The sequence below is a fragment of the Engystomops pustulosus genome, chromosome 5, assembly GCF_040894005.1.
Source record: "Engystomops pustulosus chromosome 5, aEngPut4.maternal, whole genome shotgun sequence".
NCBI classification, from domain to species: domain Eukaryota; kingdom Metazoa; phylum Chordata; class Amphibia; order Anura; family Leptodactylidae; genus Engystomops; species Engystomops pustulosus.
In genome coordinates, this window is record NC_092415.1 from 30,309,297 (window position 1) to 30,597,654 (window position 288,358).

The following is a 288,358-nucleotide window of genomic DNA, read 5'->3' on the forward strand; positions in this document are numbered from 1 at the left end:
TCCCTTGGTATAACCAGACTGACAACAACATCCAATATAGACTCACTCCAGCCATAGCTTCAATGCAGTGATATATCATTAGGCGGCTCCACATGACAGTTCTATGTTTGTCTTTGGAGATTTTCTGCCATCAGATTTATTAAAGCGGCTTTTTGCCCTTGATAAATCTGCCGGCAGTTTTCTTATGCTATGGCGTTTGTTTGAGACAGTCGAATAAAAATTTGGCAAAATACTATCAAAAGTCAAAGCACATAGACCAGGGCAGGGACTGGAGTCAATTTGTGCCAAAAGTTTTGCCTAAACGGTCGCCTAAAAACTGACGCCTAAAAGTCGCAATACACAAATTTTGTGATTTTGAATGAATTTGGCGCAAGCAAGGTCAAAGTGATTTTGCCATGTCCTGCTCATTTGTTGTAATGGAAAGCCGCAAAACGTCATTTGACAAAAAACATATGAACTTACATATAATTCTTACATATAAATAACAATTTTCATAATATTGGGATATTTATAAAGTTCTTAAAGGGGTATTCTGGGAATATGAACGTCTGATTAAACCATGATAATATAAATTAATGAATATAACAAAACTTAGTGTCATTAGTCACAAAATGGAGCTTAAATAGTTTGAATAGTGGAAACTATGTGGGGATTAATTTTCGCACTTGCGACACAGTTTTGGTGTTTTTTTTACGCCAAACCACTGTCTAAATTGCCTTGCACCACAGTTATCAAGGCTTTTAGACCTTTTGGTACTTTCCCGACTTGTCCGATTAAGGGGGCGTGACCTAATGAGAAAGGGGCGTGGCTTTCGGAAAATCGTCTGTGCACCCAAAATTCTGCCACACAGTTTAGACCAAAAAGAGTAGGTGTAAAGTAAGACAGACAGTCTTATCCTGCACCAGAATTCATTATTACAGTGATTCAGTGGATTCGGGGATTAGTATACAGCCTTCGCAGTGCAAAGGTAGGGTTCCTCCACAATTCAAAATTTCGCACCAATTATACCTGGCCTAAAACACATTTATTAACTTCATCATATTAAAAAAATAATAATACATTAGCACAATCTTACTCCAGTAAATAGAAAGCGTAGAAAGTAGAATAACATCTCAGGACAGAAGTTAAAGGACATCTACCACCAGGATGAAGGATTGTAAACCAAGCACACTGACATACTGGTATGTGCCACATCTGCCAGAATCTCCACTTCTTTTAGCTTCTCATGCCCTGGTTTTTAAGATAAAAAAGGTTTTAAAAGTTATGCAAAAGTGCCTGGGGCTCCAGCAACCATTAACACCTTTGTAGTACTGAGCCCCGCAGGCTTTTTTGCATAATTTTTAAAACCTTTTTTTGTAAATATAATTATGGGAAATTAGTTTGTTTTATTTTTCCTTTTTTGTTCATTTAGTGTTGGCAACACAATATTGGTGCTTTTCTGACAATCTTTTTTTTGGGTGCACAATTTGGGTGCCGTTTGTGAATCTGTCACTTTTCCTGCAACACTAGTTTTCCGACACCTTTTTTTACGGAATTTTTTGTTGCACACTTAGGCTGCATTCACACGGACATATGCTCGCTGGGCCGTAGCTGGGCGGGCGTACGTTTGGCGCCATGGAGAGGAGGAGGGGTGACCCCTTGCCTCTCCATAATAATGCACATCGTACAGGCCTTAACACGGGGAAAGATAGGACATGTCCTATCTTTTTCCCGTGTACGGAGCGGTACAGTGTCGCACTGTATCACTCCGTGGGGCCATTGCCGTCCATGGGGATGTATGTACGGCCGCAAGCTTGAAGCCCTACATGCGCCCCCATACGGTAGTGTGAATGCAGCCATAGAGCTGCAAAAAGCTGTTCTGCGTTGTTCTATTTCACCTTCATGAATGTGGAGACAGTTCTAACCCTTTTCTGACCTGCGCCACTTCATTGGTGCCACATTCTAACATCCCTGTATAGTACAATTATAGCACAATTATAGCACAATTTGTGCGCCAAAAACACGGATGCTGCACCAAAATGAATAAATGCCCCAGAGTGTACATATGTAACGGCACATTAGTGCACTTTGCCTTTCGAGTGTGCCGGGTTTGCAAGATTAAATTAAAAGATTTAAATTAAAGATTATTAAATACTGGCTCACAGTCTTCAATTATCTGGCGCACCCTGCACTGTGCAGGAAGTGTGTGCCATCTTTTTTAGGTGCACATCTAGCATACAGTGAATGAAACAATTCTGTAAAGTCACTGGGGCAGATTTATCAAGCTGTCAAAAAGTCAGAATATTCTTAGTTGCCCATGGCAACCAAGCTCCCTATTAAAATATTCATGAACACTAGTAAAATGAAAGCTGAGCAGTAATTGGTTGCCATGTGCAACTAAGAATATTCTGACTTTTAGACAGCTTGATAAATCTGCCCCTCAAATATGTTGCAAATTCCAACTAAGGCTACATTCACACTGCCGTTGCCCACCGTACCGCAGCACGGCAGGCACATGGCAGTGGCGGGGGAGAGGAGGAGGGGGAAAGCGCTGCTCACCCCCGCCCCCCTTTATAGGAATATATGGCGCAGAGATGTTTGGGGGATGTATATCGGCTGTATATACTTCCCCCATACGTTCGTGTGAATATAGCCTAAGCAGTAACAAGCCCCTTTTTCTGTCTTGTCGGACACAATGCACCCGAGACACAAAGCTGGTGCAGAAACTTCTTAAATACATGTGCAAGTGCTTTGCACATTCTTTTCCATGCAAAATAAAAGATGTGGCCCAGTATGTATACAGGATTATGTGGGGGATAATTATTATAAATTGAACCACAAAAAAAAAAACTAAAAATTGTGGCACCAACATATAATAACATATACGGTAATAAATATGGAGAAGCAGATGCAACAAGTTAAAAAATGCGGCAGCAAAATAACTGGCGCAAAGCCAATAACAGAGGCCCCACTATATTTTCAAGTACAGAAAATAGGATTGAGGTAACTAAAAAATAAATCTAGATTACACAAAATAGATTCAAAGATAGAAAATGAGATCTGAGATAAACAAAATATAAACATATATTTGATTTTTAAAAAGTGATTATATGTGAACTATATATGTAAACAAATGATGGAAAGATAAATAGATGATAGATATATAAATATGTGAGAAATATATTAGGCTACCGTATTTTTTGGACTATAAGGTGCACAAAAAATCCTTTAGTCCAGTGCGCCTTAAATATGAACCTTACTTACAGACAACAGCTGCCTTGAACTGTGCACCGGTCTGCCACCTGCTGGTCATTCATCCTTATAATCAGGTGCGCCGTATAAACCGGTGCGCCTTGTATATGAACCTAGACGTTTTAGCAGGCATTTATTGATGGTGCGCCTTATAATCCGAAAAATATAATATATAGTACGAAAAATATGGTAAGTTCACACTACTGTTCAAACCTCTGTTCCTTACCTCCATTAAATAAAGTAAAAAGCAGATGTTTAACATATCAATTCAAAATCACATTGACGTCAATGTAAATTTTATGTCATCTGTTATGTTCCGTTTTAGGCAGGTATCCGTTATTCATGTGCGTTTTGGACGTCAAAAATTATGGTGGCTACAGTACTTTTCTTCCTTAAAAAAAACCTGCATGGATAATGGATAAATGCCTAATTGAATATAATGGATGACATAAAATTTAGCCTAAGGCTAAGTTCACACTACCATCAGGATTTTCATTTATTTACCCACAAAAAGATAACGGATGGTAAATAAACGGTAATACAACTGGACATAACCTATGAGTGTCCATTACAGTAACAGACAATTACTTTCACTTTCAATACAATGATCTATAGCTTTTATATCTATCTATCTATCTATCTATCTATCTATCTACCTATCTATCTCTATCTTATCCCTCATAGATGTCATCTATAGATGTCTTCTCTCAACCTACCTATCTTATTTTTCTATCTCTTTACCTATCTATCTACCTATTGAACTCTATCTCTATCTATATATATACTATTTCTGTCTATCTATATCTGTGTATTTCGTCATCTAAAAAAAAACAGTAATAACTGACACTTGCTATCCAACCCCATTGACTTCAATGTAAAACATAACATTGAACATTAAAGGTGCATTGATGTCAATAGGATTTAAAACGGATCCATTCAAACTCCGTTTTTTGCTTCTTAAGCGGAAGTTAGAAACGGAAATTTGAACGGTAGTGTGAACGCTTGTATCAGCTACACTGCAAATATATGGCTACGTTCACACTACCGTCCCTTCCCTTTGTTAAAAAAGTGAAGAATGGAGGTTAACAGAGATTTAACGTAGCAGTTAAAAATCCTGTTGATATCAATGTAAATTTTATGTCATCCATAAGGGTCAGTTTGTCATGGATTCATGCGGGGGTTTTTTTCAAACGGAGGACATAAAATTTACATTGATGTCAATGGGATTTTTAAGTGTTAAACCTACATTCTTTACTTTTTTTTAATGGAGGGCAGTACAGGAGGGTAGTGTGAAATTAGTCTATAACAGATAGAAAGAAAGATAATACATTGGTAGAAAGATAGTTTGATAATAAGATGATAGATCCTTGTCTCCACTGTAACATGTGTTTTAAGATTTTCAATAAAAAAAAAATCATGTCAATTATTAAAAATATCCAATAAGCTACACCAGTACTGTGAACATCAAATGCCATTAATTAATGATTTGTATGTATGTAAGAAATCGGTGCATCAATATACATAAGAATCCCTTTTAGAATCTCATAAAGACACATCAGTCTCCAAAAACACGGGAAACCCCAAGTAATTTACACTTATACAGAGAGTTACCATGAGGGATGATACCTGTGAATTTGTCTTCTTGTATTCTCCACAATTTAACTTTCGGTATCCCAAGCTGATCCAGCTATAATGTCTTATTTTGTACCATAATGTCCCTAATTATAAATCTATTGTAAATCTCTAACCATAGAATAACATGTGCTGGAGCCATGTCTGTAGATGTCATATTATAACTACAATATCAACCCTAAGTGAGTGCTCTGTCTTATATATGTCCTTACACGGAGCTTACAGAGGATTTGTGTTATTACAGCTAGCAGCAAGAATTATATCAGCCTGCAAGAAGATAATAAAATAATATATATCTATATATGGACTGTGGTCAATTGTACTTGATTTTTTTTTTCACAGTTTAAATTATTATTAAAAAAAAAATTGAATAATAATAAATATAAACTAATTAAACTGTATCATTTTGTGTCATGGTGTGCAAATTCTGCAAAGAGCTGACTGCAACAAAGTTCATAGCAGTGTTGTTAATATATATATAAATATATATATTAACAACAGCAATGCACACATATATGTATTGCACGTGATTACTACATATTGTATTACTACAATGAAAGAATACTTATAAATGCAATATTTACATATAATAAATATTATCCTAATCACGTCGAAAAAAAAAGTACTGTTCAATGGATATATTATTACACTAGACAATGCATTAACATATTTAAGTGGAAATGATCCCTATGTTACTGGAACACTGACGGAAACACATTTGGGAAAATAGATGTAGAAATATAGTACGGGGATATTCACACGCGGCGGATTTGTTGCTAATTTTCCTGCTATTGAAATGTATTTAATTCTTGTGCAGAACCCATTACTTAAAGAATAATTCTTATCATATCGGTGTATGAAAATTGCAGAAATGTCGCCAAGAAATCGGCCCCGAATTTAGAGGATAATATCAATGCATAAATGTATTTATTGATATAATAGAGAGAGAGTAATGATCGTTATTCCGGATGTATTATATTATAAAAATAAAATGGCTAATTTTGCATTACTTCAAAGCTACTTTTCGTACTCGAAATAAGGAACATTAAAAAAGTATGCATTGCTATATCTGTTCTGCAATAAAAAAGTATTTGACTCCTAATATTTCCTGTCCCATAATTAATTTATTACTTCAAATCATTGACCCTGTTTATTATTGGGGTGGCTGGAGAAATGCCCCTCTCCATGTTTTTCATAAAAGAAGTGACTAATAGAAGAGGATCCACAGGGAGTGAATAAAACTTGTTCTGCTAAGTAGTGGAAATGAAATCTCCATGTTGGAGGCGTCTAGTATTTCAGTATAATGTCTCTGTTAATGTAATCAGATCTTGTATGGGGGAGGGAAGACTTGATACATTGTATCAGTCTGGATTATAACGCGCATCATTTCATAACAGTAAACAAAAAGAAACGTTTATTTCAAAATAAACCGTTTCCAAACACAACTGCCCCAACGTCCGTTGGTAACTGCAAATCTCATTATTATGCAAAATACCCAGTAGCACAAGATGTGATTGTACGATGTGAACGGTGATCAGCATTCAACCTGATAATCACTGATTTCATATTATTTTTTTAATGCTTTAATGTTTTTTTTTTCTTTTAATTTATTATATGCTGTCCCTGATGACTTGTTTTACACAGTTGAACCACAAAATCCCGAGTCAGTGATGACTCAATAGTCAGCTCTAGATAGTCCTGAGACTATTCCACTATGACAACGCTAATGGGGAACATTCACACACACATAACAAACAGTAAAACTCTCATTAACAAAATAAATCCATGAGAAACTATTGAAAAACATTAGATTTTTATTTTTTGAAATACACTTTTATGGTATTTTCTTCAGAGCAAAAAAAAAAAAAAAAAATTCTGTCCAACTGTGCATCAGAACTTGACAATATTAATAATAAAAAAAAAAAAAAAAAAAAAAATTCCTTATTTACACAGCTCTAAAATGAGCTTTATATCTGTACAAAAGGTGGAGGCTGGCTGGGTAGATGTAGAGTTGTAAAGTCCAGTCCATAAAGCCAAGTCCTTGGGTGCAAGCAAAGTATCCTCCCCTATTCCGGGGAACTGTTGTGTAAGGCTGGGGGTGTGGGTAGGTAGCTGGCTTGGGGGGTGTTCCACTCTAGTAGTCCTGCCTTGGGCTGTGGGTTAGGCTGTGTCTCCGAAGGTCGCAGTTTCTCCTGAATACTTTCCCGCACTGCTCACAATTGTAGGGCTTGATGTCTGTATGGGTAAGAAGGTGAGTTTTCAGGTTACTTCTTTGATTAAAGGTTCTTCCACATGTGGGGCATTTGTGGGGTGATTCCTGTTCAGATTTGAAGCAAGGAAAGGATTAATCCTTTACACCATCTCTCCTTGTCTATTTGTTGATGTTAATATCACTTCTATAGTGTATAAGTCAACTAGGCCCCTGGACCCGCTTTAGAATTATATTACAGGACATGAAAGAACATTCACATCCAGTAGGTTAGTGATTTAGTAAACACAAAAGTCAGTAAAAAATCAGAGTCGGGGGCCTGACGTGAAGATACTAGGCTAAAATATAAAAACTATAACAGGGCCCAAATTCTGACTTTTTGTGTGTCTATGGGGAGGGGTGAACCTAAACTTCCTGCTGCCTGCGGCCCCATTCAGTAGTAATATATCAGGTTATTTTTTAGTAGGTATTTTAAGTAGCATTTAATGCACTGCAGCAAATAATTGCGCCCCTGATGCTGCCCTCCATCTTGCTGCAATTGGTGCTGCATGAGGCAAGAGACTCAACTCGCCTCATGGCTGGTGCACCTCTGCCTAAGGGACATTAGGCACCTGTTAGCACCAATGCTTTGAGTTAACACCTATCTATACACTACCTATAGCTATGGTCATAAAAATAATATATTAGGTCCTTATCCTGGAGCAAGGGGAAGGGGATGTCACATTAAATCATTATATATTTTAAAACCATTAATATTCTATTTTTCCTTTTTTGCAAATAAACTGTAAACAAATCTATGATACTAGGGAAATATGGAAAGTAAACCAGACCTAAAAGTAATCCTATAGCATGTCTGGGGTAGGAAAGTGTGTGTGATGGATGTGAAAAATATATTAAAATGTATTCTTTTCATTTATAACTATTACTTTTATGGGTCAATAACTATAACTATTACTTTTAATGCTGTATATGTTTAAGTTAAAATTAGATAATATAGTAAGAAGTCCAATGTACTTATATTCAATGTGATTGTAGGGGTAACTGAACAGAACAAAGTATTTTCCATGGGTTACAGGGATAACAGAACATAAAAGTTTAAATGTAAAATAGGAAATACATTGAAATGATACATAATATAGATGACAGTTACATACAGTAGTGAAATGAGCAAGAACCTAAGATGTCATCTACTTGTAGGCAGTAAAGGTCTCTGACATCCAATCGGTTACCATGGGCTGTAACCTGTTTATTATGTACATGTAAGTAATGAAATCCTTGTACCTGCATGTGTAAGGTTTTGTGCACCGCCAGGGTCCTCGATTGACAGAATCCCTTTCCACACTCCTGACACTTGAAGGGTTTTTCTTTGGAATGGATATATCTAGTGGAGAAAAAAAAACAAAAAAAATCAATAGTGAAATCTAGGCTTTATCACTATGAACACACACACAGCAGCCACAACAGGGGCCTACTCTACTCTACATCTACTCTACCTTCCCCAGATAGTACTGTGTGCACTGCTGATCTGGGTTCACCTAGTAGGTCACTTGAAAACAGATCAGTGACCCAGATCAAAGACAGATTGCTCTGTGCTAAGAGATTATAATGCAGGAGTGTGACAGGCAAACAGTATACATTGTCCTGCTATTATCTGCAGCAGAACAACGACCTTCACACAAGGCCTTATCTCAATAGCTCCTGTAAATACATTCTCAGTGTGAGGTTACTGCAACAATTTCACTTCACCTGGGTCATAAACCTGCATAAATCAGCCCGGTACATTGAATATTTACTTAGCCCTGGCTAAAATGCAAGATTTACCACTCCAATAAGTAGTACAATGACGCCCACATCACAAGTCATATTTCACAATGGAGGAAGAACTTCCTGGCACAGGAGGAACAAAAACCAATACATAGTGTAGGAAGAACGACGTGAGATTCAGATAGAATATAGATTTTTTGCCATAATTGATTTGTAGTTTGTAGATCATTTATAGAGGGATGACATCATTACCCTAATCTGTCTAAACTAAGAGTCTATAAAATGTTGGACCATTATAATATACAACTCTAGGAGAAGTCTTCAGGTTAAGGTTACATTCAGCAGTAAAAAGTGTGAACTGAGCTAAGACCTTGCATCATATGGGAGTATCTTGTGTTTAAGAATCATTTATTAAAAAATATTGTTAAACACATAATCGCAGGGGCGTAACTTGAGCGGGTGCAGTCACAACTGGACCCAAGAGACCTAGGGGGCCCATATGCTGTACCTTTCTTATATGAGTAGACTAGTACATTATAATCGCGGCCTGGCACACATTTTACACTGGTGCCCAACAGCTTCAAGTTACTCTACTGTATATTTGATTGAGTCAAAGTACATTTTTCACAATACCTGTGGTCTCTCAAATGGTCCTGTCTTCTGAAGGCCTTGTGGCAGATGTCACAGGTGTAAGGTCGTTCATCTGTGTGGGTTCTTTCGTGGATAAGTAAGTTATAGGACTTGGTAAAGTGCCTTCCACAAAACTTGCAAATAAATTCTTTTTTAGTTTTAGATGGTAACCTCCCTCTGGAAGGTTTTCGGTCTGGAGACAATTTGCTGATCTCTGAAATAGGACTACCCAACCCTGGGCTTAGTTTGGAAAGGTCACCTATCTTAGGGGGGTCCTCTTGAGTTGCAGCAATGGCCAAATTGGCAAAGTCAAACCTAGGCCTGTCTTTGTGCAAGGCTGGGATCACATGGGCAATGGTACCCTGTTTGGGGTGGAAGAGATGAGTAGCAAAGGGTAAAGCAGGGAAGGAAAATCTTGCATCCATTAAGCCTTGAGCAGCTGCCATCTCAGTGATGGTGGACCTTGTGATTCCATGTAGGTTAGGATAACCCAAAGTCCAGTGATTCATATGCATGGTCTGTACAGCACTTAGTCCATAAAGTCCCTGTAGATGATCCACAGCTGCTGGAAAGGTATTTACTGCTTGTAAGAAGGAGTAGTTGGTAAGTTGTAGGGAAGGGTGCAGGGGAATTGGAGCTGGCAGGGCCTTGCTACCCATCTTCCAAACTCTTCCAAATCACAGAGCCCAGCACCTGGTATGGTGGAATGGACCGGCTCCAGAGTAAGGACGTTCACTCCACACTGGGTTTCTATGAAAGTGAAGAAAAAAAGAGGGAAAAAGTATATTTATTCACAATGTGTATTTCATTTCCTCGCATATTTTTAAACCAAAGTGATTCAAGACGTGGGAAGAATTCATTTGGCCGCACTAATATAGAGAGAGCGCTGGTCTCCAGAACAATGTTTTCCAAAGGACTTCACCTCTCCTAATTAGAACCAAAAGGATGAAACAGCCTCTGCTTCTTGGACTCAGACCGAAATGAAGAGTCCTTGGAGGCCTTGCCAGACAACTAAGAGATTATTTGTAGGGGGAAGTCTATAAACCAGCAACTACACTGTATAGACAGCAGGCATAGGCAAGATGCAGCACCACCAGCTGGCCCTCCTAGTACTATCACATCCACAGCTGGGACCTCCCATCCAATAACCTTTACTGTACAGTCACATCACAATAGTAATAAAGGGCAATAAATAACATCTCATTTGGAAAAAATAAAATAGTTATAAAAATACAACAAACTTCTACTGCGACACTAAGGTTTTTACAACCTAAACTCTACATCCACCATAGTATACATATTAAAAGTTACTTCATATATTTATATGGGTGTTTTTGCAATATTTTGCTTTAAAATAATGTGTTAATGGGTTGATATTAAGTCCAAACTGAGATGCAGTAGGAGTGTACATGAAAGAAGCGCAGATAAAGCCCACCTATTTATCTTCATCCAACAACAACTCATTCATCAAGGCACTTGGGGGAGAGAAAGGACACACTTTCCTCCAGCACTGCAGGTTCTAAATAAATCCACTTTGCAGCAGATCCCTTCCAGATGGTCCCTGAATAGAAAGCCACACAGGAGGGAGACTACCACTACTGCATCTGCCCAGCTGTCAATTACCAGAGACACTGACCCTGCACCCCACATGAACCCCAGGCACCCAGTCACCAATCTACACCTAACATCACCATCAGCATTCTGTATGATGGCCATGTCCTCTTCATGTAGACACAACACTGCAATGCACAGGTAGTGCACTACTGCAGCCCCCATCATGGCCAGGGATTGCACTACTGTAGCCCCCGTCATGGCCAGGGATTGCACTACTACATCCTCACTTATGCCCATCCATGTACTGTTCTACTACAGCACCCATCACGTCCAGGTACTCCCATCATGGCCAGGGATTGTACTATTGTAGCCCCCATCATGGCCAGGGATTGCACTACTACATCCTCACTTATGCCCATCCATGTACTGTTCTACTACAGCACCCATCACGTCCAGGTACTGCACTACTGCAGCTCCCATCATGGCCAGGGATTGCACTACTACAGCCCTCATCATGCCCAAGTACTGCACTACGGCAACCCCCATCATGCCCATATACTGCTCTACTAAAGCCCCCATTATGCCCTGGTAATGCACTACCACAACCCCAAAAATGCCAAGGTGCTGCTCTAGGCATGCTATTGATCTGTCTCTATCAGGAGGGACTACCACTTAGCAGAATATGCAAGATAAGTAAATACATAGATATTAGATAGACAGATGGTAGACATGCACATTTATCTTACATAGATAGATACATATGAGATAGGTAGGTAGATAAATTGATATTTGAGATATTATTAGACATCTATATTAGACACATTTAGACAAATATATTAGACAAATGGGATTGATAGATAGATAGATAGATAGATAGATAGATAGATAGATAGATAGATAGATAGATAGATAGATAGATAGATAAAAGGCAGCAACAAAATTAAGCAGTCAGGATATTATTCTAATCCTCTCACCAAAAAAGATTTTAATAGTAGATTTCACAAAAAGGCAGTGGAATAAAAGAATCACTGCACATTTTTACTACATGGGAGTGCAGCCTTCGATAGATAGATAGTGTAACACAAAATGAATCCTAATTTCAAAATATTAATTGTACCCAAGTCAGTCTGCACATACACATATGCAGCACTTATAAAACATGATCGTATGGCACAGTATAAGTAGTTATAGGAGTCTATGTACACTGTAAACATCTCTACCATCTATATAATTTTCCACTGTATGAGTATATTACATATCATTATTATATAGCTTCTATATACCTCATCAGTTTTCACGATAATTATTTTTGAACACTTTTCATAAAGGATTTAATTCGATTTCATCCTTCTTAGGATTTTATTCTTTTTATGGAAGCCGATTGTTTATTACATTTTTGAACACACACACATATATATATATATATATATATATATATATAGATATATATATATATATATATACACACAGATACTAGGTAAATAGTACAGGTCACATATCATGGTCCTTCGGAGTTGGTTGCGATCTAATCACAATTGTATACTATAACTTTTTGAAACTTTCTGGTCAGCCAATAAAGGTATCAATCCTTAAGCATTTTTATATTTTTTTTACAAATAAAGTTTTAAACGTAACAGAATATTTTTTAGATATCTCACAGACTACAGATATCTGCAGAACGTGTGATTTTTTTTTTTACAGTAAATTCTGTTTATTGAGCTCAAAGCAATATAAATGGAATAAGTGCAAAATTTCAGAAGTCATTATATACAGATATCATGTAAGATTTCTTATATCTACTGAGATTAACCCTAGATTAAAACTAGTGTCCTACATGAAAACTGAATTATCACGAATACATGAAACATGATCTAGACACTTCTGTCATTCAGTCTTCAGTTACGTTAATATCATTTTAGGATTGATCTCTCATGAATATTTCCTTAAGTAATGAGCGACGACCAAACATAGAAGGTGATTTTTATCTATTCATAATATTCTGATATAAGAAACATAAGAATATAGATTTCCTCATAGAAAAAATAAAGTATCCATTGTAATAATCCATGATGTATTCAATCAGAATAGGATATTTAATAGAATTTTCCCAATTCACAATGATAAGTTTTATCTGGTACACTGTAACGAATAAATGGAAAGAAAAGGACTACTTGCGGGAATCACTGGACACAGATTCAGATATTATTTTAGAAGTGGCATATATACATGAGGATGATATATGTACATAGAGGGCAGTACATAAGGTAGTCTAATAACTAGGGGCTGGTATATATATATACATATATATATAAGATCAATACAGAACACGGTATATAAACAAATATTAACACATAATGTGAATGATACATTGTAATTGTCCCAGCTTGTTTCTAGTCAAAGAGGCCTCGCTCGAGAATTCGGGATCTCTACTAAGAATATGGCATACGAAATAAAGAATACTTGGCAAGTCGTGAATTAATTGCATATTTCATGATTTCCAAATGTGTTTAGAATCTAACTGAAATAATATTGCAGAATTGATTATTTTTGAAACATCTCATCTCATATGCATCTCTTCATAAATACTGACTGATTATCTATGGACCCAGTAAAAAGGTAATTATCTATCTATTATTCTATCTATGTTCTTATATATTGATCTAGTAACTATTTAATATCTATATCTATCTGTTTTATGCATATCCATCCACGTCAAATCTATCTATCTATCCATCTCATATTTATATATATATTTTATCTCACTGCTTTAACTATCTAATATCTAGCTACTTATCTATCTCTAATAGCTATCTATCTATCTATCTATCTATCTATTCATCCTTCTCTCTCTTTCACTCTCTCATATCTATATATATTTTATCTCACTGCCTTATCTATCTCATATCTCTCTCATATTTACATAACTTTTATATCATATATATGTATGTATCTAGCTCTCTCTCATATATATATATATATATATATATATATATATATCACTTCCTTTTCTATTTCATATCTATTGCTAATATGTATGTATGTATCTATCTATCTATCTCATATCAATATATAATTTATCTCAGATCGATTTATTTGTCTTTCTATCTATCTATCACATCTAGTAATGTAAATAACATGTATCCCAGTACACTTGCAGGTCCCCTGACACTGTGTATAGAATCAGTCCTCCATGACTGGTTACATTGTTATTCCTCCCTGTATGTGTCACTTTCTGTAGTTGCACATAAGTCACCATTTGCTGCCCCCTTGCCTTGGCTCTCCATTGCTTCCTTCAGGTGATTAGTAATATGCAGGTACCTGACAAATGCATCCCAGCCCTCCACTACACATCACACGTCTCCTCTAAGTAATTTAATTTCTTCTTGTCATTACCATTGTAATGCTTAACCCCTTCTGTAGATCAGAATATGTGACAGGACTATCTGGGAAGTTTTCCTGGGCTTAGCATTGCCTGTAATCTTCATACAGTCATGTCATGTATTCCTGCCTCCCACACACTGCAATAAGTTACAGAGTTTCATGACTTACCGAGCAAAGCTCTCTGCTCCCAGGGGCCTCAATCTCCGCAATAGATCCTGCTTAGTCTTAGCTCAGTCTTTGCATTAGATCCACACAATTGGTCCACCATGTAAAGTCAGTAGAAGCTCCCCATGCCTGCTCCAGTAGCAGGACTCCGCATGATGCTGTTTTTGGGAGTGCAGGGAGGTCCCCAGTACTCTCTGTTCCCCCTCTCACTTCTCTCCTGCTTTCACTCTTGGTGCAGGTCTGAGATCAGCCTCTCAGATCCATCACATTTCACTCCTGAGTCTCTTGGACTTGTAACCCCGCCCTCCAGCTGCAAACATCTCCCTTCTAGCCCCGCCCACTCAGGGAACGGATCACAGTTCTAACGTTCCATGAATGGGCGGGGATAGAATGTTACAAGTTGTAAAACAGTCGACCACGCCCTTTTAGAACTCTGCAGCTTCTCTATGGCTTGCTGTGTTTACTTCTGTTTGGATAGCAACTAACCCTTAAAGGGACCGCAATTTTTTTTTTTGTTGCTGAACACTATCTAAAGTAGCCTTTCCATTTGGAAACACACCTCCCGCTGGTAAAACCTCTGATTAAAACTCTGATTAGATTCTATGGCAGGGGTGTATTCTGAGAAGAAGGGGTATTGCAGAGCTGGATATGTGTCACTTTTAGCTGGTTGCACTTACATCTTTAAGGTGTGTAATTTTTCACTATTGAGAGATATACTGACTATATCACCTTTAAGACCCATTATTATTACATTAAATGATGGAAGAGGTGGGAGTAGAAAAATACAAGGAGGCAGAGAGCATCATGTTCAATCCTAAAGATCAGACTGACCCTAGAGAATGGGAGCAGCCTCAAGCTCCTTCCAAATGTGAAGCTGATACATTAATAAATGGCAATCGTATGGAAAACACAAGCACAGAAATTGTATCAGTATCTGGAGAAGGAGAAGGGTGTAAGTATTGTCCTTGTAGAGCAAATCCCAACTTGTCCAGAGATAAAAGCTAAATATATAATTTATATAGAAATTATCCATATAAAATCATGAGATGATAGTGATAAATAGTAAACAACATTGTGTAACAATCATTCCTAGTATGTACGATCACAATGTAACTTTCTCCTATGTAAAATGTAACTTCGTGTTATTTTATTGTTTAATAATTTTTATTAGTTTATGTAATGTATTCAATTATGCAACATAATAATAGTAATACTAATAATAAGAATAATAGCAACAAGAATAATAATCACTGCTAATTAATTGAAAGTCATAAAGGCACAACGTCCTCGGCAAAACCTTCTGCGCCTTAAGAATACTAATTTTTTTTTATTTTACATGAAATTTTAGAAAACAATAACAGGGTTATTATTACTATTCTTATTTAATTTGGATTTATTTAACATGATTTTTAATGTATCCGTAGTATTTTAGGTGTGAAGATCACCTGTCATACTTAATGAAAGGTTTGGTTTGAAAATGGGGATCTTCTCATTTTGAAGAGTTTTCGTTGGAAAACAGGGCGGTGGGTTTATAATAGTTTTGGAAAATAATGAAAATGAGAAATAACTGAAAGAGAAGAGAAGGGAAGCAACGGGGGATGGAAGAAACCTGCAGAAAGTGATCGTGAAACTGATTTTATAGATAGATGTAGATATAATATGGATGTAACATGGATGTAATAGACAACGGGTCAACACAAAATTATAGAATAGTTTTGTAAATTTCCAAATGTACACACACACACATATATATAGTATATACATATATATTACGGTATCTTGTTATTTATTGGTAAAGGTTCTTACTAAAGTATAGGTAATAAGAGCAATATATATTATATATATATATATGCACAAATATAAATATACACAAGTATAAGTAGTAGTGTTGTTTACACACTATTAATATTTACTCCTTTTTAACAATATATATACTTACTACTGCTAAATGTTGCAAATACATACTACTTTTGAGTAATACTCTTACTAGTAACGTGTAGAATATTATTACAGATGATACATGCTAATGAATATTGACATTACTACCAATAACCAATACATACATAAATACCACTACTGCTAATAAACCAGACATATATAAATATTACTAATGTGGTAATAAATAATACTTCTACTTATTAGTAATTTGTTACTAGTAAGTTCTAGAATACTACTAGCAATACATACACACTACTAAATATTAATGCTTCTTCTGCTAATAAACTGTACATTCATGCTCAAACTCAGTATTAATTATTTAAATAAACAATAAATACATACTACCACAACGTTTTTATTCAATATAACTACTAATAGGAGAAAAATGTACACATACTACTACTATACAATATATACATAAATAAATACTACAACTTCTAAGTGTAGGTACTTAATGTTATAAATGTCACTGCTGCTTCTATTCCTAATATAATTGCTTATACAGTACTTATCTCCTTATATAGACCATAGTGTTTGCTGGTCATGCTTCAGCTCTGCTTTATCATCATGTATATGGCATGTACATTATAACTCTACAGAGCAGTGGGTAGTGATCAGGTCAGTAGCCATGTGGAGATGAATGTGACACAATCCATTCCTATTGGATACATTGTATTCCTTGTTTGCATGTGAAGAGTTAAATAGTAAGCAGGACAAGTAACTATAATGTCACTTTAATAGGACACAGGGGGGAACTTTATTCCCCCCAGGAGAGTGATCACTCAGCTGGACCCAGTGCACTGGATAGAAATCCCACATTGGGGATGTCAGGTTTGGGGTCATCCTGGTTATGTTGGAAAGAACAGTTTCAACATAGATAACTCATTGCATATATATTATAAATCATCATCTATAATAAGAGCAGATCATAGGGGATGGGATATACACAATACACACAGTTTAGACTGGAGTCCTTAAAAGAAAGGGCAGTAGTTCCCCTCCTCTAAATCCTCCTCTCTTATGTGGGGGGATGATACATGAAAGCTGGGATTTGTACTATAATCTCAGATTTTTATAGACACATCAAAGGCTTAGGACATGTGTACAGGAGAGTGTCCTGATGTTGTATTTAACTGCCTGGATTACCAGGGTGATGCACCTTGATCTCTTTACACTACAGATCCTGTTCTCTATAGGGGTTGCCTTAGATTATTCTCTGTGCATTGCTTATGCTCTGATTATAGATATAACACTATAAATCCCATTCAGAGAAAATAGTGTTCAAGTGATGATCTCTAGTAGGTTCAACAGGACACTTCTGTTGTATATGGACTCCTAGACCACACAGCAGGTAGAGTAACACACATGTTCCCCATCCATAGGGGCAGCTCAGCCATCATATATCTCATTCATACTAGATCTCTCCTTAATAGTTTGTATGTTTTAAAGGAACTTTCAGGTTTATTTGTTCTTATTAAACTGTTGATCCCACACACCAAGAACCCAGCATGTGTCCATTGCCTCTAAATATAGAGCACAGGACCTTGATGTATAGATGGGTTTACCTTCATGAGATGTAGCTAGAATATAAGAGTCAGATCTCAATGTAAAGGCTTATTCACACATCAGTTGTTTTAATAAGCAATTTGCAAGGATAGGGCGACCTTTTGTAGTCTTCGTTGAAAAATATTTTGGAGCATGTCCCATTTATTGCACATTTGCAACTGGGTATGAAAAAAAAATTATAATTGATCAACGGATGCCATACAGATGTGAAAAAGAAAGGCCATAGAATTCTAAGGATTCTAAATTCCTTAAAATCCATGGATAGCACAATGAAAAGAAAAACGGAGGAGTGAATAAACCTTAGGCTAAGTTCACACTACTGTTCAAACCTCCGTTAAAAATGTAAAGAATGGAGGTTTAATGCACTGATTAAAAATCCATTTACATCAATTCCAATTTTATGTCATCTGTTATGTTTAGTTAGACAGGTATCAGTTTTTTTCAGGCATGTGTTTACCAGACATACGGTTTTATCAAACGGAAAAAAGTACTCCAGCCACCGTCATTTCTTCCGTCAAAAAAGACCCAAAAAACGCATGGATAAAGGATGCCTGCCAAACTGTACGTAACAGATGACATATAATTTACATTTAACAGATACAATAAATCTCCATTCTGTACTTTGTTTTAACTTAGGTAAGGAACAGAGGTTTAAATGGTAGTGTGAAGTGAGCCCAAGCCTAAAAGCGGTTTTAGGATTGTTTTGCAGCAGGTACAGAGTTTAGGGAGTTAATAAGGGAGCATCCAGTAAAAGGGGGGCTGATAATATCATGTGCACTGGTGGTTGTATAGATATATCAGGGTTGTGTGTACAATGGCAGTGTAAACAGTGTGCTAGCTGCTGGTAAGTACACAGACACCGACTGTAACACTTCTAGGATGTGTTAAACACTTCCCTTTGTTCAGAAATCACAGATCCCAGCAGGGAGTTATTGACAGAGTGCTCTATTATGGAGAGAGAAAGTGTGTCTGTGTATAGGACAATGGTAACCAACCTGCAGCTATCAGCCCCAAGATGCTGGTGGTTGTAGTACCACAACAGATGGTGGATCTACAGAGAACAAATCAGGGCAGATGTCATGTTTTCTTCCATTATCTCTATATACCAAAACATGTTGTATAGTTGCTTTATCAATAGTTATGTAAATAGTTATGTACAGTAATCTGTAAAAATTAGGGTTAGGGGTTAAACTGAACAAAACTGCCTTGTTTGCGATTGATTTAGCCCAAGTCATTGGATCAGACTGTGATAGAGCTCAAGCCAGGGTCACCAATAGATAAGCAGATTGTAGAATAGATTATATTACATCTCATGGAGCAAAGGTATTGCATCTGCAAGCTGAAGTGGTTGTAAAACTACACTGCCAAAGTAGGTTTATGCTGGGGTTTCTAGTTCTACAAACCAAAAGTGACATATCTCATCATAATTAAAATAGATTGTAAGCTCTTGCGAGCAGGACCCTCATTCCTATTGTGTTATCTGACCACGTTTTTGTCTTATTTTTGTCTGTATAAGGACCCCTTAATATGTACAACGCTGCAGAATATGTTGGTGCTATGTAAATTTGATTTATTATTGTTTAGTCCACACTACTTTTTCTTACCTCAGTGAAAAGAAAAGTAAAGAGCGGAGGTTTAACCCAAAAATCTCATTGACATCAATGTACATTTGATGTCTTCTGTTCCGTTATGCACACGTTTTTTGGCTACAACACTTTTCCTCCGCATCGATAACGGATACCTCCCTAACTGATTATAACGGATGACATAAAATTTACATTGATGTTAATTGGATTTTTAAGTGATATGTTAAATCTCTGTTCTTTACCTTTATTTAACAGATGTAAGAAACAGAGGTTTGAAGGTAGAGGTAGTGTGAATTTAGGCTTAGATTAATATTCTGGAATCTTGTCTGCACCTTATGCTGGGGAATATGTTGACGCTTTTATAAATAATAATAATAATAATAATAATAATAATAATAATAATGATAATAATAAAAAAAAAAGTCTTTATTGTTTTGTTTAATATTCTGTAATTTTCTGCACGTTGTAAAGTGCTGGGGAATATGTTGGTGCTATTTAAATAAAGGTTATTATTGTGACATCCATGACTTTTAAGTGCAGGGAAATTCCCTTTGTTCATTCCTAGTTATATCTGCAGAAAAGGGCACAGCTATTTAGAGGGGGCATAGATGCTGAGAGTGTCTGCCATCTCTGCAGGAGGCTGACATAGAGATGACTCTGGAAGTACCTTGGACACAGACATGGAACAAGTAGGGGGAAGGGGGCAGCTCTAAAGCCTGAACATGAAGAACTGGAAGAGCTGCAGCGCCACCTGGCGGACACAGCCCGTACCTGTGCTGCACACTAATGAGAGGGTCCCTGCTGTGGGACTCAGTCAGTGGTTTTGCTGATTGCACATTATGAAACCTGAACAATGTAACTAGATCCGGATTCTATTAATAGGAAAGAACATAAGACTCTCCGCAGACATGAGGATCTCTGCTTGGAGCAGACAACACGGTAGAAAATAATTAACGAGTCAATGTAATATTTAATTTGATTACATGTGAACAGTAAATTAAGAGGAAAGGGGACAGCGCCAGGACATTTACAGATCTGGCTTACACCAAGATACAGATCACTGCAAGTCAGTGGTTTTATGTGCTGGTGAATAGTTAAAGGGAACCTACCACCACAAATCTACCTATAAAGGTAGATTGGGTGGTAGGTGGATCAATGGGACGTGAGGAGAGCCCTTTTAAGGGCTAATCCTCACGTCCCTGCACTTTTTTAATAACTTTAATTTGGTATTTATTCAAATTTACTTATGTGGCTACCGGGGCGTGGAGTAGCCGCATATGAGATTACAGGAGGCGGCTACTCCACGCCCCGGTAGCCATTTTACCCCTCCTACTCACCCATCTTCGGCGCGCAGCTCCGTGTAGCTGCGCGCCCTCGTCCGGCGATCCTGCCGTCTGCGCATGCGCAGAAGAGCAGGCCCGCGCCTGTTTCGGAGTTGTGACCGCGCAGGCGCGGGCCTGCTCTTCTGCGCATGTGCAGACGGCAGGATCGCCGGACGAGGGCGCGCAGCTACGCGGAGCTGCGCGCCGAAGATGGGTGAGTAGGAGGGGTAAAATGGCTACCGGGGCGTGGAGTAGCCGCCTCCTGTAATCTCATATGCGGCTACTCCACGCCCCGGTAGCCACATAAGTAAATTTGAATAAATACCAAATTAAAGTTATTAAAAAAGTGCAGGGACGTGAGGATTAGCCCTTAAAAGGGCTATCCTCACGTCCCATTGATCCACCTACCACCCAATCTACCTTTATAGGTAGATTTGTGGTGGTAGGTGCCCTTTAACAAGCAGCAGCCCTTTACTTGTTGTGAAAGCACAACTCCCTGTATGCTGGAAGCTGTATATAAGTAATATCTGGGGTCCTGCTGGCCCCCTATATACTCAGTACAGGGGGGGATCATGTGGCCAACAAGTAACCGTGGGGCCCCAACAGTAAAACTTGGGCTTAATTCCACTGTGGCCTCCTTCATTCATGGGATAATACACAAAGTGATGTCACAGCACAGGTATAACACACACAGTGATGTCACAGTACAGAGATAATACACACAGTGATGTCACAGTACAGAGATAATACACACAGTGATGTCACAGTACAGAGATAATACACACAGTGATGTCACAGTACAGGGATAATACACACAGTGATGTCACAGTACAGGGATAATACACACAGTGATGTCACAGCACAGGGATAATACACACAGTGATGTCACAGTACAGGGATAATACACACAGTGATGTCACAGCACAGGTATAATACACACAGGGATGTCACAGCACAGGTATAATACACACAGGGATGTCACAGCACAGGTATAATACACACAGGGATGTCACAGCACAGGTATAATACACACAGGGATGTCACAGCACAGGTATAATGCATACAGTGATGTCACAGTACAGGTATAATACATACAGTGATGTCACAGCACAGGTATAATACACACAGGGATGTCACAGTGCAGGTATAATACACACAGGGATGTCACAGCACAGGTATAATACACACAGGGATGTCACAGTACAGGTATAATACACACAGGGATGTCACAGCACAGGGATAATACACACAGTGATGTCACAGTACAGGGATAATACACACAGTGATGTCACAGTGCAGGGATAATACACACAGTGATGTCACAGCACAGGGATAATACACACAGTGATGTCACAGTACAGGGATAATACATACAGTGATGTCACAGTACAGGGATAATACACAGTGATGTCACAGTACAGAGATAATACACACAGTGATATCACAGTACAGGGATAATACACACAGTGATGTCACAGTACAGGGATAATACACACAGTGATGTCACACCATAGGTATAATGCACAAAACGATGTCACAGTGCAGGTTTAATTCACACAGCGATGTCACAGTACAGGTATAATACATACAGTGATGTCACAGCACAGGTATAATACACACAGTGATGTCACAGTACAGGTATAATACACACAGTGATGTCACAGCACAGGTATAATACACACAGGGATGTCACAGCACAGGTATAATATGCCCCACTGGGGCAAATACATAATAAATATGTGTGCAAGTGCCAAACATGTTCCTTATAGTGCAAACTTAGACAAAAAACTGGTGCGGATTCGATGATATATCTGGGCCAATTATGTCAAAGTGCAGGAAAACTAAACAATGATGTCGCAGTACAGAGAATATACACAGTGATGTCACAGCACAGGGGTAATGCACACAGTGATGGGAGAGTACAGCGATAATACACAATGATGTCACAGTACAGGGGAACTAAACACAGCGGGGGTTATTTATTAATAGGTAAATCAGAACATGCCCCCAGTACATAGGTAAGCCAGTACATGCCCTCAGTACATAGGTAGTCCAGCACATGCCCCCAATATATAGGTTGCCCAGCACATGCTCCCAAAGGGTGGGAGGTGTGGGTGGTGCAATCACCTTCCTTCACCTACCCCTCATCCTGGCCCTGAGTACAAGGAGATGTCATAGCATAGGAATAATACACATAATGATGTCACAGTACAGGGATAATATAAAAACAGATGTTACAGGGGTAATGCACACAGCAATGTCACAGTACATGGATAATACACACATTGATGTCACAGGACAGGAATAAAACACAATGATGTGACAATACAGAGATTATACACAAAGCCACAGTACAGGCATAGTATACACAGTACCGGGAGAATGAACACAGTGGCCACATTTATTAAAGCCCTTGCACCAATTTTTTGTCTGCACGTCGTTCTTTTCAATGCAAACAGCTTGGGCAAAGTGTTGTGGCTGCACTACATCTGCCGCAACACAAAATTCTGCATTGAAAGGGAAGTTCTGGTCAGACTGTGCGCCACATTCACCATGCCCTATCTTAAAGGGCATCTACCACAAGGATGAAGGATTGTAAACCAAGCACACTGACACACTGGTTTGTGCCCCCCAGGATCTGATCTTCTTTATGGTTCTATACCCTTGTTTTTAAAAAACAAACACTTTAATCTATGGAGCCTGGAGCCCATCGGGCTCATTTGCATAATTTTAAAAGCCCTTAGTATGTCGGTGTTCTTGGTTTACAATTCTTCATCCTGGTGGATGTATTGTGATGTCACATTACATTTTTGGTTAGTTACAAATATAATACAGTACAATGTATCCGCATTTTGCTTGCTATCTTCTCCCGATTTTTTCAGCACAATGAAAAAAGGAATTTTTTGTAACTTTTTTTTTCTATTTTTCGCTCATGTAATTGCTTTTTCTAATTACTTATTATTGTAAAAATAAAGCTGATTGCAACAGTCTATGGGGAATACTCACAACTCTTTCCCAAAAATTTTTCTGACCTTGTCTTAACCCTATAATTACCAAAGGTGTTTCCCTTCAAATGACTGGGTCGGAATTCACATTTTCTCACGAACGGGATATTTAACTCCTGTCTGCGCTACCTTTCCAGTATTATTTGGACTTTATGGGGCAAAGTTTGTAAACCCTAGACATTACATCCTGCTACTTTATTAGTATTATTTATTATTATGAGTATTTCTAACACAAACACAGACATTGGGACTTATTTACTAAGGGTCCGCAGATCGCACTTTCGTAGGATTTTCGAAGTTTTCGGGATTTGCGCTTCTGTGACATGTATTTAACTGGGGATTGTGACACACGCGATCGGATTTTGGCGCAGCTGCGCAGGCTTTCATGTGACAGAAATCAGGGGGCGGGCCGTCGCACGATCAGACTGATTCGGACTGAGCGCGGGATTTAAGATTCTAATTGTGTCGCAAGACAATGCACTTACATGCACCAGGAAGAAGAAGGTGAACTCCGTTGGACCTGAGCGGGGAAGCGACAAGTACATTTTTGTAAATAATTGTAGTAGACTTTATGGGGGTCATTTATCATACACCGGTGCTCGTGCACTTCTATATGATAGCCCTGCCGCCCCTCTCCCCTCTCTGGCGCAACTGGATACATCAAGAGGCTTAGGCAGCGTTCCTGTCCCCGCGCAGGCCCACTCCCCCGCTCGTGCCCGCCTTCACACCTTCCACCTGGCGTGCAGCTGGTGTAAAGGGGAAAATAATTGCAAATGCAAGCGATGCTACACTTGTGTTCTGGGGCAGAATCCCTAATAAATAAACCCCCATAAGTAATGGGGGCTTTGGACAATAAAAGATGTCAATATTTCTTTACCTGTACCACACCCTTCATGAGCGGTCAAGGTAAAAAAAAAAAAAAAATTGCCAGGGTATGAGGGTGTGAATGGAAAGTTTTTTTTTTCATAACTAAACACAAAAGATATCATCCAAATTTTTAAGCTAATTTGAAGTACAATGGGGGGATTTACTAATTGTGCCGCAAGGACGACTGTCAGCATCGGAGATCAGTCTCCGCAAAGCACAGCCCGATGTATTAAAGTGGTGCACGGCTGTTAGTGATTACTGGGTAGACGGAACTAATCAGTCGTGCGCCAGAAAAATGCCGACAGTAATGAAGTGTGCGACCAAATGTTACATGCACTGCGCCTTAATTTTGCTCTCAGACCAATTTTTTCCTGGTCTATTGTGCGCCTAAATTTTCAGCTAAAAATGCTGGCAAGATACACATAGATATGGAGGATAATGTGGAAACGTTAGGCCACGCCCACTTGCAAAAAATAACGCCTTTTTTTGGGCGCAGATACGATAATACATGTCCCCCAATGTGTCATGAGAAAACAATCTCAAAATCCCCTGGATATCTCACAGCGTTCCAAAGCTTTAACCACTTAGTGACACAGGGTAGATTTGAAAAATGGTGCCGCATCCTAGAGGCCAAAATAGGCTGAGTCCTGAAGGGGTTAAGACATAACCAAACTACAGTGTGGTATCTCAGAGATTGTTCTGACCAAAAGCAAAAAAAGGATCTGTCGTCGGGACCACAAAGGGAAAGTCGTAAAAACAAAACCCATCAAAAAAAGACGCAACTTCATTTTTTTGCCACCACATTTGGAATTTTCTTCCAAATTCCAAATACGTGGCATAGAAGTAGGAAGTACAATTTGTCTGGCAGATATCAAGATGGCTTATGGAAGTTGATGGAGTGAAAATTGGAATGGTAAAATTCACAAAAAAAACTGTTCTTGCTTATCCGTTTGTTCCTTCACAGGTCCTCCAGTAATTGCTGTCGCAGTTTTGGCCAATCTGTTTTCCCATTACACATTATTTAGGGTGATGCGACACATGGTGTTTTGAACCGTTTTTGGTCCGTTTTTAAGCAGTCCGTTAAAAAACGCATGCGTTTTTTGAAAAAGCATTGGTTTTTGACAGGTTTTACTAATTATCTTAATTAAAACTGGTAAAAACGGATGCGGTTTAAGAAAACGCATGCATTTTTTGACGGATTGCTTAAAAACGGACCAAAAACGGACTATGTATGGCATCACCCTCATCCTTTGTTGCAAGGAGAGGGAGACAAGTTATTGAGGAACACTTTGTGTTTGCAGAATGAAATCATCCTTGGTGTCAACAAACAATTTTTTTTTTTTAGCTTGAAATTTTCTAACTTCTAACTTCTGATTTCTAACAAATTAGAGAAGTCAGTGGTCGTCCCTTAGTCATTTCCTTAATTGTACGAATTAATTAAAAGCAAACGTCTGTCCATTCCACTGGAGCATACCTCAGCTTCAATGGATATGAGTAATAAACCAGGACTTCAGTGGCAGGAGTGTGGTTAACGAAACAAAAATATGTCACATACCAAAGGATGGAAAACAAGAGATGACAGCATCTGAATGGTGAATATATTGTAACCATTAGTAATAACTTAAAGGGTTGTTCTCATTTCAGCATATTAGTGTTATTGTTTGTTTAAAGTTATGCATTTTTCAAATATAGTTTCTGTATCAATACCTCACTGTTTTTTAGATCTCTGCTCGCTGTCCTGCTTTTGATGGCTCCTATGTTTCCTTCCAGTGGACAGAATGGGGCTTATTAACTATCGGCGCACTTTCGGCTGATTTTCGAATTTTTGGGGATTTGCGCCACTGTGACAGGTATTTAACTGGGGATTGTGTCCCACGTGACCAGCTTCCATGCAACACAAATTGGGGGGGCGTGCTGTCGGACGATCCGACTGATTCAGACTCAGTGGGGGATTTAAGATTCAATTTGTGTCGCAAGACAATGCACTTACATGAACCAGGAAGAAGAAGGTGAACTCCGGCGGACCTGAGTGGGGAAGCAACACATGCAGGATATCGGCGCACGATATTTGTGAATCGCGGCAGATGTGCTTTCCTGTCGGACAATGCACTTTCGGAGATCGTGCAGGATGGGTAAGTAAATGTGCCCCAATCTATCCATGGTCAAGCAGGTGCACGGCTCATTATATCACAGAGTAATCAGAGCTGTGTGATATAACGAGCTGTGCACCTGTGTGACCATGGTCAGATTTCTGTCCACTGGAAATAAACAATGATGCTTTCTATAGAATGACAGCAAGCAGAGATCTAGAAAACTGTGAGGAGTTGATACAGAAAGTATATTTCAAAATTGCATAACTTTTCATTATACAAACGATATCATTTCTGTGCTGAAATGGGAACACCCCTTGGTGTTAAGAAAATGGACATGCAATATTCCCCCCTAAGCAGCACCATTCTTGTCTCTTGGGCTACATTCACACCTCATTTTCTTCAAACACTTAATAGGGGGAATTTATTAAAGCTTTTGTGCCTATTTTTGAGCAGTCCCTGTTTTTTTTTTTTAATTTTGCGCCGGTTGTGACAGATTTACAGAAAGCTCCTGGCGTGTAGCCATAGACATATACTGGCAGGTGGGGACATCCTTTTTGCTTCTGTCTTCCAAATATATTATGTATGTTGTGCAAAAAGTATGTAAAGATATTCAGCAAGATTTGTCCCTCCATCCTGTTCTCTCCTGCTTAACTATGTACAGTACATTGTAAGGGATTAGGCTCGGGATCGTCGTCTCCTGGGGTAGACGGGCACAATTCACCAGAACTCCAGTAAATTCATAGTCCACAATGTGCGATTTGGGTACAACTTACCGCAGACAGTTTTATTCGGCAGTAATACAGAACAAATAAAACATCAAAGTAAACTCACCAGGTGCAGGCCTACTGACCGGTACCCGAAAAACTCAAAGTATCAGTTCACTGCCACAGCCCCACAGGCCTTTGGCACAGCCTGTATCTTCCCCAGGGTGGCGCCATTGTGGAAAGTCTGCACCAGGTAATTATTCAGGACTTCCAGCTGGATGCAAATGACTCCTAATTAATGGTAGAACACCCAGCTTTCCCACTTCCATCCAGCTTTCCATTGGGCACCATCCTCATTCTACACCCAAATCTACTGTAGTGGCAGCTACCCTGCCACACCATGTGCAGTGAAAGTATTGCACCAATCACCCGGACCCCGCTGAGCATATGCTCAGGTAGGTCCACAGTAATGTAACTGTTCATTGGCTGCTGCTGCCAATTTTTTTTTTTTTTTTTTTTTTTTTGGAGGGGGATTTACAATGTATTCTTCTGTAAGTGCATATGTTGGGATGCATCTTTGCCCCACATTGTAAGGACAAGTTGGGAGTCCTCCTGACGTATCCTTAGAAATGGATGGCAATCATGCAGTCTGAACCCACCCTTAGATGTGTCTGGTAGAGCAGTTTAGTACCGTTCACTTTAGTTAAAGAAAACCTACCATGAGGAACCATTCATCATAAGTAAATCTGATGGTAGCTGCCTCCTGCCTGCCTGCCTCTGCCCTAATCTGTAATTTAATAATCCTGGAACCTAACCGAACTTGTTCAAAACTTTACTTTAGTAATATGTAGATTAACTGCTACTGGGACGTGTACTAGCCTGGCCGAGCACTGGGAGCTAGGGCTAAACCACGCCCCAGTAGCCTCTGCAGTTAATTTACATATTACTAAAATAAACTTTTAAACAAGTTAGGTTCCAGGATTATTACATTACAGATCAGGGCAGAGACAGGCAGGAGGAATCTGCCATCAGACCTTCTTCTGACAGTACATTCTTCATGGTAATGTAATGTATAATCTTCATTGATCAACATTTGATGGAATTTTGTAAGGGGTACACCACGCCACTAAAACAGTGTTTAAAGGAAACCTACCACTTGTAGTGGCAGGTTTCTGATGGAAATACTGAGCGCCAGCTCAGGGTGAGCTGGTGCCGGAGCTTATTTTAGTTAGTGTTTTAAACCGCGGTATCGCGGTTTAAAACACTTTATAAACTTTATAGCCGGCGCAGGCAGGTACGCGCTCGGCGCTTACCGTGCGCGCGGTTACATAGGAAGTGAATGAGAGCCGCGTGCACGGTAAGCGCCGAGCGTGTACCTGCCTGCGCCGGCTATAACGTTTAAAAAGTGTTTTAAACCGCGATACCGCGGTTTAAAACACTAACTAAAATAAGCTCCGGCACCAGCTCACCCTGAGCTGGTGCCCGGTATTTCCATCGGAAACCTGCCACTACAAGTGGTAGGTTTCCTTTAAAAAAAATGATCAAATAGAGCATATCAACATGAAACCTTTATTTTGCAAAAACTGTGATGATGATAATTAGAGACCAACAATAACTGTAGCAGAGAAAGATTCTAGCTACATTTTCTGGAGGTTCCACCAGTCACCAATCAGCAGGGAGTGCACAGGCCTTTGCTACGAATCACTGCAATGCATCTGGTTCAGTCTTCTTCTAGTCTCATCCACAGTTTTGTGATTGTTGTGAGTTTGTTGGCCAACTATGTCACCTAGGATCTTCCCGAGGTTTTCCATTGAGTTTAGATCAGTACCCTGGGCTGTGGCCATTTCATTGTTTTAATGTTACAAAGATTTACCTGTTGCTTTACCTGTTTTGTTGTGTTACAGTGCACATTGCTGTACATCTTGTTTTACAACACGTATTTTGTCGTGTTGTAACTTAGAGTTGCAAAAAGCAGGTCTATGGAGTTCTATTTTATCTTCATGAAAGTGAAGACAGTTCTATCCCTTTTTGGTCCTGCGCCACTTCAAGAACCCCTTGTGCCACAATCTAACATCCTAGTAAAAATTATAGCACAAATCGTGTGCCTGAAACAAGGACCTTGTCATGGCTGTCCCCGTGATCCATGTCTCAGATCGCGGGCACACCCGTGCCCTTCTGTGTGGTGCTGCCTCGCCCCCAGGCGAGGCAGCACTTACCTATCCACGCTTCGGCTCCGTTCCCGACTCGGCCACGCATTCCCGCTCCCTAGGGTGCACGCGCCGGCTCTTCAGGATTTATAGGGTGAGCATCTCTTGTGTTTCCAGTGTTCCTGTGATCCTGTGTTCCCGTGTTCCTGTGTATCCTGTTCCTGCGTTCCTGTTCCGTGTGCCAGTTCGTCCCTACGTTCCTGTTCCGTGTGCCTGCTCCTGTGTTCCTGCCGTGAGTTCCAGTGTTCCTTCCAGCGCTGTTCTCCTGCTGTTATCCCAGGCTCGGACTGTATCCTGCTTTTACTACCTTGGCTGCCTCCGTGGGCTAGTCACACCTGTGGAACGACCTAGTGGCACCCCACTGCAGCAAGACCATCCCGCTTTGCGGCGGGCTCTGCCGAAGACCAGGTGCCGCTTAGATTGGTCCCAATTGTCGCCAAGTACCATCTCCCGCGGTGGTCTAGAGGATCCACTCATCCCGTATCCTGACGGGATGATAAATGCCTCACATAATTTTTCCCATCATACCCAAATAAATTAAACTTGTTTTTATCATTAGAGGTGTTTTCCCACCAAACTAGTTAGATGAGACCCCAGAGATAACAAGAACAGGGGGTCCGATGGGGTCGGGAAAACCCCTTTAAAATGAACTGTTTACCACTTCTACTCTACCCACACAACATGCTCCTCAGCAAAGGTGAGTCTACCCTTTTGCTTCTTTCTGCTAATGAGAGGTTTGGCCACTGCAGAATGGGATATGATACAAGGACTACAATTTGTTTTTGTCTGAAACGCGTTACCACAAACTTTTTTAATTGATGTCACTTTTTTATATGATATGGATTGGATAACACTTTTAGTTTTATACTATTATTCCCAGTGTAAATTTTTAACATATTTTCTTCTTACTACATTACAAGGTACAAACAGTCACATGGAATAATATGATAAGGGCCCTGATTACTAGAGTCTTGCAGTCTATGAGTATGAGGAGGTGACACAAGAGCTTACAGTCTATGAGGATGAGGGGGTGACACAAGAGCTTACAGTCTATGAGGATGAGGGGGTGACACAAGAGCTTACAGTCTATGAGGATGAGGGGATGACACAAGAACTTACAGTCTATGAGGATGAGGGGGTGACACAAGAGCTTACAGTCTATGAGGATGAGGGGATGACACAAGAGATTACAGTCTATGAGGATGAGGGGATGACACAAGAGCTTACAGTCTATGAGGATGAGGGGGTGACACAAGAGCTTACAGTCTATGAGGATGAGGGGGTGACACAAGAGATTACAGTCTATGAGGATGAGGGGATGACACAAGAGCTTACAGTCTATGAGGAGGGGGTGACACAAGAGCTTACAGTCTATGAGGATGAGGGGTGACACAGAGCTTACAGTCTATGAGGATGAGGGAGTGACACAAAAGCTTACAGTCTATGAGGATGAGGGGGTGACACAAGCTCTTACAGTAAATGAGGATAAGGGGGTGACACAAGAGCTTACATTCTATGAGGATGAGGGGGTGACACGAGCTTACAGTCTATGAGAATGAGGGGATGACACAAGAGCTTGTAGTCTATGAGGATGAGGGGGTGACACAAGGGCTTACATTCTATGAGGATGAGGGGGTGACACAAGCTTACAGTCTATGAGGGTGAGGGGGTGACGCAAGATCTTACAATCTATGAGGATAAGGGGGTGACACAAGAGCTTACAGTCTCTGAGGATGAGGGGGGTTACACAAGAGCTTACAGTCTATGAGGATGATGGGGGTGACACAAGAGCTTATAGTGTATAATGAAGAGGGGTTGGCACAAGAGCTTACAATCTATGAGGATGAAGGGGGGTACACAAGAGCTTACAGTCTATGAGGGGTCATACAAGAGCTTACAGTCTATGAGGATGAGGGGGTGACACAAGAGCTTACAATCTATGAGGATGAGGGGGTGACACAAGAGCTTACAGTCTATGAGTGTGAGGGGTGATACAAGAGCTTACAGTCTATGAGGATGAGGGGGGGCACAAGAGCTTACAGTCTATGAGGTTGAGGGGTTGACACAAGAGCTTACAGTCTATGAGGATGAGGGGTTGACACAAGAGCTTACAGTCTATGAGGATGAGGGAGTGACACAAGAGCTTGCAGTCTATAAGGATGATGTAAAACAATAAAAACAGTGAGTGTGATGCAAATCCCTACAGAAAGGAAGACAGCCCAGATGTGGCCAGATCCTAAAACACTAAAAATCCTGTTGAGCTTTGAGACTGAGCTAAGTGTCCTCAGAATGCTAGTATTATGGATATTCTCCTTATCCACTACTATAGGGACTAGAAAACATGGGTGGAATTGCCTGTAAATACCTCACATCTTTCTTGGCAACACTCTGGATGACATTTTGAAGGAATCTTGAATAATTGTCAGCCTGACCTTGTGCATCTCAGATTGCAGTTTGCAAGGAGAGAAAAATAATAAGATGTAAAAATACAAGGAGGAAAAGATAAGATCTGCATAGATAAGCGCAGAAGATTTACGATTTTAATATTAAATTGCAATATGTGTGCGATTTATTTTGCCTGAAAGCTACACACTCTTCATTTCACACAATCCTAATGAGCCGTGATGTGGGAATAAAGTCTATAAATATGGATGGACAGATCCTGCACAATGGTAAAAACTCAATGTTTTAGTGTTTTCATTTTTATTGCTAAATAAAGTATATACTAAAACGAATGCATGTCTCTCATTTTTTTTAGTTTTCAGATTGTATCTTTTATTCTATTTCTTTTAACATATCAAGAAATTATAATTGCACTTGGACTGAAGTTCTAAGCCGAGAAAATTATGTAAAGCTATTGCTTTTTAGCAGCCACCTGAAACTATGGCAAAGGAATATAATAGAAAATAATGACATTTATCATGGACACTGTAGGCACTAATGTTAATAAAGCAGTTAACAAAAGCAGTTACAAAATAAGGAAACCTGGAATGGCATTTGGAAGGCTGGAGACTGAAGTGGCTTCTGGGAAAGCCAGAGGCTGGAGTGGCTTCTGGGAAAGCTGGAGGCTGGGGCGGCTCTGGAAAGCCAGAGACTCTGGAGAGGCTTCTGGGAAAGCCGGAGACTCTGGAGAGGCTTCTGGGAAAGCCGGAGACGCTGGAGAGGCTTTTAGGAAAGCCAGAGACTCTGGAGAGGCTTCAGGGAAGGCCGGAGACTCTGGAGAGGCTTCTGGGAAAGCCGGAGACTCTGGAGAGGCTTCTGGAAAAGCCGGAGACTCTGGAGAGGCTTTTAGGAAAGCCGGAGACTCTGGAGAGGCTTCTGGGAAGGCCGGAGACTCTGGAGAGGCTTCTGGGAAAGCCGGAGAGTCTGGAGAGGCTTCTGGGAAAGCCGGAGACTCTGGAGTGGCTTCTGGGAAAGCCGGAAATTCTGGAGTGGCTTCTGGAAAAGCCGAAGACTATGGAGAGGCTGCTGGGAAATTCGGAGGCTCTGGAGAGGCTTCTGGGAAAGCCGGAGACCCTGGAGAGGCTTTTAGGAAAGCCAGAGACTCTGGAGAGGCTTCAGGGGAGGCCGGAGACTCTGGAGAGGCTTCTGGGAAAGCCGGAGACTCTGGAGAGGCTTCTGGAAAAGCCGGAGACTCTGGAGAGGCTTTTAGGAAAGCCGGAGACTCTGGAGAGGCTTCTGGGAAGGCCGGAGACTCTGGAGAGGCTTCTGGGAAAGTCGGAGAGTCTGGAGAGGCTTCTGGGAAAGCCGGAGACTCTGGAGTGGCTTCTGGGAAAGCCGGAAATTCTGGAGTGGCTTCTGGAAAAGCCGAAGACTATGGAGAGGCTGCTGGGAAATTCGGAGGCTCTGGAGAGGCTTCTAGGAAAGCCGGAGACTCTGCAGAGGCTTCTGGGAAAGCCGGAGAGTCTGGAGTGGCTTCTGTGAAAGCCGGAGGCTCTGTAGAGGCTTCTGGGAAAGCCAGAGACTTTGGAGAGGTTTCTGGGAAAGCCGGAGCCAAGCGAGGCAGATGTGGAAGCCGACCTCAAAGTTGCTGGGAGTCAAGCAGTTGATGAAACATGGAAGCAACTCTGCGGTCTTCACCAGAGCCCACTGCAAAGCGGGATGGTCTTGCTGCGGCGGGGTGCCACCAGGTTGTTTCCACGGGTGCGACAAGGCCTGCGGTGGAAGCCAGGGATGACAGGGATGTAGGACACAGTCCTCCAGTACCTTTCACTCATTTCTTTACACACTTTAGGTATCTAACAAAAAATTGATATCTGTATTGTAGTTGCATGAGAGGTCCAACTCCTGCTGCAAACCATGACACTTCCACCAGGTCTAGATACACCAGATGCCAGAACCCTCATGTAGCATCAGTTTCACTCTAGCTTTTCTAGATACTGATATGGATGTTGCATATAGTTGAACAAGACTCTCAGGGGTGTATTAAGCCTGCCATGGGTCCTGGGCTGTATGAATATAATAGCCCTTACAAGTCTGGAAGTCACTTCATATATAAGATACTAGATTCAAGCTTCTTGGTGAATGGAAGATGTGTCCCTTCTGCCTGCTTTTAATCTGCGGTTTCAGGGCCTTTGGAGGTCCTTCAATGGTCCTGACATGTATCTTGTGTACATTTGTATAGGGGGCTGCTGATATATGAGGACTTTTAGGTGAAGGTCCTTCTCAGTATAAAATTTGGTGAGTGGTTTGGGGACCATGGGCCCCCTAGAAGGCTTGCGCATTGTGCTGCCTCCCAAACTGCCCATATTATAATCCACTACTGGAGCCTATAGTGGCCCTTTAAAAGAGACCCTCCTGTTATACCCAGTACACATGTGTTCATCCTGGGGTCTGATCAGTCACATAATTAAGATGTAGATGCATGTCCTGGGTTGTTAATAGGTTAACCATAAATCTGATCAATGGTGACCAGGTCGTCTATGCGGTTATCTCCCTCTGAGATCCCCATGGCCTGTAGCATGATCGTGGGGGGGCCCCCAAAAAATGTTCTAAAAGGATGTTTATGTGCAATAGTAGAAAAATGAAAAAAAAAATCTATACATGTAATGCTGCTGTTAGTGAATTGACAACGAGATGGAAAAGACAGAGTGTGCTCTAACGCTAGACCCACCCATTTGTCCCTACCTACTTGCCTATCCTACCCTAAATGGTAGATAACAACTGGTCGACGTTTTGTTACTATACCAAAATGAAACTCCGAGACAAGAAATATGACAAGCACAGAAGAATGGTCATACAAGCCAAGAGGGCCATGCAGTACACGATGCATCTAAATTTCGATACCTTTTCAGTTTTTAAAAAGCCAAAACGGTTCAATACTGAGATTTCTTGTGGTTTGATACTGCACATAATCGCTGCTCCACCAATTAGAGAAAATAAACGTTGATTGAACGCAGGTAGATTATGTGATGTCCAGCTTAATCAACCCCTCCTTCAACCACTTCCCGTGATCTTCCTTCATGCTCAGCGACAGATATAGCTGCTGCTGAGCTGATGTGGGCAATGTAACACCCGTAGTACAATCGCAGCTCTTTAAACGCAGCATTTAAATTCCCCCGCATGATCGGCTCATGCTCATTTCGTAGGATGCCGATTGTTGCTATGACCATCCTTGGTTCCCATCAGGAGTCTAGTAAGTCTGTAAGATCCTGCCGCTGGTGTTTAACAGAAGCATTTTAATTCCCTCAGGGTCCCCCCTTCCCCCACAATTGGCACCTTCAGCGAAGGATATAGCTGCCACTGAGCTTATGTTTAACTGCCACATTTAAATCCCCCCCCCCCATGATTGGCACCCCCATGCTCCTTTTGTGTCGGGCTGATTGTTGCTATGACCATAGTGAGAGCCTGTAAGATCCTGTCGCACAGTATTGCAGGGTAATATAATGAACAAGAATTCTGATGATTGATTGTTCATGTCCCATAGTAGGACAGTTAAATAAAAAAAAGTTTATTAAATAAAAATAAATCTATAAAATAATAAAAATGCCTCCAATGCCCCATTATAAAGAGAATTTGCACATAATGGAAAAAAAAATGAAAATTATCACACAAACCCTACATATATGGTATCACCTTCTCCGTAATGATCCATTTAATAAAACTGTATCTTTAATGAACCTGCACAACACAACGCCATATAAAAAAATTTGTTTTTAACCATGTCATTCCACAAAAAATGCAATAAAAAGTGATCAAAAAACTTTTCTACACCAGAATAGTACTGGTATAAAGTACAGTGTGTCTCACAAAAAGTAAGCTCTCAACTAAAAGTGTTATACCCCTTGGAAGACGGTGATGCAAGAACTATAGATTATACTCCACATTATGTTTTATTCTGCAAAATTTATAACACATAAGAAAAAGCTAGAAATACGGTATCACTGTAATCGTAGTGAACCATAGATTGAAGGTAACATGTTCATTAGGCTACATGGTAAACACCAAAAGAGTAAGTTAAAGAACGCACTGTGGCTCAGTGGGTAGCACTTCTGCCTTGCAGCGATGGGGTCCTGGGATCAAGGGGTCCTGGGATCAATCCCACCCAGGTCAACATCTGCAAAGAGTTTGTATGTTCTCTCCGTGTTTGCGTGTGTTTCCTCCGGTTTCCTCCCACACTCCAAAACATACTTGTAGGTTGATTAGATTGTGAGCCCCATGGATACAGGGACCAATTTGGCAAGTTCTGTGCAGCGCTAAGTAACCTGTGTGCGCTATATAAATAAAGGATTTATTATTATAATATATCAGAATTGATATATCATCCTGCAAAAAATAAGCCCTCACATGGCCTCATTAACGGAAAAACAGCTTACTAAAAACTGTTATATCTAGTAGGGCAAAAGTGGCTACTGCATGGCTCTCGGTATTGAGCATCGTGATACTTTTCCAGAATTCTGATTTGGTGCAACCCTAGTTCTGCAAACTCTTTGTTAAAGGCATTGATATGTGAGTCTTATTTGGACTGATAATGTTCTTGCATTTCCCCCTCCTGGGATTCAAAGGATTCTTATAAATGCTGAGAAGATTTCTCTTTATGAATATTTGGAATTAATCCAAGAATATACAGTTGTGACTGATTCTGACACATCCTATTTACAAAGAGAAGGAAGGCTGACAAGAGCGGCAATGAGCCAAGTGATAGGGCAGGCTGAAAAAAACACTATCCGACTATATGACAGGTAATACCTTGTTGGTAAAATATTTGGAAAAACTCTGCACTGGGTTACGTTACAGCCCTTTCCCTCTGGACTGAATGACTGCTGTAGTATTCAACCAGAGGCCTACTACAGATTTTACTCAGAGCAGAGGGGTGGGGCTGTGTAGCAGTTCGATGTAGAGGTCTCACAGCACAGCAGTTTGAGGAGACTTCTCCATTGCTCAAAGTCCTACTACAATCACACACAGCAGAGTCATAGTTGGTGAACAATGAAAGCTCAAAAACTCATGTGCATCTGAAGTGCGTGATCTGAAGTCCCTAACAAGTGCTGTTGTATGGATTAACTGCCTCTAGGACTAGGTTAACAATACTATGACTTTCTATAGGTATATACTATGTTATTAAGAGAATGAGGGCAGATGACGTCTACAGTAAAGTAGCCTTTAAGGGGTTGGCCACTTTTCATTAAATCTGCATTATTCTGCATATATATCTGTACCTGTGTATTTGCCTCCTTTGATAACTTCAGCCTGTCCCTGTTCTCACCATGCTGTTGTCTGCATATATAAACAGTTTCCTATCTCTCACTGCTCCAGCCCATTCTCATTGTGTCATCCACTGTGTCTCTCTTTTCTCTGCCTGCCATCACTCACAGAGACAGGAAGAAAGCAAGAGGAGGGAGCAGGATGAGTCATAATCTCTTGCTACAGCTCCTCCTATTCATCAGTGCTCAGACATGTAAACAAAGAATCACGGAGTGCCTACACACAGCACAAAAGTAGCAGGATAAATATTATATGACCAACCACTTTAAGTGCTACAACAAAAATGGAAATAGTAGAGCCTTTTTTGAATAAGGAACCCCACAAAAGGCTTCGCTGACCCATAAAGGGCCATTCATAATGAGTTATTCATAGATTGCGTTTCTCCCCAGCAAATTGTAGAACATGCTCAGGCCCCAGCCCCAGCGTCACTTCCTCTTATATACTTTAAAGACACAACCATACTATAACATATAACATCATGTCTGCAATGGTTCATCTGTTACTCTGCTTTTACAAATTATACTACCAAAAATAATTTTTCTTATTTTGCATCAAACGGGCAGCTTCACTGGTGCCCGAACTAAGAGATTCCAAACGCTCAATAATTCTGGTGCATTACTCACACTGGAAATGAAATAGATGCAGTTCATTTGGCTGTCCAAGGTATTGAAAGTTTGTTCCTTATCTCACCTTCTTTTTTTAAGTGGTGACAGTGCTAAAGTGACAGTGTAATTTTAATGACACACACCAGACATTGCATTTTTTTATGTTCAATCATTTTATTCGATTTTGGTTTTGAACATTTAACATTACAACATTGACATGTAACATAACAACCGTAAGAAAAAGCAAAAGCAGTGTACATAGTGCATAGGTGTATTCTAGTAGACCTATATTTATAAACTGTTGTCAATGGCCTATGAGGTACGTATAGGGTTGAATAACCGTTACATATAAGCTCCTCTGCCGGATTCCATCCGCATACTTGTTATGAGGCGCTTCACTATTCCATTTCTGTTGGGGAGACCGGCTTGAGTCGATATGAGAGATTTATTCTGCCATGTCTAGCAGTAGAGTATAATGAGTTATGCGTACATTTAATCTGCCAACTCAGGGGCTTCTTCAAGATCTGTTACCTGTTCTTACCATTCTATAGGCCTAAGTTCCCAGGCTAGGCCAAGTTATTGTTGGCCAATAGGAGGTGTGAATGACATTGCATTTTTTTAATGGATGATGCATCTAGGGGTGCACATAAGGCGAGTTGAGCCTAATGTCTCAGGCAGCATCACGGGTGTAGTCACCTCTTTGCACCCAATGGAGAAACTACTTGATAAAAAGTAATGTGCTATATAAGTACTTGAGGTGGTGCAGTGCTATAGCTCTCCTCTCACAATAGAAAGTTTAGGTTCACCAGTTATAGACCATAATGTAGGATAGATGGGGATTGGCCCTGGAGACTCTAGCAAATGAAAAGAACAAGGGGTGATAAAGTGAATTCTGTGAATTCCTTTACCATCCATTATAAACATGTCTTTAAAATTCTACAAAACCAATAACCCTTGGAAAAAAAATATGGTGGCTCATAGGATACAATAAAACTTTCCAACTCCTGACACTTCATGACTGATTTTTGCTAATATTACAAATTTTTCCATAAAGATCTGACATTTTTCTCTGCATCGAAAAGAAGACCGAAAACTGAAATTGTATGCAAACAAACAATTATAGCAGTTCATAAATGGCTGCATATTATTGTAAAGTACATACAGTCCAATTCTCAGAGATCATTATTCATCAAAAATGAATACATATGTGCAATAACCCAGCGATATGTATGAGTGTAATAGCAGAACATTTCTGGTCCATTGTGCATTCCAGCCACAACATACAATTTTTCAGGCATTGAGCTGATTTACGATTTGCTTGTAGATGAAGTAGAACTGTATAAGAAAAACATAAAACTGGGAGCAGGAACAAAAAGTTTTAGGGTCCAGATGCAAAATCTGTTACAGGCCACAGTTTCCCGAAGTGACTACAATCTCTATACCTCTTACAATTGTGTTCCCCAAAATGTAAGTTGATGTAACTGGAAATGATTGATTCTTAGGACTCATGCACACGACTATAAATGGTGGCTGTGAGCAAGACGCAAAAACTGCAGTTATCTCATTGGGGCAGATTTACATATCCGGTCCATTCGCAATCCAGCGTCACGTTCTCTGCTGTGGATTCGGGTCTTCCGGCGATTCACTAAGGCAGTTCCTCCAACGTCCACCAGGTGTCGCTGCTGCGCTGAAGTTCCCCGAGGCCCGCCGGAGTTCACGATCCTATAATTGGTGAAGGTAAGCGCGTGTTTTTCCGAATCCGTCGGGTTTTCATTCGGCCATGCCCCCCGATTTCCGTCGCGTGCATGCCGGCGCCGATGTGCCACAATCCAACTGCGTGCACCAAAATCCCGGGGCAATACAGGGAAAATCGGCGCAAAACGGAAAAATTTGCGTAACCCGCCGGTAAAACGCGATTCAGGCCCTTAGTAAATGACCCCCATTGACTTCTATTATACCCTTTTGCAGTGCAGTGAGCACAGAGCGTCTCACCACTCCCACACTCCAAAACATACTGGTAGGTTAATTAGATTGTGAGCCCCATCGGGACAGGGACTGATTTTACAATCTCTGTGCAGTGTTGTGTATTAATATATAAAGGAATTATTATTAATTATTATTATTATTACTACACCATGACTGAGCCAGGCAGCTGTGCCACAAAAAAAGCAGTTCCTATTCTTTCCCAATTTTCAGAGGCCAGTATTACAGCCCCACCTAGCCACAAACCAGTTTGCACGTTAAGGCTCAGCCCGTTTTTTTTTTTTAAATCTGACCAGTGTATCTTCGTGTTGTAACCACTTTTTAACACTTTAACTTATCTTACTGATTTTGAGAGATTTTTGAGAGATTTTTGCACACAAGCCGTGCACTACCACATCCTCCGCACACGGCGTGCACTACCACATCCTCCGCACACGGCGTGCACTACCACATCCTCCGCACACGGCGTGCACTACCACATCCTCCGCACACGGCGTGCAATACCACATCCTCCGCACACGGCGTGCACTACCACATCCTCCGCACACGGCGTGCACTACCACATCCTCCGCACACGGCGTGCACTACCACATCCTCCGCACACGGCGTGCACTACCACATCCTCCGCATACGGCGTGCACTACCACATCCTCTGCACACGGCGTGCACTACCACATCCTCCGCACAAGGCGTGCACTACCACATCCTTCGCACACGGCGTGCACTACCACATCCTCCACACACGGCGTGCACTACCACTTCCTCCGCACATGGCGTGCACTACTACATCCTCCGCACACGGAGTGAACTACTACATCCTCCGCACACTGTGTGAACTACTACACAGGGGGGGGGGGGGAGGACAATGGGTGGGAATAATGCAAGGAGAAACGAACAGTGGTTGAAATAACGCAAGGAAAAACAGACAATGGGGGGGATGTCATTGTGTAACAGTACCTACAGGACAGATCACACGTATCTGTCGAACACTGCCGAATGCAGAATGGTGGCGTTGGAGAGCGGTGGTTGACTTACTGTTCTGACTTACATAAGTCCTGACGTGATCTATCATGATTGAGATCACTGTCACTGGCCAGTCTGCATTGACTGGCAGTTTAAGCGATCAACATTGCAGCGGGTGGCTGTCGCCTTGCGATCCCCACCTGCCCCATTCACTTGTCACCCTGTCACGATTTATCAAAAGTAGTTTGTCTTTTGAGTGTGCAGGGTGTGGCAGATTATTGAATACTGAATACCGGGAAGTGTGCACATCTTTATTTTAATGCACTCTTCTGTCGAGTCACTGTATTAAATGTGTCGCTCACTGACAGTCCTCTTGGGACTCTTTCACATTGGCACCATTTTTCATGTCCGTAGTGCAGTGATTTCCATGAATGCCTCACATTGATTTCTATGGCCATTGTTTTCACATCGGCTTGTATTTTCACTGATCTGTTCTCTGTGGAAAAAACATCTGGTTTTTTTTCACTGATGAGGCTGAAAAACCAGGTGTGATGTTTTCAACGCAATGTTAAACCATCAGTTTTTTCTGCGTACAATAGAGACAAAACGCAATGGGCACGCAATCAGCAGCAAAGCAAGCAAGCAGAGGCTTGTTTTGATGAACTAACCATTATGAAAAGGTATTTCTATCACTTTGGATATTTTAAGAATAAAGGAGCTAAAGGGGTTTTCCAGTGAACAAGTAATTTACAAGCATTGAGAGGTTGCCAATATCAGATCCCCACAGATCAGCTGATAATGGCTGCTTCTGAGTTTGGTGTCAACACAGAAAACAGAGGTGGCAGCTTAAATGGCAGCTTAGCTGCGGTAAAACAATGCGGTTCTTCCAACTTTCTTTTATTCTGATGATTCCTGCACCAAAGAAACACTCCACGTGCCTGTATGACCTCCCGGCAATGCCTCCGCATGTTCCTGATGAGGTTGCAGATGATCTCCTGAGGGATCACCTCCCAGACGTGGACTAAACCATCCGCTAACTCCTGGACAGTCTGTGCTGCAACATAAAGTTGATGGATGGAAGGAAGACATGATGTCCCAGATGTGCTCAATCGGATTCAGGTCTGGGGAACGAGCCGACCAGTCCATAGGTTCAATGCCTTCATCTTGCAGGAAATGCTGACACACTCCAGGCACATGAAGTCTAGCATTGTCCTGCATTAGGAGGAACCCAGGGCCAACCGCACACCAGCATATGGTCTCACAAGGGGTGTGAGGATCTCATCTCGGTACCTAATGACAGTCAGGCTAGCTCTGGCGAGCACATGGAGGGCTGTGCACCCTCCAAAGAAATGCCACCCCACACTTTTACTGACTCACTGCCAAACCGGTCATGCTGAAGGATGTTGGAGGCAGCAGATCGCTCTCCACGGCATCTCCAGATTCATGTCTGTCACATGTGCACAGTGTCAACCTGGTTTTATCTGTGAAGGGCACAAGGCCCCAGTGGCTGATTTGCCAATCCTGGTGTTCTCTGACAAATACGAAGCATCCTGGATGGTGTTGGGCTGTGAGCACAACCCCCATCTGTGGATGTCAGGGCCTCATACCATCCTCATGGAGTCAGTTTCTGCCCGATATGCACATTTGTGGCTGCTGGAGGTCATTTTGAAGGGCTCTGGCAGTGCTCTCCTGTTCCTCCTTAGGCTGGTGCCACATGTAGCGCTTTGTCAGCGCTTGCAAACGCAGACCAAGTCGCACCCACCAGGGCGGGCCTCGGCCCGATCACATGGAAACGCCTGCGATCGGGAACGCAAAACACTGACGGCTCGTTCCCGATCGCAGGCGTTCCCGATCGCAGGCGATTTTTAAGTGTACACTTTCCTTGTAATAGCTCCAGGTCTTGGAAATGTATCAATGTTCAATATGGCATCACATTTGGTGATTGGAATAACACTGGTGGTCTTGTGTGGTGAAGGGGTTGACAGTAAGATTAAATAAGGCAACAAATCCAGGGTACATAACACCCTCCTGCTCCGGTATTCTCCTAAGACAAAATAGCAATCACTGTAGGGTTCGGTTTAGTAGAAACATGAGTCCAGATGTTGCAGGTATTATACACATGCTAAAATGTGGCCCCATTATGGCTGTGTAAAATTATCCAAACTCTATGATTACCAGCCTCAGCCTCCTCCACCCCTCGCTCGCAGACCCCTGATATCCAGTCCATTCTTATGACAGGGGGTTTATTTATATTATTATTCTGGGAGTTGTGGGAAACCTTAAGACAAGCCTCATTGCCTGCAGAAATCCAAATCAGAACCCGATTCCCTCTGAAGAACAAACTTTTTCTTGGATATAAAAAAGTCAAGGCCTGATTTAGCTGTAAGCATGAAATTACTCACAGACCTCTATGAGAAAATATTCATGGAGGTTAATAGAGCAAGCACACACATCTTCACTTGCGCTGCTTTCCAAAAATACATGAAAACATATGATAAGCATGGAAGTTTAACTAGAAGAGGTGAAAAACCGTAGACCTCTTGTATTTCAAACAGAGTTTGTGCTTTATTGAGTGAGAGCTGCTATGGTTATTGGATGCTGGAATGGGGCAGAGGGTATGGGGATCATTAAAATCTCAATTCAGCTTTACAGTATGAGTTATAAAGCACGTTCTTCTACTATCAGGGGAAAAATATTATATTTAGAGTTCTGGCATCTAGACAAAACTATAGGAAAAACCTTAGTGCCTATGTACAGTGCTGGGAGAGGACGGATACAGAGATACCATATGGTCAATTTAGAGTATATTTACCAAAGTGTTTTTCCAGTAAATTATTTTTTGAATGTCAGCAAATTCTGGCTAAAGCTGCCCCTCCCCATTAATATCATGGTGCCTTGTGATCTTAAAGGAAACCTACTATTTCAAATGGTAGGTTTAAGCTGTAAACACCGAGCACCAGCTCAGGGTGAGCTGGTGCCGGTGCTTAGTTTCGTTAGTGTTAAAACCGCGGTATCGCGGTTTTAACACTTTTTAAGCTTTATAGCATAAACTGCTTCGGCGCTGCGTGCGCACGATCGTGCTCGCGCCTACATAGGAAATGCCGCCAAAGCGGCTTCTGCCTATAAAGTTTAAAAAGTGTTAAAACCGCAATACCGCGGTTTTAACACTAATGAAACTAAGCACCGGCACCAGCTCACCCTGAGCTGGTGCTCGGTGTTTACAGCTTAAACCTACCATTTGAAATGGTAGGTTTCCTTTAAGAGGAGATATCAGTGCAAATGTTCATGAAAAACTAATGATAACATAGGCCACATGATTACTAAGGGTTAAATTATGAGGGTTAATAATATGATTATGAACGGTAAATCAATGGGGGTTTTTCCTTTTCCACATACCAAATTAGGGATTAAACTCAGTGTAGTACAGTTGCTAGGGAGCAGACCATAAGGTAGGACAGACACAGACAGTAAGATCTAAAGCTACACACTTCCAGCTGTCACTACCTAATTGCCAATTCTTCCCTACATGGAAAGTGATGACTGGTCGGTGTTCCCTTCCTGAGCCAAAGTGAAAACAAAGAGACATGAGCAGGAAAAAACAAAGCACACAGATGTATAAATATGGCTCAAAACCAAGAAATATGGGGGCAATAGACAAATGGATGGTCAGAAAAAGGAAAATACCGAAGTCCAGAGAATGGGAAGAAAAAAAGGAAAAATAGTCCAGCAATGGGAAGACTTATAGCAGAAAGTGATTGAACCAATCCTCTGATATCCAGAAAAAACTGACTAGATGGGTCTAGTGAAAATCAAGACAGCCAGGAATTAAATAAGGAAGGTTCAGACTAGTGCAAGACAGAATACAAACTAAGTACAAAATCACCTTCTACTGTTAAGAGGGTGAAGGTCCTCCTCTCTATCTGATTTGGTGAGCGCTTTGGGTGTCCATGGGTTCCCTAGAAGGCTTGGGCCCCGGACTACTGCCCAAACCATTTATATAATAATCCACTATTGCTTTGATGTAATAAGCTGTGTATGGAGTAATTTTTTGCAAGACCATCTGAAGTTTTTATTGATAACCTGTAACATTTGGGTAAGCGTCATCCTCTGTGTGTGATATGCAGCAGAGGAGCCACTGATGGTATCTATTGTACTACTGTGTATGAACACTGGTTAGATGATTTTCTATGTGGATTGATTAATACCATACCTGTCTCTTTCCTGAAGCTTAGCTTTGGCCCACCATTAGTTAACCCATGGTTATTGATGGCCTGCATACCACTCCCCTGCTCACCGTGGCTTTTTATCTACCATTTTTTTTTTTACTGATTGTCTACTGCATTGTATGTGTTGTTACCTGGCTCTGTCAACTCCTCGTATCCGTTTGTATTGTTGTGTCCTTGTATAGTTGTCCTGTACTGCGTTGGGTATGTGAGGGAAGCAGGTAGGGTCTATGGTGAGTTCAGTGTTAGGGCTCACTGTCTTCGGAGTTCCTGTATCTACTCTTCAAATGTTATAGGCATTTGGAAACCTTTTGATGACGTTTCATTCATAATTTTATATGAATGACATGGGAGCCCTTTTTAGGGCTGATCCATGAGTGGCCTGTAACTTTATAAATCTTTTATCACCTAACATGCAAATATATGAAAGAGGCTACTGAGTAGTGAAAGAGTAGCCAGAGCTGAAGCTACACGGCGTGGCTACTCCACACCCTAATAGCCTCTTTGGATACTCCTACTACGAGATCTTCAGCTTTCTCTGCATAGACTTTCTATGCAGAGCCGGCGACTGCCCGTACTCGGCTGCGAAGCGGAGCTACTGTGCATGCTTAATAGCTCCGGGTACCAGGAGCAGCGCACTGAAGATCTTGTAGTTGGAGGATCCAAATAGGCTACTAGGGCCTAGTGGAGTAGCCGTGCCATGTAGCTTCAGCATCGGCTACTCCTCGCCCCAGTAGCCTCTTTCAGATATTTGCATTTTAGGTGATAAAAGATTTATAAAGCTACAGGCCACTCAAGGATTAGCCCTAAAAAGGGCTCCCATAACATTCATTAGTTAAACCTGCCACTGGATCTACCTTAACAGGTAGATCCAAGATGGTAAGATTCCTTTTACTCTTCATTGTAATTTATTATCACTGCCACCATCTGAAGATCAAAGAAGATCAAAGAACAGTATGATGCATAGTCTAAGGAAATTACACATACACATGATAACCACTTTGCATGTATTTTAGAACTGCTGACCATTTTTTTCGGGTTTTGTTATCAGAATGAACAGTCTCTTCACCACTCCCTCTTGGTGGTATGTCAGTAGATGGCAAGTTGTGTCATTTTTTACCTATTTGTTACTAAGATAATTAACTAAATCATGTATATTTATTACAATGTACAGCTACAACCAGGAATATTTGGGCAGTGTCACAATTTTCATGATTTGGGCTCTGTATGCTCCCACAATGGAAGTGTACATTTTCAGGTGTAATTCAAGAGGTTGAACAAAAATACAAAGCCTCCTCATTTCAGGAGCTCAAAGGTAACTTGACAAATTAGAGTTCATTTTAAAAACTTTGTAGAGAATTAGTGCAGGTAGCCTGAATAGCACCTCCTTTGAAGCTGTTTTGAGTTGTTGTTTGTGGATCTTTCTGCCTCAGGTTTGTCAAATTCATGTTTGATTGGGTTGTGATCTTGTAATTGACAAAATGTTCCACTACTTTGCAATGAGAACTCCGCATCCGACTGATTCGGACTGAGCGCGGGATGTAACTTTCAAATTGTCTCGCAAGATCAAGCACTTACATGCACCGGGAAGAAGAAGGTGAACTCCGGCGGACCTGAGCGGGGGAAGCGACACATGCAGGATATCGGGCACACGATCTTAGTGAATAGCGGCAGAGTGCATTATCATCATGAGCCCCAGTATGTCCCAAATCATCCTGATAGTTACCCATTAGGTTCATATTGATTATATATCTGTATTACAGTATATTTTGGGAAACAGCAAAAATGTCTTAAAAGTTTCAAAATCCTTCTGTCAATATCAGTATCTATATAAGTAAGTATTATATAATACAGCCACCCTCTACTTTATACTATACAGCCCCTCTCATATATATACAGTACATAGGGACAGGGAACTCTACCCACAAGGGCTTACATTCTAAAATATCAGTAAATATGGGCCAAATACTTTTTTTTATTAATCCATAATGCAACAAATTTAAAAAAACTGAACCTGTATTGAATAATTTAACTCTTGGCGTTTTTCCGTGTATTACTCAACATGAGATGATTCGCCTCCTAATATCTTATCAGCGTCCTCCCAGCTATATCCTCTTCTCAGCTATACCATGGAATATACCTTTAAAGACAGGCGTTATCTCTGTATTGCAGGCAAACAGTTTATTTATACAGTGAAATACAGCAAAAACAGAACAGTATGTTACCACTACATTACTTACTACATATTCATCTTGAAAATTTGACTGGTCTCATTTATGGGTAAATAACTTTTTGATTTTTTTTTAAAGTAACCAATTTGTTATGCTGGATGATGGCAGGATCACAACAATATCCTTCTATATTCTGAGATATTCAGCATTACACAGAAAAAGTGTCACGCTGGAATGTCCCCTCCTATAGGACTAGTGTATCATTATAAGCCATTTTCTGTAGATGCCACTTAGACTTGCAATGATGCACCTGGACTTAGTTGCATAAAAAAAAGCTAAATTCAGACTGCATTCACACGCGAATATGGAAGTCAACCATTGCAGGTACGTTTCAACTGAATCATGTGCAAGCACCATGGGGCACATTTACTAAGGCTCCGAGGATCGCGATTCTGTCGGGTTTCTCCGAATTTTTCTGTTTTGCGCTGAATTGCCCTGGGCTTTTGGCGCACGCAATCGGATTGTGGAGCATTGGCGCCGGCTTTCATGCGACACAAATCGGGGGGCGTGGCCGGCGGACAACCCAACTGATTCGGACAAACCGCGGAATTTAAAAATCAAATTGTGTCGCAAGTTCAGCACTTACATGCACCGGGAAGAAGATGATGAACTCCGGCGGACCTCAGCGGGGGAAGCGACACATGCAGGAAATTGGACAAACGATCTTAGTGAATAGCGGCAGCTCCGAACCCAGGTCGGACAACGCACAGCGGGACGGGTAAATAAATGTGCCCCCATGTGTTTTAGTATCACAGTATCATAGTAATACAAGAATATTTCTGCACATAAACTGACATTAGCTGCAAATGGGATTAGATAAATCATCTATAGAATATGCAGCAGTAAATAGGAAATTGGGTCTTAAGGATCTTATTCTAGTGATGGAGTTCCAGCACTGATCAGAAATTAATCCTTCAAAAAAGTAATAAAGTTGATGCTTAATCCCATTTTTAAAGCATTCTGTCTCTGGTGGGGTGGTTTAAAGGGAGAAAAAGTTGCAATTCCTGGCTGGATGCCAGGAATTATGACTTTATCAAGTCTTGTACACCAGTACAAGCCTTGATAAATCCCCCCCTTAAATTTGGGGAGTGGGGGAAATGTGTTATAACTACATAAATGGAATACAATCATTTTTTTAAATTTACTTTTACTAAGTAGAATAGTTGGCTATATTGTCCTTGGTCCGGTGGGAGTGTGAACAGGGTCCTGTACAAATATGGGAAGAAGCTTCTTTCTTCTGATTCAAGAGAATAATGATTTACAGCATATCTAGGAAAACTAATAATCAAGGATACAGGCAAAAGGGTCAAAGGTACCGGAATACAGATGTCAGAATAAACACAGTCAAGACTATTGCAGGATAAGAGCACTGGTCCATAAAGCCATATGAGATACCAGAGCCTCAGTCCAGGAGGTGATTGTATCTAACATCAGACAGGACAACAATGAGAGTGGGGAGAACTTCTGTCAATTAAAGCAGATTAACTATTGATGAACCAAGGCAGAGTTTGTAGGAGACAGATGTGTGTGCTGGAAATCAATCAAGGCTTTTAGGAAAGGAAATACACCATTGTTCAGACTGGCAGAGAGATTAAACATACTGACACTTATCAGCACATCCTTAGCTGTATCTTACAGGACATAGAATGTTTTAGGCGCAGATGTAACACTTATTTGTAAGTACAATAGATAAAACTTTTAACTTTTATTTGGATTGTACATTCGGCACTACTGTCTATTCCGATTCCACCTAAAACCTGGGTCAAGAGTAACCAGACGAAGAATCCAGAGGATTTTGGCTTTCCAGTACACAAGATTGAGCAGGTTTTTGTAGGAAGACACACAGTGCGAACTGACCCTGATTTCCATCTTTTATTTCTGGCATAGGATGGTGGTGAGAAGGATCCACCTTAATATACATCTACCATCGGGATGAAGGATTGTAAACCAAGCACACTGACATAATGGTGTGTGCCCCCTCTGCTCTTTTTTAAGTTTCCTATGTCATTGTTTTTAAGAAAAAAGGCTTTAAAATTTGCAAATGAGCTTGAGGGGCTCTATTAACACATTTGAAGCTCGGAGCCCCTCAGGCACATTTGCATAATTTTTTATTTAAAGTAGTTTGAACACCGGCCATCTTTCTTGTTTGTACTATACGTCTAAGAAACATTTTCAAGGAATTCTTCCTAGATGGATTGCTCTTCAACACACATTTCCAGTGGAATCGATTCTATTTTCTTATGGTGGCTATGCTTTTCTGTCTGCCAAAAACAATATAAACCTACAGTGAACAGATGTCAAAAATAGGAATGTGCCACCAAGAGAGATAGAAGACAGACAGATAGATGGATAGATAGGATATAGATAGATAGATACTTGAGGAAATTGTAAGCAGCACACAGGCGACAACAGCGTAGGTGGGTGCAGGCACAATGGGACCGGGACTCAGATCCCTCACTTTATTGTACCTGCCAACATGGAATAAAGAACCCACTTTCTACACCCTATACTGGATGTTCTACAGACAGACAGATAGATAGATAGATATTAGATAGATAGATAGATAGATAGATAGATAGATAGATAGATATTAGATAGATAGATAGATAGATAGATAGATAGATATGAAATAGATAGATAGATAGATATGAGATAGATAGAAATTAGATAGATAGATAGATAGATAAATAGATAGATAGATATTAGTTAGATAGATATTAGATAGATAGATAGATAGATAGATAGATAGATAGATAGATATGAGATAGATAGAAATTAGATAGATAGATAGATAGATAAATAGATAGATAGATATTAGTTAGATAGATAGATAGATAGATAGATAGATAGATAGATAGATAGATAGATAGATATTAGATAGATAGATAGATAGATATGGGATAGATAGATAGATATGAGATTGTTGATGGATGGATAAATAGATAATGCCTGAGCAGAAGCAACAAGTCTGGGTGGTAAAGAACCCCAAAATCCCAGAAACATTGGATCAATTTTGCTTGCTTTCACCTTTTCCCCTAAAATTTGCACAGTAAAAAAAATAAAGATATGTCATCCGTTTTTTTGCTGCCACTACCTACATAAATGGGGATCAGTCAAATCTATAAATATTTAATAAAAACTCTCCACCTAGTATTAATGGAATTGACTGATTTGAATTATAATAAATCTTTTCATCAGGAAAATATTCTTGGAAATAATTGTCACATCCTGTAATCACATATGGTAAATAATGGGCGGCAATGAAGTGGAAAATGTTAATAACGTGGCTAAAGAATTGGGAATTTTATATTTAGAACTATAAATTTTTGATTGGGCAAAGTTTATTAATCTTTAATGACATTTTCTTTTTAATTTCCCGTTTTGCCGTAGACATGATCACCATCAGTTATGTGACTGCGTATAAAGATTTATTAAAAATAGTCATTGCCCCCTACATACCCCCCATTGTAGAGCCGTGTTGGCCAAGGATACTTACCACCCATAGTGTGGTAGGACCGGTTACTCGCACCTGTTTTATAAGAAATTCATATTTTTTTCTTAATTTCCGACTGGGAATTTATTCATGAGGTGGAGACGATTATTAGAGGCTGTAGATTCTATGAGAGCTTTTGATTGTATAGACTTCACCATTTGGTATATTGGTCTGTATAGGTATTGTCTGGGGAAGACCACCCTTCTCTGTAGGACTTATTAGGACATACAGACATCACAGAGGGACTCCTCCTGGCCAATCATAGCCATGGCAAAGCGCTAGGGGTGTCAATTTACAATACAGGCGGTCCCCTACTTAAGAACACTTGACTTACATACGACCCCTAGTTACAAACGGACCTCTGGATATTGGTAATTTATTGTGCTTTAGTCCTAGGCTACAATAATCAGCTATAACAGTTATCACAGGCGTCTGTAATGAAGCTTTAGTGTTACTCCTGATTCTTATGACAACACAACATTTTTAAAATCCAATTGTCACAGAGACCAAAAAAGTTCTGGCTGGGATTACAATGATAAAATATACAGTTCCGACTTACATACAAATTCAATTTAAGAACAAACCTACAAACCCTATCTTGTATGTAACCCGGGGACTGCCTGTATTGGCAATTCGCCGACCATCAGTTTTGCTCATTCTTATACGACACTCAGTTGCCCCAAAAAAGACTTGTGATCAATCAATATTGGAAAGGGGCCAGAATTGGGATTCATTAAAGGGGTTCTCACAAGGTTAAAAAACATGGTAACTTTCTTCCAAAGACAGAGCCACCCCTGACCATGGTGTGCGCAGGTATTGCAGCTCAGCTGTATAGAAATGAATGGAGTTTTGTTGCAAATACCACGCAGTACCCATGGTCAGGTACGGCGCTGTTTTTGGAAGAAAGTTACCATGTTTTTGAACCTTGGGAGAATCCCTAGTATAGTAGTATTCCTGTGTATACCGTCCCTGTACTGTGACATCACTGTGTGTAGTATCCCTGTACTGTGACATCACTGTGTGTATTATCCCTGTACTGTGACATCCCTGTGTGTATTATCCATGTACTGTGACATCACTGTGTGTATTATCCCTGTACAGTGACATCACTGTGTGTATTATCCCTGTACTGTGACACCACTGTGTGTATTATCCCTGTACTGTGACATCACCGTGTGTATTATCCCTGTACTGTGACACCACTGTGTGTATTATCCCTGTACTGTGACATCACTGTGTGTATTATCCCTGTACTGTGACATCACTGTGTGTATTATCCCTGTACTGTGACACCACTGTGTGTATTATCCCTGTACTGTGACACCACTGTGTGTATTATCCCTGTACTGTGACATCACTGTGTGTATTATTCCTGTGCTGTGACATCACTGTGTGTATTATCCCTGCACTGTGACATCACTGTATTATCCCTGTACTGTGACATCACTGTGTGTAGTATCCCTGTACTGTGACATCACTGTGTGTATTATCCCTGTACTGTGACATCCCTGTGTGTATTATCCATGTACTGTGACATCACTGTGTGTATTATCCCTGTACAGTGACATCACTGTGTGTATTATCCCTGTACAGTGACATCACTGTGTGTATCTTCCCTGTACTGTGACATTCCTGTACTGTGTGTATTATCCCTGTACTGTGACATCACTGTGTGTATGATCTCTGTACTGTTATATCACTGTATCTTCCCTGTACTGTGACATTCCTGTACTGTGTGCATTATCCCTGTACTGTGACATCACTCCGTGTATTATCCCTGTACTGTGACATCCCTGTACTGTGTGTAAGCCCATTCGCTATGTACAGTGATTAGGGCTCCTCTATAATAAGCATCAGTCACACATAGACGACATCCTCTGTATAAAGCAGCTGACTGACGGCCCAGGACTGGGTGGAGTTTCTTTGATGACGTCGCCCCGCCCCTTCCCCAGCATGCTCGGTGGTGTCAATGTAGCTTCCTGCTCTCTGTTTGTGCACCAATAACATAGAACTAACATGCTAGGTACCGTCACACAACGTGACGGGAGGCCTGCCCAATCAGAAGACACCCTTGTGGCCGATCTGGCGAATCCGTTCTTTGTGTCTGAGTAGAGGTGGGATTGTGGTGGCGGCAGCAGGTTGGGTTGGCCTGCGGTGCGGGAGAGGAGGGGGCTCTGTGTGAGGAGGAACATGGAAGTTGTGCGGAGTTAGTGGCGGTTCCGCAACGTCTTGTATATTGTACCGTCTGGTGTGAACTGTGTCAGCGGATAGAGACAACATGGAGCAGCCGGCGCCCAAGAGGTGAGACTGGCGGGTTGTGTCCCATGTAACTGGTGGACACTGGGCCTGGGGGAGAGGAGACAGTGGTCCAGGCCTACATCCTCCAGAGCTCCCATCCCCAATGTACTGTGCTCCTCATCCCCGCACTGTACTGTGCTCCTCATCCCCGCACTGTACTGTGCTCCTCATCCCCGCACTGTACTGTGCTCCTCATCCCCGCACTGTACTGTGCTCCTCATCCCCGCACTGTACTGTGCTCCTCATCCCCGCACTGTACTGTGCTCCTCATCCCCGCACTGTACTGTGCTCCTCATCCCCGCACTGTACTGTGCTCCTCATCCCCGCACTGTACTGTGCTCCTCATCCCCGCACTGTACTGTGCTCCTCATCCCCGCACTGTACTGTGCTCCTCATCCCCGCACTGTACTGTGCTCCTCATCCCCGCACTGTACTGTGCTCCTCATCCCCGCACTGTACTGTGCTCCTCATCCCCGCACTGTACTGTGCTCCTCATCCCCGCACTGTACTGTGCTCCTCATCCCCGCACTGTACTGTGCTCCTCATCCCCGCACTGTACTGTGCTCCTCATCCCCGCACTGTACTGTGCTCCTCATCCCCGCACTGTACTGTGCTCCTCATCCCCGCACTGTACTGTGCTCCTCATCCCCAATGTACCGTGCTCCTCATCCCCGCACTGTACCGTGCTCCTCATCCCCGCACTGTACCGTGCTCCTCATCCCCAATGTACCGTGCTCCCCGCCCCCGCGCTGTACCGTGCTCCCCGCCCCCGCGCTGTACCGTGCTCCCCGCCCCCGCGCTGTGCCGCGCTCCCCGCGCTGTGCCGCGCTCCCCGCCCCCGCGCTGTGCCGCGCTCCCCGCCCCCGCGCTGTGCCGCGCTCCCCGCCCCCGCGCTGTGCCGCGCTCCCCGCCCCCGCGCTGTGCCGCGCTCCCCGCCCCCGCGCTGTGCCGCGCTCCCCGCCCCCGCGCTCCCCGCCCCCGCGCTCCCCGCCCCCGCGCTCCCCGCCCCCGCGCTCCCAGGCAACACCTGTGGTGTGCATTTTTCGTGCAGTGTGACATTTCTGTGTACATTATCCTGATGACAGTCTTATATGTTTTAACTGCCTGCCTGATGCACATCTGCTGCTTGTCTGAATTGTGCCCGCTGTCTGCTTTGCACCCCCTGCATGCGTGCTATGCGCGTGCCGGTGTGCCCGCCACCTGCCTGCCTGATATCTGCTGTCAGACTGTAATCTCTAGACCTAACCATAACTTGATATTTGTAATTTTCCTGTGACTGAGCAGTTCATCATTTTCCATCTGTTATTCATCCTGAAAATTGTCTCTTGGTTAAGGCTATTGAGTGGGCACATGGGAAGAACTGAGGATAAGGCCCCTTCCACACTAGCGAGTGTGATGCGATGAACTCGCATCACACTCGCAATGCAAGCTGCCGGGAACGCACGGCCCGAACGCTGCACCGCGGGAGTGAACTGACATGCTGAGTTCACTCCCGCGGTGCAGGGTTCGGGCCGTGCGTTCCCGGCAGCTTGCGTTGCGAGTGTGATGCGAGTTCAGCGCATCACACTCGCTAGTGTGGAAGGGGCCTAAGGCATATGGGATTTTGGAATGTTTCTTGGTGTATCTGGAGATAAGGGGCTGCCTTATAACTTCCTGTCTCCCCCAGCCACATCATTGACATAACGGTGCACATCCATCTGTTCTCAGTGGACATGTTTATGGGGAGAATGCTGGAGACGGCTGATAAGTCTATAGTTATCTTGTGGCTGAGGATTAGGTGGAGCTTTGCATCTCAATCCGCTCTGGCCCAAATGTGTTCCTTTTTGGTGTAGTCCTCGGCTGTCATACTGTATATTTCTACAGTACACAGCGTCTTATATACACTGATTCCTTGCAGATTTCCTTACAGATCTGCAGCAGAATTTGTCATATTGAATCCCTCTTATTCTTTATTCTCTGCTACTAATACAAATTTTCCACATGCAAATCCTTAAAGAGAACCCGTCAGGCAAAATAACCCCCCTAAACTAAATATATTTTCATAAACTACCATTAGAGAGCATTGCCTCTATCCCTTCATTGTCCCTCTACATGCCTGTAAACCTAAGCAATGAGGTCCTAAAGCTGTATGCAAATGACCTGTGAAATGTCCAATGAGTCATTAGCATATTCAAGCTGTCCACCTTATTCATGAGTGGGAAGTACAGCCACACCCCCAGTGCTTGACTGACAGCCTGTATAATGATGTGAGGCTGTATAATGATGTGCTTCCTGGTGCTGGTGCCCCCTGCAGCCTGTGTGTGCATGTGTGTGTGTATAGGAGAGATACAGCAGCTCCAGGCAGCCATGTTACAGCAGAACATGTCAGATTCATGTGTAGCTGATGTCTATGTCTCTCACTTGTGTATTAGGAGGATGCAGCATGTCAGCAGATGCAGCACTGATACCAGCAATACTTTACTATACATTACACACAGACCTGAGCAGGGGGAGGAGAGGGGAGGGGTAACAGGGGTGACATCACTGCCTCTGACCATGTGAGCAGCCTCATTTACATAATAAAGAAACAATGATTTTATAATGAATAATGTATGAAATAACTAGATAAAGGCTGGGATGGGATCCTTGTGAGCTGCTCCAACAGGTAGAGGCAACAGAAATAGTGACAGAGACCTGATGACAGGTGTCCTTTAAAGAAATCTTGCTGCATCTACAATGCATTTACATATTTTTGTTGAATAGGTCAGTCAAGTCTCTAGCTGCCTTCTAGCCCCAGCATAACAAATTGCCCCTGAGGCTTGTATGGTCTGACATGTACGATATCCCCGGTCCAGCGTGGGCTCAGGCCCTGAACTCATTGCGTTGTAGAGCAAAGTGAGCTCTGGAACGGTTTGAGGCATTATCTACTGACTCTACAGGTTTGTACAGCAGCTCTCTGGCATACTCAGAAATGTAAGTTCACCCACTCATGGTCAGTACGGAATATGTAGCAGACACAAGCGATTTTGTGAAAGTGGACATGTAATGAAGGAGAATATAGGTCTGTAGTTCGTTGTTGTTGTTCATGGGCTATTTGTGTTTTTAACTGATGACACCCTGACACATCCATTTTATGTGTTATTCATGGATCCACATGGAGGCTGCAGAAAACTCATCAGGTCCTATTCCTTCCTGTGGTTACGGCTTCCGGCCCTAAGGCTGCATTCACACGACCGCAAGGGGGATGTATATACGGCCGACGTATATATGGCCGATATACGTCCCCCATAGATGGCTATGGGTGCGCGGTGCCCTACAGGAGCAGTACGGTGCCGCACATGTGCAGAACCATACCGCCCCGTACCCCGTGGAAAAATAGGACATGTCCTTTTTTTGTTGCAAAATACCGTTTGATGAAAAAGGAAGAAACGGACACTAAGATTAAAAAGTTGATCATATTGTGAGACGGCTCGGGGATGTTTTTGTATTCGGAGAGAAAAGAAAGCTGCAGATTATCGGCGGTGACTGGGGACGCCTTGTGTGTTAGTTCAGTGACCTGACTACTAGTATATCATCATTCCCAGCCAGACACGGATGGCTGTGGCCTTCAGTACGACCTCAGGGGTATAGGCCGCATTGCATCACTATTCTGAGTCATCCGTTCCCATAACTCCCCCATAACTCTAGGGAAAAATATTTCACAGCTCGAAGGACTGTAGTGTTTCACTTATAAAACTTCTCCCTATATATAATGAAGTTATGATTCAGTGATGTGAAACACCCATAGCAATCACATATTACCGGGGTATCCATTCATGCCATACAGAATGGCTGGCATGGTCTATTCACATGTCAGGAATCATACCAGATGCCATATTTACTGTATTTCTGCCAAGCTAAGCGTATTCTTATAGTTTTTCTTAAAGGAAAAATATGATGGCAGATATTTAGTCCCCACATATTTAGTATTCCCACAAAGACCAGCTTCTTAGATATACTATAAAAATAACACATTCTCTAATTCACTATTAATAAAAATATAGCATTTCACATAAATAATTCCAACCTGTGTCAGTCCGGATGTACACAATTTTGGTTGCCCCAGGAACCGACCATAAAACTTCTGATTATGGTGGGGGAAGGGTGGATTCTTCTCTTGAATAGCTTCCCTTGCCTGCACAATGCAGTACTCTACATACTGTGCCTCCAACTTCAATTGCAGTACCAGTTCAGACACAGGCACTTCCTGGCGGCAAGCAGGAGTGTGCAAAGACTTGCTCTACAAGCAACTGGCAAGATAAGAACTGTCTGTGTTATAGCTGAGATGTAGCAGAGCTGACAGCGTCTTTGTGTTTTATATCCATCTCATGGATCTCTTTATCTCTGATCAGTCATATGTCTCTTTCTATGTGTGAGATACTAGTAGAATCTTCAGAAGATAAATGAAAGTGTAGATTAACCTGGACCCTGATAATCTAAGCACAGTGTCAGCACACAACACCCCAACACCTTCCCCCACTCTGGAATCTTACACTGACCATCACTGAATGATAGGAGCTAAATCAGGAATAAAACTGAGTACAATTGTAAAGTAAAGAGGATAAAATTATCTTCATTGTGTAAATATCACTAGGGGATAAAAATTTGAGAACTCTGTAGTGATTCTCTGGTCCTGCTGGTCTGGGTGGAAATCTTGTCATATTTAATATATATTACTAATAACATATGCCCAAATACTTGTATTTTGTGTACTGTAAAATATCATTAGGTTATGTAACTATTTCAGGCATCTCAGGTTCTTCTCTCGGCTATATCTTACATATTAGACATGCTTGAAATCATTCCCTTTGTCCGCCTTGGAATTAAAAGCAATCCAGCCCCAGTCTACCTCTGTCTTGTGGTGGCTACATAAATTATGGATGCATTCTTCTGTATTTTTAGGAATCCAGTCATGAGAATAAGAAGGTTTCAGCCTCTTTGAATAATACTAGCAATGGGACCTTAGAAGGTCTTTAAAGTTTGATAACTTCAACCTCAAATAAACACCACCGGAAAATACCTATTTTTTTTTTTTTTGCAAAAATAAGACCATGATGTGGAAGTACAGGCGCTTCCCTACTTAACCCCATAGCGCAATAAGACGTACCCTTACGTCTTACTGCGCATGGGGGAGTATGAAGAGGGCTCACAGGCTGAGCCCTCTTCATACTCACCGGGCATTTGCTTCATAATGAAGCAAACGCCCGTCGCTAACACCCGCGATCGGTGCTTGCACCGATCGCGGGTGTTAACCCTTTGATTGCCGCCGGCAAAGCTGCCGGCGGCATTAAAGAGCCGGCGGCGCGTGGGCGCCGCCATCTTGGCTCCGATCGTCACTCCCCGTGACGTCACCGGGGAGCGGCGATCCGTTGCCATGACAGCCTGGGATCACACAAAGATCCCAGGCTGTCATGATCGAGGCTATCTATTACAATGTGCGATCTGCACATTGTAATAGATGGTATGCAAAATCCCCATATACTGCCATACTGTAGTATGGCAGTATATGGTAGGATCAATCAGACAACCTAGGGTTAAAGTACCCTAGGGAGTCTGTAAAATAGTAAAAAAAATAAATAAAAAAAAGTAAAAAAAAAAAAATTATATTAAAAAAACATAAAAATTCAAATCACCCCCCTTTCCCTAGAACTGATATAAATATAAATAAACCGTAAAAATCATAAACACAATAGGTATTGCCGTGTCCGAAAATGCCCGATCTATCAAAATATAATAACCGTTTTTCACTGCGTTAAACCCCGTAGCGGAAAATAGCGCCCGAAGTCGCAAATGGCATTTTTTTGCCATTTTGAAAAATAGAAAAAATTCTATAAAAAGTGATCAAAATGTCGAACAGTCCTAAAAATAGAAGCTTTGAAAACGTCATCAGAAGTCGCAAAAAATGACACCACCCACAGCTCCATACACCAAAGTATGAAAAAGTTATTAGCGCAAGAACACGGCAAAATGAAGAATTTTTTTTCTGTACAGGAGGTTTTAATTTTTGTAAATGTATGAAAACATTATAAAACCTATACAAATTTGGTATCCCCGTGATCGTACCGACCCAATGAATGAAATAGACATGTCATTTGGGGTGCACAGTGAAAGCTGTAAAAACCAAGCCCACAAGAAATGGCGCAAATGTGTTTTTTCATCATTTTCACTGCATTTAGAATTTTTTTCCCGCTTCCCAGAACATGGCATGGAATATTTAATACCATCACTACGAAGTGCAATTTGTTACGCAGAAAATAAGCCATCACACAGCTCTGTACATGGAAAAATAAAAAAGTTATAGATTTTTGAAGGTGGGGAGTGAAAAATAAAAACGCAAAAACGAAAAAGGGCCTGGTCCTTAAGGGGTTAAGGACAGATGACCCCTGGTTAAAGACAGACCCCTCTGCCCACTGTGACCTCTGGTGAAGCTCTCTGGATGTTACTATAGTCCCAGACTGCAATAATCATCTGTAAGGTGTCTACAATGAAGCTTTAATTGACATGCTTTGTGCAGCGCTGCGTAATCTGTGTGTGCTATATAGATAAAGGAATTATTATTATTTATTGATAATTCTTGGTCCCATTACAGCAAAACATTTTTAAACTCCGATTGTCAATGGGGAATTTTTTTTTTTTTTTTGTGTGGATCTACAATTTTCGACATACATAGTAATTCAACTTAAGAACAAACATATGGAACCTATCTTGTATGTAACCCGGGGACTGGCTGTAGTGTGTTTCAAATAAATCACAAATTTCTTTCAAGGAATTCTGGAAACCCGCTTGTAGACAAGGACAGGGGTAACACAAATAAAACCCTCCATGCTCGTGCTTGTCTGACTTCCATTACCAGGAACCCCCGCCCCGGTCTGCAGTATCTCTGGCCCAGTTTGATAAATCAGTGGCCTCAGTGGTGCAGTGATGTCTTAGCAGATGGGAACATTTAGTTTTTTTTTTTTACTTGATTTTGACATGGAAACACACTGACCTTATTATTATCTTGTTTGATACATAAGTCATATGATTTTCTTATTACGTCTGTAAACTCAAAGGAACAATTATGATATTGTGTTTAGTTCAGAACCCAAAGTAGAGATGACCATAAATTTGTAAATCACTTCATCTTACAGTCGCAGGAATATGTTGTGACAGCTCTACTCATATGCACACACACGTGTGAATGGGTTGGGTTTGTTGGGCAACTTTTTATTTTTTTTATTTTTTTTATTATTCAAATAGTTTTTATTGGATTACGTTATTTTGAAATTAGAAATGCAGTAACAACAAAAACGGGAAGGAACAATACAAGTGTACATCAAATGAATAATAGTGTCATTTGGACACGAAAAGATCAGAGTATGTAGCATTACTTTGTGGCTATGCATCTAAATCCATCTGGAGTTAGATTTAAAAAAAACAAAATAATAATAATTTTTTAAACCTAGGATCACCGGGGGACTTTAAGAGCATCGGACTCCATACATATGTCTAATGAAGGCTTCTCTTTAAAGGGTCACCACATTTTCACAAATATAGCGAGTAACAGGTTCCATAGACACCCATAGACTCTCAAAGACACCCATTTAAAGTAATTCTACCACCAGAATCAAAGATTGTAAACTAAGCACACTGACATGCAGGTGAGTACCCCCTCTGGCAGGATTCACCCTTATTTAAGCTTCCTATGACCTTGTTTTTAGGGAAAAAAAGGCTTTAAAATGAAGCAAATTAATACCTGTGGAGCCTGAGGCCCCATAGGCTCATTTGCATAATTTTAAAAGCCTTTTTTTTTGTTAAAACCTGGGAATGAGAAGCTAAAAGAAGAGCAGATCCTGCCAGAGGGGGGGGGGGACACCAGTAGGTCAGTGCTTGGTTTACAATCCTTCATCCTGGTGTTAGATGTCCTTTAACTGACCCCCATCTTTTATTTAAAAATTATTTCCCTTGCATCTCCATAAAACAACTTTGTTACATTACCTGACACCAGAGGGGATGTGTCCTGCTCAGCCGGTCCTTTCTTTCTATTCCTGCCTCTGCCACCTCACTATTAAGTACTTCATATCGTTTCACCAGGGTGTTGTAACTTAAGGTCCTTTGTTACCTAAAATTTGCTTTCTATCGCTTGAAATCACAGCAGCCTTCATTGACTTCTAGTTCTTTCCACCCCCATGGAGACCGCTGTGATTTTATGTGATCAGATACATGCGTGGGGTAGATTCGGCAAATTTTATGGGGAAATGGATCTTCGATGACATCACCCTGATCACATGACATGAATGTAATACAAGGCACTATGTAAAAAAAAAAGGGCATATTTATTATAAATAAACAGAGCTGTATGTGTCTGTAGTTGAATATTGGTAGATGGTCCTTAAATACTAGTTCCATACAGCAGCATGTCTGAGCTGTGAGACCTGTAAATTGGGAACAAGGAGGCAAGGCAGTGCCCGAGATTGACACAGAGCTGTCAGTCAAATTAAGGGGGTATGGTTCAATGTCAGCCTGTGAGAAACAGAGTCATATCTTGAATAAGAGGGTCAAGTATGCAAATTTGCATATCAAAAACTTAAGGTAGTTAAGGAACATTTCCTCACTGGCAGCTAATTTTAGGTAATATGGGAAGCACTTGTAACCCTTTATCAGCAGGCATTACTGTTTTGGGAGGTTAAATTCTGGTGAAGGGTCTTCTGTAATAAGTGGTCTATCGCAGATTATGAGGACAACCAAATAAATCTGGCGCTGTCGTTCTGCTTCAACTGAATATCTGTACCAGCCGTTCGCTTTGCATAAATTTATTGCAAATCCATTGGTTGACGAGAGCCCAAGCTAAGCTCCGCCCACATTCGTTTAAAGTAGTCTTTAGCACTTTTGTTCTGTAACAGACTTTTAGTTTTCTGATATATAAACAAAATAAAATTTCCCCCACTATAAATATAGAGCTGCGTGTGTTTCGGTGGCAGACAAGCGATACATGGGATGAAATATTCATAAGGGTCGAGCGCGTCTTGTAGTTGGGAGTCATCTATCGAGCACTTGCCAGCTTTCTGGATTGCATTGTCACTAGTAGCCGGCTCGCATTTCTTTCCCCTCTAACCTTCTTCATTTTCCGCATCATAAAAAAACAGGAAGTTACGGTGACTGTCGTCTTGCAGAAATGTATTTTAGGGCACAGGCCATTTTTTGTGGTTAGAAAAACCTAAAATATGTGAGCGATTTAGCAATGTAATAACTGTATGACCTGTGTACAGAGCTCCAGTTGCTGATTCCTGTCAGTAATTTCCACTTGCAACCTTATCCCCGGCTCGTTTTTTTTTTTTCGGAACAATGGTGAGGACGGAGGCCGGAGTTCCTGTCGGTAGCTTATAGACAGGTGCACTGTAAGAATTTATTATTGTCCTCTATTCAGACCTTTCTATTAACAAGCATATAATGCAGCAGCTGTGTGCGGCCGGTTAGCCCCGACGTAAAACAGACCACCAAAAATTTGCTTCATGTTTTTATGGCAGGACGGGTTCACAGATGCGCGTTATGATGCAATGGGATAAGTTTGCCAGCGTTTGTTTCCACCCTGGATATATTGAGTATTTCTTATCTGCAGAGCGTGTAGTTGTAGGGAATATTGGTGCAGTGTCCTCCGTTCATGGTGGAGATGTTTGTCAGGCTTCTGGGGTAGTGAATCCCCTAGACTACCGTGGACGATGACACAAGCCAACACCTGGGTCCGGAATCTTAAGTGGCACCCGGTCTTCACCAGAGCCCACCGCAAAGTAGGTTGGTCTTGCTGCGGCGGGATACCACAAGGTCGTTTCACAGGTGCGACTTGTCCGCGTTGGCAGCCAAGGTCGAGGTACAGAATCAGCAGGCAATCTTGTTGTTGGGGACAGGCAGTTGATCAAGGTTGGAGAAGGAGCAGGAGGTCAGGGCTGGCAGCGGAGGAGCGAAGTCAAGAACAGGTCCGGGATCACAACAGGAAATCAAAACACAAGCAGGAGACACAGGGAACCGTTTTCTCATCAGCAAACAGCACAAAGATCCGGCTGGGAATGCTGGGATAAGCCGGCCTTTATGGGAATCTGGGAAGTGGCGAGCACCAATCAGCGTTGCGCTGGCCCTCTAAATCTGCGAGCCCATAGTGAGCGGGGACGTGCATGCACTGACCAGTCGGGACAGGAGCAGGAACGCGGAGAGGTAAGTGAGGTTGTTGTTGGGATTTCCCACTGTCGGCTGAATTCAATTTCCCCAACTCTACTTAGCTGAACTTTACTACAATATTACATTCTTAGGGGTTTGAACCCACCTTGTGAATTGACCCTTAGGTTGTATCCACACAGGATGTATGTGTAGTATGAAATCTACAGGCAAGACCTCTAGTGTATATATGGGATGGGTTTTCCCAATATCTTATCCACATACCATACATGTGACTAAAACCTACAGCGCAAACTGATCTAAACTGCAAGTTTCTGACCTGCAGGAAGTCAACTGATGCTGTGAGGTAACCCTGTGGCTTTCAATTTTGCAATACAGAGCATGAAAGGAGAGGGAGACGTACAGCGATTTGTGTTGGTTTACTGCCCCGAATGCCACAATGTTTCAAAAATCAAAAGCAAAAAACCCCCCCCCAAAAGCCCTATTTCCCACTGTATATTTTTTTTACCAGATGTTTGCATAGCAGAGTATAGTTACTATGTTGTTCTGTACAGTAAAAAATGAAAAAAAGAAGTTATATTAAAATCTACCAAACTGATGGAGATCGAAATAAGTGGATTTGGTGGGTTTCATTCTTGCCGACCATGTACGCCATTTTTGTTTACAGGTTTTAGTGGTACCCTCATAAACGGAAAATTATCATTACAGCTGGTTTTCCACTCAGCATTGGTGGAGACTGATGTTGACGTTGATGACGGTCTGGAGGATAACCGGACACTGGCGTCGGCTTTCTAGTCTGCGGGGCAACCAGACTCTGGCGTCGGCTTTCTAGTCTGCGGGGCAACCAGACTCTGGCGTCGGCTTTCGAGTCTGCGGGGCAACCAGACTCTGGCGTCGGCTTTCGAGTCTGCGGGGCAACCAGACTCTGGCGTCGGCTTTCGAGTCTGCGGGGCAACCAGACTCTGGCGTCGGCTTTCGAGTCTGCGGGGCAACCAGACTCTGGCGTCGGCTTTCGAGTCTGCGGGGCAACCAGACTCTGGCGTCGGCTTTCGAGTCTGCGGGGCAACCAGACTCTGGCGTCGGCTTTCGAGTCTGCGGGGCAACCAGACTCTGGCGTCGGCTTTCGAGTCTGCGGGGCAACCAGACTCTGGCGTCGGCTTTCGAGTCTGCGGGGCAACCAGACTCTGGCGTCGGCTTTCGAGTCTGCGGGGCAACCAGACTCTGGCGTCGGCTTTCGAGTCTGCGGGGCAACCAGACTCTGGCGTCGGCTTTCGAGTCTGCGGGGCAACCAGACTCTGGCGTCGGCTTTCGAGTCTGCGGGGCAACCAGACTCTGGCGTCGGCTTTCGAGTCTGCGGGGCAACCAGACTCTGGCGTCGGTGTTTTCATGTTTGTTTGTAGCTTGAAACTTGATCCGACTACCCAATTGTTTAACTGTCCCTAAACTTTAGAAAGCTCCTTCCTTGAGGGATTTCTTGACCAACTTCACCTTGTACATCCATTTTGGGCTTGGGGAGCAGGTAAAGATGTATTTGTCAGCGGCTTACCTCCACTAGAACAAAACCAAAACTTGTATGTTGAAAGCCAGTGGCCTGATCCTTCTTCCATCTTCCGTGAGCCCCTTAGATAGTTGGCCGGACCACTACTAATTGGGAGCATTCGTTGATAAACTCATCAGGTGTATGGTCAGGTCACAGTGTTTGGGATGTGACTGTCCTCATCCTCCCAACTATTGATCCTTTGTATATTGTGAATATTCCACCTCGTGAATGTGTTGTCCTCATGTCTATGTGTTTCTTTTTCTTTTATTAGCAAACTTAAAAAGCTGAGTGAAGACAGCTTGACGAAACAGCCAGAAGAGGTCTTTGATGTTCTCGAAAAGCTTGGCGAAGGGTGAGTGTAAAATGTAATATTCTTTTTATCACTTGTGCAGGGATTCGGGGATAAAATGGGGTCTGTTAAATTTGCTTTAAAGCGTGACTGTAAAGTGTTTTATTAGACCTTTTTATACTGCATACATTGAAATGTTCTGGGAGATCTCGCTTATATTTACGCACGGGAACGCTCTAATATTGGAAAATATTAAAAATGATCAATGCCAGAGTCTTTTATATAAAAACACTCAAGGTTCTCGTTTCACGTTTTTGTTGTCTATACTGCAATCCCTAAAAGCGATGCTTTCTATAAAGTTGATATTTTGATTTGATATTTATTACATTGGAAAGATGGGGTTTCCGTTTTGGAAGAATTCATTTCCCTCCCCCAGTCTGGTTTTTCTTTTTCATTGTTAATAATGTTTTTGCGTGTCCCCGTCCGGCGGTTTATGTTGTGGAGCGAGATGCATTATAGACTTTATTGAAAACAATATAAAGGATCGTTTTATCACTGGAAGTTAAATTTCTTAATATCAAAAGAAAATTTTGGCACAGGGTCACTTGAATTAAGGACACAGCGTGAATATTTAGGCCGTATAAAAACCAAATAGGGCAATTTTTATATCTGATTACTTTCTAAGTAAGAAACCCTTATAGATGGAGGGAAGCCAGATCCTATAAACAAACGGGAAGAATATTAAACTTTATATGAAATGATGAATAAATAAATGAAAAAGACAAAAACTTCATACACGGTCAACAAAGTTGCTATGTATTTTCTACTGCTTTCTTTACCCTATCCCTTTCAATCTTTTGTTTACCCTACAGTATAAGATCATGTGGACAAGGGTCCCAAGAAGTTGAGATATTTCCATGCTAATTTCAAGATTATAGGGAGCTTACAGTTAAAGTGGTTGTCCAGTAGTGGAAAAACATAACATTTTTCTGTCAAATACAGCACCTCTGTTTTTCCCTTTAAAAAACAAACAGAACAATACCCATGTTGTGCTGTTCGCCCTTTTCTTTCCAAAGTTATGGCATTTTCTGTTATGGAAGTGTTTGACATAAATATTTCCCACTTGAGGTAAAAAGGGGGGAGACCTGGCTCTTCCTGTACTTGCTCTGAAGTTGAGGCCAATTCAAGCTGCCCACAGATCCCATGATATCTTGTTTTCTCTATCAAAGTAATTTAGCATTAAATCAATTTAGTTTCCCACAGTGCACATGCAGGATGTATATGGTGACCAGTCTGTCAGCTTCCATCACATGGAAAAGTAGGTAGCATGTAATAGGTCAGTGGTGGCGAACCTATGGCACTGGTGCCAGAGGTGGCACTCAGTGCCCTTTCTGTGGGCACCCAGGTGTTCTACCCAGCACCGAATTTGCCAGACTTGATTCAAGGCTTCTTCCTATGGTCCAAGACAGCCTTGGACATGCTATGTTAACGATGGATTATCGTTTGAGCTCCTGCTCTGGGTCCCCTGATTCTTCTTCTTCTGGGGACCCTGGAGGGAAGCTATAATCCAAATTTCTCCATCTTCTTTCTATTGTATTGGTGTCCTTAGGACACCAATACGATTGAAACTTGTGATACAGCAGGGATCAATAGGTTACTGCTTAAATTGTTATGTTGGCACTTTGCGACACAAAAGTAGGTTTTGGTTGAAGTTTTGGCACTCTGTCTCTAAAAGGTTTGCCATCACTGTAATAGGTGATAGAAATCATAAGTAAAGCAGTTGCATGAAGTGGTGTGTGAGCACTAAAGGTTTATAGTCCTGAGTATAAGGTGGGGGAAGGGCTGCAGCATGAGGTGAAGAGAGAGAAAGTTCTGTAGAATCATAGGCTGGGATGGAACAGGGGAGATCTTGTACCTTGCTATTCTGCGTAGGAGACATCTGTATCCACAGTCCTGAACACACTCAGCCCTGCTATACACATTGAGAGCACTGTCACATGACCTCCTCCTCTGTGAGCAGGAAGCAGCAACCCCCCCTCTTGTGAGACAATAGACTTTTTGTAGATTTGTTTATCAGACCAGGGCTTGTCAGCACAGGAAGAGGAAGGAGCTTCTTCAGCACTGCATCAAAGGGTTTCGCTAAGAAACTACTGCAAATAGGTAATTTTTTACATCCAAAGAGCTAATGATTTGTGGGAAAAATAACAACTTTAGAGTGATTCTTTAAATTAAAGTTGATAAGTTGTTTATTTTATTATTTTATTGTAACATAAAGAATATTTTGGTTAGGATTCATGCTAGAGCCTAGTGTGTGTTTTTTGTCTGACTTCTTTTGTTACCTCCTCCATCTCCAGCTGCGTGCACCCACCGATTTTGGCATAGTTGGAATTTTTAGTTCCCAAGCAAATTGTGGCATTTTGTTTTCAACATCCAATATTCTAATTGGCGACTCTGGGGTCAGGTGGGCGGGCCTGGGCTGTGTGATTGTGGTTGCGGATGTTGTTGTGGACTTAATATGTAACGTGTGCAGATACGGTGTTTTATCATGTACATAGATCCACTTCGCCTTTTATCACCCGTCTGTGACTAACAGTATCTCTACACTATGTAGTAACTTGGTGACTGTACTTGTAAGAACTTCCTGCTGCTTTTCAGCTGTGGGTTTTTGTTCCTTGATATAGTAACCGTTCTCTCTTTACTATTCTTAGAAGGGGAAGCGACCTGCTCCCTCTGCTGCTTGTCATGTCCTGCTGCAGAACAGTAGCAGAACCTTTCCCTTTTTCACCTCCTGGATGATTGTTTATGTTTAGTTTATGTCTCTGTACAGACGCAGAAGGAGAAACTGTATCCTCAGCCTCTCCGCAGGGATCCACTTCCCATGTAGTCACTTGCTTTACTTGTGCCAAAACAATCTACGCTCATTACGGCAATAATAGTAGGAAAAGGATGTTCCTAGATCAGTGCTCGCTGTAATAATCATTGCTCCTCTTTAGGAAAAACTGGGTGACGTGCTGCAGACAGCTCTCTTTTTTTTTTGGATTCCACTGTTTGCTTTCTCTTTTATTCATGCTGGAAGTGTATGACTTTCATGACCGCATGAGTGTTCCCTAGTCGGGAAATGGGATGGCATCACTTGGGGCGTTGGTGAATCCAGTGTAGTGTAGTGGGGCTTATAATCTAATCATCCTACCAGTATGTTTTGGAGAGTGGGAGGAAACCGGAGGGCCCGCAGGAAACCCACGGAAACACGGAGAGAACATACAAACTCTTTGCAGATGTTGACCCTGGGACTTGAACCCAGGTCCCCAGCGCTGCAAGGCTGTAATGCTAACAACTAAGCCTCAGTGCTGCCCCATAGATGTCTACGATGCTCCTTATCGGACTCTTCTATTTCAGCCACAGATTTAGATGATAGAGGGAGATTTCAGATGCTTAAAGGGGTTGTCTACTTTCATCAAATAATTGATATGGTTTGTGTAAGGAAAAGTTATACAACTTTCCAATATACTTTCTGTATCAGTTTTCTTCCTATTTCCTAGATCTCTGCTTGCCGTTCTGCTATAGAAAGCTTCTATGTTTACTTCCATTGGACAGAAATGTGACCATGGTCACACAGGTGCACTGCTTGTTATATCACAAAAAGTATCTTCAGATCCGTGTGATATAACAAGCCGTGCACCTCTGTGGCCATGGTCAGATTTCTGTCCACTGGAAATAACATAGAAGCTTTCTATAGAAGGACAGCAAGCAGAGATCTAGAAAACCGTAAGGATTTCATACAGAAAGTATATTGGAAAATTGTACAACTTTTCCTTACACAAACCATATCAATTATTTGCTGAAAGTGGACGACCCCTTTAACCACAAGACCTGTAGATAGTTTAGTCTCCCAAATCGCCCGAAAAGATGATTTTTAATCTCTTTAAAACTTTTTTGTGGAGGAAATACCGGGTGGGAAGGCGCTAAGTGTATCTCTAAGAATATATTCTCTTTAATTATTATAAGACAAATGTAAGTATTTAGTACAGACAATCTCTCAGGGGGGCGACCGGACTCTATAAAGTGTAACTGGCTGCTAGCGGGGTCTGTTTGGCCTCCACCACCATCTCTTGTATTCTCTCCCCTTGTTGTGGGTAAAGTTTGCGGACTGACTTTGCTTCCCATTGTTGCCCTGATTTTCTTTGTTGAGCAGCTACAATCACTAGTGACATACAGTGGCAGTGGCAGATGTTGTATCAGGCGGGATCTGTGTTTCAATGCCGCAGAAATGGCAACGTAATAACATAATGATATCAGAACAACGGCTCCAGATGTTTCTTGTATCAATCTGAAAAGCTTTGATAACAAAACTCGGGCAGATGTAAGATTATAGGGAGAGCGCTGGGCAGATGGTGGAACGTAGCATGGAAGATGGGTCTGAAGTGCATTGTTTGGGATGATTAGATGAGTTTTTTTAATTAAATAGCACAAAATTCTCTGCATTTACTTCTATTTAAAGGGAACCCGTCGCCACAATTCTCACAAATGAAGGTGGGGCCATACCACCCTTATTATAGCTAAATGGTTGACTTGCTTTGTTATCTTACCTGGCATCCAGCAGTGAGTCGGCCCACCTCCGTCTTCACTCGCCTCACCATTCAGCACTTCCTGTCATGTGACCGGGGCGATGTCCTCTAAAATCCTTAACCCCCCAACATTTGCAAAAACTACTTTCATGTTCGTCGCTTAACCCATTTTTCGATATCGGTAGCGATTTATTGGAGAGGGCTCATGGGCATATTGCAGCAAACCCTGACCGGTAACACTGGCATGTATGTATCTGATCACATGAAATCACAGCATCCATGGGCTTCTTCTCCTCCCCATGCCTCCATGGTGGCATTCTGTGATTTCATTTGATCAGATACATACATGCCAGTGTTACCGGTAAGTGTTTGCTGCAATATGCCCATGAGCCCTCTCCGTCCAATCGCTGCCAACGTCGGGAAAGGGTTAAGCGACGAAGATGAAATATTACGAATTGGAAGTTCTATACTGTACTGAATTTTCTAATTTTGGCAAAATGTTAAATCCTAACATTACATGGTAATGCAGAAAATAAGAAAATACAGTCGCTTGAGGAACCACTTTATGGGCCTATAATAGTGCGCAGAAGGGGAGGAGTGACATCACACTTAGAAATCCCTAAAAAGTGACCCCATTTGAAAACTGAACCCTCAAGGAGTATGGTAAAAAAAAAAAATATATATATATATTTTTTTTTTTTGGGGGGGGGGTGCTTTACCCCATTTGATTACATTTTATTAACTTTCCTGGCAGGAATAAAAATACTTTTATTTTTTTATATACAGACGGTCCCCTACTTAAGAACACTCGATTTACATACGACCCCTAGTTACAAACGGACCTCTGGATATTGGTAATTTACTGTACTTTAGTCCTAGGCTACAATAAACAGCTGTAACAGTTATCACATTCTTATGACAATCCAACATTTTTAAAATCCAATTGTCACAGAGACCAAAAAAGTTCTGGCTGGGATTACAATGATAACATATACAGTTCCGACTTACATACAAATTCAACTTAAGAACAAACCTACAGACCCTATCTTGTATGTAACCTGGGGACTGCCTGTATCTTTTTATAGATATATTTTTGCCAAAAAAAACGCATTTGGAAGGGAAAAAAAAATTACTTGCTTTTGCATCGCCATCTTTAAAGTGGCATAAGATTTTTTTTTCTTTGTTGATTGAGCTGAATTAGGGCTTATTTTTTTTTTGCTAAATCAGTTGTACTTTTTGTTGGAATCATTGTGTAAATGTGACATTTGGATCACTTTTTATTGCTTTTCTGTTTGGTTAGATGCGCATGGGAGGTTTTATATATTTTCTGTATTCACTAATGAATCATTAATAATAATAAAGTAATGATTTTATTTTATTGTATGGGTTGTTACGGACGCAGCAATGCTATATGTGCAGATTGTGTGATTTTCACTTTTTTAAATTACGGTATATTAGAGAGTTTTATAACATATGGGGCATTTTTTTTTCTCCAATTAATTTACAGGCAGTCCCCAAGTTATGTACAGGATAGGTTCTGTAGGTTTGTTCTTAAGTTGAATTTGTATGTAAGTCGGAACTGTATATTTTATAATTGTAACTGCAGCCAAATATTTTTTGGTCTCTGCGACAATTGGACCTTAAATATGTTGGATTGTCATCAGAACCAGGAATAACAATAAAGCTATTACAGACGATAACTGTTACAGCGGATTATTGTAGCCTGGGACTAAATTACAGTAAATCGCTAACTTCCAGAGGTCCGTTTGTAACTAGGGGTAGTCTGTAAGTCGGGTGTAAGCGATCAACAGACACGCATGGGGTGGCAGTCAAGGTGGGGGAAGCTGAGGAAGCCCCATAGATGGGCATGTTTGTCTCATACAGCCGAGCTCCCGCATGCTGTCAGCTTATATGATTGTTATAGTTTTGTGTAGGAAAAAAATGCACATCCCGATTCGGGAACTACTCGCTGAAATGGATGTGCATTTTCGTCCATGGTTGGCAAGCGGTTAACTTTTTATTTTTGTTTTATACACTGTATAGCTTAGATATCATTATATTTATGAAAAATCACCTGTTTTTGCAACACATTCTTCTAAGAGGCGTAACATAGTGATTTTTTTTTTGTTGTTGATTGAGCTGCATTAGGGCTTATTTTCTTTAGTGTGATGAGTTGTAATGTACATGTGAGTGTTTGGTTGGAGGTGCAAAAATCAGAATTTTTGGCAGGTTTTTTTTTAATTTTTTTTTTTTACGGTGTACAGATTTAGTAATAATTTTATTGTTTTATGGCCATAGCAATTTATTACATGTACTGTTGGTGTGGTGATTTTAACTTTTTTTTTTTTTTTTTTTTTATATGTAGGAGTTTCATCATCTACAGGGCATTTACAGGACTTTTATTTCTTTTTATTGTATTTTTTATTTGTAAATTTCTTTTACTTTTTTTTTTTTCCCCCCTCCATTTTTTTTACTGTCCCATGCTGGGACTTGAACATGCGGATGTCTTATTACCTTTAAAAGGGGTTAAATCCTAGAACACAGGGGCTTTATTCCTTTTGAGATAAAATAAACAAACTTGCAGCTGCACATGTGATATATTAAAAACCTCACGTACTCCTACAGGTCTCTGTGCAGAATCCTCAATGACTTTGGCTACTATCAGTATGTACGGCACACGACCTCTGCTGCATATCGCTATATCAGCAATGCAAACACCAGTAGTATGTAGGCAGAGCTGCTGTGCAGGGGAGAATCGGGGACCATCAAAGCTTTTAGTAAATGGTGAAGGACGCCTTGTCCACCCATCCCACCAGAGACCAAGACGGACCCGGAGTCTTATCTATATGTATGGGGTGCCCGTCCTGTCTTATCTACACCTCCAGGACTACAGTATAGTTGTAACTGTAACTAAAGAAAGTGATATGACTCTGTTTACCCTGCCACATTCTACATGTCAAAGCCAGTGAGATTTTCTCATGATAAATTTCGGTATAAATGGTTTAATTTTTAATAAATAAAGCTATTTAATCATATTTATTAATTATTTTCTTCCTCCATTGCCTTACAGGTCCTATGGCAGTGTATTTAAAGCCATTCATAAAGAGTCCGGGCAGGTTGTTGCCATTAAACAAGTTCCTGTGGAATCAGATCTTCAAGAAATCATTAAGGAAATCTCTATAATGCAGCAATGTGATAGGTAAGAAGGTCATCCATGTTGGAGGGGGTGGGCAGTACAGGCCAAGATAAAGCTAGATTTGTAGCTATGGCCCAGGTCACACCTGCGCTGGCCTTTCCTTTATATAATGGAAGCTAGACACAGAGGGTTTACAGAGATGTATGGATATATTTGCAAGCTCTGTATAAATAAAGGAATTATTATTATTATTATGAATTCATTTTATGAAAAAAAATCACCTTCCAAAGTGGAAAAAAAGATGTGGGCTGCTGCGCTATTTTTGCCACTATTAATAACGGATCTGTTTAACTGAAAGTGAGTGTGAACTGATTTAGAGCATCCTCATAATGTAACCCTTTACCGCCCTAAACCCCACACACTACTTTTTGGGTGTCTTTATACATGTTTTACTGCCATTGCCATTCTTCTTTAAAAAAAAAAAAGACTTTAATACCCTCTATTACTAAAGATCCGGTCATGGAGATGGGGGAGCTCCAGCATTGAATCAATCTACCAGTCAGAGATCGCATTAACTCCTCTACAAGCGTCTATGACACCTGTAAAGTCATTTTTACTCCTTAAGAAAGTCCCAGACGGATAAATCCACAGAACCTTTCTCCCCTTTTCCTTGGAGTAGCGGTGCCGGTCGTGCATTGTGGGAGTGCACAGAACGCGCTCTGCAGATGCCAGGACTGTCCTGCCCCCCCAGGGGGCAGCGAGGGGTGATAATGGCAGTAAAGCAGATGGTGTTCTGCAGGGGTCACACACTAGGGATGGAAGCCTACACTGCCCCCTCCATGCAGAACCCAGCACTGCCTCTCTTCTTTCTGCCATATATGTGACCTATGCTGTGGCCGCTGGACAGACATTGATAACTGTCTTATACTCTCAAAAGGAGTTAAATGCACATGTAATAAAAGGAAAAATTTCAGTGCGTTTCAGTGTAAATGCATACCTCCCTATTGCATCTGAATTTTAAAATGCTATTCAAACGCCACATGCAAACATGGTACCTTATATACTCGAGTATAACCCTAGTTTTTCAGTACAAAATTTGTGCTCGAAAACCCTAACTCGGCTTATACTCGAGTCAACTAAAAAAATAAAGACAAAACTCACCTTTCTGACGTCACCCATAGGTCCTCTTCTGTCTGAGACAGTCTGAGACAGAAGAGGACCTATGGGGGACGTCGGAAAGATGAGTACAGTGTTATTTTTTATCCTACTACAGAGGCTGGGCAGGCTGTATGCTACAGGGGCTGGCAGACTATATACTGGGAGGCTGTAACCAATGCATTTCCCACCCTCGGCTTATACTCGAGTCAATAGGTTTTCCCAGTTTTTTGTGTTGAAATTAGGGGTCTCGGCTTATACTCGAGTATATACGGTATATCAGTATACTCTACACACAAAATAAATGACGTATATCTAAGGTATATTCTCCTTATTTGAACCCACTCCAGCAACAATTTTAAACTAGACCAAAAGTGGACTTATGAGTTCATAAACAATTCATCACAATGCAGTTTAAAAATGTATATTTCATTTTATTAAATAAATTCAATTAAAAAAAGACCAATACAATGTGGAAATGCACAACAAAATAAATAGTTTCTGCTGATCCATCTGATACACCCCCGCATCACAAAAAACATTTAGTTTTCAAAATAATTTCATACGACATCCTGATATATATACTGATATAATTTCATGTGAAAGTGCTAATGCCATTGCATTTATGTGCCAATAAACGTATAAAGTGTCAGTGCATCAGGATTATCAATAGATATGACTCAACATACATAATGGTAAAGACTGGGGTTTCTATTAATTTTCCCAGTAAAGGTTTCTTCTAAGTCCATAATGTATAAATGTTTGGTGAGCGAGGGTGCGCTGCCACGACTCGTGTTTCACGTATCCCCGCTTCCTCAGGGGGCCTGTGACTTTGTTTAAATTACTATTGAGGCTGCTGTAATCACAGTTCTTTATTTGCCAGCAAGTTGATAAAAGTTGTGAAGGGAATAACCCTTCAAAATATTGACCCATCTATCTATTCCTCAATCTTTGCTACATGACGTATGATTTTTTTTTTCTTTCTTTCTTCTTTTTTAAATCCCCTTTTAATCTCAAAATCCAATATATAGCGAGCAAAGTATGTAATAATAGAATGTATATGTTTTATTCAAACTGTGCAAACTGACTTGGTCTTCATTTACATCTTTACTCCTTGCTTTGCAGCCACTATGTTGTTAAATATTACGGCAGCTACTTTAAAAACACTGACCTATGGATAGTAATGGAGTACTGTGGAGCTGGCTCCGTCTCCGACATAATTCGATTGAGAAATAAAACTGTAAGTATTTTTATTATGGATATACCTGATTTTCAATGGAACAAACGTACAAATGTATACATTGGTGGTTGTCTGGAAGAGATTAATTTGCATAAAGAAATCTTGTTGTATGAAACTGGACAAGCAGTGTGCAGTTTCAGGGGTCCTGCCGCTGTGACCTTTACTAACCATGCTTAGGGAACCCCCAGCTGTGTGGAGAATGGGGGCCTCATTCTCACTAATGAGTGGACTGGCTGATGGAGCACGTGGTCTCCTGCTCATTTCAATATTCTGAGAGTCGGAAATCACTGAGCAAAGAACTAGGGTATAACTATCACATTGGCAGTGAATGAGAGTGCTGGAGATACCTGAGCGCTGTTCCCAGCAATTTACCACACTCCCAGGAGCGGCAGGACACGTGCTCCACCTGACACGTAACGGGTTACCTCTTTCTACTTCAGCAAATGGTTTAGGACTGAACAAATGAACCCCCTTCTATATTAAAGTAACCTTCCATTCAGGAAGCAACATTAGTGAATGTTACCTGAGGACCTCCATTCTGGTAGCTTTATTTTCCTTTAATGTTGGGCTTCTCCACAAATTGCTATTGATTATTTAGAGGATTCTGTGGTATAAGTCAAGTCTCTCAATTTTCCCAGTTCAGGAAAGTGGAGGGAGCCATGACCGTGACTTAAAGGTAACCTGGCAGCTGATGTTGACCTAATAAACCACTACTAGTATGTTGCTGTTTGCAGCTGCACACCTTCCAGATAATGTTTCTTTCATGGTCCTGTGTGGTGGCATTATCCAGACAATCTGCTTTGAAGTGAGATGTGAATTGGTTGTATAAAGTCAAGGAGGCAGAGAATTTAGCACTGAAGTCAAGCTCTTCCTACATAGAATGCCCCCTTCACTGTAATTGATAGACTGGCATCAGTATGCAGATCCCCTGAAGTCCGGTGCGTGATGTCAATCACATGGGAGGATGTGGGGAGAGCTTAACCTCAATGGTACTCTCCATCTCCTTGACTTTATACCAGTTTACATCTCACTTCAAAGTAGATTTTCTACATGATGGAACCACGCTGAGCCATGAAAGAAACGTGATCTGGAAGGTGTTCAGCTGCTTGACAGCATACCAGTAGTGGTTTATTAGGCCAATTTCTGAAGACAGGTTCCCTTTAACCCCTTAACGCTCTGCGCCGTAGCTCTACGGCGCAGAGGTATAAGGAGTGTGTGAAGAGGGCTCACGGGCTGAGTCCTCTTCATACAAAGGTGGGGGTTTTTGCATTTTGCAGTAAACCCCCACCGCTAATAACCGCGGTCGGTACTTGCAACGATTGCGGCTATTAACCCTGTCGTCGCTGGCGGCGTTTAAAAGACGGCAGCGCGGTGGCGCCGCCATCTTTTTTACGATTAGCGCGCCCCCGAACGTCATCGGGGGGCGGCAATTGGTTGCCATGGTAGCCTCGGGTCTTCTTTTGACACAAGGCTACATGGCTTCTGCAGGTTCGTTACAATGAGCCAGTGGCTCATTGTAATGAATGACCTGCAAAAATGCCATATATTGCAATACAGAAGTATTGCAGTATATGGTAGGAGCGACCTGACCATCTAGGGTTAATGTACCCTAGATGGTCTAAGAAATAGTGGAAAAAAAAAGTTTAAAAAATAAAAAAAATTTATAAAATATTAAAAATTCAAATCGCCCCCCTTTCCCTAGAACTGATATAAAACATAATAAACAGTAAAAATCACAAACCTATTAGGTATCGCCGCGTCCCAAAATGCCCGATCTATCAAAATATAAAAACGGTTACGGCCGGTGGTGACCTCCGAGACGGGAAATGGCGCCCAAATGTCCGAAATGCGACTTTTACACCTTTTTACATCACATAAAAAATTATCAAAATGTTGCACAGACATTGGTAACAAAGAAAACGTCGCCTCATTTCACAAAAAATGACCCCTCACACATCTCCGTGCGCCAAAGTATGAAAAAGTTATTAGCGTCAGAAGATGGCAAAATTTTTTTTTTCTTTTTTGTACACATTCGTTTAATTTTTGAAAATGTATTAAAACACAATAAAACCTATATACATTTGGTATCACCGCGATCGCACCGAACCAAAGAATAAAGCTGAGGTGTTATTTTGAGTGGACAGTCAAAGTAAAAAAAAACTGAGCCCACAAGAACGTGACGTTTTTTAAAAATTTTTCCACATTTGGAATTTTTTTTCAGCTTCGCAGTACACGGCATGTTAAAATAAATAACATTACGGGAAAGTAAAATTTGTTACGCACAAAATAAGCCCTCACACAGGTCTGTACACGTAAAAATGAAAAAGTTATGGATTTTTGAAGTTGGAGAGCGAGAAATGAGCGGGAAAACCCTGCGTCCTTAAGGGGTTAAAGGAGTTTTTCAAGTTTGTGTGTTAACTCCTATTGTGAGGATCTGGATGCTGGCACCCCCACTGATCACAAGCGGTCACGTAGAGAGTGATTGGGAGTGCTGCAGATACCCTATTATCCTAGACTCCCATGGTATTGAATGGAGCGGGTGGATGCAGGCTCGGCCCACTATTCCAGCAATTATTAAAGACGTCATTCTCCTAATTGGGGTACACAAACTCTGTAGAAATTTGTGCACCTAGTTCACTGCATAGCCAGCGGCTTTAGGAAGATGCGCATGAACTGAGGTTGAAAGACGTAATTTAAGGGATAGGGGATTATTTGGCAGAATGATGCTGGATGATGACACCCACTTGACACGATGTCCTTTCTTGCCAATGGGCCAGGTAGATTGTTACACTTTATTTTATGGTAATAGATTCAATGTTTTAGCCAAAGGGGTTGTCCAGTGACAAGTTAGCCCCTATTTACATGATAGGAGTTAATTTATTTGTCACTAGAGAATCCCTTTAAAATTGAAAAACCTGATGACCAGTTCCCTTTAACTCCATGAACAAGCCTTTTGTTGTGATGCGGTCCGGCGACTATTGCATCTTCATCCTCATTGTCAGTACCATGGACAGTGTCAGGAGAGACGCATTCTCATACTCATCTCGTCTCTAAATTACACGTGTAATTGTTCTCTGTTGTCTGCCTGTACGTACAGATCACATACATGTCACTACATGCCCTGTATATAGGGAACCAATCGCCCATTTGAAATTGAATTTCTTGCCTCCATCCATTGAAACAGGAGAGCGCTGAGAAAGTTATAGCAGTGGAAACTTTGCTAATAAGCTCCATAATTGTTTTACATCTCGACGGCATAAAAATAGAAACTACTGGAAAATTACAAATTATGTGTGGTGACCATAAACAAGAGAAAGTAGATGCAGGACGAGAAAGGAATGTTAATGGATTCAGGCGAAATACATTTCTATCCCGTACCCTTCAATCTTGTGAGCACTGAACCCACCACCTTGACTTCCCCGCCGTGTTCCTGCGCTGCACAATGCTCCTTTCTGACCATACAGCCCGAAGCGCTCGCCGCCCCGCTCTGATTTTGTTTGCCCGTGTGCTTCTGTCTCCTTTAATCTGGAGGTGAAGCAGCCTTTATTTTATTATGGCCGGATTTGCAATCATGTTAAACCTCAGAAACGTCCCTGTTTGCTGATCACAGTAGATAACACAGATTGTACATTTTCCAGCTGCTCAGGAAAAACATCTGCACTCACCGCAGAGCAATGAGATTGCATTCTTAAAGGGACGGCCAACCCCAAATGGAACTTTGAAGTGGGAATTGAGAAACGGGTAGAGAAGCCGTTTAACCTTACGCCGGGGGAGGAAGAAATTTTATTTCCAGGTTCTCAGCCCCCTCTAGAGTAAAGTCACCTGCATTGCTCCACTAATAGTTATGGCCATGGAGGCGTTTTTGCTCAGTCTTAAAAATCATTAAACTTGTCTAAAATTTTGTCTAACCGTATTTGTGCAGAGGAGTTTATTTAATGTATTGGTTTATAGGATGGGGGTCACATAATGTGGATCTAATTTTGCTGTATTCACTACTATTACATAGAATGATTCAAGGATGTGGGTCGGCACTCAGCTTCACTTCCTCATGTTTTTGGATAACAGGTAAATTTATAGTCGCAATGGATCCCGGGAACCTCAAGGTAGCGATGAAACCTTCTTTATTCTTAAATGAATATAAAAAAGCCCTATTGAATAATGTGGCAGCATTGCAGAGGTTGTTAATTTGATTCACCCCTGTGTTCGGTGTGTCCGGTTTTCCCTTCTATTATCAAATAGCGGCAAAATTTCAATCTGAGTCTTTTTTCGTTTTCTACAGCTATGTATTACATAAGGCCACTTTTTTTCCATGAATTGCCCATGTGCGTTAACTGCCTTAATAATAATAATAATCACTGATAATATTAATAATGATCATTGATAATAATAGTAATCATTGATTGATTCTTCATACCTGATACTTACTTTGGTGCTGTCCTGTAAACTCTCACCGTGGTTCTTTGTTTATATGTCTGTGCACCGATGAATAGGAAGGGATGCAGCAAAAGATTATGACTCGTCCTGCTCCCTCCCCTTTCCCTGTGTCTGTCAGTGAGACGGGCTATGAGATAATAAAGACACAATGGAGCTCGCCATTAAGACAGCTAAAGCAGAGAGAGAGGAAGTTGTGTATATATGCATAGAACAGAAAAAGGCTGAAGCTCTCAAAGGTACAAGTACATATACATGCAGAGATACTTCTAATGGAACAGATTTATTGAAAAGTGGCCAACTTCTTTAAGTGTGCGTTCACATGTTCAATTTTTCAGATGCAGAACATACCATGGAGAGAAGCTACTCCTCTTCTCTTCTTCACTTGTCAAAAACTGAATCTGAAAAACAATATGTGAACGCACCCTAAGGCCGCATTCACATGAGCGTAGTTCATGGGGAAAATTACATGTCCTATCCTTCTCCTGTGTTATGTTCCGTGCGGCGTGGATCGCTATGGAGAGGGGTCATCCCTCCTCCTCTGCATCGCGGATGACGTATGCTCGCCCAGCTGTAGCCGTGTGGGCATATGTTAGTGTGCGTGTAGCCGAAGGGAAAATCGAGCAGCAGGATCTTGCATGATGCTTTGCCACCCCTGTTCTTCCTCAGGTCTTCTATTTAATTTCTGTGGCCTTACAGATCTTAAATATTATGCAAATGAGCCTTGGGGGGGGGGGGGGGCGTCACCCAAACACCTCCAAGCTCTGTTGTCAATTATTCACTCCTCTCCGCAGGCTTACTTTCCGTAATCTCTGCAGCAGAGACAACTTCACAGGAATTGCCGAGAGCCATGTGTTGTCACTGGTTCTTTGGCTTGGGTGGGGGACGGAGGAGGCGTGTAGAAAGCACTCTAAGGATTGAATAATTGAAGACCAGAGCCCTTCAGGCATAATTTGTTTAAACTTATTAGGCCTTAGAAAGGAAATGGAAGGTCAGAGGGAGACCAAGGAGGAACACAGCAGCATGACTGTGTCTTTGGTTTACATTACATGATCCTGCTGGTAGATTTCTTATATTGAAAGGTACACTTCCATACATTGAAGGCAATATATGTTACACACTCCTAAAATGGCGAAAAAGTTCCATTGCAGGTGTGAACTGAGCCCTCGTCCGATTGCCCACAAGCACATTTTGGTCTGACAAATTCACTCCGTGTCAGATGTACCAAAACCAGAACGGTTGAACTCCTCTAGTGGACGGCCTGCCTTGCTGGAATAAATTTTGGTGCTTTTTCCTCAATCAAACTTTTAGGAAGTGCACATTTAGACCAGGGAGACTGTATTCAGTATAAGCATGTATATGTTTACAGATACAAGACCACGTTAAGTCTCTATTCGCACCTTCCAGACACCTTCTGGAAGTATAGAATTTTCTTCAATTGCCTCCAGATGCCACCCATTTAATATGTGTCTTGGTCTGAGAAACTTCATAAGATGTTGCATAAGAACAGGCAAGTTAAAGAATCTTAATGACTGTAATGTAATGTGTGGATAAACTTATTCCTATGGTTTGTCTTGCAGTTAACAGAGGATGAAATTGCTACAATACTGAAATCCACCTTAAAAGGCCTCGAATACTTACACTTTATGAGAAAGATCCATAGAGATATAAAAGCCGGGAACATCCTCCTCAACACGGAAGGTCATGCTAAACTGGCTGATTTTGGAGTTGCTGGCCAATTGACTGTAAGTTCTATATGATGAGGCAACTGGGTCTTGGAACTTTGGACTGACTTGTATGAAGAACCGGTTTATTCATTTTTAAAAATTTTTTATTAGGACACAATGGCAAAACGCAATACGGTAATTGGAACCCCGTTTTGGATGGCTCCCGAAGTTATACAAGAAATTGGGTACAACTGTGTAGCAGATATTTGGTCTCTAGGAATTACGTCTATAGAAATGGCAGAAGGGAAGCCTCCTTATGCAGATATTCATCCAATGAGGGTAAGTGCTTTTTGTAGGTTAGAAATTGTTGGGTGTAATAATTAAATAACTTTAAGTAGTGCCATCAAGTGATTGACCACTAATCCCAAACATTTATACTGTAAGTTTAAGACCCTAATAGGATCACTTACATACTACTTACACTGTTAACATTCGGGGTTCTCTGCCTGGAGCTGCTGGTCATGTGACCCCCATGCAGCAGGATTCAGGACTATCTGTGGCATTCTGTATTGTGCTACTTTGTGGGGTTTGGAGGAGGCCCTGCCGCCTTGTGGGGTTTGGGGGAGGCCCTGCCGCCTTGTGGGGTTTGGGGGAGGCCCTGCCGCCTTGTGGGGTTTGGAGGAGGCCCTGCCGCCTTGTGGGGTTTGGAGGAGGCCCTGCCGCCTTGTGGGGTTTGGAGGAGGCCCTGCCGCCTTGTGGGGTTTGGAGGAGGCCCTGCCGCCTTGTGGGGTTTGGAGGAGGCCCTGCCGCCTTGTGGGGTTTGGAGGAGGCCCTGCCGCCTTGTGGGGTTTGGGGGAGGCCCTGCCGCCTTGTGGGGTTTGGGGGAGGCCCTGCCGCCTTGTGGGGTTTGGGGGAGGCCCTGCCGCCTTGTGGGGTTTGGGGGAGGCCCTGCCGCCTTGTGGGGTTTGGGGGAGGCCCTGCCGCCTTGTGGTTGATGGGGGAGGCCCTGCCGCCTTGTGGTTGATGGGGGAGGCCCTGCCGCCTTGTGGTTGATGGGGGAGGCCCTGCCGCCTTGTGGTTGATGGGGGAGGCCCTGCCGCCTTGTGGTTGATGGGGGAGGCCCTGCCGCCTTGTGGTTGATGGGGGAGGCCCTGCCGCCTTGTGGGGGATGGGGGAGGCCCTGCCGCCTTGTGGGGTTTGGGGGAGGCCCTGCCGCCTTGTGGGGTTTGGGGGAGGCCCTGCCGCCTTGTGGGGTTTGGGGGAGGCCCTGCCGCCTTGTGGGGTTTGGGGGAGGCCCTGCCGCCTTGTGGGGTTTGGGGGAGGCCCTGCCGCCTTGTGGGGAATGGGGGAGGCCCTGCCGCCTTGTGGGGTTTGGGGGAGGCCCTGCCGCCTTGTGGGGGATGGGGGAGGCCCTGACGCCTTGTGGGGGATGGGGGAGGCCCTGACGCCTTGTGGGGGATGGGGGAGGCCCTGACGCCTTGTGGGGGATGGGGGAGGCCCTGACGCCTTGTGGGGTTTGGGGGAGGCCCTGCCGCCTTGTGGGGTTTGGGGGAGGCCCTGCCGCCTTGTGGGGTTTGGGGGAGGCCCTGCCGCCTTGTGGGGTTTGGGGGAGGCCCTGCCGCCTTGTGGGGGATGGGGGAGGCCCTGCCGCCTTGTGGGGTTTGGGGGAGGCCCTGCCGCCTTGTGGGGTTTGGGGGAGGCCCTGCCGCCTTGTGGGGTTTGGGGGAGGCCCTGCCGCCTTGTGGGGTTTGGGGGAGGCCCTGCCGCCTTGTGGGGTTTGGGGGAGGCCCTGCCGCCTTGTGGGGTTTGGGGGAGGCCCTGCCGCCTTGTGGGGGATGGGGGAGGCCCTGCCGCCTTGTGGGGGATGGGGGAGGCCCTGCCGCCTTGTGGGGGATGGGGGAGGCCCTGCCGCCTTGTGGGGGATGGGGGAGGCCCTGCCGCCTTGTGGGGGATGGGGGAGGCCCTGCCGCCTTGTGGGGGATGGGGGAGGCCCTGCCGCCTTGTGGGGGATGGGGGAGGCCCTGCCGCCTTGTGGGGGATGGGGGAGGCCCTGACGCCTTGTGGGGGATGGGGGAGGCCCTGACGCCTTGTGGGGGATGTGGATGGGAGGGCCTTATTTTTACCTAGTTCACACCGCAAAAGTGTCATAAATTTGCAAAACTTTGATAAATGGGTGTACTAGATGAAATGGTCCAAGTCAATACACTGAAAATGGAAAGGTTTGTGCAGGAATAAACATTACTACCACAGCAGTGTTAGGTTTCACATATTCCCTGTGTCAGCCCGTGTGATTTTTCTTTTCTTGCATGTATTTTGGCCATGTTCTGGGACAACGCTACTCAGGAAACCTGCGACCAATGTTCATTTTTATTCTTTAGTACTAGAATTGCTGGTTATTAATGATAACTTCCATACTACTTGCATTGTTTTTGTTTGTGAGCTCATCTGATAACTCCCTGACACGTTCATTTCATTGGATCTATCTATAAAAGGTTGGATCCTATTCCTGCCTGTGTTTGCAGCTCCAGCCTTCCCATAGAGATCTATAGTTACTTGAAAGTTACAGATGCCACGTGGACATCGTCCGTATTGGTGGATCAGTAGCAGAATCATGTGACTCTGAGGGATTGGGACAAGCTAGACCTATCATTGGCGAGGATTATCTTTGCGGATCTGCAAAAATATGACATTTGGTTGAGCAATTACACACTGATAACACACGGACCACAGTCTTAGAACACCACGTCAGGATGCCAGGAGATGGGGGGGGGGGGGGGGGGGGGCAAAGCAAGGAATATATTTCACTGCCCCTGTTGGTCTTAGGAGTGAAGGGGTTAACCTTTCCATACGTTGTAGTGTAATAATGTTTGTCTATGGAATCTTCGGGTTAATGTTGTTGATGGGGAATTAAGCGGTAATAGTACCTGGTGGTCTAGCGCAAAGTAGGGGGTTATTAGTGTATCCCTGGTGGTTAAGGAAGGGGTAGAGGAACTTTCTATTCTAGGTGGTCTTCGGAGCTCTGGTGCAAAGAATGGGCTCATTCCATTATTCCTAATGGTGTGGGACAGAGGTTATGCTCACATGGTATTTCTCGAGGTCTAGGGCAGTAGAGGAGGATCCTTCATACCCAAAGTGCCTTAGGTTCTAGCATTGTCCTCGTTGACCACTTATTTTCTCGCTGCCCTAATAATAAACACGAGTGCATGAACGGGATTAGGAGGACGGTGGGCCCTCTACCTCACATATTCTGGGATAAATGATCCATAAATCATCTCTGTTTCAATTCCATCAGAATCCGAATTCAATTTTACTTTGGCAACGCTTTTAATTCCCAAATATTCCACATTGTTGTCATTAGAAATAGCTGCGGTGAAGTGTGTCCTGAAGAAAAAAAATTCATCTTAATAGTATTACATGAGGCTCTGCGGGAAGAACAAATCAGGGCCGTGGAGTCGGCGACAATGGACCCATTCAGACTCCTGGAGACCTCCATAGCAGATAATACTGGAGACCCCCAGAACAGAAGGGACCCCTCAAACAAAAATTAAATAAATTCTCTCCTTCCTGCACCACACTGCAGCTTCTTCTCTCCTCTATGAGCCGCTCTGCTCTGTGTCCCGTGCTGGTTGCATGCGGCTGCATCAGGACCTGGAGAAGGAAAGGACCGTGGGGCAGTACAGTACTTGCCACTCCTGGGTTTTTCCCTGTGGGCATCAGGAGTCGGAACACAGAGTGAAGTGGCAGGAGAGGGCTCAGGAGCAGTGAGAACTTCTCAGCTCCACTCATCGCTATCTGGCCTCCTGCACCAATGAAACCTTGCATCAGTTATGTTACATTATTTATGGGAGAGCTCATTAGACTGTGATTTTCAGCAGGGTGCGCATGCCAGCGTGGCCTGTGCACTCCTGATCCTTTTAGTTGAGATGCATATGGCTGCACTTTATGTACATGCTCAGTATTGAAGCTCTTCTGGTATAGATCAAAGGAATGAGGGGATTCGGTACCATTTTGGTGGAGCTGGAGTTGAAGTTTCAGGAAATTGAGTAGTTGGAATTGGAGGTCTGGCTTACCAACTCCACAGTCCTGTAGAACACAACAGGGTGGCTCACATTCTGCTATACAGGCAGTCCCCGGATTACATACAAGATAGGTTCTGTAGGTTTGTACGGAACTGTATACTGTATTATTGTAACCCCAGTCAAAATTTTTTTGGTCTCTGTGACAATTGGATTTAAAAAATATTGGGTTGTCATAAGAACCAGGATTAACAATAAGGCTACATTGACACGAAACGTATGGAGGACGTATATACGGGCAATATACGTCCTCCATACACGTCAATGGGCGCACGGCGCCCTACGGGAGCGGTCCTATCTTTTGCCGTAATACGGCGCCGTGCCCCATTACTTCCTATGGAGAGGGGCAGGGGTGAGCTGCCGTTGCCCGCTATGGTACGGTACAGGCGGGCAACGGCAGTGTGAATGTAGCCTAAATCTTCATTACAGACACCTGTGATAACTGTTATAGTTGTTTATTGGAGCCTGGGACTAAAGTACAGCAAATTACTAAAATCCAGAGTTCCGTTTGTAACTAGGGGTTGTATGCAAGTCAGGTGTTCTTAAATAGGGGACCGTCTGTGTTTGTATATTTGGAGTTTTTTCATATTTTTTTTTTACTGCCAAATTATGTAAATGCTCAATGTATGTAAATCGACCATAATAAAAGTTTCTCTGGTAACCAGATGAAAGATGTTTTATTATCGCCATATGCAATTGGAATACTACCAGAGATGAGCATTGCAATGCGATGGAGAAAGTTCCAGACTGGTTAACAATATCCTATTCGTGTGGCTACTTCAATACATGAAGTTGTTGCTTTCGCCTGAGAGAAAAATACTTAAATGTCTTAAAATATTCTATATTTTATTTTTTTGCTTTCTTAAATCTGTTAGTATTATTAATAGCGTGGCTTGCCTTTGAACTTTTAAGTGGCTGCCTTACTATTAAGCTATGAGATGGATATTGTCATACACAATCCCAATACAGGCAGTCCCCAGGTTATGTACAAGATAGGTTTGTTCTTACGTTCAATTTGTATGTCAGTCGAAACTGTATATTTTATAATTGTAGTTTCAGACAAAAAATGTTTTTGTTCCAGTGACAATTGGAGTTTCACATTTTGTTTCTGTAATGGGACCAAGGATTATCAATAAAGCTTCATTACAGACACCTTACAGCTCATCATTGCAGCCTGGGACTATAGTAACATCCAGAGAGCTTCACCAGAGGTCATAGTGGGCAGAGGTGTCCGTCTTTAACTAGGGGTCGTCTGTAAGTCAGGTGTCCTTAAGTAGGGGACCGCCTGTATATCCATTGCCTTGCTCCCACTGTTAGGCTGTGTATTCAGGAGACCAGGGACTGGAGTGCACAGCGCTTTTGGAGAATGCCCTCATCCAGGAGACAGGAAATAATAATCCAGGGATAAAAATAAAAAGCGACCTAAACAGAAATAGGCATTTTCAGAGGAGGGGGAAATCTCTCATTCTCTACAATCAGTGAAATTTAATGCAACTTTTATGCAACCTTGGATCTGTTTGTCGAGCGTCCTGTATTGATTACAGATTAATTATTTGATTGCCGGGGCTTGATTTTCAGTGTAATATTTTCAGGCTTAATGTAATCGTCCCCCTCCGCAGCTGGAATCACTCAGCCCTCTTAATTTCATTTTAGCTGTGCTGGGTACCTAAAGGTAAAGCGGCTAATTTTCTGACATGAGTTTTAGGATGTAATGACAAAAAAAAGGAAAATGAGTAGATCCCTTTTGTGATGCTGATAATCAGATAAGCTGTGTAGACTTTTACCAAGCCAAATAAACAATTGCTTATAATGGGCCACGTCCTCCCTGTGGGTAGCCTGCTAAATGATGGTATTAAACACTAACGCAGGATGAAGGCAGGACCGGGAATGGTTTCATTGATGGAGGATAAGGTTTAGGGTTTAGTAAAATAGTCATTAATTTCTGCACTGCACAGGTTAAGATTTTACTAACAATCTTTAATCTAGATCTGTCTGGTGATACATGTGCTCCACTTTTCTTAACAGGTGTAATCCAGTTAATGCAAATCATCCCCTTTCCACAGAAATGGAATTAACTTACTGATTGGAAGGGGTTACAGCATTGGCCACTATGAATATGAATAGAGAGTGACTGGTTGACCATGCACTCGCTTAAAGGGGTTGGCCACTATACGACAACTTTACTAGGGTAAGTACAGGATGGTAACCCACATTGGACTTGCCCTGGTAAAGTTTGTGTAGAATCATGGGTCACTTGAACTGCCAGCAGTAGGACCCGTATGACGGCAGCAGGACTCATGTGATGTCTTTCTGGGACATCCTGTGTCCTGCTGGCCTTCCTGGGATATCCTGTGTCATCCTGTGTCCGGCTGAGCTTCCTGGGACATCTCAATCCCTCTGTGATATTTACACAATAAAGATAATTTTTAACCCCTTACTTCACAATTTTAATTTGTTTTTTTTTTTGTTGTTGCTGTTTTTAGCTCCTATCGCTCAGTGATGGTCATTGTAAAATCCTAGAGTGTGGGTGACTCTCTAAGCAGACACTTCACGATTCCTCTGTGATGTGAGATGCTGTGTGCTGAAAATGTGCTTAGATTATCAGGGTGCAGGTTTATACACACTTTCATTTAGCTTCTGGACAATCACTAGTGTCTGACACACATAAAAAGAGAGATGACACAGATCAGAGAAGAGAGATGATGAGATCCATATTACACATGACATTCCCAACTCTACTGTCAGAGCCATTACACACTGCCAGCTCTGCTATATGCCTCCCTCCCCAGGATAAAGACCTTATCTGCTTGTAGCTTTACTGTCCTCACAATGTGATGTGTTTGCCAGCAGGCAGTCAGTGTGTCTGCGTGAGCTCGTCCTGAAATGCAAGGGTGGGGCTAGAGGCAGAGAGAAGCTCAGTGCAGAGTCAGACAGGTGAACAATATGTCTACCCGACCCTAAAGTCAGAAATTCCACTGTCGTTTCCAGGGGCAACCAAAATTGTGTACATCAGGACTGATAGAGACAGTTATATCTGTAATTATACAATTATATCTGTAAAATGCTGTGCATATTTAAGAATCTTGTCTTCTTTGGAATACCCCCTTAACTATATTTCTGATTCTGTAGCTCACAGTAACTCAATCCTGATGCGTTGTGAAAGATGAGATTCTTCTCTTTAAGGAAATTCCAAAATTATGTTTTTAGATACTACAGGACCAAAAATAGAGGCATCTAAATTAACCCCCCCCTACAGCTTCTAAACTTGACTTGACTTTTTTTTAAAGGACATCCACCACCAGGATAAAGGTATGTAAACCAAGCACACTGACATATTGGTGTGTGCCCTCTTTGGCTGGATCTGCTCTTCTTTTATCTTATTAAGCTCTTGGTTAAGGTTTTACAAATTATGTAAATGGACCTGAGGGGCTCCACGCTCCATTGAGTATACACATTTTTTACATAATTTCTTTTTTTTTTTTTAGTAAACACAAGAGCTTAAAGGGGTTGTCTGAGTTCTGAAAAAACACTATGGTAGGCCGGGAGGGCGCTGCTTAAAAAAATAAAGTCCTACTTACCTTCCGGTAACCTTCGTTATCCAGCGCTGCTGTAGCTCGGTCCGGGCGCCATGTAGACAAACATGGCCGCCGGAGCAGCGCTGGACTGACGTTCCGTCTGGACCCGACAACCTTCCGGCCCGCATTCACAATGCTGTGTATAGGGACGGATAGGCTGGGCCGGCCATGCTGAATACCGGAGGGCACCGGAAGGTAAGTAGGACTTTATTTTTTTAAGCAGCGCCCTCCCGGCCTACCTTTAGTTTTTTTTCAGAACTCGGACAACCCCTTTAAGAAGATAAAGGAAGAACAGATGCTGCCAGAGGTGGGCACACCCCAGCATGTAATTTTGCTTGGTTTACAAACCTTCATCTTGGTGGTAGATGTCCTTTTAATAAGTAAGTGGGTGAGATTTCTCATAAATGGTGGTGGTGGTGGTGGGGTTCTAAAAAGGACATTTCATTCCCTACCTGAGGGGGTTTTATGGGTTAACATCAAACAGGTTTCCTTTAAGATGTAGTCGTGGTATTAAGTCAACTTGCTCCGAACTCCCAACTATAAATTATCCTAAAAGTATTGAGTTTTTTTTTTTTCCTTTCTGCTCTGACCTCACAAGCTTCCTGGACATGTGTTGACTTCTTTAGATTGTGGGTCTTTGTTTTTCTTTTGACATTCATCCGATAAAGGCGAAGCCTGCAAGCCAGGGCTTATTGTCTTTGCTTTTCCTGGAGCGGGGCCATACTCCTTTAGTATTTCTGTAAAGTACAATTTTTGTTACTTGGGAATGCATGTTGAAATGATCCTGCACACTGTGTAGCTGCGGGCCAGTTGGCACTGCCACAAACTTAATCTATTGCCAACAGGCCATTTCCTACTTGGCCAAGCTGGAGCTTTAAATAGAAGTCTAACATGGCTTTATAAAACAAGTGTTCTGGCAGAGAGGAAATTGTGGATTCCTTGCAAACAAGCGTCGCTTCCGCCTGATACATACACCGCACACATGCAGGAGGTTACTGTAATCCCAGGCCGCTTCAGCATCGCTGGGGTTAAGGGTAATTCTGGAAATATATAGCTTCAGACTAATCCTGTGTTTATGATCTATCAATCGCTTAACCTTTCCCGGGCCGTCCGGCCTGATTTAATTCCCATTAGTCTTAATGTTCACATTGTATCCACGATGGTTTAACTGCAGTACAATCATTTTTTTTACCATTAGGAGAATTTTTTTTTAACTTTGTGAAGTTATGTAGTTATTGATTTATTCATTTTTAGTCATTTTGGTGTAATTAGTGAAGAATTATTAGGTAATATATCATGTAAATTTTTTTTGTTGCTTATATGGCGCCAGCGTAGTCTGCAGAACTGATACTCACATCACCGCCCCTCCAATCTTTTAGTGCAACCTCTGCCATGCAAGGCATATTACCCTATCCGGGTAGACTTAGAAATGATTAGCAATTCTATCTGATGTTATGCACCGGGGTGGAAGGGTTCTGGTTGACAGACTGAGGCTACATTCAGACGACTGTTGGGGGCTGTATATATATACGGCTGCCGTATACATGTCCCCCATAGGCCGGCAATGGGTTCACAGTGCAGTACGGTGCAGCACATGTCCTATCTTTTCCCATATTACGGTGCCGTACGCCATACATCTCTATGGAGCTGCTTCCCCCACCCCTTCCTCCTCTTCTGTGCGCCTTCGTGTGTCCGCTGTGCCACGGCATGGCTGGCACACGTTCGTCTGAATGTAGCCTGAGGGGCTTTGTATGCAAAGGTATATCCTGGTGTCCTGTGCCGCTCCCCTTGAACAGCACACAAGGCTATGCTCCGCATGGTTGGAGACCTGTATTAATTTTGGGATTTTTGTTTATAAATTCAGGCAGTCCCTGATTTAAGGACACCCGACTTGCAGATAACCCCTAATTACAGACGGACCTCTTTGACCTCTGGTGAAGGCTGCAGATTGTAATGATCAGCTGTAAGGTGTCTGTAATTAAGTTTTTTTTTCATAATCCTTGTTTCCATGACAGCACTAAATTTTGAAAATCCAATTGTCAATGGGACAAAATTATTTTTTTCTGGATATACCAGTTCCGACTTGCATACAAATTCTACTTCAAGAGTAACTGTCACCCCTAAAAACTGCACTAGGAGCTGTTTACTAAAGTAAGCAGGTCCTGGTGCTACAGCATATGCCGCAGAAAACCTCTGGAAAACACCGGAACACGCTGTAAGCGATCGGGTGTATTAACGAGGGGGCGGTCTGAGGTGCTGCCTCTCCCCCGGACCACCCTCCGGTAGTCGGCGGTGACTACCAAGCTTCATGTGGCAGTCGCCACCCTTAATCCTGCCCCCTCATGAATATGTCCGGCCGCTTACAGCACTTTAGTACGCGGCTCCTAGTGCAGATTTTAGAGGTGACAGGTCCTCTTCAAGAACAAACCTAAAGAACATATCTTGTACGTAACCTGGGTATTGGGGCCTGGCCCTCACCGATCAGTTGTTATAGGAGTCCGGAATATTGAAATGACAGCTGTGGCTTCATCACTGTCTACCGAGCGCAGCGGTATACATTGTATAATGGCTGTGCCCAGGTATAGCCGCTCAGCATCATTCATTTGAAAAAGGATTTAACTGCAAATCTAATAATGAGACACCCAGCAATCTGGGGAATGTTGGTCCCGTTCACACTAATAGGTGGAGTGACATGTATGGGAGTATCAGAAATGGCAGAGAACAGCGCTCAGGTAAAACTGGTGCTTTATTAGTGCGTGGGAGTGCTGGTGATACCTTGGCGTTGGGCTTGTCAAATTCAGACAACCCCCTTAGAGTACAATTCTCGTCCTGCTGCTCCTCCCATTAGTTAAGAATGGGACCGCCAGCAATTTGGGGAATGGGGTTTGTTCTTGTTCTGTGTTTTGTTGAACCCATATAAGGATTTGCTATTACGGGTTTGTGAAGAGGAACCAGCATAGGTGGGGTCGTCATATCCCTGACATTCTGAAATCAATGACGTATCCTAAGGATTGGTGATCATAAATAAATCCGGAAATATCCCTATATTATGCTTCACTTTTCTTTGTAAAAAGTCTTCAGTGTACGGCTACACTCTCAAGGTCATGTGTTCGCTCGGACCAGATCCCGCTTTTCACCTCTCCTTCCTCCATTGGCAGACAAGCGGCTGTGACGCAAATGTGCCGAAATATTTGGCCGTGTTGTGGTCATAAATCATGTGACCAGAACACGACCCCCATAACGGCCGTGAGAATGAGCCCTAATGCAATAGTAGAGTAGTGGGTGGGATTTATAAAAATCCCGTCCACCTACTCCCTGAATTTCATCTTTGCAAAGTAATAATAATTGCTGCATGAAAGCCCCATCTGGAACCAGATGATTTGGCGATCTATATCTTTGTTTAAGGTGTCGTTCTCAAAATACGTAATTTTGATTGAACGATCACATTTAAAAAAAGAAACCTGATGACTTGGACTGGTTGTCTAATGCTGGTGAATGGCTGCAAAATGACCATTGGATGTACAGTGTATATATATATATATATGAAACTGTCACCCTGTACTATGATCCGTACCATAGAGCATAGCGGTCATGACATTTTTTATAATTTTTATTTCTGATTTAATTTTTTTTTTTCTTTACCTGGTTTTTGGGCAAACACTTTGCCCTAGCTTTCATAACAGCTTTACAGCAACCCTGTGAACAGCAGAGCCTGGTGATGACCCTTTGACCTTTATCAGAGAGTGTTGTGGGCATGCTCTATGACAAGCTGGGTGGAGTGAGCTGTTATCAGTGCCCTTCATTAGTGGTGCCTCCGGTGTTATCTATGCAGAGGAGTTACCTGCAACTGTAATCCTGTCCCATGAAAATCGGATCATTAGTTTAAAGGGGTAACAAAAAAAAACCTCTTCAATATATTTAAATCTAATCTATAAATCTAAAATTAAACAAGAAGTGTTTTTTTTTTACCGTTGACATGTAGCCTGTTTTGGTAGTCTTCTTGTTTTCTGTATATCTGTGAAATTAAAAACAAAACAAGACAATGGAATGTCAACTAGTATTATCAGCCATAAAACCACCAGGGACTTGTAGCGGTACAGGGGGTCCCTGACTTAAGAACCCCGACTTACATATGACTCCTAGTTACAGACGGGCCTCTCTGGCCACTGTGACCACTGGTGAAGTATCTGGATGTTACTTTAGTCCCAGACTGCAACGATCATCTGTCATGTGTCTGCATTTAAGCTTTATTAATAATCCATGTTCTTATTACAGCAAAAAAATCTTGTAAAGCCAATTGTCACAGGGACAAAATAAAAATATTTTGTCTAGAGTTCCAGTTATATATATCACTTTAGTTGTAGCAAGCTGTAACTCATAATTTTTTTTTTCTCCCTCCCCTATCATAACTATTGGATTAAAGTCAAGATTGTTTAAGAAATCCACTACGGCCATTAGAAGTAATGAAAGTTCTTGTTGAATTAAGTGTAACCAAATATATTCCGTTCCCAATCTAATTATCCTCCTAAATGCAAATATTTTTGTTCTAACTTGCATTTATGGAGTGTGAGACCTGTCAAGTGTTCATGTTGTGCGCAGAGTGAATTTACATATCTGTATAGGTTCCTCTGACCCGTACCTGAGTTGTGGCATTTAGCTAGTAATCATTAGCCGACCCTAGGAATGGCGCGGGCTGTTACACGAACAGATTGTAAATACATCTTTCAGGCCGCTACTAAAAGAAAACATTCCAGATGGTTTTCTAATTTAGAATCCAATTCACCTGCCAAGACATACAGGAATGTGTAATGTACCTTGGAGGATTTCATACGAGTTGTGGGCTTCATATACATCGCGGTTAACGTGTTGGCTGTGGACGCCGATGATCCCAGTGCGCAGCGATTAGATAAGAGCAGATCACGTCTCATCCGATTGACCGATTTATGGTGATGTATTAAAGGCAAAGTAGAAAACCTCCAGAGATGCCCCTGCCCCTGGATATCTAAAGATTTGAGAATGTGGTTTTCTCATCATTACAAGGCAAATGTAAGGGGTCAACTTGAGGAGTCTTTGACTTTCTTTTTGTTCCTTTGTGAATTCTCTAACCACCAATCTTTCATATATGAGAGAGCCTGAGATTCGGTCAATGTTATGAGCTGCACATTGTATTTACCTGATAAGTATGTGTCTTCTGGTTTCTCAAGAACCATTGAGGACTTGGAAATGGATTACAGGTGTCTAATTCCTCTCTGGATTTGGTGACTTGGTTATGGGCCATACCACTTTACAAGCACCTACGGCAGTGATGGCTAACCTATGGCACTGGTGCCAGAGATGGCACTCAGAGCCCTTTCTGTGGGCACTCAGGCCATCACCAGAGATGACTCCTGGTATCTTCCTGCAGTCCCAGACAGCCCAGGACTTGCTGTGCACAGAGCTATATTAAAGTGACAGCTCTACCTGGGACTATTTTCTGCCTTATTGGTGTCCTCAGGGGCTGGTATCAATGAAAACTGTGACAGAGAAGGGAGTATAAATCACAAATTAAATTTCTGTGTTGGCACTTTGCGATAAATAAGTGGGTCTTTGTTGTAGTTTGGGCACTCGGCCTCTAAAAGGTTCGCCATCACTGACCTACGGCTTACCTAAGCTTTCAACAAACCCTGCATAAATCAACAGCATCTCATGTCTATGTGAGGATTAACACTTCATGGATTGTGTTTGACTCGTAATATGCATTATATAGTTTTCTCCTCTGCAGACATTGTGTATGAACTTTTAGTACTCATGGGGATGGTGGGTGGATACCTAGCTGCTGTGACTCATTCCTTCTCCTCTGCTCTCCATAGGAGCTAAATAAAGGAGCAATTTTTTCTGATCAGAAACAAATTTCTTTTATTTTCATTTTTTTAAATTCTACTTTTATATATGATTCACTTGATTTATGCAGAGTTTTTAAAATTTAATGTTCATTTAAAGGGAATCTGTTGAGGAGTTTGGAACCAGTAAACCGTTAACATTTTATATAGCTGAGGTTTAGGATCCCAAGAATATTCAGGTCACCTGAAAACAGCCGTGTAGAAAATGTGTAGAAAACAGCCGCTCGTGACTCTCATGAGATGTGTCTGCATGAGCCTCTAGCGCATGTGCCAGAGCGGCATATGAATTTTAGGGTAGTATGCTGTTCTTTACTGTACATGCTTTGTATAAAGGGCAACTTCACAGTGAAGAGAGGTGTACTGCCCTCGGCTAGACGTGTTTGAGGGTGCGTCCATACGTTCAGTTTTTTCAGATGCAGTTTTTGAAGCCTAAAACAGATTTGGATGATAATGGGTTGAGACCTAATTGAAAGGTGCTACTCCTCCTACTTTTACTCCATTCTCCTGGTTTGGACATCAAAAGGACTGTAAACCAAGCACTGACATACTGGTTAGTTCCCCCTCTGGCAGGATCTGCTCTTCTTTTAGCTTCTTATGCTGGTTGTAGAATTTGAATTTTGATATTAATGTTTGGTTTAGCAACATAAATTTTGAGACCAAGGTGATACTTGCCAAAAACAAACCGCAATGAAGGAATGATTTTCAGAGAAGCAAGTGGTTTAAAACAATTGGGAATGTATTAATAAACAATAAACATTCTATACCCCCCCCCCCCTCCGCCGTGCTCCCGTTCTTCAGTTGAGACGGCGTTACCGCTGGCCTATGGTGTGGGAGGGGTGGTCCGGGGGAGAAGCAACGCCTTGGACCGCCCCCTCATGAATACGCTGGACCGCTGTAAGCTCTGTCCAGTGTTCTCAGGGTATGGAAATGCAGTGATTAATTGGAGGGTTCCGATAAAGCTAACAGTTTAACACTACTACATCTGGGCTAGCGCTAGGAGCTGATTACTTTAGTAAGCAGCTTCTTGTGCATTTTTTTTAGGGTGACTGCAAAAAAAAGAAAAATCTTTTGCCACACAATTTTTTGAACCATAGATTTGTGATCTATTTATTTCTTATGTGTATTGTCCAATTTTTGACCTCTTCCAGTAGGCGGCTGCTTGGTTATCTTCTGTGTTTGTACTTTGGACGACGCATTGCCTCATGTATAGGAAGTGGTGATGTATAAATGAGTACTGTCAGTCATGGGGGTTTTATGGAGAAGATTAGACTTGGAATGTGTAATCAAGTAGCTGGACCAGAGCAAGCGGGGAACAACCAAGTCAGACGGCAATTGAAGACCTAATTGGTATTAAATAGGATATATGTATTTTGGGGTTTTGTGAATGTTGCTTTGATTAAACGGAATAAGATTGTTCTTTTTTTTCCTTCTTTGTGCCTCCTTTCTACACATATAAAAAGTAGGAAATCTGAGCCATGCCCCATTTGATGGTTGGCTTTGCCTTGACTTTGATTAATCACTCTGAAAGTAAGCAGAGAATCAGTTCTGTAATTTCCAAATTACACACACGCTGGCGAGGCTGAAACCCAATCCACGATAAGTGAAGGATAACTGGATGCTGGTTGTGTTTATGGGGCTCTGTATATTTTTGTAGCATAACTCACATTCTTAGAAGTGCTAATCTTCTGTACGACCGTACCGCCGTCCCAGGAGATACTTACATGACGGCTTAATTCACAAATGGTTAACCTTTGCTATTGATTTCAACATAGGCGCATCCTGTAATACATAAATTATAAAGCTCATATGGATGGAAGACGATCTTGTTTTTTTACATATAACAGAATATTTAAGATCCAGTATTAATCATTTGTTTCTGCCCGGGACCACGGTCTCGCACAACTCCCTCGAGAATGGAGTTGCTTTCTCTATTTGCTTAAGTTTCAAAAACTATTGATCAATGAAGGTGCAGCCACATCTACATTCACAGCGGTTGAGGGACAGGATCTCTGATTTTTTTTTTTTGTAAGTGATTGGCCCCATAGATTAGAGGGACATCCTAAAATTATTTATGGCATATCCTTCTTGATAGCTCATGAATGCCTGGGGTGTAAAAGTAATTCCCCCCCTCCTCCAAATTAATCACTTGCAGCGTGAAGTGGGTCCATCTGTTGAGACCAAGATCCAGCCAAGGGAATGAATTGGCTCCAGTCCTGGTCGTTGGCAAATAAGCTGTATGGGCATTTTCTACTAGGGTTTTTCCTGTGAAGTTATCTTTTTCTATGCTCCCAATTTTCATATCCTCAAACTAGAGACTGACACAGGTCTTGTTCAAGCTTTCCCTCATGACCTCAATCACTTTTGGCCCTGTCAGCAGTCTCATGTATAGGAGGCCAGATTAAGGGACGACGGTTCATGGTCCTAAACCGCGCCATCCCCCCGCCCTCCCGATTCATGGATGACAGCGCATGGTCCCCCCCCATTCCTTTACAATTCTGCCCACAAATTAAGGTCATGGAACAAGGTCAGATTTCAGTTTTGGGGTTATCCGACTATCAATTATTTGCAGTCCTAGTGTCATCTAAGTGGTGTCATATTTAACATCCGATTTTCATAGCTCTGAGTTACTCCAACTTTTGTGGGCACCTTCGAGCTCACATGTCAACCGGGTGCCGTCCATTTTTTTTCTCGTACCCATTGACCTTAATGGTTGAGTTTTGCGCACAAATTGGTTCTGCGTAGTACATGCTGAGATTTTCTGAGATCGAATCAGATCAACGGACCCTAACACAATAAGCTATGAATGTGTTGTGTCTCAATCCTGTTTGATGTAGACTTGGACAACATTTGCTCATGAAAATCGTTGGTGAGCAAAGAGACCTTAGATGATTCTGGCTCATTTGGTGTACTAATTCTCCCCCTCCATTTTACTCCAGCTCATTCATTGCTCAATAACTAGAAGTAATGCAGTCTTATAAATTATTATGTAAAAGATGATTTTTTAAAATTTTTTTTTTTAATTTTTTCTTCTATTTGATTTGCTCCCAAAAGCCCCACATGTTTCATGCACTACTTTGCCCCCTCTGCTCCAGGAAGAAGTTCACCCTGTTCTATCAAACACTTAATAAAAAATCTTTAATGTTTTCTAATGAGTGTAGAAAAAATTCCAAAGGGGCGATATCCAATCAGTCCAAATTTCTCCATTAAAAAATTTGATGGTCCACAGGCGATTTTATAAACCTTTTCCTGTTAAAACATTTAACAAAAATGTTTTTGATGCCTTTGCACAGGGGGGGGGGGGGGAGTTTATGGAAAAGTAACTTCAGGTGGTTTTGAGTACGGGCACAATCTATAATTCTGCATTTTGATAGCACGCTTGTTGCCAGGGAAACTAAATGGAAACAGGTGCGATTGAAATGGTTAGTAGACCACCCGGAATTATGAAAGGAGCGGGATGGAGTGAAATCATTGTTGCCGCCCTTCTTCATATACTTTTTAGACAGATGTTGCTCCGATGGTCTGCCTTTAATGTAAGTGTTTTAGATCTTTTTTTTTTTTCCCCTCCCAAAGTAAAACAAATCTAGGTGGAACCATCCGTGTTGCTAAGACACCGCATGGGAACACATTTTCTCACAACCCGTTTCAAGCTGGTGAGTTTTCTTCTGTGTTTATAGGGATTGTAGTAGTTCTTTGTGAACTAGTAATGCAAAACTGGAATCTGCAAGAGTATGCACCACCTAACACACACACACGGTGCTGTAGACCCAAATTAATGGAGGCACTCTGCTAAGTACACATGGGAAAACTTTATGGAAAACTTTGGTTTCCCATGGGAATTCTCACTTGTATAACTCTGTAAAGGCTACTTTCTCCCAGAAATATTGTTGGCTTTTGTAAACCAGAATAATTAGGATCTTCAATCCCCTTTTCCCCCATATACACTCATGGTCTTTGCGGTGTTGCAAATTGTACCATTAGACTAAATGGTCCTAGACAGTAGTCCCCCAACGTTTTGGCCAAGGTGCCCTGTTGCTGGGATGCAAAATGAAATGCTCACCTTTCGCCGATTCACAACAGCAGTCCTCTTTTCTTCTCTGCCATGGCTCTGAAGTCAGCAGGCACAGTGTGATGGCATCATGGTAGCTGCTGGTTTTAGAGCTCTGCATGGCCGTGGCAGAGTAGAGGTTGCTGCTGAAAAATGGAAAATTAGGGTGAGGAGGGATGATAAAAGGAGTGCTGCAGGAAAGGAGGTATAAATTGAGGGGCTACAGTAGGTGGGCACTATAAGTGGCATACTACAGTAAAGAGGGCAGTACAAGTGGGGTTACCAAATTTGATCTCTCAACAAAATGAGATGCAACTAAGTTGCAGTGACTTCATGGATTATAGACTGATTTTTTTCTAACTCCATACTGGGCCCCATGGCCTCTTCCATCAAGTCATCTAATAGGGTTCCCGGTGTCAAACAACACTGATCCGCTGTTGATACTTAATCCAAAGGGCTCTTTCACACTGGTGTTGTTTTTCTTGAGTGAGTTTCCGGTGGTTTTCCACTTATCTAGTGTCTGTGAAAAAGTTATGGAACCTGTCCTATTTTGGACACGGGATCAAAGGGATTTTGAACAAGGAAGGCTACCACTCCGCTTTGCAATGCCATGCAATACCCAGTGGACAGCGCTTGATTGGAGCCAATTTCATCCTACAACAGGAGAATGACCCTAAGCACCTCCAAATTATGCCTGAATTATTTAGGGAAGAAGCCGCAGCTGATGTTGTATCTGTAATGGAGTGAACAGCCCACTCACCAGATCTCAACCCCATTGAGCTGTTGTGGGAAAAGTGCCCGATCCAACTTGTGGGAGGGGCTTCTGGAAGCGCGGGGGATATTTCTCCAGATTACCTCAGCAAATTAACAGCTAAAGTCTGCAATGCTGGTATTGCAGCAAAGGGAGTGTTCTCTGTGAAAGCAAAGTGTGAAGGAGAAATTATTACCGTATATACTCAAGTATAAGCCGAGGTACCTATTTTTAACACAAAAACCTAAAGACTCGAGTATAAGGCAAGGGTGCATTGGGCCAGCCACCAGCCTGTATATAGCTGGCCAGCCCCCTGCCCCCCAGTATATAGCCTGCAGCCCCTACCCCCCAGTATACAAGCAAACCCCTGCGCCCCAGTATATAGCCTGCCAGCCCCTACCCGCCCCCCAGTATATAGCCTGCCAGCCCCTGCCCTTAGTATGTCGCCAGCAGCCCCTGCCCCCCCTCCCCCCCTCCAGTTTATAGCCAGCCTATCCCCCAAGTATTTAGCAGGCCAGTCCCTGCCCTGAACATGCCATGACTATAAAAAAAAAAAAAATAAATCTGACGCCCCCTGCAGGTCCTCTTCTAGCTTCAGGTGCTCCGGATCCCTCTTTGGGTTCCTACGGCTTCCGAAGCCGGCACACACAATGATGTCAGCCGCTTGCCGACATCGTGTTCGAAGCAAGAAGAGGACCCGCAGAGGCGTCGGATAGGTGAATACAGTGTGCATGTTTTTGTAGAAGTATAAGCCGAGTTAGGGTTTTTCAGCACAATGAAGTACAGTATATATGGTACTTCAAAAGAAAAAAAAATATTTCAAACCTTTTCAATGTCTGGACTATATTTTCTATGAATTTTACAATGAAATTTGAAAAATAAAAGCATTGAGTTTCCATGGAAAACACTAAATTGTCTGGGTGACCCCAAACTTGTGTGTGTGTGTGTTAATAAAATGTACCCCTTCTGTATTTGGGTTTCCCAGTTTTAGTCGGACGCACTTATTTGTTACTATTGAAACACAGAAGTCCTATCATATGCGGTTGTGCTTTGGTGAGGTCAGGATGAGGGTGCCCCATACCATTTTTGAGGGCCGGCCAGGTTGATTGCTTAGCATTGTTCTGCAATGTAGAAGGGAAATCCTATACATGTTCTGCGTCTGGGGATTTGAGGCCATTCAGAATCATTATACTTTACATGATCATTTTTAGTTATACAAGTGGATTTCAGGAAGCGGCCTGTGATAAGGAATCAGCGTGACTGTACTAACTAGTAGCAAAAAAATGTTGAGTAAAAGGTCCCTGGAGAGAATTCCATATTTATCCCCGCTCGCTAGCAAAACATAATTATTCCCATATTGTGATATAGTAAGTTCCATTATACAGTTCATGAAGCTCTGATGGAAGCATGCCCGAAATCAGTGACAAATATCATTACAAGATGTTTACTAGGGAACTCTACCGCATCTCAGGATGACAGATTTATGTTCTACATTATACACTGACAGCGGCAGATTTAGTGCATTTGACAGGGCAAGACTTCTGGATAGGAAATCTACTTACAGATAGGGAGATCAGATCGCCTGGTGCAGAAAGACTCTGTGCTTTGTTCTGCGTGTGCTTTCCTAGCCTGGTTGTAATCAGTCTCTAATGGTTTGGTAGGTTTTGGGACTTTCAGTTTTTAAAAACTAGAATGTGCTTACCTCCAATATGTCTGTCCCCAAAGTTGACTAAAGTTGTGAATGGCCCCTAGAATGCGCTGATTAAGTTTTCGGGTAATGAACAATGGATTTGGGTCACTTTTGAATGCTCATAAGTCATCATTGTGTAATCTGTTGCTATGCTGTATGTCGCCAAATATGCTCCATGTATCGTCGGACCTTCCCCATAAAGACTGGCAAATGATGTCCCTAGATTGTCCGAAATTCTTTAGGTGATCCGCAGATGTAATCGGCACCTGGAAGACAACCATATGGCATTTGAGTAACACTGCTCCCTATGCCTGCAGGGGGGTGAAGTGCTCCAGCACTGTGTAACAGTCTGAGAATCTGCCGAACAAACAGGCTCTGGTAATGCCCCCTAGAGTCCTTTAGGCTCATTAGCATAAGAAGCTGATCTGGATGAGCTGAACATGTATATGTGTGGGTTTTTTATTTTTTCAATCAATCACAGAAATATGGACTGTTTTTTGGGAGGTTCATATTTTCTTTTTAAATAATTGTACCAATTTGCGTTCTCTCTCTCCTGTTTTTTTTTTACCTTGGTATGTTCAGGTCAGCCTAAACTTTCAACTTCATCATTTCACTTGAAACATGTAGTGAGCTACTGTGATACAGTGTTGCTTGTGATCAGGCTTTTACGCCTTTCTATTGGTAGGGATGTGAGCTTTATGTCCCTCACTTGATCAAGTGACTCCGGACTGCCACCTAGTGTTAGACAACGAGTTGGTGCCGAACATCAGACAGGTTAGGTTATTGAAGAGATTCACCTTACTTTTAGCTTTCTCCCCCTCTGCCATATGTACTGGCAGCTTTTGGCCGCCCCCTGTCTACTATTGCCATGTGAATGATTTACAGGGCTTGGATTGCTGTAGTGGTTACTAAGCGAGAAATCTCCCGGACAATAAAGGGGACAGGCGGAACTTTGAAGCTGGATTTGTCTATAGCACATAAAACCCTGGAGGCATTTTCTAGTGATTATCTGTGCGTTCTTCAGAGCGATAACCCTGTTTAATCTGCGGCTGATTCTCTATTTTATGATGTTAGTAGATCGCGTTACCCTGATCGAAAGATGTTTACGGATCTGGACTGATCTTCTACATAGACGCACCTCGACCCCTGTTATTAGATAAATTGCGTTCACTGCTTTTCATTGCACTGATTTTTATTATGTTTCTTAGTTCAGGTAGGTGGATTACATTATCTGTAATCTCATTCCGAATTCTTAATCTCTCGGTGGTGCGATCAGATCATTTGCAACAATTCTGCTTGCAATTTTCAGAGTTTTATACATCTTTTTACGGTTTAGGCTTGTGTTGTATTATTTATGAGCCACTGATTGTGGCGGTATTTTAATTACCGGGGGGTGCAGTAATATACGACTTGCCGTGAAAGAGCCTGAATATCCTATTTTTTTTTTTCCCCCTGTAAACTAAAGTTATTATAATTACAGCTTAATAAGTTTTACATGCCGGAGGCAGAGCTCTCTCTCTAAACGTGAATGACAGCTGTGGAGATTTAGGTTTCGCCACTGAATGCCTTGCCTTGAGGCTCGCGTTCCCATAACTTTTTTCAGGTGCAGAAGAAACCATTGGCTAATTTGTTATGAAAGTGAAAGAAAAGTTGTTTGATAATTCCGAGGGAAATGTGCCACGGACATCTGTTTGTAATGAGCGTGCGTCCTTTCAGAACCGTACTATGTTACCGGCATGATTGCCGCATGGAAGTTCGCATCCCAGAGAGGGAGTCTGCGGATGACTCCCACTTCCTCTTGCGGGTCATTTTATACATGTCGAAGGTGTTATTAACTCCAAACGGCATGCAACTCCCGCCATCACTGGGCAGAAAACCAGAGCCGACACGGATCGGGGGGAATTATTGGAGAGTGGGTTGAGACTTTTTCTCCAGCTCTCCCTTTATGATGGTCAGTGTATTGGAGAGTACCATGATCACAGCGTGCTTTGTTGTGTTATATATTGCTCTTGAGGCTTCCTACCTCATTAAAGGTGTGGGCTACATTAGTTCTTGGGAAAGTCGTCCTTTTCTTAAAGGGAAAGTAGTCCTTTTTTTAAAGGGAAGCTGTCTCTAGGTTTTACCTTTCTAAACTACCAGGTAGAGTATGAAATTATCTTTCTATAATTCCTACTTTTATGTGAAATCTCATGTTTGCCTGACTTTGGGGGAATATGACTGTTCTCATCCCATTTTGATTCAAGTTTAATGGATGAAGGTATAGTTTCAATCATAAGCCTATATTAGTTGTTCTAACTTTTTGTTCCATGTTAAAGATAAAGATCCTAAAGGGAACTTGCCACCACGGTTCTACCTATGAAGGTAGAATGGGTGGTAGGTGGATGTATGGTACGTGAGGATAGCCCTTTTTAGAGCTAATCCTCACGTCCCCGCAATCTTTTTAAAATCTTTAATATCCTAATATGTAAATTTTCTAGAGTGCCTACTGGGGTGTGGAGTAGCCAGACATAAGGCTACACGTTGCGGCTACTCCACGCCCCAGTAGCCTCTTTGTTCCTCCTACCCAGACACTTCAGCGCGCACAGCTCCTCGTAGCTGCATGCCCTCGTCCAAGAAGCCGGAGTTCTGCGTATGCGCAGTAGCTCCGGCTTCGGAGCAGTGGCCACGCAGCAGAGATCTGGCCGGTCTTTGCATGCGCAGAACTCAGGCTTCTCGGACGAGCTCCATGTAGCTGCGCGCTGAGCTGTCAGGGTACCGACGTGTAGCTTTATGTCCGGCTACTCCACACCCAAGTAGCCACTCTAGAAAATGTACATATTAGGGTATTAAAGATTTTAAAAAGATAGCGGGGATGTGTGGATTAGCTCTAAAAAAGGGCTATCCTCACGTCCCATACAACCACCTACCACCCGTTCTACCTTTATAGGTAGAATCGTGGTGGTAGGTTCCCTTTAAAGAGCTTCTCATTCAGCTTCTGAAGTGACACTACCCTTGCTACCACTAAACTTGACTCCTCTTATGTCAGCAGAAGGGGGGGGGGATTTTTAGTGTGTGGTCACTTGTAGCGCTACTGCCGCGTTTAAAAATCGTATGCCGTTGGCCCTTTGGCCGATTGCATATGCGTTTCTATGGAAACGCAAGCATTCGCTAACCAGAACCCGGTGTCTTGCATTGTTTAACCCCACATTTGATGGTTACGTACTGTTGTACTAGGAAATAAAAGACCTTCAAACAGATAAATACTAGATGACAAGAGCCTCATAATCCAGTCTGCTCTCGCTCTGTTGATGGCATGGTCTAGACCAGGATGAGCGGTACAGGCAGTCCTTGATTTAAAGGGGTTTGCACAGGAAAGAAAATTTGCTGATTTATAATCCCCTGGTGATATTTACACAATAAAGATGATTTTTTAACCCCTTTACTCCGTTTTATTGCGGTTCTAGCTCCTTTAAATCAGTGATGGTCATTGTAAAATCCCAGAGTGAGGAGCCTCTCTAAGCAGACACTTCATGATCCATGTAGTGCTGTGAGATGCTGTGTGCCGACAATGTGCTTAGATTATCAGTTACAGGTTTATTTACACTTTAATTTACCTTCTGAACATTGTACTAGTGTCTGACACATAGAAAGAGAGATGAAACCGATCAGAGATGAGGAGATCCATGAGATGCTTGTTACACACAATGACACGGCTGTGTGGATTTCATTAGTGGGGGGGCTGAAGGCATTTTATTTATGGGGGAGCACTGCTAGGGACATTGCATTAGTGGTGGGGAGCACTGCTGGGAAAATTTGATGGGGCATTTCATTGATAGGATGAGCTCTGCTGGGGATGTTGCTTTGGGGGGCTCAGCTATAGTATAGCTATTTTTTGGGTGGAGGGTTCTGCTGGGGACATTGCATTTGGGGGAAGCACTGCTGGGGACATTGCATTTGGGGGAAGCACTGCTGGGGACATTGCATTTGGGGGAAGCACTGCTGGGGACATTGCATTTGGGGGAAGCACTGCTGGGGGGTCATTTTAAGTGAAAAGCCCATAGACAAAGGGACATTATGGGTGTGTGGGGGTTGCTATAGAAAGAGGTGTATTCTTATGTCCCCTGTAGCCGGCTTGTTAACAAGACATTTAAAGGGGGCTACAGAAAAAGGCGCACTGTAGAGGGGGGCTGCGGGAAAGGGGACATTATATGGGTTGAAGTTAGATATGGAGGGCACACAATTTTTTCTATTTCACTGACCCCCGGAAGAAAATTTATTTGTAGCCGGTCCCTTGATACAAAAAGGTTAGGGGACACTGAAGTACGTAACCCAGGGACTGCCTGGTATTTATTATTTATATACCTGTTCTGATTGTGCATTGTCTAGTTGACTTTTTTTGCTTATAGGCTTGCATACAGGTTTAGCAATATAGCCAGATAGTGAGTTGAGGTGGTCTTCTATACATCAACAGGAAACTATCTTGTTGCACATGCAGCATCATATAACTTCACTATCACTTATATTGTATTCTTCTAGATCTCTGCTCAGTCTGCTCTTAAGAGTAAGTTGCACTTACTAAGATCCTACACAACTTTTCCTTGTGTTGAACTGCACTCTAGACTCCTAGGCATCGGAGTCCTCTTCACTTGTATATATTGCATGTGCCATTCAGTTACCTCTTGTTGGACCATTCAGATTGCCGGTTGTCTAATGCTATAAGTAGTGGGCAAATTAGTTATTTAAATATAGTTACAGATATCCTTAGTTCTGCTACTTTTGTGTGACTTGTTAGTAGTGGTAGGACTGTGTACAATGCATTTATATTCTAGAATTGTAGCTGGACTTGAAACACTATTGTACATAGGTGTGTGAGGTCTAATCCATATACTGCTGCATAGCCTCTCCCTCTGAGTAACTGTTGTAGGATTCAAACAGAAGCTCCTACAGCAGAGGAGAGTGGCTGCGCCACAGTAATGAAGAGCTGTCACACACCAGAGCAACAGAATGCTTTGAATACAGCTACAATTCTGGAATATAAGTGCATTTTCACACATACAAACGTATATTTCTAAAAAAAATCTCCAGGGCTGCTACCAAACTCTGTGTGTAGCTTTGTATGGTCAAAACTACTGACAGATTCTTTGTAATTTGGTGGATATCCCTTGGCACGTTCCACCAGAATTATCTTGTTTTCCAGCATAGTCAATCACGGTTTCCTACCAACATTATAGTTTTCGAGATGCTAATCTAGGGCGTAGCAAACTTTAAATTATCTCCTGGTAGACCCGCTGACCCCTTTTGGCTATAACATCCCTACAACATTGAATAATGACATTACCCAAAATTAGTTCAGCAATTTTACCTAATTAGACGAAGCATTAACAACTTGTAATACGGTAATAGGTCGTGTCCAATCAATTGTCCTTTCATCCCGGGAGAAGAGAGTCTTTGGAATCTCCTGGGTTACACTTCACTGCGGCCCTGCATCGAAACTCATCCCATTTTGTACGAATTGTTTACAAAAACGTAATTTTCTTGGCTAATCAGTTTACTTTTGACGTCCTTAATTGTAATCTACCTTCGTTTTCCGTTTAGCGGTAGTTACGTTGCCTTAGCCAGCGGCAAGTTTGAAGTTTATTAATTCCTTTCACTTTCTTATATGCTTAACCTAGATTATTGCATGGGTATGTTCCGGTCCCTTAGAGTAAGTAGCTTGTGTAAATGTTTAGAAGAAGTGGCTAAATGAAGGTATAAATTGATTACAGTCTTGATTATATTGGCTCGTCTAGCCAGGAATGAGCGCTGGCCACTGTATGACCTAGCCATAGGCAACCTCCGTTTTCTCCCTATATATTTTTTTTTCTCCTGATATTCCTATAGAACTAATTGGCCGGTGTTTACTTTAGTAAATGTCATGTGGACACCGTAGAAAAAAAAAAAAACCAAGTGACCTGCATTGAATTAGCGTAATTGTTAGACAAACAGATCATGACATAGTTTTGGTCTCCTACAGGAAAAGGAGAAAGTTGGAAAGATTTTCGAGTGTGATAAATAGAGACTAAAGATATGAACACGCAGCATGCGTCATGCCTTCATTTTCCTTTCATCTTTTATTTTACATTTTTTAAAATCTGAGCTGCAAAGTTATTTCCTTTGCTAGAAACTTTTTAACTTGGGAAATAGATTTGTTTTCCCTTTTGATAATAGTGATGAGACTAGTTCTGTGCTTTTGATCTTATATTTGGTTAGTAGAAGGAGAGAAGTGGGTTGAAACTATTATGAATTATTGTCCTGTTCTGATGTCGCTTTCGCAATGAGCTTTACTCACAGGCTTGTGCAAATCCTACAGAGAATAAAAGAGGTTATTCTGCGGGTGATCTACTCCTACTTTGACTGGACACTGACTGAGGGAGTTGGGAATAGCCAAGTGGATGTGGGGAACCAGGTCAAATTGTGACCCTAAACCAACTGTAAGTCCTTGTTGACCTGTGGTTTAAAGGAAACCTAGCACTTGAAGTGGCAGGTATAAGAGGGAACTACCGATCACCGAGCGCGCGACCTTGCCCGCGGCTCTCATTCACTTCCTATGTAGCCGCGTGCACGGTCGCGCGCATGGTGCGCCGAGCGCGTACCTCCCTGCGCCGAAGCAGCTTCGGCCATAAAGTTTAAAAAGTGTTTTAAACCGCGATACTGCGGTTTAAAACACTAACAAAAATAATCTCCGGCACCAGCTCAACCTGAGCTGGTGCTCGGTAGTTCCCTCTTATACCTGCCACTTCAAGTGGTAGGTTTCCTTTAAGGTCCGAAATCGACATTTTTTTTTTTTAACTTTACATGGCATAAAAAATAAATTATATACTCATATTTTATACTCGCCAGAAGATCCCGTGCCCATCCCTCCTCTTGTGATGCAGAAAGTGAAGCTTGGATGTTTCCCTGGCTGCACTGCACAAGCGCCAGTTTTGCTTGCAGCATTGTGCACTCGCCAAAAGGTGCGAGGGACGAGGTGAAAAAAAAAACCCAGGAGAAAAACTCCAGGCACCACGAAAATAATTTTTATTTATTCCCTTGTGTAATTGTTGGTTGTCTTAACAAATATACCACCTTCTATCTATCCTTGACCCTTGTTGGGTCTAGTGGAAAAATATGCCAGTGCATTCCTGCACGTTTGTACAGCTCTTCGAAAGATGGAAAATTCTGGAAAAGTCCTGATTATCGGAAAAATTACTTTCTTGCGTTCATTTGCCTCTCGCTGATCGATGGCTCATTTCATCATGTGTAATCTGTACTATCACACCATAATGTTTAAATAGTAATCTATCCTCCCCGATACCCGTGACCGTGTTTCCATAACAGGAGTGTGTTGTCTTTATTGTGTGTCTATGAGAAGATGACTTTACAGCCTTAATTGCGTCATTTATCACATAAAAAAAAAAAAAATAAAATGAAATAAAACCTTTGTACTTTTTTAATAAAAAAGGACACATTTACAGTATGCAGTTAATGGTTGTTAAACTACTGGTTGCCATTGTAAAAATGAGCTACTAGCGTAAGGTTGGGAGTGTTGCAATGGGCGGCTTTTATGGCTTGATACAGAGAGCTGCCTGTCATGTTTATACACCCATAAACAGCCGTCTTATAGCGTTCACTCATCCATAAGCGACAGAAAATCTCTAGCTATGGGAGAAAAAAAAATTCCTACAGTCTTCTCTAAGATGTTGCAAAGTCCTTCGAGTTAACAAGCTCAGAAACTGGTTGTTTTCTTGCAAAAAAGACACCGCACCTGTCGTCAAGGCTTTTACACTTTGACTCCCTATTATACTATGGGACACCCAACCCCAGAAATCCTTTTCTCTGTAGGGCACATACTTCAAAGATTACCCACATTGTAAGTCTCATGTGAGTTTGGGGGTTTCTGTTTCACTTTTCTGTTAAATGCGGTAAAAATCTAGTTTCTGTAATTTTTTTTCTCAAGCATGAGGAGACGGTAGCTCCCTGTGCATGTGACCCTATAGGGAAACATGATGAGACGGTAGCCCTCTGTGCATGTGACCCTATAGGGAAACATGATGAGACAGAAGCCCTCTGTGCATGTGACCCTATAGGGAAGCATGAGGAGACGGTAGCCCCCTGTGCATGTGACCCTATAGGGAAACATGATGAGACGGTAGCCCTCTGTGCATGTGACCCTATAGGGAAACATGATGAGACAGAAGCCCTCTGTGCATGTGACCCTATAGGGAAGCATGATGAGACGGTAGCCCTCTGTGCATGTGACCCTATAGGGAAGCATGATGAGACGGTAGCCCTCTGTGCATGTGACCCTATAGGGAAGCATGATGAGACGGTAGCCCTCTGTGCATGTGACCCTATAGGGAACACAAGGCCACCTTTGCATCTTTACGGCTAAGGTACCTAGCTTCTGTGCTGCTCTCCCATTAAAAGCCGGTAAGAGCTGGGCCTAAAATTATTTATGCAAATTCTAATTGCAGGTGTTTATAGGATTCGGACAAACCCCCTCATACCACTAAAAGGGTATACGTAGTTAAAAAGGAGGATAGGGGTTAACATGGTGATCGTTTGGGGTTGACTTCTGGGTCTTCCACCCGTCAGGAGAATACACCCCACAGCATGGGTGGAGCGGTAGGGGGAAACAGGTGTCCTGCTGCTACATTTATTAGCAGTGGAAATGGGGGAGCACAGCACTTTGTAATTTCCACTACTCCCACTACTTACCGTCTGAGTGTTGAAGATTGCACTTACCTACACTGCAGTACTATCAAATGAAGCAGCAGGACAACTACACTCTTATATCGTGACCCACTAATGAGAACAGGTTCTTTGTTCTCGGGAGTGCTAGCGGTCCTATTCTAGTGATCAGTTGGAACCACAGCAATCAGACCCTCGCCGATCAGCTTGTTGTGCCCTAACCTAGGAAAGGGGAGTATTTGCTAGTGTGGTTCAACCTCATCACTTTGCAGTGGTGGTCTCTTGCAGTATATGTAAAATTGCGCTGATATCATCTACACTCAGAAGTGATCAATTGCCTAGCAGTTTCATTATGGCAGGCATAAAATCATATTCAATATCAGGAAGATGAAAAATACATGTTAAATGGTTTTCATTTTTATTAATAATTCATAAAGGGCCCCCGCTGTGCCTTTGTTGAAAAGTGCAATTCAGGTGTCCCAGCTTAAATCTGCCTCTTCCCACCAGTAAAATCGCTCACCAAACAGGTTTTTTTCTGCCTTTGTCTGTTGGCTCCGCCTATCACCACTTGGCTCCACCCATCACAGGGTGTGTGAAATAGTGACAAGATCTGCAGTTTCCTACACCGTGCTCACTGCTAAATACACCATGCTGTGGGAGGGGCAACTTTCTGGTAAGGACAGGAAGTGGACAAGGAGAGGACTTCCTGTCTGCTCAGGCCGAGATCTGAAATTCTTCAGCACTCAAAAATTGGTTAGAAAAAGTTTTACTTTCATTATACGGATTGATAAGAGAACAGAGATGCAGATTCAATAAAAAGTTGGAAAAGACCTAAACGTTTCGAACTATATGAAGAGTTCTTTGAATGGAGATCATGACTAGTTACTTGTATAGTTTGAAACACTTGGGTCTTTTCCTACTTTTTATTGGATCTGCATCTGTTTTCTCTTTTTAAATTATATAATAAGAGAAGTTTTTTAATGAATTTTTGAGTTCTGGAAGGTCCCATTTTTTTCCTGTTCGTATATAGCAATTAAGGAATCGGGAGAATGCTCTCGACAGTGTTCTTCCACTTGGGTACAGTTGTAATCCAGGAGAGAGTTTACTTTTTTGAGATTTTACCTTTTATGCTTTGGTACAAAATACAAAATCCAAAGGTGGGATTTCCCTTGGTACCATTATGTGCCGTCCTTCTCGCTGATAACATTTATGGCTCATAGAGATTGATTGCCGTGATTGACAATTTTAGTAGCTGGTGACAAGTTTATGTAATAAAGAAGCTGTTCTATAGTAAACTTCGGTCCATATTTTCTTTTCGTTATACAATCTCTATGTTACAGGTGTTATGTTAAAGGCGCTTTATATTGAAACTTTCTGCCATTACTTTTAGACCCTTCAACAAAAATGGGACTCATTAGATTCATAGTGTGCCGGTTTGGAACTTCATATAGGTCAAGAAGGCTCATTCTTGTCCATTGTCTTAAAATGTGTTATCTGTGCGCACTTAAGTTCTGGAAAACTGCTGGGGATTGGCAGGTGTATGGAAATTTTTATAGGTGTTGGCCGCTCTTTTACATAACTTGCTCATGTTTTGGATAATCTCTGCGAGTTTATAAAGTTATTCAGTATTCCTGCTACTTACTTTTGTGCTGTGTGCGGACTCTCTGTGATTCTTTGTTTACATCTCTGAGCTCTGTTGAATAGGAGGAGTTGCAGCAGGAGAACTCCTCACAGAACCTGCTCCCCTCTTCCTGGGTCTGTTCGTGAGGACGGACAGTGAAAAGAGAGATGCAGCGGGAGATGCCATGAAGATGTGCTGGAGCAGTGGCAGCTATGTATATATGCAGAGGGAATTTAAAAAAAAAAAATCTAATATTTAGAAGGTGGATTTCTAAAAACCAAAAAACGATTGGTGCATTGTGGTTCCTGCTCTGCATCGCTGACCAGTCATGAAACATTTATGTGTTGTTTCAGACCAGTAAAACTTTTAAGAGTGAGAAAATATTGTCATTTCTGGTGTATAAAACCCATCGCCTCATGGAATCCTAGTAAAGATATAAGACTGAGCTGTTACATCACAAGTTGTTCTATGTCCCATAACTGAAAAGCAAACTTTTCACTGCAACGAGGCCGTTTGTCTGGAGGTGAAGAGATCGCAGATGTCTGAGTTTTTTCTCCTTTAAGCTGTGTGCAAAGAAAATGAGGAATGAGCCTGTCTCTGTCAACATGACCGAGCTTACATCCCAGCTCTTCCCCAGATAAGATAATGGTTAATGCTGTTACTGGGGACTTTATCCTGTAATTCCTTCTTATGTCTAAGCTTCTGTTTCTTCTCTTTATCCAAACAAAGTGCTGACTAGAGAAATATTTGCAGTAGTTATTTTTTATGAAGGGAGATGAGATAAGGCGATAAACTTCTCCTATGGGGCTTTTCGAGTTCATCGGGCAGAATATTTACTGCTGCAGAGTGTTTATAGAGGAAAGGCGCTGAGCTCGACCTGTCATAGCCATGCATAGCCGGCCGTAGCCATGCATAGCCGGCCGTAGCCATGCATAGCCGGCCGTAGCCATGCATAGCCGGCCGTAGCCATGCATAGCCGGCCGTAGCCATGCATAGCCGGCCGTAGCCATGCATAGCCGGCCGTAGCCATGCATAGCCGGCCGTAGCCATGCATAGCCGGCCGTAGCCATGCATAGCCGGCCGTAGCCATGCATAGCCGGCCGTAGCCATGCATAGCCGGCCGTAGCCATGCATAGCCGGCCGTAGCCATGCATAGCCGGCCGTAGCCATGCATAGCCGGCCGTAGCCATGCATAGCCGGCCGTAGCCATGCATAGCCGGCCGTAGCCATGCATAGCCGGCCGTAGCCATGCATAGCCGGCCGTAGCCATGCATAGCCGGCCGTAGCCATGCATAGCCCGCCGTAGCCATGCATAGCCGGCCGTAGCCATGCATAGCCGGCCGTAGCCATGCATAGCCCGCCGTAGCCATGCATAGCCCGCCGTAGCCATGCATAGCCCGCCGTAGCCATGCATAGCCCGCCGTAGCCATGCATAGCCCGCCGTAGCCATGCATAGCCCGCCGTAGCCATGCATAGCCCGCCGTAGCCATGCATAGCCCGCCGTAGCCATGCATAGCCCGCCGTAGCCATGCATAGCCCGCCGTAGCCATGCATAGCCCGCCGTAGCCATGCATAGCCCGCCGTAGCATAAACTTATCCAACCTACAGAAATGGGGGAGGGGGGGGGCGTCTGTACTATTATGTAATGTCCTAATTATATCTTTGGGAATTGTTTAATAACACCAGAATTAATAGCGTGACACGTCTCGTAGCCTCGGCAGTGTCGTGAGTAAAGTGTCTTTCAGTCTCTAATCGCTAATACGACTATTGATTTGATAAGCTTCAGTGCTGCTGTATATTGATTCGGAGGGGAAGGTGGTGGATCTTCCCATACCGGAGCTGTACTGAGGAGACAGCCTGAATAATATACAGCCTCTCATAATACTGCACGCACAGAGAAGATGCTGGGGCCGGAGATAAGGCAGGTTAAAGTTTTGGCATTTGATTGCTACTGAATAACCATTATATTTCATTTCAGATCATCAAGAGATTAAGATACGACCGAGGTACTAAAGGTCATAGAGAGATTGCTGCCTTCAAGGACGGCAGTGCAGGCGATGGTGTGAGACTATAGTAGTCAGCTGCCAAGCCATAAAAAGAGTGAAAAATGCAAATTATCATAGTAATACTTTAAGGCAATTTTCACAGTTCTTTCCTGCATTTTTCTTGAAAGTGTAGATGCTATTTTTTCTTTTCATTTCTTTTTAGGTGTAAATAGAAATATTGTTTATAACTTTTTATCCTACAGTCTGTTTTCTTCAAGGCAGTTTCTCGGTCATTTATCCAGAAGGATAAACATCAAAATTTGTGCACCCCCTAAATTTGAAAGGTCATATTACACCTCCTCCTACAAACTCCTAAAGCACACCTCAGTTGCTGCATAGCCTCCTAATACACACCTCAGCCTTTGCATAGCCAACTAATACTCGCCTTCACCTCTGCACAACCTCCTAATACACACTTCAGCTGCTGCACAACCTCCTAATACACACCTCGTCTGCTGCACAACCTCCAAATACACACCTCGGCTGCTGCACAACCTCCAAATACACACCTCGGCTGCTGCACAACCTCCAAATACACACCCCAGCTGCTTCACAACCTCCGAATACACACCTCAGCTGCTTCACAACCTCCGAATACACACCTCAGCTGCTTCACAACCTCAGAATACACACCTCGGTTGCTGCACAACCTCCGAATACACACCTCGATCCTGCATAACTTCCTAATACACACCTCAGCGGCTTCACAACCTCCTAATATTCTCCTTAGACTCTTTACAGCCAACTAATATGCCCAGCCTCTGTACAATCTCTTAATACGAACCTCAGCCTCTGCATTTAGGACACATGTAGACATACTTGCACACAAACACTATTTTCATACACACGGACACATTCATGCACTTCAGCAAACATTTATCTTCACACACCTACACATGTTTCTCACAAATACGTTCCCACAGTGCCATCCCAAAGTCCGTCATGCATGCAGTCTTCTCAGAAGACAGAGGGGTTCACAGGCATCACTGCTTCCCCTTCCTGTGCAGTCAGAGACCTACACTCACTCTCCTGTACCCGGCCCCCTCCTCTCTCCTCTGACCCGACTGCTGCAGGAGAGAAGAGAGGGGTTCAGGCTGTGCATGCCCCTCCCAATACCATAAATGACCCTGATTTTCCTCTACTTCTTGATCCTTCTCTTTTTGAGTGAAATAAAAAGTGCCAGAGAACAAAATCATCTGTCTTCTCCATGTGCGGTCTCTGGGAGACACCGTAGCGTTAGTTTCCAACTTCCAAACTACCGTACTAATATATAACTCATAAAAAGACTATGACGAAGAACATAACAGCTTGAAATGCGTCAGCATGTGGTGGTGCCACCATGTTTTTAAAGGATTTCAATCGAACCATGTTTTACTGCTACAAATTTTGGAATTATTTTTGCCTGGAAGCTGGACGAAAATATTTGCTTTTTCTCAAAAATAATTTAGAGTTCAGTTCATGGAATGGCCATGAATGGGGTTCTTGCTCATATCCGCACATCAACTTATCATGAAAAGTGATCTTTGTGTTAAGGGCGGCTATATAAGTGATGTTTTGCTTTACATCTACTTGTGTATATTACATTACATTGCCTTTTAATGGTATATTATTTCTGTATTACAGGCTATATTCATGATTCCCACAAATCCTCCTCCTACCTTCAGAAAACCTGAGTTGTGGTCGGATGAATTTACTGATTTTGTGAAGAAATGTCTGGTGAAGAACCCAGAGCAGAGAGCCACAGCTACCCAGCTTCTACAGGTACCGACTCTTTCCCCAAGATGTCATGTGTGTCTATTATTTATATACTCCAAATGTCTTATAACTCATACTCTTTAACACAAGTCAGATACAGGGATTTTCCAATTTATTCATGTCTTGGTTATTGCTACTCAGCTCAACTCAGCCGATAAAAAACAAAAAACTGAGCAGCAGTTACCTAGTTCGGCCACTAGGGCTACATTCATATCTTGTTGTGAGGGTTCTTGAGATATCCTTACAACTGAGTGATAGGTTGCCTAGACTGTGGGATACGTCGTTCCAATTACACTCCTTCCCCTGAAAGTGGGAGCAGGGGACACCGGCAGCCGTTGATTGGCTGTTGCCTATATCCAGCTTGTCTTTGTGTGATGTAACTCTCCTTGTCTTGAGATCTCGCCGAGTGTACGCTCAGCAGAGGTCAGGATAGATGCCTTACAGTTGCATTCGTCCAGCTAAGTGTCTACTCAGCAGCTTTGAGACAGAAGACATTACAGGTACTGACCATAATACTGAGCAATACAGGTACTGACCACAGATAGAGAAAACATCCGCAAAATGAAAATTACCAATCACATACCGTATTTTTCGGACTATAAGAACAGTATACTATATGAACAGTACTTACAGACAACAGCTGCCTTGAACTGTGCACAGGTCTGCCACCTGCTGGTCATTCATCCTTATAATCAGGTGCGCCTTATACTCTGGTGCGCCTTATATATGAACCTAGACGTTTTAGCAGGCATAAATTGATGGTGCGCCTTACACTCCGGTGCGTCTTATAGCCCCAAAAAATACTGTAATTGCCTGAACACAATCTGGACCACAGATTTCTCCAAAATTTGTCTAAAGGAAGTCTACACTTACTAATAGATCCAGGCATCGTGACTGTACCACTATTTAAATAATGCTAATGAGCATGGAGCACTCTGGGAGATGTTACCAGAGCCCCTCAGTGCTGCAGATACACTGTTTCCCCTACTGGTCCCTCAGCACTTCCCACCTCCCTCTGTGTCATTTAACCGGTTCGCGACCGCCCGCCGTGTATACACCGATCGCAGGTGTTTTCACAGCGCTGGCTGCCGGCAAAGCTGCCGGCAGCCTCAAACAGATAGCGGCGCATGAGCGGAGCGATCCGTCTCCATGGTAGCCTCGGGTCTTCCGAAGACCCGAGGCTATTTCGTTTTAACCCCTTCATTACAATGTGCTGATAGCACATTGTAATGAATGAGGAAGAAAATCCCCATATACTGCCATACTGTAGTATGGCAGTATATGATAGGATCAATCAGACAACCTAGGGTTAAAGTACCCTAGGGAGTCTGAAAAATAGTATAAATAAAAATAAAAAAAAGTTTAAAAAAAAAAAATAATAATAAAAAAACCTAAAATTTCAAATCACCCCCCTTTCCCTAGAACTGACATAAATATAAATAAACAGTAAAAATCATAAACACATCAGGTATCGACGCGTCTGAAAATGCCCGATCTATCAAAATATGATAACGTTTTTTCAATGCGTTTAACCCCGTAACGGAAAATAGCGCCCAAAGTCGAAAATTGCACTTTTTTGCCATTTTGAAAAATCTAAAAAAATCTATAAAAAGTGATCAAAAGGTCGTACAGTCCTAAAAATGATATCATTGAACATATTATCAAATTTCGCAAAAAATGACACAACCCACAGCTCCGTACACCATAGTATAAAAAAGTTATTAGCGCCAGAAGTTGGCAAAATCAAAAAAATTATTTTTGTACAGGAGGTTTTAATTTTTGTAAATGTATGAAAACATTATAAAACCTATACAAATTTGGTATTCCCTTAATCGTACCGACCCAAAGAATAAAGTAGACATGTCATTTGCGGCGCTCAATGAAAGACGTAATATCCAAGCCCACAAGAAAATGGCGCAAATGCGTTTTTTCACCATTTTCATTGCATTTGGAATTTTTTTCCCGCTTCCGAGTACATGGCATGGAATATTTAATACCATTACTATGAAGTGCAATTTGTTACGCAGAAAACAAGCCATCACACAGCTCTTTACGTGTAAAAATAAAAAAGTTATAGATTTTTGAAGGTGGGGAGTGAAAAATGGACATGAAAAAACAGGAAAGGCCCCGGTCCTTAACCGGTTAATTTCACTGCAGCACAGGAAGTTTCAGCACACAATTGAGCATTCTGTGAATCTGCAGCACAGAGGGGCTCTGGTAACAAACCAAGGAGCCCTTCAGACTCATTAGCATAATTTTAGAAGTTGATTTTGGAAGGAGGCCATGGATAACAAATATAAGAAGATTACCACAATCATGGTGCCTGGATCTATAAGTAAGTATCCCTGGTATATCATGATGGATTTTGATGGTAGATTTCCTTTAATGTTAAGGTGCGCTTTAAAATAACCAGTCCTCAAAGTACAACATTATGTTCTCCATAAGGAACAATATATGTAATTTTTCCTTTTAGTTATTTGTACCGTGCATGTTCTCTCTCTAGTTGCTGATGATTTACACACTTTTATTAGTGTTGTTATGAAACGCGTTGGTTTACCACCTCTTTGTTGCTGATGGCTGTTTGTTTGTACTGTTATTACAGCCTGTTCACTAATCAGGATTGTAATTCTAACGTTGATTTCCTAGTAATGTGGACTTTAAAAGTGTTTTGTGCGTTTTATTGAGTAATAAAGCAAATCACTACTATTGACTATATGGTTATGACTCTCTGAGAATACGCATTCCTGCTTACTGGATTGTGTAGCCGTGCAGTTTACTGGGACAATTATTTTAATTCTTCAGTGTTTTTTTTTTTTTCCCTCTTCTTACGTGTTATACAACACGCTTCACTTTGTATGTAAATCTTTAAACCCTATCACGACTCTCGATCCCTGTGATCGCCAGAACTGGAAACTACAAATTGTGATGCCATAACTTCTGCCATCAGCTCGTCCTGTGACCGGTCCCACAAGTCCTATAGCAATCTATGGAGCATAGAACAAAAATGGAGTCAGTCATTTATCCCCAGGATAAATCTCCTTTATGGTGAGGCTAGATGGGATTTATGACTAACTGACGCATTTCAGACCTATTAAAGTCCTTAGTCATAGATCCTATGACTAAGGACCTTAATAGGACTGAAATGTGTCAGATAGCACTTCACACTCTCTTGACTTTATATTTTTAGTGCTTCTTATACTGAATCAATAAAGAAAATTGCATGTTTTTAACCAAACAGTGAGTGCTGACCCACTTCGTTGTGTGCATATTATGGAGTGTGAAGGGCGTCTCTTGGAGTCGTGCACCTGGGGTAGAGCGGCTCCATACTTTTCTCAAAAGTGAACATCCAGTTATTGATGTGCTCACTATGCTGTGATGCATTCTCACATATAGTATCTTGTTTACCCCTCCGTGCTGTAGCTTCACAGGCTGTTACACTGTGCAGGAGCACCCACCTCCCACCGTCTGCTGCAGTGAGATTACATCAGGCAGAGGTGGGTGTAAGTAGTGAGGGAGCAGGGCAGGGGAATACAGTGTAACAGCCTGTGAAGCACAAAGTAGCTCACTAGCACCCCCCAAAACTCTTCAGGCTCATTAGCATAATTTTAAAAGTTGATTTTAGAAGGAAGCAGGACATGGGTAACCATTATAAGGAGATTACCGCAGTCACAGAGTCTGCATCTATGCTTTATTTTGATGGTAGATTTCCTTTATGAATGCACAAAAACAATACCCATCTAGTGACCTCAATAGGGGACCCCCCTCCCACTTCTATCTATGTTCACTAGTGTAAAACTAACTAGTGCAAAGAATTGGGAGTTATCACTTAAAGGAAATCGGAATCAAGTATGATCAACCAGAACCACTTACTTATAGATCCAGGCACCGCGACTGTGCTAATCTTATATTTGTTATGCATGGCCTCCTTCCTTCTAAAATCTATGTTTAAAATTATGCTAATGTGCCTGAATGGCTCTGGGAGTGTAACACCCTCTATGCTGCAGCCACACAGGCTGTTACACTGAACAACCCACCTTCCCCACCATGTGAAATTATGGCAAACAGAGGGAGGGGTGAAATACTAAAAGAACAGAGGGGAGGTTGAGACTGTGTAACACCCTGTGAAGCTGCTTGTAACCCCATACAGTCTAATTAGCATAATTTTATAAATAGTATTAGAAGAATTTAGGGCATGGATAATAAATATGAGAAGATACCACAGTCACGGCTCCTGGATCTATGAGTAATGTCCCTGGTTTATCCTAATAGTAGATTTCTTTAAAATCTATCAGTGTGCCTGTAAGTAAGTGTTATGGGGCAGATATTTTACACAAAGTAATTTTGTGCTTACATTTTTACAATTGAATATTCCATAGTAATGATGTAATTCTAATTGGATCAGTTTATCAGTTTTTGCATATTTATTATGAACCAAAGCCTGGTGAGACTAGGCATAGATCAGGTATAATGGTGCACAGGTATATTAGGTATAACTTGCACAAGATCTAGGTCTTCCACCACTTTTGGTATTGGGGTCACAATAACTGATGAAATGACTGAGATGTGAACTGGTTCTTATAAGATTTATGTAATTATTAGAACTTTCGTAAAGTGCATTGTGCTGATGGATCGCTACAACGGGTCGGTAGATCTCTACATTCACCAAGCCATTATAATGTGTAATAATATATAGTAAAAGAATACACTGCTGAAATGATACAGTGCTTAACTAGTGTGTAATAAAAGTAATGACACCATAAATCACCTAGAAATGAATGTTATACAAAGTCGTTTAAGTAACCAACGAAATGTACTAACCTCAAACCCGCCTGTACAATTTTACTTATGTACAACTGTGTCTATGTATGTATAAGGCTCCCCTGCACATGTCTACAAATGGGGGTCTGTGAGCTAGCTGCCATTTTTTGGCTGCCATTTTGGTTGCCATGTCTGAGCCAGGTGGCCACACCGCGAAACGACCGCTCAGCTCCCTTTGGAGAGGGGAGGTTTGAGCAACGCCCACCACCACCTCCTCCACCCGGCCTGTGATGGCAGGGGGCTCCGATGAACCCCCAAATGAACAGTGCAGATTGTTGGACATTCGCCTCCTGCTCTTTTCATCTCTGTGGCACTGATGGAGGTAGCTGAGCTCACTACTTGCAAATGTAGCAGCTCTGCACAAGTCTTGCCTGTCGGTACAGTCATTTGGGGCACAACGGAGCCTTGCCTTTGTGACCAATGGGTTGTCTGAACACTGGGACCCCACCAGTCAACAGTTTTTAATAGGGAAGAGCTTGATGTGGCTGGACAACCCCTTTAAAGGGTACCGGTCAACACATTTTCACAAATATAGCTAGTGGCAGGTTCCCACAGTGTCCTAGTACCTACTTGACACCCTTCTTTTAGCTAAAAGGGTTTCCTTTAACCCCAGTAATAGTACTGCATCGCGGGAGGTGCGTTCCCGCAAAATGCAGTACTATTATGTCATGCTTCTGGCCCCGGCTCCTAAACGAAGCCGGGGCCAGAAGGTGCGGTTGTCGGCTATATGTTATAGCCGACACCTGCCTCTAACACCCGCGATCGGAGATTTCTCCAATCGTGGGTGTTAACCCCTGACCGCGGTGTGTTAGGGGCATTTAAAGTGATGCCCCAGCAGAGCTTACCAGGGGGGTCCGCTGTTCCGATCACAGCCCCGGGACTGCCAGTGCCCTGGTCTGCGTGATCCTCCTTCCGGGAGACGGGTCTTTGCCTTCTGGCAGGACCCGGCTGTAAGACACTGGGCATGCGCAGCATGTTACATTACACAGTGTAATACATCTGTATTACACTGTGTAATGTGAAGAATAGCTTGAACAAGCGATCAGTGGATCGCTTGTTCAAGCTTACCTGTAAAAGTAAATAAAAAAAGTTAAAAACCTTAAATAAAAACATTTTTTAATAAAAAGAATTAATTAAATAAAGTTAAAGTCCCCCTAAACACAAATATTCCCTATACACATGCAATAAAGTGAGAAAAACACAAAATCGCCAAAACCCCCCACATATTTGGTATCGTCGCGTCCGTAACAATCCGTAGAATAACTCAGAAACATTATTGGACCCGCTCGGTGAACGCCGTAAAAACAAAACCCGAAAAACACGCCAAAAATGTACATTTTTCATAAAATCTCTGCACAAAAATGTTCTAAAAAGTAATCAAAAAAAGTTAGTGATCTGTAGAATAAAGATAATATAGTATTTTTAGTGTGCGGTGTACGACCCCCAAAAAATACAAAAAGAAAGGAAACCAAAATTGACAATTTTCTTTTCACCCATACATTCAAGAGTTAATAAAATCTCATCAATAAGCTAATGACCCACTAAAATGAAGTATTTGAAAGTGCATCTTGTGTCGCAAAAAATAAGCCCTTACATGTCCAAATTGCCCAAAAAATAAAGATTGTATAGCCAATAAAAAGTGACAATGCATACTCTGCTCTGAATGGCGCCGCTTCTCTTTGATGCCCAGCAGGTTACCACCACTTATGGGGGATTGTTATACGCGGGAGGGATTGGGTATCAAATTTTGTGGAGCGTTTTGGTATTTTATCCACTGAAAATTTATAATTTTTTTGAAAAACACATTCATTTAGCCAAAAAAATTTCACTTTCAAAATGGCATCCGATTTGGTTTTAACCCCTGTAAAACAATTAAAGGGTTAACAAACTTCCTAAAAGTTGTTTTACGTACATTGAGGGGTGTAGTTTCTATAATGGGGTAATTTATGGGGTTTTACTTTTATTTAGGTCTCTCAAAGTGATTTGAAACTGCAGGTCCCCCAATAGCAGGATTTTTCGTTTTTTATGAAAATGTGAAAAATCGCACCTAACGTTCAAAGCCCCATAACATCCTACAAACATAAGAGTATGCATAAAAAACCATGTCCACATAAAGAAGACATTCGGTGAATGTTAGTTATTAAGTTTTTTTGCGGTTATGACTATGAATGGAAAAAGTAGAACATTTTGAAGTTCTAAAATCAAGAATTTTTCCAAATTTTCACCAAATATCTGATTTTCTCATAAATAAATGCAAAACATACCACCAAAATTTTTCAACTAACATGAAGTACAATGTGTCACGAGAAAACAATTTTAAAATCACTTGGATATGTTAAAGCGTTCCAAAGTTATAACCACTTATAGTGAAACAGGGCAGATTTGAAAAAATGGGCCGTGTCAGGAAGATGAAAAGTGGCTTAAGCGTTAAGGGGTTAAATCCCTATTAATCAACTTTATCTTCTATTACCTGGCATGAGAGGGAGAGTGTACTGCTCAACTGGCTCCTCCCATCTATACCTCCTCATGTCCAATGCGTCTTCTCAGTATGTCATATGACCTGGGTGATATCATCTAAGATCCTTTACCCAGTTACATTTACCCCATGTATGTATCTGATCACATGGCAGTATTATGGCATGGTATCCATGTACTACTTCTCCACCCCATCCTCTATGGAGGCTGCTGTGATATCATGTGATCAGATGCATACATCAGGTGAGTTGCATATAAGTTTCCAAACTGATTTTCTTTTTTTTAAATTATAGAGCAATGCTTTTTAATTATAGTTTTCAAGTCTTAAACGAAGCCTGACATATCACTATGTCACGTCTCTGCTGGGGCATATTGTAGCAAACCCCCGTGATCAGTACTGAACAGGGGTGTTAACCCTTCACTCTCCGCCGGCAGCTTTGCCATTTAAAAGTATGCAACATGTAGGTGCATCTATGTAGCTTTAGATTGTCACTCCCTGTGACCTCATCGGGGAGCGGTGATCTGTTACTATGACACCCTCAGGTCATACAAAGACCCGAGGCTGTCTTGCTTTAACCCATTTATTGCAATGTGCGATTTGCACATTGTAATAGATGATGTGGAAAATACCCATGTACTGCCATACTGTAGTATGATAGGATCAATTAGGCAACCTAGGGTTAAAGAAACCTAGGGGATCATAAAAATAGTACAAAAAAAAAAAAAAAAAAAGTAAAAAAAAATTAAATAAAATAAAACCCTAAAAATTCAATCACCCCATTTTCCTAGAACTGATATAAATACAAATTAACAGTGAGAACTGTAAACATGTTGGGTATTCCCACGTCCCAAAATGTCTGGGCTCACAATGTACATGGGATTCAGACATAATAGAATTTTTGCATGTAATGATGTTTCCGGACATTATTAAAATGTACAGAAGGTTCTCTATAGCTTGACCCTCGTGACAAAAAGAAAACCAGTAGCGCTTTTTAGGCAGTCAACTAAGATTCAACCGGATCTGACTCCAAAGTTCAGCGGCTGCTCAGAAATCCTAGTAATTCCCTTCTGCACGTTGAGGCCCTGACACTGTTGCTCTTTCATGATGCTGTAAATTACGGCATATCACGAGCCTCATCTTCCTGGAGATAACACTTCTTATTTTGGTATTGAATAACTTTTATGAGCTAGTTACTCAGATATCTGATTTTACGTGGAAGCGTTCCAAATGGAATAAATATAGTCTCTCTAAGTGCAGCTATTCACTGATTGCCCAAATGATTAACAGATCCTGGAGCTTGGCCCCCGCCGGTGACTTCTTCTAGGTCAGTGACATGGAGTGCGTGGAATGCGCTGCGCTCCATGGCGAAGGGCAACATCTCAGACTATTGCTAGCCTTGTGTTTCCTATGTGGAAATTCCCAGTAGAAGGAGAGGATCTATAGACCCTCACGGCTGAGGTGTTGATTCTTTAACTCCTTCTTCTTGGCCATGGGGACTTTTCCCTTTTTATTTTCAAAGAGAAGTATAAGTAGATGAACATATTGTAATTTGCATTTTGCTAAACTTTCTGTTTACCTGTTGGCCCTTAAAGGGGTTATCCGGCTGTTAAAAATTACTGAGGGCCGGGCTGGGCTGGGCTGGGGTGGGCTAGTTAAAGGAAACCTGTCACCAGGAGAGCCATTTTTAGCACTCCCCCAGTCCCCACAGAGCATAGTACATACACTGCCAAAGTGTTTCTGTAGTAAAAATTGGTTTTACAGAAAAAAAAAGATATGTTATATTGTACCTTTCATTAGCATCTGCTGTGTGACTAGGCAGTTGCCAAATGGGAGTGGCTGAAAAGGAGCAGTTTCCTTCCCCCCCCCCACCCTTGGGAAACATGTGACCTTTTCAAATATTTGAATAACTCCCAACACTCGGGATTGGCTGTAGAGGAGCAGGGGGCGTCACGACGCCCAGTGATGGGTGTTTTCATATATTTGAAAAGGTCACATGGAGTAGCTGTTTCCCAAGGGGGGGGGGACTGCTCCTTTCCAGCCACTCCCATTTGGCAACTGCCTAGTCACACAGCAGATGCTAATGAAAGGTACAATATAACATGTCTTTTTTTTCTGTAAAACCAATTTTTACTACAGAAACACTTTGGCAGTGTATGTACTATGCTCTGTGGGGACTGGGGGAGTGCTAAAATGGGTCTCCTGGTGACAGGTTCCTTTTAAACATAATAAACATGTACTTACCTCCTCCGGCGCCGCCGATGTCGCACGATGCGGTCCGTTTGATCCGTGCCCCTGTTTGTTTAGGGGGCATGCAAGCCGCGCACAGGGAGCTTCCGGTCTGCGATGTGGCCGGCTCCTACCATCCGTCCCTATCTCTCAGCGTTGTAAGCGCTGGGACATGGTGTCGGATGGGAGCTTCCAGAAGATCCCTGTGCGCCCCTGTATACAAACCGCCGCACAGAAGAGACTGACCACGGTGCGGGACATTGGCAGCGCTGGATGAGGTTATGTTTAACTAGCCCACCCCAGCCCGGCCCTCAGTATTTTTTAACACCTGGATAACCCCTTTAAGATATCTGAGTCACCAAGTTTTTGCTGCTGGGGGGAAGGTGGGGAGGGGGGAGTGTTCATTGCTTGGCGGCAAGGTTTTACTCCACTAATCGTACAGTCACCTAAAGTAGGGAATGGAACGTCCTTTCTAGAATTCCCTCTTTTTATGTGAAATCTCTCCTGTTGACCTATTTAAAAAAATCAGTTGTGCAAATGTTAGGCGATGTCCCAAACATGTAGGTTGTTTATAGGAGATACCGCGACATGTATTTTAACTTTTACGACTAAAGAATTAAGTTTTATTGTTGGTGTTCCAAGATTCCGAGTGCTGGATCTCATCTTTCAGATCAGGCTTGTGGTTCTGTGAGCTACAGAACTGGACATGAAAAATATTGGGAACTGTATCTTTATCTCCAGCTTACATTTCCATCTATGTCTTTAGTTGCCTGTATCTCTGGCATAAGACCGATTGGATTTGAAAGATGAGATACTCATCTTTAATATGACACAAAAAGGTTGTTTCTGGGTGCTATAGAACAGAAGGGCTTCTACCCCTGAAAGCACTAACTTGACTCATCTAATGTTAAATTGGATTAAGAATAGTCATGTATTTTTTTTACTTTCTGGGTAGACTTTTTAAAGGTAAACGGGGGGGATTTCAAATAAGAGGGAATTCTAGAAAGGACATTTCATACCTTACCTGAGGGTAGTGACGGGTCTCTTTAAAGGGGTTGCACTGATGTTATTTCTTCCAATGTCAGTGCCACATCTGACCATGCTGGTGCTGTTTTTGGAATTAAGCAGCCATTTCAACCCCCTGGACAACCCCTTTAAGACTGTGATCTATGTGATACAACACATATATATTTAATTTTATCACCAGATTATGTGGTAATCTGGCGAAACCTTCCCAGGCATTGCACAGCAGAGCGTTTTCTGCAAGCGTAAAGTGCATGGTCCTTTGAAGTGGTCAGCCGCTAATACCAGCGGGAGCAGTAGGTTTCCAGTTAATGTAGGTTTGTGCCTGCTGTAAGTTTACAGTCTAGGGTTACACATGTGCATGACTACACGACATCTAAAAGGGGTTAATTGTATTTTAATTTGGTTTAAAGATATTTTGGAAACGACTCAAATTAAGCCCTTTCCTTGTTTACAGAAGATATTATCATTTTTTTTTCCCCCTGCTGTATGGCTCAGGTTTCAGATTCTCCACGCTTACAGTCATGGAACACAAAGTTGAGGAAATAAACATTTAGGAAGAAAGTACCTTCATGTTGCCTCTTATTTGCATTTCTCAGTTTGTATAATATACGTGCGCATAACATAACAAGGGTGCTGCCTGTGTGTATAGATGTGGATGGAGACACGCAGAAAGGTTGTACTTTTCTAAGAATTTCTTTAATAAAGAAATCTTTGCTAAATTTGTGTTAAATGGCAGTAAGGTCTTAAGTAGTTTCCTTGCAGTTTTGCTCAAAATAAGTAATGTAAATCTTGTTTCCTGGGCGCTTAAATGTGCTGAAAACCGACGGGTAAATTAAAGGGAACCTGTCACCAGATTTAACCCCATTAAACTTACCAGCCCCCTCATGTAGGGTCTGAAATGTGCTTTTTTTAAAGAATTCTTTATGTAATGTTAAAATCTCACTCATTTAATCCGCCAACGATATATACAAATAGGCAAAGAAGAGTCACCTTTTGCATGAGATGAGTCACTTTTAGAGACTGGACGGGGAGCATCATTTCAGACTCTTCTATCGTGGGCTTTATAGTACCCAGACCCATGATTCAGATAGTTTGTGGTTCTTTCATCTATAAATCGGCTAAAGGGTAATTAGCAAGAACTGGATATTTATCTGCAGCTCCTATTCAATCTATGGAGGCACTTCTGGCTTACAAGCCATGAAAAAGTAGCAAATATTTGTGCATGGCTTTTGATCCCCCTAGGCAAACTCCATGCCAAGTGGGCTGGCAGCAGAATGCCCTGGCTGCCACATTTGCTATACCTGGGGGCCAAAGCCACTCAGCTTATCAGGTACATCGCATGCCTGCGAGGAGGAGTCTCACGACTGTATGATACCTGTATCACTTTGCATAATGTGCCTGGTTGTGATGAATTCTTTAGCACCCAGGATCACAAGCCTGATACAATTTAAAAGATTAGATTCTCATCATTAATATCATACCAAAACCATGGTTCTATAGAACCCATATAGGTACATGGGTAAAATTTAGCATAAAATAGGGAATGCTAACTGAGGGGGCTGTTACTTTAATAGTGTTAAAGCCAGTGACAGTGCCAGTATTTTAAATGCACAACTTTGTCACAATTATCTTATTTTTTTTATTTTTGGGATTCATACTGCAGAATCTGTGTGAAATCCAGATAATACCCCAGATAGTGTATGTGTGTGTATACCTCAGCATTGGAATCTGTTTGGGGATGTGAATCCTTTTTCTTTCATGATATTGTTTTGCATTGTATCGTTTTATTCATACATTTTTAGTTTGTTTAGTCCCTGGATGATAAAGAAAATGTTAGAGTACTTAGCTGGTTCTGAATCTGTCCATCTTTTCTCTGCAGCACACGTTTATCAAAAATGCTAAACCGGTGTCCATTCTCCGAGACCTCATCACAGAAGCAATGGACATCAAGGCAAAACGACACGAGGAGCAGCAGAGAGAACTGGAGGAGGAAGATGAAAATTCTGTAAGTGCCCCCCCCCCCATCCCTTTCCAATACTTATCCCTTTAAGAACTTTGTATAAATAGAAGGAATATCTGTTAATTTTTAACCAGTTGTTGCTATTTAGCTTTAAGACGGATACATTTAGTTACATCTTCGATTTTACAAGCGCAGAAACATGAAGTTCCTTCCTTTCTCCTTCCATACAACCTGTTACCCAATGCCTGAGCCAGAAGTCTGCACAGCTGGTACCATTCATTACAGGAGAGGGTTCTGCTACCGAGCAGCCGGCATGTAGGGAATGGTTCCTGGCACTATGTCCGTGGGATTAATCAGCGGGATGATCCGCATCATCATCAGCAACAACCATGTCCTCTAATCCAGATAACTGGGCACTTCAAGAGGATATAGTTTCATTGTTAGGAAATGTAGTCACTATGTTTGTGTTGGTAATGCGGTGCGCTGCGGAGGTAGTCAGGAAAGGGCTGACATCCCCAGTTCTGCTGAGAGTGAAGGGAAAAAAGCTGGACAGGATTGAACCTGGTAGGGAATCATGAAGCTGGAATGCCTTCCTGTAATACTTACACCATGCTTGGCGTTTACACACAGAGTTTGTAAAGTTAAACTCATTAATAAATAAAGTAAAATGAAGAAGTTGTAGTAATGAGAAAAAAAACTTTCTATGACTGTATATAAAAAGAAAATACAGTTTTGGGAGACATGTGCAGCCTGTGAAACCTGGCCCATATTTTGGCATCATCCAACAGGCTAAACACCTTTTACATCGCAGGAATCCTTGCATTTTACAGAATTTTGATGCAAGGATTCCCATCTGCTGGAAGTGAATAAAACGTTACATTTAATAAAGTAGTGGTGCTGAGGTTCTACCGGTAGATGGAAAGTCCTTGCATCATATTTCTGTCTTGTGCATGGACTCCCGTCCTGTTTTATCTTGTGCAGTCCGTGGGATCAGGCTCACATACTACTGGCTGTACTCACCCTGGAAAACTGTAACCAAGGGGCCTCATGGACCCTGTTATCGCCTCTAGCCTTGATTCAGGATTAGATAAGGTTGGACATGGAGGGTACGGGTTCTCTATGGCATCCTGCAGTACAACCGCCTACTGATGTCGTAGTTGCACCTGTAGATCCAATAGAACCTGGTGTCTTAGCCGGTTCCGTTAATGCTGAATTGGCCATAAATCTGGTGATTTCACTGGATAGGGAAGCATTGCTATCCGGAGGAGACGTTCCTGGAAAATTTATTATTTTCTCTGGGTTGGAATTACATTTGTAAGCCCTGCCATTAGAGACAACATGTGGCTGTGCAATGTCCCATGTATCACTTATAGGAGGTGACCATTGTGTGTTTTCCGAAAACCAGCAGATGGAGCAGTGTATCACTCTGCAGCAAATTGCTCACCACAGTTCTTCCATGCTCCATCATATCATCATTGGATTCCACCTGGAAAATAGATTTAGGTAGGATAGAAAAGGTCAAATAGAATAGATTTGTCCTAAAGACAACATCCGTAGCAGTACAGATTTCTAGCCGACTACACCAACGAAGGCTATTGTGGCTATAAACCACATTGGAGGATTCAATGGAAAGAGCGCCCCCTCCCCTAGAAGTTTTTTCTTTAGCAAGTTATCCCCTATCACAAGTACAAACCCTTTGCACTCTGGGGTACAGGCAGGTCTAGCATGTGTCCCCCCCTCTTCATTCATAAGTATAGGAGTGTCAGAAATTGCCAAGCCCAGCGCTGGGGTGTCTCTGACACACTCCTAGACAGCACAGACCTGATGGTGTATGGCCGCCTGACCTGGACAAGTTTCCAAATTAACAGCCCTTGAATATATTCATGGCTATGATTGGCCAAAAGGACAATGGTGACTGTGGGGTAGGCTGTAAGTCACTGTTGATGATTTTAGTTTCCAATGGCAATGCAAATCCCATGGTATGTCTTATATAGTTATGCAACTTCAATGTAATTTTTTTTTTTAGAATATGGTATCCAGGGTCTATATACGACTGATATTACTACAGCCCCTACTCGCCCATCTCCTCCATATGTATGAGTAACCCTGCTTTATTATGAATTATGTTATCCCTCCCTCCTCTACAACCTCTGTTTTCGGAATATGAAGCTCCGTATTATATAGTATTACACCAAACCAAAACCTCAAAAAGTCATTTCCAGTCTTCCTATCGGACCCCAGAGACCCATCCAGGCCGCAGTACACGACTCCTCTTACTTTACACTGTGTAAGTTGGCATCCGTGCCTGTACGTTTTTTTTTTTTTTCTATAAGGGATAAAACAAATAAAACATTCAGAGCTTAAACGAGTCCTCAATATGCACCGAAAAGACCGAAATAACAAAGCGGAGTGACCCTGTTCTTTAAGGTAATAAATATTTGGCCATATTCCCTGCAATCTGTCATGAACTGAGGTCTGATTGTGATACATTCCACCGCACAGCTGCTTGACCTCCCAAATCAAAATCCTATCCAAAAAATTAAAATTCTCTAGAAGAGGCCAGTCTTAGTCAGTATGCTTAAACTAACATTTAAGCGTTCAGATCTCCGTTACCCCCCTGTAGAATACTTTGCTTGCCGTTTTCTGCTAATTAAAAAAATCTGTTTACTTACCTCAGCACCTATCAAAACATGTCAGCCTGTCACAAGAGGTTTCCATCACACCCCTCGCTCCTCTAAGATGTACCCAGCGCAGCAACACTGTGTAACCCGCTCATACCTTCACCTTAAAGAGCCTCGTGCTGCATACACAGATTAGGGAAGGGTTTTTTAAAATCTAATTTATTTAATATTTGTATATTCACCATATATTTGTATTTTATTTCTATATTTTCAGTATATATATTTTTTTTTAATTTTAACCACCACAATACATTCATGTCAAAGATGTATTTGTACTGCGGAAATGGATTGTCCTGAAAAACAAAGATTTTTACATGCCATTTTCCCTGTGTTTTAAGGAGACGTGAGCTGCACAAACCTATTGGATATTTTATTTTTATTTGAACTTATTTGTATTCAATTTATTTTATTTTTTTTAATACTAATTGATTTTGTGGCAAGTGATGAGATGAAACCTCCACTGTTTACTTATTTCATAGACAATTGTACCTATAATGCAGAATAGATTTTTTTTTTTTAAACCACACACATGCATATATACATATATAATACATACATACATACATACATACATACATACATATACATATACATGTACATATACATGTACATATACACGTACATATACACGTACATATACACGTACATATACACGTACATATACACGTACATATACACGTACATATACACGTACATATACACGTACATATACACGTACATATACACGTACATATACACGTACATATACACGTACATATACACATACATATACACATACATATACACATACATACATACATACACACAGATATACATACATACATATACACAGATATACACACACTCATATGCACATATATACACACACACACATATACACATATATACACACACACACATAGACACATATATACACACACACACATAGACACACGTATACACATATAGACACACGCATACTCGCACCCGCGCGCACATATACACGCGCACACATATAGTGCCGTGCAACTACTGGTGAATATTTCTTTTTAATATTTTATTATTCTAGTATTATGATAATTAATTTATTATTTCATTGTTATTATTTTATTATTATATTCCTGTATTTTAAATGTTATTATTACATTTATTTTTCTTTTTTGTAGCAAAGAACCATCACTGTATAGGTATACAGGCAGTCCCCTACTTAAGGACACCCGACTTACAGACAACCCATAGTTACAGACGGACCCCTCTGCCCACTGTGACCTCTGGTGAAGCTCTCTGGATGCTTTACTATAGTCCCAGACTGCAATGATCAGCTATAAGGTGTCTGTAATGAAGCTTTATTGATAATTCTTGGTCCAATTACACCAAAAATTTTGAAACTCCAATTGTCACTGGGGCAAAAGAAAAAAAATTGTCTAGAACTTCCATTATAAAATATACAGTTTCGACTTACATACAAATTCAACTTAAGAACAAACCTCCAGACCCTATCTTGTATGTAACCCGGGGACTGCCTGTATGAAAGATTATTGTACTTCCAATGAGGAAATTAATTCACACATACATTTTCTAAGCCAAGTTTTAGATTAGTTTTATTTTATTAGTTTTTATTATTTTAACTTATTGGGATTTATGGGTGGGGCAGTTGTCCGGGGACTCCCGAGTGAATATATTTTTATATAACTGTGTATACTATGCAGTGGCAGCATCTGAGGGGGAGGGTTTGTCAAATATTTCATCAATATTTATGTCCTGGACTTTACTTCTAAATAAGCTCCTTCATCAGGTTTAGATGATTTTCTAGGAATGCTGATAACCTATGTTAAGGACGGATCAGTTTCTGATTGGTGGGGAACTGCAACCCGCTGATCAGTGGTATTAGAAATCCCTCAGTGGTCAATGTGCTGCTCACATGTTTATAATGGGGATTAACAGGTGTCGGGCCTTCCCTGATAAGATTTTGATGGTCAGTTTCGGACAGGCCTACTAGAGAATTGGAGACTCCACGGTGGGCCCACTTTATTAGGTACACCTGTCCAACTGCACGTTAACACTTAATTTCTAATCAGCCAATCACATGGCGGCAACTCAGTGCATTTAGGCATGTAGACATGGTCAAGACAATCTCCTGCAGTTCAAACCGAGCATCAGTATGGGGAAGAAAGGTGATTTGAGGCCTTTGAACGTGGCATGGTTGTTGGTGCCAGAAGGGCTGGTCTGAGTATTTCAGAAACTGCTGATCTACTGGGATTTTCACGCACAACCATCTCTAGGGTTTACAGAGAATGGTCCGAAAAAGAAAAAACATCCAGTGAGCGGCAGTTCTGTGGGCAGAAATGCCTTGTTGATGCCAGAGGTCAGAGGAGAATGGGCAGACTGGTTCTAGCTGATAGAAAGGCAACAGTGACTCAAATCACCACCCGTTACAACCAAGGTAGGCAGAAGAGCATCTCTGAATGCACAGTACGTCGAACTTTGAGGCAGATGGGCTACAGCAGCAGAAGACCACACCGGGTGCCACTCCTTGCAGCTAAGAACAGGAAACTGAGGCTACAATTTGCACAAGCTCATCGAAATTGGACAGTAGAAGATTGGAAAAACGTTGCCTGGTCTGATGAGTCTCGATTTCTGCTGCAACATTCGGATGGTAGGATCAGAATTTGGCGTCAACAACATGAAAGCATGGATCCATCCTGCCTTGTATCCACGGTTCAGGCTGGTGGTGGTGGTGTCATGGTGTGGGGAATATTTTCTTGGCTCTCTTTGGGCCCCTTAGTACCAATTGAGCATCGTTGCAACGCCACAGCCTACCTGAGTATTGTTGCTGACCATGTCCATCCCTTTATGACCACAATGTACCCAACATCTGATGGCTACTTTCAGCAGGATAATGCGCCATGTCATAAAGCTGGAATCATCTCAGACTGGTTTCTTGAACATGACAATGAGGTCACTGTACTCAAATGGCCTCCACAGTCACCAGATCTCAATCCAATAGAGCATCTTTGGGATGTGGTGGAACGGGAGATTCGCATCATGGATGTGCAGCCGACAAATCTGCGGCAACTGTGTGATGCCATCATGTCAATATGGAGCAAAATCTCTGAGGAATGCTTCCAGCACCTTGTTGAATCTATGCCACGAAGAATTGAGGCAGTTCTGAAGGCAAAAGGGGGTCCAACCCGTTACTAGCATGGTGTACCTAATAAAGTGGCCGGTGAGTGTTTATATACAATAAAAAGAGATTTAAAACAAAAACATAAGTTTGTACAGAAAACAACCCCCTTTAATTTCTCCTGTGCTGGAATTCCATGGGAATTTTAGTGTAATCCTGATACTATCTCTACGACTGTCACTTTACTCTAATTGGAATCGAAATCCATTCACTTTCTGCAGGAACTTCTCCAGAACTGATATTCTGCTGCATCTGGATATATAACTTTATATTCTATAATCATTACTTTCCCTTTTGTCTACTGTACTGTGTGACCCAGGTCAAGAAGGTGAGATGTTTCCATGCTCCGACATTTCAGCGTTTAAGGTCAATATTCCCACGAAGATTATCTCCGTTTGACGTGTACATGTCAGATTATTTCCATTTATGATGGCTCCACTTAGAATCAATCACTTCAGGTCGTTTACTTGCAGCGATTATCAATAGATATGATGATGAATAGGAATGGATGTCCTGTCAACCTGCCCTCATCTGCTACTTGTTCTCCTGAACTTCCTTTTAGCGCTTTCCTTCTCCCGATTTCCACGTCCTCTTATTTTGTAGTCTATGGCTCCCCCTTGTGTCCTGTAAGAGAACTGCATATATCAACTTTCACATCGAACCATAAATGTCATATGAGAAAACAAGGTGGCAAAAAGTTTTATTAATACTTATACCTAAATAGGCTCTAAAACATATATTTACATTACCAGTAAAGACATACACAAATGTATGCATGTGTGTGTGTGTGTATATATATATATATATATATATATATATATATATATATAATAGAGAGAGAGTTTTTTTTTTTTTTTTTTTTTAAATAAAGTTTAGCAAATCTGCCTTTTGGAATGACACCTCAGTTATCATAGTTTTTACATATGGAATAGGAGTGTCAGTGTAGTAGCTACAATCATCTAACTTTCCAGTAACCTATATGGTGTGTGTCTGCCTTAATTGTAGGGCCCCCTGAAAAAATTCTGGAGCCCCAGGGTTTAAAGGAAATCTTCCATCAAAATCCAGCATGATAAACCAGGGACACTTACTCATAGATCCAGGCTCTGTGATAATCTTCTTATATTTGTTATCCATGGCCTCCTTCCTTCTAAAATCAACTTTAACATTTTACTAATGAGCCTTGGCCTCCATGCTGTAGCTTCACACACTGTTACACTATGCATGCGCCCCCCCCCCCTTCACTGTTTGAGTAGGCAGGGAACAGGGAAACGGTGTAACAGCCTGTGAAGCTAAGACTTGGAGGGGCTCTAGTAATGCCCCTCAGACTTTTAATGCCTTATTAACATAATTGTAAAAGTTGATTTTAGAAGAAAGGAGGCCAAAGATATCAGACGTGCAAGAAAAATACCACAGTCACGGGACCTGGATCTTATAAATAAATGTCCCTGGTATAATCATGCTGCATTTTGATGGTAGGTTTCCTTTAAACTCCCTGTATTGAGACACAATCTTTGGTGAAAGTTGGCAGTAAGTCTTCATTTATCGCCACCAAAGAGTGGAATTCCTGTTCTTTAGAGCCCGTCTACTATTCCTGTAATCCACAGACTGGATTGTCCTCCAGAATTGCAGTAGCATGTTGTGTGTGCTCTCTATGGCACTGCTGTAATTGGCAGTTTCATAGACGGTGATTGGACTGGTGTTGTTCGGGCCCCCCTTCTTTTTAATTGGTTGATTCTCAGAGGTTAGACCCCCAAAATCTTGGGATGACGTGCAAGTTTGTTACAGCACCAATACATGAGCATCCTATAATCTGACACCACTAGAAAGTTTTTAGTGTACACGTCCTGATGGACAAATCTTTTTGGAATGGAAATACAGGCGGTCCCCTACTTAAGGACACCCAACTTACAGACAACCCATAGTTACAGACAGACCCCTCTGACCTCTGGTGAAGCTCTCTGAATGCTTTACTATAGTCCCAGATTGCAATGATCAGCTGCAATGTGTCTGTAATGAAGCTATATTAATAATCCTTGGTCCCATTACAGCAAAAAATGTTTAAACTACAATTATTACTGGGGCCAAAATTTTTTTTTGTCTGGATCTACAATTATAAAATATTTCGACTTGCATACAAATTCAACTTAAGAACAAACTTCCGGACCCTATCTTGTATGCAACCCGGGGACTGCCTGTATGTCTAAGCACCGGGCAGAAGGAATGAGGATATTAAACTGTCGGTTAATGCGGAACATCTGACAAATAACCGCACACTTCATGTATTGTGAAACTGTGCAGATAAGGGGGAGCTCCGTCCCTTTATAATTATCGGCTGTCTTGTTGTATCATCATTATTGGAATCTATACTGTTGGGAAGCGATTGTGTTCTGTACGAGACATTAAAAGATGACACGTTATACTCATGGCTTGTCGTAGACGCCTCATCCGTAGAAGCTACTATTATGTTTTGGTGCTGATTGCTTAGGCTTGATGTAATAGCAGTTATTAGCAGGTTGGGTGTTACTTGTATCCTACAATCATGGCAAAGTAAAGTCTCAATTATTTGCTGCTCCGCTGTGAAATTTATGATCTAATCTGGTAGTTAAGTACATTTAGGACTTTTAAGGGAATCCATCATCAGTTTTGACAATAATCATCTGCATACTGTGCTAGTTATAGGTAATCATACCTTTGTGCATGTAGTAAGTAGTGGAGCAACGCAGTGCAGGAAAAGCTGAAGATGTGGATTATAACTTTTCACAGTCTTGCTGATACTTGCAGACACACAAAGTTATGGTTACACAAACAACTATCACTGTCTGCATGGTTAAAACTAGTGACCGATTCCCTTTAAACATTAAAAAGCCAAGTATATCAAAATGAAAAATGCATTACAATTTGCACCTTCACCCATCAGCACTTTAGAGGGGTCCACAGGTCTCATTGGAGTGGGACTAAGATTTGTATCCTAACTAAGATACTGGCAAAAGTATGAAGCTCCCTTAACCTGTCCCCAGGAATGTAATTTTTAGCTGGTAACAGGTTCCAATAAACTATTCTATGCTGATTTTAAAAATGCCCTAGTCAGCATTTTGAATCTTTTCACTACTTTATAAAATTGTATTTCACATCACCTGGCTCCCTGCCAGTAGTGTGCGGTGAGTTCCTAGTGAGGGAGAAAGTAAGAGCCTCAGTGTAGGCAGATGTTTTGGACTACGCTATGCTTTTCCTGCAGTCAGTGTTGGTAGCTCTGCTTTAAAATTGCAGAGCAGGTAAGTATTACCCTGAGTCGTGGATGTGCATTTAATGAGTATGTGTGGGAGAAGCTGCGTCTTTCCTCTGTTTTCAAATATTTGTGCTCCATATGGGGCTTATGATTCATACACTGGATTATCATCAGTTCGGCTTTGCATTCCAGGAACATTACTGCCACTGATTGGAAATGCTGTTGTATCCAATGCTGGAATCTGTTCCTTTCAACAATTCCCCCAGCATCTGCTCGGCAGATCTTTTCTGTTACTAAAAATGTCTTGCTTGTTTTTTCTCGGGATGAGAGAGTAGTAAAATATGGCAGCCTCCATAAATTGACCTCACACTTCATGTTCTCAGAATAAAGGTGCCTCCCGTTGCGCCCCCTGAAATCCTATTGTCTTTAATTGTGAATTATGACCCCGGAGAAGTCGTCAAACCCATAAACCGCGCGGCTAAAGTTCATTGTTTTCCAGCAATGAAACTTTCAGTATTTATAGTAAGGTTTGAGGTTTCTGTGATGTGGTTACACTAAATAAATTTATATAAATTAATCTTTAGTCTCAGGCGTTGGATCTTGCAGAGCGTATCCGCTGATCGGACCATGTAGTAACCCTTTATGTTACTTGTGTTTTGCAGGAGGAAGATGAGCTGGACTCGCACACAATGGTGAAGACCAGCTCTGAGAGTGCCGGGACCATGAGAGCAGCCAGCACCATGAGCGAGGGGGCTCAGACCATGATTGAGCACAATAGCACCATGTTAGAATCGGATCTTGGCACCATGGTAATAAACAGTGATGAGGAAGAGGAGGAGGAAGAAGATGGCACCATGAAAAGTAGGTTTTACACACATCAAACACGAGCCTTTTTTGTGGGACTCTAACCACTATTTCCCTCTGATTATATTTACGGGGGATATGAATAAAGTGACAGGCTTGCATCCACAATGCTGCTCCGTTCATATCGGCCATAGGACTAATTTACTTAAAAGAGTAATTACAAGAAGATTGGTTCTTCATCTCCACAACTGAGCGTCATTCCAGGGCACAGAGGCATCCTTCATCAATCACTCTCTACATCACTCTTATCCATACCCATGTAGGGTCTTCCACTGCCTTATCCACCTTATCTGGCCTCTTGGAGCGGTGGAAGAAGGCCAAGACTGGACCGCAATGATTTTGCACACAGATCAAGCATCATAGAATGGGGCTTATCCATGTGCAGCAGTAATTCCTCCACTGAAACCGCAGTAATATAAGAATGGACCCCCTGAATGGGAGACATAAGAGGGGTTTGCTTGTATCAGAATTGACCGTGAAAGACCAACTCAGATTTGCAACAGAAAAATGGCACACAGTTGTTTGCGTCCCGTTAAACCACACTTGTTGTATGCGGGGAGCCTTAGGCTGCATTCACACACATGTACGGCCGACGTATGTACGGCCGACGTATGTACGGCCGACGTATGTACGGCCGACGTATGTACGGCCGATATACGCCCCCATACACTTCTATGGGCTCACGGCCCTGTACGGGAGCGGTGCGGTGCGGCCCCATACCGCTCCGTAGCCTGGGGAAAGATGGGACATGTCCTATCTCTTCCCGTGATACGGCGCCGTGCACTGTATCTTCCAATGGAGAGGGGCGGGGGTGAGCAGCGCTCATCCCCTGCTCCTCTCCGCAGCGCCGATGTATGCCCGCCGTACTACGGTACGGCGGGCATACATCGTGTTAATGTAGCCTTAGACAAACTTTATGCACAGATCTCTTCTTTTTGGTTTGCGTCTGTAAACATATCATAATGTGTATTGTTACTAGCAGTGGCATCCAGGACTTCAGTTCCTGCTAGGCCATCTATGGTGGTCCCTCACCCTGATGAGTCTGATACTTTGTATATCAATTCCTCTAGGTTCTTTAGATCTCTGCTTGCAGTCATTCTATAGAATGTTTTATTATGTACTTCCTATGGATAGTAATCAGATTCTGGTCATGTGATGTCACACAGGTGCATGGCACCTTATATCCCTGTTCAGGGGATGTCACACAGGTGCATGGTTATATTGTATAGCTCTGGTTACTCTCTGTGATAGAATGAGCCGTGCACCTGTGTGACATCCTATGACCAGGGATATAACGAGCCGTGCCCCAGTATGACATCACATGAATGTGTATATATATAAACCCTGAGAGATTTGATACAGAAAGTTATATAATTGTATAATTTTTCATTACACAAATTATATCAATAATTTTCTAAGAGTGGACAACCCCTTTAAATGATGGCTTTAGCATCCAACCAGGATCCTGTTAAAGTTTTCTCTCAGACGAAGGGGTCTGTGGATTAGGTTAATATAGAGTGTACAGAGGACCCTTAAAGGTGAAGGACTGCCTTTGGAGCACTTCCCTTCCTGGATTAAAACTTTGTTTCACAAGAACAAAACTGCGGACATATCCCCTTTATATAGGGAACATTTTTTGTCATTGAGTTCTGGTCTGGTTCAATGTATCAGTGCCAAACCTAAATCCAGGATGATAAATGTCATCAGTGCTCGTAACATCAGGGAATAACATGTAACATCATTTGGAACATTAACAAGAGATAAAAGGAACATGGAGGGAAAATGTTCTGTACACCAGGACAACCTGGAGACGCTTTGGGTAATTACATTTGTCATAGCAGTCCACAATGTTCCATTATTGCAGATATACTGTACACAGTGATGTTACAAACAGAACACAGCTTTCAGAGAGGTGGCCATGTTCTACAATTTACTACGTCCCAGGCCATCATTGTGTTATGTAAGAAGCCAAGTGCATGTGATCTCTGATGCTGAAGTCCACTAGATGGAGGTAGCGAGCAGGTGATGCACATGCACCTCTTATCTGTGTTCTCCATACCACATACTCTATATGTGTTCTTTAAGGCCCCCTGTTCTATGAGACCACCTCTTATCCAGACAACTGTACTCTACATGTCTTTAGTTCTACCACCTATAATGGATGTGTGTTTTTTTTTTTTTTTTTTTAAAGACAATACCCACCCCGACCAATTTTGGATCATCTGGTTTGTTCACTCAACTAAGTTTTCAAGAGCAATTTTTAAGGATAATTTACTATTGCATTCATGGTCAAATACATTGAGCTTAGTTAGCACACAGAATTTTTATTTATTTATTCATTTAAAAAAAACAAAAAACTTTTTAGCCTTCCCTCTTGCCTGTAGGGCTTTCAGAAATACTCATTGGTAGACATGTATATTTATTTTGACCTGTTTTCTCTTCTCTTTTGCATGTTTAAAAAAAATATATATATTTTGGTGATTTTTTTAAGGTGCATTTTTGCATCTATGCCAAGGTCTTAAGAGGTTAGCTGGCTGTTGTGTCTGTTGCAGTGTCTCTAAATGTATCTTTCCAAGACAGGTGTTTTCTTTTGTTTTGTGACTATTTTTAAGGGCAAATTAGAGACTTTTTAGGTGCAACACGAAGTACAACTGACCCCATGCTCGTTTCCATAAATGCACCTAAAAAAGTAAAAAAGAAAAAAAAAAAACTGATATAGAAAAAAACCCAGACATGTATCACATGTATTACAGCAAATTTAGAAAGATGCATAGAGCTGCTAATGTATGCTGCCGTCAGTCACTGTTAAAAAGAAAACAAATGATACATTGAGAGGGTACATGTATTCTGAGGGACTGCATCTAATGTATGTGTAGATTCTAGAAGAGATTGAAAATTTGTGGCTGACATCACTTTCCACATGGAAATATTCTTCAACGTCACATTGTTAATAATCAGGTTTTAGTCCTATCCCTTGTTATAGGAATATTTTGTAGATCTTCATTACCATCCGCACATATACAGATCAGCCATAATATTATGTAGGTCCAGCTAAAACAGCGCCAACTCATTGAGACATTGGGGGAGATTTATCAGAAGTGTCTGAGAGCATAACTGTTCTATTTGCCCATAGCAACCAATCAGAGCTCAGTTTTCATCTTACCACAGCTGTTTATGAAATGAAAGCTGACCTCTGATTGGTTTCCATGGGCAACTTGAACAGTTTTACACTTCTGATAAATTTCCCCCCGTAGACTCCACTGTGGTTCCCTGCAGTTTCTGTAGATTCTTTAAGATCTGTAAATTGGGCAATAAGTCCTCCATTGGAGCATAAACACCAGTGCCCAGTATAAAACCTTTCTAATATAGTTTGCTTTATTTATATAGCGCACACAGATTACGCAGCGCTGCACAGAGTTTGCCAAATCAGTTCCTGTCCCCATGGGGCTCACAATCTAATCAACCTACCAGTATATTTTGGAGTGTGGGAGGAAACCGGAGGCAACCCATGCAAACACGGAGAGAACATACAAACTCTTTGCAGATGTTGACCCTGGGACTTGAACCCAGGTCCTCAGCGCTGCAAGGCTGTAATGCTAAACACTGAGCCACCGTGCTGCCCGTGGCACAATTTTTATCTGGCCATGTTTGCGGCGTTAGCTCTGGCACATACTGGCATAGACCGGCTAGCCTCACATCTCATTGTTCCTTTGGCTTCCATGAGCTTGAGCACTGGTTGTGTTTCCTTGGACACTTTTGGAAGGTAATAAATACAACATATTGAGAACCCCCCCATTCTGGGGGTGTCCATAGGGAGCATCGGGGGCTGGTGAGCAGGTTTATAGTAGTAGTAAGGAATAAGAAGAGGTTACCTTTTCATAGAAAACTAATAATGTTTCCTGAATAAAACCTATTACTGATCCATTAGCTGTTCTGTTCCTATTCATATTTTACAAAATGCCGCACAGCAATATTCCCAAATTGGGCCGCACAATAAATCATCAATTATCAGCCTCAAGAAATTAATTTCTAAATGATCATTTGTAGGTAATTACAGGAGGTGAATGGCTTGTTCTGTCCTTCTGTACGGCTCTCCGGGATAATTATATCAACCTGTAATTACGTGCAGGTCTCCGAGTCCTCACGTGGGGATGGATTGTGCTCTACTCATTGACTATTTTCCATCACATGCCAGAAATCCGCTGCTGGTACCACGTCTCCCGGTGGCTTCTGTTTACCAAATTTACTTCCATAGAGACGCACAACACAGGCAAATTACTGTGGATATCTGATATCGATGTCAAACTTACTCTGTGCACTTTCCTTTTGGTTGGCCTTAGCATTCAGATGAAAGGAAAAAGCTGAATATCCTCCAATATAGCAATAGGTATAATATAGCAGTTACCATGGGATTAACATTTGACACAAAACTTGTTCTAGTATCTTTTGTCAACATCAAATTGCAGTGAGTTGGCTACCAGCAGCATGTACAGACAGTCCCCGACTTACATACGACCCCTAGTTACAATTGGACCTCTGGATGTTGGTAATTTTCTGTACTTTAGCCCTAGGCTACAACAATCAGCTATACCAGTTATCACATGTGTTTGCAGTTAAGCTTTATTGTTAATCCTGGTTCTTATGACAACCCAAAAGTTTTAAAATCCAATTGTCACAGAGACCCAAACATTTTTGGGCTGGAGTCAAAATTCTAAAATATAACTGTTTCGACTTGCATACAAATTCAACTTAAGAATGAACCTACAGAACCTATCTAGTACATAACCCAGTGCCTGCCTGTATGGTACAAACATAGCAGATCATGTTTTATACAAACCTCATTCGTCTACAGTTGTTTTTGGTGCTCCCTTGAAAACATCGAACCTTCCTTGAGTTTGTCATCGGTGGTGGAAGTGTGCTCAAAAGACTGCCCGAGGAATAGGGCGTGCACTAAAATTTTCCTGGTTAGTTACTGCATACTCCGGACAGAGGTCATTAGGCCCCAAGGGGTACATGGGCAGCTTATCTTTTGGTACTTTTGACATAAGACGTTGATGTTGGAGGAGAAGCTTGTGTGCCTCATGCACATATATTATCGAGTCATCCATTTTGCACCATTAAACTAACTAGCCCCCATCAGGTAGGGTATATGAAGTTTCCTTTCTAGTATTCCATCTTTTACAACTATAAAAAGTATCTTCTAAATTCAGGCAAATATAACCATTTTCACATAAGATAAGTCAAGTTTAGTGGTTGCTGGAGGAGTATCACTACTTTTGTTCTGTAGCACCTAGAAACACAGTTTTGTGTTATATTAAGAACAAGACTCTCTTCTTTCAGATCCCATCAGGCTTATGATTCTATAAGGTACAGAACCGGACATAATGGAACCTAAAAAATAGGCAGGAACTGGATCTTAATCTGCAGTTTTCATTTCTAATAATGTCTATTACAGAGAAGATAGGGGCTTCTTAAAGGGAACCTGTCACCAGCAGGCTATATTTCAGTGGGCACAGGTTCCCCTAGATCCTCTCACGTGGATAGCAGACATGGTCTTCTCATACCTTAGTGGTCTGTAGTCGATATAATATTCACCGGTGAAATTTACCTGGCACCCAGCAGGTCCTACTGAAGCCCTGGGGGCGGCTGCATTTCAAAAGGTAGCGAGTGTTTCCTGATGAGCATTATTCCCTTGCTCCCCGGTGTTCTAGTGTGTGGCTCCCAACTCCTCCCTCTGCATCTCCTCCACCTAGTGATGTCCGTCAGCTTATTGAACAACCTATCCCTTTGCGTATGCGACCCCTCCCTACGCAGTTAACAGTTTAGTTTGCTTACCTTCGCTACGCAGTGACACTACGCATTGAGTGGCGAGGTGTGGCGAACCACTGTGCTTTTCCCTATCATGCGAAGGGGAGCCTATCGGAGCCTTTTCTGTGGGTACTTAGGCCATGGACCCCAGGACAGAGTTCACCAAACAGGACCAAATCCACCGAATCCATCCATCTTCCTGCAGTTCCAGGCAACTTAAGAGATGCTGCTCTTAGCGACACTTCATTGGCTGTTTTAAACTGTGGGAAAAGTGAGAAGGTTTTGACAGAACTGCATTATCTTTTGTAGGTCATCCTGCTGGACCCACCATTCTTACTGTACAGAGAGACCCTTTAGAGAAGCTACAATGAGAGTCTGAATGTGCCTTCCTTCTTTCAACTGTGTATTGGTGGCCTCAGGGGCTGATACGATTGAAAGATGTTGAAGAACAGGTAGCAATAAGTTACTGGTTAAAATGCAATGTTGGCGGTAAATGTTCACGGTAAATAATAAGTGTAATTTGGTTATAGTTTGGGCACTCTGTCTCTAAAAGGTTCACCCTCACTGGTCTAGGGGAACCTGTCCCCACTAAAATATAACCTTCTGGTGACAGGTTCCCTTTAAGTGATACTACCACTAAACTTGACTCATCTCATGTGAAAATGGGATGAAGAGAGGCAATATTTGCCTGACTTTGGGGGAGATTTGTAAAGGTAAACATATGAGATTTCACATAAGTGAGGGAATTCTATAAAGAGCATATTAACCCTTACCTAAGGGGCTCGTAGTTTAATGAGGTAGAACCTTGAAACAGATTCTCTCTTTTTTTAAACAGGCTGCAAACAGGGGCAGCTCTCCCCTCTCCATAGAAGCTGTGCGGACGAATTGCAATTCTGGGCAGGAATAATTTGCGGTCATAGTGCGGTGAGACACGGTTTGCTCTCTGCAACTTGACCATGCACAATAGCTGGGTGCCCTTTTTGCAACTAGGTCACGGCCACCGTATATGGTTGTGTGACACTTTGTGTGCACAGGGGCCATTGATTACAAACTAGTTGGAAAGGGTGTAATATGCATGATTTTATGGTGTTAATAAAGCATAAACTCCACAATAACCACATTTAAATATAAACCATGGTTTTTTTCATTATATTCCCCGATTTCTGCTTGGTTTGCTGTGATTAATGAGTCATGAGAGTGAGGGGACACTGGGGACTGTCTCCAGTGCATGTGGTCGTTTATTAGTGCCGAGCCTTTTATTACACTTGGCATTGTGCACCTACATTCTGTTTTGCAGAATTAAGTCACATTTAAGGGAAGAAATAACTTGGTGAGTGTGTGGGCTCGCTTACATATGTGCTGCAATGAGCCGCTTGACGCCCCGTGATGTTTTGCATCCGCTTGTTCTTGTTTGTATTGTATATCGTTATTACGTTATGAAGATTGCCCTAAAAATGCAGTTGGTCAAATGCTTTGCACATATTCATCTCTGAAAGCATAGGGCTTGGGTTACAGATCACTAGTGGTCTGACCATTGGGGACTCCCATGGATCAGAACCAAAAGTTCCTATGTGAATGAAGAAGTTCATGCACAACCACTGCGCCATTCGATGTTGCTGTGCAGAATCAATAGCCCGTAGAAGGCAATGGGTAGATGATCACGCATGCTACATTCACATAGAGATTTTAGATCCTTCGCTAAATGGATTTATCAAATTCTAGTTGGCGAGACCCCCGAAGGAGAAGAATTTGAAAAGCCTTGGTGAGAGGGTACCATTTGTGATTTCATTTTGGTTGCTTGTTATACAGCAAAATGGAGCTGAGCAATTGGCACATGGTGTCCTTTGTTTAGGCAGCCCGTCATAGAGCGAGAGGAGATTGTACACATTGGGGCAGATTTACTTGCCCAGTCCTGTCACGATCCCGAGGTGCCTTGTCCGACGAGGATTTGGGTCTGCCACAATTCACTATAGGTCGTGCGTCCAATTTCCTGCATGTGTTGCTTCCCTGCTGAGATCAGCCGAAGTTCACCTTCTACTTGAGTGCTGGATCTTGCGACACAATTTAGTTTTTAAATACCGGGGTTTGTCCGAATGCTTCGGAGTGTCCGACAAGCCCCCCCATTCCCCGATCTGTTGCATGCAAGCCGATGCGCCACAATCCGATTGCATGTGTCAATTGCAATCCGGGGCAATTCGGCGCAAAAAGGAAGTATTTGGGGAAACCCTTAGTAAATGTGCCCCATTGTCTTTTCTGCAGGCAGCATGTTAAAGAGCAGGTACAATCTGCTCAGCTCCTTGTGTCCTGTAATATGCTGTCTTCACATAAGACACTATGTACAATCTGCCCAGCTCCTCCACAAGCATTTCACACCAGGTTTGTTTGATTCGATTAATTTGTGGGGGGAGGCTGCCTGACATTTTGACCTTTACAATTTTAGTGTTCTCTTAAAAACAAAAGCAGCACAAACAAAAATTTGAGTAGCACAATTGATTGGCACCAGTTTTGTCTGATTTCAGCAAGGGGGGGGGGGCTAGATACTAGACATACTGGAAGGTCAATGTATTGTTTTGTGCTAAAAAAAAAACAACAAAAAAACGTATAATTTGTCATTGTATATATTTTATACCTCTTTAGTCTCTTGACTAGAGAGTCCAGTAGTTATTCGTATCAGTGATCACCAGCTATCTGTGTGAGCACGGGGAAAGCTGTCAGTCACTGAGAAGTTTGCGGATAGCCGATGTTCTGTGACAGCTCCGGATTTCTTCCCATTATAATCATCTTTTACCTCTTCGTTGTTTCTATTTCACCCAGCGACCCCCATCCCCCATTTAAACGCCCACCACAACGTGTGTCACGAGAGCCCCTTAACAAAGCTGTTACAGAACAGAACCGCAATGGTCGTCCTTCTGTTATAAATAAACCGTAGACACCGGTTGTGCTGCAGCACGTCAGCGTTTATCCATCGTGGAGAAGTCAGCGTTAGTTCCCTCTCACCGCCCACGTACAGTGAATCCTGCTGCTTGAGCGTTTCCCATCAGCACATCCTCCAGGCGATGCATGACATCCGTATGTGCTGACAGCGACGGCTGAATCCTAATGGAGTCTCTGCACACTTTGCACGGCAGTGATCATATATAATCTGCACACGAGATGTAACCATCACCTGGGTGGCGGAACGTTGTCTTATACATAAGCTAATTACGTGCATCCTAATAGGTCTGGTATATAGCGCTATAGATTTAATTCATTCCACTATCGCTGCTCTTTCCCTCCCGCTCTCGGGTAGATGTAAATAATAAATGCTCCATATTAATATTAATTGTTTTCCGCCTATCCTTGGGGGTCTCTGCTCGTGAAGCTTTAAATTCTTTGTTTGCTCCAGGAATAATAAGTGACGCCGCATCTGTGTAGTTTTAATATACAGAGTTAATCCGCTCCAACCTACGTGCTAAAAAGATTTTGGAAAGGGAGAAGCGAGCGCGTTCCAATAATGGATCACTCCGGAGTATTGATTTGTGGAAAACGACCCTAAACTATTTTCTCACATGGGAAGGCATCAGGAAAATGGGATTAACACTAGTTCTCATGTGAAGGATAAATCAGTCCGAGTAATCAGTGCGGCTCATCATTGCGAGGTTTAATGGTCTTGTCATTTCACTCCCAATACAGAATTTATTACGTAGTCTTCGCAGATTCCTTAACATAAACATGTTTTATGTATTAGTAGTGCTTTTTGTGAGTATTTAAGAGCTCTTATTTACGGGACTCTGTTAACTAATTTGACCCGATTAACTAGCGGTCCCGTCAGGTAGGGTAAGAAATGCCTGTTCTAGAATGCCCTCATTAATGTGAAATCTCACCTGTTTGCCTATTTAAAAAAAACAAAAAAACAAACAAACTCCAAAGTCATGTGAAAATAAGCAGAGAAGAGTCATTGCCTGAGACGAGTCGAGCTTAGAGGCTGCAGAGGGAATTTCATTTCAGATGCCCCTGTCGTCTGCTCTATAGCACATAGAAAAAGCGTCTTGTGTCCTATTAGGATAGGAATCTCATCTTCCATATCACATCAGGCTTGTGGCTCTGTGAGCAACAGATACAGAGATACATTTCCAACAATGTATCTAAATGGCTGTAAGTCGTGTCTTTATTTTGACAGTATCTCTGGTTCTGTAGCACACAGAGCTACATGCCTGATGTCATATGAAAGATGAGATTCCTATCCTAATATGACACCATACACTTTTTCTATGTGCTATAGAGCCGAAGACAGAGGCATCTGAAATGAAATTCCCTCTGCAGCCTCTAAGCTTGAGTCGTGTCGGGCAATGACTCTTTTCTGCTTATTGTCACTTGACTTTGGAGAAGGTGTCTTACCTCATTTCTACCCTCCAAACTGGAGAATTTAGAATATAATCAGGATGGAAATAAGAGTCACCCTTTTAAGGGAAAGTGCCTTTTCCTAAATATTTTATGTCCATTCAGGGAAGTTTTCAAAATGTAATCCCCTAGTGATGTTAACACAATAAAGATCATGTTTAACTCTTTAACCCCTAATTTTAGTCATATTATTACTGTTCTAGCTCCCATTACTCCGTGATAATCAGTGTAGAATTCCACAGTGTAGGCGGGTACGAGCTGACTGGACACTTCATGATTCCTCTGTGCTGTAAGATGCTGTGTACTGATAATGTGTTTGGATTATCAGGGTCCAGGGTTTATCTACACATTCATTTAGCTTCTTAACAGTCTCTGAAAAATCGAACAAAAAAAAGATTGGACAGGTCACTCGGGACACTACAATGCCCCCCTCCCCCTCCAGAGCTTATCTTGTCTCTAGAGTTGCTGCTGTCTCCTCTGCACACAGCTGTCTATAGTGCTCTCTCCCGGCTACAGGTGGGCATACGTTTGCCGCGATGGAGAGGAGGGGTGACCGCTCTCCATAGCAATGAGTCACGGGCCGTAACACGGGGAAAGATAGGACATATCCTATCTTTTTCACCGTGTACGGAGAGGTACGGTTCGGCCATTGTTGTCAAGCTTGCGGCCATACATACATCCCTCTACGGCCATGTGAATGCGGCCTAACGGTCAATCAGAGAATATGTTTTTTTTTTTTACTATTTTTAAGGATCTTGTCTTTGTAAGAATAGCCCTTTAAGATGTACTACAAAGTTTCTTGTGTTGACTTGTACTAGTAATTAGCACTCCAAACCTTGCTTTAGCTAATAAATATATATACAAGTTTCGGTCGGTTTCTGGAATCTTTTCTGCCGGATTGTCTGCTCTTTTCTTTGCCTGCCTTGACATGTCTTTTGCTTGTCATTCTCTAGAGACTCAAGTTAACTTTGGATGAAGAGTGTTGAATTTGAGCCTGTAAGGTTTTCTGAGGGCAGTCTTATACATTAGCCCATCTTGAAGATCTTCACTTGGGAATATTGGAGATTAATCAGTAGAATCTAATTACCGAGCTCTAGCTTTTCTCTGCAGCTTCTAGCGATGGTGGGGCAAGGGGGTCTTGGTCTTTCTCAGATTGCCTTCACAGCAGAGGACTGATCATGTTTTTGGCACTAATTGTATGATGATGCTAATTTAATCCTAGTACAAGGCCTAATGGGACATGTTCAAGGGGGTACAAAGAACACCAAAGGACTTGTTCACATGGATAATGTTTCATTCTTACTTTAAAAAGACCAAGTTTTCTCAATATGACTCGCATGAAAAAGTTGTTAAATTTTGAAGATTTGTAAAGTGAAAAATGATTGGCTAATAGCTCCTCCTCCTACTTGACTCTTTGGATTGTCTACATCTTTGTTATCGGTGGTATATGTTTTGCATAGGTCAGTAATAATATCAATAAATGTTTTTTTTAAATATATAGTTCCGACATATTGGGCGGCGCTTTACAGATCATGGGTTACCTATTAAGACAAAATAAGACATTACAGAGTAATAGCCTTGTTAGATGACACCGTAGGTAGAGGGCCCTGCTGGTAAGAGCTTACAGTCTACGATGAGATGGCTCATTGTCATGGGTCCAACTCAAGGGGTCACCCATAGATCAGCTACTAGAGCCGTAGGGAATAGAACTGAAATTGCAGGACCTTCTCAGAGTCGCTATATGGTAGAATGATATAGTTTTGTTAAACGCCTCAATGACCCCTTATAAGTACAAAATTTATAAGACCATATGTACACTGTGCCCATGTGTTTACTTGAAAAGTTGTTTCTATATTTTTATATTTATTATATTTTTATATATTTTATATTGTTAGGGGGTGGTAGAATAACAAAGGTCATCTGTAGGGTTCCTCGGTTCCCATCCTCTGCTGATGCGCTGCTTGGGAATCGCTTCACATTCATTGATCATGTGATAACTGGACCATTGGGCTACTGAGACTGTGAAGGCCAGTGGCTCTATGAGACCTCACTTACACAATGGTTGTGGCATCATCACCGATTGCTGATGACCGTCCGGGAGACTAAGCACCCAGTGGCAGGTGGTCATCACTGGAGACGACCTCCAGGGATAGAATTTTCTTGTAGGGAGGATAACGTGAATGTGTATGCTGTTGGCTCATGAGTGTTCACGTTTGTTCTTATCTGGTGGAGGTAAAAAAACTGTGGTTTTGTACAATATTTTCATTCTCATGCAACAAATTTTTTTTCTTGTATTACTAGGAAATGCAACATCTCCTCAGGCACCGCGGCCTTCCTTCATGGATTATTTTGATAAGCAAGACTCTAAAAATAAACCCCATGAGAACCACAACCAGAATGTCCACGACCAGTACCACATATCCAAGAATGTATTCCCCGACAACTGGAAGGTTCCCCCTGATGGCGATTTCGACTTTGTGAGTAACTGCAGTCTCTTGTATTTTGTCTTGGCGTCTTGTTTATAGGTTTTGTCAGATGTGGAAAGCTGAGGCACTACATAGGCCTCTAGGTATGCCATACACTTACATTGACCACCTAGTAGGTGTGGAGGTTCTCTACTGTGATAGCACAATGTAACAATGTGTCTTTGTTGTCCCACGGGATAGGCTTCCACTTTTACCTATGTTGAAACAGGCATTTTCTTGACCTTTCAGAAGAGAGGTGGGTCGAGTATTTTAGCTTTCCGAATTACAGAAAATTCTTTTTTGGTTATGAGACTTATATCTTCAGGTTTGTTCCAGATTGATCAGGCTTTGATATCGTAGAATCGAAATTGCCAGTGAGTAGTTGATCCATGATGTCTGAAAGATTAGCTCCGCTTTTATGGAATTACCATTGAGGTTTTTTTTTTTTTTTTTTTAATAATGTACAGACAAAAATATTTCTGTATAGTCTTTAATATTTAAAATTTCCTAGTGACTGACCGTTACCTCCAATGTGACCATCTTGATCTCCGATATTCTGGGAAGATGAGTTTAATTACCACCTACATTAAGCTGCTCATACATATAAAATTGATGTTTGTTAAATGGTTGGCCTACAACAGATTTTTTTTAACCCTCTTCATGTATTGTTGATGCACGCTGGGTTCTAGAAGGTTTTGATGTGTTCTGAATTGGGTTATGAAAATAAACTACTTCCAGACATCTCTGGTTGTGGTCAATCTGTTCTGCCAATAAAAGGATTGGCTTGCTGATACTACTGTATTTATCTCTGACATGACCTGTTAGTGAATGCTGACCAAAACAACAGGTTCGGTCAACTTTGCCCATTGAGGGAAAAGGGAAATGAGAAAATGAAAAGCAGTGGGAGGACAACAAAGTAGCATGGAGAGAACATAGTAGAGGGTGTAAAATGTTGGCAACAACATAAATGCATTGGGGAATAAAGCTATAAATGAAATGGCGCTACTTGAGAGATCAAAATTGAAAGTGGTTATCCGTGAAAATCGAAATCCACAAGGGGACTGGGTTCAGGGCCTGCCTAACACCCTACCAGAAGTTCTGGGACCCACTTCATCCATTGAGTAGCCTTCTCGGACAAGGAGACAACATAAAGATGCCCTCAGGAAAATGGAAGTGATGCCTCATGTCCAAGGCGGATTTTCAAGAAGTGGGTCTCATGACCACCTGGAACTTCTAGTCAGGGCGTAGGTCATGAAACTGGAGGTACTGGAGCGGAGTAAGTGTGTGGTTTTTTTTCTTAATAAGGCTCACTGAATGTTTTTAAATATTCATGTAAAAACCCTTTAAATCAAGAATAACCTTTTCATTATAAATGTCTTTATATTTTTAATTTTCACTTAAATCACTGAACTCTACCGATAGAATAGACCTGGTCTCGGTGCTGATACTTGAGTACATATTCGCATTGTTGCTCATGTTTTATATCCCCTCTAGAACTTAAGTGTTATACACGACTTCTCTTGTTCCTCCTAACATCCTACGATTAGTCAATTTATTCTGGTTTTCGGGGAGGGTAGACCTCTGGCGTTATGAGAAGGAACATCTGTAAGTGAAGATGGATAGTTCTCTTGATGACGGCGACTGTTTTTGCATATTAAATTGTCAATTTTTGTTGGATGGAAAACTATAAATATTTCAGGTCGCTGCCATACTGACTATAAAACATTAATGAGAACTTTGCATAATGCAGAGATTACAAACTTACATTAACCTTTCCCTTATGAAGTGCATCTTGTGTAGAAGACGTGCAAAATATCTGGTGCCAGGAGGAGGAGGATGTAGTCCTGCAAATTGCTTTCTTCTATTAAACTCCTAATAGCAGGGGGACACAGTTTAAAGTTTGAGCTTTTTTTTTCTGTGCACACGGCTGTCATCACTCACAGACTCTGAGAATGGATTTACTAGATATTACATTAAAAAAACATTTTCTGCAGACCCTGAGCTGCAGTTTTAAAGGGATTAGTCTGCTGTTTCTGTAACTCCCATAGAGATGTTTCAAAAGAAACCTGCATACAAATATTTCCATGAAATCATTCATTTGGAGAAAATTGACAATTTTGCAGAATTGCTGTCAGATTAGCAGAATCTGAATATAAAAATAAGCTCTTTTCTTTTTAAAATGTGTCACAGTTGCCCCCGCGATCCATGTCTCATGTGCCCCTCTCTGGTGCGGCGTTTACCCAGCCCACTCCACGATCCTGCCCTGCTCCTGGCCGCACGAGTGTCCCAGCTCTCTAGGGTGCGCCGCATCGGCACTCTAAGATGTAAAGAGCACATCACTGATTGGCGGTGGCTACCCCGGGTTTTCCTTAAAGGCCAGCTGTTCCCAGGATTCCCTGGCGGACCTTTGAGCTCATTGCCTTACAGAAAGCTCCCTTGTGTTGTTCCCTGCGTTCCTGTTCCTGCCTGCCATGATCTCCCGTTGCTGTTCCCGGACCTGACCTCTGATCTCTGCCGCCTGCCCTGATTCCGTGCCTGTTCCTGACCTTGAGCCTGGACTCCGTTTCTGTACCTTGACCTCGGCTACCACGTGGGCTAGTCTCACCTGTGGAACGACCTGGTGGTTTCCTGCCGCAGCAAGACCATCCCGCTTTGCAGCGGGTTCTTGTGAAAACCAGGTGCCACTTAGACTCCGGTTCCAGGTGTAGACTAGTACTATCTCCTGTGGTGGTCCAGGGGGTCCACTTACCCCGAACCCTGACATAATGTATAGTAGCAACATATACATGTGGGTTACAAGTAGCTGCTAAGCAGCAAATCAGCTTTACATCCCCCCCCCCCCACCCTCAAGGGATTGTCCTGGCCAATCACAGCAATGTCTTGTTGCCAGGGGTGTGAAGCTGCCTGATTGGCTGCTCTGCTGTAACATGTCCGGATTAGGTGCAGCTGCCGATCAGAGGATTCCAAACCCAAAGTTAGGGTTCACTCAACTCTAGCTACAAGTGTTAGACCCATATCTGTGTTAACCTACCTACTAAGGCAGCTACTGGTTGCATCTGGAATGAATGGAAAGGTGGCCACTCCTGTTTGACTCTCTACTTCTTCATTTATGCATATTGTTTTAGGAGGCTTTTCTTTTTTCCCTTGTCTCCTTGATTCCAATAAAAGTGATTGAAGAGATTTTCTGGTAGAAGCCAATCAAAGCCCTGAGTGGTGACCGATCACTTCTGAGGCCACACATTTACATGCTATTTTTGCTGTGGTCACCATTGAAGCCTTTGATTGCAAATAGTGGAGTATCCACAATAAAAAAAAAAAAAAAAAAACAGCAGCTATAAAATGTAAGTCAATTTTTATGGGGTTTTTATGTACCGTATATTCCGGCGTATAAGACGACCTGGTGTATAAGACGACCCCCCTACTTTCCTGTTTAAAATATAGAGTTTAAGATATATTCGCCGTATAAGACTACCCCTTTTCCAACGCATACAGTAGTATACAGCACAGCCCCCAGTAGTATACAGCACAGCCCCCAGTAGTATACAGCACAGCCCCCAGTAGTATACAGCACAGCCCCCAGTAGTATACAGCACAGCCCCCAGTAGTATACAGCACAGCCCCCAGTAGTATACAGCACAGCCCCCAGTAGTATACAGCACAGCCCCCAGTAGTATACAGCACAGCCCCCAGTAGTATACAGCACAGCCCCCAGTAGTATACAGCACAGCCCCCAGTAGTATACAGCACAGCCCCCAGTAGTATACAGCACAGCCCCCAGTAGTATACAGCACAGCCCCCAGTAGTATACAGCACAGCCCCCAGTAGTATACAGCACAGCCCCCAGTAGTATACAGCACAGCCCCTAGTAGTATACAGCACAGCCCCTAGTAGTATACAGCACAGCCCCCAGTAGTATACAGCACTGCCCCCAGTAGTATACAGCACTGCCCCCAGTAGTATACAGCACTGCCCCCAGTAGTATACAGCACTGCCCCCAGTAGTATACAGCACTGCCCCCAGTAGTATACAGCACAGCCCCCAGTAGTATACAGCACAGCCCCCAGTAGTATACAGCCCAGCCCAGCATTAAAAAAAAAAAAAAAAAACTTATATACTCACCCCGATGTCCGCGCCGTCTTCTTTCTTCTGCCGGGCGCCACCATTGATCTTCCCCGGCAGGCGCCTAGTATGACGCGCCGCTGCTGACGTCATACTAGGCGCCGACCCGGGGAAAGACATGGCGGCGCCCAGCAGAAGAAAGAAGACGGCGCGGAAGACTGAAGACAGCACAGCGCGGACATCGGGGCCAACGGAGGGCGAGTATGCACCCCGATGCCTTTTTGAGGCTGCCGGCAGCCATCACTGTGCAAACACCCGCGATCGGTGCTAGTTATGGAGAGGACTCAGCCCGTGAGCCCTCTCCATGCATCGGGACCCGCCGTATAAGACGACCCCAGAGAAGACAGAAGATTTTTCTGTCTTCAAAAGTCGTCTTATACGCCGGTATATACGGTATTTTTTTTCTACTTTCTTACTTCATAGTTTACAGTTGTATTGGGGCTGCACAGCTGCCATGTATGTACTGATGTCATGTGATATCACCGCAGGAGCCAAATAAAATCACATTGGCAGGGACCTAAAGAGCCTCAACCCTGTTGCGATGGGGGAATGAAAACATCATGCCGACTGCAGATGACCATGTTAAATCTGTGGAAACTGACTTGTGCGCCGGTCCAAACTCAAAAACTGAACACCTTTCACAGGATAGAGAAATATGATGCAAGGACTCTTTGTATATCGGGCGATCTGTAAGAATGGTTAAGGTACTGCTGCTGCAGTTTGGCTGGCAGACAGGAAGTCCTTGCATTTTATTTTTGTATGATGCAAGGACTCCCATCTTGTTCAATGTCTTCAGTCTGTCAGATCCGACCAACATACAAGTCCGTTTCCATGGGCCGAACACGTTTGTCTTTAGCCGGTGTATAAAACCTCATACTCCTGATTCTTGTATATTCAGAATTTTTCTATTTATCCAGTATTAACATTTTCTGCTGCTGCAGAAGAATGAAGACACGGGGAAGATATTTATTACTTTCCTCCTATATAATTTTCATCTTGTACTAACCCTTGCCCGCCTGGCAATCCGCCTGTTTACATTTCCTATATATTGCCGGTAATAAACCTTCGCAATATTGTGCTATCAAAATGCAAAGTTGCTTGTGAGCCCGAGGGATTTCCATATCTGGAGCGATTGAATCAATTAGTTTCAGTTGCAGAAAACCAGGACGGGAAGAGGGGGAAAAAAGGAGAAGTTGTGCTGTGTTCTATCCGTTTGTGCAGCAGAAGAAGCCGCGCCATGTGGAATGGAAATCTGTTTATTGCAGCAACACCAGTGTAATGATTTCTGTCACTTTGATGGAACTATTTCCAGGCGGCCATGGTTTCCAGATTGTTTGGCATGAGACAGCAGAGTGCACATCTTTGTGATTTTTCTCCTTCAGTAAGCTTCCTGTTTTAAGTACACAAATTCTAAAAGTCCTTCTAAAGATTCTGGAATGGTAACAAGACTTGAAAGAGCCATCTGTTACCCGAGACAGAACATTTCAGTGGTTTAATGAGCAGAGGAATTAAATTGGAAACATGGCCGACTGGGAAACGCAGGAGTTGTGACCTTAAGCTAAGGTTGCCACACAGGGTTTGGGAACATGGAGGCTACTGGTAACGTAGCATGCGGAGAGGTTACGGCGCTGGGTAATTAATAAAGCATGGGCGCTTCTTGGCCTGGATACAGGACAAATCTGCCTTCTGTGTTGAGTTTACTTAAATTTAATTGCTTGCCATCATTTTTTCCACTTCATTGTTTTTTTCCCCCCTCGAATGTAGCTTTGTTCAGATCATTAATATTAAGATTCCTAAAGATTTCACACCCGTGTGCTGTCTAATCATCTTTTCTTATAATGATAAGAATAGACACCGTCTGCTTATCCTTTGGTTTCCTCTGCGGTCTCGGGCCAGTTCACGTATCTGTTATGTCTTCAGTTATTGTGAGCCAAAACCAGGTAGGTTAGGTTTAATGGAAAAGACCTAAAAGACTTGCAGCTGTTGTGTGTGAGTTCCAACACTCCTGGTTTGGACTCCCAATAATGCAAATAAGTGAGGACTAGGGATGAGCTGACCCATTAAGGTTCAGGTTGGCTGAAGCAGAATTCTCACCCCACACTGATAACACCCGCGATTGTTGCTGGAACCTATTGCTTATTTAAAAAGTTAAAACCCACCATTCACGCCACCAGTGGATGATGAAAACGTGGAACCTGAAGTTCTGGCTGAAGTCCGAGTTCAGGGACCTGAACCTGCTGTGTTTTCTACACGACCAAACATTGCATGCATTAAATTCTTAAGTTTTTGGCACTTTCAAATTGATGGTTATCTATAGTCATGTCTGCAAACTATTGCAAAAATATGGGACAATGCAATCTGGTGTTACTCCTACTGAGATATACTACTGATGAGATCCATTTGGAGAATATGCTACTCTTAAGCCATTCCCACTGTAACCCCAATGAATAGAAATTAGAGGAGGAAAACCATTGAGAAGTAGCAGACATCCATCTCCTAAAATTGTATATTAATACTGTATACCAACAGCAAACATGTTTCATGTGACTGTCTGGTTGTTCACCTATGTACAAAGGTTTGGCTCCATCGTTTTCTCACTATTACAAAACAGATTGCTCAGAGCTTTGCTCTACACTGGAAAAAGTTGTGACATCGTCTGTCATTTATTGTCTTCTGTATAATAGCAGGGGATGAGCCAAGTAAAGTCTGGAACATGGAAGAACCTGAAACAAACAGAGGCTCTAAGGAACATTTTATTTTGATTTCTGAAAACTGTCTTAAATTAGACATTACGACTCGACTTGTACCAAATGTATGTTACAGTAATTATGTCATTGTAAGGAAATGTGAAGAATATGCAACAGCTGCTTGAAACCAGCACCAGATCAAACCTCTGTGTAATAAATGGTCCGGAAGCCTGCGCTGCTTAGAAGAATATTCCATTGTCTGCCTTGGCCGGAACTGACAGGCCAATATAGTCAGCTGACCAAATCTGTCTGTACGGTTATTACAAAAAGTTGGCAGCCACTTTGGGTCATAATTTATATCCACTGCGAGAGTTTAATCCATGTCAGTGGGGGCTTCTGGCTTCCAGATTGAACTACTGGTTTATGTAGATTTTTGAGAACATTGAAATAGAGCTCATTAGGAAAAAAAAACATACTTTTTAGTAAACCTTTTATATGTAAGTAAATTGGATTGTTTTTGTACTTTGAATAGCTGCTCTGTGAAGTTTTTAGAGCTGGCTTCACCCAAGTGAAGGTTATTTCTCGTTCTGTATCAAAGAGCAGGATAACGGGAAGAGAAGATAAGCGCTGTGAAACATATAAAGAAAGTAGACAACCTTTTGAATTCTATTGTTGAAAATTAGGAAGTAATGAAAAAAAACTTTGAAAGTTAAATAGGTTAATACAGTCTTAGATGATCAAATGAAAAACAAATTTGGCACCTATGTCAGATATGGGAGAAAGTTATAGCAGTCTAACTTCTTCTACAGGAATTAAGCCCCTTTCTCAAGAGTATTAAAATGGCCGTGTGGCTACCGTTTCCATACAAGAAGCACATGGCGCATTCATTACAATGGGCAATACGGTCATCCCTTTAAATGGCTTTATGGCACCACCATACTGTACCTTGTTGAGACGTTAAAAAAAATAAATAGAGCATATTCTGTTTACTCCAGTATTTCTGTTCTGTACGCCCCAAAGAAGTCTATGGGAACGTCTAAAGTATGTTTTGCCTACAGTTGTGCACCTTAAGCTGCCGTATACATGTGTAGTATCCAGCATCATTTGACAACTCTCGATATTTAATATGGATACGGAACAGATATGGCAATATAAGTTCATATGCGGTTAAAAAAACATCATGTATATACTGAAAAACATAACTGAAAAAAGCATATGTTCGTGAGAAAGGGACCATAATTGAATTATATTGAGTAATTGATTGTCATCATGTGTGACCACCTCTATCAAACAGAGGTTTTGGCAGATTACCGGACCTGAACATTCAAGCATTCAAACAATTTATACTGCCCATCAATCAAGCAATGGTTATCACGCCATTTCCAAACATTTAAACATCCTTCATTCTATAGTTAAATACATTATTAAGAAGTAGAAAAGTATTTAGGACATTTTACAGCCTCTCAAGGGTTGGAGAGCTGAGTAAATTTACCCCAAGATCAGTCCACTCAAGGCTCTGAAAAAGTGCTACATAACTACAGGGCTCACTAACCATGTTAAATGTTCAAGTTTACGGAAGTACAATCAGAAAAAGACTGATCATGTTTTATCTTTTTTGGTTTGTTTACTAGGATTGTCAAGGGAAAGCTTCCTTTTTCTTAAAAAAAAAAAAAAAAAAAAATGAAGCAAGGCCACCGGACCCCCCCCCCCTTCCCCATTGTTGCAGTGAAAACTTTGAGAAGGCTGTCATTCTCCCGTTGCATGGCCTTTTATATATCTCCTCATGTGCTAGACAAAGCCGTGTTCAAACTCGCATTTTATGCTTGAAATCCAAAATGTTTTTGTGCGATAAAGATACACTCCCATGAAGATGCTGAAGAAAAAAAATGGCAGTGACTTGCAGATCCTCGGCAAAGGCGTAAACCTGATAATAGTCAGGTTTACGTTCAACTTTTAAAAGTTATATTAGCTGCGCTCAATCTGTACTGCTCATAATGATCCTTAGTAACCTTGACCAATGTGACTATTTTCCACGTCTGATTGACTGCCTTCTCTCGTCCTGCCTTCTGTACGGAGAATGCTGTCAACTGTCAACGAGAGACCGCACTTCCTGAGCATGAGTACTTACTCCTCATAGCACAATGTTAGCACTGCAACTATATAAAGCTGAGTGTGTGTGTGCGTATGTATGTCTGCTTAAGGAATCTGTCATTGTCTGCTGGCTGCTTTGGCACTAAGCAACCAATCACAGTTCAGCTTCTAGCAACCAGTTAAGGCTCAAGTTCAGTTTTCCAAAGCTCATTTATATGAGCTCTGAGCTTTGTTTGGTTACTATGGCAAATGAGAATAAGACAGCTTTTGTGTGAGGTGATATGTAACGTAATGTGAGGTGATATGTATGTAGAATGATGTAGAGAGAGAGATAAAATATTTTTTGTTTATACATTCTAATTTGTTATAGCTAAGAGTAGTTATTTACTGTCCCAGGAAACACCGGGGGCAACAGCTATTACAGTATAAATTTCACAAAAAATACTTTACAGCCAGATATAAGACACAATACAGAATCCAGGTGCCTGTCACTGCTGTCATCGGGGAGGGCAGAGTTAATGTGGTGATGGAATAGTATCTTATAGTAGATATATATGTCACGTAGCCTACAGAATGCAGGCAGCTTGTTTCACAGATATTATTGATGTTCTGCACTGAGGTTTATTTCCGGCTATTCTGCCAAAACATCACCGTATTAATCCCCGTAGGGGATGTTTCCTGCATAGGCACACATTAAAGCTTCAGCAATCCCATACATTAAATATGAAGTTGTCATGTTTATATATCCTACATTATTCTGAGCTGCTTTGGATCCTTACAATATTACCAAGTGTGGTCTATGGAGTCAAGAATTTTTAACAATACAAAAAAATGAAATGGCAAGAACCTTTAATTTTTAATTTTTTTTTTTAGCATATATCCAGGGAAGTGTGTTGCTTTTCTTTCTGTGGAGGATTAAAGATAGATTATTTAGAAAATATGCAGATTAATGGGTTTTTTTTCCCAGAAATGTGGTAAAATCCGGAGACTGCTGCACTGTGAGCGTCCGCCATAGGAATCGATGGGGAACGATTTCCTGCCACAGACTGTGTGGCCAGATATAGGTCCCCCTTAAGGTGTGCAAGGGGCAGAAGGGTTTTTGTACTGTTGATAAAGCGTTATATAATTGGGATTTTAAATGTTTTTTTTCTGTATACTTACATTTTTTCTAAAATCACTTTTCTGAACCAAAAGTAAGGGGTTGTATTAAGTTATACATTTATATCCTATCCACAAAATTGGAAATAAATATATGAACCCCAGCAGAAAACCCCAACATTTCCTAGTCCAGGAAAGGACCCTCCACATATCAAAATAACTTAAAGGTTCTGGCTGACCTGTAAGATGTTCCAGAGATGGAACTTGGTTGACTTCTAATGGACTTCCAAATCTGAGAAGTTGTGCAACCATAGAGCGGGTCGGGAGACTTGCAATTTCACATTCTGTGCATTGGGTGTTGATATCTCTGCAGTAAGACATGGGATAAATATACAACTTGATGCAACACTTTGTGGTGCATTTTCTAAGATCAGCTCTTCTGAGAGTAAAGCGTAGACCTGCAATCCCTAAACTAAACAGACATGTTGAGTTCAGTTCATTGAGTCTGGGTTTGGTCCAGAAAATCCTGCGAGCATGGAGAATGTTTGTCAAGCTGGCTTGTGGCATCAGACTTCAAATGGTTTAATCCAACTTTACAACTTATATTTTCTTAGTTTATGCCAGAAGAAACTACAAACATTTTGGGGCATTGGTAAATTTTTTTTTGTTTTTGATTGTGTAAGTAGGACACACCTTTTCCCTCTGAGGCCACACCCCTTCCTGCCCAGCCTTTTTTTTCATGCAAGTCTACAAATTGCCTAAAATACTTGATAAATGTAATTCAAGCCAAGAAACCATGCTGGAGAATCTGCTGTATACATCTCTTCATCTTCTGAAAGCCGGGCAGTTAACGGGAGAGACTAATGCGTGTGGATTTTCTATGATGACTAATGAAAATCTTTTTTTTTCCTTCTAATTGTTCTTTTTGTAATTTCCTAAGAGCAGTCTTGATCGTGTCTCTGGTTACGATTTCACACAGTAAATCATGGCTCCGTGTCTGATTCTCGTTCTGCATCGGATTCCTCCTAGTAATGTGAAGATGCCTTTGTCTGTTTTTAGTTTTCTTTTGCTTTTGCTCAGCTCTGTGTTCTTTTATGCATCACGATATATAATACATCTTCTATAACCGTCTATGGTCCTGCATCGAATTTAAAGTAGATGATTAAATATTGGTCACCGCTCCCATGAGCTCCAGAAGTGACTGTTCCTTTAGTAAACTTCATGGGGGAACAGACTGCAGGACTGAAGCCTGGAAATAATTTAGAATTTTTTTCCTGAACAAGATCTAGTCTAGTAAAGAGACAATATTGTGTGAAAATAATAAAAGGTCTTTCAGTAAAGGGGTTGTTTTACCTAGACATCTTATATCGACATTCCAAATTTGGCAAATGGATATCCTGGGACTCCAGCCTGTAAGCTACAGCTAACTGCTTCTGTTATGGCTGACCTAGTAAGACTGTGTTTTAGTTGAACGTCTATTTTTAAGAATGAAAGCCATGTCATGTAAGTGTTTTCTTTTCTAACTCCATTCACCATTAACGGCTCCTATAAAGAGAAATTAATGGGAACCTATCACCACATTTTAACGAATACAGCTAATGACTGGTTCTGATTCGTAATTCAACTTTATCTTCTATTACCTGGCATCAGTGGGCATGTCCTGCTCGGTCAACCCCTCCTGTCTACTTCTCGCCATGCCTTATGCCTCCTTAATATTCAGCAGTTCATGTTATGTGACCAGGGTGATGTAATCTAAGGTCCTATACCCTTTACATTTGCAAAATGTACCACATGTATGTATCTGATCACATGAAATCACAGAATGCCTCCAAGGAGGGATGGGGGAGGAGTAGAAGTCCATGGAGGCATGCTGTGATTTCATGTGATCAGATTTATACATGTGGCACAGTTTGATAATCTTAGAAGGATGAAGGACAAGGCACAGTGTAATAAAATATTAATAATAATTAACAATATTTCCCATTTATACATAGAGCTTTACATTTCTGTAGTTCAATAGTTGATAGTCCCTAAGTACAAGGAGGCGAGGCAGTGATTTGAAGAGACACAGAGCTGTCAATCAGAATAATGGGGCGTGGTCCACTGGCAGCCTAAGAGAGAAGAGACCAGAGACAGGAGTCAGGAAAGTTAATGTGCATATGAGAAAAACACTGTAATTAAGGCACAGTGCCCCACTGGCAGCTAATTTTAGATGATGTGGGGTGTACTTGTAACCATCTATTAGCAGGCATTGTTAGGGTGGTAAAATTCTGGGGACAGGTCTTCTTTAACTTGTGTTCTTTAGACAATGCAAATTCAATTAGATGGTTTATTACAGAGGCTGATACTGAATCTAGAGGTTTATACCATCTATTAGTGTAAAAAGGTTGAGATAAAAACAAAAAAACATTCCACTGTTTCAGAGTTTCACTCAACTTTGATACTTCTGGCCTGACCAGCATTGCCAGGGATCATTGGACACTGGCGCTAAGTACATTACTTCCTTGTCATCACGAGTGATAAGTTCAGGCGGCGTTGAGGCAACTGATTTAACCAAAGACCCTCCAGTGATTGTGGGATATACGATCAAGACAGGGGAGGCTGCTGCAATGCTGGAGCCAGTGCATGGTCAACGAACACATGTGACTCTTCCGTGGTTCATCATGTTTTCTACACTGAAGACCGAGTTGAGATGGACCCTATATTTGTATGTATCATACCTTCCCCCTCTGGGTTTTCCAATATTCGACAACTGTTTTGCAATCGGTTTCTGAGATGTTTCCTTAGCTGTCACTAATTTGGCCGCACTTCTAGTTGTCTCTCCAACAAAAAATATTTAATTGTGGGAAAATGGAAGCATTTCAGGGGAAGCCAAGAGAATTTTAGAAATGTCGTTTTGCAAAGCTTGGTAGAAAATTCTTCCTTTTTAGAAGATGTTGGATTTTTCACGATGTTGAGTTTACCAAGTTTATGATGTGTTTTTTAAAATTTTTTAAGTATGTTTGTAATTGTTAAATTTTTTTGTTGTAATTAGTTTTTTTTTGGTAAGCGATGTGATGGCTGCTTCTTACGTGCGATTCAGTAATGCGCCACATAAATGGTAACGTACTGTCTAGCACATGAAGACAATAGCACACAATGGATTGTCCCTATTATTTATGGGAATGTAACGGGATGAAACATTCCCTTTTCTCTATTTTCCACTTGAACAAGACATCTGTTTTACTTTAGAGATTAACTTGATTTGGAAAAATATCTCGGCGTATGAAGATGCAAACAGGCCTTTGTGCTCTACAACGTCTCAAGAGGGCCACACCGTAAAAGGGCTGATGGATTTATTTATGGATTCTCTGGTGTATATTTTTTTGGGGGGGATCCTATATTCAGAGAAATTTTTTTTTTTTTTTTTTTGTCCTTAACTGGCAGCATGGTGGTTTGTTCAGTATCATCAAGAGCCTGAAAAGTTCTTGTGGCTTTGCCTGGTAATGCAACTATATCTCATTTTATGTGTTGCAGCCACTTTACTGGAATAGTTCCAAGGAGTCAAACCCCACCACTAGAATATATAGATTTTTATTCAATAAGACAACCCTTTTTCAATTGACCTTTCAAGAGGCGTCTGATTATTAGGACTTATGTTGATCACTACTGGTTGGTCTTTCGTCTCTTCTTTGAATAGAGCAGCACTTGCACATGTGAGTATTGGGTGTATTCCAAGGATCAAGGATCTACTGAATGCATGCGGTTAGTTCCGCGTTCCCTCAGATGCTTATCCCTGAATGGGCCAAGGACTGCCCATCTTCTCTTCGCCTTGTATCTTTCCCTCCAGCAATTTGTTTTGTGAGGAAGGTCCTAACTGACCAAAATGGCAAATTATGTGTATTGCTTTTTGATGTGAATATATTAGAATCTATCTTCATCTTTTTGAGTGCCGAATTAACTTGTTATTATTGGATTGGGTTGGTACCCTACTCATGCAGCTACTTTCCCAGTGGTTGACGTGTCAAATTACTCATCTAGTCCAAGGATCTTAATAGTTCCATTGCGATTAAACTGGATGGCAGCATGCATGTGTAACCACCACTATCACTCCAGTTCTTGTGATCAGTAGGGGTCCAGAAATTCTGATCCTAATTAAATGTACTGTGGATAGGGAATAAATTATAAAGGTGTGTCATCCAATTTAAATGAGGACCAGTCTTAAAATTTGGGACCCAAAAAAACACCCATCTGGAATTAAGCCGCAAGTCCAAAAATATGCTTTTATTGGCGCAGTCCAAATGGGTCCTGTTACATCTTGTGCCTTGGCTCAAGGCCCATCTCTTTAGTTAGGTTTACCATAGCCTTAAACTTTGACCATGTAAGGCTACTTTGGACACTTTTGGACCACCAGGATTTAAGGACTGTAAACAAAGCGCACTTACATGCAGGCGTGTGCCCCCTCTGGCTGGACCCGCTCTTCTTTTTAGCTTCTTAGGCTTGTTTTAAAACAAAAAAAAGCTTTGGAAATTATGTAAATGAGCTGGCAGGCTCTATTAACAGCTATAAGGCCTGGAGCCCGTAACGTTCAGACCATAGACCTGCATGTAAATGTGCTTGCTCTACAATCCTTCATCCTGGTGGTAGATTAGTCTTAAGGACTAATAAAGATAGCGGGGACGTGAGGATTAGCTTTATAGGTAGAATCGTGGTGGTAGGTTCCCTTTAACCCCTTCCCGACATTTGACGTAATAGTACTGCATCGCGGGAGGTGCGTTCCCGCAAAATGCAGTACTATTACGTCAAGCTTCTGGCCCCGGCTCCAGGACGGAGCCGGGGCCAGAAGCTGCGGGTGTCGGCTATATGTTATAGCTGACACCCGCCTCTAACACCCGCGATCGGAGATTTCTCCGATCGCGGGTGTTAACCCCTAACACGCCGCGGTCGCGCTGACCGCGGTGTGTTAGAGGCATTTAAAGCTATTTAAATGTGAATCGGACCCCCCCCCCTCCCCCCGCGGCGCTTACCGGGGGGGTCCGCTCCTCCGATCGCAGCCCCGGGACTGCCGGTGCCCGGGGCTGCGCGATCCTCCTCTCGGTGCCGGGTCCCTGCCTCCTGGCAGGACCCGGCTGTAAGACACTGGGCATGCGCAGCATGCTCAGTGTCTTACATTACACAGTGCAATACATCTGTATTGCACTGTGTAACCTGTAAAATAGCTTGAACAAGTGAACAGAAGATCACTTGTTCAAGCTAAGATGTCAGTAAATGTAAAAAAAGTAAAAATAAATAAATAAAGGTTTTTTACAGTAAAAATAAATAATAAAAGAAAGTGAAAGTCCCCCCAAACACCACATTTCCCTTTACACAAGTAATAAAGTATAAAAAACACTAAATCACGAAAAAACCCCACTTATTTGGTATCGCCGCGTCCGTAACAATCTGTACAATAAATCCTAATCATAATTGGACCCGCTCGGTGAACGTGGTAAAAAAAAAAAACCAAAAACTTGCCAAAAATTAAAACTTTTTATCAAATTGCTTTACAAAAAATGTTCTAAAAAGTGATCCGAAAAAGTTACAAGCACCAAAATGATACCAATAAAAAGAGCAACTTGTCACGCAAAAAATAAGCTTACAACCAGCTCCGTAAACCAAAAAATACTATAATTATGCTGCTATAAAAATGGCAATACTAAAACAAATGCAATTTTTTCTATTCTAGTTTTCCTTCAATAAAATTGGACAAATAAAAATAAAACTATATAAATGAGGTATCACCGTAATCGTAGTGATCCGTAGAATAAAGATAATATATTATTGTTATGCTACAGTGAACAACCCCCAAAAAAATGCTAAAAATCCAAAACAAGAATTGATTATTTTATTTTCCTCCACACGTAAAAAGTTAATAAAATTTCTTCAATAAGCTAAAAACCCACTAAAATGAAGTTTTTTTTTACAGTGCATCTCGTCTCGCAAAAAATAAGCCCTTATTTGTCTAAATTGCTTAAAAAATAAATAAAGATTGTATAGCCTATTCCCAACGAGCGTTGTTATAGAACGGTGCGGAGGGTAGTGACTTTCCAACACCGGTCAGGGTAAGACGGCGGCTGTTCACTGATCGGGGTAAGACGGTGGTTGTTCCTGACAGCCATCCATCCTGCCCCATGGACCAGAAGGGTTACGTCCCCCCCACACACCCCCAGTTTATTATCGCTGCTACTGGCTCATCAATTCAGACGAGCCGATAGCAGCGAATTTACTTATGACGTCAGTAATACCGGTCACTATGTCTGTAGACACGGTGATCGGGGCAGGGTGGCGGCTGTTCCTGACAGCCACCAATTTTGCCTTGCGGTCCAGAGGGGTTTTGTTGCCCCCCTCTGTCCATGTTTGCCGCTATTTGCTGGTCGATTTGGTCCAGCCAAAAGCAGCAATATTCGTCACAATGGGCATCGCTAGGGTGAATAAGAGCAACACTTGGTGATAATTTCCCTACTAAAACGAAGATTTGGTACAAAAGCGCTGGCCGTACACATTGTACAGATTATGCTGTACAACTCTTACGAGCTGTTCCAATGTGCAGGTCCTGCCTTATCATTTCTCCGTTTTCAAGAGGAAGATATTAGGAAACTAATATTGGGACAAGAAGGACGGGGCCCCAGTACCTCTGGTTTAGATGTTCCTGTGTTTTGCCAGGACAGCATTTTCCCGGTGAATTCTGCTGCTTCTAATGGTAGGACTCAATAAAGAGTCTGTTCCAAAAGAGGAGTTAGGATGGACACTACATACTAAGGATGGACACTACATACTACTAAGAGACCTGCGACACCTCCAGAGTGACAAAAGTTTAGTTGGTCCCCTGGTATATTCTACCTCCTTATACGCAACACATTCACAATTCACGCCCCCAACCTATTGTGAATTAATTTCGGTAAAATGAATAATTGTAACAACTGTTATGTCCCGTTGCTCCCTATACCCCTCCATTATTTCATAAGGGGCGCCACATAACGGGCACTGAACTTTCCAGAAATAATTGCAATTTCCATCTTGGACTCCGTTGCACATCATATTTGGAAACCACTAGAGATGAGCGAACATGCTCGTCCGAGCTTGATGCTCGGTCGAGCATTAGGGTACTCGAAACTGCTCGTTACTCGGACGAATACTTCGCCCGCTCGAGAAAATGGCAGCTCCCGCCGTTTTGCTTTTTGGCGGCCAGAAACAGAGCCAATCACAAGCCAGGAGACTCTGCACTCCACCCAGCATGACGTGGTACCCTTACACGTCGATAGCAGTGGTTGGCTGGCCAGATCAGGTGACCCTGGGATAGACTAGCCGCTGGCCGCGCTGCTCGGATCATTCTGTCTCTGGATGCCGCTAGGGAGAGAGCTGCTGCTGGTCAGGGAAAGCGTTAGGGTGTTCTATTAGCTTACTGTTAGGCAGGAGTGATTCTCAAAGAACCCAACAGCCCTTCTTAGGGCTACAATAACGTTCTACTTTTTTTATTTTAATTTGCATCTTTTACCATTTTGTGAGGAATTAGCAGGGGGACTTGCTACCGTTGTGTTTAGCTCTTAGTGGCACACATATCCATAGCAAAGACCGAAGTGGGAAAATTCAGTAGGGGTTGGATTTCTATTAGGCAATAACTCAGTGTCATCTCATCTGGCATAGTAGTGTGCTTCCTTTGATACTTGGCTAGAAAATAGCCATAGGAGAATACAAACAGCTTCTTGAAGCCTACAGTAGCGTTCTATATATTTGATTTCTGGTTGATCTGCTGGTGGCTTTAGTTTCTGCAGTGCATGTACTTGCCAATTCTGAGCAATTTGTAGTGAGACTTGCGACCGCTGTGTTCTGCGCTTAGTGGCGCACATATCCATAGCAAAGGCTGAAGTGGGAAAATTCAGTAGGGGTTGGATTTCTATTAGGCACTAACTCAGTGTCATCTCATCTGGCATAGTAGTGTGCTTCCTTTGATACTTGGCTAGAAAATAGCCATAGGAGAATACAAACAGCTTCTTGAAGCCTACAGTAGCGTTCTATATATTTGATTTCTGGTTGATCTGCTGGTGGCTTTAGTTTCTGCAGTGCATGTACTTGCCAATTCTGAGCAATTTGTAGTGAGACTTGCGACCGCTGTGTTCTGCGCTTAGTGGCGCACATATCCATAGCAAAGGCTGAAGTGGGAAAATTCAGTAGGGGTTGGATTTCTATTAGGCAATAACTCAGTGTCATCTCATCTGGCATAGTAGTGTGCTTCCTTTGATACTTGGCTAGAAAATAGCCATAGGAGAATACAAACAGCTTCTTGAAGCCTACAGTAGCGTTCTATATATTTGATTTCTGGTTGATCTGCTGGTGGCTTTAGTTTCTGCAGTGCATGTACTTGCCAATTCTGAGCAATTTGTAGTGAGACTTGCGACCGCTGTGTTCTGCGCTTAGTGGCGCACATATCCATAGCAAAGGCTGAAGTGGGAAAATTCAGTAGGGGTTGGATTTCTATTAGGCACTAACTCAGTGTCATCTCATCTGGCATAGTAGTGTGCTTCCTTTGATACTTGGCTAGAAAATAGCCATAGGAGAATACAAATAGCTTCTTGAAGCCTACAGTAGCGTTCTATATATTTGATTTCTGGTTGATCTGCTGGTGGCTGTAGTTTCTGCAGTGCATGTACTTGCCAATTCTGAGCAATTTGTAGTGAGACTTGCGACCGCTGTGTTCTGCGCTTAGTGGCGCACATATCCATAGCAAAGGCTGAAGTGGGAAAATTCAGTAGGGGTTGGATTTCTATTAGGCACTAACTCAGTGTCATCTCATCTGGCATAGTAGTGTGCTTCCTTTGATACTTGGCTAGAAAATAGCCATAGGAGAATACAAATAGCTTCTTGAAGCCTACAGTAGCGTTCTATATATTTGATTTCTGGTTGATCTGCTGGTGGCTGTAGTTTCTGCAGTGCATGTACTTGCCAATTCTGAGCAATTTGTAGTGAGACTTGCGACCGCTGTGTTCTGCGCTTAGTGGCGCACATATCCATAGCAAAGGCTGAAGTGGGAAAATTCAGTAGGGGTTGGATTTCTATTAGGCACTAACTCAGTGTCATCTCATCTGGCATAGTAGTGTGCTTCCTTTGATACTTGGCTAGAAAATAGCCATAGCAATAGGATAGGATTGTTTGGTTCTAAAAACTCAAAAAAAAACAAAAAACACAAAAAAAAACAAAAAACACAAAAAAACACAAAAAAAACAAAAAAAAGTAAAAAAAAAAAAAAAAGTTATAACTCTCATTTTAAAAATGTTTAACCCCAGGGCTAGGGGTAGAGGACGAGGGCGGGGACGTGGGCGTCCAACTACTGCAGGGGTCAGAGGCCGTGGTCCTGGGCGGGGTGAGACACCACCTGCTGATGAGGGAGCAGGGGAACGCCGCAGAGCTACACTCCCTAGGTTCATGTCTGAAGTTACTGGGACTCGTGGTAGAGCACTGTTGAGGCCAGAACAGTGCGAACAGGTGATGTCGTGGATTGCTGACAATGCTTCGAGCAATTTGTCCACCACCAGTCAGTCTTCCACGCAGTCCACCCATGTCACCGAAATCCCCACTCCTCCAGCTCCTGCACCTCAGCCTCCTCCCCCCCAGTCTGCCCCCTCCCAGGAAAATTTGCCATTTGAACCGGCATACTCTGAGGAACTGTTTTCTGGACCCTTCCCACAGTCACAAACCACTTGTCCGGTTGCTGCTGAGCAATTTTCCGATGCCCAGGTTTTCCACCAGTCACAGTCTGTGGGTGATGATGACCTTCTTGACGTAGTGGAAGTGTGTAAAGAGGTGTCCGACGATGAGGAGACACGGTTGTCAGACAGTGGGGAAGTTGTTGTCAGGGCAGGAAGTCCGAGGGGGGAGCAGACTGAGGGATCGGAGGATGATGAGGTGACAGACCCAAGCTGGGTTGAGAGGCCGGGTGAACACAGTGCTTCTGAGACGGAGGAGAGTCCTCGACCTGAACAGGTTGGAAGAGGCAGTGGTGGGGCCAGACGGAGAGGCAGGGCCAGAGCTGGTGCATCAGCGCCACTGTCAACTAGTGAAGCTCCCGTGGTGAGGGCTCTTGCGGCGAGGGCTAGATCTTCAGAAGTGTGGAGGTTCTTTAAGGAAACACCGGATGACCGACGGACTGTGGTGTGCAACATTTGCCAAACCAGGCTCAGCAGGGGTTCCACCACTACTAGCTTAACTACCACCAGTATGCGCAGGCATATGAATGCTAAGCACCCCACTCAGTGGCAACAAGCCCGTTCACCTCCGGCCGTGCACACCACTGCTCCTTCCCCTGTGTCAGCTGCTAGTCAGCCCCCTGCCCAGGACCCTGGCCCAAAAACCCCATCGTCGCCTCCACGATCCTCCACAGCATCCACCAGCGTTCAGCTCTCCATACCCCAGACGCTGGAGCGGAAACGCAAATATAGTGCAACCCACCCGCACGCCCAAGCCCTTAATGTGCACATCTCCAGATTGCTTAGCCTGGAGATGCTGCCCTATAGGCTAGTAGAGACCGAGGCCTTTCGCAACCTCATGGCGGCGGCCGCCCCTCGGTATTCGGTCCCCAGCCGCCACTACTTTTCCCGATGTGCCGTCCCAGCCCTGCACCAGCACGTGTCAGACAACATCATCCGTGCCCTGACCAACGCCGTTTCTGACAAGGTCCACCTGACCACGGACACGTGGACGAGTGCTGCCGGGCAGGGCCACTATATATCGCTGACGGCACATTGGGTTAACTTGGTGGAGGCTGGGACCGAGACTGACCCTGGGGCTGCTCATATACTGCCGACGCCGAGGATTGCGGGGCCTACCTCGGTCCAGGTGTTTCAGGCCTACTATGCCTCCTCCTCCCACCCCTCCTCCACCTCCTCCTCCGAACTACCATCCGTGGGCACGGCGCCATCAGTCGGTAGCTCTAGGCACAGCAGCAGTGCCGTCGCTAAGCGACAGCAGGCGGTGCTCAAACTGCTGAGCCTAGGCGACAAAAGGCACACCGCCCAAGAGCTATTACAGGGCATCACGGCGCAGACTGATCTGTGGCTGGCACCGCTGAACCTCAAGCCGGGAATGGTTGTGTGTGACAACGGCCGTAACCTGGTGGCGGCTCTGCAACTCGGCAGACTGACACATGTGCCATGCCTGGCCCATGTGTTAAATCTGATAGTGCAGCGTTTCCTCAAGACATACCCCAATCTGTCTGATTTGCTCACGAAGGTGCGCCGCATCTGTGCGCATTTCAGGAAGTCCAGCCCAGATGCTGCCACTCTCAGGGCAGCGCAGCGCCGCCTCCAACTGCCCGCTCACCGACTGTTGTGCGAAGTGCCCACGAGGTGGAATTCAACACTGACCATGTTATCCAGAGTTTACCAGCAGCGCAGAGCGATTGTAGACTGCCAGATGTCAACTTCCACCAGAACTGGTAGTCAGGTCAGTCAGCTTCCTCAAGTCTACAATGAGGAGTGGACGTGGATGTCTGATATCTGTCAGGTGCTGAGTAACTTTGAGGAGTCAACACAGATGGTCAGTGGCGATGCCGCCATCATCAGCCTCACCATCCCGCTGCTTGGCCTGTTGAAAAACTCTCTGGTCAGCATGAAGTCGGAAGCTTTGCGCTCGTCACAAGAGACGGGGGAAGAATATTCCCTTGTTGATAGCCAAAGCACCCTGAGGTCTGTTTCTCAGCGCATATCGGAGGAGGTGGAGGTGGAGGAGGATGAGGAGGAAGAGGAGGAGAATGTTGGCGAGACACAAGAGGGGACCATTGTTGAGTCCTTCACTGTTCAGCGTGTATGGGCAGAAGAAGAGGAGTTGGAGGAGTTGGAGGAGGAGGAAATGGACAGTCAGGCCAGTGAGGGGAGTGAATTCTTACGCGTTGGTACTCTGGCGCATATGGCAGATTTCATGCTAGGCTGCCTATCCCGTGACCCTCGCGTTCAAAGAATTTATTCCAGCACCGATTACTGGGTGTTCACTCTCCTGGACCCACGGTACAAGCAAAATCTTGCCACTCTCATCCCTGCAGAGGAAAGGAGTGTGAGAATGCATGAATACCAGCAGGCCCTGGTGCACAAGCTGAAACAGTATTTCCCTTCTGACAGCGCTAGCGGCAGAGTGCGTAGTTCTGCGGGACAAGTAGCGAGGGAGAGTAGGCGAGCAGGCAGCTTGTCCAGCACTGGCAAGGGTACGCTTTACAAGGCTTTTGCCAGCTTTATGTCACCCCAGCAAGACACTGTCACCTGTCCCCAGTCTCGGCAGAGTAGGGCTGATCTTTACAGAAAGATGGTGAGGGAGTACGTAGCTGACCATACCATCGTCCTAAATGATCACACAGCTCCCTACAACTACTGGGTTTCAAAGCTGGACATGTGGCACGAACTGGCGCTGTACGCCTTGGAGGTTCTTGCCTGCCCTGCCGCTAGCGTCTTGTCCGAGCGGGTTTTCAGTGCAGCTGGTGGCATCATCACCGATAAGCGTACACGCCTGTCGACTGACAGCGCTGACAGGCTGACGCTTATTAAAATGAATAAAGGCTGGATTTCTCAGAATTTCCAATCTCCACCAGGTGAAGGAAGCTCAACCTGAATAATTGATCCACTCCTCCTCCTCCTCCTCATTTTCCTCCTTCTCCTCCTCTTTGTACAGTAAAGCAGAGGAAAATGGCTATTTTTTGACAGGGCCCACTGGCTCTTGCTATACTTCATGCATTTAATTTTTCTGGAGGGCCACCTACCCGGTCCTCTGTTTGAAACAATTTTTGTGAGTGCCACATACAGGCACTCAATCTATTCCATTTTTCTGGAGGGCCACCTACCCGGTCCTCTGGTTTGAACAATTTTTGGGACTGCCACATACAGGCACTCAATCTATTCCATTTTACTGGAGGGCCACCTACCTGCTCCTCTGGTTTGAAGAATTTTTGGGACTGCCACATACAGGCACTCAATCTATTCCATTTTACTGGAGGGCCACCTACCTGCTCCTCTGGTTTGAAGAATTTTTGGGACTGCCACATACAGGCACTCAATCTATTCCATTTTACTGGAGGGCCACCTACCTGCTCCTCTGGTTTGAACAATTTTTGGGACTGCCACATACAGGCACTCAATCTATTCCATTTTACTGGAGGGCCACCTACCTGCTCCTCTGGTTTGAAGAATTTTTGGGACTGCCACATACAGGCACTCAATCTATTCCATTTTACTGGAGGGCCACCTACCTGCTCCTCTGGTTTGAAAAATGTTTGGGACTGCCACATACAGGCACTATCCAAATTAAATTGTCTCCATAGCAGCCTCCACACGTTGTCTCCATTGCTACCTCCAAAAGTCGTCCATATAGCTGCCTCCATACATCGTCCCTTTATCAAACGAGGTGTGTCAGGCAGAAATTTGGGTTGTTTTCATGGATTCCACATCAAAGTTGTTAACTTTGTCGCCACCCTGCTGTGTTATCCACAAAATATACTGGCAAACTTTTACCATTTAGGGATATTATTTCAGCGCTTCTTGCGCATCTGTTTACATTCCCCTCACCCGGCATATCCTAAACTTATAAGAACGCTACTACACTTGATCTTATACAAAAGGTTCTTAGAAGTGCTGTTTGGGGAGTAGCCTAGAGACAGGGGCTTGGATTGGCGAAAGCTCGCCTGGCAGCGGAACGCCAGCTCCATGCGCATCATGCGCTTCTTGCGCATCTGTTTACATTCCCCTAACCCGCCATATCCCAAACTTATAAGAACGCTACTACACTTAACTTGGTGCAGGCTGGGACCGAGTCTGACCCTGGGGCTGGTCATATACTGCCGACGCAGAGAATTGCGGGGCCTACCTCGGTCCAGGTCTCAAAGGCCTACTATACCTCCTCCCACCCCTCCTCCACCTCCTCCTCCTCCGAATTACCATCCGTGGGCATGGCGCCATCAGTCGGTAGCTCTAGGCACAGCAGCAGTGCCGTCGCTAAGCGACAGCAGGCGGTGCTGAAACTGCTGAGCCTAGGCGATAAAAGGCACACCGCCCAAGAGCTATTACAGGGCATTCCACATCAAAGTTGTTAACTTTGTCGCCACCCTGCTGTGTAATCCACAAAATATACTTGCAAACTTTTACCATTTAGGGATATTATTTCAGCGCTTCTTGCGCATCTGTTTACATTCCCCTCACCCGCCATATCCTAAACTTATAAGAACGCTACTACACTTGATCTTATACAAAAGTGCTGTTTGGGGAGTAGCCTAGAGACAGGGGCTTGGATTTGCGAAAGCTCGCCTGGCAGCGGAGCGCCAGCTCCATGCGCATCATGCGCTTCTTGCGCATCTGTTTACATTCCCCTCACCCGGCATATCCTAAACTTATAAGAACGCTACTACACTTGATCTTATACAAAAGTGCTGTTTGGGGAGTAGCCTAGAGACAGGGGCTTGGATTGGCGAAAGCTCGTCTGGCAGCGGAGCGCCAGCTCCATGCCAAGATCCAACTAACATAGTTTTAACTGCAGCACCTTTAATCTACTACTAGTTCACTGCCTCCATACATGGTCCCCTTATCAAACGAGCTGTGTCAGGCAGAATTTTGGGTTGTTTTCATGGCTTCCATGTTAACTTTGTCGCCACCCTGCTGTGTAATCCACAAAATATACTGGCAAACTTTTATCATGTACCGATATTATTTGAGCACTTCTTGCTCACCTCCTTTGGTTCCTCTCTGCCACCCATTGGTTTGAAGCCTGAGTCCATTTAGGGTATGTCGCCATGACACTCTCTAGCCTGCTGCCGCTGCCTCTGCATGCCGTCCCCTATAGTGTCAGGGTCAATTATTGCATGTTTTAGATGCTATCTAGCTTCATTCTGTCACTCTGTCATGGCCATGCTGTTGCCCATAATTTTGGCATAATGGTGCGATTAGGCAGCCTCAGAGGCATCCATGCATGCTGCCCCTGCTGTTTCCTGTCCATTTCCGTGGTGTTTCCATCCTTTTCTGAGGTTCCCAGGTGTTTGGCCAAGCTTCCCTGTGCAGAGCCTTGGTCCCCTTGAAAAATGCTCGAGTCTCCCATTGACTTCAATGGGGTTCGTTATTCGAGACGAGCACTCGAGCATCGGGAAAAGTTCGTCTCGAATAACGAGCACCCGAGCATTTTAGTGTTCGCTCATCTCTAGAAACCACCTATATGTTCAAAATGCTCATTACACTACACTACACTACACCACATGTTACACCTTGCTATATTCCCCAAGGGGTGTACATTCAACAATTAGGGTCACTTTTCGGGTTTTCCTCTGTTTTGGTACCACTACGGCTCTCCAAATGTATCCTGACACATGTGAAGGATTTCTGTCAAATTTGGCCTCTAAAAGACAAACATCCCTCTTTTCCTCTACTGTGCGCCCATAAAGCATTTTATATGCACATGTGGGGTACTTCTACACTCGGGAGAAATAGGTTTACACCTTTTTTGGGGTTATTTAATATATTATCCCTTGTGGCTTACATAAATTAGGGGTAAAGTGACATTTATAGGAAAATTTTCACCTTTTTAATGATTCGGGCCTAATTGGATCATTCACCTGTAGGGGCAAATACATATATTACACATTGCAAAATTCTCTAAGGGGTGTGCATTCAAAGATTAGGGTCACTTTTCGGATTCTTATCTGTTTTATACCACTAGGGTTCCCCAAATGCATGTCAAACATTTCTGTCAAATTTGGCTTCTAAAAGGCAAACATTCCCCTTCCCTTTTACTGTGCGCCCATACAACATTTTATATACACATGTGGGGTACTTCTACACTCGAGAGAAATAGGTTTACACATTTTGGGGGGTTATTACATTTTTTATCCCTTGTGGCTATATAAAATTAGGAGTAAAATGACCTTTATAAGAAAATGTTCACCTTTTATCTATTTAAGTCCTAATTAAATCAAACACCTTTACGGACAAATACACATATTACAACTTGCTAAATTCTCTAAGGGGTGTGCTTTCCAAAATGGTGACACTTGTTGGGGTTCCGCTCTGTTTTGGTCCCAGTACGGCTCTCTAAATGCATCCTGACACATGTAAAGGATGTCTGTCAAATTTGGCTTCTAAAAGGCCAACGCCCCTCTTTCCCTTCTGAGCTTCACTGCGTACCCATACAACATTTTATTTGCATGTGTGGGGCAATTTTATACTCGGGAGAAATGCTAGTACACATTTTTTGGGGTTGTTTCATCTTTAATGCCTTATGGGATACAAAAATTAGCCGTAAAAGTGACTTTTTTGGGAAAATGTTCACCTTTTTCCTTTTAGGGACCTAATTGAAGCAAACACCTGTAGGGGAAAATACACATATTACACCTTGCTAAATTCTCCAAAGGGTGCACTTTCCAAAATGGTGACACTTGTTGGGGTTCCCCTCTGTTTTGGTACCACTAGGGCTCTCCAAATGCATCCTGACACATGTAAAGGATGATTGTCAAATCTGGCTTCTAAAAGGCCAAAGCCCCACTTTCCCTTCTGAGCCCTACTGTGCACCCATACAACACTTTATATGCAAAAGTGGTGCAGTTCTGTGCTTAGGAGAAATAGTTTTACACATTTATGGGGTTGTTTCATCTTTTATCCCTTGTGGCTTACAAAAATTTGGGGTAAAAGTGACTTTTTTGAGAAAATTTTCACCTTTTTTCCCTTTTGGGGCCTAATTGAATCAAACACCTATTGGGGAAAATACACAAATTACACGTTGCTAAACTCTCCAAGGGGTGTACTTTCCAAAATGGTGTCTCATGTTGGGGCTTTCCTCTGTTTTGGTACCATTATGGCTCTCCAAATGCATCCTGACACATGTAAACTTTTTCAGCCATATTTGCCCTGCAAAAACGAAACAACGCTCTTTCCATTCCAAGTGCCCCCCTGTGCCCGTACAGCAGGGTACAGTGACAAAATGTGTATTGGCATGCTCAGGAGGAATTGCCCTCAACATTGTAAAATGCATTTTCCTTTTTAACCCATTGTGAAGGTGCAAATTTTAGTGTTAAATGAATCTATAGTAAGATAAAATTACATTTCTCTAATTTCACTTTCATTTATCTTTCACGCTCATGAAACGCTCAAAGGGTTGACAAATTTCCCAAAGGTTGTTTTGAATATTTTGAGGGGTGTAGTTTCTAAAATGGTGTCATTTGTTGGGGGGTTCTGTCATGTAGGCCTTATAAAGTCACTTCTAACTAAATTGACCCTCCAAAAGTAGGTTTTGATGATTTTCGTAAAAATCTGAAAAATTGCACCTAAAGTTATAAGCCTCCTAACATCCTAAAAAAAGGAAAAGATGTTTGAAAAATGATGCCAAGTTAAAGCAGACATATGGAAAATGTTAGTTATCAAGTTATTTTAGTGCTATGACCAACTTTCCAAAAAGTAGAAAATTTTGAATTTGGAAAACATTGTTTTTTTCAAAATTTTTGCCAAATTTCCATTTATTTCATAAATAAATACTAAATATATTTATTAAATTTCTCAACCAGCATGAAGTACAATGTGTCACGAAAAAACAATCTCAAAATCAACTGGATATGTTAAAGCGTTCCAAAGTTATAACCACTTAAATAGACACATGTCAGATTTTAAAAAATGGTCCGTGTCAGGAAGGTGAAAAGTGGCTTCAGCGTTAAGGGGTTAAAGAGTTAGACACTTTATCAGTGGATACAGGACAGAAAGCTGATTTACACAAACTGCTTAAGTAAGGAAGAAATGCAAAGGAAAAGGGACACAGGAACAGATTTCTTTAATAAAGTATGTTACAAAGTTTTCCAGTATCATCTGCAGGATTCATTTATTTCGTTAAAGTTTAGTTACTCTTAGGCTACAATCACACTAACGTATGGGGGACGTATATACGGCCGCCGTATATACGGCCGATATACGTCCCCCATACACTTCTATGGGCGCACGGCACCCTACGGGAGCGGTACGGTGCAGCACACGTGCGGCACCATACCGTTCCGTACCCGGGAAAAAGATAGGACATGTCCTATCTTTTCCCGTAATACGGCGCCGTGCGCCATAGGTTGCTATGGAGAGGGGCGGGGGTGAGCTGCGCTCACCTCCTCCTCCTCTCCCCGTACACTGCCGTTGCCCGCTACGGTACGGTACGGGCGGGCAACGGCAGTGTGAATGTAGCCTTAAAGTCACGCAGCGTATTTGTGAGCTGATGGTGGATGTGTCTTTGTCTTGTTGCTTGTATTACGGCGCTGTAAGTGAACATATTACTTCCTGCATTATGCATTCTGTCTTCCCCTTGAAGTTATGCACTCCAGACAAGCTCACAAATTCATGCAGTCTGTCATGTCGTTCCTTGGGGATGTTTCTGTGGTGTTCTGGAGTGTTTATAAGACCGTGGAGAATACTGATGAATATTAATGCTCCGAGCTTTCTTAAGGGTGACTATGTCAAAGACAGTTCATCATTCCACTTTAGCTGTGAGCTCTATCCATTTTATATCCATTACATGCCTTACATTTGTTAATGCTTTGTCTTAGATTTTCTTCCAGAGCAGCATCACTTTGTCAATGTTATCTTAGCGGAAAGGACAAAGGAGCATTGAAAAGCATTTAAAGAAGCACTCCATATGGTGAAGCATATACAGGCGGCCCCCTACTCAAGGACACCCGACTTACAGACAACTCATAGTTACAGACAGACCCCTCTGACATCTGGTGAAGCTTTCTGAATGCTTTACTATAGTCCCAGGCTGCAATGATCAGCTGTAAGGTGTCTGTAATGAAGTTTTATTGATAATCCTTGGTCCCATTACAGCAAAAAATGTTTAAACTCCAATTGTCACTGGGTCAAAAGTTTTTTTGTCTGGATTTAGAATTATAAAATATACCGTTTCGACTTGCATACAAATTCAACTTAAGAACAAACCTCCGGACCCTATCTTGTACGTAACCCCGGGACTGCCTGTACAACTATTAACAAATAAAGTCCAATCTTTTATAGTTCTGCCACAACTTTCAATCGTATCTGCCTATTGCAGACACAAATACAGTTGAAAGAAAGAGGGGAAATTTGGACTATGATTTCATCTTCTCTCCAGGGCTACCCTGTACAGGAAGAAATGTAAGGCCAGCAGGAGCTCCAAAGATTATTGACCCTTTCTACATGTTCTCACTCTTCCTCCAGTTCCAAGTAGCCAAGACTGTTGATTTCAGTCCTTTCTGGTAAACTCTGTGCTTTGTTGATGGCTTGGGTGCCCACAGAGAGGGCTCTCTATGCCACCTCTGGCATCCATGCCGCACCCATTGCACTAATACAATGAAAGGAAATTGCCGCAATAAAGCAAAAAAACCTTGTAATAATATCCATTTACAGCATCATCTATCTGTAGCTATAGGGGAAGATTTATCAGGGTTTAGTGGCCCCTGATTGATGTTGAAGGGAACCTCAATTTAACAGTGAATCTGCAACCAATACAAACTAGATAAACTAAACTTTTTGAAGCTACATTATGTTACGGCAGAGAAGAATGGTTAAGAACATAATAAAGTACAAGCGCAAAGTTTACTATTATGTAAAGCAGCTTTTCTTAGTCTTTTTTTCTACCCTTCTTTCTCCTGTAGTGAGCATTGTTTCTGATGCCCAGTATAAAGCATTGAGATAAGGGTTAAGTAGGATAAGGAGGCTAAAAAATCTAATTGTTTCCACAGGAATATAAGGAATATTTTTGTTAATTCATTTCTGATGAGATTATACTATCCAAAGTCTTGCTCTAAAGATGTATCCTTTGGCGCCAGAGTGGCACGAGCGCGGTAAATGATAAATTCCCCCATATTACCTATCCATCTACAGCATCCTCTGTTTATCTTTTATATGTAATCACCTATTTACAGTATATATCTACTACCAAAAAGTATATATATTGTATCCACAATGAAGATATAGCTGATCAGACACCGTATGATAATTACCTTCCAGATCTGTTCATATCATACAGAACATCTGCACTAATCCCAACCAGCCTGTACTTCCACCATCGTGCTCTATAGATAACTCCTGTATAGTTTAGTGTGTATGGTCTTTACTTTTTCCAGATGAGACTCTCCCGATGACAGTGTGTTGGCAGCTTACCCCCCATAAAACAATGTTTTAATTTTTCTGAATACTTAAACGTGGAAGGATATTTTTTTTATGCCTTTTAATATGTTAGGAGCCATAATGTCTTTTTTAGCAGAACAATGCTTTTAGTGGGAAAACCATAGCAAATTGAAAAGAAGCGCCGTTCAGCTGCAGTCACGTCCAACACCCTCATGGTGTATTTGCCAGATATTTTCCTTGCATGTGGAAGATTCAGACCCTGGCAACCCTGACCAAGTTCTGTTCCACAATACAATTTGCATTGAGAATTATTTTGATAATAATCAGTGCCACCCCACCGAGAGGCTTTCTGCTAACATGCCGAAAACAAGGTCTGCTAAGTATTAGGAGCAGCCGGGGCTTGTGATTTACACATTTCAGCTACTATTATTTCAGAGCTGTACAGTATGTGACCGATGATTAGCTTAATATCACTAGTCACTGACTAAGTCTGAGATCTCCTAATATACTTTTTCACAGCTCTGGCAGCAACGCTTGATTACATTTCTCCTTAAAAGTTTGTAATGTTCTAGGATTTTGGCTTTCTTTATTCACAGATCTCTTTATTTTTATATTACTGCCATATATGAAAATTTTTAGGACAGTGCAATAGCTTTGTATGGGATCTTTGCAGTTTATTAATAAAACATGGAACCAGGCTCAGTATATAAATACAGCATCAGGGCCAAGCTCCAGTACATAAGTATAACATTGGGACCAAGCTCAATATATGAATACAGCATCAGGGACCAAGCTTGGTACATAAATACAGCATCTGGACCAAGCTCAGTACATAAATACAGCATCGGGACCAAGCTCAGTATATGAATACAGCATGGGGGGACCAAGCTCAGTCTATGAATACAGCATGGGGGGACCAAGTTCAGTCTATGAATACAGCATTGGGGGACCAAGTTCAGTCTATGAATACAGCATTGGGGGACCAAGCTCAGTCTATGAATACAGCATGGGGGGACCAAGCTCAGTATATGAATACAGCATGGGGGGACCAAGCTCAGTATATGAATACAGCAGGGGGGGGACCAAGTTCAGTATATGAATACAGCATGGGGGGACCAAGCTCAGTCTATGAATACAGCATGGGGGGACCAAGCTCAGTCTATGAATACAGCATGGGGGGGACCAAGTTCAGTCTATGAATACAGTATTGGGGGACCAAGCTCAGTCTATGAATACAGCATGGGGGGGGGACCAAGTTCAGTCTATGAATACAGCATGGGGGGACCAAGCTCAGTATATGAATACAGCATGGGGGGACCAAGCTCAGTCTATGAATACAGCATTGGGGGACCAAGCTCAGTCTATGAATACAGCATGGGGGGACCAAGCTCAGTATATGAATACAGCATGGGGGGACCAAGCTCAGTCTATGAATACAGCATTGGGGGACCAAGCTCAGTATATGAATACAGCATGGGGGGACCAAGCTCAGTATATGAATACAGCAGGGGGGGGACCAAGTTCAGTATATGAATACAGCATGGGGGGACCAAGCTCAGTCTATGAATACAGCATGAGGGGACCAAGCTCAGTCTATGAATACAGCATGGGGGGGACCAAGTTCAGTCTATGAATACAGTATTGGGGGACCAAGCTCAGTCTATGAATACAGCATGGGGGGGGGACCAAGTTCAGTCTATGAATACAGCATGGTTGGACCAAGCTCAGTACATAAATACAACATTGGGACCAAGCTCAGTACATAAATACAGCATTGGGACCAAGCTCAGTACATAAATACAGCATTTGGTATAATGTAGAAATACAGCACCAAAACCAGGTTTTTAAATGCATGGATTCCAAGAATGCTGAAAAATTCTGTAGCGCAAATTGTATTCCAGTGTAGATTTATGATCTGCTGTATGTCATTTATTTGCTGTGGATCCCGGTGTGGAATTCAACTTTTGTCTAGTCATCTTTTAACTTTCGTCAACAATTGTTGTAGTTTCGTATAGTTGAGGAATGACTTCAAAACTACAGCTCTAGTCAATTCTGCAGCCTTTCTGTTACATGGGCATTTCACAGGCCACAAACCGCAGATCCGCGCTCCATTGTTAGCGGCATATGACATAGACAGAACTAAGGCCTGCTCTGAGTTCTTAGGCTCACAAATTACACTCCCACACCACCCTGTATTTGAGCCCATATATAAGACGACAGACAAAAACGTCGGCCATGTGCACGAGAGCTTATAGTTTTTTTGGCAGCTTCCATCAGGCAAAATTTGGATAACTTGTGGCAAATTGAGATCTTACAATACGACTGTGTTCAGTCAGGGATAAAGGAAAAATCATGATTGTAGTTAGTATGTGAAGTCGGGACTCCATGCATCATATATCACAATCATGTATGGAGTCCCATCCTATGTGGTCGATCTGTGAAACCCAGCCAGCCCACGGATTGTTTTTTAATGGACTGACCACAGTTGTATTATCCTTTAGAGATGCGGTTAATGGACAGCATTAATAATAGTTCTTTATATAGTGCACACAGATTACGCAGCGCTGCACAGAACTTGCCAAATTGGTCCTGTCCCCAATGGGGCTCACAATCTAATCAACCTACCAGTATGTTTTTGGAGTTTGGGAGGAAACCGGAGGACCCGGAGGAAACCCACGCAAACACAGAGAGAGTTCATACAAACTCTTTGCAGATGTTGACCTGGGTGGGACTGTAAACCAGGACTCCAAGCTGCAAGACAAAAGTGCTACCCACCATGCTACCCACTGTTTAATTTTGCTCTTTAGCTCACATTTCAGATTCCTTTCTTCGTTGCAATTAATAACTAGAAATAGGCAAAAATAAATTTTGGTGTAAATCATTACTTTTACTCTAATGTAGAAAATACCGTACAACATGAAGACAGCCGGAAAAGAAATCAGCGTAGTTTCTTGGCAGAACACTGTAAGCGTGTATTTTTTGAGTTACATTTTGTTTCAATATGAAATATTCAAGGTCTACTTTTGTTTAATTCATGGCTGGATCTTCTTAATTAGAACATTCCAGGTAATTAAGAACAGAAAGTTGCTTCATTGTAAATTGATGCTCATTAAAGGTGGCTCGTAAAACGAGGCTCAGCAGCTTATCAGATGTTCAGGAGTATAGAGCGCCACTCACAAAATTAGTATGTTTCGCCTAACCCGTTCTAAGCTTGGGAAATTGCCATTGCAAACATTCTGTTCTAAATCAGAGGAATTACAGCATATAATACATGGAGGTCCTGCTGAATGGGATCAAGCTCTGTGTTTTTAACTCTGTATCATGATGTGACACTTAGCTTTTGTTTCCCATGCTCCACCGAGTCCTGCTTCTGCTTAATCGAACTGTGATGTCACTTCTATTGGTACAATTTTGCCCCCAAAATAATGATAGAATATACAATAAAAATATTTACTGTGCTCCCAGTGAGATGGAATATTGAACTTTCCCTAAATTAATAATAATTATAATTGCCAAGCACAGAAAATACAGCACCATAACCCAGCTCCTGATATACATGAAGTACCGAAACCACGCGTGGTTTATACATACAGCACCAGAATCCAGAACTGAACTTTGTATATACATACATCAAAACCAAGCACTGTACATACAGCATTGAAACCAAGCACCGTACATACATACTTACAGCATTGGAACCAAACTCCATGGGTACCTACATACAGCATGGGAACCAAGCTCTGTATGTACGTACATACAGCATGGGAACCAAGCTCTGTATGTACGTACATACAGCATAGGAACCAATCTCTGTATGTACGTACATACAGCACCGGAACCAAGCTCAGTATATAAATACAGCAATAGAATCATACTTCATATATAAATATCAGAATTAGTTTCTGTGCATAAATACAGCACCAGAGCCAAGATTTATCAACACGTAGATACTAGTATAATTTGGATTATGTGGCGGACCAGGGATCCCCAGATTGTACCTCCTGATCAAAAGCATGCCTTAATCTTTGAGAATTCCAGAAATCATAGCTGTCATTCATATTCGGATGAGCATTTCAGTGTACCATGGATGCGGCCACAAGTTCCAGTGCACACCTACTCTGCTTTACTTGAACATGATGTGTCCATGGCCTACGACTACTTAACAATAACAATGGGAAACGCTGTCAAATATATTCCATCAAAATTCATGTAAAATAGGTGGAGTAAGTAATTGATAAATAATACTTTGAATATTACTTAGTCTTTGGCTCAGGATGTACTGACTAGTTTGAAGTTTTGACTGTTCTGTTCAATATTTGAAGAATTTTTCTTTCTCATATTTTTCCATGGAAAATATTTGAATGCAGCGGACCTACCCCTCTAAAGGATAATGGGAAAGCGCTGTGATCTGGTTCTGTCTCTTGGCAGTCCACAGATCTTACTGATTTGATTAATTGTTTTGTTTTTCTTACAATCAAGCCTGTCCAATTGCTTTCTATTGGTCAAAGGAGCTGCAATGGTAAAGTTCAGTAGTGGTTAAAGAGAACCGGTGGTGCAAATGAACCCACCCAAAATAAAGACTTCAATAAAAACTATGATTAAAAGCATTGCCCTAACCCAGTGATGGCGAACCTTTTAGATACCGAGTGCCCAAACTACAACAAAGAACCGCTTATTTATCGCAAAGTGCCAACACAGAAATTTAATTTGTGATTTATACTCCCTTCTCTGTCACAGTTTTCATTGATACCAGCACCCTGAGGACACCAATAAAGCAGAAAATAGTCACAGGTAGAGCTGTCACTTTAAAATAGCTCTGTGCACAGCAAGTCCTGGGCTGTCTGGGACTGCAGGAAGATACCTGGAGTCATCTCTGGTAATGGCCTGAGTGCCCACAGAAAGGGCTCCGAGTGCCACCTCTGGCACCAGTGCCATAGGTTAGCCATCACTGCCCTAACCCCTAATGGTTCCTTTCCATGGCTGCTAGAATAAGTTATATAAAACTTGTATGCAAATCATCTAATATGGGTCATAAATTTTAATATGCATGACACAATTCACATTTCCCTGCCTCCTTGTTCCTGATAGGTTGCAGGGCTATTATATGCTGGAACATTGAGACAGTGCTACATTACATCATTGGGCACTTCATGTCATGTGACCAGGATAACATCATCTAAGGTCCTGTTACATCTGAAACGTTGACCCAATGTTTGTAAATGATCACATGAAGTCACAGCGGCCTCCATGGAGGATGGGGAGAAGTAGAAGATTTAATGTGATCAGATACAAACATGGGATAGACATTGCAGATATAACAGGACCTTAGATGAGGTCACATGACATACTGAGAAGAGGCATGGGGAGGTGTAGATGGGAGCGGTCAGCTAAGCAGGACACGCCCCCTCTGATGCCAGGGATTATAAAATAAAGTTGATTTTTGTGGATGTAAGGGAAAACATTTATCGCTAAAAGAAGGGGTTCTATGGGAACCTGTCACTGGCTGTATTTGTGTAAATGTGGTGACAGGTTCCCTTTAATGATGCTACTCCCAAGTAGTAGAAATAAATAATGCCACTGCAATTAAATATAGGCACAATTGTATTCAGTGGAGAGTTATCACTGTACGTTTTAGAGTAACTGCTTACAACATGTGTTATATGTATGGAAATTCTGCAGGTCCTTTTATGTGTGATACAAAATCATTGTTGAGGAGTGATCAGCTGTACTGTTTTGGGAGCTCATGAGATCCTTGGGGAAATATCGGAATTCTTAATTTTTTTTTGGAGATTTGAAAATGTGCAAGTAATTTTTTCTTGCAGAAATAATTGATACCTGCCATCCGTATAGAGGGAAATCCCAAAGGGGGACCTCCTCCATTAATCCAAATTGTAGTGACTATGTCTACGTGACTTCACATTACGTTGTGTTTTCTGTGTCATGTTGAACAGTAAATCCCTCGCTGTTCTTTTTGCAGCAAGCCTTTGTAAGGATCATCATAAACAATCACGGCTCCTCGATGTGTTTTGTGCAGGTTAAATCCCTTTGACTGACTGCTCCCCTCTAGAGTCCCTTCCTGATGAGACACTAGTGAAAGAGTAGGAGACATTTGGGCAGCGTTATCAGTACGAGCACCAGGACTAAGCAGCGCTGCAGGCTGGAATCACTGCGCTCTGAAGATATTACTCTGACAGAAGACGTCTTCCCCCTGGTCATAGCAGAGTCCAACCATCAGCTATTCCTTTGTCTCTCATCTCCCTTTCCTATCCGTTTATAAAGCTCTACAAAGAACTATCCTCCGTGTTACATAAACGCTAGACACATGGTCATAACACATCAGAATGTAGCCTAGTGCTGCAGCTGTACAAGACTTCTAAATTATCATGTATTTTATATATTTTACATGACAATTTTCTTCATTGGAGTTAACATTTAGACCTTTTGTTGTTAAAGGAAATCTGCCATTTGCTTTCATGCATTATGAACCAAACATGCCTTGAGAATGCTGTAGCTACACTGATGCAGAAACATATCTTGTTTAATCCCTGATCCAAATGGTTTTGCTGAAAAAACTATTATAAAATTATGATAATGAGGCTCTGTTGATCCTGTGGCTGCCCCGGGGCTTCTCCTCTCACCCTAATTATGTGCTGCTGGAGAATGCTGTAATAACTAAGTTGTCCCTGACAGGCAGAAGTAATCGATCACTGCACTATCCCCCAGCTGCTTTGTATAAGTCAGACAGCTCAGGTTGATTAGTCCTGCCTGGTTAGTTCAGGAAGCTCCGTGTAATGTGTTTATGAACGGCAGCATGCATGCAACCCAGCTTTCCCAAGGTCCTGAATTTTATCATTGCGTTTTTAGCAAAACCACTCGAATCGGGGATTAAACAAGATATGTTTCTGCATCAGTGTAGCTACAGCATTCTCAATGTTCATAATGCATAAAAACAAATCATAATAATAATTCCTTTATTTATATAGCGCACACAGATTACGCAGCACTGCACAGACCTCTCCAAATCACTCCCTGTCCCCAATGGGGCTCATGATCTTATCAACCTACCAGAATGTTTTTGGAGTGTGGGAGGAAACATTCCTTCAACATTTTTTTTTCCCCGTAGTTTCCTGCCTCTCCTTGAGACTACTGTCTTATACTAGGAGCATAAGTACAGTACTGGACCATGTCTCATGTAAGTTATACCCCACGAATGGTGAGTCCCCATTCCACCCAATAGTCAATTCTGTTTTCCCAAAGTTTGGGAGCTAATTACAAGTATAGATACGTATTACACAACACGTCTCTATTTTTGGGTCATCACTCAGAAAAAAAAAAGATGGCACGTGTAAGGAAGAATACTTGTAGGTAAATGGCGCTCTAACCCCTATAATAGGGCCAAAACAAGCAGCTACTAAATAGTGTGATCAATTGAGGCTCAACTCCTGAGTGTGAAATGTTCCTTTCCTTCTGAGGTCCCAGTTTGGACAAACTCCCTGCTTTTCTGATATTTTGCCTTTATTTTGCTGCAGTTTTGATGGCGAATCCCTACTGAAACTGCATTGGTTGGCTGCATGCTAATCTGCTGCGGAAAAACATTTTATTTTTTTTTAAATGCATTTATTTTTGATACTTTGAATCCATTCTCGTCTGTAGCTTGATAAATGGCAGCAACTACTGCAGAAGATGTAGACTGAGACATGGGTTACCCTATATTTTATTTCTTTTTCTAGTCTCTGCTATGTTCGCCTTTTGATATTTATCTGGATGATAAATCTAAGAAGTCCTGATCTTTCACCTGATCTTTTACATCCATTACTTCTTCTGCGTGTACGATATATCATTGACTCTCCTGCTCGCCGCACAGTGCCTCTGCTACCACTGGCTGCTTTTTCTTTTCTTTCGTCTGGTTGGAAAGTTCCAATTGTGTTTCAGCCTATTCTGTTTTTTTTTTCTTTTAATATCCCTCGTTGGTTGCTATGGCAACTATACAAACCTTATTGTGTTAACATCTAGGTTAGATGGTTAACGGAACGCGATACTGTGCATGCAGCACTATGCACGACCACTACCCCAGCACAGCTCTAACTCTACGTGTGATCCAACAATGGTCATAAATCCAAGCAATGGAAGGATTAAAATCAGAATTAAAAAATGTATCAATTTTCTATTTGATGGGCTAAGTGATTGTAAAAATTAACACATGACTTGGAAATCTACCATCAATGTCAAGCATGATAAACCAGGGGCAGTTGCGCATAGATCCAGGACCCATGACTCTAGTCATCTTATTTTATAGCTTCCTATAAAATCGACTTTAAAAATTTATTCCATTGAACCAGAAGGGTTTCTTGGGACATTACCAAAGCTCCTCCGTGCTGTAGCTTCACAGGCTGTTACAATGGTTCTCCTTGCACAACTTGTAACAACTTTGTGAAACCTGAGCATGGAGGTTCTCTTTTAACACCCCCCAGAGCCCTTGTGTCTCATTAGCATAATTTTAAAAGTAGGATTTAGAAGGTAGGAACTCATGGATAACAAATATAAGACGATTACCACCATCACGGTGCCTGGATCTATGAGTAAGTGGGATTTTGATGGTAGATGCCCATAAGATAGACTAATACTAATATTGTGTGTAATTTACATGCCAACTACATTATACTTCATGTTGGTTCATAACATGGTAGCTAGATGAGTTTGATGATCTACTTGTCAATTTATGTACTGGGAATCTGTCTGCAGTTTTTACTATACAAACGCTGCCCTTAGTAGCCATGTAATCTTACCTTTGTCTGTTGTTATTAGTGACAGTGAAGAGTGAAGTTATAATCCAGCTCTGCGGTGAACAGTGAACTCACGTGGCAGCATTAAAAATTCAGAAACTAAGACAGTCTCCTGTACCCTAAAATATTCCCTAGTTTAACATACCAAACAGCCCCCTCATGGTTATTTTATATAAAGCCCCCCTCACCCCCATGGATTTATTAGATACAGCCCCCCCTTACCCCTATGGATTTATTAGATACAGCCCCCCTCACCTCCATGGATTCCTTATGTGTAGAGCCTTGTGTAGGCCCCTACACTTTCCCAGGTATGCCAACAACAGACACATAGATCTATGAATATGGGTGTGTTCACGCAGCATTATTTGCAGTGGAGTTTGTGTATCGTTGATCTAAAAAAAATCTTCTTAAAGGGGTTTTCCCACGAAACAAGTCAGGCCCTATCCTTTGCATAGGGCCTATCGTGTTTTGTGGGAAAACACCTTTAAAAAAATCCCCCCAATCACCCATTTCCCCAAAATATCATGACTTGGCCCTGACTAGAAGCAAAGGAAAATGCCAAAAAGGAATCTATAACTTTGTAAAGTTTAAAGAAAAAAGGCTACCAAATGTTATTTAATTGGGAATACAAGTATTTGCTAAAATGAAATTCATGAGATTTTAGCAAAGGTGACCCAGTCAGAATTTGTCATCTTATATTTTTACAAGGAAGTCCAAGTACCAGAAAAGAAGAGACTAGAGCCTCTGATCATTATCACGGCATTCTCACTTTATGGCACACAGTGCACTTTATACCTGTGATGCCCCCTAGGCTCCATTCCTTGACAGAAGTCGTCTTATTGAATGCTGATGTTTGTTGAGAAAACGTGTGCAATTCAGTTTCCTGACAGCCATCACTTTGTAACGTGATTTACTATATAAAGCTCTGTAAATTGTAGAAGTAAATTGTTGCAGTAACCACCACCGAAGATAAAAGCTTTTTTTATTGCTTTACTCTGAGGAGCAGGTTTGGGAAGTTTCATTGTTGATTTCTTAGAAATCCATTAAGGTGGAAATTAGGGATGTCTTAGAGTTATAGAAATGGGTACCAGTCTCTACCCCCTTAATAGTGAATGTTGACCTATTGTTAAAATAATCTGATGAATTTGTGCAGATAACAGACAGCACTCCATACATGCAGGTACGTTTTGGCTAATCTATAGAGCCCTTATATAGAGTATTTCTGGATTCCTTGGGATAGCACCCAGACGACCACTGCTGTGCTGCTGCTGTTTTATTCCATTTTTGTCATTAATTATTAGATTTACATTTTTTAATCTTCCAGTAGGCTGGCTGTACTTGGTAAGGCTACATTCACACTGACATGTGGTCGCCCTGATGAGAGGAGGAGGGATGAGCGCTGATCACCCCTCCCCTCTCCATAGGAAATGACTCTGCATGGCTGTTTTTACGGCCAAAGATAGAGCAAGCAATGACCCAGTATGGGGAGCACTCGTCGTGCTTTCCATATCGCGCCCGGAGCCGTACTTGTCTATAGTCCTATTTGGATATACATTCCCACATGGCTCCTGGCCTTAGATAGATGTCGGACAGATTTTTCTAAGATATCCCCCCACGCCCCCCCCCACCCAAGAAAATCTCCAAATTCTTACAATGTTTATGAAAGGTCTTTGTGTTTTAGTCCTAATTTTGTTCTTTTCCTGATCTTTAGAACTATTGCATTTTCTTGTTTCTTTCAGTAATTTTTTTTTTTGGTAAGAATTACTTGAAAAAGTCATTTCCTGAGCAGCCAGTCATGCAGATAATGTGCATTATGAATTGTCAAGTTGAGCATTAATGGATGAAGTAACATCCTCCTGGGGTATTAAGAATATGAACACTTGTCTAAAGAATTAATCCTCCACTTGTGCTATGATTGGGAACATTTGAGATGTCCTCTTAAAGGCAAAGTAATTGGGGTAATCAGAAGAAATTAATAGAAATGTAGAAACGTTTTACTAATTTTAAGTATGGATCTTCTAAGGATTACAATCTAGTGTCTCTGTATTCCCAGGTTGAATGATGAGTAATAAAATACATCTGATCCTATAAAGGCTTAATAGTCTTACTCAACTTATGTTAAGTCTCCTGGAGCACAAGGGTCCTATTGTTTTAATAGGATCCTTGGGCAAGGCATATTGTATTCATTTTAGGACTACAATTTTTTTCAAGTTTTTGAATACATTTGATATTTGACCACCTATACTGGGTATACAGTGCAAAGCTACTAAAATATCTTATATCTTCTCATATCATTAATCTCATTTTATTTTTATTCATTTTATTCAAGATTTTTAAGGTATCATGAATAGACATAATGGACATAAGCCATAATCAGTGGGGGCATCTACTATTATTTATTATTATTTTATTTATAGGGCACCATTAATTCAATGGTGCTGTACAAGCAGTGAGGGGTTCACATACATTACATTAAGATAAAAAAGGTGCAAGTACAAAATACAAAACTGCAGAGATCAGGAGGACCCTGCCCGCGAGGCCTCACAATCTATTTGGGGGGGGGGGGGGGGAGGAGATGGAGACATGAGGTGAGGGAGCAGAGCAGTTTTGTGTGTTGTAGGGGATCCTGAACAGGTGGATTTTCAGGTCAGGTTTGAAGGTTTGGAAAGTGGGGGACAGTCTGACACATTTTGGTAGAGAGTTCCAGAGTATGGGAGATGCACGGGAGAAGTCCTGGATGTGGTGGTGAGACAAGCGGATGGTAGTAGAGTGGATCTGAAGGTCCTGTGAGGAACGTAGGTTACACGTGGGACAGAATAGGCTGATTAGTTCAGAGATATATGGAGGGGACAGGTTGTGGACGGCTTTGTAGGTCATGGTTAGTATTTTAAATTGAATTTGCTGTGCAATGGGGAACCAGTGGAGACTCTGGCAGAGAGGAGATGCAGAGGAGAAATGAGGAGACACATGGATTAGCCGGGCAGCAGGGTTTAGGATACATTGGGGATGTTAGAGAGTTAGCTGGGAGAAGAATGTTGCAGTAGTCTGAGCCGGAGATGATGGGGGCATGGACTAGTAATTTAGTAGACACTGGCTTGAGGAAGGGTCGAATGTGAGAGATGTTCTTGAGGTGGAGATGGCAGGTTGTAGTAAGGGCCTGGATGTGAGGCTTAAAGAATAAGGCAGAGTAAAAGGTGGCTCCAAGGCAGCGGACTTTAGGGACCTGGGAGAGTGCGGAGCCATGAATTGTGACGGTTAGGTCAGGTGGGAGGGATGTGTTAGGTGGATGAACAGTTATGACTTCTGTTTTGTCTATATTAAGTTTTATGAAATGGGAAGAGAAAAAGGAGGATACGGCTGATAGATACGCTGGAATTCTGGCTAGTAGAGGAGATATCTGGACCAAAAATATAGATCTGTATTTTATCTACATATGAATGGTATTGGGAAGCCATATTTACTTAGGTCTGTATCATAAAACTATAGTCTGTAGATAAGACGATGGTAGCTGGTATGGTATGATAGTGGGGACATTCCCATGTAGCACTCTATTGGGAACATGTGAATGCTAGATACTTTGAATGTAAAGATGGTGCTGTTCTTGTCCCAATAAGTAACATCCCTTGTCCCTATCTGAAGAAAGTTTCAGTCTCTGAAGACAACAGCAGCATAACTTTAAGATCAATATACATCAGAGAGAGAGAGAGAACTTCACATAATTAATTTAACTCCTACACGACCAAAGCAAGAGATGCTCGGGCCTCCTCAAAGTCTTATAAAGCTGTCATTGGAAGATGCATTAAGTTGTATGATAAATGATAGTGTGTCACTTTGTTGGAAGAGCTTGAAAAGTCCTGGTATTGATTTATGCTGCAGTAATAACATTTACAACTTTTTCCTTTTACGAGAAGCTTCCCTAAAAGTCTGCATTCAGGCTAAGATCAGGGTAGGGTTTCAGAATTTTGGCTACACTGTGACAAGACAAATGAACTTTATATTATAAGCACCGGACTCCCAGATACAATGCGGTTAATAGTTGGGGCAACAGAAGTTCTTCCGAAAAGACATTTTTGTCGAACTTCTTTCTTTCTGCCACCCCATTTTTGTAAGAAGTTAGACAAAACTGAGGGGGCTGAAAGTAGATGTTTTTTTTTTTTTTTTTTTTTTTTTTGGAAGAACTTCTGTTGCCCCAACTATCTGAGAGTCCGGTGCTTGTAATATGAAGTTCATTTGTCTAGAAGAAAATAGGTAGGTCCAGTTGGCCGTGATCCTTATAATTCACCAACACCTGTCCCTTAGCCCTTATAGAGAGTGACTGAAGACTGTGTTCATCCATCTCAATTTAGGATTGTCTAGCAAAAAAACAAAAAAAACCTTTAAACCCTTATTAACTGTTACTAGAATACCTTATCAAAATACTTGAGTAAGGAAACCACCCCTGATATACAAAGGTCAGTGCTACAGTGAGAACATACCACACATTTTATCAGGCCTCCTGAAAGTCCTTTAGATGTTAATGGAGCCTGGAACGAGTTTGTCCTGCACACCTTTTGACTTTGACGAGTTACAGGACTTATAACTCACTGTATATACTCGAGTATAAGCCGAGGCCCCCAATTTTACCACCAAAAACTGGGAAAACCTATTGATTCAGCTATAAGCCGAGGGTGGGAAATGCATCGGTTACAGCATCCCCAGTATATAGCTAGCAAGCTCCCAGTAGTATACATTGGTGATTCCTGGGGTTCTGGTTTATTGGTTTATGTGACATCACATGACCAGGGATATAATGAGCCGTGCACCTGTGTGACATCTCATGACCAGGTATATAACGAGCCGTGCACCTGTGAAGACATCACATGACCAGGGATATAACGAGCCATGCACCTGTGTGACATCACATGACCAGGGATATAACGAGCCATGCACCTGTGAAGACATCACATGACCAGGGATATAACGAGCCATGCACATGTGTGACATCACATGACCAGGGATATAACGAGCCGTGCACCTGTGAAGACATCACATGACCAGGGATATAACGAGCCGTGCACCTGTGTGACCTCACATGACCAGGGACTGGTGTTTAACCACGGGAAGTAAACAATGCATCTTCCTATAGAATGACAGCAGAGATCAAGAAAACTGGGAGGAAAACTTTTTTTTTCATAACACAATTTCAATTTTTTTTGCTGAAAGCAGTCAAAGAGCTCCTTGTTATTCATATTTTAACTTTTACAGAGATCTGTAATCCATAGCAGGAAATCCCCCTAGGTGGCAGTCCTGGAGTAACCGTGGATTTGCCACAGTATCAGAGCCCATCTAGCATAACACTATGTAGAAAATTGAAAGTCCTGTTGAACGCCAAGGTAGTTTTCCATAGAAGCACAACTGGAGCAAAGCCTAGATCCGGAGACGACCTTACACAGACAGTTGAGAATAAATGGGTAAGCGAATACCTATCACCAGGCAGTGAATGGAAGATGTTGCCAAGTTTATATAGTAGACCTTAAAAGTTCATCTAAAGCGGCAGTAGAGCTCCGAACCAGGAAGAATTAACCATTGAACTGCAGCAAAGTGTAGGGAACGCCTCCTGAAGAAGCCTTTAAGATGACACATACAGTAAAGTGCCTCTCTGTATGGAATGACCTACACATCATCCGAGGATGACCCTAAACGGGTCTGTAATCGGTCCCTTTGTATTACTCTTGTATGATTTCTTCTCTGTAAAGAGACCTAATGACGGCGCTGTCAGTCTGCCAGGTGTAATGTGATCTCATCAGTCAGTCTGACGCTTATCTATGTCATATTGCTTTGTGTCCCAGGAGCACAAGGAACATGAGGCAGATTATTAATGTGATCCGGCTGCATAGATTCGCCTCCGCCTCTGGATAAAGCCACTTTCACATTTCACTTAACATTTCAAGATGACTTTGTAAAATCTCAGATTTGTTCTGCTTTTTGCCTTTCAAACTTCCTCGCATGGTGAATGTAACCCTGAAAGATGAAATGTGGACTTTTCTACTTCTGGAGAAGCTGTAAAATGCGGGTGTCAGGCTCCTGAGCCGCACATACGCCGCGCTCCGCATATATTAAGTCGTTTTTATGAAAGCTCCTGAGGCTTTTCTTCTTGACATTTTTCCTGCACTTTGTCGTCAGATTTTCAAAAAGCTTTTCATGATGTTCTGAAGTCCAAGATAGCATTTATAAGCCGAAGCCTGCCTGACAGCAGACGATTGTACACGTGCCTTCACCTCTCTATCGACCCTTACTGCAGAGATATCTATGACTACTTCTAAGGGTTAGAACTTACAAGGATGGGATTTTCCTGCTGCAATCGCTTTGGGGAAAATAAAGTGCTTATACCTCATGTACATGTGTTTTCTAATCGGATTTGTTGAGAGTTCCCAAAAATGATATATATATATATATTTGCTTCAATGTATCAGTTCCCAAATTACCCCATACGTTAAACCAGGATTATACGACATACTTTTTAGATGCACTTTCCTTTTTTACTAGTCATTTTTTGGGGAAAATTCCGTTCTGGGCTGGTTCCTTCATTACGTTGCCTTCCCATGGGGAATGCCCATGTAAAAGGCTGATTTTAGATGTGACCTTAGCTATACAGGACACCATATTTTGTTGACCTCTGTAGAAACGCCCCCACGGGATCATCAGGTTTATGATACATGTCTGCTTCCTTTGGGTGCTCGTTTCTGTCACTATCCTACTGGTCTGGTTTAGGAACGAGTGGAGGAATTCAAGGCGGCGCCTACTTCTACTCATAACTTTTTATCACCACAATGGTTATTATATTTGTAGTTGCCAGGTGAGAAGGGAGACTAATTGGTGTTAAAGAAACTAATACAGGTTTTTATTATTTTTTTTTTTGCTTTTGAGCTTGTCCTAGGTAGTCAGCTGATGGTTTTAGTTTCTCTTCCTGTGGTGGAGAATGCGGGCACAAGGTTGCATATGAAATATCTTGTAGTAGTACAAATAGAAAACAATATATTAGCATTTGGATATATTAATCATCTTTCTTCATCAACGGGAACCATGTTTAGATAAGAGAAAGGAAACATATTCAGAAAAGATGAAAAAGAGTGTATTCCAGATGTTTTGCACATTTTAACATGCTAAACCTATAAGTTCTTTCGTTGCCGGTTTAGTTATATCCGGTTGTCCTCTCCTCACTGTTCACCTTGAATATAGCAGTAGTGATGAGCGTTTTCCCAGCCTGATGTTATTTTTGTCACTTACCTTCTTGTTTCCGTTCTATGCTGAGGTATTGGAGAGGCACTTGAGCCTTGCGCTGAGTGGGTACATGTAGTTCTTTGTGTCAGTTAAGTGGAAAAACAACAATAAAATAGAAATTAGTTTTGATCCCGAGTGCGAGGGTCCTGTTATTACTCCGTGAGGCCTCTGCGGAAATATTGTTCTCCCTGGATTGGCATTCTTTAGGCGTTACAGATTTATGCTTTGCGTCAAGCTTGTGTCCAGGTCACTGATTTATATGCATGTCCATATGCAGTTATGGAAGATTATCCAGGTTTCCGAAGAGGATTGTTGTTCATAAGCATAAATGTATACAGAGCATTGGAGATGCTTCAATCCCAGATGGCAGGAGAATAAAGAATCGATGCAGAGGAGGGGGCTTCATGTGCAGATGGTATTCATACAAATTAACTGTGAAATGTAAGGAAAATGTGAACAATCACAAGGAGCATTGGTTCCAATTTTTTTCTGTAGCTGCCCCCTCCCCTATGCAATCCACAACATTAGCTGTGGCAAATAATGCCACCTTACCATTCCACCTGCACCAGAATTATTTGAGCAATACCTATTGAAGGACTTCATACAGATATGTTTATTGCACACGCTAGGGTGCAAGCTCACAAGCAGAATCGGCACCATAAAGAATGGATGTCAGTTTACTTTAAAGGAAATCAACCACATAGATCTAGTGGTTATAATCCAAGCATACTTACATGCTGGCTCGTGCCCCCTTAAACAGCATACATTCTTCACTATTAATGACATATTTTTTATGAAAAAGAACTTTTTAAAATATGCAAATGATCCTCAGGGGCTCTTGTGTACGTAACAGAATCCCCTTCCGTCTCTGTCGGATGCTAATTATTCAGGCCTTCCGTTGCTGCTTATGCCCAGCTCCACCCTTACTTACTCTGGCTGATAGATGATGACAGCTGATGGAGTCAAAAGGGGCTTCTCCAATGTACACAGGAGCTCCCAAGGCTCATTTGCATATTTTAAGGGTTCTTTTTCATGAAAAGTAAGCCATTAACAACTAAATGATAAACAGATCCTGAGTCAGGAGGCACACGTTATTGTGTAAGTATTCTTGGGTTGAAACCACTAAATCAGTGGGGTTGATTTCCTTTTAAAGGGGTTGTCCATATGTAGGAAAACATAGCTGCTTTCTTTCAGAAACAGGAGCATATTTCTACAATATAGTATATTACAAAGTTTACACTTCTCTTCTGCACTAGTCATTTATACAATTTTGTTAGAGATTTAGTTACACTTTAAAAATTCTTTTCTATACATTCCCTGTATATAATATAAACTTCTGTCTTTTTCACCATGTTAGGGTAGAAGGCCTCTTTTGACCTCCCGTTCCTCAATAAATCAGTAAAACTTCCCCACAATCTTCTGACACATGGCCGTGCAGCTGGAATAAAAATAAGGGAATGTAATTGAGAGAGTGTGTCCTAACCTAGAAAATGACCGTCAGTTCTGTGTGATAGAAGAGGGAACACAACGTAACATACATCATGTCACTATCTACAGCAAACCTAGGCAGTGCAATAAAACAACCTATGGCTAGGGCCATTTAGTGACACTATCCTTGTCGTGTATGTCATATTATGTGACTCCGAGCTCGCAGACACGAGACTCCGCAGTCACTGCACAGATTTACTGATGATATTTTCTTGAGTAATTCTTAATGAGACTATAAAATTCCATGGGCTGTGACAAGACGGAGCGCGCATAGTAAATGCAACTGAACTGTGTCCTGATGGATTCCTCACGTCAGGATCGTCTCTTATAAAAGAAGACTAAGCCTTATAGGGAATAATTGTGCATCTATGACAAATGGGAGGTTGTTGCAGAGGGTAACGTCCTGATGAATGCTATTACTGCTGCATCAGGCATAAAGTCTGTGCTACTTGTAGTAAAGACGCTGGAATGATATGGGGGGAGATTTGGCCTTGCTAGAGTTGCTTTTGAGTCCTTTAGACTAGCTCCACAAGTTTTTTTAATAATGGATCTGGCAACGTATAAATTTTACCCTTTTATTTGGGCCATCGATAGCCACTCCGTAAGTCAATGGCTGACCCAGAAAAGAGCCTCGAGTCACGGAGAGGGTATTTGAGGGAGCAAACTCGCTGTTTTGCAACTTAGCGAAGTCTTTGTATCTTGGATTCTCCGCCATTGAAAATTTGAAGTAGGGACTTTTTTTTTTTTTTTTAATTCAAGAAAATTTCATTTTGTTGAGTTTCCCCTAACTCAAGTCTACGTATCTTACTGAAAAGAGTAGACTGACGGGTTGGCCGGGGTGGATGATCTGATATGTGCATCTGAGATGGCAAAAGGACAGAACCAAAAATTTGTCTTGTTTTATGTCAGACAATACTACACAGGTTGAAGAAGATAAGATGATAATAAAGAACATTTAAAGGCAATTTGTCAGCATTTTTGACCATAGAAAGCTACAGCCAGTATTTGGTTTTATCAATTGAGATCTGTGTAGCTCGTAGAATTGTAGCTCGACTTGTAGCAATCTGGCGTTCTTGTTTGTGAGGTCTTCACTGAACACAGCACGGAACCTACCGTCTGCCGTAAGTGTAGAATTTAGCAAGCTTCTGTTTTTTTTTTTTTTTTTTGAAAAAAGTTTTTTATTTGCACATAAAATCACAGAATAACATGATTCCACATATTACATATGCAAAACATATAAATACACAACCTACAGTATATACCCAACCCACCCTCTCTTTTCCCTGACCCTTCTTCTTCAGTTTTTGTTGTACATCCTTGTATTCATGTCCATGTCAACAATAACAAAGCCATTACAATTGCATAATTAAACTTTTTTTTTTTTTTTTTTTTTTTTCTTTCCTTTTTGCGCCCTGTAACTATTTCTTAGTTGTCTCTTATGGCAAGTAATGTTTTATATCGTTACTCGAGTCAAAAAACAGATGAGAGAAAAAAGGGGGAACAAGGCATGATACCTTTTACCAATCCGCCATCCAAGGATTAATCCCCGTTATCTTCAATTTATCCCCATTTCCCCCCCGTTCCCCCCACCCCCCTCCCACTTACCGACAGGGAGTGAGAAAAGAAAAAAAAAAAAAAACCCCAAGCAGTTCTAAATAGATATACCTAAAGGATTCCAGTTCCCCCACACACTTTCCCATTTTTTCCTTCCTTTCAGTCCTTGCCTTATAAACCATACTTTTTCGTATTTCTTAGTTTTTTCCACCAACTTGAGCCATCCTTCCGTTGAAATGGCCCCTGCATTCCCCCAATTTCTTGCAATGAACACTTTTCCGAGGTGCGTAGCTCTCTGCACCAATATCTGAGCCCCTTGATCTACTCCACATCCCTCCGTGTCCCCCAGAATCGCCACCCGTATTGTTGGGATAATCTTGGTTTTTAATACCTTCGAAATATACGAAAAAACCTTAAGCCAAAATTCTCCCATTATTGGGCAAAACCAGATGACATGGGCAAAGTCAGCTTCTCGTTCACCACATCTCAGGCAACTGTCGTCCGCCCTCAACTTCATTTTATATAACTGTGCCGGTGAAAAATAAATCATGTGTAAAATGCTATGCTGAATTAGTCTATGATTCCAGCCTAGCGAGCAGTGTCTAATATTTCTATAAATTCTATTCCAAACAATAGGACCATTGTCCTCCTTTGCTACAAGTTTTTCCCATTTGACTTGTGAGTTATGTCTATAATCTAGTGTCGTGGACCTCAACAAATACTTATAAATCTTCGAAATCATTTTCCTTGTGCTTTTACCATTCTTAATAAACTCTATACACTCATGTGATACTACCCTCAGCCCATACCCTATCCTTTTCCTATATTCTGCTAAAGCGTGTACTATTTGACCATATCTCAGAAAGTCTCCTCTATTAAGATTACATTCCTCTGCAAGTTGGTCAAAGGACTTAAACCTTCCTTCTACAAACAATTGTGCAATATACCTAATACCCTTTTGTTCCCAAAACCTTAGGTCGGGTACATTTGATAATTCCGCTATCGAGTAGTTGCCCCTTAGAGGTGTCGTGTCCAAAAAACCATGTATTCCCAATAATCCTTTAAAGCCTGCCCATCCTTTGTACAACAGCTTAGAGATTTCCCATTGTTCAAATTCCATAGAATTAAGGATACCGCTCTCTAGTATCTCAAAGATCGAACCCATTAGACCTTTTGTGTTTCGGATCAACCTTTGATATACTGGGTTTGCCCTCCAGCTTAATAATCTAGACATCTGAGCAGATATATAATAGCCAAAAAAGAAAGGAATCCCCAATCCACCCTCCTCTACTGGGCGATATAGGTAACCCAACTTCATGCGTACTTTCTTACGTCCCCAGATGAGGTCGTTCAACATTGCTTCTATGACTTTGAAATATGATTCCTCTATCCATACTGGGCTGGCCGAAATTACGAATAAAATTTGGGGAAGCAAAATCATTTTAATTAACCCTATTCTGTCGGCTCTAGAAAGGGGAAGTCTGTTCCAGCAGTGGATTTTATCCCTAATAGCCCCTATAAGGGGCACTAGGTTTAATTCCACAAACCTATCTAACTTGCTTGAGACGTAAATGCCGAGGTACCTAAAACTGCCTTCACATATCGAGATCTTCTTGCCCTGCATTTCTTCCCTTACTCCCGTATCCAGAGGCAATAAAAGAGACTTTTCCCAGTTAATTTGTAATCCGGACCATTTCCCAAGCTTCTGTTTGAATAGTACAGCTGTTACTCAGGGGAGGGGCTATGTTGTGTTCGGTGAAGAGATCTCACACACTAGTGCACCAGAGTGGTCAGAATTGCTGACAGTTTCCCATTAGGAATTGACTTGAGAACAGCAATTAACTTTAAATAGTGTGTATCCCGTACATCCACACGTCTGTACATAAATAGTATCATAAAGAAAGTCGCACTCTGCTGCATACAATATACATGCACGCACACTCGCATGCATGAATATATAATATGCAGACGCAAACACACATCTATGTATATCTATATAAATTTATATACATCAGGAATGCCCTCATACTGTGTACAATAATAGTTGGTAATCCTAAAAAAATAGTATAACCAACACTGAAATGATGGAATACTATTAATGTTATACTCCTATTATGATTTAGAGCTTCTTGCTGCTATTCTTTGTATTGTATTGAAGGCTCAGCCTGCAGGACCGCTGGTTGTGGCGGTGACTTGTCAGTAATGATGGCGGTGTTACTTTACTGAAGCGTTCACCTGCCTCCATTCATCATTCCGGGCACTTTGTCTTGCTGATGGCCAGACAGCGGCTTTATGAAGCAATTATTTGTATCCGGAAGCTCTATGGCAAAAATATAATATGTCTAAGCTCGGATCAATATAATATAGCGTCTTCAGGTGGCTTTCTATAAAAATAAATGGCACCCTGCAGGATACCTGGAAGCTTCTCGCTCCACGACAGTGGTGTCCAGAGTGGCCTCTCAATAATTGAATAACTCCTTAGAGATGATAGGACAGACCAGCAGGAAGGCAAGCGGTGCCGAAGGAGACGGGAGGCAGCCTACATCTACATGAAAGGGCTCTGTGTGATTATAAGACTCTTAGTCCAGATAATTGGTGCACTGCTTATATTATATGGGGTTTAGAGATGAGCCACAAATTGGTCTTTAGAGCACAAGTGAGGTTTTTGCTCGGATCGGAATGGCTAAAAAAATAATTCCCGTTCTTGCTGGAATAACCCCTGGTATAGCCACATGTTAAACCACCATTCCCTTCATGCGCCGGCTCCTGTTGTAGACATATTAATGAGCAGTTCGGGGTAATGACTTATAGTTTTGACCATTTGCACATCTGATCATTACTAGGTTCCGGATTGTAGCGATCAATGATAAGAGTAAAGCCAGCATTAGTAAATCTCCTCGTGTAATGGGATAGATGATGTGAGGTCACGCAGAGTTATCTCATTAACAAAAGCAGAGGATGCTGGACGGTAATGGCTGGCATCATTCCCAGCAGCCTCTGGAATATTAGAGGAATCTTGGGTGACTTTCCAGAAGAGCGCAAGGTCTAACCAATACTCATACTGAATGCTTATTACGATAACAGGGGTTCAGTAATATAACATGGCTAATGCTAGTGGAGCAGGACAGATACAACTCTTTTTATTAAATTATGTCCCAAAGAGAAGATCTTGGAGGTGACTGATTTTAAAAAATAATCTGTTCACATATCTGTATACATCATTGGGGTAAGAGTTCTCCTTACCAATTAAGGTTGCTTTGTAAGTGTGTGGATTGATGTTCCACTAGGGGATTCTCAGAAATATGAAAATCAAATTTTCCTGGATGGGACAACAATGCCTCTTTTTACTACCATGTAAGGCAGCCCCCTTACTATCAGGCATGACTTTCAAGAAGCCTAATGTCATAATGTGAGATTAAAGTCAAACCAGTATATCTATTCCTAGAAGGAACAATGCCAATTGTAGACAGCGCTGTTTTGACCTGGTTGCATCTCTTCAGCACAGTGTAGGGAACTGGTTTAGCTGAGTGAGAGGCTTTTGACTAGGGTCCGAAAGTAAGAATTCTCCTTACGGAGACTTTGCCAATTAAGACAGCCTTGTAGGCGTGTGGAAACTTATAGCCATTGATGTTCCACTTAGGGATTCTGGGAAATATGCAAATTACGTTGGCCATTCCATGCATAGACAGATGTGTAGCCAGAGGTGACTTTCACTTGAATCCTTTCTGAAAAGATTAAAAAAGAATTATTAAAATTAATTTTGTGTTTGTACTTTGTGGTACCCCTGCGTGCTAAGGCAACATCCACACAGGATGAACACAAAGCAAGTTAGCTAATGCAACATACCCACTGCATCGTATCGAACCAACACATTGGAAGAAATGTTACCAAGTCTCGCCCACGTGCTATGACAAGCACACACAAGTGTAAACTAACCTGTGGTTGTCTATTGTTTTCTGATGTTAACAAAAACTTCTCCATCTTTACCCACAGCTGAAGAACCTGAGCTTTGAGGAACTGCAGATGAGATTGAAAGCTCTGGATCCCATGATGGAGCGTGAGATAGAAGAGCTTCGGCAGAGGTACACGGCAAAGAGGCAGCCCATTCTTGATGCAATGGACGCCAAGAAGCGGAGGCAACAGAACTTCTGATAAGAGCCAACTCTCTTAATCGTTCGTGGACACAAGCAATTTCTAGGAACTCCACAAGTAAAACCTGTGGTCACCTCACACAAAAGTTTTTACCTGGCGAAACAATGGTCCAGTAAAAGTTGTGTGCAAATGTCTACATCCTTACAAAGAACATTGAATATTTCCCCTCCTCTTTGCTGGAGCTGTGTTTAAAAAAAGGACCCTGAGGGTCACGTCTTTGGGTCCTACAGACGACTCTTTCCCCATCTTCCCTTGGCTTTAGCTCCATTGCTTTTGCAATGAACTACTCTGATTCTTTTACCTAGCATTATGGGGCCTAGTGTTTGCATGTTGTTGTATTGTAGAGGAGGGGGAAGACGTGTACATCCGGAGAAGCTGCCAGCATAGTCTTTTACTATTCCTTCATATCAGTTTTCAGGGACGTATGTTCGCACCTTGGTAAATATTCATTTGCCTTAAAGTTACAACGAATCTATTTATTTCTGTGTGTTACATTTGAGTGTGATTAGTGACCAAACATGTTCTGTGCTTTTTTTTTTTTTTGTTTGTTATTTTGGTTTTTTGTTTTTTAAATTTCCATTGTAATTGCAAAATCTATACATAATGTTTGTTAATCTCTTCAGTTTCCGTGTGAAGGTTCAGAGTCGGGACAGCTCAGAGAAGACCTACCATTCTGATAACATATCGGTAGCCATTACCTGCCTATTTAGATGTATAAAATCTTAAATTTAGTAAAAAGAAAAACAAAAACCACTAAACTGTCAAATTATCTACTCTGACCATGAATCCCACACATGCACACACATATCCCATGATGCATTAGCCACCATGGATACATCTAGATGAAATAAGTTTGTGTGTATGTTTTCTTTTTTTCTCAGTCTTGAAACCATTTAGTGATTATTTTGTGTTACGTCGATGTCTTTTCTGTCTTTGGATCAGAATAGCTTTAATCTTAGCCTATCAGCATTTTTTGTTTTGTAGGGTTTTGTCCCAAATTAAAAACCCAATTCAAGAAACACCCTGCAATTCTTAAAGCACATCTACCACCATGATCAAGAATAGTAAACCAAGAACACTTACACACAGGTGTTTCCCCTCTGATAGGATCCACTCTACTTGAAAAATTATGCACCTGAGGTGCTGCCTTCAGGGTAATTTGCATAATTTTTAAAGCCTTTTTCATAAAAACAAGGGCATTAAAAGCTAAAAGAAGAGTGGATCCTGCCAGAGGCATCACAGGTCTGCATTTAGTGTTCTTGGTTTACTATTCTTGATTCTGGTGATAGATTTCCTTTAAGGTTTTTTAATCAAAGCTAAGATATAAACAAAGTTTTTTTATTTATTTTTTTGCAATTCAGCTCCTCCTCACAACCTTAAGGAGTCTTGGGGACTATTTAGCCGCCACTCATCCGACCTGAAATTATGTTAATCAGAGGAATAGTTTTAGCCTACAATATGCTAGTTAAGCAGGACCTGTTTGCTTCCATACCTTAAAGGGCATCTACCACCAATGAATCTGAGGGGCTCCAGGCTCCATATATGTTAATGGAGCCTAGAGCCCCTCAGGCTCATTTTCATAAAGTCTTTCATCCTGGTGGTAGATGTCCTTTAATGGTAAATTAAATACCTCTTTTCCTCCATTAAACTGCAATTCCTGTGGTCAAATGGGTGTGTCTCTGTACAGACTGTCACTGATTGGTCTGTGCAAGAGCACACACCCAACTGGTAACACCCCCTTGTCAACTCATGGTATTTATATGAGAATAACAAAAACCTTAGGAAGGAATGAAGCTTCAGAATTTTATCTCTTGGGGAAAACAAGTAATATAAGTTGTCAGCATAGGTAATGGGTCCTGGTTAAGTACAGAAAACTCAGGCTGATTTGGCATATTCGACACCCCTTCCTGTATTTTCTATGACTATTAGCTCCACCCAGCAGCTTTGTTCAGTAATTTCGGATCTGTTGGCTAACATGACCCCTGGGCTTCTGTAAGATGAGTTAGTGGATGTTCAGGAATTGATTTGACCTTTTTAGTGCCTATTATATCTTGTCCAAATTGGCAACATTCCTCCTTCTTTATAATCTGTGTTTTCTCCCTATTGGTGTAACCTTTACAGATCAGATAACTTGTCAGCCTTGAATGTATGTGAAATGAATGTAGCTCGGGTCTTGTAATTGTGAGCTTCCATTACAATCCGGGGCATTGCTGCTGCTGTTGTATTGCAGGGAATGCCTTGCCAGGATATCTGATATAGCTAAATGTTATGTTCCTGAGCTGCAGTAGTAAGCAGGGCTTATTCGTAGACTGCGGAGCCAGAACATGGATCCTACATATCCTCCGCACGGATCTGCACTGCCACGTTGTTCAGGTTGTGCAGCCTCGATTTGTAATCCAAGTGGTCGTTTTACCATAATATAAGCACATTGGATGGAAGATGGCGTTTCTTATATGTATCGACTGCTGTGTGTTTTGTTCCAATATTTTACCCTCCAATTTGACACCACTCTTGCCCATAGACAACATTAACACAAATGGCTCTGTTTGGGACTGTGAGGAGCAAACCATTTTAGTAATTTTAGAAAGCACCCCTTAGCCTGTGCACAATTATAAACCACTAAGTTCTGGTTCAGACAGTGCTGTGGGAAATGTAATGTGTGCTGGACACACCACTGTCTTTGCTTTGTGAATCATATTGAGTTATAATGCAGCGATCTCCTGAATTTGCTGGAGCACTACTGTACCCATCTCACTTTGGGAGACCATCTGGGAGGTCACTGCTTCATGATTTTGCAAGCTTAATCCATATGGAGATGATCGTAGCCAGTGATGAACACAGGGAACATTGCTGTCTGAACCGGACCTAAAACCTAGAAGTATTACTACTGTTACATTATGAGTACTGAGCCCTTTATTATTCATATGTATGTCCTTTCGATTTTACGCGGTTTATAGTTTTAGGGTAACACCCTTTTCGACAAACTTTGTAGAAATCTGTTGTCCATTGTGTGTACTTGAGGTTTGCATCGTCTCTGCTCCCTGTGCGGTAGATTTATGAGTGCATGGACAGCAATCTTCTGGCATCCAACTCCTGAAATAATTGCAGTTACTAGTGAACCACCAGTAATTGTGATTATTTCCCCCTTTATAGCACCTCCTCTGTACGTTGGGGCGGAGAGACGTAAAGCGGGGCCTGAAGGGAGCCGACACGGGTGTCTGCGCACTCTCTACAGTCTGTGAATGTTCACTACTGAACATCACAGATTATAGCGCAAGTGTATGCCAATGCAAGCTGTCCACCGGATACTTCGGGGCTCCGGAACATCCTGATGGTATACAGCAGGTGTCTCATCATACGCTGGCTCATGATAAATTCTCACCTGTATCCCTTATTTCATTCCTCTTTGATCTGTTTGGAGGAAACATGGCAGATGTGACTGAATGCTCTCTCTCCCTTTTATGTAATGTTATACCTCATTGAGCTTCTGTCCTTGCTAGAAAGACGGAATTCAGCAGCGAGTTAAAAGTGAAAAGCAAATCAAAAAGGAAGGATAAGAGACAAAGTAAGGGGAGAAAGAGACTTTTTTTTCTCTCTAAGATATAATACACAGTGTGTTGTGCTAACTTGGGAAGTTTTGCGTAAAGCTAGTACAATACTAGAAGATGATTACTGCTAGCAGAGGAAAATTATTGGGGTGCCTATTCATTACTTGCTATCAATGCTATAATACCATATGTTGTGTGTTGTCCCCTTTGAATGCTGTAAAGGATAATACAGACACAATAGAGGCAGTGTGTATGTGACAATAGTCATAGCAGGAGAGTCTGCCAGCGTCGCAGAGATATCCAGGCTGGATATTATGGCAGAAGGATGCAGAGCGGCAGCTGGCATGGCACCGTCACAAGATGCCGACTGACTGATATTACTCTCCATTTCACAGTAGCTTTGCTTATTCAATATCCACAGGATCTGCCTTAGTTATAGATGGATGTCCCAAGTCTGGGATCCACTGTTGTCTCGAAGACGAGGGGTTGTTAGACTTTGGTGTCTCGGCGGCAGAGGTGGCCACCCATATGTGCCTACCTGTTTGATCAAACTTCAGTAGTCCTTGGCAAGCAATCACATCTCAGAGAACCCAAGCTGCCTCATCAGGCTAACATCAGGAACCATCATCAGTATAGACGTAGACTGTAAATCGGCTACAACCGATCCCAATCAATATGGCTGTCCTAATGTGGGTTTGTGTGGTCGCTTTGCATCACAATGTTTTCCTTTCCGTTCTCTGATGTAAAAGGACAGTCAATAGGTTTGTAGTTTTATTCCATAAACTGGTGCTTTTTTTTCGGGCGATAGAACAAATGTAAGGGACCATTAGCTGGAATGAACCAAAGAAATAATGTCACTGCAATCCCTCACAGTGTGACATTAATGCTGGCAGACCTGCTTTGTGAGGAGGTTTCCAGCTCCCCACACACTGGCCATTCATATTCTCTGAGTCAGCCCGCTTAGCTGCCTGGCATTGTGAGACTTCGGATTCAGCAGTGTGACCTTGAAAAGTCAGCACAGGTCTGTATGTTTACAGTCCTGCCAGCTCGGGGAAGGTATGTCATCTACTGAGCTACCCATTCTTCTACTACCCAAGTGTATGAAGGTTCCCTCACAGACTAGTTTTTATTATGGCAAGCCCCCCTTAGTAAATACTTGCATTCTTCTAACTTTGAATTGTGCCTCCGTTATCTGTGATCAAATTGACAACCACTCCCATGCTAATGACTCACTTCTGTCAGCACTGATTGGACAATATCACAAAACGATGCCACCATATTGTTTTCCAGAAATAACAACCGGAAATAAACTGTAGAGATCTAATAAAAGTTATACTAACAATGGAATAATGTGGTAAATGCAAACTGTTACCAAAGCAAATATAACTGATGAAAAGGGACCATAAACCTTTGAAGCTAATTTAATTTTTTTTTAATTTCAGAAATGAATAGAACAAGTGATATTGGTTAACTTGGAAGTGTATTTTATTTAGGAAATAAAAATTCTGTATCCAATTTTTGTGATCCTTTGTTCTCCTGTAGTGAGCAGTGGTTTTGAAGGCCTTATCATTTCTGATAGATAAGGAGAAGAAAGCCAAGCTTAACTTCCTACAGAACTGGAGAATATTTTACTTGATAATTTAGCTCTGTAAGAGCTAAGACTATTCAGTGACTGTAAGGAGTTTATTCACTAGAAACTTAATCAGCTTCTCCTTCTTTAGAAGTTTGTGTGAGTACATAAGTGAAAACAACAAAACAGAAAATTCCAATTGCGTTACCGGAAATGAGCCCCCACTTACTTGTCATAAAGATTTCCTTCTTTGTTTCTCCCTGAACACCATGAACCAAAATTCTGATGTGTGTGTTTTTTTATTTGGCTAAGTGCAGGTTTGTCTGTAATGTTCTGTTTTCAGATTTATGTGTGTGACTTTGTACACATTCAATATCCATTGTTTTAAACTGTATTTTGTTGAAAACCACTCAAGAACTATGTCCTCAATGTACTTTCTATGAGATTTCATTCTAATATATAACTTACATGCGGAACATATTAAGAAAAATTTAAAAATAAAAAGAAAAAACCTCTTTACAATGTGTCTGTCTTATTTTAGAACCTTTAAAACCTAAAGTCAGAAGCAATCTGGTAAATTGTCATCCATCAGGAGTCGCATAAATTTGTATGAGGGAAGGGGGCATTAAATATGGTCCTATAGGTAAAAAAAAATAAAGGCCTGCTAGAAAAATTCCAGAAATAATCCCAGATCCAGAAGCAGAATTGTATTTATGTTGTATCTTTTAATTCTGTTTGTTTTCATTATAATGAATTATATTGTGTTTGAATTAAAAATGTAGAATTTTCAAAATAAATTTCAAACTTTGAAAATTTAAAGGATCTTTTTTTGTTTTGTTTTTTGTTTTTTCATGCTGTGGTCATAGGGTCTCTTAAACAGTTTTATATTTAATGGATTTCTAATCCAGTGTTTGATATCACTTCACTAAATTCCATAAGCAGGAACACTAAAATGCCACATCCCAGGTCTTAGTGAATGAAATATTCCAGTTCTAGATCTTTACTCATTACGTAGTGGAATACTTTGGAACCATAAAGCATAATAATGGTCAATGGAAATCAAACTTTGAAGGTCTGGATTTGGAAAATGAAAAATCAAAAAGTGGAAAATCTAATTTTATTTTGATCCAGCTTCAGTGGTAATGCCTCAAGACAAAGAAATTAGACTTCATAATGTGTGGCCTCCACGTGCCTGTATGACTTCCCTGCTACGCTTGGGAATGCTACGGAGACAGCAGATGCTCTGAGGGATCTCCTCCTAGACTTGGATTAAAGCATCAGTCAACTCATGGACAAACTGTGTTTCAATGGAACAACATGAGTCGCAAATTTGCTCTTGGATACAGGTCTGGGGAATGGACAGGCCAGTAAATCGAGTCAATGGAGTCATTTATCATACTCCAGCATATAACAGACCCACCGTTGCTGTGGGACAAACTGATACATCAAGAGGCTCCGGCAAGTGTGCAGGCTTGGGGACAGGGATGTCCCACACCGTACGTGCCCACCTTCATGACCCTCCGTGCCCCCCTGGTGTGGAGGTGGCGGAAATCAGGAAATAATCGCAAGTGCTAGCAATAAGCTACCATTTGCAATTATTTCAGGGCTTCTACTTCACTGGTGTAGCGCAGAATCCCTGATAAATACCCCAATACCTTCATTATACAGCCACTTGAGGTCTATAGCATTGTCCTGCGTCTGAAGGAACCCAGTGCCCACTGCACCTGCATATGGTCTCACCGCCTAATAATACTACCTCTAAGGGTGAGGGCAATGTAAATATGCCTAATAAGTGACTAATACAACAGCCAACAAGGATGAGAACAAAGAAATGGTCTGTGGTCACCATCTACAGAACCTCTCCTTTATGGGGGTTTCCTTGCTTTTTGCTTGTTTCCTTTATGAATGCTTGAATATACATTTTAGGTTGGTCAGATGACTTCCACATACACACACATGCTCTGCTTAACCGAATACTGAATTTGTACTAAACCAGAAGTGGTGGAAAGCTTATTTAATTTATCCAAACAAAAGGATCCGGCAGATCTTCATCCATATCAAACCCAACATCTGGGAGCGAATATTCATATTAGATTTGAAAAATCATTGTATTTGGTAGATGCAACAATTGTGTATTGCCCGTCTTCAGGGAAAACCCCTTTATGGGGCAGCAGTTTTCAGACCAGAAGTGATGTCACGCACATGGGATTGGCTTATACATCACATGTACAGGATGATATAACCCCAGATCAGAGGTACCTGGAAGCATCGGAGAATGGAGATCTTACGCTATAAACCTAGTATAGCCCCAGCAAGAAATTCCAGTCGCTGAATATCTTGGCCTAACAGAAAAAATATCTTCTGGCTATGCTGTTTTGCCATTATCTTCAAGAACCAGGAAGACAAGTATGGAGAAAGCCATGAAGTTTCTCATCAGCTTTTTGCGTGCTTCTGGTTTAGTATTAAAGCTAAGTGTAGAGGCTTTTGAGTATCCAAATGCAGAGTGCTTAGAGCACAGCACTGTGAAAGATTTTGGAACTCTATTGCATTTTTTACAGCTCTGCTGCTACTACACCAAGGTATACTTACACTTCTCTCCAGGATTGCTACCTAATACTGCTTGCAGCTTTGTACTGTCAAAACCACCGTAGACTCCCTTTAAGGAATCACAATATAATTGAAGTTTCGCCAGCTTAGGCATTTGCAATAAAGATTGAATAATATTGCAAATGTTAATTTTGTCCTTGAAGAGTCACTTTCTACAAAAATTACATTTTGGGCACCAAGCCCATGTGTCAAAAAAGAGAGGTCAAATGCATTTCACAAGACATGTTTAAAGGCTTTGCCAAGACGCAGCATTAATGTAACAAGGCAAAACTGATTGAAATTCCATTTCCCAGACAAGATAATTGATGCCATCATAAAAGATCTCCTAAACAAGGAGGTTATAAAAGAGAGTAAAGGTCCGCTATAAAGTCTGTCACATAAATCTGCTCTCTGTAGTCCTCTCCAATATCACTGATGTCCCCTCCAGCCTTGTACATGCTTCTAGAGTCTCAAATAGTTAAAGAAAAAAGTCCAATTTTATACTTTATTCAAATAAATTTCTCATTTTGATTCTTTATGAAATGACTGGAATCACTTTACAACAGTTATAATGCAGGGCAAGAACAGGAGGCATAAGACAAGATAATACTGAAGGTACCTGCCCAAAAATTGTCTAAGCACTGCTGGAGAGAGCGTCTGACAACTCCAATGATACCTGTTTCATACTGCTGTCTTCTTCCTGGCCTGAGATCCATCCTTGCGTTTCTATCGGCCCTACTGGAAAAAAATCTTTTACTTCTTCCGAAAAGGCGCAAGCACTTCTTATTTGTGACATCAGCCAAGGGAACGTATGCAAGAGCAGTTTCCCAAGCTCCAGGCTTCTCTGCAGTCCCATTCACCTTGGTCTCTGTATATAAGATGGCGGCTGATGGCGGCGTCCATGAAGCAGGATTTTTTAAATAAATTTATTAAAATATTTATTTTATTCGGATCCCTTAAACATAATTTCTCAACAATTATACAAGCTCTTATACATCCTGTGTCCCCCTACCTCCTCATAGACTGTAAGCTCTTGTGTCACCCCCTCATCCTCATAGACTGTAAGCTCTTGTGTTACCCCCTCATCCTCATAGACTGTAAGCTCTTGTGTCACCCCCTCATTCTCATAGACTGTAAGCTCTTGTGTCACCCCCTCATCCTCATAGACTGTAAGCTCTTGTGTCACCCCCTCATCCTCATAGACCAGTGATGGCAAACGTTTTGGGGACAGAGTGCCCAAGCTACAACCAAAACCCACTTGTATCTTGCAAAGTGCCAACATGACAATTTAAGCAGTAACTTATTGATCCCTGCTGTATCACAGGTTTTAAATATATTGGTGTCTTGAGTTCACCAATACAATAGAAAGATGGAGAAATTTGGATTGTAGCTTCCCTCCAGGGTCCCCTGAAGAGGAAGAATCAGGAGACCCAGAGCAGAAGCTCAAATGACAATCCATCTCTCTCCACACTTTCTGGCTACTCCTGTAGTCCTGGCAGCCAAGGATGTTGCTTTAAAATAGCACTGAGCTTGGCAAGCCTTGAGTCTTATCTGGCAAACTTTGCGTTGGGGTGAGGGCTTGGGTGCCCACAAAAAGGGCTCTGAGTGCCATCTCTGGCACCCGTGCCATAGGTTCGCCACCACTGTCATAGACTGTAAGCTCTTGATAGCTGGTTATCTGCATTACAAATCCCAGCAGGCCTTCTGGATCCACTCTAGACACAAAATTGAGTTATGACCCCCAACTCCGTGACATTACAGATGCATCAAGTAACAGAGGATCCTCACAGCCCATGGTCCCCCGTTCTGGTCAGCCTCGCTCTGTGAATTTGCAATAGCTGTTCTCATAGATGTTCCCATTCCACAATTGCACTTGACCAGGAAAGATCTAGTAGATCAGGAATATAACAGATTGACTTGCGGCAAGGGTGGCATCCTATGGCAATGCCAGGCTTGAAGCCCCTATGACAGTGATGTCCAAACCTTTTGGAGACCGAGTGCCCAAACTACTACCAAAATCCACTTATTTACCGTGTAGTGCCAACATGGCATTTTAAGCAGTAACTTATTGCTACCTGTTCCTCCACATCTTTCAATCGTATTGGTCCCATGAGGCCACCAATACAGTTGAAATAAGGAGGGCAAATTCAGACTCTCGTTGTAGCTTCTCTCCAGGGTCTCTCTGTAGAGGAAGAATGGTGGGTCCAGAATGAGAACCTCTAAAGATATTGCAGTTCTGTCAGCACCATTTCACTTTCCCCCCAGTTCCAAACAGTCAATGAAGTGTCGCTTTATTTGGTGAACTCTGTCCTGGAGTGATGGTCTGAGTGCCACCTCTGGCACCCGTGCCATAGGTTCGCCACCACTGCAGTAAGATGTACAAGTACAATCTATATCACCACTAGCATTAGTCTATGGAGATGACATGGCTATGTGCTTGACTTTATGCAATGGATGAGAGTCAATAATATGGAGTCAATAATAATAAAGAGGGTATTTTTTGTAAAATCCTGATTTTTGTTTAGTAAAACATATTATGAGCTATTAGACAAATATTTAAGACAAGTCTCAATAACTGGGAATTTCCTATCTCTTGCTTGGTCTATTCCCGGAGGATGTCCTCATTTACAGCACAAATTACAATGCAGTTAAACGTTGTAATATGGAATTATGGTTTTAATTGAGTCTCCAGGGATGACTATGCAAAACTTCCTCAAGCCCCAAGGATAGGAACCTTTGGTTTCACATCCCTGGGTATTGTTACATGTTAAACATGGATCACAACCTCCACCTTATAGATCCCAATATCCCAGCTGTACATTGTGCAATACTGAGCCTTAAGAGACTTCCACCACCCAATGCAACACAGGTCTCATGCAGTCATCACAGTAATCTTAGTACCCGTTGTATTCTCTCTGTTGTGATATCTGTGTGTGCTTTATTGTTGTAATCATTGTTTGTTATCACTTTGCTTATTAACAACATTAATGCATTTGCATTGGATTTTGAAACACATTTGAAATGTTGAGTTTTTCTGCGTTTATTATCGCATGTTGCGGCCTCCTCTCATCTCACACCTCATTTGTGGCCCCGTCTCATCTATCCCCTCTTATTGTGGCCTCTCATCTACCCCCTTATATTGTGGCCATCTCATTTCTCCCTCATATGGCAGACCCTCTCAACTCCACTCTTACACTCTTATTGTGCGCCCTCTTTCATCACCCCCTCATATTGTGACCTTCTCTCATTTCTCCACTCTTATAGTGCCCCCCCCCACTCATATTGTGGCTCCCCACATCTCCCCCCTCTTATTGTGGCCTTCTTTTATCTCTCCATTCTTATTCTGGCCCCTGTCTTCTCCTCTTGATCTTGCGGTCCTCTCTAATCTTCCTCTTATATTATGTCCCCCCATCGTGTGCCCCCCCCCCCGTCCCTTCCTCATATTGTGGCCTCTTGTTGAGGTGGGAGACCTCCTTATGAGGAGTCGCCCTTTTATATGAGTTGTTGCTTCTGTCCAAATTGATGTAACCAAGTGCATGCATAAAGAATCGCAACAGACAAAAAAAATCAGGAATAATTCTCTCTTGGTCATAGGCAAAGGTAATTCTCCTTATATCAAGAAAGTAGACAAACTCATACAGAAACAAGAGTCAGCATTTGTTCTGTGTCTCTCTTTGATAGGATGATCTGAGATGGCCAAGATTTTATTCTTAAAATCATCTTAAAAACCATCTTAAAAGCAGACTAATTTCACAGTAGTGGACATTGATCTGATCACATGATGAAAGCTTAATAAATGTATACTGTGCACACAAGCACCTACTAAACATCTTGAGATTTCCCCTTCCTCATCTCCCCCCTCATATTGTGTCCTTCTCTTATCTCCCCCTTATATTGTAGCCCCTCTCATCTCCCCCTCATATTGTGGCCCCTCTATTCTCCCCCTCATATTGTGGCCCCTCTATTCTCCCCCTCATATTGTGGCCCCTCTATTCTCCCCCTTATATTGTTGCCCCTCTGCTTTCTTATTGTGGCCCCTATCATCTCAATCTTCTTATTGTGGCCCCTCTCCTCTTTGCATTGACATTAAAAAATAATAAAATAATAGACACCCCATACTCACCTCTCCTCCTCCTGCAGCAGCTCTTCTCCTTTCCTCTCCTGTCTCTGCTGTTGTGATGCTGGCAGGCGATGACATCTTATTGTGCCTGCCAGCTTACTGCACACAACAGCAGGGAGGCACAATGATGATGTGGAGAGATTCTGCATTATCATTAATTTCAACTCTATGTCCAGAGGATGCAGATGAAGTTAGGAATGGAGTTGGCAGAGGGAAGAGTCAGCAGTTGTTGGGGTTCACCAGCGGTTTCAGTGATAGACCAGTACAGGGTAGCCTCCAGGATTCAGTAGGCCCCTGGGCGACACAGCCTTAGTGGGCCCCTTTGCAGTGAACTCGTGTGGCTGCATTAGAAATTCAGAAACTAAAACAGTCTCCTGTTCCCTAAAATATTCATTAGTTTATCATATCGAACAGCCGCTTCAAGGGGCACTTTCCCGGTTACGCCCAGTGCTGGCGCCAACCCTGCACCAGTGGTCCACTCCGACCCTGTCTGTATTGTGACATCACTGTGTATATTATCCCTGTACTGTAGTGTATGAAGTGAATAGAGTTCCTATCCATATAAATGTATATTTAGAAATATTAGGAAAACATTTATTCAGTAAATTTAAAGACAATCCAAAAGCTTTTCAGACACCAACTGTGTTGTGTGTTTCAATCTCTGACCTGCGAATATGTTACACTGATTCTTGCGGAGGAGTTTGGCTTGAGTTGGCTTTAATGAGTAGCACCCCAACCTGACCTTTGGGCTGCACCTGCACTCTGCTTGACCACCATCTCCCTTGACCTTGACTTTCTTTGACTATTTCTTTCAAGATTGTAATCATTCCTCTTCCCTGCAAGAAACGTGTTATGATAACATGTTTTGGGGTCCAATGTCACCTTCTTACAGTTGCGCACAACTTTATACCCTGGTGCTTTCCAATAAAACATTTTTTTATATTTAGTAATTGATATAATTGCTCTTCCAGTAACTTGACTTCAGAATTTTATACCATTTATATGGTGATTCTGAGACATTCTGATCTTGGTCTAAGAATCCTGATTTGACAGGTTTCATGTAATTTCTGTCTATTGTCGGTTGTTAGTTTGCTTGGCAAGCTCTTCTGCGAACCGCACAGTCACATGGATAAAATGCTAATTTTCTGTTGAGGTAATTTGATGTTTTAGCCGTAGTAAATGTCAGTATTTACTTATCTTCCTGGAGTATAAATCTGCACACTGGTCTTTTCATCCACCTGGTAAAATCCAACCACCCCCTAGACTGAGTGTTTAGAGATATAAACATATTATTAGTGGACCATATGACAATACAATATTCTTTGTACCTGACTATCCATAGAAAACAAATCTTGAAATATTCCTGCACTGGCCACTATAGCTTCCTGTTCTTGGAGCTCCGCTGTGTAGCCTGGGTCAGAAAGGCAGAGTCATGTTACAACTAGAGCAAAACTAGACACTAATATACAGTTGAGTTGTAAATATTTGGCTGACTGCTTGTAGAAATGTTCTACACCTGGGCTAGCTGTCCCTCTTTTTCTCAGAAGTCTGGTACCCTGGTCAAAAAGTAGGAGCCCAGGGCCATCCTCATCTCTTCTGCTTATACAGCTAGACTTGCAGTCTTATTAGTCTTCTCTTCCGAGCTCTGTTCCCTAACTGCAAGACACTAAGGACCGGGACTATTCTCTTTATATACCTTCTATTTTAGTATAAACAATGACATAGCATTCTTCCATAGACTTTCATTGAGTCCCCATAATATTCTATGGTAGAAAGGTTCTAAAGTGGTAAACAACTTTCCGGACAGCACATATCATTATAAAGGTCCGCCTGTCTTCTTTTCTGTTAAACAAGTCTGTTTTTTTTCTTGCAAAACAATTTAGTCTATAGCTAGACTTGCAGTCTTATTAGTCTTCTCTTCCGAGCTCTGTTTCCTAACTGCAAGACACTAAGGACCGGGACTATTCTCTTTATATACCTTCTATTTTAGTATAAACAATGACATAGCATTCTTCCATAGACTTAATATTAGACCATAATATTCTATGGTAGAAAGGTTCTAAAGTGGTAAACAACTTTCCGGACAGCACATATCATTATAAAGGTCCGCCTGTCTTCTTTTCTGTTAAACAAGTCTGTTTTTTTCTTGCAAAACAATTTAGTCTATAGCTGAGGAAAATTACTTGCTTCTCCTTATTTAGAGATACAAAGTCAGAGAAATCTACAGTTCTATAAAGATTTAATACTAATAAACCGAATGTATATAACAAAACACTATAGAGTATAGAGTAATGCAGGTTAACCCTTGAAATAAAATAAAGTAGGAAGTGCTGACTTTGTACAGGGGACTCGGGTACACATGCACACTGTTCCCCCATGAGGTTACACCATGTAGATGTACCTCTAAGTCCTATGTGACCCTGGGGAGAAATCACTAATTACATAAATCCTGATTACGTCTTATATTTTATTCCATACATTACATTCAGTAAGACTTCAAGGAGATAGAGTAAGACGTGGATTGTATGTAGTAATTGGATTCCTCAGTAATCTTATTCTTCTATGCCACAAGCTGGGATGAGTCACACATCCAAGGAATCTATACAACTTGTAGAACAAAGAATAATTCGGCAGCATGCATTCGATTTGTTTTTCAGTGATACTTTACAGAGGACCTTCAGATGTGATGTAGTACAAGGTGATGCATACACACGCGCATATCTTCTTTATTCACGTACAACTGATGTCACAAGATGTGGAGATTAGATAAGGGGTTTGGCCTTCGATTCATTACAGAAATGAAATAAAAAATGAATTACAACCAAGCAAATTTGACTGAAAAACATTTTCCATCCCACAAAGAGATCATTGGGTGACAATAATGGACCATCTACTGAGATGATGTCAATGACCTATCCGAAGGGCAGGTCATCTAAATTAAAGACCTAGAAAACGAAATTATTAAATATTAAAATATTAAAGTGTACCTCCATCTCTAGGAAAAATTAGGTAAGAGGCAATGGGGCAGATTTGCTTACCCGGTCCCGTCGCGATCCCGTTGTGCGTTGTTCAACAAGGACTCGATTCCGGCGCGATTCACTAAGTTCCTGAGTTCCTGCATGTGTTGCTGCTGCGTCGAGGTCTGCCGGAGTTCCTGTTTCTTCCTGGTGCATGTGAGTGCTTGATCTTGCGACACAAATCCTTTTTTAAATTCTGCATTTTGTCTGAATCCATCGGGTTGTCCGACGGCCACGCCCCCCGAATTCTGTCGTGTGCGCCAAAATCCCCAGGCAATTCGGTGCAAAATGGAAATATTCGGGAAACCCGGCGAAAGTGCTGTGTTCTGACCCTTCGTAAATGAGCCCCAATGTTTTTCTTATTCCATCCTGGAAAATGTATTTAAATATTACCCAGAATCCCCTAGTGAGGCAAAAAGGCTGTAAGTTTCCACATAGAGTGGGCCTAACCCCTCCCCGCCCATTGAAAGCCGAGCAGCCACACTGTGAAAACCTGTGCCCAGCCAGGTCCTGGTGAGGAACTGTGTGCCCACTGCACTGTGACCTCCATCTATGGAGGCTGTGTGCTCCTGTATCACCGGTGTGCACCAGCCCAGGGGTAGCTTTACCTGTGAGCACCTTGTATGAGTTAGTACACCCAGCACCCCACAGACCAGCTCTTCTCACCAACTGATACTTAGAGAAATAAACAGGAAGTACAGCTCCATTTCCTGTGTAGTGGTTAGACCAGGAAACTGCACATCAGCTTCCAAATACAGGTCTAGTATTAAGACATAACAAAACATGATGGATTTGGCATTGCTGTGATCATACTGACCTAAAGAAATAAGTAAGTGTGTTATTTGAACCGCAAAGAGAAAATCAAAACCCAAAAGAAAACGACACAACTTAGTCTTTCGTCAATTCTTCCGCATTTGGATTCTTTTTTATTTCCAGTACACTGCACAGAATAATAAATGGTGTCACTAGGAAATACAATGTGTCCGGCAGAAAACAAGCCATATACATACATCTTTATGAAAGAGCAAATACAAAAGATACGGCTTTTGGAACACAGGAAATTAAAAAAAATGTAAACCCAAAAACAGAAATGGCCTGATCCTGAAGTGGTTACAAACTTTTTTGTGTGTTGTATTAGCTTGTAACTCGGAAAAAAAAAAAAACTATTGTGCTCCATAATCCTTTGCTACTGAAAGGCCTTTTCACTTATAAAGAGGGTTGACAAACAGCTATTTACATCTTGGCCTTAGTCCCATTCAGACCATAAGTGACACCAATGAAGGAACGGTGTAATGTATCAACAATAGACTTCTTTCCACAACTTCTAATTTCTCACAAAGTGAGACAGAAAGAACAGTATACAACTAATTACATACAATGTAGGTTCTACTTATACCTTGTATTGTGATCAAAGCCTCTCAGGGCCAGGCATGAATAGGGCCCCGATAAATTAACAATACAAACATCCACGTAACACTGCCGAGTGATGCTGATGTCCTAGCCCTGCACATGTCAAGACTATTCCAGGACTTCACATAAATGAATAAAACATATAGAAAAAGTGCAATTACTACATTACTTTAATCCTGTAATGTGCTTGGGCTCAACCGGATACAATGCAATATGTAAATATGTCCTACAAATGTTTGAAAGGGGTTCTCCAATTCAATATTTTCCCCTTTCCTGTCCAAACATTTTGAATATCAAGAAAAAGCCCTCACCATGCATCTATGAAGGTAGGTTATCTCCCCAGAGAACTAAAACTTGTGAAATTCTACAGCCCCAATGTTATTCCCCTGACATTTGCCATTGGAGAAACTTAGGAGGCCACCAAAAACATCAAAGGGTCAGTTGGTCTAAATGAAACTGGAAAATGTTAAAGGGGTTTTCCCCTGGACTTTCTCCTGATTCCGGCACTGCAGTGTTCTTCTGGTCCTTGGCACCTTGGGCCCAATTGGGAGTCTCCGTTGAGGCCACTGAAGAGCTGCAGATACTGAAGACTAGGACAATGCAGTAACTGGGAGAAGAAGCAGGGTTAGCACACTTTTTATTTTTGAAAACCTCCTACCCTAGCCTCCAGTCTCCATAATTGCTGATAAACCCCTTCAATGTAAGATGCATGGCCAGCTTAAGCCATATATGTAAAGTTAACATATACATACATACAAAACATACATAACAAGTGATGATTTTATGTATATTGATACAATTTTTGCCTTTTGAAGAGTATTTTACCTTATTAACACTAATAACTAAAAAAAAGGGATTAGTATACGATAAGCCCACCAAGTCAGACCACCTTGTTGCACTCCTACCAAGCTGTATTATCATCTGGGGTTTCTTGTGATGTCCCCGAAGAACCTAAGAACTATACAAATGCAGATGTTGGGTAAGTTCGGGTCTGAGGAACATTCTCTTCCAGTGATCAAAGTGAATGCTTGTGGTGGTAGTATGTGTATACCATGAATCTCATGAACCTTTCCTCTAGTTCTCCATATATGACTAGTGGTTCAGTTAATTAACACAAACATACTTAGCATCCAGCGGCTGGTGAACACTTTCTGGAAAATGCTGACTGATCTATGAATAGACGTCGGAGAACATTGAGACAGGAAATGTTTGATAATAATGAGAACCATATCCATAGAAGCCTACCATATAGCTTGAGTTTCACATGGCCTGACCCTTCACGAGAGCACACATGCCGGCTTCCTGTTGGGAGCAGAACAGAAGCCAAAACACATGGCTAATTATTATTGCAATCCATATGTGCAGAAATTTATTTATAGATGTCATTTCTGGCCTTCTCCATGTTGATGGAAGCCTCAGAAATCATCTGTAGAAGGTCCATCTCGGGTTGTGTACATAAAACACTTCAAGCTTCTTTGGAGAGCATCTGGGCTAAGTTGTGTTTGTTTATCATCAGTCTCACATTGCGAGGCTTGACATCTAGTAGGCATGACACAATGCAGAGGTTTTGGCACTAACCAAAGAGATCCTTTTGATTTATTCTACAGGCTCTACGCTATGCATCATCAGCAGTTTATCTGTCAGGCAAGATAGAAAATAAGGACTAAAACTAACTTACTGTCTGTATTTTAAAGTGAGAGTTCATCTATTTAATCTATTGTCAGTAGTGATGTAATGATGGGTCAGTGTTATCTATATACAGGTCATTGTACAGGGAGGGGAGGATATAAGCTGTGACATCATCTATTGTCAGTGCTGATGTAATGATGGGTCAGTGTTATCTATATAGAGGTCATTGTACAGGGAGGGGAAGGAGATAAGATGTGACATCATCTATTGTCAGTAGTGATGTAATGATGGGTCAGCGTTATCTATATAGAGGTCATTGTTCAGGGAGGGGGAGGAAATAAGCTGTGACATCATCTATTGTCAGTAGTGATGCAATGATGGGTCAGTGTTATCTATATAGAGGTCATTGTACAGGGAGGGGGAGGAGATAAGATGTGACATCATTTATTGTCAGTAGTGATGTAATGATGGGTCAGTGTTATCTATATAGAGGTCATTGTACAGGGAGGGGAGGAGATAAGCTGTGACATCATCTATTGTCAGTAGTGATGTAATGATGGGTCAGTTATCTATATAGAGGTCATTGTACAGGGAGGGGAGGAGATAAGCTGTGACATCATCTATTGTCAGTAGTGATGTAATGATGGGTCAGTGGTATCTATATAGAGGACATTGTACAGGGAGGGGGAGGAGATAAGCTGTGACATCATCTATTGTCAGTAGTGATGTAATGATGGGTCAGTGTGATCTATATAGAGGACATTGTACAGGGAGGGGGAGGAGATAAGCTGTGACATCTATTGTCAGTAGTGATGTAATGATGTGTCAGTGTTATCTATATAGAGGTCATTGTACAGGGAGGGGGAGGAGATAAGCTGTGACATCATCTATTGTCAGTAGTGATGCAATGATGGGTCAGTGTTATCTATATAGAGGTCATTGTACATGGTGGGGGAGGAGATAAGCTGTGACATCATCTATTGTCAGTAGTGATGTAATGATGGGTCAGTGTTATCTATTTAGAGGTCATTGTACAGGGAGGAGGAGGAAATGTGGATCAAAAGAAGCACATAACCCACAAAAATAGCAAAAATTAAGAAGATTGCTTCACCACAAATTTCTTTCACGTATATTTAGAATGGATCAGAGAATATAACTTTTTGTGAACTTTCTATTCATATACGATAAATATCCCTAATTTTTCAATACATGAATATGTAATATCTACAGTAAAATGTAGTTCTATGTGACATAGTAAAACATTCAAGTGTATTTGGACATGTCTTTTAGGCTGCACATCTGGGCCCCATCCATTTGACCACCCATGAACAAATTAACTATCACTCAGATGATTTCTCTTCAAGACCTGAAAAAGCCATTAGATGCCTTGGGCAGAACACTGACCATTCAACCTCATGAAGCCATTATAATAGTAATAACAAACAAACAACCAACCTGCCTCTCACTAGACGTGCATAAATCACGCGCTGTAGAAACATGCAGCCAGCCAAGTTCATGACATTTAGCTAATGAATTCATCTGAAGTAAACTTACTTCTCATGGTTGCCCAGGAGCATTTCATACTAAATGACCCAAGAACATGTAATGAGATTTTGATGACTATCAAATACATGCAATGAATCACGACCTGGCAAAGGATAAACTCTGGGCATAAGCAGAATAGCGCTCCACACACGAATGCCCCATCATACGCATGTATTGTGCTGGTTGTAAAAACACAAATGTTCTAAATGTATGAACTTAATAAGTTACGGAAAATGTTAAAGTATGTAGAATGAATTATAAAGGGGACACTCAGATAACACATACTATGAATGAAATATTCTCATTGAATACTTTTGTTCTGTACAAAGTTGAATGTGCTGACAACAAAATCACAAAAAAAATCATCAATGGAAATCAATTGTATTAACTGATGGAGGCCTGGATTTGGAGTCACTTATAAAATGAAAGAAGTAAAACCCATTCCAGGCTGATCCAACTTTGTAATGTCCTTAAAACAAGACAAAATGAGGCTCAGTATTGTGTGTGTGGCCTCCAAGTGCATGTATGACCTCCCTGCAATGCCTCGGCATGCTTCTGATGACATTACAGATGATCTCCTGAGGGATCTCCTCCTAGACCTGGACTTAAGCATCTGCCAACTCCTGGACAGTCTGTGCTGCAACGTGACGTTGGTGGATGGAGCGAGACATGATGTGACAGATGTGCTCAATCGGATTCAGGTCTGGGGAACGAGCAGGACAGTCCATAGCTTCAATGCCTTCATCTTGCAGGAGCTGCTGACACACTCCAGCCACATGAGGTCTAGCATTGTCCTGCATTAGGAAGAACCCAGGGCCAACCGCACCAGCATATGGTCTCACAAGGGGTTTGAGGATCTCATCTCGGTACCTAATGACAGTCAGGCTACCTCAGGTGAGCACATGGAGGGCTGTGTGGCCCTCCAAACAAATGCCATCCCACACCAATACTGACTCACTGCCAAACCGGTCATGCTGAAGGATGTTGCAGGCAGCAGATCGCTCTCCCCAAGGTCTACTGGGATCGAGCAGTGCTCCTTCTGTTCCTGCATGCTGGGTTATTGCTTTCCTATGGCCCCCTCCATGTATCCTGGTGTACTGGCCTGTCTCCTGGTAGCACCTCCACCCTCTGGACACTACCAAACAGACACAGCAAACCTTCACGCCACAGCGCTCATTGATGTGCCGGATGAGCTGCACTACCCGAGCCTCTTGTGTGGGTTGCTGAGGTGTTGTGTTGTAGGGAGGTCATACAGGCACGTGGATTATAAATTTGATTTTCATTGATGATTTTGTTATCAGCACATACCACTGCGTACAGAACAAAGTATTCAATTAGAATATCTAGGATATGTTATTTGAGTGTTCCCTTTATATTTTTGAGCAGTATATATATATAATTTATAATTGGAGAATCTCCAGGGGCAGCAGTTGGGATAAGAACAGAACACATAGTTACCCTGCTTCAGTATTTCTGGTTTCCCACCCTGTGTCCAACCGGATGATTCAGGGGGTTCACAGGACCTGCTTCATCCAAGGACTGGCCATGAAGCCCCCAGGAGACTAAAGGGACTTTATATGTCGGAGAATCCTACTTTCAACCATAACCTGAAGTGTTGTAGTTGCAGGATTTGAACCAAGATCCTATAAGTATATGTTCTTTAATTACTCCAGCCCTTTTCAATCAGACCCATCATCCAATGATTGGCTACCATGGATCATCGAACAACACAGAAAGTGGAAAACGGTATTGACTTCGCATGTCACAGGATCCCATGATACACTAGCATCCACCTGGATCCAGGAGTCAAAGTGGAAAGGTACCAGAGTGGGGTAGGTGCATGTTTTCTTCTTAACCCAGACCCTTTTTAACAGCTCAAATCAAATCAGATCATTTGTGAGCACATACGCCTGGCAAAGATTGGATCTCCTCTTGCTGCTTAGAACAATAACCATCCAAATCCAGAAGCTGATTTAGTCTGAGATTTCAGAAATCATAGACTGACAGTGTGTGAATGTGTAAATTACATCTCATCGCTATGAGTGCAGTTATGTTGGCTTTATGTGACGTGAATAACCTAAATTACATGAGGACCCTCGCAGTATACACACAGTGTGCAGGTGTCGCATCTTACACTACGAATTAATAATAAAAATAATTTCTCTCTCCGTTCCAGGGATTTATCTCTTGCAGCCGGCAGCAGACAGAACCATTCTCAGACTGTCACCTCCAGACTCCCAGATGAGGTGTTATTTTACAGCTGTCAAGGCTGGAGAAGGTTTTGATTTATTATATAAATATCATTTGTAAAATGGAGATGTTCCCTAATACAAATATGTAGAAGTTGAGAACCCAATCGCCCCACTGTATATCCACTTGATAGAATTCATTTTAACAGGGATGTATCCAGTGCTTGACCGGGTCTTAAAACGCAATGCAAACACGTAAAGACAACGCAGCCTATGTCCATGTTCACAAGATGCAATTGAATTTAAAATACATTTCGAGCACATTTCCTCCCAAATGAAGACGTGTCTAGACCTAAATACTTGCGTTTGGTAAGTAATGACGTATTTTGCCATGTTTAAAAAAAATCTTGTTGCTACTTACTAGAAGCAAACTTTTAAGTCTAACCTTATCCGTGTTCAGCATGAAGTAACTCCAGGAGCACCATCATGTTCACCCAGACACCATCTTGTTCACTGTCAACCATCTCATGATTCAGACACCATCTTGTGTAATCTGCCTGCTTGTCCTTGCTGCTGTTTTCCTGCTTCTCTGCAGCGCCTGAAGGTCATGTTTTAAGGGGGGTTTCTGGGAGTTGCTCAAAGTATATTCAAGCTAACCTATAACATTTCAGTATTTTATTAACTTTTCACACCCTTTGCAAAGTATTTCTGTTTTCTATCTACGTGCCTTGAATAAAGTGTGATTAGAGTGCAGCTTGTGACCAGGTGTCTGTCTTTCTGTGCTGTTCATCTAAGCACTGATAACAAAGACCTATTCATTTGGAGATCACCTCAAAACTGAAGAAGGGTTGTTGGAGCCTTGGGTAAAATCTCCCTTCACACTGTGGCCCCCCACATACTGTGACCAAATCACCTTCAACTTATATTGTGATCCTTCTCATCTCCATCTCATATGTGGCGCTAACTCTTCTCCTCCTCATATTGTGGCCTTATTTAATTTCCCCCTCATATTGTGACCCCAGTCATCTCCTCCTCATATTGTGGACCCTCTCATCTCCTCCTTTTATTGTCGCCCCTTATCTTCCCTTCATTTTGTGGCCCTCTTATCGCACCCTCATATTGTGACCTGTCATATCCCCTCATATTGTGGCACTCTCTACTCCACCTCCTATTGTGGTCCCTCTAGCCTTCCTTTCCTATTATGGCCTCTCACCTCCTACTCAAATTGGGGCCCCCTCTCATCTCCTCCTCATATTGTGGCCCCCTCAAATTTCACTCTTATATTGTGGCACATCATCCTCCCCTCAACTTGTGACCCCTCTTCTCTACCTCAGATTGTGACCCCTCATCTCCCCCTCACATTGAGGCCCCTCTCACCCCCCCTTCATATTGTGTCCCCTCAAATCTCCCCCTCATATTGTGGCCCCTCATCTCCCCCTTGTATTGTGGCACCTCATCTCCTCCTCATATTGTGGCACCTTTCATCTCCCCCTCATATTGTGGCACCTCTCATGTTCCCTTCATATTGTGGCCCCTCTCATATCCCCTACTCATATTGTGATCCCCCCATCTCCCCTTCATATTTTGGCCCCCTTGAATCTTCCCCTTTTATTGTGGCCCCTCTTCTCTAACTCATATTGTGACCACTCATTTTCTCTTCATAATGTAGTGCTTCATCTCCCCCTCATATTGTGACCCCTCATCTCCCCCTAATTTTGTGGTCTCTCATTTCCTCTTCATATTGTGCCACCCTCACCCATGAGCACATGCTCCCTCAAAATGGAAGAAGATCCTTGAAACCTTATTTTCTATGAGTCCCATCTAATGCTGTGTACAGCCCAGTTTGTGAGAATCATCTGGTTTCCGAACGCTGTAAAGATGACTGGTTTCTATCTTATGATTATATCAGACCATGTTTGTTGCATTATTCTTCTATGTGAAGATGGAGAACATGTTTGTTTTGTCATTACTTATGGTAATATGTCTGGACTTAAATCATACATGTTGACTAAAGCCGAGACTAATGTTTGACAGAAAGTGCTTACCATAAGAGGATTAGTGCTTCAAAATGGATTATTCTAATTTACATCTTTAGTACCCGGTGGAGGATCAAATTATAACAGCAAACCCTGGTATAAATATCATACAGCTGCCGAGGAACAAGTATCACGCAAATCCAGGAACCAGGCGGAAAAGACACTAAACTCATGTTTTACCTGGAGATCAATGGGGTTGACTTTAGAGGCCGTACAACTTCTCTAGTCTTGCAAGTGAAATTAAATCGTAAAATATCCTAAGAGTTATCATAGACTGTAGAATAGACCACAAGTGGTTGGCCAACTATCTAGTCAAACCCTAGATATGAACTTCCTATCGAAACAATGAGATGCAACAGCACAGCACGGCCACTGTAGAGTGTGTGGAGCTGTATGTTTCCAGCGTGGTATGACCTGATCAGCTGAACAATCTCCAGTTAATTACCTATTTTAAAGTTAAGCGCCAGGATGGTCATGGTGTTTGCTGGTCCTTCTTAGGCGCCCTGGAGCCCATTTGGCAACAATGGAACCTCTCTCCTTGAATTTCTTGATGATGTGATAGATTGGTGACTGAGGTACAATCTTTCTAGCTGTGATACTCTTCCCTGTTAGGTCAGTTTTGTGCAGTGCAATGATAACTGCACATGTTTCTTTAGAGATATCCATGGTTAACAGAAGAGAAACACCAGTGATGTGATTCTTACTTAATCATGACAGATTGATCTCCAGCCCTGTCCTCATCAACACCCACGCTCTCAGTGTTTACGCCCCTTATTGGCGCCATCAAGCTAAGGCCTCTGCCCATATCCCCCAGTACATTACTAGAAGAGAGCAGGACCCAGGAGAAGTCTCTCCAATGATCCACTGCCAGCCAGTGGCATAACTAGAAGCTGATGGGCCCCAGTGCAAAGTGTGTGCCAGGCCCCCGACTATAATGTATGGTTTATAGTAATAGTCTTCTCATATGGGAAAGTGACACCATAATGGCCCCCTAAACCACCTGGGCCCGGTTGCGATCGTAAACTCTGCACCCCCTAAAGTTACGCCCCTGCTGCTAGCAATAGATTCAAAACTGTTTCAGGCTGTGTTCACACAATGTGTTTCAACACAATTCCAGAACAGCGGGGAGACGTGCACGTGTTTTGCATTGTGCATATTCGAATCACAGACACTCCTCTGCAATGTGCATGAATTGCGTTCCTAAACGTAATCCACTAACCCCAAGCTAAATAAACCTAGCCCCACTAACCCTGAGCTACTGACCCATGGACATATACTGTACCATTCATAATTATCAGGGATATCCGAGCTGGGGGGGAGAGGGTGAGGTAAAAACGAGAAAGCAGTTGTACTAACCCCCTCTAGCGCTCCGGTCCACCGATGTGCCAGAATAATGACATCACCACCAGAGCGGCAGCCGCTGCAGGTCCTAGCTGTGGTCTATGTGATGCTTACACAGGCTGCAAGCAGAGGCTGCACAGGGAGCGCTGGGGACACTGCTGTATCTCTATACATACAGATACCCAGGGTGATGGGGGCTACAGCACTGGACCAGAGTGCCAGGGGGGGTATGTCACAGAGCTGCCCCATATAGTCTCAGGGATGCCCCCAGCAGCCACAGTGCTACCTTGTGCCAATTCTTACCTGCATCTCACAGGATCCTGGCGTGCAGCCTTTGAGATGGATCGCAGTAGAGCACTTTAAAAAAAAAATAAAAAATCCTACCCCTACAACAGCAGCCACCTTACCCTGGGCCACCCTAGACAATGGGGCACATTTACTTACCCATCTTGTTGACGCCCCCGATCCGGAATGTCCGACGAGGATTAGGAGCTGCCGCTATTCACTAAGGTCGTGCGTCCAATTTCCTGCATCTGTCACTTCCCCCGCTGAGGTCCGCCGGAGTTCACTTTCTTCTTCCCGGTGCATGTAAGTGCTGAACTTGCGACACAATTTGGTTTTTAAATCCGGCGTGTTGTCCGAATTCATCGGATCGTCTGACAGCCACGGCCCCCGATTTGTGTCGCATGAAAGCCGGCACGACACAATCTGATTGCGTGTGCCAAAAACCTGGGGCAATTCAGCGGAAATTAGAAATAGTCGGGAAACCCGATATGTATGAATGTATGTATGTATTTATGCAGTGTTTAAATGTGAGTATAAATATGTATTTTTATGTTTAAGAAGGGGCCCAGCCTCTGCTAATTATGCCCCTGTTTTGAGTTCAAAAACATGGTGATGGGATTTCCATATAAAGAGTTTATAAAAACTCATGACTTTTCAACAATGGAAAAAGACAAAAAGACTGCACGGTCCTAAAGAGGCTGGTTATGAAGTGGTTAATATAAGGCTTCTCTGAAGATGGTTTCTCCCAACGGGCCATATAGGAAAAGAGGAAATCTTACAGCATTTTACAGTGACATCCATCATTATGACTTCTGCTATAATTGCACAGGTGAATTTTCAGCATTTCCATGATTTTAATAGAAATAAAATGTCAATGCAGAGAATAACATTGCCTGACATTTTATGAAAAATGATCCTCTGAGTAGACTGTGTATAGGAGGGTGTGATAGAAAAATTATTGCTGGACTTATACAACTAACTTGGAGTAAGATATATATATATATATATATATATATATATATATATATATATATATATATATATATATATATATATACACACCACTGTGTAGATACTTACCTCACACATGTTCTTCATCTCTCCATCTTTCTGCTGTGCTGATCATAAAGGCCCTTTACAGGACTGTCACATGTTCTGGGAGGTCGGGAGCCGACACACACGCATTACCATAGAGACTAGAGCCGGGCTGCCCTAGTCACTGTATACTACTCTAGCTCTGATACAGAAGCTCATCAGTGGGCCCCTCAAAGTTCTGGGGCCCGGAGCCACCGCCCCATAATTCCTTGATTTTCATTTGCCTTACTGATTTTATACAATTGTTTTTGATGATAGATTTGTCTACGTTGACTACAAACAATATTTTACACAATTTACAGCCAGATAAAATGCAGAACAGAGAACAATGTTACCTCTTATAATACAGTAAAAATTCTTGCTTTTTATTGAAATATTTCATATATTTTGGATAATAATTTTCAGTCTGTTAACATTTATAACACATCCGCAAAGAAAAGAAACCATGAAAAACGAGTCTCCAAATCTATTTTAAAGAACCTGTCCCCTTGGAAATGCAGTCCAATCTGCTAGGAGTACAGTGTAGGAAGGCATAAGGACCTCCGTATGATGTTACAGTAGATTATAGAGCAAGATGAGCTGTGCAGATTGTACATAGTGTCCTATCAGCAGGCAACATATTATAGAGCAGGAGGAGCTGCGCAGATTGGCTCATCATGCTTTATGACATACTGTCTACAGATAGGAAGTACATTTACTCAGCTTCTTCTGCTATATAACATGCTGCCTGGAGATAGGATCTGCCTGCTGTTCTATCTGCTCAGCTCCTCCTGCTCTATAGCACACTGACTGAATAAAGGACACTGTGCACATTCTGCTCACCATCTACTCCTGTTGCCTGTAGTTAGGTCACTGTGAACAGCCTGCTCTTCATGCTCCATAATATGCTGAATGTACATTGGATACATTTTACAGATCTACTCAGTTCATCTTGCAGTACAACATGCTGCCTGTAGATTGGACACTTTGAATGGAACAACTCAGTTCCTCCTGCTCTATAACTTGCTCTATATGTGCTGTCTGCAGATAGTATACTATGTACAATTTGTTTAGCTCTTCCTGCTCTATAAGATGCTTCCTGCAGATAGGACGTTATATGTAATCTTCTTAGCTCCTCCTGATCTATAACATTATGCTTTCAGATAAGACACTATATACAATCTGCTCAGCTCCTCCTGCTCTATAACATGCTGCCTGCAGATAGGACACTATATACAATCTGCTCACCTCCTACTGGTCTATAACATGCTGCCTGCAGATAGGACACTATATACAATCTGCTCAGCTCCTACTGGTCTATAACATGCTGCCTGCAGATAGGACACTATATACAATCTGCTTATCTCCTCCTGATCTATAACATTATGCCTGCAGATAAGACTCAGCTCCTCCTTCTCTATAACATGCTGCCTGCAGATAGGACACTATGTTCAATCTGCTCAGCTCCTCCTGATGTATAACATGCTGCTTGCAGATAGGGCACTTTTGTACAATCTGCTGGCCTCCTGTCAGATTGGAGTAGACTTTATTAGGACAAACTCAAGATCTTGAAGACAGGGGCTTAAAGGAAATCAACCAGTCAAAAAAAATAAAAAACAGTGAAAATACTCACCTACTCTCCTCTTCATCTTGATCCTGTCGATGGTCTTCGCTAATCTTGACAAGCTGGGATCACCTAAAAAAGACACTTATAAAGAGCAGCCCGGAGCGCAAGGACGTGTTGCTAAATATTCTCGCCACTCATGTGACACCACAAGTTGGGGGAGGCATGAACAATTAGCAACCCTAATTGGGCTGCTTTTTATAAGTCTCTTTTTTAGGTGATCCCAGTGTGTCAAGATTTGTGAAGACCATTGCTAGGATCACAATGAGGAGGAGAGTAGGTGAGTATTTTCTGTGTGTTTTTTTTTTCTTTTTCTGACTGGTTGATTTCCTTTAGCCAAGACTATGTATACAAAACCTGCGGGCTATTGTACTCACCACCCACTATATATTAGCATATAATGCAGGGGAGCACCATCCATGAAGCAAGTTGAGCCCTTTGCCTCAGGCAGCAACGCCTGCAGCAAAACGGGGCGGGGCGGGGGCAGCATCAGGGGTCCAATCACCTGCATGGAGAACTGACTTACTAAAAAAAATAACCTGATATATTACTTCTGGATGGGCTGGAGGGGCGCAGTTCTATAGCTCACCTCAGGCTATAAAGATTATTATTATTAGAAGAGATTTTAGATTTATCCCTAGAAGAAGAGCACAAAGCGCTAATCACTGTAAACAAATGTAAGCAAAATCTAACTCCCTGTATACCAAACCCTTGTTTGGAGGTAAAGGTTCACAGTTTGGCCATGGTTGGAAAACCTTGTGTCAGACACCTATTGCTCACGTATTGAAGATCTTGGATCCCCAAAAATAACGTGCCTTCACACATCACTCATATAGGATCTACATTATGGATCTATATAGTAGATTAACCCTATACACTGTTCTGATTTGATTCTTCATTGATCAAGGTTCCATTTAATTCTCTAGCTAACTAACAATGCTTGTGTGCAATATCCTCTCCACTATAACATTACTTATATAAACATCCTACAGGTGGAACTGTAAGCTCCAGTGCCCTATTGTAGTCTCCCCTAGAAGTGTATAAGCCCACGCTGACTGTCATTTATTTGTATCATTTTGTATCACTATTTGTTTATTTGGATGCAATAATGTAACATAACTGTTTCTGCTATACACAGCAGTCAGCTTATCTATACAATGCAGTGGATGTGCATGGGAACAGCAGAGATATGTCATCATAGAAAGCTCCAGCCTCACACTGCAGACTATCACATGCCTGCTCTATGTGTAACAGGAGGATTCACAAGGCTGCCACTAATCTCATTCCATACCCATGGCTGCACTCATCTCTCCAGGCTCTTCCCATATCTTGTGTGTAAGGGTGAACTTTGCTTTCCAGACAGGCAGCTCATCATTTACCTCCTCCCTTATTTCATGATGCAGAGGAAATCCATTCTCCAGCCAGCATCACTCACAGGGAGCACCTGGGCAACCAGGAGGAGTTTAGAGGGCTGCAAGAAGAAAAACAAACCTGCTCATCAGGGGAATTGTGAGCAAGCACAAGGACAGGGGAGGCAATGACACATGAACTGGGAGCAGGCACTGGAGCTGAGAGGTGAGAGGCATGGGATCAGCACTGGGAGCTGTCCCTTCAGCACCAGCATTCAGCACCATCCAACAGGTCCTGACACTACAACACAACTTGAGCAGCCTGGACTTGTGTCTTAGGAGAAGATCCAAGATTGATTAACAAGCTGCAAAGTCTAATGAGGACAAGCACAACCTGCAAGAAAACTCTACGGATTGGGAGACATGGAGAGAGCTTCTGCAAATCCTTACATTGCAACCTGTGCAGTTGGTGGTAAAGTTGGGATAATTGAAGGTATGATGTCATATTAGACCATTACAGGTGTGAAGTCATATTAGACCATTATACTGTAGGTCTCTTGTCATGTTGGAGTATTAGGTAGGAAGATATGTATCAAACACATTGACAAGAATATAAGGTATTTGTATGTACTATGCACAGATTGAGTGATATATATATTGGTAATCTTAATCCTTGAATATCAGGATTAGTAAGAGTTAGATTGTACTTGCATTATTATGGTAATGATTTATGTATAAAGCACTATTAATAAGGTGGTGCTGTACATTCACATACATTATATAAGCACCTCGTAGTTGGGGATGCCTTGTCATGAGATTGGCTTGTGTAGAATTGCTCTTCATGCCTCTGCTTCTATTCCAGGTCTGTTCCTGTAGAGGCTTCAATGCTCAATATGACAGGCACACAATTGAGGGATTTGTCTGAAAGCGATTTTGAAGATACAGAGCTTAGTATAAATGTCGGAGGTTACAAGAAGAGGTTAAAGTATGACACCCTTCTAAGGTTCCCTGAGACAAGATTGTGCAAGTTGCTGTCCTGTCAATCAAAGGAATCAATCCTGGAACTATGTGATGACTATGATGACACCAAGAATGAATTTTACTTTGATAGGAACCCAGAGCTGTTCCCTTATGTGTTACATTTTTACAACACTGGGAAGCTCCATGTTATGGGGGAACTCTGTGTATTCTCCTTCTGCCAAGAGATTGAATATTGGGGAATTAATGAGTTCTTCATAGACTCCTGCTGTAGTAACAGCTATCATGGACGGAAGGTGGAACCGGAGCAGGATCAATGGGATGATAAAAGTGAGCAGGAAAGCACCACTTCATCCTTTGATGAGATCTTGGCGTTTTATCATGATGCTTCCAAGTTTGATAGACAACCCTTTGGGAACTTCAGGAGAAGACTGTGGCTTGCACTGGATAATCCAGGATACTCCATCATGAGCCGGATATTTAGCATACTGTCCATTTTGGTAGTCATTGGATCTATTGTCACTATGTGCCTCAACAGTTTGCCAGACTTCCAGATTGTTACTGCTAATGGCAGCACTGAGGAGGACCCTCGCTTCGAGATTGTGGAACACTTCGGAATAGCTTGGTTCACACTGGAGCTGGTGGTGCGTTTTGCCGTGTCTCCAGATATGACTTTGTTCTTCAAGCATCCATTGAACATCATAGATTTCATTTCCATCGCTCCATTTTATATCACACTTATAGTAAACTTGGTGGTGGAGAGCTCTCCAACTTTAGCAAATTTAGGTAGAGTGGCTCAGGTGCTGAGACTCATGAGAATATTCCGTATCCTAAAACTTGCCAGACATTCGACAGGTCTGAGATCCCTTGGGGCAACCCTAAAATACAGCTATAGGGAGGTGGGGTTGTTATTGCTCTATCTTTCTGTAGGGATATCTATATTTTCTGTTGTGGCTTATACTATAGAAAAGGAGGAGAATGATGGGTTGGCTACTATCCCTGCCTGCTGGTGGTGGGCTACGGTAAGCATGACCACAGTTGGGTATGGAGATGTGGTCCCGGGCACCGTAGCTGGAAAACTGACTGCTTCAGCCTGTATCCTGGCAGGGATACTGGTGGTTGTGCTTCCCATCACTCTCATCTTCAATAAATTCTCACATTTCTATCGGAGACAGAAGCAGTTAGAGAATGCTATGAGGAGCTGCGATTTTGGAGATGGGGTGAAAGACATTGCCTCAGTTAATCTAAGAGACTACTACGCCCAGAGGGTCAAATCCCTCATGGCAAGCATCACAAATTTAAGTAAGAACACCCCCAGTGAGCAGAGTCTGAACGATTCAATCAACTAGACCTGCAGGCTCGACTAGAAATAAAAAGCTGCTTGATAGTTACACCTTCGTTCACACCATCCACACGACTAAAAATAACAGGAATACTACATTATCATGCGTGGGAGCTGATCTATCAGGATCCCATCACTGTACACATCGCTATGTGCCAGCCTTATGTAAATGACTGGTGTATACAGCCTGGCTTCCACATGTTGTATGTGATACTTTGTGCAGTTATCCAGCCTGTACAATCTCCTATGAGTATGAGCAATATTACGTGTATCCAGGTGTCCCTGTGGCAATGTCAGCAACCGACCCCAACTGTGTGTATAATGTGCAATGTGTCCTGTGTGTCCTGTGTATGGGAATGCGCTGCCCCCTCTACTATTAAATGGGGGACATTGGCTTAATGGACATCCAGTACTGTTATTGTTGGGCAGGGTCTGTAGCTCACTGTGATTTGCAGAATTACATTACTGTAAGACGCATATCCATCGCTCAACCAAATGTACCATTTATACAACCAGTTCTCAACAAAATGTCATTCTAATAAAATGTATGTTTTTTAACTGTGTTGCAGATGTAGTATTGTTATGACGGTGTACAGTAAGTTTGTCTTACTTTAAACCAGACAAGTTATGCAGCTGACAGTGAGTCTTCCGAAAATGTATAACACAAGGTAGAGCTGTATACAGGGACTAAGTGGTGCATAGGCTCTATGGGGGCATATATACCATAGAAGTGATACAATTACATCTCTTTACATATACAATTCAATGGAGCTTTGATATACGCAAACTTCTTTAAAGGAAATCTACCATTTGTTTTTATGCATTGTGAACCAAACACACCTTGAGAATGCTGTAGCTACACTGATGCAGAAACATATCTTGTTTAATCCCTGAACTGAGTGGTTTTGCTCAAAAAACTATAATAAAATTAATGATCTTGGGAAAGCTGGGTGCATACTTGCTGCCATACATTACACAGAGCTGCCTGAACATTCCAGACAGGACTAATCAACCTGAGCTAGATGAATCATACACAGCAGCTGGGGGATGGTGCAGCGATTGTTTACTTGTGCCTCTCAGGGATGACACAGTGATTCTTCTATTCTCAGCTGAGCAGGACAAGGGTGGAGCAGTGAATAATTAGGGTGAGGAGAAGCACTGGGGCAGCCACAGGAGTGACAGAGCCTCATTATCATAATTGTATAATTGTTTTTTTTTTTGGCAAAACCACTCAGTTCAGGGATTAAACAAGATATGTTTCTGTATCAGTGTAGCTACAGCATTCTCTATGTTTGGTTCACAATGCATAAAAGCAAATGGTGGATTTACTTTAAGTCAGGGACACATGGCAGTGAATTACTGCGGAACATCTGCAGCGGATATTCTATGGCGACCTTTGGCAAAATAAGCAGAGTTCAATTTTTGCATTGAAAATGTTGAATTCCACATTGCCATAATATTGACATGTTGCAGAAGCCGCAGTGTAAACTCTTGTTGCAGGCTATGCGCTCATGCATACATTACATCATTACTGTGGACCCTAAGCCTAAAAGTCTGCACAATTTATTTCACGTTTATTGCAGCAAATGCTGAAATATAGCATAGATTGTGTTGTGAATTCACTGTAGGTTTATCCTTTCATCTTTATTGTGATGAATTGTTAGAATAAATTTTGCATTTACTCTAAAGGATCAACTTCAACTTTATTAAACGTTATTGAGGCTGCTCTGAGGACATAGGGAGCGGGGGATCCTTTTCTCTGATTAGAGTTGTTGTAGGGGGAATATAAACTCTACTACACACAGGGCAGATAGTACGTCACAACCAGGGCTATGGCTAGTATTCATGAAGGATAAACGAAGGTTAAAGGGGTTGGTCACTTTTCAATAAATCTGTTCCATTAGAGATGTCTCGGCATGTGACCCTCAGCCGTCAGCCTTTGCCTGTTCTCTCCACGCTGCCCTCTCCATATGCACACAGCTTCCTCTCTCTCACTCCTCCAGCCCATCCTCATGGCATCCCCCACTATGTGTCTCTTCTCAAAGTCCATCCTCACTGACAGTGGCAGGAAGAGGGGAGAGGGAGCAGCTGCTGCTCCTCCTCCGGAGATGTAAACAAAGAATCACGGGGAGTCTGCAGACAGCATAAAAGTGAGTAGCAGGCATTACAAATCACTTCGTTCAGGGATTATTACTAAGGCTGTAAAGGCACATGTGCAACTTATGTACAGGAGTGGCCAACCATTTCAATGTTGTTTGAAGTAAATGTTACATTTATTGAAATCTTAAAGGGGTATTCCCACAAAGTCAAGATTCTTAAATATACATTTTCTAATTCAATGCTATTAACAAAAATACAGCATTTCACAGATATAACTCCAACCTGTCTCTATCAGTCCTGGTGTACACAATTTTGCTTGCCCGTGGACCCGGCCATGGATCTTCTGACTTTAGGGTCGGCAGACATATTGGTCACCTGTCTGATGGTGCACTGAGCTCTTCTTTGCCTCTAGCCCCCACCCATGCATTCCAGGACGAGCTCACATAACCTTCTCCTATCAAGCAACACATCGTGAGAAGAGTAAAGCTACAAGCTACAGGAAGATAAGGTCTTTATCCAGGGGAGGGGGAGAGAGGCATATATCAGAGCTGTGTATGTAATGGCAGTGATAGTAGTGTTCAGAATGTCATGTGTAATATGCATCTCATGGATCATCTCTCATCTCTCATCTGTCTCATCTCATCTCATCTCTTCTATGTGTCAGATGTGATATGTTCAGAATCTAAATGAAAGTGCAGATAAATCCTGATAATCTAAGCACATTGTCAGCTCACAGCATATCATAGCACAGAGGGATCATGAAGTGTCTGCCACACTCTGGAATCTTACACTGACCATCACTGAGTAAAAGGAACTAAAACAGGAATAAAACTGAGAAAAATTGTAAAGTAAGGGGTTAAAAATTATCTTGATTGTATTCACATCACTAGGGGAGAAAAATCTGATGTTCTGTAGTAAATTTGAAAAGATACTGCATTTCCATGAGGAACAATATCAGTAATTCTTTATAGCTTGAAAAGTCAAAGTGGAACCTAATGCCCTAATATGCAGACACCGTGTGAGAGGGAGCCCGTGATGGGGTGTCCAGGTGGTAGATAGCTGGAGGGGTAAAATATAGTAATGGAAATCGAGAGAGAAGATATTTGAGTAATTATTAATGTATCACCAAAGACAAGTTATATACCACAACAGGACTGTTGGCTGCGGCTTATATTATTACGTACATACTACGTGGTGATGGTGTTCCTGGGACCTGGAGCGACAGCTTTTCTTTTTTCTCACATAGTTTTTCATAAGCTCAAAAGCAAAGAAGGTAAGTGAGAACTCATCATCTGGATGGCATCTTTCCAAGTTTAGCTTCCTGATATAGAATAAGTGCAGATTGTATTCATTCACGATCTGGAGAATCAGCAACATTGAAGGAGGTTACACTGAGATTCCACAATATTTAGCTGAATGCTGAGATCCATTTTATTAAATGAGCACTTAAAGGGAACCTGTCATCAGAAGCCTAATTAACCATTACCAGTATGTTGTGAAGTAGATTAGCATCGTCCAGTTAAAGTTAACTTTGAAGTGAGATGTAAATTGGTTGTATAAGTCATGGGGGCGGAGAGCTCAGCATTGAAGTCAAGCTCTCCTCACCGCAGAATAAAGGAGATCTGGAAAATGATGTGTCTGGATGTAGGACCATCAATTACAGTGCAGGGGGCATTCTGAAGTGAGGAGTGTTTGACTTCAGAGTCAAATTCTCTGCCTCCTTGACTTTATACAACCAAATTACATTTCACTTCAAAGTTGACTTTCTGGATGATGCCACCACACTGGACCATAAAATAGACATGATCTGGAAGGTGTTCAGCTGCTTAATGACATACTGGTAACGGTTTATTAGGTCAATTTTTGCTGATAGATTCCCTTTAAACCTAATGGGCCACATTTATAAAAGTGTTTGCGCCAGTTTTCTGTCTGACCTAAAGGGACTTCCGGCGCTGATTTGGACCATGCGGCACATTTATTACTGCGCACTCTGTGTTAAAGGTGCACCAAAAAAAGGTGGGTGCACACTTCCCGAGCAGTGCAGGGTGCGCCATATTAATGAAGATTGTGCACCAGTATTAAATAATCAGGTGCACCCTGCACATAACTAGTGATAAATGTGGGACAATGGGGCGCATTTACTAAGGGTCCGTCGGGCGCATTTCCGTTGGGTTTCGCAAACTTTTCAGTTTTGCCCTGAATTGGCCCTGGTTTTTGGCGGATTTGATCGGATTGTTGGGCATCTGCGCCAGCTGGCATGCAACACAAATTGAGGGGTGTGAACGTCGGACAACCCGACTGATACGGAAAAACCGCGGAATTTAAAAACCAAATTGTGTCGCAAGATCAGCACTCAGATACACCGGGAAGAAGAAGGTGAACTCCAGCGGACCTCAGCGGGGGAAGCAACGCATTCAGGAAATTGGATGCATATTCTTAGTGAATTGGGGCAGCTCCGAATCCTCGTCGGACATTCCGGATCGGCTGCATTAACGGGACAAAGTGGTAAATGTGCCCAATGTGTTAGCTGCTGGTGATTCCCCTTTTTCCCATATGTGCACCTGGTCTAAAGCAGCTTCCTCCTCAAGAAGCTGCCTCAGCAAAGTTTTCTTACCCTGTCAACACCCAAACCTGTACCCATATGTACATAAAGACCAAAATTATGTATATTTAAGTTTTCAGTTTCCTTCAACTTCTTTGAGAAAATCAGGAGCCAAATGGTATATAATAGAGCACAGCACAACCTGGTGCTACACAAGAATATGGAATAGGAGAACAGGTTTCTACAACTTGTGTGAATAGGGCCTTAAGATAACATAGCAGTTATTAACTATTCTTTGTAATAAATCTCTAAATGCATTTAAAGGGGTTGCCCTCTATTGTCACTTGTTCCATATTCACAGGATAAATGACAGTACACTAGGTCTGGGACTAGGACTGATGGTCTGGTGTGGGTGGAAGAAGGAATAACATTTCCACTGCCTAGTTTCATGGGTGATTGGTGCTTTATTTATATCTATGAGGCTGTGCCAGGCTGGCAGCTCTATAGAAGACAATGGGCATTACCGGACATTTGCACTTTTGACCCTTTGTTTACTTGATTTTTGGAGGTTCCATCATTCGGACCCCATTTGAAGTGTAATTTACCTGTGGATAGGTGACAAGTTACAAAAGTAGGACGGCCCCTTTAATGACCTCTTTGCGTGTTCCAGTGCCTCCTGTAGCAGGATAAGTATATAAAGAACTTTTTAGTGTAGTATTTATTTATTTATTTTTTGCTTCTCCCTTTATTAATATTTCTCAGGTTCATTCACGAGGAGCGATATAATTTGATGCACTTCGTTTCCATTAGAAATAAACATATTTTTTTTCTTGCTTCTTCATTTCTAGTCCATTAGACGTAGGATGGATGTGATACCTCCCAACAATAATGGTAAGAGCTGGTGACCTGGATGTACAGTCAGACGTGAACACATTGTCATTTCTCCTTCCAGTGCGAGAACAAAGAAAAGCTTTTATAGGCTTATTGTGACATTAACCCTTCAACAGAAATATGGAAAGTCCTTAAGTTGGACTTGTCAACCGAGTCTTATTTTTCCGAGAGAACAACATCTTAAAAATAGCTGATGTTCCTGGGAGACAGGGGCACATCGAGAAGTAAAAGCATGGGAGATTGAAAATAAAAAACACAAAATAAACACAAAGGGGCTCATTTACTAATCGCTAATTTTCGTCAGGTTTCCTGAAAATTACCGGTTTGCGGCAAATTGCCCCGGGATTTTGGCGCACACGATCCGATTGTTTCGCATCGGCCCCAGGTTGCATGTGTTGGAAATCGAGAGGCGTGGCTGTCGGAAAACCCGATGGATTCGTAAAAACCGCGGTATTTTAAAAAAAAAATGTGTCGCTTGACACGCACTTACATGCACCAGGAAGTGGATGGTGAACTCCGCCGGACCTCCGCAGACCTTGGCGCAGCAGCGACACCTGGTGGACATCGGGCGCACGACCTTAGTGAATCGCCGGAAGACCTAAATCCTCGTCGGAGAACGCGCTGCTGGATCGCGACAGGACCGGGTAAGTAAATCTGCCCCAAAGTATTGAATTAAAATTTTAATTTTAGATTTATGTTTCTGGCATCTATAATCCTCTAAAATGTTTCAGTGGCTGGAGCCATTTTGGGGGTAATGTACAACTTTTACAGATAAAGTTCAATTATAATACAGTAATTTGGGATATGGAATTCATTAAGATTGTGGAACCTCTATACCGCACCGGCTACCTCATACAGTACATTGCATACCTTCTCAATGGTGGCTCATCTTGGATCTGATCAATTGGCTGCCCTGGCAGCTGGAAGCCTCTCTGGTCTTTGACAAGCTATAAGGACATCTACCTCCAGGATGAAGGATGGTAAACACATACCGGTGTGTGCTCCTTTGGAAGGATCTTCTTTTCTTTAAGCTTCTTTTGCCTTGTTTTTTACAAAAAAGTAATTTTTAAAAAAAATTATGCAAATGAACCTAAAGGGGCTCTGGGCTCCAAAGGTGTTTATGGAGCCTGGAGCCCCTCAGGCTTATTTGTATAATTTTTAAAGCCTATTTTTTGTAAAAACAATAAAATCCTAAATTCAATGGTCTTCATTACACCCTTAAAGGGGCATTCATGTTTGGGTATTGACATTTAATTTAATCCATCTACCTTATGTTTATACATTTCTTCGATTGGGTGTCATTAAAAAATGTACCTGTGTGAAGATAATTTCCCATAAATGTAGCCATGCTGTCCCTTAGACATGAGATAACTGTCCTTGGATATGACCACTGCTGCTGGAGTGATTGCAGAAAGAAACAAATATTTTTGGTATATGAAATAAACGGGAGTTCCTGCATGTGCCACAGTCGTCCTGTGTTAATGAATTCGGTAGTCAGGAAGGGCTCAATAGAGAATGTGTGGCCACTGCTGCCAGGGTGCAAGGGTGGTCGTATCCAAGGACAGCTATCTAGTTTCTAAGTGAGAACATGGCTTCCCTTTATGTGAAATTATCTTTGCACAGGTAGATTTCTTTTCTGCACATACAATTGAAGAAATGTATATAAATGGCACAGGAATTAAATGAAATGTCTATGCCCATATGAATGCTGTAATGTAAAAAATGTCAGTTTTGGCTGGAGCCAAGCTCTGTGCACCATATAAGGAGAGTTAAGGGAACAGTGGAGGCCGAATAAAAAAAATTCCAACCGTGCCAGAAATCTTGGAACACCAGCTATGCAACAATGCGAAGAGTTGGTGAAAGTGATGAAATGTTCTATTTAATACTTAAAAAATAAAAAAAACAGAAGAAGCATCAGATGAGTAGACAATGTAGTGTATGGTGCCAAATTTCCTCAGTGCAGCCTACTTTGTAAGGGAGAGCGGCTGCCGTGTGCACAGAATGTTCTGCTCACGAATAGTATGTGGACTTCTTATCCTGCTCCTGATTATTCCATTATTGGCCTGACATGAAACCACTGAATCAGTAGTCAGCAATACATTACACTGAGTAGACAGCGCTGGGGCATCATTGCTCACTCTGTGTAATGTGACTCATATGGTTCTCAGGAGTTCAAGGAGGAACAAACTCACATGCAGGTGCAACGTTGTCAATGCTGTAGTAGTGAGCGCCCCCTGCTGGAAACTGAAATTGAAGGGATGAACTATAAAAAATGGTGTAGAATTAATCACAAAACATTTTGTTACAATATTATTATGATGGTTGATGGCACTACGTTGTGCACCATATTGCAATTGATATTGAGGCGCATCTACTAAGGGCCGTGCGCCAGTTTTCTGTCGGACTTTGCACGTTCTTTTAGGGGCAAACTGCTTGCACAGGTATTTAAGAAGTGTCTGCGTCACTGTTGTGTCGCACGTGACCCTATTGTGGTGCAGCTGCACTAGTCTTCATGGGACACAAATTAGAGGGTGTTTCGGTACTCAGTCGGACCTTGCGCTAAAGTTACCATGCAAAGTCCGACAGAAATGTGTCACATGCCCCATGTTAAAGGTGCACCAAAAAAAAAAAGTGGTGCACTCTGTTGTAGCAGTGCAGGAGGCACCAAATTAATGAAGAATGGGAGCCAGAAATGCAGAATCTGGCGCCCCCTGCACATTACACAGGCAAACTGCATTTAGTGGAGTTTGCACTGTTGTTAGTAAATGTGCCCCATTGGGGGTCATTTACTAAGGGCGGACGGGTTACCCAAATTTTTCCGTTTTGCTGCGATTTTCCCTGAATTGCCCCAGGGTTTTGGCGCACGTGATCGGATTGTGGCACATTGGCGCCGGCATGCACGCAACGGAAATGGGGGGGGGGGCATGGCAATACGAAAACCCGACAGATTCGGAAAAACCGCCGCATTTAAAAAAAAAGTGTTGCTTGACACGCACTTACCTACACCGGCCTGGCTTGGTGAACTTCAGTGAACTCCGAGGAACTTCAGCGCAGCAGCGACATCTAGTGGACATCGTGGGATCTACCTTAGTGAACCACCCTTACATTTACAGAGCGTGTTGTGATTTATGGGGCACATTTACTAAAAACAGTGCAGTCTGTACTATGTGCAGTTTGTCTGTGTAGTTTGTGGAGGGCACCAGATTCATGAATTGTTGCACACGTTTTTTTGGTGCATCTTTAACGAAGGGCGTGTGACACACTTCTCTTGAAATTTGCACGTTAAATGTGCCGCATGGTCCGTGTGAGCACCGGAACATGATGCTTAATGCGTCCGCGTCACAAAAGGGTCACGTGCGACACATTTGTGGTGCAGACACTTCTTAAATATCTGTGCCAGCAGTTTTCACATGAAAGATTGTGCAAAGTCCAACAGAAAACTGGCGCATGGCCCTTAGTTAATGTGCCCCTATATGTGATATCTGTATACAGTATAATAAAGATATACAGCATACTGCAATAAGTCTCCCTCCTAGAAGTACATGATACAGCTATGCAGTGATATAGTGCAGTGACATGGAATCCTAGAGAATAAAGTGACAAAAAGACATCAGTCCATCATGTCCAAACTATTAATTCTACATTATGCAGAGTTGATCCAGAGGATCGCAAAAACCCTGCAAGCCTAACACCATTTGGCCAAAATAGTGACTCCTACTAAGGTGGTCAGAAGTTGGGATAGAAACTGGCAGAGATCGCCGGTGTTAACCATTTAAATGCTGCAGGCAAAGTCTTAAAGGGTCGGTACCGATCGCGGGTGTAAATCCTGCTAGAGCGAGATGGGTTAAGCAAAGATTTGTGAATGTTTGGTAGTTTGTAGAAAGTGAGCAGAAGACATAAGTAGCAAAAGCTTTTATTACAGATTTATTACATTACAAGTCGTATATTGATCTGTGCTATTGATTTATACATAGTTTGTCAAAGTAGAGTAAGAGGTCCACAGGGATCATGACAACTATCCAATATAGTATCCAATATAATGGCAAAGAGGTATCAAGAGGCACCTAAAACATATGAGAGTTTAAATAGATTGGCCACTTTATCTCGTGTTTTTTGTGTGAGGCCGGATATTAGGTACCAATATACATCTATTAATAGTTCTTCTCTGCTTTCTTGATATGTAAAATGAAGCCTCCTGTCTTTTACCTCATCAGCCAGAGATCCCTGACCATAAAATGGCCACAGATGGAGGGTCATGTGATCTCGAACTGTTCATGAACAATTGCCTTGCCAGGACTTTAGGATTATTATTATTCATGAATAGGAGATTAAGCATAGCTCCCAATAGTCCCAGATTGGATGGGACAGTCGGCGCTGTTCTGCTGTCCCAGGTGGTTGGATGAATATCCCGTGGTGTCCCGCAACTCCTGGTCCCCAATCTCACACACTAGAGCTGCAGAGCCAACCCCAGGAGGCAGGATCAGCTCCTGCTGCCTCCACTTGTCTCTGTTTCTGCTCTTTAGAAGCGATGTGTGGAGGTAGCTCCTCCCCTGGCTGGCCCACCCCATCCTCTATATTATCTCAGCGCATGGCAGAAGAGAAGTAGGACTGTGGGGAAATCAGGGAAGTTTAAGTAACAAAGTTTATTTTTGCTTAATACCAAGGAACAGGGGAGGACAGGGGGCCACAATATGATAGGTATAGAGGACAAGAGGCTACAATATGAGGTGGATGGAGGACAGGAGCCACAATATGAGGTGGATGGAGGACAGGAGCCACAATATGAGGTGGATGGAGGACAGGGGCCACAGTATGAGGTGGATGGAGGACAGGAGCCACAATATGAGGTGGATGGAGGACAGGAGCCACAATATGAGGCGGATGGAGGACAGGAGCCACAATATGAGGTGGATGGAGGACAGGAGCCACAATATGAGGTGGATGGAGGACAGGGGCCACAGTATGAGGTGGATGGAGGACAGGAGCCACAATATGAGGTGGATGGAGGACAGGAGCCACAATATGAGGTGGATGGAGGACAGGGGCCACAGTATGAGGTGGATGGAGGACAGGAGCCACAATATGAGGCGGATGGAGGACAGAAGCCACAATATGAGGTGGATGGAGGACAGGAGCCACAATATGAGGCGGATGGAGGACAGAAGCCACAATATGAGGTGGATGGAGGACAGGAGCCACAATATGAGGTGGATGGAGGACAGGAGCCACAATATGAGGTGGATGGAGGACAGGAGCCACAATATGAGGTGGATGGAGTACAGGAGCCACAATATGAGGTGGATGGAGGACAGGAGCCCCAATATGAGGTGGATGGAGTACAGGAGCCACAATATGAGGTGGATGGAGGACAGGAGCCACAATATGAGGTGGATGGAGGACAGGAGGCCACAATATGATAGGTATAGAGGACAAGAGACTACAATATGAGGTGGATGGAGGACAGGAGCCACAATATGAGGTGGATGGAGGACAGGAGCCACAAGATGAGGTGGATGGAGGACAGGAGCCACAATATGAGGTGGATGGAGGACATGAGCCACAGTATGAGGTGGATGGAGGACAGGAGCCTAAATATGAGGTGGATGGAGGACAGGAGCCCCAATATGAGGTGGATGGAGGACAGAAGACCACAATATGAGGGGGATGGATGGCGGGTGGGCCACAATATAAGGTGGATGGAGGAGAGGACAGGGGGCCACAATATGAGGTGGATGTGGGACAGGGGGCCACAATATTAGGGGGATGTAGGACAGGGGGCCACAATATGAGGAGGATGGTGCACAGGGGGCCACAATATGAGGAGGATGGAGGACAGGAGGCCACAATAGGTGGAGGATGAAGGACAGGAGGCCACAATAAGAGGGAGGATGGATCCATGATTTCTATAGTACCAGGGAATCACAAAAGTTTTAGTGGGAAATATTAAGATGGGATATCTCATAGGACAGCTAATCATTGAGTAACAAAAATATTTTCCTATTGTTTTCCTTGAAAGTGACTTTCTCGTCTGTCAATCATCAAAGTGCCACCAGGCAGTCCATGGTTTCCATCGTAATTTAAACAAGCAGATGGATTTTTCTTTGAATAAAAAAAAAAGACGACATTGCTTTTGTGTAATTTGTGGCTTCTATAGAAAAACAAATAAAAAGGTCCATAGTAAATCCAGAGCTATAGTTGGACTGTTTTTCATGTCAGCAGAAGTGTTTCCATTGTTCATTTTTGGCTAACAGCATGAGGGCTCTAAAAATATTCATCTCAGAATCCTGAAAACCGCAGCACAAAAACACAGTTACCACTGGTATTCTCTTTCTTGTTAAATAAAAGCACTAAGGACGGAGCTTAGAAAATCTGCGGGGACATTGAAGGTGACTTACCAGGCTGGAAACCTCTCATAAAATATATCAAAGGGAACAATAGCCTCAAAATTCAGGGGACTTCAATGGAACAAAACTTTTTAAATTTGCAGATTAAAAAAATATATATAATTTTAATGGAATTTTTTCTTGTTACATTTTGTTACTGATCAATGTCTGACCCCATGGGGATTATGGGAGTCAACAACACATCACCCCATCATGGGATTGAGACCTCTAAAGGGGTATTAATTGGTTTAGAGGATTGTTATAACATTGGTGTATTTTGTAGACGACTAGTCGATACTTTGTTTGCAGTTTAGTTTCTTTTTTTTGTCCTTGTAGAAGTTATAAAACATATTGGGAAACATTTATCAAATCCTGACTCCAGAGTTCTTGGTTCAAAAAGTTGCAAAATGAAGCACTTGCAAAATTTTGGACTCATTTGCACAAACATATTTTGCATGTTTAAAACAGGTTAACCTGTTATGCCAAGTTTATTGATATCAACTCCCCCAAGTTTAACTCCCCCAGAGCCCTTCTGACTCAAAAGTATAATTTTAAAAGTTAATTTTAGAAGGAAGGAAGCCATGGATAACAAATATAAAAAGATTACCACAGTCCCGGTGCCTGGATCAATGAGTAACTGTCCCTGGTTTCTCATGATGGATTTTGATGGTAGATTTCCTTTAAAGAGTTGACACAGATCACAATGCTGGCACCGAGCACGGGTGTTAAATGGTGGGAGTGCGAATTCAGGTACCAAACCGAATTTTGAGGTTCAGAATCAGCCAAACTGAAACTTCAATGGCTCTGCTAATCACAAGTAAGTAGTGATTACTTTGCAAGCTTCTACTGACCACACATGTTGCGTGTTTCGGCAGCAGTGAAAGATATCTTTGTGTACAAGGGCATATCTTGATGGGGTGCAGACGGTGTTGTTGCAAATGGGTGCAAGAGGTTTAGGGGGCCCATAAGGCATCAATTTCCTATATTAGAAGACTAGTACTTTAAACCATACATCATAGTCAGAGGGCTGACACAGACTCTGAACTGGGGCCCATCAGCTTCCAGCTATGCCACTGGCTGTGTACAAGGTTGGGTACAATCACAGTGTAAAGTCACAAATGTGCGAAGCTGAACGCTGAAGTCAAGCCTTGGTACTTTCTCTGTGATGTCTCTGATTACAGTCATATCCCTCTCTTCTTCTGAGGAATTCAGCATACATGTGGGAAACAGGCACCCACCATCAGGATCGCCATCAGGGGGGTTTAGTGTAACTGTGTTCAGGGGGCCGCCACTAGAAGAAGGGGCCCCAAGTCACAAAAAACCCTCATCCCTTCCGAGTTGCAGGGAACTCACTGAGCATGCAGGGCGGGATTATTATTGTGTCAGGGCCCACAAATTTTTCCAGTCTGGGACCCCAAATTTCCTAGTGGCAGCCCTACCCACCATAACTCTGTTCCATGCATAGTACCACTGATAAACCACCAAAGCACAAAAAAACAGTATACATGGCCGAAGTGTAAGATTTACCTTTTAGGGAGTCAGTTCTAAGAATATTGTCCACCCCAAATTATATGATTGAGAGTACAAAGATCTCTGACTAACTTCTAACTTCTGCTCCCCTAAAACAAGCAGCATTATTATTTCATGACGAATAAATCGAGGCTGCGCTGGACACGTTTTATCAGGACGCCAGTGATATTACTAATAGATATTCTAACATCAGAGCTACGGTGCAGCCGGCATGTAACCTACAGAGACTGGGTGATATGTTGTTATTATTATTAGCACAGTATATTTTATGTAAATCACTTTATTATTAGCAGAGTTTGTGCTTTTTTCCGCTTTGCGTGTGACACATTTATTAATCTTTACGGCGGATAATTAGTTTTACAAGTCATTTACAGTACAAAAAGTGCACAGTAAAAAGAAGGCAGTAAAAATCATTCTCATATAGATTTCCAAAAAATATAGTGGGAAATAAAACATATATGTAAATGAAGCATTCAAAAGGACCTCCCAGTGCCCGGTGCATTTAGAAATCAGAAAATCATTAAATTTTTATTTTTTCATAAATAAATTCAAAACATTTCAACCAAAATATACCAATACGGCGGAGTACAATATTTCATGAAAAAGCAATCTGAAAGTTAGAATCACTTATAGTGATACATGGCAAATTTGAAAAATCAGACTGGGTCCTTAAAGGAGTTTTCCCACCAAGCAAATTACTTGCTGATCGGTGGGGATCTCAGACAGACCCCGATAGATCATGAGAATGGGCCATCTCATGGGGTATAAAGTACCGCCATCTGACCTCTCGTCGCTTTCTAATATGAATGGAGCAGAACAGACTTGCATGGCCGAGATTTTAACACTGAATTCAAGATGTCTCTTCCTCACTGTAGTTGATGGTCCTGCATCCAGAGACATCACTAACCAGATCTCCTGACCTCTGATGCATGATGTCAATCACAGAGAAGGAGGTGTTCAGAGCTCTTCACCTTGACTTCAGTGTTAACCTCTCCTCCTCCTTGACTTTACACAATCAATTTACATTTCACTTCAAAATTGATTTTCTGGAAGATGAGAAACAATAACTAGAAGGTGTTACGCTGTTTGACAATATACTGGTAGTGGTTTTCTGGTGACAGGTTCCCTTTAAGGGGTTAAGTACTTAAAACATTTTTCAGAAACAGTAAGGCAGCTCAGCTTCTGAGTATGGGGCATTGTTATTCAGAAAGTCAGGAATGTATTTTTGCAGATGTGAACTATATGAGATTTTCCCTCTAGGCTATAAGTTAGCTTCACGCAGGGTGATTGTGTTCAATGTGTTACCCTTTGGAACTATTACAATGGGGATTTCCGAGTGGTTTGCTTTAAGCACTGTGGAATTGGAGTAGTGAAGCTTTTTATATGTTTTTTATACTTGTATTAATAGCACAGGGTCATCGCCTCACTTTTATGGCTCTCGTTCTTCACGCAGGATCGAGGACTGAAAGCAAACACATCAACCAGTGAATATGTGTCCAGGTGAAGCCACTGATAATCCTCATAAACATTAACTCCTATCCGCACGTCCTGCGCAGAGAATGGAAGGATCCCATGTGTTACCGCACGCCGCCAATCTGTTGTCACATTTACTTACTGTTCATTTACTGTACAGCTTCATTAAAATGATAACCCAAAATACTATTCATAGAAATGAGAGATAATTAACACCCAGAATCGGGAGGCGATGACATTTTCATGTGTAATTGTCACACGATGACATACAGGGTGTGGATTGGCTTCACAACACACGAGCTGCCGGCAGAAGAGATAAATGAATAATTGGCAAATCAATGTGACATTGTGTGACACTTTCTTGATGATTTACTGCTTTCTGTACTGATGGGAGACTCGGCGCTGGCATCATGTCATTTACCTGTGAAATGTGATATCTTGTCATAAATGAGCTTCATAAAGTTATGTTTCCTGAATACAATGTGCTGGTGTCTGACAGCGGAGAAGGCGAGGGATACTGGGACCTCGTGAATTCCATCCCTCGCGTTTCGGCATTGGACATCAGTGAGATGTATATATTTGGGACCCTAAACCCAAACTGCCAAGAACTCCACACTTAAAACACCAAGTGCTGGTTATCAATAACACGAGTTTCACTGGAAACGCAAATGTGAATGGCCTGAGCCCCACCCTGTTTGCAGGCAATTGCATTGCAATGCCATGGGTGCCATGGGTTGGTGATTCATTGGTCTGTACTTGCCGCCATATTTGATCAAGCTGCCATCCCATCTGATGTCATTGGTGGGTTAAAGTACCCTAGGGAGACTAGAGATACAGTAAAAATTCGGATGCTCCAGTGCCTCTTCGGGTCCTTCGGGTCCTCTCTGGGTTCTTCGGCTCCCCTTCTGGTCGATCAGCTCCTCTTCGGGTTCCCGCGGCCGGTGGCGGACATTATTGTTTGTGCACCGCGGGCATCACGCGGGGACCTGAAGAGGAGCCGAAGGGACCCCAAGAGGCACCGGAGCATCCGAAGAAAGAACAGGACCTGCAGGGGGCGTTGGAAAGGTAAGTACAGTGTTAATTGTTTTCTACATCTGAGTATAAGTTTTTGTGCTAGAAAACTCGGCTTATACCGTGATCAGTTTTTAGTCCAGTTGCATTTGGAATTTTTTTAACGCTTCCAGGTATATGGCATGGAAAATTAAATACTGTCGCTCGGAAGTACATTTGGTTATGAGAAAACAAGCTCTGTACATGGAAAAATAAAAAAACGTATTGATTATTAAAGAAAGGGAGAAAAAAAATGAAATTGGCGGGAAGGGGTTAATCATTGTGTCATTTCACTATGTGTCGTTACTTTTTATTTGTATGTCACTATAGGAAAATATCACAATGTCTAGTGCCATAATTACAAGCCATAATAAAATATCGGTGTTGTCGGCTTAGGATGAGCGCCTTCTGCTCGGTGAGATGTCAGCCTCATGTGGTAAGTGCTTATTATCCCATTACAGGTTGGTTACTGCACTGCTAGAACAGTCAGTTTCATTTGTCATTTTATTATACATTTGGGAATAGATCTCCATGTTGTGAATTAATTTTCGGTGACAGCAATAATGAGCAAATATTTAAACGCCGCTTGAAGCCGCACTACACATCTCCGAGAATAAACCCTGCAATAAGGAGCGTGGCCCATTATCCTTGAATGATTTTTTTGTCAGACAGAATGAGCTTCCACTTAACAATTATTGATACGTTTTCTTACTGTCTGATGTCATTCTGTTCTTGGATCCCTGACAAATGAAAACGAAATGTCCTACAATAGAAGCTGCGTCCTCTAAATGCGCTGTCATCCCAAAGACCCTCCAAGATCTTACGATTGTCTAATAACTGTCTCCTAAGGGTCCATCTCCATCACTAATGTCTCTGAGCTCCTTGAGAGTTTCTCTTTTATTTTTTATGCCTACAATACAACTGATGGCAATGAAGTTCAGCAGTAGAAGGTCTCCAAAAATAGCAGACATATCCGTGCGGTGGAAATTCTGCAAACGTTTTCATGAGAAGTGTATAAAAAATTGTTCATGGACTTTCAGAGAAAAATAGTATATATTTTTGACAGAGATTTTACACTGGAGCATCAAGTTTCCACGCATCTGCAGAGGAGGCATTTAATGGCGAAGCCTCCCTAAGGAGAGCTCTTACTTCCCTTACCTAGTCTCCAGCCTCTCACTCAGCTAAACCAGTTTCCTACACTGTACTGACGAGATGCAAAGACATGAGACAGTGGGCACGGCACCATATTCCAGGGAAAGATAGGACATGTCCTATTTTTCTCCGGGGTACGAAACAGCACCGTACCGGTGCAGTACGCCCATTGCCGTTTATGGGGGACCTATATACGCAGTATACGTTGCCCATATATACGCCCCCCATACGGCCGTGTGAATGTAGCCTAACTGCCTTGATCGGTGCCACCACTTATCAAGGCAGCTAAAGGCATGTGTGATACAGCTGACACCAGCACTGTTTGGAGAGGACTCAGCCCATACAGTCATACTATATAACATTGTGGCGCGCATATAGGGGTTAGACATCTCTTATATTTAGCCCAGTGCATGTTTTTGGTGCAAATTATTTCTGCAATATTGTGCAGGATGAAAACCATCTATAGATTTATCAAATGATTATGCACATATATAAATTGTGCTCTTTCTGCTGCTCCCTATAGGTGCAGGACTACTGTGTCTATAGTGGATCTATCTGTAAATTAACCTAAAGCTAGATCACAGGATTTTTTTTTTTCTCTATTTCCCTTTTTTTAAAAACCTAAACGACTCCTTTTTGGTGCGCATTCAGACCTGTCTGCCCTCTTCGGTAAGCTCCACACCCCTAAGCAGTCACTGCCATTGGAGAACATCCAGTGGTCTGGCATATTAAATAACCTGGCACCTCGGTGGTCCCAACTTTGACAGATGAGATTAATAGAATGAGTTTTTCCTGGTGGGTTACACTCTCCCGGACCCTTTACATTATCATTCTATCCACATAATGCTATCTTGTTAACATCAGAGATTTGTAAGATTTGTGATTGATTCATTTGTTCTGAAATATTTGGCCCGGGCGGTGAATTTAATAAATATACTGAGGTAGATAAATGACCATGTGGTTCTCACTAGTTTTCTGAACGAGGAAAATGCGTGTGGTTTGGAGTAAACAGTGCGTTTGGCAGAGCAGTAAATACGTCCTTTGTCTGAAAATCAGGGAACAATCTTTCTAGTTAATGAAAAGCTACAGAGAATCTGTGCAATGGCAGCAGAAAACCCATGTGGAAATGGTAATGAGTTAATACTTGCTCTGATATTGGGGCTGGAACATGGAGCAGCTGTTAAAACACAGAGTCACACATATGTACCAATCACAACTATGGCTACTGTGCGCCAGGATATTACAGTACATGGAGAAAGACGCCGCAGATCTTCTCCTCTGGGCGACATGTAAAGTAGTAACTGTGTGTTCTGTTGAATAATGTGGCATCTGTTTTGTGCCTTATGGGATTGTCCCAATTATGTCTCTGATGTATTTAATAGAAGATGGTAACATTCGCCTGCTATGAAGTCTATGGATTCTTATAACATATACTTAGTTAGCTTACTTATATAGAACATAGTCGGAATTATTTACACTGGTCCCTAGTGGTTAATCTCAATTCCAAATGAACATATATAGCATACATAGTAATTGTAGTATTGGAGGAAAACAAGAGGAGCATATACAAACTTAATTCAGATGTGGTCTGCTCACAGGACACTAAACTCCTCCTGCTCTATAACATGCTGCCTGCAGATAGGGCACTATGTGCAACCTGTACAGCTCCTCCTGCTCTATAGCATGCTGTGTGCAGACTGGACACCTGTATACAATCTGCACAGCTCCTCCTGTTCTATAATATGCTGCCTGCAAATAGGAGAATATGTTCAGCCTTTACAGCTGCTCCTGCTCTATAATATGCTACCTGTAGATAGGACACTATGTACAATCTGCTCAGGTCCTCCTGTTCTATAACACTGCTGCCTGTAGATAGGACTGCCTGTACAACCTTCATAGCTCCTCCTGTTATATAACATGCTGCCTGCAGATATGAGACTATGAACAATCTACTCAGCTGCTCCTGCTCTATAACAAGCTGCATTCAGATAGGATTCTATGTACAACATGCACAACTCCTCCTGCTATATAACATGCTGCCTTCAGATAGGACACTATGTACAATCTGCTCAGCTTCTCCTGCTATATAACATGCTGTCTGCAGATAGGACAGTACGTACAATCCACTAAGCTCCTCCTGCTCTATAACAGACTGCCTGCATGTAGGAGACTATGTACAACCTTTACAGCTCCTCTTGCTCTATAGCATGCTGCCTGCAGATAGGACACTATGTACAATCCCCCTTGCACCTCCCGCTTTAAAACTTGCTGCTTTTAAACACCATTCCATTGAATGAGGCTGAATGACAATATCTGGCATTACATACAATTGCTGAGCTGGGTGCACTGTGAGAGGCTGCAGCACTTGGGACTATGTACTGTAGTTTCTTCAAAGAGCTGAATTGCAGTGATACATTTTTCAAAATGTATTGCTTTGGTCACAAACAAAAAAAACTACAGTGCTGTATATAGAGTAGGCACTTTAAACCATATTTTAAAACATTTTTGAAAAAAAAATCTTCTCTTGCATCTGGTTGCATTGTGAATTCACCATATAGGTCATATGTAACATATAGGTCATATATAACATATAGGTCATATGTAACATATAGGTCATATATAACATATAGGTCATATGTAACATATAGGTCATATATAACATATAGGTCATATGTATACCTCTGAACAATGCTGGATTGTTAAAAAAAAAGAAGAAAAACAACTTACACAACAAAGATAAAACAAAGTAAACACCTTATCCAAAAATGTCAAATCACAGTAACCAGCTCCCACCCGCGAGTGATTATACACTGGGTCTATATCTTTTTTAGTGCACCCTGGCAAACATGATTGGCTACTAAAGCCCCATGCCAATAGCCAAATGGTAATAATTATTCTGAAATATGATAAAAAGCAAAGCAGAGCCCTGGCCGCACTATAGTCAGCTCCAGAGATAAGGTGTAATATATCAATGTAGTCTGTGTCGGGGTTTTGCTTACAGGCAATGACTTCCCGGAATGAAAAACGTATATGTGTTTATAAAACAGAGCAAAATGTATCTGAATAATGCACATGATTAGGGCAAGGGTGTAATTCGTGGAGGGGCCCCAGGAGCCTTACTGGGCCCATTAGGTGTCTCTTCCTAATATAAGACACCATTACAATACACTTTATTAGCAGCCCAGCAACCAGGATATATATTAGGCCCCATGCTCACAACCCTATATGGCAACCGTAGGTACCATGCCGGTGGAGGAAAAAAGTTAGACCATGCTCCATCTTTCACCGTAGCCTCCCTATTCAAAGGGGAGGGGTGAGGAGCACTCAACCCCCCTTCTCTACCTGACCATATGATCCTATGACCAGGCGTATCATACGTTCATGTCCCAGTCCCTTAGATTTAAATGGTTCCGACTGGGTCTTTTTTAAACCTTGATGGCCACCCCTCCCCTCAATTTTTTTATGTTTTATAAAGATAAATCTGTTTTTCTTGTTAATCTAAGTTGCAGATGATGTATGTCTATGTTATATTGTGGAAATTCATTTTGCTGAAATTTTTTATTTTAAGTTTTGGAAAAAAACTTAAAGAATTCCCTTGACTTTTTGGAACTCACAAGGATGCATTTCTTACAAACCAAGCACACTTACATGTTGGCATGTGCCTCCTGAAACAGCATCCGTTCTTATTTTTGCTTCTAATAGCTTTTTAGCAACACTACCTTTTGAAATTATGTAAATGAGCCTCAGAGGCCCCTGTATACATCACAGAAGCTCCTTTTGGGTTTACTCATTAGCTAATTACTCCACCTACATGTTCTGTGCCTGTCTCCTCCTTTCCCAGTGATAGAGCTGTAAATAATTAGTAGATGCTTGAGCCAGAAGAGATTTCTGTGACGTAGCCAAGAGCCCCTGAGGATAACTTCTATAATTTTGAAAAGACTAGATGCCACCCACCTTTTAGCTAAAAATGCTAAATGCTGTACATTGTATATATATATATATATATATATATATATATATATATATATATCATATATATGATGTATATATGCTGTATATGTGTTTATATCTGTAATTTGTATATGCACATGATTGTATAAATGTGTACGAGTATAGAAATGTGTGTATAAGAAGAACTAACAGAAAATTAGGGTAGGATTCCAGCATCCAGGCAAAAAACTATTTCTTGATACAAAAAATAAAAATACACTTTATTCAAAAAGATAAAAAACACATATAGGACTGACACGTTTCCGACCGTAGACGGTGGATACGAAACGGGATGTGTGTGTGTATTTTAAAGGGAACCTACCACCACAGATCTACCGGGTGGTAGGTGCATCTATAGGACGTGAGGATAGCCCTTTTTTCTCGCTAATATGTAAATCTTCTAAAGAGGCTACTGGGGTCTGGAGTAGCCGGAGATGAGGCTACACGGCGCAGCTACTCCACGCCGCAGTAGCATCTGATCCTCTTACCAGAAAACTTCGGCGCCCAGCTACATAGCTGTGTACCCTCATCCGCGAAGCCTGCCGTCTGCACATGCGCAGTGGCTCCAGCTTCGGAGCAGTCACTGCGCAACCCCCTGGCCGGCTGTTCTGCGCATGCGCAGACGGCAGGCATCGCCGACGTGGGCATGCAGCTATGAGGAGCTGATGCTGAGGAGATAACAAAGGTGATGGATGTGGGGGGAACTATTTTTTGCTAAAAGAAGGGTGGCCTTTAGTTAATAGGGAACCTGTCACTAGCTGCATTCGGAAAAATGTGGTGACAGGTTCCCTTTAAAGGTTGATTGAATGTGATACATGATAAATTTAATTAAAATTGGGCTGGTCTCTGACTTTTGCTGAGAACTGTAAATTTTGGAGAAAGTAAACTGTACTGAGCAGATATAAGAGGTGACAGGTAATGCTGCTGGAGCCGCTAATAAGCTTATCTAGATTGCTGAGCCATGACTTTCTATTCACTCCACACACACAAATCTAATCAGAAATGTCTATCTTTTCATATTGCTAGAATATTGTGTTGACTGAATATGGGATTCTGTAGTCTTTATTTTTCACATAATTAGATTTTTGTTTAGATTTTTACAAATAATGTCTATTCAAATGCAAACTATCCAGAAGAACGACACATCAAATATATTTTGAGATTGTGATTTTGCTCCCGAATGTGACATTTTTATTCTGGATACAACTTTAATGTGTGCACTTACTGCAGTTATGGAGGTTGTTCTATGTTTGACTTATCATATTCTGACCCCTGTACTCATAACTACAATAACAGAACAAGAGGAAGCCAAAAAGACCATATACCATTTACACCAATATACCAAGTAGAAATAACATCTATGGACAATTCATTTTAAATGAATATTTAGAATTTAACTGTTCTACAAGGGTTGGGCTTCTTTAACCTCTAGTGGTTCCTACTTCCAGGTCTATACATTGTATTTATGTATATATATATATATATATATATATATATATATATATACACACAATATATTGCATATATTTTATGGTGTCCCTGGCTCTTTGTACAGTAGTAGCTCTTTAGTTCAGAACAAGTCCCTTTGTTATTTGGGTATCCCTTTAAATAGCATATAATAAGGAGTTGCTCAGATGGGAGAACCTCTTTAAAATAAATCTGTCAGGGTGATTTAGGACACTAAACCACCAACATGTCTTTATTGACTGAGATTAGGAGTCCCAAATTGCCCTGTATAGGCACTGTCTGAGGCTCCTCCTGGATCAGTGGTTCAGAAAAGCCATTGTTTTACACACCAGTTTCAGGGTTCTTGAGGCCAAGGTGTACTTCCATTGCTTCATTGAAACTCTACACATGTAGTCTTAAAGGGGTTTTCCCATTTAATTCATATGATATATATATATATATATATATATATATATATATATATATATATATATTTTACAAATCATAGGGGACATATACATATATAATACATTACAGAGCACTGACATTCATATGGAACAATAGGAGTGGGATATGTATATATATATATATATATATATATATATATATATATATATATCTTCAACTGCATGCGTGTGAAGATAATTTCCCATAAATGTAGCCATGTTGCCCCTTAGAAAAGAGATAGCTATACTTGGATACGACCACCTCCTCTCTCTGGCAGCAGTAACCACACAAGGCTTCTGCCTTACCACCTGGATTCAGTGTTCATTAGGTTAGAACAGCAGTGGGACATACAGTAACTCATGTTAACACATTTCATATGAAAAAACTATTTGTTTCCACCAGCAGAGGTGGTCATATCCAAGGACAACATTCTCATTTTAAGTGACAACATGGCTATATTTATGGGAAATTATCTTCAAAAAGACACATTTTAAATAACATCCAATTGAAGAAATGTATCTAAATGGTAGATGAATTAAATTAAATGTCAATGCCCAGATGAGAATCCCTTCAGTATAATTTTATTAACCCAGAACCAACGTGCGTCCATGTAGAGTGAGTTGGGACACTAAATGACCAATCAATAAGTGTCCATGGGCGATTTAGTGTCCAAAAACACCTTGACATGTACGCTTTAAGCTCAATGCCGTTTTCCCACTAAGCACATGAGGGCCTGTGCCTAAGGCATCCAGTTATAGAGAGGGCGCCGGAGCAGGAATGCTGGTATAGCGGAATAAGGCACATGGGGTTGTAGTCTTATTTTTTGGTAATATTTTTTGGGTAATATTTTTTGGAAGTAGGGTGTTATCTGTGGGGTCACAATTGATGTATATCACTAAGCAATATTTTTTATGTTTATAACCAAATATAACCAAGAAGCATGTGAATCATGATACTTGTTTGGTATAAATTTGCCGTCTGGGCTTAGCGCCTAGTCCTGTAAATATAACCCTGTTCACATCACGTTTTTCTTGTCTTACAGACTCTCCAAACATCAGGCTTCCGTCTTTCTTTATACAAACAGATCCATTTTATTTTCCGACTGTTTATTATCTCCCTTTGTATTAGGAATAGATGTAAATTGTAGATGTAGATTGTGTACCTTCGCCCCACAGCTGAGCTTTATTCCCATATCTGAGGGCCGGTGCAGATGGCGCCTTCCCCCGAGCTGATTAAATGGAACAGCAGGTTTGTGTTCTCCATCACATTCAATAGAAAGAATTGTACCTTCTCATCAGAGAGCGGCTTCCACGTCCCGTGATTCGGAGAGAACACAGATGAGAGGTGACAGCCACATCTGTGTGTGTGCAGTGCCCCTCCACATCGCAGGGTTCGGCGGGGGAAACAAAACAGGAATATTGTGTTTACGAGCTCCAGTTCCACATTACACGTCTGTAAATCAATCACTGCGGGGGATTCGGAGGTACTCAGACAGTTAAATGGGTTAACCTGAACGCCGCCAACTGTGGATATTGGCTAGATAATTGTGATCTCAACAAGAAATGGCATATGAGTCTATTTAAGGAAAATCTCATCTTCGCTATGATTCGCTGAACACACCAAATGTTTTCTGCGTTGTGTGGTAAAGCCCGAAGGAATATTTTTTCAGCATGGCTGTGACTTGCCGCACATCGATAGATGTTTGCATTTCAGTCACTTTTCAGTACATTTCACTGTTTGGTTCAGAAATTCATCATTTTAATGACAAAATACTAAGTGTTCTGCCTTATTTTCCTGCCACCATATCCCTAATTTATTTCGTGTTTATTTGAAACATATGACCCCGAGGAGTCTATTTGTGAATTATCCATATTGGTCAAGGGGGCGGTAACCTTTCCTTTTCTCTGGGGGGTGCGCGGCCAGTTTATACTTATCCTTCAGAAGAGGAGAATTAGAGAGTTGGAAAATGTTTCCTACTTTTTTTTTCAACAAAAAACAAATCAAATTTACATTTATGGTATCTGAACTATGGACACAAATAAAATCACAACCACAAAGCCAAAGTTATTACATTTAATAAATACAGTACCAGAACTAAGCTGATTGTATAGAGATGGTTGAATATCGTACCAGAACCAAACTGAGATATATACAGTACTCAGGGGTGGATTATGACTGCTATGGGCCCTGGACTGTATGAACATTATGGGCCCCTACAAGTCCAGAATTCACGTCCTACATATGGAACTAGAATCAAGCTTCTTGGGGAATGTATGATGCATCCTGCTTTCTGTTAAAGGACCCTTGGAGGACTTTCAAGGGCTCTTATGTACATTACTATAGAGAGGAGGAACATGTGTAGGAGGATTTCATTGGTAAAGGTCCTTCTCACTATCAAATTGGCCATGGACCCCCTAGAAGACTTCAGGGCTATGGCCTATATTATAACCCCCTACTGACAGTATTAGAACCAAGCTTGTTACATATATATATAGTACCAAAACCAAGCTTATTGTAAAAAGACCTTGACAGAACCAATCTACAGAGATATAGTACTAGAAACAAGCTCAATACATAAACCTAGCACTAGAAACAACTTCATTACGTTCATATTGTACTAAAATATAGTACCTCAACTAGTAAATACAGTACAGCATCAGTACCACATCTCATAATATAAATGTAGTTACAGATCTAAGATCATTACATATACAAAATTCAGAAACAGTCCAGCTGCGAAATAATCCGCTACCAAAGAAGCTGGACTGTTTCTGAATTTTGGATTTGAACTTCCTGGACCTGAGGTCATCCTTGCTCTAGTATCTTCTTGGAGTCACATAATCCAGTGCTCAGGTGAACTGACACAATTTTTTTTTACCGTTTTTGTACAGGTACAGTACCAGAACCATGCTCTCCACATTAATATTGTACCAGAACAAAGTTCATTACAATATCATTAAATGAAACCTACCACTTGAAGTGGCAGGTTTCAGATGGAAAAACCGAGCACCAGCTCAGGGTGAGCTGTTGCCGGAGCTTATTTTTGTTAGTGTTTTAAACCATGGTATCGCGGTTTAAAACACTTTTTAAACTTTATAGCCGGCGCAGGGAGGTACGCGCTCGGCGCTTACCATGCGCGTGGCTCTCCTTCACTTCCTATGTAGCCCGCGCATGGTAAGCGCCGAGCGCGTACCTCCCTGCGCCGGCTATAAAGTTTAAAAAGTGTTTTAAACCGCGATACCACGGTTTAAAACACTAACAAAAATAAGCTCCGGCAACAGCTCACCCTGAGCTGGTGCTCGGTATTTCCATCTGAAACCTGCCACTACAAGTGGTAGGTTTCCTTTAAGGAAAAACAGTGACACAACTAAGTTCATCGTAGATATATTACTACATTTCTTTGAAAAAACAAAGGTCTTTGCCCCCTTGGCTTGTATGAGATAATTCTTAAACACATCGATAAGGGGTACAGCCGCAATCAAATAACGTATCTCATTCAGCATCTTGTATTTGGTGATAGGTCCCCTTCAACATTTTCGAACAAAGTCAAATCCATTTGCTTTGTGCATCGGAGAATAATAGAAATGAACTTTAAAGACCGACGCTAAAACCGTTCACAATAACTCGTCTTGCACGGATTAACTTCTGAACGGGTGAATAACATCTATGAATAATATCTGCAGTTCTGTGTAATGCAATTTCTTTTTTTCTGAAGAGAGAAGTTTTGTTGGTGACTATTTATGAATCACCTTATGTAAAGCATCCTACGTGCTCTTCTAAAGGTTCATGGTTGAATGCCTCAACTTGAACACAATGCAGCACAAAGTCTCACAATCATCGCCACAGATAATGAAGACCCTGTGATACTAAGATGCTGCATTTCTTATTCATAATTCTTTTTTAGCCCCTTGATTACATCCTATGTACATGAATGGTGAATAGTACACTTTAAATATGGCGCCTGTTGAGCCTCAGCTCAATGTCAACGAACAATTACCCTCTCAGATGCTGTGGCCGAATATGACCACCTCATCTGAGATGTTAGATTCAGTTTCAGAGCCATCATTAAGGTGATTGTGGACTGCATGCACTGCAAAACTATGGTATAAAGGAAGGTAGAAGGATGGATGGGGACAAAAATAGGGGGCAAATTTATTGATCTGTTTCTGAAAACATTCTTTAGAAGGGTTTCTACTACTGGTTGCAACTTTAACAACAAGAAATGGTGAACGCTACTGTTCCTTCCCTCCGTTAAAAAAGTAAAGAATGGAGAATCAACTGAGGTTTAACAGAGACTTAACATATCAATTAAAAATCCCATTGACATGAATGTGAATTTGATGTCATCCATAAATAATAATAATAATTCATTATAGCTCACACAGATTACGCAGCGCTGCACAGATCCATTATGTTCATTTTAGACAGAGATCTGTTATTCATGTCTTTTTTTGGGAAGGAAATATGATGTAGACTGCAGAACTTTTCCTCCATTTGAAAAAAAAGTGCATAGATAATGGATCCGTGCCAAACTGACCATAACGGATGACATAAAATTTACATTGATGTCATTGATGGCATTTTATAACTGATACGTGAAACCTCCACTTTTTACTTTTTTAACGGAGGGAAGGATTGGTAGTGTGAATTTAGCTTAAGTTATACATAGTCATAGTCATAGTTTATACGGTTGAAAAAAGACACATGTCCATCAAAATCAACTAAGGAAGGGATTTATGGGAAACAATTCTATATAACATAACCTTCAATGTTATTTAGGTGTAAAAAGGCATCTAGACCCTTCTTGAAGCTCTCTGCTGTCCCTGCTGTGACCAGCGCCTGAGGCAGGCTATTCCACAGATTGACCGTTCTCATAGTAAAAAAGCCCTGTCGCCTCCGGTGATTAAACCTTGTTTTCTCCAGACGGAGACAGTGCCCCCTCGTCTTTTGATTTGACTTAATCTGAAACAACTTTCCCCCATATTTTTTGTATGGACCGTTCATATATTTAAATAAATTAATCATGTCCCCTCGTAGTCGTCTCTTTTCCAGACCAAATAAATCTAGTTGTTTTAATCTTTCCTCATAACTGAGACCCTCCATACCTCTTATCATTTTTGTGGCTCTTCGTTGAACCCTCTCCAGCTCCAGGGCATCCTTTTAATGGACTTGTGCCCAGAACTGGATGGCATATTCCAGGTGAGGCCGAACCAGTGCCTTGTATAGTGGTAATATTACATCCCTATCACGAGAGTCCATACCACTTTGGATACATGACAAGATCTTTCTGGCTTTAGAGGCAGCTGATTGACATTGCATGCTGTTATTCAATTTATGATCTACTAGTACCCCCAATATACCATCAAGGTTTAATCAAACAAACCACATTAATATCTAATATTACAAAAAGTTGTCTGTATGTCATAAGCAATTTCTTACTTGGGCTGATACAATGTTTATGTGTTACTCAACGGAGCTGCAGGGGGTAGTAGCAACCAGAACCTGCTGATGATAGATGAAGGGATATTTACTATAAATTATACCATATTATCAGAAGTGATACTACAATATAAATGAGAAAAACATCCAAATATTCTGTGAGCAACATGTGAAATTAATCTCATCAATCATTTCTTCTCATCAGATCCGTTTAATGTTACAAAGAAAAGGCAGAAGCAGGAGAGGTGATTTATGGGATTATGTTTTGTGAGGTCACGACATTCCAAAACACATAGTACAATCTGATTTTGGTTTTCTTTGGACCTCTGGATGTTTAGTCCGGCTGACGATGATCATGACTCACGTTGCAGATGTCCACTGTAGTTAGTTTGTTGAAAAAAAAAAAGTCCTTCCAAACATGTTGATTGACTGGCAATCCCTTTTCCCTAAACAGCCAAAATTTATTTACTTTGATTATGGAATTAGGTCTCCATCATGTAAAACAAGAGCCATGGATGTTCCGTTTATCCACGTGATTTGATTAGAGATAGTAAACAGCCCTACTATTGGCAACCTATGTCCAAACAAAAGATGATCTGCATGGCTATTCTGTTTCCTGAAGTCATGTGCGTAATAACCATGTCATGGGTTCACGTGAAGATCACTCCACAATCAGAAGAAATGAAAGGCCCATGAAACGTGATCTCATTACTTTCAAGTAATCCCTTATCTTTGTTTATCTTGTTATAGTAATTCTGGCACATATCCAGATCCAGATCTCGGAGACAATGTAGTGAGAGCCTGAACATTCTGCAGAGCTGACCATTGATGAAACCATTGGCAGGTCTTTCAATCTATAACACCTGCACTTGCTACAAGAGGCTTGAAAAATTAGTAAAAAACTCAAATACTTTTCATAAACTAAATGCCAAAAATAAAATATTTGCAAAGGTGAAACAAGGAGAACCCAGAAAAGAGCAGATAAACATGAGCAAGTTGATCCACCGAATGTTTCTAACAAAATATGGAGTGGTTTAATTTTTAGATTCCTGCTACATCAATGTATGGCGACAGGTAGATTTCAAACAAAGAGCCTATTTGTTCACAAACCAGATTTTACCATTGCCAACCCTTCTCTCAATAAGTTGTAGGTTGTTACAAGACATAATAGAGACGATGTAGACCCTGTGGGTTGCCAGAGCTAGACGAAGGAATGGTGTCCAAGGCATTGAGAGTTCTTCACCATGAACCTTCATGAGAAGGTATGGACTTTTCCATATGGAATTTACAGGTCGCTACCTCTTGGGTAAAAAGGGCTGATAGTGGATAAACCAATTATTTTTGAATGTATTGTGTGCCATGATTTTTACCCATAACGTGAAACCAATATAGAGTGTGTACCTGGCCCCAACTTTAATGTATGGTTTAGCGCAATAGTCGTTAGTGAAACCTCTTCATCTCTATCTCACCGGATGAAGCTGATGCCATCTATCTTTAACAACATAAAACATGCTTGTGCCACCAGCAAGACCTGTCCCTACCAGTGTTATTGATGATAACCTTTGAACCCCAAACTGAATTAGGCAAATCAAATTGAGTCTCATATAAAATCACCATTTTCATGATCTGTTGGAATTTATGCAGTCCTTCCAGATTTAAGAAGTTTTGGGGAGAGTTGTAGTAACACAATCCTCACTTCTTTCCATTTTGCTCTAAGCTGTCTATTCCAGGAGAACTCTAAACAATTCTACAAATGTGTTCCTTAGTGCGTCTTACAGATAAACACATGTAGCGCTTGCAGCTACAATGTCTCACAGCAAGCTCCTGCATTACAAATGCCAACAAGTGGGAATAAACAATTATAATCTTCTTGTAATGAGTTACTTAACATTATCTGGCAACTCCTGCAGCAATTCATTATGTAAAGGCCACAACAGAATTGACCAGCGAATGTGAATGTAATGTACATTAAAGGGGTTGTCCACTTTCAGCAAATATTTGATATGGTTTGTATAAGTTATTCAATTTTCCAATATACTTTTTGTTTCAATTCCTCGCGGTTTTCTAGATCTCTGCTTGCTGTCCTGCTATAGAAAACTTCTTTGTTTACTTCCAGTGGATAGACATCTGTCCATGTGATGTGATGGATATGTAATAACAAACCGTTATAATTACCGAGAGTAATAGGAGCTGTGTGATACTAACAGCTCGTGAACCTGTGCCTCTATCACATCACATGGACAGATTTCTGTCCGCTGGAAGTAAAAATAGAAGCTTTTATAGCAGGACAGCAAGCAGAGCTCTAAAAAACCGCAAGGAATTGATACAGAAAGTATATTGGAAAATTGGATAACTTTTCCTTACACAAACCAATTATTTGCTGAAAGTGGACGACCCCTTTAAGCTTAAGCTTAAGCTTCTAAATGTAGATCAGGTAACAAAGGGAAGTTTGTGACAGTGACCAAAGGCAACATTAAGAGTTTTCTCCATGTTTTAGTGCAGTGATTATGCGGCTGAGTGCCCCAACTGCAGCCAAAAAACATTTATTTATCGCAATGTACTGACAAAGCAATTTAATCAGCAGGTTATACCTCCTTACTCTGCCAACATGGTTGAAAAACGAGGGAAAATTTAGATATCATTGTCGCTTCCCACCTGGATCACCTTAAATAAGAAGAATTAAGGCGTAGGACCTTCAATGATAATGCAGATTTACCCATGACTGTAGGATGATGCTTTGAGCCACTCAATCGGTCTGACAAACTCTGTAGTGGGGTGGTGGCCTGGGTGCCGGGCCATAGGTTCACCACCACCGTTTTAGTGGGTTTGTTCTTTCCACAGTTTGAATAAGTTGTAGTTAGTCATGGGTTACATTTCCTATGAAATTGCCCCTAGTATGAATATGTGTGTCTTAGACATCTGGGAGGTAATATAGAGCTCTGGGAAATAGCATGTGGGAATATTGGACAAGACTGGTTGAGTGAAAAACTTAGATTTAGGCCTCATGCACATAAACATGTGCATTGGGTGTGAGCTAGCTTCACAAACTGCAGCTAATTCATGGCCCCAAAGCCTTTTATTGTGGCCCTCTTGCTGCAATGTGCTGATTGCCCACATCATAAAAGATAGGGCAGGTCCTAATCCTATGGACTTCAGTGGGGTGAGTGGTGCTTGTTTGGTGATGTCAAACTTGCCACAAGCAACGACACATCGCCCATTGCTTGGAGGGCGGAGAGGGCACACGTTCATGTTCCTGAGGCCTTAAAGTTCTATTTGGAAAGATTACCAACTCAGGATCTTTAGTAAAACCTCCCCCTTGTCCAAAATGCCTTTCTTTTACCTGGTCTAGAATAGGATCAAATTTCTCTTTCAGGGTGCCCTATGGTGGTGGAGTGTCATCTCATATTATACCACTACGGAATATGTTACAGTAAGACCCTCCTAAGACTTCAAATGTATTCAAACACCTTCACACCCCCTGGACTTTTCCATCCTTTTTAAGGTAACTCCAATAACAAAAACTAAATTTAAGTTGGATTTAATAAATGTCAACAGCGATTTATTCTTTTGTCTTAAAAAATAAAAACATTTTTTAACAATACACAGAAAATCTGGGAGTCAGTTTTACTAGGGAAGTGCTTCTCCTTTGAGGATTAGCATAGGGCTAAGCTCCTTGTATAGAGGGTTGACTTACATGGTAATGAATTACAGATCGAGCTTCTGAGTCGAGTTTGTTTCTACTGGTCAGTACTTAGTATTGTGGCAATGTGACCATTTTCTTTTTTAAGTTTACCCGAATATCAGCTCATAAGACTTTTCTATTCATTTTCAATCACTTTGGTACTAAAATAAAACCAGAACTCTCATGACACATTCTTCCACATTTACTAAAAGTAATTACTAATAGTAACACTACATGCGGTGCATCGGGCAACACATTCATGAAGACTGGATCTCGAACATAAATGTGGCGGCACTGGAACACCCTTTTCTGTGCATGTGATTGTGCCGGGGCGTACATGGGGGGACATTAATCATAGTGGGTCTCAGGTTCGCCTATTTTTGCGCCTGGTTTGCTCTTCTTTTTTGCTCCTGATTTATGATGGATCTAGTTCTGCCTTAGTAAATGCGTTTTGGAATTGTCTCATGTCCGATTCATTTGCACCTAAATTTGCGCCAAATTTTTCTCAAATTGTTAGATCTCATTTGTGAGCAATAATGAAAGATAGATAGAAAAACATATAGATTTTAAACCCTCACAGATTTTTGTATTTGCATTTGTTTTTGTCTTAATTTAATGTATATGAACCCCTTAGTGATTGTACAGAACTAATGGTGATCTATAAATAATAATAATAAATAATAATAATGATGCATGGCCCTGCCCCTGTTGCACTGAGAAGCTTGGCTGTTGAATTGAAAAAATTAATTTTTTCTTAAATGACAGATTGAACAGGAAAGGTACATTAAGCAATTCACACTTCTCATCTTAGTGGTTACAGTCTCATAAAGAACTCACATTAACGGTCTGTATCAAGGCCACACTACCCTGGCATATTCTGGGCTTTGTTATCACATAGCAGTGTTAATGGTTCAAAACCACAGGAGCAGCATAGCCACATGGGGAGTTAAAGGGAGTGTGGCTGACACTGCAAGTAACTTGGAAGCGGTGATCTCAAGGGAGGGAGATGTCAGTGGTCACAGGTCACCGATATAGTACAAATCTCTTTCCTCTCTATCATTTTGCCTGACCAATCTTTTTGCCTCCTCTAATTCCTGCAACATTTTTTTCCATTCCTGGGTTTTTGTTTTTCCTGCTTTCCTGTGATTGTAAATTGACATGAACCCATCAAGTTTTTTTGTTTTCTTATGTGTTTCCAATTTTCATTCCTCTCCTTCCACAAGACGTTATTTCTTGATCTTTTCGTTTACAAAGCGATATGTGGTCTTCTTATATGCAAGACAAAGGGGCAAATTTACTCACCCGTCTGAATCGCGATCCCCGAGCCGGACTATCCAACAATGATGCACTGTGCCGCGATCCACGTAGATCCTGCACCCGATATCCTGCATGTGTCGCTTCCCCACTCAGGTCCAATGGAGTTCATCTTCTTCTTCCCGGTGCATGTAAGTGCTTGGCTTGCAACACACATTTAAATGTTAAATCCAGCGCTTATTTTGAATCCGTCGGATCGTCCTACGGCCCGCCTCCCAATTTGTGCCGCGTGAAAACCGGCACGATTGCAACACAAAACGATCGCGTGTGACACAATCCCCGGAGCGATCCCCAAAAAGTCAGGAAACCCGACGAAAATGCGGCCATGGGACCCTTAGTAAATAAGCCCTAAAGTGTACTTATTTAAAGTACCATTTAATATTCTGCGCCAAATTCAAGGAAGCTGGGAGAAAAAATTCCAAATGTGGTGGAATTGGCAAAAAATACAGTTGCGCCATATTCTGCCAGGCTTTATATTCATGGCATTTAATGTGCATTTGAAATGACACCTCTCCTTTATTCTATAGATCATTATAATCACAGAGATACATAATTTATATAGTTTGGATATGTCTTACCTTTGAGAAAAATTCAAAAACTCATCGCCATGTTCTAACAACCGTAGCGTTTTCATACTTCAGGGTACGAAGATGTCATTGTTTGCAGGATGGGATGACCTTTTTATTGATACCATTTTAGAAACTGTGCAACCCTTTTTCCACTTTTTATTCAAATTTTTATTAGAGACAAAATGGCAAAAAAGTGTTGATTCAGGTATTTAGACGCTATTTTGTGTTCATCACGGGCTTCATTACAGAGAATAATTGTTTTTAATAGAATGGACATTTTGGGATATCATATCTAACATGTGTATGATTCTACTTATTTATATATATATCTATGTGTTCTAGGGAAACGGTGGGTGATTTTACTTTTTTCTCATATTTTTTAAACATGTTTTACATTTTTTTGCTAATATTTCAGCCCTCAGTAAGTAGTTGAACCCTAGGGGTCAGATTAATTATATAATATACTGAAATACAGCTGTATTGCAGTATATGGTACAAGTAAATGCTTCTATGTTACAGTCTGTCTCAGACAGCTATGGGAGCCTTTAACCCCTTAAGGACGGAGGGTTTTCCGGCTCATTTCTCGCTCTCCAACTTCAAAAATCCATAACTTTTTCATTTTTACGTGTACAGACCTGTGTGAGGGCTTATTTTGTGCGTAACAAATTTTACTTTCCCGTAATGTTATTTATTTTAACATGCCGTGTACTGCGAAGCTGAAAAAAAATTCCAAATGTGGAAAAATTGAAAAAAAAACGTCACGTTCTTGTGGGCTCAGTTTTTACAACTTTCACTCTTCGCTCCAAATAACACGCCTACTTTATTCTTTGGTTCGGTGCGATCGCGGTGATACCAAATTTATATAGGTTTTATTGTGTTTTAATACATTTTCAAAAATTAAACGAATGTGTACAAAAAAGAAAAAAAAAATTTTGCCATCTTCTGACGCTAATAACTTTTTCATACTTTGGCGCACGGAAATGTGTGAGGTGTCATTTTTTGCGAAATGAGGCGACGTTTTCATTGCTACCATTTTGAGGTCTGTGCGACATTTTGATCATTTTTTATTTAATTTTTTATGTTATGTAAAAAGGTGTAAAAGTCGCATTTCGGACATTTGGGCGCCATTTCCCGCCTCAGAGGTCACCGCCGGCCGTAACCGTTTTTATATTTTGATAGATCGGGCATTTTGGGACGCGGAGATACCTAATATGTCTGTGATTTTTACTGTTTGTTATGTTTTATATCCGTTCTAGGGAAAGGGGGGTGATTTGAACTTTTAATATTTTATTAATTTTTTTTATTTTTTAAACTTTTTTTTTTCTTTTTTTTTTCACTATTTTTTAGACCATCTAGGGTACAATAACCCTAGATGATCAGATCGCTCCTACCATATACTGCAATACTACAGTATTGCAATATATGGCGTTTTTGCAGGTCTTACATTACAATGAGCCACTGGCTCATTGTAACGAACCTGCATAAACCATGTAGCCTCGTGTCAAGAGAAGACCCGAGGCTACCATGGTAACCGATCGCCGCCCCCCGATGACGTTCGGGGGCGTGGCGATCGAAAAAAAGATGGCGGCGCCCGCGCGCCGCCGTCTTTTAAACGCCGCCCGCGACTTTGCGGGCGGCGTTTAGAGGGTTAATAGCCGCGATCGGTGCAAGCACCGACCGCGGTTATTAGCGGTGGGGGTTTTGTGCAAAATGCAAAAACCCCCACCTCTGTATGAAGAGGACTCAGCCCGTGAGCCCTCTTCATACATCCCTTATACCTCTGCGCCGTAGAGCTACGGCGCAGAGCGTTAAGGGGTTAATAGTGATAACGTTAAGGTGGGCGCCAACCACAATCTAAAAATGGCGGCATCGTCAAACGTTAATTGCTGCAATCGGTGCCAGCACCGACCATGGAAGTTCCTGGCAAGTGCCAGCTGTGTAATATGGTCGTCCGTGAGTCTACTTTACACTTCCCTTAACGACCTCTCAACTTATATTTACGGAGGGGTTAACAAAAATCCTAAGTAGAAACCCAGTATGAAGCCAATTATATCACACCAGCAGAATGGGGACAGCACCAATAGGGGACATAAGAGTTATAAGTCATCTAACCCACTAATCGTACACAGTCTTCTAACCCACTAATCGTACACAGTCTTCTAACCCACTAATCGAAACATTTTCAAGTGAACTGATCCTCTAAATCAGGGGTCTCAAACTCAATTTACCTGGGGGCCGCTGGAGGTAGATTCTGGGTAAGGCTGGGCCGCATCAAGTTTTCCACACAAAATGCGCTTACAAAATATCATTATTCAGATTCAAATGTCATGGCGTCTCCCAGCGCAAGGAAAGCCCCGAGCGGGGAGACGTGTTTTCTCTATGAACGTGTCCTGTGCACCGAGGGGTCCCAAGCTCCTACCGCACTGAGCCCAGTCAGGGACACTCCATCCCCCCCTCCCCCCCGGTACTTGCCTCCCCGTGTCCCTCCCATCGAAGAAGATGAAGTCGCCGCTCTGACCTGCACCAAGTGCGTTCAGAGCGGCGACTTCATCTTCTTCAAGTACCGGAGGGAAGGGGATTAACCGGTTACGGGCCCTTTCCTGTTTTTTCATGTCCATTTTTCACTCCCCACCTTCAAAAATCTATAACTTTTTTATTTTTACACGTAAAGAGCTGTGTGAGGGCTTGTTTTCTGCGTAACAAATTGCACTTCATAATGATGGTATTAAATATTACATGCCATGTACTCGGAAGCGGGAAAAAAATTCCAAATGCAATGAAAATGCATTTGTGCCATTTTCTTGTGGGCTTGGATATTACGTCTTTCACTGAGCACCCCAAATGACATGTCTACTTTATTCTTTGGGTCGGTACGATTAAGGGGATACCAAATTTGTATAGGTTTTATAATGTTTTCATACATTTACAAAAATTAAAACCTCCTGTACAAAAATTATTTTTTTTGATTTTGCCAACTTCTGGCGCTAATAACTTTTTTATACTTTGGTGTACGGAGCTGAGGGTGGTGTCATTTTTTGCGAAATTTAATAATATGTTCAATGATATCATTTTTAGGACTGTACGACCTTTTGATCACTTTTTATAGATTTTCTTATATTTTTCAAAATGGCAAAAAAGTGCCATTTTCGACTTTGGGCGCTATTTTCCGTAACGGGGTTAAACGCATTGTAAAAAACGTTATCATATTTTGATAGATCGGGCATTTTCGGACGCGTCGATACCTGATGTGTTTATGATTTTTACTGTTTATTTATATTTATGTCAGTTCTAGGGAAAGGGGGGTGATTTGAAATTTAATGTTTTTTTATTATAATTTTTTTTTTTAACTTTTTTTTATTTTTATTTATACTATTTTTCAGACTCCCTAGGGTACTTTAACCCTAGGTTGTCTGATCGATCCTATCATATACTGCCATACTACAGTATGGCAGTATATGGGGATTTTCCTCCTCATTCATTACAATGTGCTATCAGCACATTGTAATGAAGGGGTTAAAACGAAATAGCCTCGGGTCTTCGGAAGACCCGAGGCTACCATGGAGACGGATCGCTGCCCCCGGGGGATCGGCGATCCCAGGTAAGATGGTGGCGCCCATGCGCCGCTATCTTTTTGAGGCTGCCGGCAGCATTGCCGGCAGCCATCGCTGTGAAAGCAATATGCAGCAAAGACTTACCGGCTATAGAGAGGGCTCAGCCCGTGAGCCCTCTCCATGCAACGCGACCCGACCGCCGCCGTGAATACACGGCGGGCGGTGCTTTTCCAGGTGGGGGCCGCAAAATGTTGTCCCGCGGGCCGCAGTTGGCCCGCGGGCCGCGAGTTTGAGACCCCTGCTCTAAATAGAACATTTATTTGCACTAAGATGGTTTGGTGCCTCCACCAATACTTATGTCCAGTACTGAACTGATCTGGATCAGTCAAGAGACGTAATACAAAGGTCTTACTCGATTTTAATGATGTTCAAGGAAGCTTCCAAATACAGAAGATGGTACTGATTGCTTTTGTAATTAGAAAGAAAATGAAAATGTCTCATTGTGGCTGGAGGCTAGATTCACATCTGCATCAAGGACTTATTAGCAGCTTTCATCACAAATTGTATCATGAAGACTGAAATAAATGTGGATCACGCAATGCTATTACATCTGGAACGTGACGAAGCAGGAACCCAGAAATATGAGTGCTGATGTTTACCCAACCATGGTAGATGGAGATTTTCTATTGTGGTTAGACCTTTGATATTTCCACTTCTGTGAGGAGCCGTGATATGACACGTGAAGAGAGCTGATGGGTGGTCTGTCAAGATACTCGCTTTGGTTTTCATTGCTGTTCATCTTTAAAATAATTAAAGAAAAATTATTACAAAATACAGTACAGTAAAAAAAAAATTTTTTTTGAGAAGACCAACCCTAATTGAGACTATATTCCGCACACTTTTCATCGTCTTTGAAGGCCACATTTTAAGAAAAACTTGGGTCAAGGTTTTACTGTAAAAGGTTCTAGAATGTGGCATATAGATACCTATTACTATTTAGAAAGCACACTTTATCGAAGATCACTCCATTCCTATTCTGTCTGTTTTATTAGGAGTGGGGTAGGACAATTCTGGAACATCTCACCAGCCTCCAGTGGTAACAACTAGTTATAGTTACTCACAAATTTCTTGGAGTATGAAATAGGAACAGCATAACATAGATGTAAAGAACCTGTACAGCAACAGCGTAAACACAACCAGGCTTGGCGCTAGTTGTCAGACTGGGTAAGTGGTGGGTAATTCTGGGTAAGTGGGTAAGTCACTTAATAATAATTCCTTTATTAAGCACACACAGATTACCCTTATCAGGATATAAGGGTCAACCCGCTATCGGGAACCTAACTAACGGCCCCCAAAAGACCCTACAAGGTGACCGGGAAGAACCTTCTAGATGGTGGAGCGGATAGGTAGCAGGAATTTGGATATAGACCAGTGTTCACACTGGTGCACAGAAGACCAACACAAGTCTGAGACAGGGAAAGCAGGGTCACACTGGGAGATACATAATACTGAGGAGCAAACAGATAGACAAGCAAAGTTAGACAAAACAGACTGAAAAGAAACGCTTAAAAACCACAAAATAGTTAAATCATAGGGTAAACAAATAAATCAGAGATGTCAGAATGGAAGAGGTTTTGTTTAGTTCTGGCTGGACTGGAAGTACTGCCGTACTTTATGGACAACCCTGCCATTGGTTTACTTCCAAAAAAAATATAGGATATAACATTTTTGTTGGATTGTCATATTTATGCTCATTAAGAGGCTCTTCTGGAACATAATGGTTTTAAATAATGATATTCATGGGGCTCCTTGTATAACTTTATTTGTTCTTTCTCATCCAAATTTAATAGAAGTTCTCACTTATCACTCTTCCTATAAAAAAGAAATATCACTTTCCACGATACTAAAGAGGGTTATACAGGACAATGGAGCTATAATACACTCCATACCCTTATATCTGATCACAATACTATGGAAAAAAATACTATGCAAAAAAAATACTTTTTTTTTTTGCTATTTCCTTTTCTTGAAAGGGTCTCTAATGCTTTAAGTGTCCTGTGATCAAATACTTTCTGTGAGTACTGTGGAGTTCATTTATATTACTGGCATGTATTTTGTCTTAATAATTTGCCATCTATCACTGGAAACTTGATGCTTTCAGCCATAGATGGGAGGTTGAGTCAGTTATTATCAGCAGTACAGCTATTATGTATTCTAATAAAAGTGGAAAACATGCAATAGACTAATATATCTTTACATATTCATTGCTTTTTAATGCACTTCTTTCATCATTGCACAATGTCAGGAAAGGGAAGAAGTGTAAGCCCTGTGCTTCCCATAACCTCTGTCCCTGCCTGCTTTCAGGCTCTATACTATCCACAGTCAGCAACTGATTACTGGGCCCCAAACATGGGTGTTTACACTTAACAGTAAGATAATCAAACAAGAAAGTCAAGGCAGACAAATATTGAGGTCAAACAAACTGACTCAAAACCAAGGTGTTGGGGAGGTACAAAATCGTAAGGCTGTAGAATAGTCAAAAGGTACAAGCAAAGAATCAGAATCCAAGCAAAAACACAGTTGAGGATGCAGATCACCAAGAGTCTGTTAAAAAGGGTAAGAAAAGATAGGGCAGCATGGGCACATAATGGGCAGCATGGGGTAGAGATAGGAGAAGGGGCCTTACAAGCCCCCCTGCACCTATCTCTACCCCATGCTGGCCATAATGTCGGATTTCTTTTATCCTGTGATGAAATAAAGAAGACAGTTTTAATGGTGAGTGCCACTATCTTTTGTTACCCCTGCACAAATTGAACTTGTTTCCATGAATGCTAAGCACCACCGGAATATTTCTGTATATACATTTTTAGACATCTCACATACCTGTGCATATGAACTATAAGGAGACTGGATAGAGCCCCTTTTTTGGCAGAGCAGCGAGCCACCAATGCACCAATTCCTTCAGATCTTGGTCTGAGGTCATTCAGAGACACAATTAATGTCTCCGTGAGTGGCTCAAACAAGTGATATTCTGAAGAGGTTAGTAAGAGACTATACAGAGGGTTAGTTAATATCTCAAATCTGGGAGTTTTAAAGGAAACCTACCATGAGGAATCTACCATCAGAAGTGGATCTTATGGTAGATTCCTCCTTCCTGCCTCTGCCCTAATCTGTAATTTAATAATCCTGGAACATAACCTAACTTGTTAAAAACCTTTTTTTAGTAATATGTAAATTAACTGCAGAGGTTACTGTGCCAAGCAGTGTATATTGTTGAGCCCTGATCCTAAAAATGTTAGAGTATTGGGCTCTGTGAGTTCCAAAAAACTGAGAGCATCAATTTTCTTGATGGTGGTTGACCTTTTGGAGGCAGCTAAAGTGAGGTGATCATAGCTAACACATTGGCAGTGACAGTGGTACTGGCCCAACAACTTCAAATACTTTGATCAATGATACATGCTGCCAAAAGAAACATACACTTCCCATATACTATCTGGTCCTAGTGAATTAGAGGATAAGCTAATGATCCATCTAAATGTTTGCAACAACCAATGGAAACCGTAGAGACAAGATGATTGGCACCACCTGATCGTGGGCAAGCAGCAATATCCAAACAGCTGCACATGAAAACCGGCAACAAACAAGTTCCGCTGCAGGGTGCACGTCCAAGCTTCACAGACGTAGACAATCCAATATCCAAAGGGTCCGAGGCTTGAGAAACGGACCGTCCCTTTCCTTGGCGTGCATCATCTCTGCCCTGATTCCTTCCCTTCAATAAAGTGTTCCTGCATGAGATCAGTGAGTGCCGTTTTGCCTTTCTTTGGATATTGGATTATCTAAATGTTTGCATTTGACTTCCAACGGAAAGACTATGATCCCTGATTTTATCTATATCTACTTAATGACTTCTTGGCGAATTGTTGCAGAGCTACAAAATATATATACTCGTAAAGACATGAAATCCTTTTGCATGGAATATTATTATTTATTCATAGAGCACCCATGCTGTACAATCAGTAAGGGGCTAACATACATTACATTATGACAAGTTCAAATTCAGGTTTACAAGTACAAAATACATATACTAGAAGCTGATTGGCCCCAGTGCAAAGTCTGTGCCAGGCCCCTGACTATAATGTATGGTTTATAGTAATAGTCTTCTCATATGGGAAAGTCATACCATAAGGGCCCGCTAAACCTCTTGGGCCCGGTTGTGATTGCAAACTCTGCACCCCCTAAAGTGCATACTACAATGATCTGAAACAGGTGGAAAGAGGACCCTGCACACAATCTATATGGGGGGGGGGGGTAGATGGAGACACAAGGTGAGGGAACAGAGCAGTGCAGTTATTGTGTGTTGCAGATCTTAAACAGATTGGTTATCATGTTAGGTTTAAAGGTTTGGAAGGTGGGGACTGTCTAACATGATTTGGTAGAGAGTTCCAGAGTATGGGAGTACTTGGGAGAAGTCCTGGAGAGGGTTATGAGAATAATACAGGCAGGTAGTATGTGTCTCACATATTGTTTGCCTTTAGAAGTTCCTAAACAAATGACACAACATTTAAAGATTTTGTTATTGCAATTTGCCAGAATTCTGGATTAAAGTGAACCTGTCACCACTGAGGATATTTTTACCTGAAGTCAGGTTCCAATAGTCTATGGCTGCTCATTTAAAAAATGTAATTTTTTTCAGTTACATGAAAAAATTCAGTGCTTTCTAATTGATTATTTTACATTAACTGGCTCCCTTCCAGCAGCATGTGGTGAATCCTGGGGCGGGGGCAGTTCAACGGGGCACAAAATGTTTTTTCCTCAGACGCTCCTCCCCTTCTCCTCATTCAGTGAGCAGGATAGAGGCTTAGGGAGTGGGAAGGAGGGCCGTGATTGAGGAGAAGGAATTGAGAGGAAGATGACTCATGGCATTTGGACTGCCCCCCCACCCTCCAGGACTCACCACACACTACTTGCAGGGAGCCAGGTATTGTAAAATAGTTGATTTTAATTGGTACTAAAACTGGTAAACAAGAGTAAATGGCTTAGTAAAAATTGTTCATGGCTTATAGGGTCATGGTTTCAAATGGACCAGCTTGTGCCAATATTTGTATCAGTATTGATAGGTAGTGTAACATTAGACAATAATGGCTATACACAATAAATTCTAACATGTTCCCTTAATTGTATCTCCGGACTGTTTAGTCCAAGTGTACACTCAGAATCAGACAAGATTAGTAATTCTGCCCAGTTATTTCTCTTCTACTTACTGACATTTAATTAATAATTCTAAAACGAAATATGTGAGACATTTCCTTTTCTACAGACTCCGCTGCTGAATGGGTCAGTGAATACTTAGATTCTTAGATGTATTTTTTGCATCTCTGCATGCGGAACATCAGACAAGTCACTCAATTGAAACCTAAGAGAAGAGAAAGGCTCGGCACAGCACTTGATCCAGGCAGAAATCTATAATTTAATACGACAACCATTACATCTGAAATATTAATGATCATTCATCCTTGTCACAATGGCCGAATTATTATTTCGCACTGATAAACAATTGAATTATTTCCCTAACGGAGGGCAGCTGACTATTAATAACTTATTGATTGCGATGTGGCCCCATGTTAGAAAGCTTTTTGTTACTACTGTTATCCCCCCTCCATTACATTCTCTCTTAATGTCATTGTTTCAGTTCAGTTTTTCATTTGCTTTTTAGCGAACGCTCTGCTTCCATTCTCCAGCAGAAACAAATATGTTTTGTCTAATCAAGTTCTGTGTACTCAGCACTGTGTAAGCAAAGTCCCTGGCCAGCAAGAGCAACTCTAAACAGCCTCCAACCATTGATGTTCATAGGGGTTAGTGTTCTGCGCTATATAAATTCGCGTCTTGGAAAAAGAGACTTTCCAAGACTCCCCGTGCTGTCAGAAGTATTTCATCACAAGTTATTTCAAGTCAATACAGTAAGAACAAAGCTGTGTTTAAAGGATTTTCAAAGAAATAATAATAAATAAATAATGTACACGTGGTCCCCTACTTAAGGACACCTGACTTACAGACGACCCCTAGTTACAGACGGACACCTCTGCCCACTGTGACCTCTGGTGAAGCTCTCTGGATGTTACTATAGTCCCAGGCTGTAATGATCAGCTGTAAGGTGTCTGTAATGAAGCTTTATTGACAATTGGAGTTTCAGAAAAAAAATTTTAAACTCCAATTGTCACTGGGGCAAAGACATTTTTTTTGTCCGGATCTACAATTATAAAATATACAGTTCCGACTTACATACAAATTCAACTTAAGAACAAACCTATGGAATCTATCTTGTACATAACCCGGGGACTGCCTATGTATATGTATGCATTGTACAAAAAGCTGCTGTCTTCTTTTTTTCTCTCTCTCTATATATATATATACATATAAACAATTTTTTACATAAAATATATATGTATGAGATTTTAATATAATCTATACCAAAGAATATAATATACAACTATACCTATACAAAATTCGAAATCTTTACTGCTTTTGGCACTCTGTGCTTTCAAGAATAAACTGGTCTGAACACTGTTAATATTTCATAATCATAATGTGGACGCCTTGTGTATCACGGCCAGTACGATCAATGACTAATCTGGAGCTGACATTGTTCTGATCAATAATATAATAGACACAATAACAGAGGCGAGTGCAGGGGTGCACCGAGCTGTTCCCAGTCACTTCTGCAGGATGGGAACATTAAACCTGCACCATTAGGAGTGATGAGGACGAGATACAGACAGCTTTTTTTCATTTCTAAAGAAACTGATCCTCTGCAGCTCCTGGCTATGCTACTGTTCCTGGCATATATTTCCCAAAAATAGGTACAGAGTATAACTAGTCAAAACTACAGTATTGCTGATTCCGATTACATTATTCAGGCAGCATACAGACTTTGTAAGGTATATATACACTCACCGGCCACTTTATTAGGTACACCTGTCCAACTGCTTGTTAACACTTAATTTCTAATCAGCCAATCACATGGCGGCAACTCAGTGCATTTAGGCATGTAGACATGGTCAAGACAATCTCCTGCAGTTCAAACCGAGCATCAGTATGGGGAAGAAAGGTGATTTGAGTGACTTTGAACGTGGCATGGTTGTTGGTGCCAGAAGGGCTGGTTTGAGTATTTCAGAAACTGCTGATCTACTGGGATTTTCACGCACAACCATCTCTAGGGATTACAGAGAAGTTCCGAAAAAGAAAAAACATCCAGTGAGCGGCAGTTCTGTGGGCGGAAATGCCTTGTTGATGCCAGAGGTCAGAGGAGAATGGGCAGACTGGTTCGAGTTGATAGAAAGGCAACAGTGACTCAAATCGCCACCTGCTACAACCAAGGTAGGCAGAAGAGCATCTCTGAACACACAGTACGTCGAACTTTGAGGCAGATGGGCTACAGCAGCAGAAGACCGCGCCGGGTGCCACTCCTTTCAGCTAAGAACAGGAAACTGAGGCTACAATTTGCACAAGCTCATCGAAATTGGACAGTAGAAGATTGGAAAAACGTTGCCTGGTCTGATGAGTCTCGATTTCTGCTGCGACATTCGGATGGTAGGGTCAGAATTTGGCGTCAACAACATGAAAGCATGGATCCATCCTGCCTTGTATCAACGGTTCAGGCTGGTGGTGGTAGTGTCATGGTCTGGGGAATATTTTCTTGGCACTCTTTGGGCCCCTTGGTACCAATTGAGCATCGCAGCAATGCCACAGCCTACCTGAGTATTGTTGCTGACCATGTCCATCCCTTTATGACCACAATGTACCCAACATCTGATGGCTACTTTCAGCAGGATAATGCGCCATGTCATAAAGCTGGAATCATCTCAGACTGGTTTCTTGAACATGACAATGAGTTCACTGTACTCAAATGGCCTCCACAGTCACCAGATCTCAATCCAATAGAGCATCTTTGGGATGTGGTGGAACGGGAGATTCGCATCATGGATGTGCAGCCGACAAATCTGCGGCAACTGTGTGATGCCATCATGTCAATATGGACCAAAATCTCTGAGGAATGCTTCCAGCACCTTGTTGAATCTATGCCACGAGAATTGAGGCAGTTCTGAAGGCAAAAGGGGGTCCAACCCGTTACTAGCATGGTGTACCTAATAAAGTGGCCAGTGAGTGTATATCTGCCCAGCAGCTCTCAAATTAGGTTAGTTGAAAACAGGCAGTGCAGCCAGCAAGTAACAATAATAATAATTCTTTATTTATATAGTGCACACAGATTACGCAGCGCTGCACAAAGCTTGCCAAATTGGTCCCTGTCCCCATGGGGCTTACAATATAAACAACCTACCAGTATGTTTTGGAGTGTCGGAGGAATTGGAGGACCCGGAGGAAACCCAGGACCCCAGCGCTGCAAGGCAGAAGTGCTACCCACTCAGCCAGTAACCACATAGATTCCATGTCCTCCCATGGAGACGAGCATAGGCATTCCCTGTATGATAAAGGCCCCTCCCACCCCCGTCCCCCCGGATACATCAAGAGGATTAGAGGCAAAACTACGCCAGGTCTGACCCAACAAACCTTTGCAGGTTTTCTGTGCCCGTAGTAGCAATAATTATCCCAATTTCTTGCATTGAACAAGGAATTGAGATTATTCCTGCACTTCTACTCCAAAAGAGGCACTGATAAATCCCCCCCAATATGTATATCTATACCACACAAAAGTATGTTCTTGGAAAAAGTGTTTATAGATTGAATCCAAATAATTAGCGGTTTGCAAATTGAAGTCCTTTAAAACCCTTGCACCAGGCACACCAAAGAATTTAAGCAATCCTCTATGTCTTAAAGGGAACCTACCACCACATATCTACCTATAAAGGTGGTAGGTGGATCTATAGGACGTGAGGATAGCCCTATTTAGGGCTAATCCTCACGTCATCGCAATCTTTTGCTAACTTTTATTTGTCAAATATGTAAATTTTGGAAAGCGACTACTGGGGCATGGAGTAGCCAGAGCTGAGACTACAGGGCGTGGCTACTCCACGCCCCAGTTCCTCCTACCGGTTCCTCCTACCAAAATCTTCGGCGCATAGCTCCTTGTAGCTGTGCGCCCTCATCCGAGAATCCTCCCTTCTGCGCTTGCGCAGAACAGCAGGCCCGTGGCTGCGCGGCCACTGCTCCAAAGTCGGAGCCACTGTGCATGTGCAGATGGCAGGATTCTCGGATGAGGGCGCACAGCTACGGGGAGCTACGCGACAAAGATTTTTGGTAGGAGGAACAAGAGGCAACTGGGGCCCCAGCAGAAGCTGTGGCAGGCGAAACCCAGGGTTGGGCGGTCGTGTGAGGCTGGTGTCCCATTTATATTATATGCACATTTTTATCAAATTTTTGTGAGTAGAACTTATTTTTATTAAACTTCAAATATGAAAGACATATTAAACGATTGGTGCGCGTGTTTCTTCTAGTGGTCCGCTGTGGTGAACAGTGGAAACGTTGGAGGAACAAAACCGCATTCGTGTTGCTCTGAATGGTGGGCTGTTCTTATCGGAAGTTCTATGGATTTGTGCCAGTATGAAAAATGAATTATGAACAAAGAGGATTGTCAAAATATCCTTGAAAGAAAATAGAACAGTGGAAAACAATCGGAGCTCCAGTCAGATATAAGATTTTATCTGTGTTTTTATGTGTTTTTAATGTGGGTACTTTATGGATCGTTCCTGGACTGTTGTGAAGCTCCTTAAAGGTTAAGAGTGAAGAGAGCAGCATGCTATTATAAGACTCCTATGAAACTACTGGACTCTGGTAACACCCCCAGGGGCCCATGGATAACAAATGTAAGAAGATTATCACAGTCACTCTGCCTGGATCTATACCTGAGTGAAGTTGGCCCCCCCTCCTTGTTCAAATCAAACAAAATTGGTGTCAAACGTTTGTGCTACGTTTGTGCTGGTTTGTGCAGCAGAAATTTTTGTTTGTGCCGCCATCGTTTTCGAGATTTTAATGAAAGTTTCCAGAGGTCATCAGAGGTCAACCAGCCCCCCCACATTGCCCAAATCAAACAAAACTGGTGCCGAACAATTCTGCTTCGTTTGTGCTGGTTTGTGCTGCGCAAATTTTTGTTTGTGCTGCTTTTGTTTTAAATATATGACCAAAAAATTAAAGTTCAAAAGTTCAAGCAGCCCCCCAACATTAACCGAATCAAACAAAACTGGTGTCAAACGTGCTACGTTTGTGCTGGTTTGTGCAGCAAAAATTTTCGTTTGTGCCGCTATCATTTTTAATATATTCATACTTTTTTGCAGAGGTCATCAGAGTTCATTTCTTCCAAAGTACAATGTGTTTGCTAGCTCCCCCTGGTGATCAAGCCAGAGAAGTGTCACTAGGTTTGTTTTTTACCAGTTAATCCTAAACACCTCAAACACCTGAACATACCTTAAAAATTATAGCGGCACAAACAAAAATTTTTGCTGCACAAACCAGCACAAACGTAGCACAAACGTTTGACACCAATTTTGTTTGATTTGAACAAGGTGGGGGGGCCAACTTCACTCAGGTTGGATCTATGAGTAATGTCCCTGGTTAGTGATGGATTTTGATGGTGGATTTCCTTTACAGAAGACATTTCACTGCTTCCAGCAACCCCTACTCTTCCGATGCCTTTGAATTTTTTCAGCATTACTAAATGCAGGGGTGTAACTAGGAGAGGCAGGGCCTCATAGCAAACTTCTGAATGGGGCCCCTCTGCCCCCTCAGAAGATATACGTATTTGTATACTAGTTGAAAGGATTCTAGGTCCCAGCTCCGTAAAAAATAAAAACTTTCTTTATTGAAGTAAATTAAAGGGGTTATCCAGGTGTTAAAAAATACTGAGGGACGGGCTGGGGTGGGCTAGTTAAACATAATAAACGTGTACTTACCTTGTCTGGCGCTGCCGATGTCCCGCGCCCCAATAAGTCTCTTTCTGTGTGCCGGTTTGTCTACAGGGGAAACTCCCATCTCCCAGCGCTTACAATGCTGAGAGATAAGGACGGATGGGAGGAGCCGGCCACAGAGCGGACCGGAAGTTCTCTGTGCGCGGCTTCTGTGCCCCTGTAAACAAACAGGGGCATGGATCAAATGGACCGCAGCGCGGGACATCATTGGTGCCGGAGGAGATAAGTACATGTTTATTATGTTTAACTAGTCCACACCAGCCCAGCCCTAAGTAATTTTTAAGACCCGGATAACCCCTTTAAAATACATCAACGTGACTATCCGTACTAAGCAGCTGCCATGTTTCGGGCAAAAGAAAAATCACATGCCCTTAGCATATTTGTATACTCACAGGTACACCCATACACACATACACTCATTGATGTACTGATATGTACACTTACACAGATATCTTCCAAAAACTGCTTAACCCATGGGGGAAGTAGACGGCAGGAATTAGAGATAAGAGATCTCTAGTCCAGTCACTCTGCTGTCCTCTCCCTCTTCTCTAATCTGAGCTGCCGATGGTGGAAGATGTGCACTGTTATACACATATTACCATGTACAATATGCAGCATAATATGTACTGTATATAACGGTGCACATCCTCCATTCTTCAGTGTGCTCAGGTCGGATTCCAGGGCTCCCCTGCGGGCCCCATAGCAGCTGCAATGGCTGTTACCCCTATAGTTACGCCACTAACTGATCAGTGCCATAGATTCAACATACCATAGACCAGTCAGTGATGGCGAACCAATGGCACGGGTGCCAGAGATGGCTCTCGGAGCCCTTTATGTGGCACCCCAAGACAGAGATCATCAGACAGGACTTGACTCTTTCTGCAGTTCCAGACAACTTGAGATGCTACTGTCAACACTCGTTTAAGGTGACACATCCTTGACTGATTGGTACTGCAGGAAGAATGAGACGCTGGGAACAAGATTGGGGCAGATTTACTTACCCGGCCCATTCGTGATCCAGCGGTGCGTTCTCTGCGCTGGATTCGGGTCCGGCTGGGATTTATGATGGTAGTTCCTCCGCCGTCCACCAGGTGGCGCTGCTGCGCTGAAGTCCGCTGGAATGCCTCGAAATACACCGGCCTATCCTGGATGAAGGTGAGTGAAATTTTCGCGACACAATTTTTTTCTAAAATGCGCGGTTTTTCCGAATCCGTCGGGTTTTCGTTCGGCCACGCCCCCCCGATTTCCGTTGCGTGCATGCCGGCACCGATGCACCACAATCCGATCGCGTGCGCCAAAATCCCGGGGCAATTCAGGTACAATCGGCGCAAATCGGAAATATTCGGGTAACACGTCGGGAAAACGCGAATCGAGCCCTTAGTAAGTGACCCCCATTATCTTTTGAGGTCCCCATTATTCTTCCTGTTCAGAGAGAGACCCTGCAGAGAAGCTACAATGATGTCTGAATTTTCCCTCCTGCCTCAGGGGGCCGATATGATTGATAAGTTACTGTTTAAATTGTCATGTTGGAACCTGATGGTAAATAAGTGGGTTTTGGTTGTAGCTTGGGCACCCGGTCATAAAGGGTTCGCCATCACTGCCATAGACTCTCTATTCCCAGGTGGGTGCCATAGAGCTCCATCAGCTACATCTTGAACGATCGTCTTTTTATCTGTGGATAAGTTGGTACAACCCCTTTATAGTAACAATATACTTTGTTGCCACTGAACTCATGGAAGCTATTTAAAGAAAAATGTAAACAGAGCACAAAGAAAATCCTGCGTGTAACATTTGTATATCTTGCAGGATTTCATGTTTGGATTTCGAGGAAAGATGCAGGGGGACCCTCCCGTCGTGTTTGTTGTTCCAGGATTTATACAGTTTGCATTCCACTGCTTTTTCTCATCATTTCTCACCCTTTATGTTGTCTTTAGTCTCCTTGTAATTTGTTATCATAATTGCAGCTTAGTATATGGAAATGATGTGGGGGGCTGGGCTGCCTCGTATGGAGTCATACTGAGTAAGCAGAAGGCAATTGTTTTCATGTTATGATGTTTCATTGAGCATTTTTTTTCTGTTGTTTGCAATTATTTATCGGAGTATTTATTTATTGTTTATAGGTGTCATGGATTTTATAAGCAGCCAAAAAAAGTTTGCATTGGTCAAGTCAGTGGTGGGGCTGAAGGGCCTCATCGACTGCTGTGAATGTCATAATAATAATCTTTATTTATATAGAGACATCATATTTTGTGGTGTTTTACAAATCATAGGGGGCATATACACATAAAATAAGCCATTACAGAGTACAAACAGTCATATGGAATAATAGGAATAAGGGCCGTGACACAAGAGCTTACAGTCTATGAGGATGAGGGGGTGACACAAGAGCTTACAGTCTATGAGGATGAGGGGGTGACACAAGAGCTTACAGTCTATGAGGCTGAGGGGGTGACACAAGAGCTTACAGTCTATGAGGATGAGGGGTGACACAAGATATTACAGTCTATGAGGATGAGGGGGTGACACAAGAGCTTACAGTCTATGAGGATAAGGGGGTGACACAAGAGCTTACAGTCTATGAGAATGAGGGGTGACACAAGAGCTTACAGTCTATGAGGATGAGGGGGTGACACAAGAGCTTACAGTCTATGAGGGTGAAGGGGTGACACAAGAGCTTACAGTCTATGAGGATGAGGGGGTGACACAAGAGGTTACAGTCTATTAGGATGAGGGGTGACACAAGAGCTTACAGTCTATTAGGATGAGGGGGTGACACAAGAGCTTACAGTCTATGAGGATGAGGGGTGACACAAGAGCTTACAGTCTATGAGGATGAGGGAGTGACACAAGAGCTTACAGTCTATGAGGATGAGGGGGTAACACAAGAGCTTACAGTCTATGAGGATAAGGGGGTGACACAAGAGCTTACAGTCTATGGGGATGAGGGGGTGACACAAGAGCTTACAGTCTATGAGGATGAGGGGGTAACACAAGAGCTTACAGCAGGGGTCCCCAAACTTTTTACATAGGGGGCCGTTCACGGTCCCTCTCAGACTGTTGGAGGGCCGGACTAAAGTTTAAAAATAAATAGCGGTACATTTGACCGCATCCACACTGGGACCCCCCTCAATTAATATACTGCACCCCCTTGTGAACTATTTTATATATTGGCCCAATTAATTAATTAATTGGGTCAATTAATTCTTAAATATACGGGGACCCCTCTCCATGAATTATTTTCTATGCTGCTCCCCCCATTAATTATTTCCTATGCTGCTACCCTCGTTAATTATTTCCTATGCTGCTCCCCTCATTAATTATTTCTTATGCTGCCCCTCCATCATTAATTATTTCCCATACTGCCCCTCCATCATTAATTATTCCCTATGCTGCTCCCCTCATTAATTATTTCTTATGCTGCCCTTCCATCATTAATTATTTCCTATGCTGCCCTTCCATCATTAATTATTTCCTATGCTGCCCCTCCACCATTAATTATTTACCATACTGCCCCCCACCAGTAATTATTTCCTATGCTGCCCCTCCATCATTAATTTTTTTCCCATACTGCCCCTCCATCATTAATTATTGTCCATACTGCCCCTCCATCATTAATTATTGTCCATACTGCCCCTCCATCATTAATTATTGTCCATACTGCCCCTCCATCATTTATTGTCCATACTGCCCCTCCATCATTAATTATTGTCCATACTGCCCCTCCATCATTAATTATTGTCCATACTGCCCCTCCATCATTAATTATTGTCCATACTGCCCCTCCATCATTAATTATTGTCCATACTGCCCCTCCATCATTAATTATTGTCCATACTGCCCCTCCATCATTTATTGTCCATACTGCCCCTCCATCATTTATTGTCCATACTGCCCCTCCATCATTAATTATTGTCCATACTGCCCCTCCATCATTAATTATTGTCCATACTGCCCCTCCATCATTAATTATTGTCCATACTGCCCCTCCATCATTAATTATTGTCCATACTGCCCATCCATCATTAATTATTGTCCATACTGCCCCTCCATCATTAATTATTGTCCATACTGCCCCTCCATCATTAATTATTGTCCATACTGCCCCTCCACCATTAATTATTGTCCATACTGCCCCTCCATCATT

General features: G+C 41.9%; 3 protein-coding genes across 5 annotated transcripts; 2 read left to right on the forward strand and 1 right to left on the reverse strand.

The window, feature by feature from the left end:
- Positions 1–6,763: 6,763 nt before the first annotated feature.
- On the reverse strand, positions 6,764–26,982 carry OSR2 (odd-skipped related transciption factor 2). Of its 3 annotated transcripts, none has more exons than XM_072151505.1 (4): positions 26,841–26,982; positions 9,470–10,216; positions 8,354–8,453; positions 6,764–7,180 (listed from the first exon to the last, which is right to left on the reverse strand). In XM_072151505.1, exons 2-4 carry the CDS (start codon positions 10,123–10,125, stop codon positions 6,998–7,000), a joined length of 939 nt encoding a protein of 312 aa, XP_072007606.1. In that variant the 5' UTR covers positions 10,126–10,216; positions 26,841–26,982; the 3' UTR covers positions 6,764–6,997. The 3 variants fall into 3 exon arrangements, with proteins under 3 accessions (XP_072007606.1, XP_072007605.1, XP_072007607.1); XM_072151504.1 differs by lacking the exon at positions 26,841–26,982 and adding an exon at positions 14,570–14,891; XM_072151506.1 differs by lacking the exon at positions 26,841–26,982 and adding an exon at positions 14,570–14,882 and having other exon boundaries at positions 6,765–7,098.
- A 26,023-nt stretch (positions 26,983–53,005) lies between these two features.
- STK3 (serine/threonine kinase 3) lies at positions 53,006–210,033 on the forward strand. The gene is made up of 11 exons (XM_072151508.1): positions 53,006–53,357; positions 65,333–65,413; positions 72,986–73,114; positions 75,332–75,446; positions 81,458–81,622; positions 81,716–81,883; positions 115,538–115,675; positions 128,095–128,220; positions 137,908–138,106; positions 150,599–150,774; positions 203,938–210,033. Exons 1-11 carry the CDS (start codon positions 53,335–53,337, stop codon positions 204,094–204,096), a joined length of 1,479 nt encoding a protein of 492 aa, XP_072007609.1. The 5' UTR covers positions 53,006–53,334; the 3' UTR covers positions 204,097–210,033.
- A 23,243-nt stretch (positions 210,034–233,276) lies between these two features.
- Positions 233,277–236,297, forward strand: KCNS2 (potassium voltage-gated channel modifier subfamily S member 2). The gene is made up of 2 exons (XM_072151509.1): positions 233,277–233,912; positions 234,282–236,297. The coding sequence occupies exon 2, from the start codon at positions 234,304–234,306 to the stop codon at positions 235,744–235,746; it is 1,443 nt and encodes a 480-aa protein (XP_072007610.1). The 5' UTR covers positions 233,277–233,912; positions 234,282–234,303; the 3' UTR covers positions 235,747–236,297.
- The last annotated feature ends 52,061 nt before the right edge of the window (positions 236,298–288,358 follow it).

What these genes read in the sequence shown, in the direction of transcription:
- OSR2 (XM_072151505.1), bottom strand. Translation starts at nt 10,125, where the DNA reads ATGGGTAGCAAGGCCCTGCCAGCTCCAATTCCCCTGCACCCTTCCCTA. An exon ending in GACCATTTGAGAGACCACAG is followed by an intron (nt 8,454 to 9,469) that starts GTATTGTGAAAA and finishes TTTCTCCACTAG; the next exon opens with ATATATCCATTCCAAAGAAA. An exon ending in ACAAAACCTTACACATGCAG is followed by an intron (nt 7,181 to 8,353) that starts GTACAAGGATTT and finishes AAATCTGAACAG; the next exon opens with GAATCACCCCACAAATGCCC.
- STK3 (XM_072151508.1), top strand. Translation starts at nt 53,335, where the DNA reads ATGGAGCAGCCGGCGCCCAAGAG. An exon ending in GAGTTGCTGGCCAATTGACT is followed by an intron (nt 81,623 to 81,715) that starts GTAAGTTCTATA and finishes ATTTTTTATTAG; the next exon opens with GACACAATGGCAAAACGCAA. An exon ending in CAGATATTCATCCAATGAGG is followed by an intron (nt 81,884 to 115,537) that starts GTAAGTGCTTTT and finishes TCTGTATTACAG; the next exon opens with GCTATATTCATGATTCCCAC.
- KCNS2 (XM_072151509.1), top strand. Translation starts at nt 234,304, where the DNA reads ATGCTCAATATGACAGGCACACAATTGAGGGATTTGTCTGAAAGCGAT.